The sequence below is a fragment of the Sus scrofa genome, chromosome 7 (genome assembly GCF_000003025.6).
Source record: "Sus scrofa isolate TJ Tabasco breed Duroc chromosome 7, Sscrofa11.1, whole genome shotgun sequence".
Lineage (NCBI taxonomy): Eukaryota > Metazoa > Chordata > Mammalia > Artiodactyla > Suidae > Sus > Sus scrofa.
In genome coordinates, this window is record NC_010449.5 from 22,436,020 (window position 1) to 22,685,560 (window position 249,541).

At 46.0% G+C, this 249,541-nt stretch overlaps 14 protein-coding genes, 1 non-coding gene and 3 pseudogenes across 23 annotated transcripts; 11 read left to right on the plus strand and 7 right to left on the minus strand.

The window, feature by feature from the left end:
• Positions 760 to 831, plus strand: TRNAA-UGC. The gene has a single exon. It is a non-coding gene; the product is annotated as a tRNA-Ala (tRNA).
• On the plus strand, positions 14,178 to 14,954 carry LOC110261736 (olfactory receptor 6Q1-like). Its single transcript, XM_021100028.1, has one exon. The coding sequence runs from the start codon at positions 14,178 to 14,180 to the stop codon at positions 14,952 to 14,954; it is 777 nt and encodes a 258-aa protein (XP_020955687.1).
• On the minus strand, positions 23,316 to 24,857 carry LOC110261737 (olfactory receptor 2G3-like). Its single transcript, XM_021100029.1, has 2 exons — positions 24,821 to 24,857; positions 23,316 to 24,226 (listed from the first exon to the last, which is right to left on the minus strand). The coding sequence occupies exons 1-2, from the start codon at positions 24,855 to 24,857 to the stop codon at positions 23,316 to 23,318; spliced, it is 948 nt and encodes a 315-aa protein (XP_020955688.1).
• Positions 26,768 to 28,165, minus strand: LOC110261738 (olfactory receptor 2G6-like; the record flags this gene model as incomplete). Its single annotated transcript, XM_021100030.1, has 1 exon — positions 26,768 to 28,165. A coding segment is annotated over one exon (909 nt), but the record flags the coding sequence as incomplete, so codon positions are not given.
• On the plus strand, positions 36,047 to 40,387 carry LOC100516982 (annotated as a pseudogene).
• Positions 44,242 to 45,715, plus strand: LOC100516811 (annotated as a pseudogene).
• Positions 62,052 to 65,087, plus strand: LOC106504234 (putative olfactory receptor 2I1). Its single transcript, XM_013977578.2, is given in 3 exon segments — positions 62,052 to 62,081; positions 62,658 to 63,072; positions 63,075 to 65,087. Coding segments are annotated over 3 exon segments (963 nt in total). The 3' UTR covers positions 63,593 to 65,087.
• On the minus strand, positions 65,111 to 66,864 carry UBD (ubiquitin D). Its single transcript, NM_001160088.1, is given in 3 exon segments — positions 65,111 to 65,258; positions 65,261 to 65,580; positions 66,847 to 66,864. Coding segments are annotated over 3 exon segments (486 nt in total).
• Positions 79,656 to 80,640, plus strand: OLF42-3 (olfactory receptor-like protein-like). Its single transcript, XM_021098436.1, has one exon. The coding sequence runs from the start codon at positions 79,678 to 79,680 to the stop codon at positions 80,614 to 80,616; it is 939 nt and encodes a 312-aa protein (XP_020954095.1). The 5' UTR covers positions 79,656 to 79,677; the 3' UTR covers positions 80,617 to 80,640.
• OLF42-1 (olfactory receptor-like protein 42-1) lies at positions 91,577 to 92,515 on the plus strand. The gene is given in 1 exon segment (NM_001123153.1): positions 91,577 to 92,515. A coding segment is annotated over 1 exon segment (939 nt).
• On the plus strand, positions 103,867 to 108,395 carry LOC110255266 (annotated as a pseudogene).
• On the minus strand, positions 111,919 to 141,620 carry GABBR1 (gamma-aminobutyric acid type B receptor subunit 1). 7 transcript variants are annotated; one of them, XM_013977570.2, is made up of 23 exons: positions 141,521 to 141,620; positions 141,013 to 141,094; positions 140,122 to 140,325; positions 139,186 to 139,371; positions 137,815 to 137,835; positions 136,174 to 136,334; positions 132,695 to 132,829; positions 132,158 to 132,328; positions 131,007 to 131,108; positions 130,170 to 130,235; positions 129,555 to 129,746; positions 123,418 to 123,660; positions 122,736 to 122,799; positions 121,131 to 121,208; positions 119,211 to 119,361; positions 118,623 to 118,755; positions 117,229 to 117,345; positions 117,032 to 117,139; positions 116,325 to 116,418; positions 115,460 to 115,638; positions 114,843 to 114,971; positions 114,511 to 114,654; positions 111,919 to 113,936 (listed from the first exon to the last, which is right to left on the minus strand). In XM_013977570.2, exons 2-23 carry the CDS (start codon positions 141,092 to 141,094, stop codon positions 113,763 to 113,765), a joined length of 2,934 nt encoding a protein of 977 aa, XP_013833024.1. In that variant the 5' UTR covers positions 141,521 to 141,620; the 3' UTR covers positions 111,919 to 113,762. The 7 variants fall into 7 exon arrangements, 6 of the variants coding, with proteins under 6 accessions (XP_013833024.1, XP_020953568.1, XP_020953567.1 ...); XR_002345556.1 differs by having other exon boundaries at positions 115,511 to 116,418; XM_021097909.1 differs by lacking the exon at positions 139,186 to 139,371.
• MOG (myelin oligodendrocyte glycoprotein) lies at positions 159,546 to 170,118 on the plus strand (the record flags this gene model as incomplete). The annotated part of the gene is given in 8 exon segments (NM_001123139.1): positions 159,546 to 159,630; positions 161,025 to 161,372; positions 166,124 to 166,203; positions 166,206 to 166,236; positions 167,604 to 167,624; positions 167,946 to 167,966; positions 169,692 to 169,808; positions 170,097 to 170,118. Coding segments are annotated over 8 exon segments (725 nt in total), but the record flags the coding sequence as incomplete, so codon positions are not given.
• Positions 171,401 to 176,045, minus strand: ZFP57 (ZFP57 zinc finger protein). Its single transcript, NM_001123132.1, is given in 7 exon segments — positions 171,401 to 171,940; positions 171,989 to 172,260; positions 172,263 to 172,673; positions 173,947 to 174,027; positions 174,467 to 174,593; positions 175,654 to 175,877; positions 175,880 to 176,045. Coding segments are annotated over 7 exon segments (1,821 nt in total).
• ZNRD1 (zinc ribbon domain containing 1) lies at positions 190,852 to 195,538 on the plus strand. Its single transcript, NM_001168701.1, is given in 5 exon segments — positions 190,852 to 190,984; positions 191,098 to 191,253; positions 191,478 to 191,578; positions 191,916 to 192,025; positions 195,295 to 195,538. Coding segments are annotated over 4 exon segments (372 nt in total). The 5' UTR covers positions 190,852 to 190,984; positions 191,098 to 191,117; the 3' UTR covers positions 195,320 to 195,538.
• PPP1R11 (protein phosphatase 1 regulatory inhibitor subunit 11) lies at positions 198,055 to 200,968 on the plus strand. Of its 2 annotated transcripts, none has more exon segments than NM_001123166.1 (3): positions 198,055 to 198,123; positions 199,236 to 199,344; positions 199,713 to 199,915. In NM_001123166.1, coding segments are annotated over 3 exon segments (381 nt in total).
• RNF39 (ring finger protein 39) lies at positions 201,713 to 206,408 on the minus strand. Its single transcript, NM_001128446.1, is given in 5 exon segments — positions 201,713 to 201,747; positions 201,750 to 202,289; positions 204,002 to 204,093; positions 204,296 to 204,318; positions 206,043 to 206,408. Coding segments are annotated over 5 exon segments (1,056 nt in total).
• On the minus strand, positions 229,131 to 245,597 carry TRIM31 (tripartite motif containing 31). 2 transcript variants are annotated; one of them, NM_001206402.1, is given in 11 exon segments: positions 232,172 to 232,934; positions 234,025 to 234,204; positions 235,903 to 235,913; positions 235,916 to 235,967; positions 237,246 to 237,320; positions 239,555 to 239,670; positions 240,222 to 240,244; positions 242,134 to 242,364; positions 243,336 to 243,431; positions 244,598 to 245,076; positions 245,572 to 245,597. In NM_001206402.1, coding segments are annotated over 10 exon segments (1,728 nt in total). In that variant the 5' UTR covers positions 245,015 to 245,076; positions 245,572 to 245,597; the 3' UTR covers positions 232,172 to 232,407.

Below are 249,541 nucleotides of genomic sequence, written 5' to 3' on the forward strand. Positions count from 1 at the left end.
TCCAGTGCTCCAGAGGCCCCAGGACCCGCCGGACTGGGGACAGAGCAAGACTTGTTCCAACCTTAGAGAAGCGGCTTCCGTGGAGGGGTAAAACAGGTGCCAGGAAATGTGCAACGAGAGGTGCAACTCTTGACCTTTATTCACTTGGCCAAGTCTTTCCTTTCAAGACTCCTGCAGTAGTCAATTTCTGATCAAGAGTGTGGTATACTTTCTGTCTGCTGCTGTAGTTACATAAGCTTATCTTTGTCGGAGCGCTTGTCATACTGTATAAGTGCACAGTTATCTGTTTATATATTTGTGAATCCTCCTCTCCCACACACACTTCGTTACAAGATTTTCTGTTCTGTAACATAAATCCTGAAAAGAGAATACCTGTAATTTATTTTTCGCCGGTCTTTATTGGTAACCGCTATGTGCAAGGCTCGATGCTAATAAGGGCTTGATAAAGAGCTATGGGAAAAATCAATCACAGTTTCTCCCCCCCCCCGCCCGCCCCCGAAGTTACCTTACTAGAGAAGGAGGCAAACTTAGTCAAATAACAAATCCACCCTTACAAGTTGTGCTAAATGATATTAAAAGGAATACAGGGAAACTATGGGTAATCTTTTTTAATAAGTATTTATTAAATTGATCTTGTTTTATTCATAGAAATACAAATTGAAAAAGTAGGTAGAATTTCTAGCCACAGACTGTACTATTTAGAGGAACTTTAAACAAAGCAAAAAAAAAAAAAAAAAAAAAGAAATGAGCATTGCATGTGGGGATGTAGCTCAGTGGTAGAGCGCATGCTTTGCATGTATGAGGCCCCGGGTTCAATCCCCGGCATCTCCAATATAGCTGAGCTCTAGCATTGTAGTCACAATTAACTAATTCATGGAAAGCAGAGCCTTTTAAAATTAAGAGTAAGATGTATCAAATCAGTGATTTCAAGAAGAATTATAAATAAAATGTATCAAAAACAATACGTACATACTTTACAACTCCTTTAAACCTTGGTGGGGTGTACAAACAGGCAGTCCTCAACTATTGAGGTGGATGATTTGTGGCCAAAATACAATTATTAAAGAACAGTTGAAGATATGCTCTCTCAGCTATCTGGATCATCCTTTTTTACTCTACTTTTTTACGGTTTTTTCACCAATATGCTACTTAAAAACAAACAACAAAAACCACTGTCATGTATACAACCTTTCCAGAGCCAGTTTCTCAATTGCTTACTTGATGCAGCATGATCTGGTTCAGTTGAATAGAAGGTGACTGGAGTGACCTCAATCATAACTTTTTTTCTCCTCATCAATAAGAATTGAATTACTGACACAGTCTTGAACAAAAACTCAGCAAATCAGATTTTTAAAAAATGTTTTTGATCAAAGATTGGTGAAAGAACAGGAATAGCAGCAAGGATATAATAAGTAGAAGAGTTTATAACTTGCATGCATGGTGCTTCCAGTTCTATACTTAATATCTCCTCTTAATGTCTTCTCCCAAAAGGGATGCAGTAAGCTAAACCTCTAGTGGCTCATCTGTTTGTTCATGACTATTTTATTTCCTTTGTCATGCCACACTGACCATATATGCTCATGATTTTTCCTGTGTTCTGTTACATGTAAATACTGAATATTTACAAGTACTTAAACATGAAAGTCAGTACCATCTTTATCTTAGTTTGAAAAAGAAGTTCAGATGCTGAAATGAAGCCACATTTCTTTCAATGTTACAACATTCTGGATGCTGCTCCATCAACTCTTTGGTGGTAGGGGAGAATAAAGACGTGGGTGGGTTCCCACTTGGTCATCTGTCATTGCAGTAATCCTATGATCTTTGCCACAGGGAAGTCCTTCATTCTACCTTCCCTTCTTTCCAGTTTCCCTTTAAGCCAACTGCTTTTAAATAATATACACCATAGAACATACATTAGCTCAGGTAGAATGAATTCTCAAAGAGGTTAGAACAGTTCTTCTTGTAACAATCCAAAAAGTTTTTATTTCCTATTAAGAACACAGTAAGTTAATTGTCATCATCATCACCTTTATCATCATTTTAATTTTCCTCATCATTAGCCTGCATAGGCACACAAAACTTCAAAAAGCACCATCTGTAAGTTAAAAAAAAAGGTGATAGATCTGAATAAATAAAAACTAAATTTCTTTACCTTTATTCTTTAGTTTTAAAGAAACTGAAATATTATTTTTATTTTTTATTTTATTTTTGTCTTTTTGCCTTTTCTAGGGCTGCTTCCCATGGCATATGGAGGTTCCTAGGCTAGGGGTCTAATCGGAGCTGTACTGCCTGCCTATGCCACAGCCACAGCAACACAGGATCCGAGCCAAGTCTGCAACCTACACCACAGCTCACGGCAACGCCAAATCCTTAACCCACTGAGCAAGGCCAGGGATCGAACCTGCAACCTCATGGTTCCTAGTCGAGTCATTAATGACTGACCACGACGGGAATTCCAAAAACTGAAAATTATTAAAGATTAGGATACCTTCAAAACTAAGAATATCTTAGCAAAAATTCTGTTATTAATAACTTTTTAATAACATTGATGGCTGTGGTGATTAACTTTTTGTGTCAACCTGACTGGGACATGGGATGCCCAGATATCCAATTAAACATTATTTAATTGGATAATTGTGTATTATTAAATAATTGTGTATTATTGTGTATTGTGTATTATTTCTGGGTATGCCTGGTTGTTTCCAAAGATATGAGCATTTGATTGGTAGACTGAGTAAAGCAGATAGCCCTCATCAATGTGGGCAGGCATCATCCAATATGTTGAAAGCCAGAATAGAACAATAAGGCAGAGAGGAAGCCCGCCTGATGGTTTGAGCTGGAACATCTCCTGCCCTCAGACTCCTAGTCTCAGGAGTTCAGAGTTGGACTGGAACCCAACTCATACTTTCAAATATAATATATATATATATATATATATATATATATGAAATTATACATATTTGAAAACTTTACACATTATATATATATATTCTCACCAATACTTTTTTAAAATAATAGCCATCCAAACAGGTGAGATGATATCCCACTGTAGTTTCAATACATTATATGTATATCACTGTTACACTTGAAATGTATCTTTTTTTTTTTTTTTTTTTTGTCTTTTGTTGTTTTGTTGCTATTTCTTGGGCGCTCCCGGCATTGGAGGTTCCCAGGCTAGGGGTTGAATCGAGCTGTAGCCACCGGCCTACCAAGCCAGAGCCACAGCAACGCGGGATCCGAGCCGCGTACTGCAACCTACACCACAGGTCAACGCCGATCGTTAACCCACTGAGCAAGGGCAGGGATCGAACCCGCAACCTCATGGTTCCTAGTCGGATTCGTTAACCACTGCGCCACGACGGGAACTCCTGAAATGTATTTTATAACTTTACAATCTGTAATTGTGTATAATTACAATTTTGCCAGTTTACCTCAATAAAGCTGAAAAAAATTATATACACTACAATGATTTTCATCATTTTATTTGTACATGATTTGAAGCCATGTACAAATAAAACTAATACAATTTCTACGTCAATTATATCAATTAAAAATCTTTTTTAAAAGATTTTTTTGGTAAAAATTAAAATATACTTAATATATTATATATAAAAGTACTTATATTTTACTATATATATATAAAGTATTACATTTTTAACTTTTTGTTTTGGACTTTTAAAAACGATGTAGAAATCATACTGTAATGAATATCCATGTACCTATCACCCAACTTTATTCATCATTTATCATATTTGTTGTTCTTGTTTTATCCTTTTTTTGTGTTTCTTGTTTCCTCTAATAAAGGTCAAATTCCAGATGGTATATTGATTTCAACCACAAATTTTTACCATGTATAACAATAATTATAAACTTTCTTTATAACACTGCCACAGTATCATCACAATCAGAAAAATAGTAAAAACTTTTTTTTTTGCTTTTTAGGGCTGTATCTGCAGGGCATGTGGAAGTTCTCAGGCTAGGGGTCAAAACCAAGCTGCAGCTGCCAGCCTCTGCCACAGCACTGCCAGATCCAAGCCATGTCTGTGACCAACACCACAGCTCACAGCAATGCTGGATACTTAATCCACTGAGCAAGTCCAGGGATCGAGCCAGCATACTCATGGTTCTAGAGGGTTCATTCCTGCTGAGCCACAACAGGAATGCCGATAAAAACTTCTTAATATAATTGAATCCTCAGTCCATATTCAATTGTTTCATCTTCTAATTACTTTGTTTGGATCAGGACCAAATATGTTGCCTTTGTCTATTATTTTCTTTACGTCATTTACTCTGTATCAATTCCACCTCCCCTTTCCCCCCATGCCATTTATTCCTTGAGGGTCAGATTGTCCCAAATTTTGGATTTTGCTGATTGCCTTTTTGTGTTGTTATTAAACATAGTCCTATAATCCCAATATTTACTGCATGTAGATGGTTCCAGCTATTAGATTAGACAAAGTATTAATTTTTTATTACAAACACTTCATTGCTTGTGTTCCATTTCACTGCATCAAGAGGCACATGGTGTGTAGTGGTCTCACTTTTAGTGAGGTGAATTGATCACTGGTTTCAGGCAATACCAGCCCGCTCCATCCATCCTAGAACTCCCCTATCCAGTTTCACCTCATGGTTGTAGTAGCTATTGATGAGTGTGACCTGGATACATTATAGCAATATTAGTTGCAAAATGTTGACTCTAACTTTATCATTGCTCCTATTATATTATTAACTGTGATTCTTCTATGAGAAAAGTTTTTCCTTATCAATGATATGTTTATCCTGAAATACATTTCATATAAGAGAGGTAGTATAAACACTTGATTCTTTCCCCTTTGTTAGCTTTCAAAAATGAATTAATAACCAAAAACTTCAAAGGCTGAATGTAGGAAGACATGTGTGTCTGTGTGTACATGTGTGCGTGTTTTTGTATTAATTTTACAACCAGGTTCTTCACTAAATTGTTCATTTGTAGTAACTTTTCTGCTTTGAGGAGTAGTTTCCAGGTAGATAATCCTACCAAGAGAGAGAGCTTTATCCTTTCTTATCCAATACTTACTCCATGAATTATTTTTTCCTGCTAAATGCTTTGATGAGTGCCTTCATTACAGCATTTGAACAGTGAAGATAGTGGATATCCTTGTCTTGTCATGAAAAAAGCTAAATATATGTGATCACAAGTACACCTTAAAGTGACTTAAATAGGTGGTATAGATCTTAAAAACCCAGTGGGACTATATATTGCACAAAATTATTTTCCAGGAAAAAAATTCCTAGAAATCAATATGTCTAAAAAGGACAACTGTTTTTTTTTTTTTTTCCTTTCATATTACATATTCAACCAATATTTCAGACTAGGCCTAGCTTAAGAAAGTCAGTTTTGATTTTTAAATTGGTTAAGACACTGTTGGTTTTGTGGGATACTTGTTTGTGTTGGGAGGAGTGGAAATGGTCGTTCACTTAAATTTATTTCTGAAATGAGCCCAGTATGTCATTTATTTTGATTGGAACCTTCTCAAACAGGGTTTAGATGCTTATCTCTCACATCCCAGTCAGTTATCTCAGCAAAGCCGCCTCTGTCCAGGTTCATTGAAGCAGCCAGTCTTCTCAATCTGTATCATTCAGCAGAGGCTTGGAAGGGACCACATGCTATGACAGACAGCATTTTATTGTTTCTTGTGTAGATAGAACTCTACGTTTATAACTGGAGCCCACTCCTTCCATTTTTCGGTGATTCAAGAAAGGGTCAGATACTCATAAGGAAGAAATCAGTACATTATTTTTCTTCTATTCCATCTCCAGTGTGTTTTTTGCTCCAAGAACTCTTCAGAATTCAGAAGAAAGGGAATGAGACTGGGGTCTGTTGTTTTCTTTTCTTCTTCTCTTTTTCTTCTTCTATTTTTACCTTGGAATCCAAAGAAATCAGGCCACTTATCTTTCAGAAATGCTTGTCACATAGGATCCAGGATATTTCTAGGGGTGGCTACACTCTCGGGGCGGAGACCAGGTACCACAAAGGCGGTACAAGTAAGTAGAAAATTGAAAGAAGGCAGAGAGAAATGAAAGGGTCATCTGATCACGAATGCAGCCGCTCAAAACTGTGGTCACCCAAAATAAGACGAAGAATTTGATATCTTCCATTTTGTGGTTCACTGCAACTTTATAGAAAGAATATAACTACTGCAAATAACAAGAATCAGCTCTATCTCAATTTAAAAATGAGAAATATGACAAGTTCCCATCCCAGCTCAGCGAAAACAAATATGACTAGCATCCATGAGGACGCAAGTTCGATCCCTGTCCTCGCTCAGTGGGTTAAGGATGTGGTGTTGCCATGAGCTGTGGTGTAGGTCACAGATGCAGCTGAGATCACAAGTTGCTGTGGCTGTGGCGTAGGCCAGCAGCTACAGCCCGGTTCGACCCCTAGCCTGGGAACCTCCATATGCCACTGGGTGGCCCTAAAATAAAAAAGAGAGACAAAAAAAGAGAGAAATGTGAGCCTCAGGAAAATGAAATGACTTGTACAGAGATTTAAACTAGGTCAGTCATATAACCAAGATCAAACCCTGACCAGTTCACTGCTCCTCTGCTATATATTCAGTTCCTAGGATGTAATAAGAAAAAAGAAACACACAAGGGAAAAGAGGAGGAGGAAAAGGCATCAGACAGGTTTTTGCAGACCTTCCAGTTTCAAAACAGTTTGGTCCTAAAGCAGGTCTCCAGTTAGTGACTTGAAAGGATTATCTTCAAAGTGAAAAAAAAAATAGCATATTCATTGTGAATGATAGTTGTCCAGACTTGATGGGACTCTTCTTCTGTCACAAACTCTGTGCTGGGAGAACTTCCTCAAGACCACATTAGTGAACTCAGGAAAATTGCTGCTATCTTTCCTGTGTCTTACCTAACTCTCTTTACACCCACGGAAGAAGGCCTTCCTTAAAGTCTGGAAAAAAAAAAAATTCTGTGCTCAACATCAGCTGACGTGGGCACTGGTTACAATTCCTATTACTAATGGTCATTAGTGACTGAACCGGCCCCTGTGTGGGGACTGACCTTCTTCAGTGGCTGTAGATTGACAAATATGACATTTTAAGGACTTCTAGAACCCAAAGCCTCGGAGCTGACATTTCAGAGAGCAAGAGAGTAAACTTGGCCCCCACCAGCCTGCTCCCTACATCAGGTGGGCAGATGGTCCCTGTACAGAGAACTGCCTGCTCTAGCAGGGCTTTTTTTTTTTTTTTTTTTTTTTTTTGTCTTTTTGCTATTTCTTGGGCCGCTCCTGCGGCATATGGAGGTTCCCAGGCTAGGGGTCGAATCGGAGCTGTAGCCTCCGGCCTATACCAGAGCCACAGCAACGCGGGATCCGAGCCGCATCTGCAACCTACACCACAGCTCATGGCAACGCCGGATCGTTAACCCACTGAACGAGGGCAGGGACGAACCCGCAACGTCATGGTTCCTAGTCGGATTCGTTAACCACTGCGCCACGACGGGAACTCCTGGCAGGGCTTTTTGACCCTAAGGGAACAGTGTGGCTGCTGCGCTCCTGACACCAATCATCTCTGTGAGTCACCTCTATGGGCCTGGGTCTTAGGGACTTCAGTTCCCCAAGGGGAAGAGACTCATACCAACAACATTTCCCTTCCCAGGGCAACCACCTCAGAGCCCAGAGGCTCAAAATCTGAAAAATAAACTGAGGGATGCTTCTGAAGATCCCTTGGTCTCCTAGAGACCCTGACACCCTAGGGAAGATATGCTTCTGAAAAGGAGGGTAAGAAGACATGGGGAGCCCCTCTTCAAAACCATCTTCCTCCATTGGGCTTTCTTATTGTTTTTCCTAAGACAAAAGCTACACCCTTCCTCTTTATCCCACAGTGCCAACTGATGCATCATTCTGGTCCTCTTTCCCATCACTGGTGAGTGCCATCTACTTCTGCCCTGATGCCTAAGGTAATGAGAGTCTTTGATCATGTAAAAAAAGATCAGGAATGGAAAGGTGGAGTGTAATTAATGATAATGAGCCAGACTTGCCCTTTTATAGGTCTGGATTGAGTTGCAGTATCCCTATTTTGAAAAGAAAGAAAAGGTGTGGGGGAAGGGAAGGAAGGGAGGGAGGGAGAGTGGGAGAGATCTAAACTCAGGAAAGTCAGGATAGAATATACCAAAAGTAACCTGAAGCTTCACAAAACAGAAGAATCTCCCCACCCCTCTAGAATCAGAGAATAAATGCCTGGAGTGATGGATGAGGAAAAGAATCTCTATCAGCTGCTGACATAGGGAGAGAAATGGAGAAGGAGGAGTGAGTACCTCGAGCTGTTCATTTCTGAATTATGCTCCACAGCTTCTCAGAGAAAGCTGTCTTTACCTGAAATTTTTAAGGACTGACTCAACTTTGTCCACAACTCCACAAAGGGAAATGACACAATAAATGGCTCTATCTCAGTGATATCTTAAAATTTATTTTCAATAAAATTAAACTTTTGCCTGCTTTAAAACTAAATAATAAATGAAGGTAGAAAATGAAAAGTACTTATACTAGTTTGACATTTTTCAAGAGTCCTTATAGTTAGGATTAGAGATGATTTGTCCAAAGTTTCAGAAGGAAATTTGGCTCAGAAAATTAAGTGAATTCTGTAAAATGAGCAAATGAGAGATGATGAATGTCATTTCTTAATTACTAGCCCAAATTCTAGGCCAAAGTATTGTGATGCAAGCAGCTATAAGCATAGCCTCGTGTTGGAGAATGGACAAAGTGAGAGAAAGGGAACCACTGCTTATTTGACAGCAAGATTTATGGAAGCATAGAGAGTCTAGTTTACTCTCTCTACAGTGTCTCACTCACCTCTATCCTGGAAAACAAAATAAAATGAAGAATATCATGGATTTATACAGGGAAAATAAAAAAAAATATTTCAAACCCCAATTCCAGGGTACAAAAGTAAAATATAAGCATGCCCCCATCAGTTCTGTTGTTCAGAATCCAGCATAGATGAGAAGAGATGAGATTGTTCCTTGCAGAAAAGAGAATGCCAAGAACTTGCTAACCTGAGCTCCTCCAGAAAGCTGTATAAATGCCCTGAAATAGCAACTGGAGGAAATGGGGTTGGAGGCAGATAAAGTTCATGGAACAAAAGCTGGTGGTCAAGAAATGAGAAAGTCGCAGTACAGATTTTCAAGTTTATTATTATCAGCCACCTATACTTTTTTATTTACTCAAAGTGAAAGAGGAATGGACGATATAAATGCTTACAGTTCTCTCCATCCATAGAGTTCTCTATGTGAGTGAGCTCTGTATATATAGCTGAGTTTTCATTTCTTCACCATAAAACTACCTGGTGTCCCCACTTTCATGGCTACTCGACTCACTGACCAGCAATATCGTAAAGGTTTGTGGATAGACAGAAGTAGAAAAATTTAAATGGAAGGAAAGTGGAAGTGTTAATGTGCAAATCCATCTCTGGCTTCCTGGTCCCGCTGCAGGCTGAGAACATAGATGTGCGAAAGGATATAGTATCTTGTGAGAGACGGATGCTGAATCCAGAGTCCTACTGGAAAGATAAAGTCATTCACAAGAGAATTAAATACAAGGCTGCACACCAGCAGGTGGACCTGGAAACTAAAAAATCCAAAGCTTCCCTGTTACCACACACACAGCTGCACCCTCCTCCCTGGGCTGCAGTGCACTCCTGGTAGATGAGGTTACTGGATAAGAATTTTCAGGTTCAACTGCCATTCTGCTGAACTACGGCTCTCTCAGCAATAGGAACTCAGGACTAGTTCACCAGTCACTGGACTAGAACATTTGGCTAAGGCTTCATAAATAAAAATGAATGGTTCTATTTTACGAAACACAGAGGAGGATGCCAGGTGTGAGCAAAGGCACTGAGGCAGGAAGGAACCTAGGATTTCAGAGCAAAATAAGGAAAGCTGGAGTTCCCATCGTGGCTCAGTGGTTAATGAATCCGACTAAGAACAATGAGGTTGCAGGTTCGATCCCTGGCCTTGCTCGGTGGGTTAAGGATCGACGCTGTCGTAAGCTGTGGTGTAGGTCACAGACTGGGCTCGGATCTGGCGTTGCTGTGACTCTGGCATAGGCCGGCAGCAACAGCTCTGATTCGACCCCTAGCCTGGGAACCTCCATGTGCTTCGGGTGTAGCCCTAGAAAAGACAAAAAGACAGGAAAAAAAAAAAAAAAAAGGAAAGCTGCCTAAAACAGCCCCCAACCACCCAAGCATTAGTCTCTAAATGTTAAATGTGTATCAGTGACTGATGATATACCTATACATACACACATACATACACAGTTTATGAAGGAGTCTTAAAGTATGGATTGCAAATGTGCAATGGTTTTATTTTTATGGTTACTGCTGTAAACTGTACTCTGCTCACTCCCGCCCTTTCCGCTGGGTAGCCAACCTCCTAATAACTTTGAGTCGGATTCCTTAATTTGTCAGTCATGTTTAGTTTTCAGTGTTCTCTGGTTATTAAGACTGGTTATTTTTCCTTTGCCTCTATTAAGGTAAAGTTTTGCACACAAAGTTCTGTTTATTTTTATTTCAATCACATTTTTATATCAACACTACTTTTAAAATAACCCCAGCCAACAGCCAGTCCTGCATTTTGTCAAGTAGCTTGGAATAAAAGGGAAAGTCTAGTCTGCCCACAAGACCCCCAATCTCCCCTGCCACTATTTTTTCTGGGATCAGGGAGGTGATGAAAAAGAGGAACAATATGCTGGTAATGTTGCATCCTCTTCTTGGTTGGAAGTAACTTCTGCTCTAGCTCTTTGTGTGACTAATTTAAACAGGGGTGAGTAGCCTTGGCCACCCACTCAGCTTCATCTTGCAAGGTGACTCTCAGCTGGTGGCCTCATACTAAATTCCCGATGCCCAAAACTCTTCGCCCAGTGATCCAGTATGACCCCCAAATCATCTGCCCTGATTCTGGAGCCTGTACCCACATCTTCCTACCGCTGAGAAATCACTAATTCAAGCAAGATGGGTCTGTCTCTTCTCTGGTTGAGCCCTCAGCCCAAGCCTCCTTCCCTAACTCTGTGGGTAGCATCTGCTGGTCTGTGAGCATCCAGCTAGGAAATCAGAAGTCAGTCTTCCTTTCTCTACAGGCATCCCTTTTCCTTCAGGGAAGAAGACTATTAGAAGTCAGAGATGGGGATATACCCTGTCTGTCCAAGCAGGCCCCGTCTCCCTGCTACAGTGACCCAGCCCTTCCTCCTAGCCCTCCCCTTACTGGTGGCTGTAGGGAACTCCTCACAGTTTTCATTTCATACCTCCTGCTCTTTGTGGTTTCAAGTGTGCATTTTTCTGTGTATGTGTGTGTGTGTGTGCATCTGTGTGTATAAATACATGAATGAAAATAAAATAGTCATGCTCGCTTGGGCAGCACGTACACTAAAACTGGAACAAATACAGAAAGGATTAGCATGGCCCCTGCACAAGGATGACATGCAAATTCAGAGGCATTCCATATTTTTTGGTAGATGCAAACTATTACATTTAGAATTGATAAGCAATAAAGTCCTTCTGTATAGCACAGGAAACTATATCCAATTACTTGTGATAGAACATTATAGAAGATAATGAGAAAAGAAGATATATATATATATATATATATATATATGCATAACTGGGTCACTTTGCTATACAGCAGAAATTGACATAACATTGTAAATCAACCATAATAAAAAATTAATAAATAAAAATTTCTTAAAAAGAAAATAAATCTGTGCTGTTTAAAGACAAAACACACACACATACACACACAAAACTTACCATCATGGCGCAGCAGAAATGAATCTAACTAGGAACCATGAGGTTTCGGGTTTGATCCCTGGCCTTGCTCAGTGGGTTAAGGATCTGGCATTGCTGTGAGCTGTGGTGTGGGTCGCAGACACGGCTCAGATGTGGCATTGCTGTGGCTCTGGCGTAAGCCGGCAGCAACAGCTTCGGGATTAGACCCCTAGCCTGGGAATCTCCATATGCCACGGACGCAGCCCTAGAAAAGATAAATACATACATACATACAAAAATAGTTCATAAGTAACACTCCAATATAAATAATGTTTATCACTGAATGGAAAATATACATACGACTTTTATTTTCTTAATACCTGTCAATTTTTGCTACTTTTTCTCTACTAACAATGTATTTCTAACATGAAGATAAATATTTTAATAGCAAAACAAGACCACCTCATGACATTAAAATGTATTTATTATAAAGAGCTTGGTGACACAAAAAGTCAGGAGTTTCCGTTGTGGCTCAATGGGTTAAGAACCTGACACAGTGTCTGTGGGGATGCAGGTTTAATCTCTGGCCTTGCTCATTGGGTTAAGGATCGAGCGTTGCCCCAAGCTGCAGCATACAGATGTGGCTAGGATCCAGTTTTGCTATGGCTGCAGCCTAGGCCAGCATACTCTGATTCGACCCCTAGACTGGGAACTTCCATGTGCCACAGGTATAGCTGTAAAAAGAAAAAAAAAAAAAATAACAAGTCACTGGTGGAGTTCCCTATGGCTCAGCAGGTTAGGGATCAAGGATTGTCACTGCGTGGCTCTGGTTACAGCTGTGGCCCAGGAACTTCCAAGTGCCACGGGTGCAGACAAAAAAAAAAAAAATCACAGGTAATCTGATATCTTGGGAATATATAGCAGATCATACTGAATATTAGACTTTGCATCATACCTTTATATTGTGTCAAAACAATTTCTCATGTATTTTAATGTATAGTGTATTAACCTTACTCCTAATGATGTCTATATTTGACATTTCTATTTTTAGAGCACTTCAAAGGAAAAGAAACCTACAAGATCTGGAAAAATATGTAAAACTCATGTCTCAATAACATCAATGCCATCACCTTCATCCATCCCAATGTTAACTCTTAACTGTGCAAACCTTACTATCCTCTGAGCCTTGCTTTTGTGATCAGTTTCAGTTTAAGCACATATCATTAACTGTTGTCTCCTTTCAAGGATTCTAACCCATTCCCAAATTCCCACCTGGGGATCCAAACCTGCATTCACTTTTCACATTAAACTGCATTCCCGGAGTTCCCGTCGTGGCGCAGTGGTTAACGAATCCGACTAGGAACCATGAGGTTGCGGGTTCGGTCCCTGCCCTTGCTCAGTGGGTTAACGATCCGGCGTTGCCGTGAGCTGTGTGTAGGTTGCAGACGCGGCTCAGATCCCGAGTTGCTGTGGCTCTGGCGTAGGCCGGTGGCTACAGCTCCGATTCAACCCCTAGCCTGGGAACCTCCATATGCCGCGGAGCGGCCCAAAAATAGCAACAACAACAACAACAAAAGACAAAAGACAAAAAATAAAATAAAAAAATAAACTGCATTCCCATCCTTACACTCCACTGAGCACGATCTCTCCTACTCTGCCTTTGATACTCAGAATCAAGAAGTCTCCATGGAGTGCCTCTTTCCAGTCTTGGGTTGGAATCTGCATAAAGGGAAACATGTCCGCTACTCCACACCTTCTGAGATCTGATGGCATAAGACAGAGCTACTGTCCAGAACAGAAGGAGAAAAGTAAGATCCCATATCCTCTGCAAACCTGAAGGTTAAGGAATCTTAGGGTCGGAAAGCTCAAGGGTACACAATAACCAATCCTTAGAAATATTAGGTTTTGAATCACTTCACTGAACAGCAGAAATTGACACAGCATTGTAAACTGACTGTACTTCTTTTTTCATAAAAGAAATATTGTTAAATAATATAAAATTGCTATTTGGAGGTCAAAAAAGTTGATATCAACAATAATACAGGGTTCAACCCATACCTGACATGCATTCAGACTAGCTCTTTACTTTAAATTTACCAGACCTCTTGTCTTTCGGAGCCTACAGCTGTAGATAGAGCAGCCAAAGAGTGATTAAAAGGAATACGGGAGGGGTGCAAGTCAAATGGTGGAGTAAAGCTGGAGAGGAAACCACATAACTGAGGACATCTCAATCTCATGTGTCTTCTCTGCTGGCTGATCCCCCAGCTGAATGGAGAGAGCAACAGCACGTGGTATCAATTTGTCTTCGTGAGATTTTTCCAACTCCCCACGTCTCCAGCTGCTCTTTTTCCACCTCTTCTCCTGTCTACCTCTTATCTCTGGTGGCAATGGCACTCATGTGTGTCATTGTGGCCTGGATGGACCTCATACTCCATGTACTTCTTACTTGAATCTCTCCTCGGTGAGCTCTGGTACACCACAGTCACTGTGCCCAAAATGCTGGCAATTTTCTCAGTTCCCAGGGTCATCTCAGTCCCAACTGCATCACCAGTACTACTTCTTCTTCTCTTTGGCTGCCACGGAGCTCTTCATTCTCACCACCATGGCCTTGACCGCTATGCTGCCACTGCCGACCACTCCACTACCCACTACTGCTCAGCCCTCAAACTTGTGGTATCCTGGCTGGGGTCTGCTGGTTTATGGGATTCCTCTGCCCCATGTTCCCCTCATTCCTCCTTGCAAAAACCTCCTTCTGTACCCCCAACCAGATCAAACCACTTCTTCTGTGATGCCGATCAGATTTTCCGCCTTTCCTGCACAGACACATATGCCATCCAGGCTGTGGGCTATGCTTTTAGCACTGTCATTATCCTAGGGACGCTGGTCTTTACCATGGCTTCCTATGCCCAATTCCTGGCCACAATTCTTGGCATGGCCTCAGCTGCTGCCCGACGCAAGACCTTTTCCACGTGCACAGCCCACCTTTCTGTGGTCACCATCTACTTCGGCACACTCATATTCATGTATGTCCGCCCAGCAGTAAAATATGAGTCAAATATCAACAAGATTGTGGCTATCTTCTACTCAGTCATCACCCCACTTCTCAATCCTCTCATCTATACACTACGTAACAAGGATGTCAAGGAAGCCCTAAAGGTGTTGGTGTCCCGGATGCAAAAATTCTGCTGCCCAAGCAAGGAGACAAAGTGATAGAGCCACATGAGAAGCCAGAGAAAGCAAAGCTGGTGGAATATCCAACAGAAAATAATTCCTAACCACTGATTTTCACCTGTGCAATGTAGCTTTTTTAATCATTAGGTTTATAATTGTGCTTTGGGGAAATCATCTGTGTCACATTTTAAATGAAAAAGCTGCTCTTCCTGCCACCCCAGTATGTCCTTTTGCTGCCTTCACTTTTCAGCTTCTCCAGAGGAATGGATAATCTCATGTAAACATAGCGCAGGGAAATGGCACAGCTTTGTAGCCATGCATCTGGGTTATAAATCCAGCTCCTCCATTCACTATCATCACTTAAGCCTAAACTAGTAGGAGTTCTGCATGGGGTAACAAAGAACAAAGAATCAAACCCTTTTACTTCCCTTAGAGAAGTTCTGATGTTCAATTGACCTAGTAACATGTTAAGCAATGAACAAATGTTGGCTTATTAATTATATTGGCTGTAGTTTCTTGCCTTGTAGTGCTCTAATGAGCTATACTGTGCACCACCACGCTAAAAATTCATATGTTGAAGCTTTAGGGTCCAGCGCTTCAGACTGTGACTGTATTTGGAGAAAGGGTCTTTAAAGAGATGATAAGGTAAATGAGGCCATTTGATGGATTCAATCCAACATAATTAGTATCCTTTTAGATGAGATTACTTAGTGATCACAATCAGTGTCTTAATTTATAACAAAGTACTTTAAATAATCTTATTTTCCTTTTATTAATTATAGTTGATGTATGATATAAGTTGCAGGTGTACAATATAATGATTCACAATTTTTTAAGTTTATACTCCATTTATAAATGGAGTATCATATTATAAAATATTGACTATATTCCCTATGTTGTATAAATATGTCTTGTAGCTTATTTTATACCAAATAGTTTGTACCTCTTACTCCCCTACAACGCTACTGGTCCCTCCCTCCTTCCCTCTCCCCACTGATGACCGACCACTAGTTTGTTCTCTATATCTGTGAGTCTGTTTCTTCTTTGTTATATTCACTAGTTTGTTAATTTTTTTTAGATTCCACATATAAGTGATATACAGTACTTGTCTTTCTCTGTCTGACTTATTTCAATTATTATAATGCCTTCCAAGTCCATCCATATTGACGAAAAGGGCAAAATTTCATTCTTATTATGACTGAGTAGTATTCCATTGTGTATATACGCCACATCTCCTTTATCCATTCATCTCTTGATGGTCACTTACATTGCTTCCATACCTTGACAATTGTAAATAATGCTGCTATGAACACTGGGGAATGTGTATCTTATCAAATTAGTGTTTTGAGGTGTTAGGGAACATAGACCCAGAAGCGGAACTGCTCTTAGTTTTATTTTTAGTTTTTTGAGAAACAAGCATGACTATTCTTCACGCTGTCTACACCAATTTACATTCCTACCAATAGTGTACAAGGGTTCCTTTTTCTCCAAATCCATACCAATATTTGTTATTTGTGTTTTTTTTTAATGATAGCCATTCTGACAGGTATGAAGTGATAGGTCATTCTGACAGGTATGAAGTGATAGGTCCCCAAAAATAAGTCCAGGACAAGTAGGTTCACAGGAGAATCCTACCAAAAACTTAAAGAAGAATCACTACTAATCTTTCTCAAACTCCAAAAAATTAGAAGAGGAGAAAACACTTTCAAACTCATTTTATGAGGCCAGCATTACTCTAATACCAAAACTGGATAAGAACACCACAAGAAAAGAAAATTATAAGCCAGTATCTTTGATAAAGAGAGATGCAAAAATCCTGAAGAAAATATTAGCAAACTGAATTCAACAATTAATTTAAAGGATCATACACTATGATCTCGTGGGATTCATTGCAGGGATACAAGAATCATTCGACATCCACAAATCAAACAATGTAATATACCACATTAACCAAAAGAAGGATAAAAAAACATATGACCATCTCAATAGACACATGAAAAACACTGGACAAATTCAATATCCACGTATGATAAAAACTCTCAATGAAGTGGGCAGAGATGGAACATACCTGAACATAATGTTAACATACATATGACAAGCCCACAGCTAACATCACACTCAACTATGATAAAAGCTTTTCCTCTAAGATTAGTAAAAAAAAAAAACATAGATGCCCATCCTTGCCACTTTATTCAACATAGTATTGGAAGTCGTAAATAGAGCATAAGGCAAGAAAGAGAAGCAAAAGACATCCAAATTGGAAAGGAAGAAATAAAACTGTCACTATTTGGGAGTTCCCATTGTTGATGCAGAGGAAATTAATCCGACTAGTATCCCTGAGGATGTGAGTTCGATCCCTGGCCTCGCTCAGTGGTCGGGGATCCAGTGTTGCCATGAGCTGTGGTGTATGTTACATACATGGCTGGGATCTCGCATTGAAGTGGCTGTGGCATAGGCCGGCAGCTGTAGCTCCAATTCAACCCCTAGCCTGGGAACTTCCATATGCCATGGTGTGGCCCTAAAAATCAAAAACCAAAAGAAAAAAGAAAAAAAAACTGTAGGTATTTGCAGATGACATACTATATATAGAAAAACCCAAAGACTGCACCAAAAAAGATGTTAGAATGAATAAATGAATTCTGAAAAGTCACAGGATACAAAGTCAATATACAAAAGTTGTATTTTTATGCACTACTAATGAACTATCAGAAAGAAAAATTAAGAAAGCAATCCCATTTACGATTGCCTCACAAAAAAATAAGATTCATAGGAATTAAATTTAACTAAAGAAGTAAAAGACCTGTACATTGGAAATTATGACCTTGATGAATGAAGCTGAAGAAGACACAACTGAAGATATTCTATGCTTATCTTGTAATTATTTACACATGCTAGGAAAACATCTGATACACAAGCTTTATCATATCTAGGAAACTGTACAAGAACATAATAAAACAAAACAAAACAAAATCCAAATGATAATAGTGCAGAAACTTCTCAAGAAATAAATGAAGGAGTTCCCATCGTGGCGCAGTGGTTAACGAATCCGACTTAGGAACCATGAGGTTGCAGGTTCGATCCCTGCCCTTGCTCAGTGGATTAACGATCCGGCGTTGCTGTGAGCTGTGGTGTAGGTTGCAGATGCGGCTTGGATCCCGCGTTGCTGTGGCTCTGGTGTAGGCCGGTGGCTACAGCTCCAATTAGACCCCTAGCCTGGGAACCTCCATATGCTGCGGGAGCGGCCCAAGAAATGGCAAAAAGACAAAAAAAAAAAAAAAAAAGAAAAAAAAAGAAAGAAGAAAAAGAAAGAAATGAAAAGATCAAAGCATGAGAAATTATGGACAAGTTTTCCAAGAAAATGACATTTACCTGAATGACATTTACCTGCTCATCAAGATCAAGAATATGTTTATTTCTGTTTTATATCACACTTCTCTGTAGAATAACTGATACATATAAAGGACTCTATGAATGGTTATCAAATAAGTTGATTACTGAATGAAGTCAACAGCAATTAGATAAATAAAAATTGCATTATTACCTTCATAAGAATATTAGAACATCTACAGTAATAGAAAGAAGAAATTCATGAGAAAGGAGAAGAAAATTAAAATGGCTGAACCAGAGATATTACAGGAGAGCTAAGAGAAGCAATTGCTCTGGACGTTTTCTCTGACATGTTTTTGAAAGGTCACCCAGACTTTTTGCAACCTTAGAAACAGAGTTCAAAACAACAGATTAATTACTTATGTGAAAAAGCTCTCTCCACTGGAAAGCCAAATTTGCTTGGAGACTCAAGTCCTCAGAGACATTAAAGAGACACCAAATCAAAGAGCACCTTCCTCAGGAGGGATATACCATGTAGAGAAAGGAGAAAATAAGTCATCAAGACCATCTGCCTTTATCACTGGTTATTGCTCCAAATAAAAAGACATTATTCAGATAACATCTCTAGGAAACATTGAAAGAACCACTAAGGTGGAACTAACCAAGGACTCTACAGCTGCAAAAGAATTCCAGTGTGTGAGCTTGTTATTTTAGAAGAGGGATTATTGAATATGATTATATTTTTGACAGAATTTGGATTTTTTATATATCTGGGTGTATTTATATTTTTATGTTCAATGTGTTTTCACATTCTAGTTTGGTTTTTTAATTTTTTAAGGTATAGTGATTTACAATATTTCTTCAATTTCTGCTGTATAGTGAAGTGACCCAGCCATACATATACACACACATATATATACATACATTCTTTTCATACTATCTTCAATGTTTCAAGAGACTGTACCCAATTCCCTGTGCTGTACAGTAGGACCTGATTACTTATCCATTCTAAATGTAACAGTTTGCATCTACCAACCCCAATCTCCCCATCTCTCCCACTGCCCCCTGGCAAACACAAGCCTGCTCTCCATGACATAATCTGCTTCTGTTTTGTAGATAAATCATTTGTGCCATATTTTAGATTCCACATATAAGTGATATCGTATTGTATTTGTCTTTCTGACTTATGTCACTTAGGATGAGAATCTCTCGCTCCATCTCTGTTGCTGCAAGTGGCATTATTTTGTCCTTTCTATGGGTGAGTAGCATTCCATTGTGTGTATATATACATCTTTTTAACCCATTCATCTGTCAATGGACATTTGGGTTGTTTCCAGGTCTTGGCTATTGCGAATAGTGCTTCAATAGTATTTTTCGAATGAAAGTTTTGTCCAGATATATGCCCAGGAGTTGGTTTGCTGGATCATATGGTAGTTTTATATTTAGTATTCTGAGGAACCTCCATACTATTTTCCATAGTGGTTGTACCAATTTACATTCCACTAATGGTGAAGGAGGGTTCCCTTTTCTCCACATCCTCTCCAGCACTTGGTATTTGTTGACTTGCTAATGATACCCATTCTGACCAGTGTAAGGTGGTACCTCACTGTAGTTTTGATTTGCATTTCTCTAATAATTAGTGATGTTGAGCATTTTTCATGTGCCTACTGGCCATATCTATATCTTCTTTGGAGAATGTCTATTTTTCACCTGGGTTTCTTGGTTTTTTTTAACTGTTGTTGAGTTGTATGAGTTGTTTGTATATTTTGGAGATTAAGCCCTTGTTGGTTACACAGGTTTGCAAAGATTTCCTCCCATTCTGTAGCCTATCTTTCATCTTTTTAATAGTTTCCTTTACTATGCAAAAGCTTTAGAGTTTATATAGGTCCTGTTATTTTTTGTCTTTATTGTCATTATTCTAGGAGGTGAATCAGACAAGATGTTGCTGTGATTTATGTCAAAGAGTGTTCTGCTTATGTTTTCCTCTAGAGTTTTATAGTATCTGGCCTTACATTTATGTCTTTAATCCATTTTGAGTTTCTTTTGTGTATGGTATTAGAGAATTTCATTCTTTTACATGCAGCTGTCCATTTCCAGCACCACTTATTGAAGAGACTGTCTTTCCCCCACTGTATGCTCTTGCCTTCTTTGTCATAGATTAGTTGACCATAGTTTCTTGGGTTTATTTCTGTGCTTTCTATCCTGTTTCATTGATCTATGTTTCTGGTTTTGTGCCAGTACCATACTGTCTTGATGACTGTAGCTTTGTAGTATAGCGTAGCATAGTAATTCCCTTTGAATTCAGGGAGCCCCATTCCTCCAGTTCCATTTTTTCTTTTCAATGTTGCTTTGGCTATTCGGGGTCTTTTGTGTTTCCATACAAATTTTAAAATATTTTGTTCTAGTTCTGTGAAGAATATAATTGGTAATTTGAAGGGGTGTATACTGAATCTGTAGATTGCCTTGGGTAGTATAGTCATTTTGTGATTCTTCTAATCCAAGAGCATGATATATCTTTCCATCTGTTTGTGCCGTCTTTGATTTCTTTTATCAGCATCCTATAGTTTTCAGAGTACAGGTCTTTTGTCTCTTTAGGTAGGTTAATTCCTTGGTATTTTATTCTTTTTGATGTGATGCTAAATAGGATGGTTTCCCTAATTTCTCTTTCTGTACTTTCATTGTTAGTATATAGAAATGCAATTGATTTCTGTGTATCAATTTTATATCTTGAAACTTTATCAAAGTCATTGATGAGCTCTAACAGTTTTCTTATAGTGTTTTCAAGATTTTCTAGGTATAGTATCATGTCATCACATTCATTGTTATCTGTAATGATATTCGTATGTGTATAAATACATGATTTATTTGTGACCTTAGATGAATCTAGAATCTGAGGATATTGGCCTATTTTTCTGCGCTTCTGATTAGAAATGCAATATGTTAGTGTGTGGCTTTGTAGAGTTTATGTATGTGGTTTGGGGTTTTGCATATGTGTTATGGTAAAAGGGGATAAAGTTTGTGAGGCTGTAAAATGCAGAAATAAGCAACCAAGAAAGATCTTATCTCCTTCTGATTATCTTTACAAACTAGAGAGAGCCTCACTCCTTTGGATAATTAAACTGTTTAACTCCCTACAGGAGGTTGAAAGAGATGATCTTTCCAATTTTTTCACTCCCCTTTGAAAACCATGAAAATGATCTAATGGCAAAATGATAGGAAAAAAATAAGAAAGGTTGAGTGGATTTGGTAACCAAAGAAAGCTCTGGGAAAGGGGGAAAGGGGTAAAAATTGTGTCACAGAGGAGAAAAGTTGAGAGAAAAGGAAAGAGAACATATGTGAAAGAAGGAAAGAAAGAAGTAGAAGGCCTCAAGAGGGAAAACAACAGGACAGAAAATTCCCTCAAATAGGAATAGGATTTTTCATGCCCTGGACATGGAACATATCTGCCTTGAGCAGGAAAACATCTCCTGGGAGAGAAAATGCGGTCCCCAGCCCTGTGGGAAGGATGTAAAAGGGAGAAAAGAGTGAAAATCAGGCTAGAATGATCCAACTCTCATCCCTGGAGAAACTGAAAACAACATTCAATGTGTTCTTATGAAAGGCAGGACTATCAGGTGAGGAAATTAGGCTCAGAGAGCAATATTCACCCAAGAGTGAGCCAGGGTCTAATATGGACTCAAGGCTGTGCTGCCTCAAAGGCCATGAGATTCTAAAAGAAAGCAAGTTCCAAGTCTTGAATAGATGCCATAAGAGGTCACCTTTGCCCCCTTCACATTTCCACAGTTGCAACTGTCCCTAGCTATTGCTTTTTTTTTAATTTTGTATTTTCTTTTTATGGCCAAACCCATGGCATATGGAAGTTCCCAGGCCAGGGGTGAAATGAGAGCTGCCAGCTGTAGGCATACACCACAGCCACAGCAACTCGGATCTGAGCTGCATCTGCAACCTGCGCTGCAGATTTTGGTGACGCTGGATCTTTAACTCACTGAGTGAGGCCAGAAGATTGGACCCACATCTTCATGGATACTAGTCAAGTTCTTAACCCACTGAGCCACAGAAGGAACTCCCTTTGCCATTTCTCTTATCCTTCAGTCAGAAGGGATGTGAGCAGGATGACCACAAACACCTCCAAGATGCCTGAATTCATCCTCATCAGTCTCTCCCACCTGGCCAACCTCCAGGGCTTGCTTTTTTCTCTCTTTCTCACCATTTACCTGCTCACTATGGCCAGCAACCTCCTCATCATGGTACTGTTCTCAGCTGACACCACCCTCCAGTCCCCCATGTACTTCTTCCTTCCAGTCCTGTCAGCCCTGGGATTGGCTACACATCTATCACAGTGTCCCTACTGTTTCACTATCCTCAATGGTCAGAACCACATCGCTCGCTCTGGCTGTGCTCTCCAGATGTTCTTCTTTCTCTTCTTTGGTGCCACAGAGTGTTACCTCCTGGCAGCCATGGCCTATGACCGCTATACCACCATATGCTCAGCCACCAGATGTGCCAGTGTCCAGCTGGGTCGGCCTGGGCCTGTGGAGCAATGGAAGGAAGGCTGAAGAAAAGCATAAGGGGGGGGGGAGAAACAGAAATGAGGGAGTTCTTATTGTGGCTCAGCAATAAGAAACCTGACTAGTAGCCATGAGGATGCAGGTTCAATCCCTGGCCTCGTTCAGCGGCTTAAGGATCCAGCCTTGCTGTGAGCTGTGGTACAGGTAACAGACGTGGCTTAGATCTGGCATTGCCGGCAGCTACGGCTGTGATTTGACCCCTGCTCTGGGAACTTCCATATACCAAAGGTACAGCCCTAAAAAGAAAAAAAACAGAAATTATATGAATAATGGACATTTAAAAAGTGTGAGGAGATACTGCCTTACAAAGGCCCAAAAGAAGCCTGGGAAAGAGGATGAAGAGGATGGATAGTTCTGAAGCCAATAAAAGACAACAAGGCTGACTACGAAGGTTACATGTTTTCCTTATAGATTAGTAAAGTACTTTAGAGAAGGAGTGTACAGATGACTTTGGTTTCTTTTTACTATAAAAAAAAACTGACAACTGTGTGCTCTGCTTTGTTTTTTATGAGCCCAAGTCCCTATGAAATAGTCTTCTCATAGCTCCTTTCACATCTTTATTCCTCAGTGTGTAGATGAGAGGGTTGAGGGTTGGAGTCAGCATCGTGTAGAAGAGGGAGATGAATTTCCCAGAAGTATGGGCGTAAGAGCTGTTGGGCTGGATGTACACAGCGGTGATGGTCCCATAGAAGAGGGACACTACCATCACGTGGGATCCACATGTCCCCAGGGCTTTGCGCCAGGCCTGGACTGACTTGATCCTAGTAACTGCCTTGACGATGTGTCCATAGGACGGCAGTATCAGTGCTAAGGGCAAGAGGAGCAAGACCAGGGATGCAATGAATAGCTGGACCTCATTGGTGTGGATGTCCACACACGCAAGCTTAATCATGGAAGGCACCTCACAGAAGAAATGATGGAGCCGCCGGTGTCCACAGCGAGGCAGCCAGAGGGTGACAGTGCTCTGGATGAGAGCGTTTCCTACTCCACTCAGCCATGCAACCCCTGCCAGGGCCTGGCACAGCCGTGGGTTCATCACAGCTGCATAGTGGAGAGGTTTGCAAACGGCAGCATGGCGATCAAAAGCCATGACAGCCAGGAGAACACACTCAGTGGAGCCCAAAGCCAGGGAGACATAGAGCTGGACAGCACAGCCCAGGGCGGTTATGGTCTTGGCTGGTCCCCTGAGGTTCCACAGCAGCTGGGGGACAATACTGGTGGTAAAGCAGATATCAACTAGGGAGAGGTGGGTGAGGAAAAAGTACATGGGTGTTTTGAGATTAGGGTCAATGGAAGCGATCAGAATGATGACTGTGTTTCCCACCAGAGTCAGGAGATACGTTACCAAAACAACCACTAAGAGTATCCCACACACGTATACACACAATACTTCAACAGAAATGTGAAAGATCAATTCTCAGTCATGAGCTGGTTCCTTATTTATAAGATAATTATAAGAATATGTTCACTTTAGGCTTTCAGAACGATTCTATTCCACTATGATGCAAAATTTATCATCATATATGTACCACATGAACTCTTCTCACCCAGATGAACATCATTTAAAGCCAGAATCTCAATTTACTTCTAAAAGTTAAGAGTCATAGGCATGGTGCCGATATAAAATCAAGGCATCAATAGAAGTGAATAAGTTAAAAGAGAGGAAGTTTTCCAGTTTTGCAGACTGAGATTTTCATGGTAGTATGAAAAAGAACGTTAAGCCATAGAGTTCAAATTATTATTACCTTGAAATACCAACTCGATGCCTAAGGCCCTCGTACTGGTTGTAGGGACTGTTATATCTGAAGATCAGTAAGGCAGGAGAGGCTAGGAGAGGACCCAAGACAATGAATCTGGAAAGATCCCAAGGACACAGATCTCCCAGTATGGCAATGAATATCAGGCTCTGTAGTATCCAGAGAAGAACTGTCCCAGGAGATGATTCCGAAAGATACTTTCATCCCTGATTGTTTACTTTTGTTTCAATCTAGGTCAAACAACATCACCAACCAGCACTGAGTTGTTTTCTCATTTCTGTCATATTCATGCTTTTTCCGATCATATAATCTATACATGTAAGTGTATATATATATTTAATATGTCCTATTGGCTCATTTCTTCATATTTTCTGTCTTTTTAATTTTTGCCAGTTTAGTGGTATATATCATGATTTCAATTTGTACTCCCCTGATAACTGATGAAGTTAACTAGATTACTTCACATTTCCAATTGCCTAATAATTACCTAAAAATACATAAATGTGAGAAACTGAAGAAAGCAGTCTTTGGCTACAGAGTCAAGTAAACGTTACTGACCAAATTCTCCTTTTCTCTCTGCAGTTTAACCCTGGCAGGTCCAGAAACTGTACTTATCAAGCTAGAGGCACAGAGGAAGATGCAAAAGATGGAAAGTAGAGACTCTTACAACACTCAGATTCCCAGACCACTGCAGGGTCTTAGACAGGTACAGGCTCAAGCTGGGGGAACAGAATCTTTAAATGTAAATTGTGTTGGCTGACAGTGGGTATTTTAATTACTTATATGAGAATACTTTATTAATAAAGGTGGACATTTTTTACCATTTGAAAATGACCCAAAATATTATGACACACTCTAAAGACATAATCCAGAAGCAGGGAAAGAACTGCTACATGGTATGGTAAGAATGAATAAAGGGATAAAATTATTGTTCTTCTGTCTTAGTCATGCCCCATGAGAAGTCTCATTTTATCAGTAGGTAAATATGAACTGAGTTTTACTAGGTGCCAGACAGTTTGCCAAGCATGCTGCTGGCATTACTTACTGCTCGCCACCCTGTGAGGTTGGGAATGTCATAGGTTTGGAAATGCTACCTTCTAGAAGTTAATTTGCCCTGGGAATTAGAACCTAGGTTGCCCCAACTCTAAAGTCCATGCCTTTATATAATGCAAAATATTCTCCCAAAGATCATAGGTACAACCTATGTCCAACCTCCTTAGCATAATATGTATGTCCCTTTGTGACCTGGTCCTTTTTTAGTCTTCCAACTATATCTCCTTTCATTTCCTAATATATTCTCTCTCCTCTGGCTATAATAGACTCCTTAAATTCCTCAAAAGATCCTTTTTTCTTTATGTTTATATTAGTACACAAAAGATGACCTGGCAACACAGAGGAAGAGAATACAACCGGGCAACTAAGACACATTTGTGAAAGATGAGATTTAAGCTGGACTTTGAGAAAGAGATATGGTATAAATTGCGTAACTTTAAAAAAAGGAAAAATATTCAGAAACTGTTAGGTGTTTAAGAGGTTCTTTGGTGTTTTGTTTTGTCTTGTTTTGCTTTTAAGGGCTGACATAGTGGTCAGTAAAGTGCAAACGATTATATACAGCTAATGAGTACAAAAGCAAAATTTCAGAGTAAGGCAGTCTGGCTTCAGAGTCCATGTGTAAATCACAAAGACACCAGGGGAAGAAATACGGCATCAAATAAGTTGGAATATAAGATTTTGCCTAATAGACCCTGGGTCCATATGAAACTAGATTATATGACCTTCAGGTATTTCATTAAATTATTAAGTAATTCTGTATAAAATATATGTAAAAACCAACAGTTTTCTTTTTTCAATTTTAATTAGATTCATAGATCTGTTCCTTTACTATTTTTTCCTTTTTTAAATTAATATTTATTTTATTACAGTATAGTTGATTTACAATGTTGTGCCAATTTTTGCTAATCAACAAAGTAACACAGTTTTATATGTGTGTACACACACACACACACACACACACACACGCACACACTTTGGTATTATTTTCCATCATGGTCTATCCCAGGAAATTGGCTATAGTCCCCTGTGCTATACAGTAAGACCTTGCTGTCTATCCATTCTAAATGTAAGTTTGCATCTACTGATCTCAAACTCATTTTACTATTTTAAAAAAAAGCCCACATTTTTAAGCTTTGATGTATTTATTTCTTGAAATAATTGGAATACTGTGTACAAAATGTTTTAAATAATATCATAGCAGGGCTCCTTAACAAAGAAAATACTACTGTAATTTCCTCACACTAGCATATACTTCTCAATTTTCTATTTATATATCAAACACTATTTAATTCCCTAGTCGGACATGTAAGCACATATATGTTGGGTAGATTACAGAATCTCCCGATCTGAACCTGTACTGCAGCCCTTCAAAGACGTTTAATAAAAGGAAGCGTGAGTATGTGTATACCACACATGCACTCATACACACATGAGGTTCCATGAGCTGTTCAAGTTGAATCTAAACGCGCTGCTTTTTTCTAAACCGTGTTAGCCACGTTACACTTAAATACAGACAGAGAAGTAAGCAACACACATACTTTCTACTTGGGAGGAGTGATTTAATCTTAGGTCTCTTTAATTACTTTCCTTAACAGAAAGTCACTATTTCCCTGATTTTTCCTTAGGAACTTTGTCCTCATCTCAGCAGTCTTCCCAGGGCTCCCTTCACATCCTTGTTCCGCAGAGTATATATCAGGGGGTTGAGTGTGGGGGTGACAACAGTATAAAAGAGTGTAAGGAACTTGCCCTGACTTCGGCCGTAGGATCTCTTTGGTTGAATGTATATGGCCGAGCTGGGCCCAAAGAAGAGGAACACCACCAGTAGATGGGAACCACAGGTCCCGAGAGTCTTGCGCCAAGCTTGGACGGACTTAATTTTCATCACAGCTTGGACAATGAATCCGTAGGAGACCAATATCAATGCCACAGGAAGAAGAAGGAGGACTAACGTGGCCACAAAAAGCTGGACTTCATTTGCTTGGATGTCCACACAGGCCAACTTGATCATGGCGGGCACTTCACAGAAGAAGTGGTGCAGGTGGCGATGTCCACATCGAGGAAGCCGAAGGGTGATGGTTCCTTGGATGAGAGTGTTTCCTACTCCACTGAGCCATGCTATTCCTGCTAAGGCCTTGCAAAATGATGGGTGCATGATGCTAGTGTAATTAAGAGGTCTGCAGACTGCCACGTAGCGGTCAAATGCCATGATGGTAAGGAGAACACACTCATTGGAGCCCAGGGAGAGGGACACATAGAGTTGTATGGCACAGCCTGTTGGCGTGATGGTCTTGGCTGGTCCCTTCCGGTTCCAGAGGAGCTGGGGGACGATGCTGGTGGTGAAGCAAAGGTCAAGAGAGGAGAGATTTGTGAGGAAGAAATATATAGGTGTGTGAAGTCTGCAGTCCAGGCAGGAGACCAGGATGATGGCTGTGTTGCCCAGGAGGGTCAAAAGATAGGATATCAACACCACCACGAAAAGAAGGACCTCCAATTGAGGCTGGTCTGAGAATCCAAGCAAAATAAAATCTCCCCCAGAGGTTTCATTGTTTTATTCCATTAGTCTGTTCTTGTAAAAGAGAAAAATGAACTTGGAATTCAGCTGAGGGAAATAGCACTATTACTATTTACTTATAATATTTCAAGTGCTTAGATTTTTTTTTTTTTACTGGTGAATTTTTCCAAAGGAAAAAAGTCAATGATTAAAAAGGTATTTTTTATTTTTTATCTTTTAAAGGTATTTTTTAAAATAAAGGCATTCTTTTGTGTCATGATTCTTGACTCAATAAATATTTGACCTTTTTTTCATGTAACCACCCTTTTTGCCACTTTTTTGATAGTTATTATTAAAGGTAATTTTCTTAAAGAAGAAAAGAAGCTTTCAGTTTGGGTGGCTATATAATTCTGTGAGTAGAAGTGGGAGGGGGAAAGGGTAGGAAAATAAACACCTGGTATGAAATGAATAATGAGTGATCGTTTCTACAGAAATTATAAGGCAAAAATAATGGGCAACAGTGAGATAGTGGATCAGAAAAACAAATGGAATATATTTTGCATCTTTTGTTACTCACAAAGCAGGTTATGATAATATTTCTTACAACTGATTATCTGATTAGAGTGTGACATAGGGTCAGCTACAGGTGAATTTCAATATACAAGGACACTAAATAATTTTATAAGTTATTTAGCAACTGACATGATTTGTTGCAAGTTTCTATATCTCAAAGTTGATGGGAAAAAAGATATTTGTGATACATGCACATAAAAACAAAGATGCACAAACTCAGATAGGCACACATTTGTCTGGTTTTTTATTTTAAAAATTTAGATTAAAAAGGTAAAAACTCACCCACACACACCCATTTAAAGACAAGGTACTGGCATTTGGGAAATTAATGAAAAGGCAAAATATGTCTTTGTCACCCATTTTATGCTCTGCAGGACAAAACCAATCTGAATTATTAATATATTCCACCAAACCTCTTCACTTACCATTATTCTACAAGATCACCATTTGAGTCCCCAAATTTTATGCTCTAATGACAGTATCTTATTGAGTCATTTACTTTTAGGAATAATAAAAGCTAAATTTGTCAGTTTATTCAGCTATACTTTAAAAAGTAAAATTTTGTCTTAAATGGGATATATAGGAGTTCCCATTGTGGCTCAGTGGGTTAAGAACCCAATTTAGTGTCTGTGAGGATGCATGTTCGATCCCTGGCCTCAGTGGATTAACGATCCAGTGTTGCTGCAAGTCGTGGGGTAGTTCACAGATGCAGCTCGGATCCTTCATTGTTGGGCCTATGGAATTAACAGCTACAGCTCAGATTTGACCCCAGCCCAGGAACTTCCATATGCCACAGATGCAGCCTTAAAAAGAAAAAGAAAAAAAAACCTAAATAGGATGTATACAATATTGAGATTTTATTTTTTAATTTTACTGAAGAATAACTGACAAAATTATACGTACTTAAAGTGTACAACATGATAACTTGATATTTATATATTGCAGAAATTAGAAAGATCAGGAAAATTAACATACTCCTCCCCTCACATAATTAACATAGTTAACTCTTTTCTCTCTGTGAGGTGAGAATGCTTCTGATCTACTTTCAGCAACTTCCAACTATACCACACCACATTACTAACTAAAGTTACCATGCCCTAAGTTAGCTCCTCAGAACTCCTTCTTTTAACTGAAAATATGTACTCTTTGACCTACATTCCCCATTTACTCCTTCCCCACAACCTCCAGAACTCAGTTATATCCTCTATTCTCTATTTCTTTGAAACTGTTTTTTTTAATTCACCACATAAGTGATATCATATAGTATTTTCATACACGTTGTAGCAAATGGCAGGATATCCTTCTTTCTCATGGCTAAATACTAGACAGATAGATAGATAGATAGATAGATAGATAGATAGATAGACAGACAGACAGACAGACAGATAGATCAAACTCATTTTCTTTATCCATCCCGCCAGTGAAGAACATTAAGGTTATTTCCATATCCTAGCTATTGTGAATAATGATGCAATAGATATGATGCAATAGATATGACATGCAGATGTCCCTTTTTATATATATATATATATCAGTCTCTGAAATACTGATTTCAATATTGTCAAATATATCCAGGATTGGGATTGCTGGATCATACGGTAGTACAATTTTTAATTTTTTGAGGAACTGTCATACTGCTTTCCAGAATGGCGGTACCATTCTACATTCCCACCTGTAGTGTATAAAGGTCAGCTAAATTTGAATATTTTAAATTCCAGAGCTAATGTTTTTTTTCATTTAGAGCTAAACATTTAAATTTGCATAGTTTATAAAGAGTTCTACTAGGAAAATTTTAAATTCATGCTATAAATATTCCTACATTCTGCATATTCCTGATTCTATATAACATAAAATACTAATCTATTCCACACTGATGAGTTGTAGCTTTAGTCATTAAGAGTCATATTTCAGTAGTTTCAACAAATACTCAGATCAAATCCAAGCATAAGAGGTTATTCCCATCACCTCTGAAATAACATACTTTACATTCTTTTTAAAAATTTAGAATTCATCTCAAGAGTGACCACTTTCAGAATATAATATCTTTCCAAGTAAATTTACATGTTTCCCAACATACATAAAGGGAAGTTCAGGAATTAGCAATTTTTAGCTTAGTATCAAAATTCAAAATCAAACACTTTAGTGGGATGTTAGCTTCAAAGGCAACTAGAAACAAATTCTTGGTATTTAAGTTTTACAAAAAAGAATAACATGAATGTAGGTGCTTATGAGTGTACTATTTATTATGTCAGTCATAAATGATGTCAAAATCATCTAATTATTTCTCTCATATCTTTCTATTACAATACTCTGACATATTTTTAAAACATTTGGATTACAAGGAATTTTCAAGTGGATCCTTCTATTCCCAGTCATTACTTTATACTAACTTCCATTATGTTGAAAAATACTCTCTCCCGTCCACTGAGAACCAGCTTATAAACTGAAGGTGAGATGTGTAGGCATTTCCCTTCTCCAATTCAAGTCTAAGACATATAGCTTGAAAAGAGTTTTTTAACAGGATCTGAGAGAGTGGTCGAAGATTAAGGATTGAATATATATATATATGCATATATGTGTGTGTGTGTATGTGTGTGTGTAGCTTGAAAAGAGTTTCTGAATAGAATCTGGGGAGAATAGTCAGAGATTAGTGAATGTATGTGACTATACATATAAAATTTCAACCCACAAAATAGGATTGAAAACAGCTATCACTCCAAATCTGAAACATGAAAAAAGGCTACCAAGTGCTATTTGGAAAAAAGAAACATCTAGAAGAAAATCTTTTTTCTTTGGGCAAAAAGTTCCAGACCTTTCTTTCCCTCATGCAGGTTTCTGATCATTTCCATGGTGAGAACACTGGTTCTATTTGACACAGATGCATAGAGGTCAGACCTCAGAAAGGACTCCTGAAAGGGAATCTCCAGGAGAGACAGAGTGAGTCATTCGAGCACCATGCTGACTAATGTACCCGGAGGCCACTCAAGAGGGAGACAGATGCGGTGGCCTGAGAAACCAAGACAGGTTACTCACATCTGCTAGGTCACCCCTGCCCTGGCTTTGGCTTGGTCAGCACGCAGAAGAGAAGAGTGGTGACAAGACTTCAGCGTGTTACAATTGCTCCCCTGAAGCAGCTAGTACAGACCAATGCCTACGAGCTAGATGAAAGTAAATGTTGCTTGAGCTGTAGTCCTCAGAGAAAATCAAATGAGAAAAAAATCAGAAGCACATAGGATATAGATGCTTAAGACCTGGGGGATCTATATCTCCAAGTTGCTAATTAACCTGGCATTGTAGAGTGTCCAGAACAGGGCTGTCTCAAGAGAGAAGCATGAAGAAAGGCGTTTCCCAACTGGACATCTGTTTAATCACCAGAATATCACAAATTCTGTCACTCACACCCCAGCCCCTCCAATTTATGTGTTCTTATAATAGTCTTTCCTGGGGATTAAGAAAAGAAAAAACCTATGGCATTGCTATTAGAATTTAGCTACATAATTGGATGAGTGAGACTTGTTTCTCTTTTGTAGCCAGTGGTTTTCATTAACAAGTATAAATAGTCTTCAATGTCAATTGATATTATCCAGGGCACCAATGCCTGAGGAATACTTTACTACAAGAATACACCAAGTTATCTGAATAAACTCCATATTATTGGCCATTAAACATGTTTATAATTTTACCTTAAGTTAAACTGGTATGATGAACATTTTTATAAATAAATATAAGCTTTCAAATTAAGTTTTCATATATTACTTTATAGATATAACTTTGTTTCCTTATTTATTTATTTATTTTTGGGGCCACACCCACAGCTTATGGAAGTTCCCAGGATAGGGGTCAAATCGGAGCTGTAGCTGCTGGCCGATGCCACAGCCACAGCAACACCAGATCTGAGCCATGTCTGCAACCTACACCACAGCTTACGGCAATGCCTTATCCTTAACCCACTAAGCCAGTTCAGGGATTGAACCTGCGTCCTCACGGATTCTAGTCAGATTTGTTTCCGCTGAGCCGCAAGGGGAACCCCTGACATTGCTATATTTAAAGGAGCTGAAAACATACATATTTCTTTTTTTTTGTCTTTTTTTTTTTTGCCATTTCTTGGGCCGCTCCCGCGGCATATGGAGGTTCCCAGGCTAGGGGTCGAATCGGAGCTGTAGCCACCAGCCTACGCCAGAGCCACAGCAACGCAGGATCCGAGCCGCGTCTGCAACCTACACCACAGCTCACGGCAATGCCGGATCGTTAACCCACTGAGCAAGGGCAGGGACCGAACCCGCAACTTCATGGTTCCTAGTCGGATTCGTTAACCACTGCGCCACGACGGGAACTCCTAAACATCCATATTTCTAATGTCAGTGCATAAAAGTGCCCCCACTCATTCCAATTCAGCAATTAATTCTGCCTTACAATCTGCTAGGTTAAAAAAAATACGTATCACGATGGCTTTTGATTCACCTTACATAAACCTTCCAAATACTAAGTTTGTACAAGTATTCATCTGTATTTTCTCCAATTATGAAAGCAAGAGCCATATTTTGCAGTAAAGTCTTTACCTAGTTAATTCTTTTATGTATATTCATTAAATTGGTTAGCCAGAGATCTAATATTACCATTATTTTAGTGGATCATAATTTGACCCATTAAATAATATATTAATTCCTCACTGATTTGTAGGACTAAATGTTTTCTGGTGATCATTATTGTTGTTGAACATTAATGATTAAGCACAAGTAAATATATTTAATTGAAAGATAGTATTGAAGCGAGTTATCCAGTAGCACTTTCTGAGAGTTGAGTATTAGAATGATATGTTGCTTTCCAGGTAGTCAGAGTTTAGTGCTAGAAAAGCAATCTCTAGATTTGTTGCCATTGTGGCCTTTTAATTTAATACTGATCAGTTATTCTCAGCACATAAAGGAATCTTAAAACCAGTCTATAATTTTCCAAAGGCATCTGTGGTGTTGTGTAAGATTAGGTTGTGATGATGAATGTCGGAGTAATCTAAAATATCACACAAATCAGTAATTGAGTTCTTCATCCTGATTCAAAAGGAAGGCCAATATTTTCCATATTCAGAATAAGTGTTTCTCAAGTAGCCTTTCAAGGGAGAAAGAACTGTTACTGGTGCCAGTAATGCCAACTATTTTAATGCTATATAAATGAACTTGAAAATTTATTGCTTTGGATTAAGGCTTTGTCTTCCATGGAAATTTGTAAAATTATGTAATAGAAAATAGATTTTTTTTTTTGGTTTGTTTGTTTGTTTGTTTGTTTTTGGTTTTCAGGGCTGCACCCAAGGCACATGGAGCTTCCCAGGCCAGGGATCAAATCAAAGCTACAGCTGCCAGCCCACATCACAGCCACAGAAATGCCAGATGCAAGCTGTGTCTGCAACCTACACCACAGCTTATGGCAAGGCCAGATCCTTAACCCAGGGAGTGAGGCCAGGGATCAAACCTGCATCCTCCTGGATTCTAGTCGGGTTCGTTAACTGTTGAACCACAACGGGAACTCCAGAAAATAGATTTTTTATCAACAGAATATGATTTGAATTGGACTAAGTATTTCATAAGAACTATACTTTTTGGAAAGGAAGAGAGTAAACGTCCAGAGGGAGGGACCAGCTACTAATTATTAAATGGAATCCTTTACAATAGGGAGACTCTAATGCATAAATGGGTTACGCAAGTGATGGCTGAAAACCCAAACAGGGGATTGTGAGTTAACCCGGAAATTAGAAACAACTAGCAGCCATTACCACTACTGGACTTAAAGAAGCAAAAGTAGCAAAAGGACCGGGATCCCCTGAGGGAAGCAGGGACAAGAGTAAGCCTGCCAGGGAAGCTGGAACCAAAAAAGGGATCGCCACCCCAGCTAGGAAAGCCTCCCACAGCCCAGTGGAAGGAAGAAATACCCTGGCTTCTCTTTTCATTTTAGTCTCAAGCCAGGGTCTCCCAGGTGAGAACTGGTTGATACAGAAACCTGGGCAAAGCAGCCTTTGGGCACCAGCCCTCCTATGATACAGAACAGTGTTGGAAAAGGAGAAGGAATGACCCTGCTGAGGGCAAAAAACCCAGGACTGGCACACCTCGCAAATATTTCTATCTCCTTTTGGTGGTGAGAAAGGTTACAGAAGGAAGAACATGACAGAGTCTGTACGTCCGTTGTTTCTAATGTTTACAACCACGTCCCTCATCAGAAACATTTTTGGTCAGGCAAACCCAATACATGAACACTTTTATTTTCAAATTATACACATGTATTATATAATATATTTATATCCTTTGTAAAATATAAACTACGCCCCAATGGGTCATTACTTCATGGGATGTACCCCATCTACTTTAGAGACAGCTACAGAAAAACCTCTTCTATTCTTCTAAAAGTGGTAACAATACTGTGTGTAGATCATAATTTCTTTCTGATATGAAGGTATTATTTTTAACCACTTATTAAATGAGTTTGTGAATTTGCAATACTCTCTCCTTTTACACTAGAAAGCAGAGTCCACTTCGTCCCCATCATTCCCTATTTCCCTGAAGTCTATAGGTCATTACTTAGATCCTCAGTAACTGCATATTAACCTGATGCAGGTATATACAGATGTCGGCACACCATGCACAAAACTGAGTTTGGCAAACAAAAAAAAAGTTTAGCGAGTTACCATTGTGGCTCAACAGAATCGAACCCGATTAGTATCCATGAGGATTTGGGTTCAATCCCTGGCCTTGCTCAGTAGGTTAAGGTCTGGCGTTTCCACAAGCTGCTGTAGGTTGTAAACGCGGCTTGGATTTGGTGTTGCTGTGTCCATGGTATAGGCTGGCAGCTGCAGCTCCAGTTCAACCCCTAGCCCAAGAACTTCCATATGCCACCGGTTTGACCCTAAACAAACAAACAAACAAACAAACAAAAGTTAAATGAATTAATTTTGTCGTTGTTGTTGTTGTTGTTGTTGCTGCTATTTCTTGGGCCGCTCCCGCGGCATATGGAGGTTCCCAGGCTAGGGGTCGAATCGGAGCTGTAGCCACCGGCCTACACCAGAGCCACAGCAACGCGGGATTCGAGCCACGTCTGCAATCTACACCACAGCTCACGGCAATGCCGGATCGTTAACCCACTGAGCAAGGGCAGGGACCAAACTCGCAACCTCATGGTTCCTAGTCGGATTCGTTAACCACTGCGCCACGACAGGAACTCCTGAATTAATTTTTTAAAACAAGTATTTCAAAGGAGTTCCATTGTGGCGCAGCAGGTTAAGGATCTGGCATTGTCACTGCAGCTGCTTGGGTTGCTGATGTGGCACGAGTTCAGTTCCTGACCTGGGAATTTCCACATACTATAGGAGTGGTCAAAAAATAAATAAAATAAGTATCTTAAGATACTATCTAAATAATACTGGCACTTTTAATAGCATATATGATAGAAAGTAGGTGAAGTGACCTTAATGGGCTTTGCAAATGAGCAGAATGTAAGGATGTTCTCATAGTCTGGAACTATAATTGTCCTTTCTGTTATCCCATATAGATGCCATCTCCTGTAACAACACGAAGGTATCTGACTTGGATATCTTTACAACAAAATGCATGTGTACATGCATGTGTGTACTTAGAAGGTGTATGTCACTGACTGTCTTCCAGGGGAAACAGAAGCACAAGCCTCCGTGGTGCCTCTCTCTCCAGAGACCTAGCTCCCTCTCTAAAACAGAGACGGGAAGGTACTTGGGAAGGAGAACTCCAGAGGTGTGTGCTGAGGAAGCGAGCTAATACCATCCATCTGCAGAGAGCCTGAGCCGCGAGATCCCAGGAGAGAGTGAGCTGACAAACTGCCTACCTGTGATTCCTCCACTGCCTGTCCTGGATCTGCGACCGTGATGGAACTTTTCATCAAAGCCAGCAACAGCCTCTATAGCTGGATTGCCTTTCTTTCTATAAGGTAGGCTTTCTTTAGCATGTTATGGGGGAAAGGGGAATTTATTTTAAAAATTGAGGAAATCCAGAGCTAATTCCCTTTAGAAGTGAACAAAAGCAGTTTTTCAATATATACACCAACATTGACCATATTTTTAATTACGGAAATTGTCTACCTTCTTCTTTTCACAGACATGAGCCCCACTTTCTTCATCTTGATTAACAACAGGAATGTGAAAGGGGGAGAAAGTAGTTTCAGTGCAGTGTCTGCTTGGAAAATATTGTTATTCTTGCAACATAAATACACAAGGAAACACTTGTGAAAATGTAGAATTATATCAAGCAAAATGAAGCCATTCATGTGCTGTCTTTTTTCTAGGAGACACTGAATCTTTCAACAGTTCCCTTACTCTTTACTGAATAGTAGAAGGTAAGGTCAATGTCAGGTTTGGTGTATCATAACATCCAGGGCTTTTATTTTACCAGCAAAATACATGGCCAGATAGACAAATGTTAACAACCAAAGTGACTACCAGTATCAGTTTCCTTCTCTCAGTGTAATTCTGGAAAAAATATTATCTTCTACTCAAAACACATAATAGTTTCATCTTGGCAAAAAATCAAAATGCAACCTATTATTACCATTGATACCAAAGAAAATAAGCCATTATTCCCTTTAACTGGACTATGTAATAGTTGCCAGAGACCAGGTATAATGGCTGTGGGTTTTTAGAATTAAATTTTTATTTTCTAGTTGAGATATTTAAAGGAAAATGAGAAATTTTCATTGGAGGTTTTCTTTGGTCATTCATGCCTGCAGTATGTAGAAGTTGCTGGGCCAAGGATCAAATCTGTGCCACAGCAGGGACCCAAGCATAACCTGTTTCACCACAAGAGAACTCCAATGGAGGGTTTTGGGCGGGGGGTGGTTTGGAGTTGTTTGTTTTTAAGGAATCTGTTAAGATTTGATTCCATGGGTAAATTACTATAGTCATTTTGAAGAGATCAGAATTGACTATTCGGAATTACAAATTTTCATAACTACATTCCTTGATCTTTGCAAGTTAATAGTTTAAAACACACTTCTAAATTCTACACAGTTTACTTTATGAAAGGTCAACAGATTATTTTAGGTGGCTGAATTCATGTACTCCTGTAAGTAAAGCATATTAAAGCATAAGGACTATAGATGCCACCAGGGAGAAGAGCTTGCTTGCTGGAGGCTCTGAATTAGATTTTTCTAAAGAGCAATATTTATAAAGTTGGAAGACTAATGACTCAGATAGGGAGATCACAAAAGTTTTCCTTTATCATCAGGTCACTATAATTATTCACTTCACAGAAAAACAATGAATATTAAATAACCCTATCTGATGGTCGCTGTTTGAAAATTCTAACTGTTCTTATTTAGTCTCTGTGTCTCCAATTCTATACACTTCTCTTTCAGATTCTTGATCATTTGATGTATCTTTCAGATTATCTGTTGTATTTATTGTCTATCATATCTATATATGCAATGATCAACTTATTTTCAACATCTTGCTTTTTCACAGTCTGCACACTATGGCCTGTGTATTTTATCTTCAGAGAGTTTGGGATATATCTCAAGTCTGTTTTGTATGTGATCTAATGTCAACCCTATGCTTATATATTTCCTTTCAATGAATTTGATGCTTTCAAGACTGTATTTGTCTCCTTCTTTGTAACAGGCCCAGCTACTACATTTTTTAATTTCACATAATTTTCTCTTGTCTGTTCTCTCTATATATAAAAATCGTGTCCAAATGCTCACTTTACTCAGTTTGTCATTTTTGCATTGGTTATGACCTCTGATCGCCTTCCCACAGGAAGAAAATCGGAATGCCCAAGATTTTCTGTGAAAGGTGATTCACCATTAAGCAATGAAAGGGACAAATTTTAGCACTCCCGCAGGTTTCATCTTACTGGGCTTTTCTGACCAGCCCCGGCTGGAGATGGTTCTCCTTCTGGTCGTCTCTGTCACGTACACTCTGACACTGACGGGGAACACGGTGATCATACTGGCCTCATACTTGTGCCCCAAACTCCACACACCCATGTATTTCTTCCTCTCCAATCTCTCCTTCCTGGACCTCTGTTTCACTACCAGTATTGTCCCACAAATGCTTTGGAATCTCAGGGGCCTGCGAAGACCATCAGCTACGCTGGTTGTGTGCTCCAGCTCTACGTTGCTTTGGGGCTGGGCTCCACGGAGTGCGTCCTCCTGGCCGTTATGGCCTATGACCGCTTCAGTGCCATCTGTCGGCCCCTCCACTATGACGTTATCATGCACCCCAAGCTTCTCCAGCAGCTAGCAGCTCTGGCCTGGATCAGTGGTTTCGTGGAGGCCACAGTTCAGACCATCCTGGTTTTCCAGTTGTCTCTCTGCAGCCACCACAGGGTGGATGATTTCATGTGTGAGGTGCCGGCCCTGATTAAAAGCGCCTGTGTGAACACAAGCTTCCTGGAAAATGAGGCCGCCGTAGCCAGTGTCCTCTATGTTGTTGTACCTCTGGGGCTTATTCTGGTCTCTTATGGCGGATTGTTAGGAGCGTGCTGAGGATAAAATCTGCCCAAGGCAGGAGGAAAGCATGTGGGACCTGTGGGTCCCACCTGCTTGTTGTGGTTTTGTTCTTTGGAAGTATCATTTCCGTCTACATCCAACCCAAGAGCAAATACACACAGAATCACAGTAAATTCCTCACCCTCTTCTACACTGTGGTGACACCCGCACTTAATCCTTTGATCTACACCTTGAGAAACAAAGAGGTTAAGTGGGCGCTAAGAGGATTACTGAGAAGAGTTCCACGTTAGGGAGAAATGTGAAGTATACTCGTCTAAACCCTCAGATATTGGGGACTGACTATTAACATCATCCAATTATGGGTTCTCCTTTCATGTACAGGATCACAGCTAAGTCTCCTAAATAAAATAGGTGTGAACTTTTCTTTTGATGACATCCTAAAGTTACCTACTCTAAATCCTTCTAATCTTCCTTTCCAGAATCATTATGTTATGCCCCTCTCTCCCCCTCTCTCTCAGCTGTTTTGTAAAGGTTCTATGAACAAATAAATAAATATATACATATGTGCATGTGTATACGTATTACTTTTTTGTAAGTCCTAGAGAGTTACTGCTCTAGTGGTTAACTGATGACAGGAATGATATGGTTACGACAGATCTATTTTCTCATCACAGAAATGACTCTTTTGCCTCTTGGAGGAAAGCTGGGATTATAGCTGCAGAAGTTGGGGCTCACCTGAGAACTTCCTACTGCTCTCAAGGTCTCACATTTGATAGTTCTAAGGCAGTAGGACTCTATTCATAAATACATAAAAATATAAAGGTCCATGAGAAAACACACAATTATCTAACAGTTTTTCCATATTCAGGGAAATTGTTGATTCCTGTTCATTCAGTAGAGGCAACCGGGACTAAGTAAACTCAGGGATTTTTCCGATTCCCACCCCCACCCCCAGAGGAAGCCTCCAAGGGATATGAGCCATGGGACTGAATATTTCTTTTACACACGTCTTGTCAGCACAGAATAGCTTTCAGTATCTTTTGAACAATCCTTTAACTCTATATCTGGAAACTAAGCAACTATGCAAACACCGTTTTAAGTATTGTCACATATATACCACATCTTCTTAATGCATTCATCTAAATATTTAAATTTGACAAGCTAAACAGATTCTTACACCAAAGAAGTCTTTGTCACATATATTATTCACTTTTGTGGATACTATATTTTTATAGTATTTAAAATTGTTTTTCTTCATACTGAATATAAAGATTTCATCTATTCTAGTAACATACTTTAAAATCTTGGCAATATCTTCAATTTAAAAATATTAGGAGTTTCCACTATGCTGCACTGGGTTAAGAACCCAACTGCAGCAGCTCACATCGCTGCAGAGGTATATAGGTCCAATCCCTGGCCTGGGGCACAGTGGGTTAAAGGATCTAATATTGATTCAATCCCTGATCCGGGAAATTACATATGCCACAGGTGCAGCCATAAATATATATACATACACCTATTTTCCATATGTTCACTGTAATTATTTATTTACAAAATATTATCATGATCCTTGTTGTTTTAATTCTAGAACCTGCTTGGACATACTTGCAATATGTTAATGTTTTATAAATGTGGTTTTTTAATTTATTTTTTATTAAAGTATAGTTCATTTACAGTGTTGAGTCAATTTCTGCTGTACAGCATAATGATCCAGTCATACATATATAAACATTCTTTTTCTCATATTATCTTCCGTTATGGTCTATTCCAAGAGACTGGGTAAAGTTCCCTGTGCTATACAGTAGGACCTCGCTGCTTATCCATTCTGAATGTAATAGCTTGCTTCTATCAGCCCCCAAACTCCTCATCCATCCCACTTCTTTCCCCCTCCACCTTGGCAACCACAAGTCTGTTCTCTATGTCTGTGAGTCTGTTTCAGTTTTGTAGATAGGTTCATTTGTGCCATATTTTAGATTTGAAATATAAGTTGTATCATATGGCATTTGTCTTTCTCTTTCTGACTTACTTCACCTAGTATAAGAATCTCAACTTGCATACATGTTGCTGCAAATGGCATTATTTTGTTCTTTTTTATGGCTGAGTAGTATTTCATTGTGTATATATACCACATCTTCTTAATGCATTCGTCTATCGATGGACATTTGGGTTGTTTCCATGTTTTGGCTACTGTGATTAGCACTTAATGAATATAGAGGTGCATGTATCTTTTTGAATCAAAGTTTTATCTGGATATATGCCCAGGAGTGGATTGCTGGATCATATGGTAGTTTTATATTTAGTATTCTGAGGAACCTCCATACTATTTTCCATAGTGGTTGTACCAATTTACATTCCCACTAATGGTGAAGGAGGGTTCCCTTTTCTCCACATCCTCTCCAGCACTTGGTATTTGTTGACTTGCTAATGATACCCATTCTGACCAGTGTAAGGTGGTACCTCACTGTAGTTTTGATTTGCACTTCTCTAATAATTAGTGATGTTGAGCATTTTTTCATGTGCCTACTGGCCATATCTATATCTTCTTTGGAGAATGTCTATTTAGGTCTTCTGCCCATTTTTCTATTGGGTTGCTTGTTTTTTTGTTGTTGAGTTGTATGAGTTGTTTACATATTTTGGAGATTAAGCCCTTGTTGGTTACACCGGTTTGCAAAGATTTTCTCCCATTCTCTGGGTTGTCATTTCGTTTTTTTAATGGTTTCCTTTACTGTGCAAAAGCTTTAGAGTTTATATAGGTCCCATTGGTTTATTTTTGTCTTTACTGCCATTATTCTAGGAGATGAATCAAACAAGATGTTGCTGTGATTTATGTCAAAGAGTATTCTGCTTATATTTTCCTCTAGGAGTTTTATAGTATCTGGCCTTACATTTATGTCTTTAATCCATTTTGAGTTTCTTTCTGTGTATGGTGTTAGAGAATGTTCTAGTTTCATTCTTTACATGCAGCTGTCCAGTTTTCCCAGCACCACTTATTGAAGAAACTGTCTTTCCTCCACTGTATATTCTTGCCTCCTTTGTCATGGATTAGTTGACCACAGTTTCTTGGGTTTATTTCTGGGCTTTCTATCCTGTTCTATTGATTTATGTTTCTTAGGGCCACACTCATGGCATATGGAGGTTCCTAGGCTAGGGGTCAAATCGGAGCTTCAGTTGTGGGCCTGTGCCACAGCCACATCTGCAACCTACACCACAGCTCACAGCAATGCTGGATCCTTAACCCACTGAGCAAGGCCAGGAAATGAACCTATAACCTCATGGTTCCTAGTCAGATTTGTTTCCGCTGCGCCACAATGGGAACTCCAATCTATGTTTCTGTTTGTATGCCAGTACCATACTGTTTTGATGACTGTAGCTTTAAAGCATAGTCTGAAGTCAGGGAGCCTGATTCCTCCAGTTCCATTTTTTCTTTTCAATGGTGCTTTGGCTACACAGGGTCTTTTGTGTTTCCATACAAACTTTAAATATTTTGTTCTAGTTCTGTGAAGAATATCATTGCTAATACATAGGATTTCACTGAACCTGTAGATTGCCTTGGGCAGTATAGTCATTTTGATAATACTGATTCTTCTATTCCAAGAGCATAGTATATATTTCTATCTGTTTGTGCCATCTTTGATTTCTTTCATCAGCATCTTATAGTTTTCAGAATACAGGTCCTTTGTCTTTTTAAGTAGATTAATTCCTAGATATTTTATTATTTTTGATGCAATGCTAAATAGGATGGTTTCCCTAATTTCTCTTTCTGTACTTTCATTGTTAGTATATAGAAATGCAATTGATTTCTGTGTATTAATTTTGTATCCTGAAGCTTTATCAAAGTCACTGATGAGCCTCAAATGTTTTCTTGCAGTGTCTTTAGGATTTTCTAGGTACAGTACCATGTCATCACATTCATTGTTATCTGTCATGATATTTGTATGTGTATACAATACATGATTTATTTGTGACCTTAGATGAATCTAGAATCTGAGGATATTGGCCTATTTTTCTGTGCTTGTGTTTAGGAGTGTAATATGTTAGTGTGTGGCTTTGTGAAGTTTATGTATGTGGTTTGGGGTTTTGCATATGTGTTATAGTAAAAGGGGATGAAGTTTGTGAGGCTATAAAATGCAGAAATAAGCAACCAAGAAAGATCTTATCTCCTTCCTGATTATCTTTACAAACTAGAGAGAGCCTCACTACTTTGGATAATTAAACTGTTTAACTGCCTATAGGAAGTTTAAAGAGATGATCTTTCCAATTTTTTCGCTCCCAATTTATCTAATGGCAAAGTGATATGGAAAAAAATCAAGACAGATTGAGTGGATCTGGTAAGTGAAGCTGGGAAAGGAGAAAGGGGTAAAAATTGTGTCACAGAGGAGAAAAGTTGAGCAAAAAGGAAAGAAAATACATGAGAAAGAAGGAAAGAAAAAGACAGAAGTAGAAGGACTCAAGAGGGAAAAGAACATGACAAAAAACACTCTCGAATTGGGATGGATTGTTCATGCCCTAAACATGGAACATATCTGACTTTAGGCAGGAAAACATCTGCTGGGAGGGAAAATTTTGTCCAAAGCCCTGGGGGAAGGATGGGGAAGGGAGAAAAGAATGCAAACCAGGCTAGAATGATCCAACTCTCATCCTTGAAGTGAAAACAGAATTCAAGATGTTCTTATGAGGTGAGGAAATGAGGCTCAGAGAGCAATATTCACCCAAGAGTGAGCAGAGGTCTGCCTCAAAGATGATGAGATTCTAAAAGGAAGGAAGTTCCAAGGTTTCGAATAGATGCCACAAGAGCTCACCTTTGCCCATTTCACACTTCCATAGTAGCAACTGTCCCTCGCTATGGCTTTTTTTTATTATTTTTTTATTTTCTTTTTATGGCCACACTCATGGCATATGGATGTTCCCAGGTTAGGGGTCGAATCAGAGCTGCAGCTGTAGGCCTAGGCCACAGCCACAGCAGCTCGGGATCCAAGCCGCATCCGCAACCTGCACTGCAGCTTTTGGTGATGCTTGATCCTTAACCCACTGAGGAGGCCAGGGATCAAACCCGAATCCTCATGGATACCAGTTGGGTTCTTAACCCTCTGAGCCATGAGGGGAACTCCCTTTGACATTTCTCTTATCTTTCAGTCAGAGGGGATGTGAGCAGAATGACCACAAATACCTCCACGGTGATTGAGCTCATTCTCATCAGCTTTTCCCACCTGGCTACCTCCAAGGCTTGCTCCTTTCTCTCTCACCATCTACGTGCTCACTGTGGCCAGCAACCTCCTCATTGTGGTGCTGGCCTCAGCTGATGCCACCCTCCAGTCCCCCATGTACTTCTTCCTTCCAGTCCTCTCAGCTCTGGAGACTGGCTATACGTCTGTCACCATCCCCCTGCTGCCCACCACCTCCTCACTGGTCAGCGCCATATCCCTCACTCTGGCTGTGTTCTCCAGATATTCTTCTTTCTCTTCTTCAGTTCCACAGAGTGTTGTCTCCTGGCAGCCATGGCCTATGACCACTATGCTGCCATATTCAAAACCCTGCACTACCCTATGCTGCTGAGCCACCAGATATGCCTGTGCCCAGCTGGGTCGGCTTGGGCATGTGGAGCAATAGTGGGCCTGAGCTACACCTCCTTCATCTTCTCCTTGACCTTCTGTGACCTCAGTACTATCCCATACTTCTGTGAGATCCAGCCCATCCTGCAGCTGGTATGCAGAGACACCTCTCTCAGTGAACTGCAGATTATCCTGGTTCCTGCCTTAATCATCCTCTGCTCCCTAGGCCTCATCCTGGGCTCCTACAGGCATATCCTGGCTACTATCTCCCAAATCCCATCTGTTAGCAGCAGCCACAAGGTCTTTCCACCTGCTCCTCCCAACTGGTAGTGGTCTCCCCCTTCTACGGCACTGCCATCTTTATCTACATCTGCCCCAAGGTCAGCTACAATCCCGCCACTGACCCTCTGCTGTCCCTCTTCTATACCATGGTCACCTCCATCCTTAATCCCATCATGTAGAGCCTCTGATATCAAGGATGCCCTAAAAAGAACCATCCAGAAAACAGGGCTGGCAGGGATTTAACAAAGGGTGACAATGATGACTTCCAATCCTAGTCAGCCCCAAATCACCAAAGGTCAAAGGGAAAGGAAGCACAGTTCTCACCTTGGTCAAGAGCATCCTGTCAAGAAGACAAAGTTACCTTTGAAGGACTCCTGGAGCCGAACCCCTCCTTGGGCTCCATCAACACACACACACACACACACACACACACACACACACACACACTTCTGCTTTCTGTTGTAAGAAGGAAGAAAAACTCAAGATGGAGGATTCACTTTATAATCAGAGCAAGTTGACAACTAGGGAAAAGTTACAAACTATCACCCCCACCAGGTTATAAAGGTAATAAAATTTCTAGCCACAGTAATGACCACTAAAGTTGTCTGACATTTATATATCCTAGGTAAGGCACTTATTTTCTGGGTGGCACTGCTGGTAAGTACGTGAGCACACACAATTATACATAGTTAAATCCAATGTCAGGTAAAAAGAAAAACCCTTAAGAAGTCAGGAGCAGGAGTTCCCGTCGTGGCGCAGTGGTTAACAAATCTGACTAGGAACCATGAGGTTGGGGGTTCAATCCCTGCCCTCGATCAGTGGGTTGAGATCCGGCGTTGCTGTGAGCTGTGGTGTAGATTGCAGATGTGGCTCGGATACTGCGTTGCTGTGGCCCTGGCGTAGGTTGGCGGCTACAGCTCCGATTAGACCCCTAGCCTGGGAACCTCCATATGCCACAGGAGTGGCCCTAGAAAAGGCAAAAAAAAAAGAAGAAGTCAGGAGCAGCAAAAAAAGTTTCAATAAAGGTAAGTTCTTGTGGGAATTAGTATGACACAGTGGTTAAGAAAATAGATTATAATGTCAGACTATAATTTAAGATCATAATTCTTCCAACTGATTACCTGTGTGATAACAGGAGAATTTTATAGTCACTTTGAGCCTTAATCTATTTATCCATAAATTCTGCATAATAATGGAGTCTATTTCTTTAGAGGTTTTTGAGGATTTACAGACTTGTTGAATAGCCAAGCTTAACATCTCACATATAATAGTGTCACCATATTTCTTGGAGACCGCACAGAACATCACAGAGGATAATATCCATCTACACTGGGCACCTTTGCTGGGGGAGAGAAGGGTATCCTTGGAGTGTCAGTGATGTTGGGACCACTGGGCCAAAGGAGAATGGAGGAAGAGACTCCACACACCCTAGTACCAGAAACTGCTACCCAGCACAGACTTAAACCAAAGACAACCAGGACACTGTAGAGCAGATATAACAGCAAAGTACAGAAGAGCCAGAGACAGGCAGCACAAAGAAGTGAGATGAGATGAAACAATCAGAAAAGATGTCCCAGGGAGGGGGGCGAGTATTCACTAACCATTAAAAATATAATCCACACTCTCTTTCTTATTCCCACACTTAATCAGTTTCACAGGCATTTACTGAAGGCCTTCCAAGGGCCCACTCTCCCAGGGAAATACAAGGAGCTGACCTTGCGCAGATAGTGCTTTCTATGTGGGTGAGGAAATGTGCTCATTCCCTTGAAACTGTCAGGGGACAATGCGAAGTAGGGGATATTCAAAACGCGAGTGAGAGGACAATAAACAGTTACTCCCTCGCCCCCTTCCCCTCAGAGGAACGGAATGGCCCTCCCTGGGGTCTTGGAATAGCTAGCCCCTCAATTTTCAGGAATTCAACCCAGTCCCTAATTTAACCCTACAGTCTGTGTACTCATCAATGAGTAAAACCTCGAAACTATTGTTTCTTAGTGGTTACCAAGACCTCATTTGGGAGGGACGATGTTTAGAAAGTGTTGTCCAAAGGAATGGTAATACAGCTTTTCTTCTATGAGTGTTTTGGGGTTGTTTTTTGTTTGTTTGTTTGTTTGTTTTTGCCTTTTAAGCCCACACCAGCAGCATATGGAGTTTTCCAGGCTAGGGTCCGATCAGAGCTACATCTGAGAGGCTTTGCCACAGCCAGAGTAACGAGGGATCCAAGCCATGTCTGTGACTTACTGCGTCCACAGCTCATAGCAACACCGGATCCCTAACCCACTGAGTGAGGCCAAGGATAGAACCCACAACCTCATGGTTCCTAGTCAGATTCGTTTCCACTGTGCCACGATGGGAACTCCCAGCTTTTCTTCTGATAATTAAAATCTTATCCCCAGACTAAAGCAGACCAGGAGAGAACTGCACACTTAAAATCATTTTAGCATTATTTTCTGCCTCCTGATTATCTCTGTCTACCCCCAATCCTTCATAGAATTGTTCTTGCCAAATGGTGCTTTGGTGTTCCACTGCCGGTTTACACTGGGGAAGACTGCATAAAGTAATCATTATGAAACCCTCTGAGGAATGTTCCTCTCATATCTCAGTGCTAAGATTAACTATACTTCTCTCATATAAGCAATAACTATTTCTATTAACTTTGTGAGTATAACTAATGTATAATAAATTGCACATATTTAAGAGTATAATTTGATATGTTTTGAAGTATATACATACCTGTGAAACCATCACCACAGTATGACATGAACATACCCAAGCTCTTCAAAGGCTTCCTCATGCCTCGTTGCAATTTCTCCCTTCCACCCCTCCCTGCACTCCCCATTCTCAAGCAACCTCTGCTCAGCTTTCTGTGGCTATGTTGCCTTTCCAAGAGTTTTGTATAAATGGAATCATAAAGTATGTACTCTTTTCCATCTGACTTCTTTCAATCACAAAACACAAAACACAATTATTTTGACGGTCACCCATGTTATGTTTATCCATAGCTCTTTCTTTTTTATTGCTGAGTATTATTCCACTATATGGTCATAAGACAATCAGTTTATCCCTTAACCTACTGATAGAAATTTGTATTGCTTCCCAGTTTCTAGTTATCACAAGTAAAGTTGCTGTGAACATGTGTGAGCAAGACTTTGTATGCTTTGATTTCTCTTAAGTAAATATCTGGGTGCAGAATAGCTGGATTATATGGAAAGTGTATGTTCAAGTTTTTGTGAAACTAAGTAATCACTTTTCCCTGTTTGTGTGACAATTAGTAAACTTAAAGCCAACTGTGTAACTAATTTCTAAGAAATGTACATTCCCTCACAGTGAACTTTTGAAGTACACATCTGGTATCTGACTTTACCCACTTTTTTCTATTCTACAATTTTATTTTATTTTTTTTGTCTTTGGTCTTTTGAGGACTGCACCCATGGTATATGGAGGTTCCCAGGCTAGGGGTCTAATCAGAACTGTAGCTGCCAGCCTATGCCACAGCCACAGCAACGCTGGATCCTTAACCCACTGGACAGGCCAGGGATCGAACTCGCAACCTCATGGTTCCTAGTCAGATTCGTTTCCACTGTGCCACAACAGGAACTCCTTCTACAGTTTTCTTTGTCCAGTCTACCTCATCCTTATTTTGTGCATAATATGTAAGGCTTGTTAAAGCCTTTCTGGAACAAGATCTAGAGTCATGGCATACAAACACCAGCAGGGGGAGGTAGTTGAAAGGAAAATCCTAGACTAAGACTGAAGACCTGGTTAACATCTCCTCCCTCACTCACTACTAAAGATTTCCATGACCTAGTGCAAACTCTTTTCATTATCTCTCTGGTTTTCAAATTCATCATCAAGAAACAGCAGGGCTAAACCAAACAAGCTCCATGTCAGGTTCGAGTTCTGCTGTTCCATGCCTATTTCCCCAGGGACTTTCTGTTTCTTGTGACTGCTTCTCCCACAAAGAAACTGAAAGAAGATCATGGTCAATGTTCCCTCGCCACTATTGCTACCACGGGATCTTGAACTATATTAATCGTGCCAAATATAAGCTTGTTCACTTGGTTGCCACAACAAATACCACTCAAAACAGACAGCAAGTTTCTAAATTCAGAATTATGACCCCGGATCTAAAAGAAGTCAAGCAAACAGGTTTCTATTTATTCATATACAGATTTCCACAAGAGAGCGGACATGCATGTGCTTATCGGGAAAGAAGGAAAAAATCCCACAGGGAATCCACTGGATTCCATCGGGATCCACTGCATCACACACGAGGGAATCAAGGGAATCACTGCCTGACAAGGCTAAAAAATCCCACAGGGAGGGATTTTTGGGTGGCCAACATCCACCTTAGCCCAAGGTTGAGGAACCAAAACCAAATGACACCTGCTCCCCAAATTCAGTGTGCCTTCTCTCTTGTGATGGATGTTCATCATATCTGGGAGCTGAGAAAACATCATCTGAGGTTACAGTGTCTCACACAGGCTGTCAGCTTCGCATCTGGGGAAAGTCTCATCAGCATCTATGGTGTTATTAGGAGCCAGTCCCCAATATATCATGGTGGGCTTGCAAATCAGGCACATGCACTAAAAACTTTAACACCACTGCCTGACAAGGCTCTGAAACTGGACTCTTAAAGACTCATAACAGCCCTTCCCTGTGAACCGCAGATTATGTTTTACTTCAGGAATTTCTGAAAAGGTGCATTACCCGAACCATTTACCATATGCAGCTTAAGGGAAAGTTCTAGGTGCAAGACCCCACAGGACATGGAACCCAGACAGGTGGAGAGGTCAAAGCAAAAAGGAAGCGTCCAGAGAGGTGGAAATAAGGCTAAGTTCAACTTTGTCCATGACCCAATTGTGCCCTAGTCAACAATACTGCTTCTCTTGGGTGAGCCAGACCTCAGCTGGGCTCTCATTCTCTAGCACTTCTCTGAGCTTTTCCAGATGACCTAAGGAGGCAACAGACAATTTTCTAGAGCGTCCCCTTGTGGTCAGCTACATGGAACAGACTATCCCCATCTCTTTTCAATACAGTTTGCATAGACTGGAACACACTTATCAGCTTTCATTTGGTTTAAGGGTGGGAACCAGCACCCTTTGAGCTGGGTGCTCGAAAGTATTAGCTTTCCATTATCCTATGACAGTGGTTCTCAAAGCGCAATCCCCCCAATTAGTAGCAACAGCATCACACACGACCTTAGAAATGTAAATTCCCAGATATATTGAGTCGGAAATTCTGTGATTTTTAAAAACCAACTTAAAGTCTAAAACTACTATCCTAGACCTTAGCTCAAGCAATAGTTGTTAACAGGATTTCAGGATAACAGGCTTGCCCTCAGGAATACTGATGATGCAGTTCTCCGTTCTGGCCACGCGGTGGCATAACAATACTGATTTTTATTTTAAAGTGCCGTGTATCAGCATGGTTATATAGGAAAAGGCCTCTGCCCAGAACTTGCTAGGCTCCTGAAAAGTTCAGGAGAATTAGAAAACCAAAATAAACGTATTTGTCAACAACAGCTTTTAAACCAGTTCCCAAAGACAGCACAGGAAAGTAGGGCTGGTTCAAATAAATCATGGAGAAAGAGAAATGCTGGCTCTCACCCATAGTTTAAAAATAACTTTCTTCTTCCAGGGAAAAGGCAGTATGGAAGGGAACAGTCAGTACACAAGAAAACACGGGAAGCACCAATGTCCAAGAGGTGGGTCCAGTGAAATCCGGTAATAACTTTTTCCTCCAGAAAGTTCGATTTTCCAGGTGGGGGACTGAGCAACGAAGGGTATTTCCACCCACTTCATATCACCTCTGACACCTCTCCAACCAGGAAACAGTCAGGGGTGAGAGGAAGCCATTAACACCTTCCACCACAATCACCCTTGTGTTTGACTTCTACCTCGAGTTTTGAGTTCCATGACGGACAAAAATTATTGTTGTTGTCGTTGTTGTTTTAATTTCTGGTTACCCGGACTCCCAACATATCTGCCCTGATGTTTACGTTTAACCTAGGCCTAGGTTTTAACCTAAGCAGGAAATTCCACCAGTGAGAAAAAGCAGAGTGAAATTCTAAAGAAAACGCCATCCCCCATGGCGTGGAAATTTAGAAGTCTGGGGCCCCTCAATCGAAAACTGAAGATTTGGGTGCAGGGAGGACAAAGCAAGTTGATGGGCTGCTGCAAATGAGAAGAGTTGAGCTGCAGGGCTCAGAAGGTCATGGGGTGGGGGGTGGCCGTGGAAACATGAAGAGGGGGCTACTTCAAAAGGGGGCCACCTTTTTTTCCCTCGTTAACATTTCCTGTGAGGTAGACCAAGGGCGCCAATAAGTGAATAACAGGTGGGAATAAAAACTCTAGAAAATAAGATGAGGTCAGTAGATGAGAATACTCTACGAAGAGGGTTCACCCAACCCCACACCACCTACCATTCTCCTGCTCCACACCTGCTCCCAGCTCATTCCGAGGACCCAAGCATCCAGGGACTAGCTGTCTGTTGCTCTCTGCGTGATGACGTCGGTCTTACGATTGAAGACTCTGCTGTCCACGCCGCAGTCATAGGGCTGCTCGCTCGTATGGGCCCTGAGGTGCCTGAGGAGATGGGATCCTCTCCGGAAGCTCTCGTCACTAAATCCCCCACGCCAAGCCCCGCCCCCAAGCGCAGAGGCGCTCGTCCGCGTGCGCCCTCTGGTGGTGATGAGGCGCGAGTTCCGCCGGAAACCAGGCCGCAGTCCCGCCACCAGTACCCACGTGGACCCACGGGACCGAATGAGGTTGGCGCGGTGGCTGAAACACTTGGTGCGGTCCCCACACTTGTACGGCTTCCGGCCCATGTGGGAGTGCCCGGGCTTGACCAGGCCCTTGCCAGGACCGAAACGCGTGCCTCACTCGCGGCCCGGCCGCGGTTGGAGCGCTGGCCCGCGGGCCTGGCGAGAGCACGAGCAGCAACGAGCTGTGCCGAAGCCGCGGCGGCGCTGGGGCCACAGGCGGGGCCGCTCCTTCCAGTGTGTGCGCTGCTGGTAGAGCGTCAGGCCTGAGCTCCCGCTCAGGCGCTGATTGCACTTCGAACACTGGAAAGGGGCTGCCCTTGTGGAGGTTCAAGCTGGAGCGGTGGCTGAAGTCCTTGCCGCCTCGCAGGCACCGGTAAGGTTGCGCAGGTCTGGAGGAGAAAGGGGTTGCCAGGGTAGTGGAGGGCAGTGCAGAGGATCAGTCCTTTGCCCTCTGAGGTGCACAGTAGAAAACCTTGTCAGAAGCCGCCCCGGAGACCTCGTCCCGGCTGGCCAGGCTGGGGAAAGAAGTCCCTGCTTCTCACGGAGCCTCCTCTGTGTAGGGTAAGGTTACATGCGTGTCACCTATTGGGGAAAGCAGAGGCCAGGGTGAGAGATGAGCGGAAATGGACTTAGTACTGGCACTAATGTTGACCCGTTGAGCAGATCGCACATCTCTAAGCCTTCTTCCTCATCTGGAAAATGGCGGAAACAAGACACACTTAGTAAGTCTGTTAATATGATTTCAAAGCTACTTAATAAATATTTGACAAATGGAGCACTTGAAAAAGTAAAGGAAAAATGGCTACCCACGTTCAAGGTGTCCACGGTTACTTCAAACTCCATGATCTGGCTTCTCGCTAGAAACTCGGACAATAAGGAAAGAAAACAACTAGAAAGTTATTTCTACTTGGTTTTGGTTTAATTTCCTGATTCTGTTCGATTCATAATTATCTGGGGGTTAGGGAGGGTGAAATGGGGGGAACTTCGAAACTGTCCAAGTAAGGCAGACATTCAGCAAATAGTCTTACCAACAACAACCAAGACTTGGGCAAATTTGTCAAAAACAACCATGCAAGGAGTCCAGAAACTGACCAAATGGGTCCAACAATTTGAAAAGTTTTTGTTTTTTTTTTCTTTCTTTTTGGGGCTGCACCTGTGACATATGGAAGGTCCCAGGCTAGTAGTCAAATGGGAGCTGCAACTGCTGGCCTACACCACAGCCACAGCAACACCAGATCCAAGCTACATCTGCGACCTACACTGCAGCTTGCAGCAATGCCAGATCCTTAACCCACTGAACAAGGCCAGGGGTCAAACCCACATCCTCATGTATACTAGTTGGGTTCTTAACCCACTGACCCACAACAGGAACTCTGAGAAGTATTTATTCAAGAATACTTCCTAAACCTTGGCAAGAACCGTGAAGGTCTCTGTCAGTTTTAACCTGGAGCTGCTCCGATCACCCACCCAGGTCTCTTGACCCAAAGTCCTGCCAGAGAAGGAGCAGGCCATGAAGATCAGCGGGGAGAGGGCTGACTTTATTTGGAGCAGAACAGAGAAAATTCTGTGCCCAGGGAGTTGCCCAGGGAATAATAGCAGTCTCCTCAACCAGTAATCCGGGAAGACTATTTTCTCATCTAGCCTAAAAATCTACATACTATTGAAGAAAGTGACAATTCTGCACCCCAGCCAGAAATTTAATAGAGAGTTCCAGGGGACAAGACACCTAAAGCAGGCTCCATAAGATCCTACACGTCCCTCATGATCTGAAGGCTGTGCACTTGCACGAGGCTACCCACACGAGGAAGATACTCATCTGGGGCTGAACACGAGGCCTCACAAACACAAGAAGTTAAAGTCCAGACAGGTGGACAAGGTGCATGAACTTTGAATGCATTCTCCACGCCACACAGAGCCATTGATCAAGGATGGAAGACTTAACGGCTCAACGTGTTTAAGCACAACCTTTAACCAATCGTTAGCTTTATATTGATAAGTAAACTCTATTGATCTGGGGGAGACCTCGAAGAAACAAGTCTTAAAAATAAAAACAAAAATGAAAAATCTGGCTAAAAAAAAAAAAAAAAAAAAAAAAAAAAAAAAAAAAAAAAAAAAAAAAAAAAAAAAAAAAAAAAAAAAAAAAAAAAAAAAAAATTGTAAAACTCTGGCTAACAGGTAGGAAAAGAGATCCCAAAGAATAAGGGCAATCAAAAGCCACATTTGGGAAAAAAAAAAAAAAAAAGCCACATTTGTTACATCATCTAAAATATCCAGTAATTCAACAAAAAATGATGAGTTATGCAAAGAAAGAGGAAATTGTGATCAAGGTATAAGAAAAGAACAATCAGTATAAACTGTCTCCTGATGTTAGATGTAACAGAGACTTCAAAACAGCTGTTATAACTATGTTCAGAAAACTAGAGTTTTCTATATGATACTTTATTATTGTATTTCTATACGATACTATTGTATATTTAAAAGTTAAGAAAGTGAATCAAAAGTTCTCAGCAGAAGGAAAAAAATGTGTAAATGTGTGGTGATGGATGTTAACTAAATATATATTAATCATTTTATAATATATACATATATCAAATCATTATGTGGTACACCTAAAACTAATGCAATATTATATGTCAATTATACCTCAATCCAAAACAAATAAAATAAGGAGTTCCCTTCATGGCTCAGCGGTTAAAGACCCAACTAGGATCCATGGGGATGCGGTTCAATCCCTGACCTCACTCAGTGGGTTAAGGATGCACCATTGCCATGAGCTGCAGTGTAGGTCACAGACGCTGCTTGGATCCTGAGTTGCCATGTCTGTGGTGTAGGCTGGCAGCTGTGGCTCTGATTCAACCCATAGCCTGGGAACTTCCATATGCCATGGTTGCAGCCCTAAAAAGCAAAAAATAAAAAATAAGAAAAGAAAACAAAATAAATGGATAATGATTAGGCTATGATAGGTATAAGTAGAAGGTCTTAGGGAAGCTCAAAGAAGGAACACCTCGGGAGTTCCCGTTATGGCGCAGTGGTTAACGAATCCGACTAGGTTTGTGGTTTGAGGTTGCGTTTGAGGTTTGGGGTTCGATCCCTGGCCTTGCTCAGTGGGTTAAGGACCCAGTGTTGCTGTGAGCTATGGTGTAGGTTGCAGATGCGGCTCGATCCTGCGTTGCTGTGGCTCTGGCATAGGCTGGTGGCTACAGCTTCAATTAGACCCCTAGCCTGGGAACCTCCATATGCCACGGGGAGCGGCACTAGAAAAGGCAAAAAAAAAAAAAAAAGAAGAAGAAGAAGAAGGAACACCTCATTCAAACTTTAAAGTTGCTGGTGAGGAGAAGGATGGAGCTAGAGACTGAGAATGTGGAGCAGAATTAGGGGGGATGAGCATGAGTCACTCGGGAGAAGTAGAGGATGGGAGTCTGGTGCGGGAGGAGTGGAGGTCAATCAACCACATAAATGACAACTATCAAGCACCCAATGTGCCAGATGCTACAAGACAGAGACACATAGTACTTGGTATCTGTCCTAGATTCTTATAATTATCCCTCACACACACATCCCTCCAGTGGAGCAACATTTATAAAATGCAACTTATCAACCGAGGAAATGCAAACAGCACCTGCTACTCCCATCTTGCTGCCTATGTCCCAGCTGCATGCCTTTGGCAGCTGCCCTAGATGTAACCACATCCAGAGAGCTGCTTCCCCATGGGAAAATCTAGGTCAAGGTCCTTCAGAATGTGCTGTGCACAGGAAATTCAAGAAAAGAGAATGGATTTTGCAGGGAGACAAACCCTTCAACTTTTGAAGTAGAATCTTGGAGGCTTTTGGGCTCAGTCAAACTATGTCACCTCTCCTCTCGGTTTATGGTTCTTACAGCCTAGGATTTTGCTTGGAAATTAGAAATCCACTGTAAATCTCCTTTAAATAATAAAGGAACAAATACGCCAAAGTAATCACATGTGAATTCTGAAATAGGCCTAGAAAAAAACCCCAGGGTTAAAAAGACTTAGACAGGTAGAGTTGCGGGAAGTTGAAACACATTGAGCTAAGAGATATCCAGATATGCTGGGGGAAAAAAACCAAACCTTGGCCTGATGTGGTGAGTTTGCTCAAAAATAGTGATAAACTACATTTCAAAGCCAAAGTGAAATGACTTTTTAATTTTTCAGTGTTTCATCTTACCCATATCTTGGCCTGTCTTTGCAGTTGTTCTCCTCCATTAGCATAAAGTCTGGGAAAGTGAATCCATTTACTAAATGAATAGGTATAATTTGGTTTTGAGGTCCTCTAAACCTATTCATGAGCTATGGACTCCCAAACAAAAATGAGACACAAACATACATATAACTATACAATTATAAACACATATATACACCAAGAGACGTGCATAAACAAATGATCACATGTGTCAGGATGAGATCCCCAGAGTTTTCTGGGTAGGCTAGTGGGCAATGACAGGGCTAGGGTACGTAGCAGTTTGGGGCCGTTTAAATATAAGAAGTCATCAAATGCATGACCTTCTCTTCCTTAGTGTGAGGCACAAACACATGCACACGAAGGTCCATGCATACACAGATACTGTAAAGGAGGAAAATCTATATACTTGCCATTCACTCAACATGATCTCAGATGTGTGGCAAGTCTCTGAGCCTGCCACACTGCTGTCAGTGACCAGTGGGAGCCAAAAAGTGCTAAAGACACCAGAGAGTACCCACTTTGTCCCCAAACCTCATCACAACATAACCTGCCAGTGATAACACCACACCGCCTCGTTCCATATTCTAAGGAGAGAGAGAACTTTTCCCCAAATGTCTTCCAACATTCAATCCAAACTAACATATGTGGGTTTTAAAAATCTCCAAAGTGTCAAAAAAACATAGAGTTTGGAATATAACCACCAGATGGTCCCTGTTTAAGAGAGCATCAAAATATTATCGGTCATTATTGGCCAAAAAATTAAAAATACAAGAGCTGATCTTAGTAGACAGTTTTCAAGAGCCTCAGGAGTTTCTGTCGTGGCTCAGCAGTAACAAACCCAACTAGTATCCACGAGGATGCAGTTTCGATCCCTGGCCTCCTCAGTGAGTTACGGATCCAGCCTTGCTGTGTGCTGTGGTGTAGGTCGACAATGACACTCAGATCCCTCGTTGCCGTGGCTGTGGTGAGGGCAGCAGCTGCAGCTCCCAATCAACCCCTAACCTGGGAGTTTCCATATGCCACAGCCTCGGGAAGTTGACTGTGGTTCCACTGTACCCTCCTGTCACTGTGACACTGTCATTTTTACAGATGTTTTGGTCTACATAAAAAAGATGTAAATTATCTTTAGATCTATGTTGAACTAACTTTTTAAAAGGTCTGCAAGGAATACCCCAAAACATAGAAAGAAGTTGAGTCTGGGTAGGGGGATTTTTAAAAAATGTTTACACTTTTTGTATTTGCAGCGTTTATACAATGAGCAGGAATCACATTTGTAATCAGGAAAAAAAAAAAAAAAGGCAGTGCAGCTCTCTTATACCCTGGAGCAAATCTAGGGCTACTTTACACTCCAAGTGACATCTTTCTCGAGACGTGCTGATAGAGGAACTGCACAGCTCCAGGTCACGGAGTTCCCTGGTGGCCCAGCAGTTAAAGATCTGGTATTGTCACCACTGTGGCTCAAGTCACTGCAATAGTGTGAGCTTGATACCTGGCCCAGGAATTTCCACATCCCATGGGTTCAGCCAAAAAAAAAAAAAAAGGATGCACTGAAGAAGGATAAGGGCTGAACCAAGAGAAAATGTCAGTAATTCCAGTGAAAGATGAAGATGGCTTGCATCAGACCAGAGTGGTAGCCCTGAAGATAGCAATAAATTGACAGTTTCAGGACACATTTTTGAAGGTAGAGACAACGGAATATGCTGATTGCAAGATGAAGATAAGTCAACGCAAGATTTTTGCCTAAGCAAATAGAGGATGAATCTCCATGAGCAGAGGTGAGAAAAGCTACGGAAGAGGAGCATTGGGAGAGACCCTTAGGGAGTCAGATTATGGCATATCAAGCTCAAGATATTAATTAGACACCAAAATGTTGATGCTGAATAGACAATTGGACATAGGAACCTGTAGTTCAGGGAGAAAGATAGGCTGGAAATATAAATTTAGGAATGATCATCATAGAGATGGTGTTTAAAGCCATGCAGTAGGATGAGATGAGACGTGAAGGACAGTGATAAACGTCCAGATGCCTCTGAGGAAGGAATCGAGAAGAGAGTATACAAGTATAATCTCCATGGATACCGAGTTCACTGAGAATTATCATAGTAGCAGTAATGGAGAGAGTGAGAGTGGGCCAGGGACAGAAATCTTCAAAGAATAAAGGGGAGCAGAGGGGGTGAGGTGGGGGATGACAGCAACAAGGAGGGATAGAGAACAAAGCTGATGACATGAGTCAAAGCTACATTCAAAACTGAGGGTGGGAGTTCTCACTCTGGCTCAGCGGATTAAGAACCCGAGGATGGGTCTCCACGAAGATTCGGGTTCAATCCTTGGCCTCACTCAGTGGGTTAAGAATCCAGTGTTGCTGCAAGCTTTGGTGTGTGGTTCACAGATGCAGCTAGGATCTCTCGCTGCCATGGCTGTGATGTAGGCCAGCAACTGCAGCTCCAGTTCGACCCCTAGCCCAGGAACTTCCATATGCTACAGGTGCAGCCTTAAGGGGAAAAAAAAAAAAAAAAAAAAACCCTAAGGGTGATATCATCAAATGTACAACATTTCCCACAGGTAAGGGTGGCTACCTATCCTTCACAGATGATGACACTGAGAATCACTGAGGTTAAACAGCTGGTTTAAGGTCACTCAACAGAGAATGAAATCCTAAACCAGTTAAAAATTAAGAGCAGCAGAGTTCTTGGTGGCTCAGTGGACTAGGGATCCAACCTTGTCACTGCAGCCACTTGGATTGCTGCTGTGGCACAGATTTAACCCCTGGCCTGGGAACTTCGCATGCCATGAGTGCAGGGGGAAAAAATTAAGAATAGCAATGTCATGAGAAAGAATTGTGCTCCCTCTGGCTTCCATACACTCCAGGGATACTCTCCCTGAAAGTGCCTTTCCCTCTAGAATTTTCCCTTCCCTGCCCTGGGGGAGCCCTCTCTGGACACCTCCATACAAAGGACTAATTATGGGAGTGGGACATAGATTCCCCAGAGCGCAGTCCTCTCTTCTAATAACAGGCACAGTTGATTCCCCTGCTTCCTCTCCAGTAAGAGGCTCATCAGCATCCTTCCTCATTCTCTGCAACTGCTCTGCCCTTTAGAATCAGGAAGAATATTTTTGCTGCCACCCTCAGCCAACACTCACTTCCCATCATCATAAGGGTCAACTCCTTGCCTTGTCTACACCTCATTACAGGGCTCTCCAGGAACGCACATCACGCCTCTGCCTGGATCTCAGTGCTTCACTGGACTTAACAGGGCTTCTTGCCCTAAGACATTCTTTTCATTCCTTTGCTGCCCAGCGAGAAGGCACCCACCCCACATCTTCCTGAGGTACCTGCTCTGATCTCAGACACCTGTTCCAGAAACCAGCAGCCACGTGACTGGGCCTTTTTTTCATCCCTCCCACTGCCATTTCAGACCCAGAGAATCCAGAGCAGGAGCAAGAGACAGCTTCTCATCTGGAAATTGAAGGCCTAATACCTGTGCCAGAGACTCAGACATGAAGGTAGGCTTATTTCTACATTGCCCTTTTTAAAAATGGTCTTACGGATGAGGGGCACATTCTAGAACACCCGGTGAGATGTGAGGCACATATAGAATACTTTTTGCAGCAGATTTGTGTTCTGGATCCTGCAAGGAATTATCGCGGCGGTGGGGAAGGGGATGTATTATACAAATGTGTCTGAGCTATGTGTGTGGGAATTCACACGTACATGCAGTAAAGATGTCCATGCCAATTTGATCATTGCGTGACTGTTTTCAGGATTTGGCATGTTTGGAGAAGAATGATTGAAGGCTTGCCTGTCTGAACTATGTGTGTCTGCGTAATCACGGAATTAGAAGTTCTGAGTTTTCATACTAAAATGCTGGAGGCTGGCAGTAGATATGTTGTTGGTTGCTTCGTCATGAAAGCGTTAATATAAAGAATTATTCATATTGAGCTGCTGGCATTCTTGGAAATGCAAAGTAAACTTTTTGCTGATTTTTTTTTATAATAAAAAATTTGGGAGTTCCCATTGTGGCTCAGTGGTTAACAAATCCGACTAGGAACCATGAGGTTTCTCGGGTTCAATCCCTGGCCTCGCTCAGTGGGTTAAGGATCCAGCGTTGCCATGACTGTGGTGTAGGTTGCAGATGCGGCTCGGATCCCGCGTTGCTATGGCTGTGGCGTAAGCATCTCTAGCACCATTGGCCCATAAGCCTTAATGTCATCTCTTGTACTTTTATTTATCTTGTATTAGGATGTATAGTCACATCTCATTCCACTGTGACTAAAATTATCCAGGAAAAAAGGTCAGTCTTTGTATGTAATTTTATCCTTCACAGTCCCTAGCATATTAAAGCCTGGTTCATTAAAGAGCAGGGATTGAAGTTTCCTGGTGCCCTAACTGTAAAGGATTCCGCATTGTCACTGCTGTGGCTTGGTTTGATCCGTGCGTGGCCCAGCAACTTCTGAATGCCACGAGCACCACCACAACAAAAGCAAAGATCTTGGAATTAGATTTTGGTTGAAATCCTGATAAGCATTTACAGATCATGTGACCTTGGGCAAGTTATTTAACCTCAATTGTCTAAAATAGGAGTATTATCTAATTCTCAGATGAGTAAAGATCGAATTAATATATGAAAAGGGCTATAAATTTACATACCAGCTATAAGGGTGTAGTGTGTAGTTACCTAGTGTAGGAGCTCTCTAAAAGTCTGTTTTCGGATGTGAAGTAGGGATAATAGTTAACATTTATTAAACATCTACTATTTGTCAGGCTCTTTTCAAGAGTTTTACGTATCTGACCTCCTTAACGAATTCCATTTTTTTCACATGAGGAAACTGGGCCATAGAGAGGTTAAGCAACATTGCCCGAGGAGGCTCAGCTAGAAAATGGCAGAACCAAGACTGGACCTTAGGCAGTGTGACTCCCCAACCCTTGTTCTTAATTGCCGCATTAATACTTGTTCTGCCCAATGAAGATAAAATGAGGGAACCATATTAACATAATGTGTTGTTATGGGGAAGAGAGTTCTTTCTTGAAAAATAAAAAGTTAAGAGATTATGAGTTTTAAATTAAAAACACTGAATATGATGTTTAAAATGAGTTATCTGTTGGAGTTACCTGGCAGCTCAGGGGGTTAAGGATCTGGCATTGTCACTGCTGTGGCTCAGGTCAGAAAATAATAATAATTAAAAAAATAAGTAATCCGTATGATGATACTTGTCGGGAACCATACAGTAGAAGGATCTCTATGTAACTTCTATCCTTCACATCAACCATGATGGTTGCCGATCCATTAGGAAATTTGATTCCGTTTCACTCAAGGGTTAAAAGGTTTCTGCAACCACTTTTTTCTTTTGCATCCGCTTTTCACTTGTTTGAAAAATATTTATTAAAATTAGAGCCAGAACTCGGAGGAAACAAATCTGACTAGTAACCGCACAGGTTCGATCCCTGGCCTTGCTTAGTGGGTTTGGGATCCGGCATTGCCATGAGCTGTGGTGTGGGTCATAGATGCGGCTCAGGTCTGGCATTGCTATGGCTGCGCCATAGGCCAGGGGCTGCAGCTCCTATTTGACCCCTAGCCTGGAAACTCCCTTATGCCGCTGGTGTGGCCCTGAAAAAGACAAAAAAAAAAAAAAATTAGAGCCTGGAAGGTAGTACAGGAACCTCAGAGGTCATCTAGTTCAAACTTCTCCGTTTTCATGTGAGAAAATTGAGATGGGAGGAAATTGAAGTGACTTCCCCATATCAAATCACTGGCCAAAGGCACTTGTGTGAGGTAAAACTCAGGTCTCCTGACTTTCTGTTTAATGTTCTTTCCTCTACCCAGATGGCTCTGGGTTTAAAGAATGATAACACATGTGCCATTGTGTTGACCGTGATTATCACACTAGATAGTAAGTGGGAGGGGAATGGATATTGGAAGCATCCTAGGAGAGAGAGTCACCACAGATTAAAATTCAGTAGTCAGTAGTATAACGGGTTGTATTAGTGAGGTCGGTGCGGCACTGGCAACAAAGCAGGTGACAGTCTGATCTGCCAAGTGTCAGTTATAGTAAACCTGGATCTTACACCTGTTTTCAGTCACTACACATTTCGAAGAAGGGGAAGTGAGGCTCAGAGGGCAATGTCTTCAAATATTTGCAGGGTTATTCAGGTGGGAGGAAGAGCAGCTTGCTACTTTGGTCCCTGGGAGTACAACCAGAAGCAGGAAAGCTGTTGAAAGAGCTCTGATTTCAGAAATCAGGCCTAGTGCAAGTCCACAGGGCCACTGAGCAACTATGACTTTGGGATGCTTTAGCCTTTGGAGTCCCAAGTTTGTCCATCTATAAAATGGAGATTTTTATCTTCCTCGTAGAATCTGATAAAAATATCAACTATGGCATCCTAATCTGGCTCCCTCCCTAAACGACGGGTTCAGATTTTTTTTTTTTTTTTCCCACTGTACAGCAAGGGGGTCAGGTTATCCTTACATGTATAGATTACAATTACAGATTTTCCCCCACCCTTTCTTCTGTTGCAACATGAGTATCTAGACATAGTTCTCAATGCTATTCAGCAGGAGGGTTCAGATCTTAAACGAGCTCCGAGCCCGATGGATACAGAAACATCGTGAGCGCTTCCGGCCCTTCCCCCTCCTCACCCCATTTGCCTGGGTTTTCCTTTGTTTGTAAGAGACGTCACCCTTTGGTAGGTCGCCCTTCCAAACCTTCTGGGAGTTTTCCTCCCTTAGGGCAACCGCAGCACAGAGGAGCGCTTCCTCCTGCTGGGTTTCTCCGACCAGCCCTCCCTGCAACCTGTCCTCTTCGCCCTGGCTCTCCTCTGCTACCTCCTGACTCTGACTGGTAACTCGGCGCTGGTGCTGCTGGCCGTGCGAGACCCGCGCCTGCAGGCGCCCATGTACTACTTCCTCTGCCACCTGGCTTTGGTGGACACGGGCTTCACCACGAGCGTGGTGTCACCGCTGCTGGCCACCCTGCGCGGCAGGGCCCTGTGGCTAGAGCGCAGCGGCTGCCTGGCCCAGCTGGGCGCGTCGCTGGCGCTGGGCTCGGCCGAGTGCGTCCTCCTGGCGGTGATGGCCCTGGACCGCGCCGCTGCCGTGTGCCACCCGCTGCGCTACGCCGGGCTCGCCTCGCCGCGCCTCTGCCGCGGCTGGCCGTCGCCTCCTGGCTCGGCGGCCTCACCAACTCCGCCGCGCAAACAGCGCTCCTGGCCGCTCGGCCGCTGTGCGCGCCCCGCCGGGTGGACCACTTCATCTGCGAGCTGCCCGCGCTGCTCAAGCTGGCCTGCGGCGGCGGGGGACAAAAGACCACCGAGCGCCAGATGTTCGCCGCCCGAGCGGTCATCCTGCTGGTGCCGTCCGCCGTCATCCTGGCCTCCTATGCTGCCGTGGCCCGCGCGGTGTGGGCCATGAGGACCAGACGGAGCCGCAGGAAGGCGGTGGGCACTTGCGGGTCCCACCTGACTGCCGTCTGCCTGTTCTATGGCTCAGCCATCTACACCTACCTGCAACCTACGCACAGCTACGATCAGGGTCGGGGCAAGTTCGTTTCGCTTTTCTACACTGTAGTCACGCCCGCCCTCAATCCACTCATCTACACCCTCAGAAATAAGGAAGTGAAGGGGGCAGCGAGGAGGCTCCTGGGGAGAAGGCAAGCTTGTCAGTAAGTCGGGAGGGAAGGAAGTGTGACCCCAGGACCTAAGGAGGGGATGCTCCCTGGAAAGTCAGCCAGTTTAGGCTTCAGGCTGTTCACTTCTGCATAAGAATCTGCGAGGTTTGTCCTTAGGAAGTTCAAGGCTGATGGGGGAGATCCTTTCCTCCATCAGGAAAGGTTCATGTGCTGTAGGGAAAAGTCCTGCCTTTATTCCTGCAAGTTTAGTGAGGCGGAAGTGGCCTTCGGCTTTCACCTAAACTGAAGAAGAAAGTCTGATTTGGGGAGGACCTTCCCCATCCTCAGGAGATGTTATATCTACTGGTCAAGAGTACATATGTTGGTAGGATGATATGCCAGGGATTCCAGTCTGATGGGAAGAGCAGGAAGGACCCCATGGTGCCTGCCATCAGGTGGATTCTTAAATGACAATAAATCATAATCTCTACCCTGCAGGAGCCCCCATCCAGACAATGAAACATTGTCTCTCATCTCAGGAAATCAGTCCAACCTAAAGCCCACCTATCCATTTAAATAGTGCCCACTGTAGAGTGCTTGACTCTGTTGTAATGAGCAACACTTATTGGTGTGGTTTGTGCTAAGTAGGGTTAAATTCAGATGAAGGAGTAAACAAAGGGAATAAGAGGGAAGAAAAAGCTCTATTAGCCAGAATTTGGGCAGAGCACTGGGGTCCACTTAGAGACCAATCCCTCCCCCACCTCACCCAACCTAAAGAAGACCTGCTAGACCCCAGGGCAGGCAGAACAGAAACTGGTCACAGTCCCTCGACTTGCAGAATGTCTGTTCTCACCGGAAGCTCATCTGTTCCCAAGGAGCCCCCACTAGAGACATAAAATCTCTACGTCCCCAAGGCAAATGTCTTGCCCTGCCCCTGTCATCCCCAGAAATAAGAACGGTTTCACTGAGTGTGAGACAAAGAGAGTAAGAGGGGGCACGGCACCAAGTTTCGTTCATACCAAAGAGCTTTAAATAAGGAGAGAAGTCGTTCAATTTCTAAATTATTTATTAATAAGATTGTTAATCATGTTCAGCGTAAATCATTCACTTCATAACACATCATTTCACTATTCTCTATAGGTAGAAAGTCAGTTTGGTTCAAGGATTATTGAATGATATGATAGACGCAGCAGTGGACTAAACAGATGCAGACACAGTCATCAGAAGAACACAGATGCTGACCTAAAACTCACTGTCTTGTTTGTTGGAAAAGGAAATAGTTTTTCTATGAATCAGAGGGAACCATGAAAGAATTAAATGGCAAGCTGGCTTTGAAGGTTATTTCTAATGGACCTTCCAGTAATAATATATCAGTATATATAGTATATGCAGTTTTGCTACTTAGTCATGTTAGAATCAAAGAATCAAAGAGTTAGAAATATTCTACTGTCTTCCTCCCCAGTCCATCCCAAATCTTCTCTTTCTTTTATCTTTATCATTGACTTTAGGAAATTTTCAAAGGGTGTGGTTAGTAAGTGAGAAGTAAAAGGAAATAAGGTATTCTGTCCCCAGGCGATTACCCCCCAATGCAGCTGAATGCCAGGAAGAGTAAATGGCCATTTCTGATGCCATAATCAGCCATGATCTTCCCATCTTCCAGCTTCTTTCCATTGCAAGTCACGATCTGCTCCTTGGGGATTATAGCGGTCTTCATCTGGATCATCTTTTCACCTGGGTCACTGGGCTGGACCTTCGAACCTGGAGCTGGTGTCTCTGCCCCTCATCACCTGACTCCACCAAAACCAAGGTCAGATCCTCATCACTGGGCTTCACCACCTTCAGGGTGAGGTGGATGGTGGTCTCCTTGTCAATGCCGTAAGATGACAGGGTTCTGTGGGGCTTTAGGGTCTTCGAGCCCAGCTGGAGAACCTGGTCCGGCACAGGAACCTTGGTCTTAGACCGAATGTGTTCATTGATCTTCTTCACTCTATCTTCCAAGTAGGCCATGAAGGTCATTGATTCCCACTGATGAGAAGAGACCATCACCTGGACAAGGAAGGCCAAAATACAGTTGCCTAGAGTGCCTGCCACCTTTTGCACCCTTTGTTCCCCCCCACCAACCGCTTAATTGCTCCTGCCTGTCACTGCCTCCTGGTCCTCCAGATCCTTTACAACAAGCCGTGCCCCCTCCCTTTTCTGAAATGTCTCTGTTGAAATTTGCAGGTTATAATGCAAGAAAACTTATTCCAGTGTCCTCGTATCCATCCCAAAGAGTTATTAATAATTTCCCACATTATTTACCTGTCTCTTATTCAGTTAGAGTTTGTCAAATGTCAAAAACTGAATACAACTGCAAAGCCTTCAAAGATGTACACCAGATTGAAAAACAACTCTCAAAGAGAATTTCCAAGACTTGTCAGCCTAATGGAATACTCCCAGGGCTGTTCTCCATGACTGCTTTAGAAAGAAACTCTGTTTAGAACAGATATTCTCTGTACTATTAGTTTTTTTTTTAAACGACCCATTGCTTTATAATAAAAATTCATTACTATAGTGACACTGTGTTCAGTGTCACCTGTTCACCTTTATTTCCAGTGTTTTCATATCTATCTATTGTAGAATATGAGCTCCTCCTTTTATTAGACTCACAGAAAGTAAGGACTGCATCTCAGTTTTACTTCAGTACTCTGAAAATGGGGACGCTCACTCCTACGCTGTCGCTTGACATCCTCGGACGACGACTTTCAAGCTTCATTCAAAAATGCCTTCCCAATCTAGATGCCACCAACATTTCTTCATTGAACTGTCACTTTTCTGTGTTATGCATTGCCCTCATTGCAAGCTCTCTTCGTAGAGCATATATTCTTACATAAGCTAATGTCACAGTCATTAACAACTGACAAGAAATGATTTCTGTGAACCTCTCTTTGGAGAAGAGGAGGAAGCTTAAGTTTTAGAGCCCTGGATCCCTTAACAGGATATGGGGGAAAGGGACCCAGACAATATTTCCATAGTTTCAAATCTTGCCAGCCTGTGCAGCACAGAGCCCACTCTCACTTCCCACCATTGGTTCCTAACAGTGGCCAGTTCAAGGTCTGACACAAAAGGGGAACTCAGGAGCCGAATGACCTGGTTCTCGTCACAGAAATTTTCCTCACATTCAGTGGATATCCATGCCAATTTCTTCCCCTTCCCAGTGCCTTCCCAGCCACCCCACCTTCCTGAGCACTGTCTTCAGCTGTTCCTGAGATCTCTCCCCATATTTGGAGGTGCTTTCCCTTTCCCCATCCCCATTATCAAACCCCAACTTACACAGACGCCAGCAGCCATCTCTGCAGTCAAGGAAGCAGAATCAGGAGATGGGGAAAAGGACATGGCATCCAGTTTATATAAGCAGCTGCACTGGAAATCCCCCACCTGCTGTGTTTATCAGGCTTTCCCCTGCCCTTTGTTCCTGGAAGGTCTCTTGACTTTACTTTCACTTTTGCTGTTGTGAGGTCAATAAAAATATCTTCTGCCCTCACCCAATCCATTTGCCCTCCTTGTTCAAACATGTGATGGTCCTTCTCTGGTGAGAATTTTTCCCCCATTGACAACCTACCACGCCCAGGCCTGACTTGCGACTGCCCAGCCTGCCGCCCCGGCCCCTCACTGGCTTGAAGACCTTTAACGCTTGGCTGTCACCCCCTGCCTACTTTTAAGAGCTCCCCATTAGTCAGGGACCTTCCTGAGAGCAAGGGTGCCCAGGAGAGGACAGTGAGCGTTGTTGTGGTATGGTGTAACCAGGAGCAGCCTGTTCACACTAGCTGGGCAGAATGTGTGAGGCCTGCCCTGAGAAGCCATAGGATAAATAACCCTGGAAGGAGAAGAGATGTGACTTCCAGTTCCAGGGTGTCCCTTGTAAAATTAACTTGGGCAAGTCCGTTCACTTTATTAGATGTTGATTTTCTGATCTATAAAGAGAATTCCTACGTGTCCCCTAGGCCCAGAAAACTTTGTTTCTGAAATATCTCGTACAAAGAACTGTAGGTTCCTGGGTCTTAAGCTTCCTAACACTCCTCCTATCCTAAGAACCTGCAGACCAGGCTACCACCTGCGAGAACAAGCCAACAGTCAAACATTGATTCCCACCTTTCAGACACCAAAACAATCACACATCCCTTTCACACCACAGAGCCTCTATTTCTTCGCCTTTACTCCTGGAGACTCACCACGACGATCTCAGACAGCTCAGGAGCTATTTATTCCCTGGCTCTTGAGATTTGGATTGAGACCAAAAAAGGGAGTACATGAGCTATGTGTGCTCAGGGAATTTGCTTAATCACTCTGATGTCCTAACATTCCAAATTAATCACTGTCCTCTCCCAAAGTCTCAGGACATTCCCACAAGACCCATTCTTTTTAAAAAGCATCTCTTAAAGTTGCTCCAAGTGTTTTCAAAGTAAAAAGTCTGTTAAGATGCCAAGTTATCATCTTCATTTGCTGTGTTTTCAGTAGCCATTTACTGTACATTCACTCACTGATAAATTTCAAATGATCCCATCTTCCTTCAGGAGTTTCCATCCTGGAAAACTTGGTTTTACAGCAGTGCCTGCAGAGGGTAAGAGGATTCAGAGCTCATTCCAGTATTTCAACACACTTAACCTAAATCATATCCTCCAATTTGAAGCTCTTATTGCACAGGGAATAAAATTGGCAAAACTAATTAATATTTAAATGTACATTGTGGTATAGACATACTTTTTAAATTTTATTTATTTTATTTTATTTTTATTTTTGCTTTTTACATCCCCACCTGCACCATATGAAAGTTCCCAGGCTAGGTGTCGAATTGGAGCTGTAGTTGCCGGCCTACATCACAGCCACAGCAATGCAGGATCCAAGCTGTGTCTGCAAACTACACCACAGCTCATGGCAATGCTGGATCCCCCACCCATTGAAGGAGGCCAGGGATCAAGCCCTCATCCTCATGGATACTAGTTGGATTCATTTCTACTGCGCCATAATGGGAACTCCCTAGACATACTTCTTTTGAAACAGACTGAGTGTGAAGAGGGAAGAACGCTTGATGGAGTAGACTGGAAACCTTGACCCTGCTCTTCTCCCTTCAGCTAGCTGTCCAGGTTCTCTATTTAAGAAAACAAGATTATGACCTCTGGCTCCTGCACGGCAGAAGCGAGCTGCCCTGCATCTACTGGCCAATAGGATTTGGGGACTCAGAAACATCACCAGCGACCAGGCAGAAGATGTCCGATCAGGTTGAGGATGATAGGGAAAGTGAAACCCCTGCAGCAGGACAGGGAGGGGGGTGGGGTGTGGAAAAAGAAAGGAAAAGCTGCACAGAGCAGACTTGAGCAAACTGCTTTCAGTTTTCAACTTTTATTTGCACCCCTCTGTTTCTTAGCTCTCCCAAGCATTTCTGAAGAGAGAAGAGGGAGAGTAGAAGCTTAAAGCTGCTTAAAAATGAAATCAGGAGTTCCCCTCGTGGCTCAGTGGTTAACGAATCCGACTAGGGACCATGAGGTTTTGGGTTTGATCCCTGGCCTCGCTCAGTGGGTTAAGGATCTGGCGTTGCCGTGAGCTGTGGTGTAGGTCACAGACACGGCTCGGATCCCATGTTGCTGTGGCTCTGGCGTTGGCCCGTGGCTACAGCTCTGATTAGACTTCCATATGCTGTGGGTGCAGCCCTAGAAAAGGCAAAAAGACAAAAAAAAAAAAAAATGAAATCACTCTCTTGTCACACTCTTTCTGTCTTTGCCCTTGTAGCCTCAGTAGCCTACACCATCTTGGTGCCAATATCTGCATTTTCAGGGGGAGGAGGGGCTCAGGAATGACATTTCCCAGGAATGATTTTTGTCTACTGATATCACTCGGCTCTACCCCACAGCCCAGCCCTGAGCTACAGATCTGTAGGTCTAGCTGCTTCCATGCATGGTTTCCCTGCAGTCCCTGAATATCCTTAAACATGCCCACCTTTCTACCATCAGGTCATGGAGCATGTCCCTCCCTCCAACTCTCCCCCCAACACCATGCTTTTCTAAGAAGAGGCAAGGTAAGCAGCATCTCCTCCAGGAAGACTTCCCTGATTCCCTTCCATCCTGCTCTGGGTTACATGCCCATCTTCTGTCCTTTTATACTGCCTCAGCAAACCTCCTAGAGCATGTTTCTCTAGCAGTAAGCTCATCTGCTTACCCATTCTTCACCCTTAAAGAGTAGGTAGCTTAGGGGTCATGATTGGGTCTTAGTTAACATGTATCTAGCACTTCCCTGATGTACTATCTGGCACAATAAATAATTACTGTTTTCCAAGTATGTGAATAAATAAGTGAATAAAGTATTAACAGACATTTAGTGGGTACCTATTATATTTCAAGAACTGCACAAGATAGTATTAAATGGTACCTCATTAAGTATTTTAGCATTCTAACAAGGTATTAGTGTCCTCATTGATAAACAAGAAGCTAATTCTTTCACAGTCATATTAGTAGCGGCTGGTAAGCAAGGGTTCAAATGCATACCTCTATTTCTATACTCTTTGTCTTGGTATATTGTGCATCAGTGGAAGGAAAAGTGGGGGCCATGTGCATGTGCATTCCTATTTATTATAGGAGAGGTACAAGTTGAGGGATGAAACAGAGAGGTAAAGGAAAGGTGAGATGCAGGGAGCCTTGGAATGAGTCCTGCCTGGACAGCCTATACTTCCCCACCCGGCAGAGGTCGACAGAGAGTCCATGAGTGCAGGAGTCAGAGCCTGGAGGAAGACTGCATGCTGGTGCAAAGCTAGAGGAGACCTGCTCTCCCAGAACTGTGAGGGTTCAAAGACAACACTGCATGTATCATTATGGTTTTCTCCACACATATGCCCAGGGTTTTATGCTGGATCATATGGTAATTCTATATTTAGTTTTTTAAGAAACCTTCATACTGTTATCTGTAGTGGTTACACCAACTTACATTCCCACCAACATTGTAGGAAAGTTCCTGTTTCTCCACATCCTCTCCAGCATTTATTGTTTGTAGGCTTTTTGATGATGGCCATTCTGATGGGTATGAGGTGATACCTCATTGTAGTTTTGATTTGCATTTCTCTAATAATTAGTGATGTTGACATCTTTGCATGTGGGTTTTTTTTGCCAACTGTATATATTCTTTGAAGAAATGTCTATTTAGATCTTCTGACCATTTTTTGATTAGATTCTATTTTTTATATAAAGCTGTATGAGATTTAATTTGAAAAGATATATGCACCCCTGTTCACTGTCGCACTATTTACAATAGCCAAGACTTGAAGGCAACCTAAACGTTCATCGCAGAGGACTGGATAAAGAAGATGTGGTACATTCTACACACAGTGGAATGTTACTTGGCCACAAAAAAGGATGAAATAATGCCATTTGCAACAACATGGATAGACCTCGAGATTATCATACTAAGTGAAGTAAGTCAGTTAAAGACAACCTCGTATGATATCACTAATATGTGAAATCTTATTAAAAAAATGTTATGAAAGAAATTATTCACAAAACAGGGGTTCCCATCATGGCTCGGTGAAAAGGAATCTGACTAGTGTCCATGAAGATGCAGGTTCAACCCCTGGTCTCAGTCACTTAGCAGGTTGGGAATCCGGCATTGCCGTGAGCTGGGGTATAGGTCTCAGGCACAAGTCGGATTCCGCTTTGCTGTGGCTGTGATGTAGGCCAGCAGCTTCAGCTCCAATTTGACCCCTAGCCTGGAAACCTCCATAAGTGGTGGGTGCAGCCCTAAAAAGAAAAAAATAATAAAGAACTCATTCACAAAACAGAAACAGACTCAAAGATTTTGAAACCAAACTCTCTTGCACTATGGTTAGCAAAGGGGAAACATTGGGAGGAGGGATTAAATTGGGAGATTGGGACTGGCAAATACACACCAGTATGTGTAAAATCAGTAAGTATCAAACACCTACTGTATAGCACAGGGAAATCTATTCAATGCTCTGTGATAACCTATTTGGGGAAAGAATCTACACACACACACACACACACACACACATATATATTTAACTGACTGACTTTGCTATACACCTGAAACTAACACAAATATACTTCTATAAAATTTAAAAGAAGGAGGAAGGAAGGAAAAAGAAAAAAAAAAAAAAAACACTGCAAGGTAATTCCACATGGCAGTAGAGAAACTGCCCATGGTATCTGGGGGTTTCTAGCCTAGAGTTACTCTAGGGCAAGCCAGGGATTTTCCTAGGAAAGCTGACTCAGGAGACTCCCTCTCCAGAAAAGATCTAGATTCTGAGAAACAGTGTCCTTTCAAGGAACGAAAACAACAGATCTGGACTCTGATCCCTCTTTTCCCTCCTCCCTTCATAAGTGGAGTTTCCAAGTCCAGGGGGAGGGTGTCCCAAACACTGCGATGCCTGTTTGCTGACTACGAATAGGATGACTTCTTGGGAACAGACTCCTCCTTTCTTCTTACCACAGTGTCCATCTGGCTTATTTTTTCCCTCTGTGTCAAAATCAATTTTTTCAGAGGCAAAAAGATCTCTTTTCATTTGCCTCTCTAACAAATTCAGAAAACCAGCCGAAATCAAAGATCATTTTGTGGAGATGTTGGCATCTCTGTCAAACATACAAAAAGATTATAAGGGAATATTAGGAACAAATTAGACAACTTAGATGAAATTTTAAATTCCTAGAGTGCAGAAATTACCAACTGACTCATGAGGAAAATCTGATTAGATTTATAACAAGTAAAGAAATGGAATTACTGATGTAAAATATTCCTACATAAACTCACACAAAATTCCAGGCTTGGAAGAGCTTCACTATCAAATATTGAATTCTATCAAATATTTAAGAAAAATATAATACCAATCTTAAATAATTTTTTTCCAAAGACAGTTGAGGAAGTAAAATTTCTAAATTCATTCTATGATCCCAGTATTACTCTGATGCCAAAGCCAAGTTAAAAACATTATAAGAAAAATACAGAAAAATATTCCTCATGAACATGGATGCCAAAAAAAAAAACAACCTTACCATAAAATTAGTAAACCATATCCTTGACATATAGAAAATATTAATCACAATGACCAAGTGGGATTTATGCCAAGAATGTAAAGATGGTTTAACATCCAATAATCAGTTATTGTATTATATACCATCTTAAAAAGATAAAGGCCAAAAAACATGAGATCATCTCCCACAGAGAAAGCACTTGAAAAAAGTTCAATACCTGCACACACTTAAAACTCTCCAAAAACTAGGAATAGAAGGGGACCCAATAAAGGAGATCTAACAAAAACACAATATAGGACTTCTCAGTGCTGTGCAGTGAGTTAAGAATCCAACTGCAGGAGCTGAAGTTGCTGCAGAGGCCTGGGTTTGATCCCTGGCCTGGCACAGGTTAAAGGATCTGGCATTGCCACAGCTGTGACTTAGGTTTCAGCTGCAATTCAGATTCAATCCCTGACCTGGGAAATTCCATATGCTGAGAGTGTAACTATAATAATTTTCTAATTAAGTAAAGCATGCAATATATAAATATAAAACTTCTGGAAAAGAAACGCTAGAATATCTTGTGACCATAAGGTAAGTAAATATTTCTTATATGATAAAAGAAAAGCATTACCCTCTGATAAACTGGAGTTGACCAAAACTGAAAATGACTTCTCTTTAAAAGACATTGTTGGGGTTCCTTTTGTGGCTCAGTGGTTAATGATCCCAACTAGGATACATGAGGATGCAGGTTCGATCCCTTGCCACACACAGTGGGTTAAGGATTCAGCATTGCCGTGAGCTATGGTGTAGGTCACAGACGTAGCTCAGATCCTGCATGGCTGTGGCTGTGGCTGTGGCATAGGCCAGCAACTGCAGCTCCCATTTGACCCCTAGCCTGGGAACTTTCATATGCTGCAAGGGCGACCCTAAAAAGCAAAAATAAATAAATAAATAAAGACATTGTTAAGAGAAATGAAAATCCAAGTCACAGATGGAAAGAAATTTTTTCCTATTTTATATATGTGTAGGTATATGCATATGTGCTTACATACATATATATCACAAACAAATGAACTTATAAGACAAATAACATAGTAAATATTAACTAAGGGGAATTCCCATTGTGGCTCAGGGGTAACCAACCCAACTAGTAGCCATGAGAATGCGGGTTGGATCCCTGGCCTTGCTCATGCTGGCATTGCTGACTGTGGCATAGGCCGGTGGCTACAGCTCTGATTCAACTCCTTCCCTGGGAACCTCCATATGCCATGGGTGCGGCCCTAAAATTAAAAAAAGAAAACCTATTTCTATGAGTCACAGTTCGCAAGAGACCTAGCTGATGGTTCTAGCCTAGCGTCCCTTAAAATACTGCAGTGAAGCGATCAGCCAATTGCAGTCCTTAGAAGATCTGGATGAATCTAGAGGTTCATCTTATGTCTCAATCACCTGTTGTAGGTTGTTAGCAAGGAGCCTTAGTTCCTCCCCATATGTGGCTCTCTACCCACTGCTTGAATGCTTTTAAGACACAGTGGATGGCTCCCCACAGAGTAAACAGTCCAAAAGAAAGGAGGAGGTCACAACACCTCTTATGAACTAGTCTTGGATGTCACATACCATTTCTGCCACATTCTATTTATTAAAAGTGAGTCACTAAGGACAGCTCACACTGAAGGGGAGGAGAAGTAAGCTCAACCTTATAAAGACAAGAATATCAAAGAATTTGGGGACAAATTGAAAATCATAATAAGCCCAAACGTCCATCATTCTTGTTTGTGACTGGGTGAACAAACTGTGATGTGTTTCTAAAGTGGAGTACTACTCAGTAATAAAAAAGAATGGACTTTTTTTTTTTTTCTTTTTGGCCACACCTGCAACATGTGGAATTTCCTAGGGGCGGGATTCAAACCACTCCATAGCTGGGATAACACCAGATCCTTAACCCACGGAGCCACAAGAGAACTCAAAGAATGGACTATGGATACTCAGAATAACATGAATGGACCTCAATATTGTGCAGAGTAGAAGAAGCCAGACACAAGAGTGTGCACTGAATGAGTCTTATATGAAGTTCTAGACCAGAAGGCAAAACCATCGAAGATGACAGAAATAAGATAGGTCAGTGGTCACCTAGAGCAGAGAGTAGAGACAATTATTATAAGTGGGCAGGAGGAACTTTTGAGGTAATGGAAATATGATGTATCTTCTCTAGGGGGGTTACCTGCATATATACATTTACCAAAACTCAGCAAACTGCATTAAAATCTGTGCACTCTACTATGTACATTATAGCCCTATTTAAAAGGAGAAAGGAAATAAACCAAAGTAAGGGAGTACTGGATAGGCTCATTAGAGGCTTGAGAGGGAACAGATGAAATATGGGAGGCTCGGGAGGTGGTAAAAAAAAAAAAAGAAAACACTATCTTTGTACTCCCTGGTGACACAGAGGAGCAGAGGCTGACCTTCTTGTTTAGCAAAGGGAACACAGTTTTTTGGCACGTTTCCTCTAGATCCTCCCCTCTCTTCTTAACCATCATTAGTGGTGTTGGCTAATTAGTCGGGAGGTATGAGGTCCCTAGTCTTAGCAGAATTAATGAGCTCTTTCTTTCCAGAGGATCAGAGTCCTGGGATTGCTCCCTCCGCCACCTCACCATGCTTGCTTTTCTACCTCCAGTACCACTGAAAGAGAATTTAATTTCCTGGATTGAGGAGGAAAGCTTGTTACCGTAAAGCTCGACCTCTGGTCTCATCTGTTCAGCAAAGTAGTGGTGGGGTGTGGTTATTAAGTGACCTATCCAGCCAGCCCATCTGGGGTTCAAAGCTCAGCACAGGAGCTTACCAGTTACAGTTTCAGAACAAGTGATTTATCCTCTGTTTGTTTTCATTTCTTTGCCTGGAAAGGAAGATAACAATGGTGCCCATCTCGTGTCGTTGTTATAAGAAGCACTATTATTCTGTGAAGTGCTTTGAAAAGTGGCTGAGGAAGTTACCTAGCGATCATTACCCTTGCCTGAAATCTAAGCTCGAATCAATGTCAAGGGTATAATATTTCTTATAGATGCTTTTACTTCTCAGTGTGAAGATCAAGTGGAGGCTCTAACCCACCCAAAAGCTCCCTATCATAGGGATGCTCTGGCAGCGAGGCAATGAGGAGATTCTGACTTGATTGTGAGTAAGTTATATATTTACCCATTCATTTTCACATACAGCCAGTAGTGCTTAGAATTAAACAGGCTCTAGGATCCTGACCCTGACACTGGCTGGATCACCTTGGGTAAAACTACTTAACCTCTCTGAGACTGTTTCTTCTATAAATGAAGGATAGTATTAACAATTTTTTGTGGTTTTGTGACATTTAGATATTCAGGAATTTTTTTTAACATGGTGACTAATACTTAGGAAACACTCAAGAGATGGTAATGACTGAAGTCAAAGAAGACTATCATTGCTGGGTTGTGAAACAGAATTTGGGGGGTTTTTCCCTTTTTTTTTTTTTTTTACGGCCACACCCATGGCATATGGAAGTTCCCAGGCTAGGGATCAAATCGGAAATGCAGCTGCTGGCCTATACCATAGCCACAGCCACGGGATTCAGACCATATCTGGGACCTACACTGCAGCTTGTAGCAATGCCGGATCCTTAACCCACTGGGCGAGGCCAGAGAACAAACCCACATCCTCATGGATATGGATACTGATCAAATTCTTAACCTCCTGAGCCACAGGGGGAACCCCCAGAATCTGTATCTCATAACCATGTAGCCTCTAGTTTATGACTGGCTCTTTAGTAACAAATAAAGGAATAAATGCATAAATGAATATGGATTTAGCGAAAAGTGGGGAAGCAGTGCTTCTTTTCTTGGTCTGAGAGAAGGACCTAGAGAAAGAGGGTGAGGAAAAGACCTGTTATGAAAGACAGAACAGAGCCAAAAAACCTGAAGAGATTTAGAAATAACATACAAAGTAAGACAAGAAAATAAGAATGTGAGAAATTCTACAGTTCAATGAACAAAAGCTGATGAGTAACTGCTGAGATACAAGTGGTTCAACAACTATAAAGTTCAAAAGATATGATGAATTCAAAATAAGCAGAATAGGAGTTCCCATCGTGGTGCAGTGGTTAATGAATCCGACTAGGAACCATGAGGTTGCGGGTTCAATCCCCAGCCTTGCTCAGTGGATTAAGGATCCAGCATTGCCGTGAGCTGTGGTGTGGGTCGCAGATGCAGCTCAGATCCTGCATTGCTGTGGCTCTGGTGTAGGCCAGAGGCTACAGCTCCGACTAGGCCCCTAGCCCGGGAACCTCCATATGCCGTGGGAAGCGGCCCTAGAAGAGGCAAAAAGACAAAAAAAAAAAAAAGCAGAATAGCATCCACTTCTTCAAGGACAAAGGGGATGGGATCAGGGAGGGATCCACATAAGACTCTAAGGTACGGATAACATTTGCTCTGCTCTTAAATTGGAGTCAGGAGGGCAGGTACACCATGTGTCTATTTTGTTATTCTGTAAAACCATAGGCATATTTTATACACTCTTTATTATTCAAATAATAAACAATTGCTAAAGTGAAACAAGTCTTATCCTCAAGGGAAAGTAATGACAGAGGAGGATTTGTAGAAGACAAAAAAAAGGTGGGGGGAGGAGTCCTAACAAAAAGAGAATAAGATGTAGCTCTTAACACAGAATGGAGACTTGGTGATGAAGAGATGTTTATGTCATCCCAAAAACCCCTGGGACATTTTCTGCCACCACATCACCTAAATGGGTTCCTGAGATTGTCTGTTCTCCGAAGACCACCCAGTTCCCGTCTCTAAACTGCCAGGGTGACTCCCACACCCCACACCCATCTTCGAGCTGGTCTTCTGTGACCCAGACCATCTTTCACAGCGAGGATCCGGGTCATCTTCTCTGGAAACTTTTCTTAACTTACTCACCGGAGTCCTCCTTACTGTGCAGCCTTCCTTCTCTCACACACCGGTTAGCTTCACTCTATTTGCCTTCATTTGGGGGTCAAGGAGGTGGTGTCTTGACAATTTTCCATGCATTCCCCACTATTGAACTTCTGCATGAGGCCACCAGTGCCTCCCTCCTCTCAGCTTCCCTGGCGAGGCCTGAACCTTATCTTTTAAGGCTTGTTTGTTGCAGTGGCTAAAAAAAGGCTACTGTAGAGCCCAAGGTCACACATAAGTGATCTGCCCTGGAACTTTTATGGGAAAATTTGCTAACATTATTGGCAAAATTATAAGCTACAGGGTCAATAATAATGTTTTGTCAGTGTTGGATTTCCTATATTTAATAGCTGTACTATGTTTTCATAAAAGAATTTCCCTTTGCTTAGATACTACTTGCAAATGTATGAAGGGGTGAAGAAGATTATGTACCCACCCTCCAACAGCTCAGAGTAAATATAACTGCATATATAAAGAAAAGAAAGAATAATAAAAGTGGCAAATACTATGAGTTCCCATCAAGGCTCAGTAGTAGCAAACCTGACTAGTATCCATGAGGACGTGGGTTTGATCCCTGGTCTTGCTCAGTGAGTTAAGGATCCGGCATTGCCGTGAGCTATGGTGTCAGCCAGCTCCCATTTGACCCCTAGCCTGGGAATTTACACATGCCGCAGATGTGGCCCTAAAAAGCAAAGGAAAAAAAATGTGGCAAATGCTAACAATATATAAATAATACACAGGAATTTCTTAGCCTTGAAAACTTTCTGTAAGTTTAATATTGGTACATAAAATTTTTTTAAATCTCAAATAATGACTAGAATTAAGAAAACATTAAACAAGTTCTATGCTTTACTTAAATATCCCAGCATCAATTCAGCATATTTTCCTTTTGACATAATCTTATCTGAAAGGGAAAATATTTTTTAAAATTATATCATCTTCCTTATTTCTAGACTCAATAATTCTTGATGTTCGTAGTTCCATAACAAGACCACTGGAAGCCTGTTTGGTCTCTTTTAAAAATTTTTTTTTATTTATTACTTATTTTTTGCTGCCCTGTGGCATATGGTTCCCAGACCAAGGATCAGATCTGAGCCATAGCTGTGACCTCAGCTGCAGCTGCAGCAAAACGGGATCCTTAACCCACTGCACTGGGCTGGGATGAACCTGAGTCCCAGCGCTCCCAAGATGCTGCTGATCCTGTTGCGTCGCAGCAGGAACTCCAGCCTTTTTGGTCTTATTTTGCCACATATACATAATATTAAGTTGGGCTTAGTGCTTTTTATTTGTAGAAGACACTCTTGTGCTTAGTTCAATAAATCATAATTTTTTTAAAGGGATAAGATCACCTAGTTAATATCTCTGCGGTAGGATCACTTCACTTCAAAGAGAAGAAATTTCCTTGATTCATACACACGTTCTGCCTCTGGTGGTTCTCCTACAAATGAAGTAAGGAAGATAAAACATGAACAATCTAGAAAATGTATGTTCCAGAGTAGGAAGTAACCCTACATAGACACTCTCAAGAGGGAAATTCAGTAAAAATGATTCTTTTGCTAATCTTCTCTGGATACATAAGGGAATATCAAAAACTATGACAGTACTCAGAACAAAATTAATACTCAATAATTGATCTTTTTTTTCTTTTTAGGGCACATGAGGAGGTTCCTAGGCTAGGGGTGGAATCGGCGCTACAGCTGCCTGCCTACGCCACAGCCTCAGCCACGAGGGATCCAAGGTACATCTTCGACCTACACCACAGCTCATGGCAATGCCGAATCCATAACCCACCTAGCAAGGCCAGTGGGTTAAGGCCTCACTCGAACCCACATCCTCATGGATCCTAGTCAGTTCCCCACAAAGGGAACTCCTCAATTGATTTTTGAATTAAGGAAAACTTAGCTAATCCATATTTTGCATCAGCTTTCCTTACCTTCAGTGAGTCTGAGGAACCAGCGTGGGTCTCCACCTGTTTTCCAGCACTTTCATGGTTTCCTCAATCCCACTAGCAACATGTGACCTGGAGAAAGGGGAAGAGAAGGAGCTGCCGGTGATGACGTCCTGGGAAAGAGGCTGAGGGAGTGAAAGCAAAAGAGAAATACCCACCTGCTGCGACCTGGCAAGTACCCAGAGTGACTTTTCATAAAACAGTTTGGACACACTCCCCTGACAGCCCTCAGCCCTCTAGGTCTGGACAGGAACAGGCCATGGTCAACCGCAGCTCCCCGGCAGGCTTCCTCCTTCTGGGCTTCTCTGAACACCCAGAGCTCGAGAGAATCCTCTTCGTGGTTGTCTTCGCTTCCTACCTCCTGACTCTAGCTGGCAACACACTCATCATCCTGCTGTCCGTGCTGGACCCCAGGCTCCACTCCCCGATGTACTTTTTCCTCTCCAACCTCTCCTTCTTGGACCTCTGTTTCACCACGAGCTGTGTCCCCCAGATGCTGGTCCACCTGTGGGGCCCACACAAGACCATCAGCTTCCTTGGCTGTGCTGTCCAGCTCTTCATCTTCCTGCTCCTGGGGACCACTGAGTGTGTCCTCCTGACAGTGATGGCCTTTGACCGCTATGTGGCTGTCTGCCAACCCCTCCACTATGCCACCACCATGCACCCCCGCCTGTGCCGGCAGCTGGCGGCAGTGGCCTGGGTCATTGGCCTGGTGGAGTCCATGGTCCAGACACCACCCACACTTCGCCTGCCCTTCTGCCCCCACCGGCAGGTAGATGATTTTGTGTGTGAGGTCCCTTCTCTAATTCGACTCTCCTGTGGGGACACCACCTACAATGAGATCCAGATGGCTGTTGCCAGTGTCTTCATCTTGGTGGTGCCCCTCAGTCTCATCCTAGTCTCTTACGGTGCCATCGCCCGGGCAGTGCTGAGGATCAGCTCTGCCACAGCATGGAGGAAGGCCCTGGGGACCTGCTCCTCCCATCTCGCTGTGGTCACCCTCTTCTACAGCTCAGTCATTGCCGTCTACCTCCAGCCCAAAAGTCCCTATGCCCAGAGGAGGGGCAAGTTCTTTGGTCTCTTCTATGCGGTGGGCATCCCTTCACTTAACCCTCTCATATATACCCTGAGGAACAAGGAGGTCAAGAGGGCGCTCGGGAGGTTGCTGGGGCAGGACAGGGACTCCAGGGAGAGCTGAGGGAGAGATGCTTCAAGTGCTTTCTAATTCGTGAAGAGTTTCTTCATGATTTGTGAGAAAATTGAGTTCCCCAATCTACTACTTTTCTCTACACAGATCCAAGCCACTGTAGTCACTACAGTGTGTCGCTGTGTGTCTGTGCCGTATGTAATGAGAGAGAGAGAAACTGATTTAAGAGGAGGTTGGTATCTCCTTAAATTCAAATATTGTCATGTCTTAGCACTTCATCTTCTCCTTCCTGTTTTTAACTCCCTCCCTTCTATAGATTCCCTAACTCTGCCATGCCCATTTTTGGCTACATAATCTCCCTCCAATTGTCATATCACTCTGGGGAGATAGCTCCACTGTGGCACCCTGGAAACCTTGCATACATCCATATACACCAAAGCAGCAAATGCTTGAAACCATGATTAATATAAAACTTGGCAGGATGCCTTTTGATCCTTCTGGGTCATGAGAGGATGAGAGGCGTTTTAGGACCTGCCTTAAAGCCATCCCTCACTCCTAGGTTTTGATGGAGTGTAAGGCTTTCTGCCCTATACCCCTTAGGATGTTGCTGCAGAATATACTAGCAGATCAAATCCACGAACATGAAAAAGAATAATACACCATGACCAAGGAGGATTTATCCCAGAGATGCAAGATTGGCTTAACATCTGGAAATCAATTGATGTAATTCATCGTATCAATAGAGTAAGAAATATCACATGATAATCGCAACAGATACAGAGAAAACATTTGACAAAATCCAACACCCTTCCATGATGAACACACACACATACAGACACACATATTTAGTAAACTAGGAATAGAGGACAACTTCAAGACCAAAAAAAAAAAAAAAATGGAGTTCCCGTTAATTTCAGGTTAACAAATCTGACTAGGAACCATGAGGTTGCAGGTTCGATCCCTGGCCTTGCTCAGTGGGTTGAGGATCTGGCGTTGCACTGAGCTGTGGTGTAGGTTGCAGACATGACTCGGATCCCATGTTGCTGTGGCTCTGGTGTAGGCTGGCGGCTACAGCTCCAATTGGACCCCTAGCCTGGGAACCTCCATATGCCACAGGAGCGGCCCTAGAAAAGGCAAAAGACAAAAAAAAAAAAAAGAAGACAACTTCAACTTCAACTTGAAAAAGGATCTCTACAAAAATGCACACATGTCTAACATCATACTTAACAGTAAAAGACTGACTGCTTTCCCCCTGATATCAGGAACAAGAAATAAAATACCTACTCTCACTACTATTCAAAATTGCATCAGAGGTTTTAGGCAGGGATATTAAATAAGAAAAATAGACTAATCACCTAGATTGGAAAGGAGGAATTAAAAATATCTCTAATCACAGATAATATGATCTGGTGTATAGAACAATCTTAAGGAATTGTTTTTAAAACTATTAGAACTTTTTTTTTTAAAAAAAAGCCTATTATAACTAATAAATGAATCCAGTAAGAATATGGGATACAAGATTAATATACAATAATCAGTCATATTTCTATACATTTGCAATGAACAATGCAAAAAGAAAAATAAAAATTTTATTCACAGTAGTATCAAAAAGAATCAAATATTTAGAGAGTTCCCATTGTGGCTCAGCAGGTTATGAACCCACCTAGTATCCACGAGAATGTGGGTTTGATCCCTGGCCTTGCTCAGTGGGTTAAGGATCTGGCATTGCCATGAGCTGTGGAGTAGGTTGCAGAAACGGCTCAGGTCCTGTGTTGCTGTGGCTGTGGCGTAGGCTGGCAGCTGCAGCTCCAGTTGGAGCCCTAGCCAGGGAACTTCCTTATGCCACAGGTGTGGCCCTAAAAAAAGCAAAATAAGTAAATAAATTAAATTAAATTTTAAAAAATAATCAAATATTTAGGAAAAATTAACAAAAGAAGTATAAAACTTACATCCTGAAAAATTACAAATATTGTCAAAAGATATTGAAGTGCTAAATAAACAGAAAATAGCCTATGTCGATGAACCAGAAGACTTACTGTTGTTAAATGATAATACCCACAACTGATCTATATTCAACACAGTCTCTTTCAGAAAACCAGATAACTTCTTTGTACAAATTGACAAGCTGATTCTAAACTTCATATGTAATTACAAAAAGACCCAGAAGAAGAAGAATGTAAAATTTCACAGTTCCCAGTTTCAAAACTACTACAAACAAACGGTGGTCAAGACCGTGTGGTGCTGGCACAAGGACAGAGACACAAGTCAGTGGGATAAAATCAAGTGTCCAGAAATAGGTCTGTGGCCATGTGATTTTTGACAAGGGTGCCAAGACCTTTCAATGGGGAAAGAAAATTGTTTCCAACAAATGGTGCTGTGATAACTAGATAGCCACCAGCAAAAGAATGAAGATGAATCCTCACCTCATATCCTATACAAAATTTACTTAAAATGGATCAAGGAAAACTATTAGATAACAACATAAGGGTGAATCTTCATGATCTGAATTTGGCAAATGAGTATTAGATATGATACCAAAATCATAAGCAACAAAAGAAAAATAGATAAATCAGACTTTATCAAAATTTAAAAGTTTTGCACTTCAAAAGACACCATTAAGAAAACAAAAAGCTGGAGTTCCTGTTGACTCATGTCCATGAGGACACAGGTTGGATCCCTGCCCGGCTCAGCGGGTTAAGGATCTGGCATTGCCCTGAGCTGGGTGTAGGTTGCCAATGCAACTCGGATCCTGTGTTGCTGTGGCTGTGGTATAGGCAGACAGCTGTAGCTCTGATTCTACCCCTAGCCTGGGAACCTCCAAATGTCTTGGGTGTGGCCCTAAAAAGCGCGGGGGGGGGGGGGAGGGGAGAAAGTGAAAAGCCAGTACATAGAATAGGAGAAAATATTTGCAAATATATTTGATAAGCAGAATTCCCTTTGTGGCCCAGAGGATTAAGAACCCCACCAGTATCCATGAAGATTCGGATGCTGGTTGAATCCCTATCTTCACTCAGTTGGTTAAGGACCCAGCGTTGCCAAGAGCTACAGTGTAGGTCTCAGACACAGATCAGATCCTGCATTGCTGTGGCTGTGGGTAGGCTGGGAGCTGCAGTTCTGATTTGACCTCTCACCCAGGAACTTCCATATACCTTGGGTGTGGCCCTAAAAAAAAAGACCAAAAAAAAAATTGGATAAGGGATTTGTATCTAAAATATATAAAGAACTCTTACAATTATAACTCAATTATAAAAAGACAACTCTTTTTTTTTTTTTTGTCTTTTTAGGGCCACACCCGCAGCATATGGAGTTCCCAGGCTAGGGGTCAAATGGGAGCTGCAGCCGCCAACCACAGCCACAGCCACAGCAATGCTGGACCCAAGCCACATCTGTGACTTACACCACAGCTCATGGCAACGCCAGATCCTTAACCCATTGAGCAAGGCCAGGGATCAAACCCACGTCCTCATGGATACTAGTCAGGTTCATTAAACACTGAGCCATGGCAGGAATTCTGAGACAGCTCATTTTAATGGGCAATAAGCAGATGAAAAGATGCTTGATACGATTTTTTATCAGTGATTTGAAAAGCAAAACCACTAATTTTAAAAAAACCAAGGAACAAAGCAAAAAAAGGAAGATGGGGAAGGAGGAAGGGAGAGAAAGAAAATTCTGGAAGGAGGTGAAGAATGTAAAATGGTGAAGCTACTTGGAAGACAGTTTTATGGTTCCTCAAAAGGTTAAACATAGAGTTACCATATAATCTTCAATTCTATTCGTAGGTTTAAACCCAAAAGAATTAAGAATATATGTTCATATAAAAATCTGCACAATAATGTTCATAGCAGCATTATTCATAATTGCCAAAAAGTGGAAACAACCCAAAAGTTCATCAGCCGATGAGTGGATCATACAAAATGTGTTCTATCTGGAGTTCTCCTTGCAGCTCAGTCGTAATGAACCCAACTAGTACCCATGAGGGCACAGGTTCTATCCCTGGTCCTGCTCAACAGGTTAAATATCCAGTGTTGCCATGAGCTATGGTGTAGGTCACAGAAACACCTGGATCCTGCATTGCTGTAGCTGTGCTGTAGGCCAGCTGTAGCTAGATTCAACCCCTAGCCTGGGAACTTCCATATGCCGTAATGGCGGCCCTAGCCTAAAAAAAAAAAATTGTTATATCCATACAATGGGATACTATTCAGCCATAAAAAAGGATAAATTACTGATCTATGATAAAACGTGGATGACCCTTGAAAACATTATGCTAAATTAAGAAAGCCTGACACAAAAGGCTATACATTGCATAATTCCATTTATATGAAATAGCCAAAATAAGCTAATCCATGGAAAGAGAAATTAGATCAATGGTTGCCAGATACTGAGGAGAAGGGGGTGACTGCTAACGACTGTGGTTTCTTTTTGGAATAATATAAAAATTCCAGATTTATATAGGGTTGTTGGTTGTACAACTTTAGTAAATATACGCAAAACCAATATATTGTACACTTTAAATGGGTGAGATTTATAATATGTAAAATTTAAAATTTTTAGAAATCTGGTGTACAACACTATGAATATAGTTATCACTGCTGAACTATATACTTTAAAAAGGTTACGATAGAAAATATGTGTTTTTTACCAAAGAAATAAATGATTTTCAGGCTCAGATGGTATTACAGGCTAGTCCTACAAAGTATTTAAAAAAAAGAAACAACACCAATCTCACAAATCTCTTTTGAAAATAAAAGAGGAGGGAAATTCTCCAACTCATTTTATTTAGTTATTTATTTTTTGTCTGCATTCATGGCATGTCTGTGTTCAAGGGCCAGGGATCAAACTTGCACTAGAGCAGTGACCAAAGCCACAGTAGTGACCCAAGCCAGATCCTTAACCACGAGGCCACTAGGCCACCAGGGAACTCCCCAGCTCATTTATGAGGCCAGCATTATTTTGATACCAAATTCAGAAGAAGACAGTACAGGGAAAGAAAACTACATAACAATATCCTATATAAGCATAGACAGAAAAAGTCTACAACAAAATATTTCTATATCTAACCAAAAATACATTTTAAAAGATAATACAATAGGACCGTGGGGTCCAGGGAATGCAAGCCTAGTTAAATATTCAAAACTCAATCAATAATCCTCCATATCAACAACTAAGGAAGAAGAATCACATAAACAAATCAATAGATGCAGAAAAGCATTTAACAAAATTTAACATTCATAACAAAAAAAAAAAAAACCTCTCAATAAACTAAGAACAGAAGGAAATTTTCTTAAGAAAGGCATTTATAAAAACCTACAGTTAACATCATACTTAACGGTGAAAGACCAAAAGTTCTCCCCCTAAGATAAGCGGAAAAGCAAGGATGTCTACTCTTTCCAGTTCTATTCAACATCTTACTGTAAGTTTTAGCCAGTATAATAAGGCAAAAAAAAAAAAAAAAGAAAAGCTGCAGCATTTGTATATTTATACACAAGCTGGTGTACAATATAGTATGGGGCCAGAAAGTAAGGAAGTGCCCACAAAATGATGGGGACATGTCAAAACGACCTAAGTCATTCAATGACTTAAAGTCATTCCCAGTAGTCAAACACAATACAATTTGCGTAACAAAATAAATAATGAGGAGTTTCCGTCATGGTGCAGCAGAAACAAGCCAGACTAGGAACCATGAGGTTGTGGGTTTGAACCCTGGCCTCATTCAGTGGGTTAAGGATCTGGTGTTGCCGTGAACTATGGTGTAGTTCGCAGACGCAGCTCGGATCCTGTGTTGCTGTGGCTGTGGTGTAGGCCAGTAGCTGTAGCTCCAATTGGACCCCTAGCCTGGGAACCTCCATTATGCCATGGGTGCGGCCCTAAAAAGCAAAGTAAATGAATAAATAAATAAATAATGAGAGGAATGGAGACAGAAAAAAATAAATATCCGGGAAGTCACTACTGATATGAAAAAAGAAAATTGACAATAAATAAATAATTATGAGTTCCCATCATGACACAATGGTTAACGAATCCGACTAGGAACCGTGAACCTCATACGGGTTTGGTCCCTGGCCTTGCTCAGCGGGTTAAGGATCCGGTGTTGCTGTGAGCTGTGGTGTGGGTCGCAGACACGGCTCGGATCCTGCATTGCTGTGGCTCTGGTGTAGGCCCGTGGCTACAGCTCCAATTAGACCCCTAGCCTGGGAACCTCCATATGCCGCAGGAGCAGCTCAAGAAAGGCAAAAAGACAAAAATAAATAAATAAATAAATAAACAAAGAGAAAAGAGGTAGTTTTTCCTTGCAGTAAAATTCAAAACAATAAATATAGAAGGAATGACAGAAACAGAAAGTTACATCCCAGAAATGATTGTTGTAGTCGAGAATTATTTGCGGATGCCAAACTTGGTGGGCAAAAATACAATGAGAAAAAAAGATATTTGCATAATCTCAACAAATCTCCCATAAGATATTGATTTATGACAAAGAGTAACTTTATGGTGGAGAAATCTGATAGGCATCACCTTACTCTATGGCCAAAGTAATCGTCACTAGTATATATTAATTGTACTTCAATTAAGCCAATTTTTAAAAAATAAATGAGCTACTGAAACATGAAAAGATAAAAAACACCATTACTGGCACATTTCCTCTGGATCCTTCCCTATTTTCTTAACCATCATTAGTGCTAGTGGCTAATTAATTGTGGGTTGTAGGGCCCAAGAGTCTTGACAGAATTAATGAGCTTTTTCCTCTCTGTAGGATGGGAGTCCTGGGATCACTCCCTCCATCACCTCACCAAGCCTTCTTTTCTACCCCCAGTGCCGCTAGAAGAGAGGCTGACCCCCTGGACTGAGGAGGGGAGGTTGTTGGCAAAGAGCCAACTCTGGCCTCATCCATCCAGCAGAATGACAGAGGTAGGTTACAGTCAGTGCACAGCACTAGAGCCAGCCCACCAAGTTCACGTCACAGCTCTAGCTGCGTTATTCTGAGCAAGTTATTTAACCTGTTGGTGTTTCAGATTCTTTGTCTGAAAACAAAGATCTAAGACAGTAGGAGTATCTAGGTCATATGTTCTTTGCAATGTGCTTTAAAAAGTGTGGCAGCAGCATTAGCCAGCAACATTGTTACCTGAGATCTAAGCTCCCATCCCGTCAGGAGTGCCATCTCTCCTTGGTTTGCTTTTAGTTCTCATTGTGAGGATCAAGTGGAAGCTCCAACCACTCCAGAAGCTCCTTGTCTTGAGGTTGCTCTGGCAGCAAAGCAATGAGGAGATTCTGACTTGATTGTGGGTAAGATACAAGTTAATCCTTCTTTTTTATAGCCCATCAGTTTCCCCATATCCTCAATAGTGGAACCCCCAGGAGCACCAGATTTGGAATCGAATGGAGTCTAGAATCCTGGCCTTGGCCCTTACTGGGTGTATAGCCTTGAGCAAGTTACTGAACTGTTCTGAGACTGTTTCTTCTTCTGTCACTAGAAGATAACACTAACTATCTTGAAAGTAGTAAGAATATTTGTCAGGATCGGGTATGTTTAGTTCAGTGCCTGGTAAGTAGGAAGTTCTCAATAGATGGTAACTGCTAAAGTAATAAAGTGGTTATCATTATTGGGTTCAGAAGCAGAATTGGTATCTCATTTCCTTGTAGCCCCTGTTGTATGACTAGCTTTTTAGTGATCAATAAACCAAGTGAAGTGAGTCAGACAGAGAAAGACAAATACCACATGATATCACTTATATCTGGAATCTAATCTATGGCACAAATGAACCTTTCCACAGGAAAGAAACTCATGGACTTGGAGAACAGACTTGTGGTTGCCAAGGGGAGTGGAATAGACTGGAAATCTGGGGTTGATAGATGCAAACTATTACATTTGGAGTGGATAAGCAATGAGACCCTGCTGTATAGCACTGGGAAGTATATCTAGTCACTTGTGATGGAACATGATGGAGGATAATGTGAGAAAAAGAATATATATATGTATATGTGTGTGTGTGTGTGTGTGTGTGTGTGTGCATGAATGAGTCACTTTACTGTATAGTAGAAATCGACGGAACACTAAATCAACTATAATGGAAAAAATAAAAATCATACAAACTTAAAAAAGAAATAAATGCATCATGAATATGGAATTGATGGGACACTCGAATGTTGTTAATGTCAGGGGGGGAAAAAGACAAGAAAAAAAGGTGAGAGAAAAGATGTTTTGAAACACAGAGAACAAGAGAGCAAAGAGTTAAAGGATAATGTAAATAGAAGAGATCAAAAAATAACATAGAATAAGACAAAAACTTACCCAGAGAATAAGAAAGTCAGGGAGGCAGAAGAGTATTAGGATCATAGTTGACAGATGAATAAGAAGCAGTTGACTATTTTTTAGCAGCACAAAGGATGATGCTATAAAACAACGTAGGGATGAGTTACAAAAAACAATAATCAGAATTATACTGATTGCCTTTTCAGCGGAAGGAAGTGGGTGTAATCAGGGAGGGCCACACAGAAGGCTCCTAAGATTTAAATAGTCTTTTTTCAAATATTTAACAATATAAACAATCAAAGGGAAAAATACTTATTCCTCAAAGTGAAAAGGAACAATAGAAGGAAGTAAAGAAAAAAAAGAGGTAGTCTGGGGAGTTCCCCAGCGTGGTGCAGCAGAAACAAATCCAACTAGGAACCATGAGGTTGCAGGTTCAATCACTGGCCTCACTCAGTGGGTTAAGGATCCAGCATTATGGTGAGCTGTGGTGTAGGTCGCAGATGAGGCTCAGATCCTGAGTTGCTGTGGCTGTGGTGTAGGCCAGCACCTGCAGCTCTGAATCGACTCCTAGCCTGGGAACCTCCATATGCCATGCACGCGGCCCAAGAGATAGCCTAAACAAAGAAAGAAATGAGATGGGGCTTTTAAAACCAAAGAAATGACTCCGTAATGGGTAGATACTGCCAGTCTCTCCAGGCACCTCCCTATCAACTTGCATAGCTCCCACCTTCCAACTGCCAGAGGGACTCAACCACTGAGCTGGCCTCCTGTGCCCTAGCTCTTCTCTCTTTCAAGATAGTACAGTCACCTCCTCCAGGAAGCTTTCCCTGATTCACCTATCCATGCTGCTCCTTTTCTCTACAGTTAACTGTCTCGCATTCACCCACTTTTTTTGCCTTATTTGTCTTCAGTTCGCAGGGTCTTCTGATACTGTGCATTGTCCTCTCCCAAGTTTTTCAAAAGCATGAGGCCATTTTCCCTTCCAGCACAGACCGACCATATTTTCTGATATTTTGAAGCAGATCCCTTAGGTCGTGGCTTAGAAGTTGCTAAAGATACCAGAGCAGATATGAATTCTAATAAGTAAAGTATATGAATCTCAGCTGAATCCCATATGAAAAATTTATATATATTCTTACTAAGGACATTATTGGAACAATTGACAAAATTAAAATATGGACTGAACATTACCTAATAGTTTGTATCAATAAGTTTCCTGAATTGATTACTGTAATGATGTTGATGTAAGAGACCATCTTGTCTTAAGAGACACAAACTGAAATACTAAGGAGTAAAGGGTCATGCTGCGTAAGCAGATATCCTAATGTATCAAATAAAAATTATTACATGTAAATACACTGAAAGTGAGTGATCATGCAAACGAGTAAAAAATATTAAAAATTCATGATTCTTGATAAAGCTTACATAGGAGACTTTGGAAACACTCTTACAACTTTCCTATACGTTTAAACGTCCTTTAAAATAAAAAGTTTTAAGGGAAATGAATCAAGATTTGAATGAAATTAATCAAGCATTGTACAAAACCCGAACTCTGTTTAAATGCCCCAAGCTCAACATGGTCTACTTTTACTACTAATTTCAACTTACATGAAAAGATGGGGCTGAAATAAATCTACTTAAGCTTTTCATTTCCAAACCTCAATTCTTATGGAATTTTTGCTGTAAGAGAACAGGTAATAATTTTTTGACTGACATTATTTTTTTCTTATTTTCCACATTACATCTAATAGAAAGTTGAAATTAGAAACTTTCATTTGCAGGGGTTTTTTTCTAGTTTAATAAATCATAATGATTCTTTAAATATTAAGGTCATGCATTGATCTCTCTGGGGACTGGGTAATAGCGAGGAAATCTCCAGAGTCCACATTTCTGTTGCTGGTGGTGGAATCTCTGCCAATGTATAAAGTAGATAGAACATGAGTAATTCTAGGAAGCTCATGCCCATAGCTAGAAAGTAAGATGAAACGTCTGCAGAAAGTTTTGTGATCAGAAAATTAACTCGACACACACATTTCTCCGTAATTCCTTCCACACATAATAAAGGGAAAAATCAACAGCACAGTGCTCAGAATATAACAGGTACTCAGTAAATGTTAATTAATAAAACTAACTAGGAGTTCCCATCGTGGTGCAGTGGTTAACGAATCCGACTAGGAACCATGAGGTTTTGGGTTCGATCCCTGCCCTTGCTCAGTGGGGTAATGATCCGGCGTTGCCGTGAGCTGTGGTGTAGGTCGCAGATGCAGCTCGGATCCTGTGTTGCTGTGGCTCTGGCATAGGCTGGCAGCTGCAGCTCCCATTAGACCCCTAGCCTGGGAAACTCCATATGCCATGGGAGCAGCCCAAGAAATGGCAAAAAGACAAAAAAAAAAAAAAATTCTAAAAAAAAAAAAAATTAAATTAAATAAATAAGTAAATAAAACTAATCTGTGTTTCATATCAGCTTTCTTTGCCTTCAGCCAGTGAATCTGAGGTGCCCGTGGAAAGCTTCGTCTGTTTTCCAGCGCATCATGGTTTCCTGTCTCCTACTAGACACTGTTTGACCTGGAGGAAGAGGGGATGAAGGAGCTGCTGGCGATGTGCCTGAGGCGGTGATGTGCACGCTGAGGACGCTGGGCAGGAGGACCGGGAAGAGAAACGTCCGCCTGCTGTGACCTGGCAAGTACCCAGAGTGACTTTTCATAAGATAACTTGACACACTCCCCCGACAGCCCTCAGCCCTCTAGGTCTGGGCAGGAACAGGCCATGGTCAACCACAGCTCCCCGGCAGGCTTCCTCCTTCTGGGCTTCTCTGAACACCCAGAGCTCGAGAGAATCCTCTTCGCGGTTGTCTTCGCTTCCTACCTCCTGACTCTAGCTGGCAACACACTCATCATCCTGCTGTCTGCGCTGGACCCCAGGCTCCACTCCCCGATGTACTTTTTCCTCTCCAACCTCTCCTTCTTGGACCTCTGTTTCACCACGAGCTGTGTCCCCCAGATGCTGGTCCACCTGTGGGGCCCACACAAGACCATCAGCTTCCTTGGCTGTGCTGTCCAGCTCTTCATCTTCCTGCTCCTGGGGACCACTGAGTGTGTCCTCCTGACAGTGATGGCCTTTGACCGCTATGTGGCTGTCTGCCAACCCCTCCACTATGCCACCATCGTGCACCCCCGCCTGTGCCGGCAGCTGGCGGCGGTGGCCTGGGTGATGGGTCTGGTCCAATCGATAGTCCAGACACCACCCACCCTCCGCCTGCCCTTCTGCCCCCACCGGCAGATAGATGACTTTGTATGTCAAGTCCCTTCTCTAATTCGACTCTCCTGTGGAGACACCACCTTCAATGGAATTCAGTTAGCTGTGTCCAGTGTCGTCTTCCTGGTCGTGCCACTCGCCCTCATTCTTATCTCTTACGGTGCCATCGCCCGGGCAGTGCTGAGGATCAGCTCTGCCGCAGCATGGAGGAAGGCCCTGGGGACCTGCTCCTCCCATCTCGCTGTGGTCACCCTCCTCTACAGCTCAGTCATTGCCGTCTGCCTCCAGCCCAAAAGTCCCTATGCCCAGAGGAGGGGCAAGTTCTTTGGTCTCTTCTATGCAGTGGGCACGCCTTCGCTTAACCCTCTCATATACACCCTGAGGAACAAGGAGGTCAAGAGGGCGCTCGGGAGGTTGCTGGGGCAGGACAGGGACGCCAGGGAGAGCTGAGGGAGAGATGCTTCATGTGCTTTCAATGAGAGGATATTTTTTATTCTTTTTTGAGCAAGTTTGAGTTCTCCAGTCTACAGCCTTCCCATACCAATCCAAGGCACTACAGCAGGTCAGTGGTTATATATGTGTGTGTGTGTGTGTGTGTGTGTGTGTGTGTGTGTGTGTGTGTGTGTGTGTGTGTGTGTGTGTGTATGTGAGTGAGTGACAAAGACAGAAACAGAGAGGGAGAGACTAGGACTTAAGTAAGAGGAAGTATCTCTAAATCATGCTAAGACTCAGTAACATCATCACACCTGTCCACTTTCTTTTCGGCCACCCCACAGCGTGTGAACTTACCAGGCCAGGGATCAAACCTGCACCACAGCAGTGACCCAAGCCACAGCCGTGACAACACCAGATCCTTAACCCACTGAGCCACCAGGGATCTCCTATACTTGTCCACTTTCAATATTTAATCTCTATATATTTATTTTCCTTTCCACTCCGTTTTTAACTGTCTTCACCACCATTATATATCCCCCAACTCTTCCAGGCTCATTTCAGGTTATATAATCTCACTCCAGCTGGTCATGTTATCACCACCTCTTTATCGTTATTGCCGGTTCCTACCATGTCTTCTTTCCTTCTTCATCTGAGTGCTTTTTCTCCACTTGCTTGAGGAAGGTTAAAAGGGAGGCAAAGCTCAGAGAATTTAATGAGTTACCCAAGAACGCACTGCAGTTTATTAGACTAAAACTAGATGCTTAGCTTCTAGAAAGAAGCTGTTTTTGGAACTCCCTGATGGCTAAGCGGGTTAGGGATCCAGCGTTGTCAGTGTTGTGGCTGTGGCTCAGGTTTGATCCCTGGCCCGGGAACTTCCGCATGCCTCAGTACAGGCAAAAAACAACAACAACAACAACAACTACAAACAAACGAAAGAAGCTGCTTTCATACCATCATCAAACATGCATCATTAGGATTTATATCCAAATGGATTAGCAGACGGAAAGCCTGACTATTTCAGTTCTAGATTGTTCCTTACCATGCAGCCTTCCAGGAATCGTAGCACAAATCTTCTTTCAATTCCTAAAGACCGGCTCCTGTTTCTGGAGTTAATATTTGTCTCCCAATTTCAGCCTCTTCATAGACACTGAGCACTGGGATTTGCAGGTCTGCTTTTCAGCTGCAACACAATGGATAACAGTTGTCCTGCACTGGTCTTTCTGTGGGATTCTGGGATCCTCACCGACCTCTGACAGCCAGGCACAAAAATAAAATCAGGCTGCAGGTGACAAAGTCCTGCGGTGAGGTGTGATGGAGGAAGAATCTAGAAAGGCAGAGAAAGAGCAGCAGTAGAAGCCCAGCTTCTATGAACTCTTGTTCCCTTCTCAATGTTTATCTACAACTGTTACCTTTTTAGATTCTCAATGAGTGGAAGAGAGAATTAATAAAGAATACAAAGGAAATCTGCTTAGAATTGAATCATCATCTCCATTTTCCTCTTCTCACCGCCCTCACCCTTCAGCAGCCTCCGTCACCCCTTCAGTAGCCAGTGCAGCTTCAGGGGGAAAAAGCAGAGAAACCTTGACCTGAAGGCCCATCAGAAGAAGAGCTCAAGAAGAATGTTTATCCACTGATGTTTCTCTCATCTCTGTCTTAAAGGTCAACAAAAATGCAGTTAACAATCAAATAGGAAAAAAAGAATTTTATCCAAGCCAAACTGAGAGGATTATAACTCAGGACACAAACCCTCGGAAGTTCTAAGAACCATTTTGCCTGTTAGAAATCAAAGGCACAGTCTTGTATATGGTGAAGACAAAGGCTTGTACACCAAGACGACGTGCTGCAGTGTACATACAGTTCACCTGGGATACGTAGTCCACCTGAGCATGTCCAGAATAAGCAGCAGGTGACCACGACCCCACCAGAGTTGGGAAAGAAACTTTTTTTTAAGACGTTGCAATGGAGTTCCCATCATGGCACAGTGGAAACGAATCTGACTAGGAACCATGAGGTTGTGGGTTTGATCCCTGGCCTTGTTCAGTGGGTTAAGGATCCGGCGTTGCCGTGAGCTGTGGTGTAGGTCGAAAACGTGGCTCGGATCCTATGTTGCTGTGGCTGTGGTGTAGGCCGGCAGCTACAGCTCCAATTAGACCCCTAGTCTGGGAACCTCCATATGCCGAGGGTGCAGCCCTAAAAAAAAAAAAGGACAAAAAGACATTACGTTGCTGGACTCCAGAGAGGGAACCAATTGATCTTTACGGCGAGCGGGCACTCCCATCTTTGAGGAGGTTTGGTGATTCAGATGCATGTGGCACATGGAGGGAGGAGAGAGGCCCAGAGGCACCAGAAAGAGAATTTTGTGTAATTTTTTCTTGTCCTGTCCTTTTTTTTTTTTTTTTTTTTTTTTTTTTTATCTTTTTAGGGCCACACCTGCTGCACATGGAAGTTCCCAGACTAGAGGTTGTATTGGAGCTGTGAGTGCCGGCCTACACTACAGCTCATGGCAATGCTGGATCTTTAACCCAGTGAACAAGACCAGGGATCAAACCCACGTTATCATGGATACTAGTCAGGTCATCATGGATACTAGTTGGGTTCATTACCTCTGAACCACAATGGGTACTCCCCTTGTCCTGTCTTAAAATGTAAATGTTCTTTCATCACTGCCTAAAACTGCTTGGTCTCCTGCATTCCAGTCACTACATCTGGTCAGTTTCTCTCCTTAGCAGCTCTCATCTGTATCCACTTCTCTCCATCCACGCTGCTTCTCCCTGACTTGGGTACTGAATGTTACTCATTTTTATGGTAATAGCCTCATCACGGGTGTATCAATCAGAATAGAGTCATTTACACTGGCAGAGACTTAAGATCTCAGTGGCTGTAGCAGCACAGGCTTCTTTCCCACTGATGTTGTATACATCCCCACTGCCAGCCATCCAGCTGGCTCTGCCATGTCCTTCTCACTTCCGTACACTGACCAACAGAACTGCCATTGTCTCAAACACTGCCAGCTGCTGGGGGCAGGTGGAAAGGGTAAGTGTGACAAATGGCCCTCTGGCACTTAAAGCTTCCACCCAGAAGTGACATGACATTTGGATTTACCTTTCATTTGCCAAAGTCTCATGATTACATCTAACTGCAATGGGGAAAAGAAGTCTGCAATATTCCAGGAGGGAGAACCAGAAATATTTGATGGATGATATGAGTGACTGCCTCCAGTCTTGCCCAGTTCCAACTGAGTTTCCATACTGCCACCACCAATTGTTCTAAAATCCAAATTTGACCCTATTACTCCTTAGCTAAAAATTTTTTTTAAACTCTCTCTGCTATTAGGAGTTCCCATTGTGGCTCGGCAGTAATGAACCTGACTAGTATCCATGAGGACGCAGGTTCGATCCCTGGCCTTGCTCAATGGGTTAAGCATCTGGCGTTGCCATGAGCTATGGTATAGGTCGCAGGCACAGCTTAGTCCCATGTTGTTGTGGTTGTGGTATAGGCTAACAGCTGTAGCTCTGATTCGACCCCTCGCCTGGGAACTTCCATGTGCTGCAGGTGCAGCCCTAAAAAGACAAAAAATAAAATAAAAATCTCTCTGCTATGAAACACAGATCCCAAGCTTCTAGGTCAGGTTCCTGCTTTCCTGACCCTACCAGCCCATCTCTCGTGATTCAACCACCTGAATCCTGAGAAGTTCACAGGACTGCCTGCAAGTCCTTGAATCATGCCAAGCTCTCTGTCCCCTCTAACCTTTGAGTAAGCCACTCTCTCTGCTATTCTCTGCTGTTCTCTCTGTTTAGAAGATTTTTCCTTCCAGCTCTCTTTCACACACACGCAAAAAGGAAACAACATGAGTTCATGAGAACGCAGCTCGAACACCACATCCTCCCAGAAGCCATCTCTAACCCTCTCCCCTCTCTGTTCACCCAAAACCTTCCTCTGCAAGCACATCTCATGAAGTAGTAAAATATTCTCCTGATTGTCTGCCTCCCCTGGAGACAGGACCTTGAGGATCAGGATTTTGTCACGCTTATCTTTACACTCTGAGTGCCAGGCACAGTGTCTGGTAGAGTAGGTACTTAATAAACACTTTTTGTTTGCATGAATGAATTTATGAGTGAATGAACAACTAAATGCAGATAGAAAAAGGGAAGTAACAGTGAGTGAGCACCTGCTGTATACTACTGTGCAAAACCTTTTTTAAATATGTTGCCTTATTTCTCCCAATACTCTTATGGGGCATGTGTGTATGTTTGTGTATGTGTGTGTTACAGGAGAAGTGTTTGTTGGAAGAAGGGAAGCAGGAGATTTTTTAAAAAGAAGAGTAGGGGTTCCCATTATGACTCAGTGGGTTAAGAACCCGACATAGTGTCCATGAGGATTCAGGTTCAATCCCTGGCCTCGCTCACTGGGTTGGGGATCCAGTGTTGGTGCAAGCTGAAGCATAGGTCACAGATGCAGCTCAGATCTGGTATTGCTGTGGCTGTGGCCTAGGCCAGCAGCTCCAGCTCCAATTCCACCTCTAGCCCAGGAATTTCCATATGCCCAGAAGTGAGGCTGTAAAAAGATTAAAAAAGAAGAAGAAGAAGAAGAAGAGAAGAGGGAACTTTAAGGAGCCTTAGTCTGAGTGATAACAAGGAGAGGTTTGAGGCTTAAATGTAAGCAGTATCCTTGGCTGGCAGCCTTGCCTAGACCCTTCCCCATGCGCTTTCCCCTCCTTTGCAGAGGTAAGAAAACAGCCCAAGAGTACAGAAGACAGAGCCTGGAGATAGATTGCTGCCTGGTGGGAAGGTGGACAAGATCTCTTCTCCCAGGACCATGAGCGTTCAAGGGCCCCACCATCAGGCACCTCCAGATGACATCTACATCGTGGCCTGCAGGCTCCCACCAGACTTCCAGGGTCTCAGCAGTAGGGCAAAGCAAAGACTAACCACCTGAGTTCTCCACTCCCAGGCAGAATGTACCTACCCTGTCTTTTATGTGCTGTATCCTGATGCTTCGACATCTGGGGTCTTGTTGACCCTGGAGGAACACCCTCCAGTATCAGCTCATTCCTAGAGGTGGTAAACAGATGGCCCTGAGCGTCAATTTTCAAATGCAAATCAACCAGTTCAGAGCTCATATCCTAACCACCACCTTTATCAAGCCCTCACCTTCCAGGCTAGCTACCATCCACCCCTAATCAATGCACAGCCAGGTAAGGACAACCAGAAACACCCCCTATGTCTGAGCCGCTGAAACTGTACACGCTAGTCATTCCTAAACCACTGAAACTGTACACGCTAGTCACTCTTAAAACCTCAACAGAAACCGCATGAAAGGCTCTTGCCCACAGTACCCCCTCTTCTCTGCCTAGGGCCAACTCTGCAGCCTCCTTCTGTGGCCTGGCATGACGTGGCAAGATCTCCTCTTGGGGTCTGCAACTAACAAACCATCTTTTCTTTTCTCTTCTTTTTTTTTAATTAAAGTATAACTGATTTATACTGTTGTGCCAATTTCTGCTGTATGGCGTAGTGATCCAGTCAGGCATATATAAACATTCTTTTTCTCGTATTATCTTGCCGAGAGATTGACTATAGTTCCCTGTGCTGTACAGTAGGACCTCATTGCTTATCCATTCTAAATGTAATAGTTTGCATCTACCAGCCCCAAACTCTCCATCCCTCCCACTTCCTCCCCCCTCCCCCTTGGCAACCACAAGTCTGTTCTCCATGTCAGTGAGTCTGTTTCCATTCAGTAGATAGGTTCATTTGTGCCATATTTTAATTTTCTTTTCTTCTCTCTCTTTTTTTTTTTTGTCTTTTTGTCTTTTTTAGGACCGCACTCAAGGCATATGGAAGTTCCCAGGCTAGGGAACTTAAATTATCTTTTCGTGGCCATCATTTTCTAAACTGTTGGCATCACTGAACCTCAAATCATACCTATTAATACACTGTATTTTAAGACATAGAGCCTTAGAGGTTGACCATTTACCCCTTCCGGTCAGTTAAAGTCTCCCCGCCCCTTCCAAGTTTTTCCAAATCAGAAAAAGAAATCCTCACCCCCAAACTCACAACATGTAGGTCCCGATTGGTCAGACCCTAGGGTGGCAGCAAAGAAGCTGCTCACTGGAGCTGGGTGTTTCCAGGGCACAGCTGTTGCAAGAAGAAACCTGGGATCTTTCATGAAAGACGAACCCAGGGGATTCCCTATCCAGGGGGACCTGAGTTCAGAGAAACGGTGCCTTTTCAAGATGTGTGAAAATAAGTCTAGATTCTGGTCATCCCTCTTTCTTCCTCCCTTCCCATGTGAAATTACCTCATTCCCAGTGTCTCTGGGAACAGACCCAGACTCCCTGGGTGCCTTCCTTCCTGAGCAAAAAAAATTTTCCCCCCTCAGGTATGTTTCATACCCTTGCCTCTGAATATAGTATCAGAATGGAGTCTCTTGCTCTATGTCATTAAAAAATCCTCTTAGGCATTCCCACCATGGCTCAGTGGTAACAAGCCCGACTAGCATGCATGAGGACACAGATTAGATCCCTGTTCCGGCTCAGTGGTTAAGGATCCAGCATTGCCGTGAGCTGTGGTGTAGGTCACAGATGAGGCTAGTATCTGGTGTGGCTGTGGCTGTGGCGTAGGCTGGCAGCTGCAGCTCCAATTCCACCCTTAGCCTGGGAACTTCCATATGCTGTGGGTGCAGCCCTAAAAAGACCAAAAAAAAAAAAAAAACTCTTAGAGACAGAGCATTCTCACCTTATTTGTTCTCCAGCAATATTAAAAAAAAAAAAAATCAGGATTTCCTGTCGTGGCTCAGTGGTTAACGAATCCGACTAAAAACCATGAGGTTGTGGGTTCGATCCCTGCCCTTGCTCAGTGGGTTAAGGACCTGGTGTTGCCGTGAGCTGTGGTGTAGGTCACAGACAAGGCTCGGGTCCCGAGTTGCTGTGGCTGTGGTGTAGGCCGGTGGCTACAGCTCCGATTCGACCCCTAGCCTGGGAACCTCCATATGCCGCAGGAGTGGCCCAAGAAATCACAAAAAAAAAAAAAAAAATCAGACAAGGGGCAGAATTAGGCTGTGGGAATTTTGATATGTTACGAGGATGGGAAAAAAAGATGGAGTAAGTGGCTCCACTCCTCGCCCCTGGCTAATGGGGTGACCTTGATCAAGTCAGTCCGCCCATTGAGTCCTCCCTGGGGAAGTGGCTTCCTCCTCTTCCAGGAGTAGTCTCACAAGAGAACGTGGGAGAGTGCTTTGAAAATGCACTAGAATAGAAAGAATAATGCTTTAGAAAAGCAAGACCAACTCAATCCAAAACCTGCTTTGGATTTTTGGCCCCAGTGTGCAGAAGTTTAAAGTGGAATCTTAATCCTCAGTTGAGGGATGGAAACTCAGGCCACAGCCATGAAAGCTCCGAGTCCTAACCACCAGACTACCAGGGAACTTCCAATCTGAAACCTACCCTGGGTTCTTATTTACTGATGTTTAGAGTAGAAATTCAATGAAGGAGTTCCCATTGTGGCTCATGGGTTAATAACCTAACTAGTATCCATGAGGATACAGGTTCGATCCCTGGTCTCAATCAGTGGTTAAGGATCCAGCATTGCTATGAGCTGTGGCGTAGGTCGCAGATGCGGTTTGGATCCCCAGTTGCTGTGGCTGTGGTGTATACTGGCAGCTGCAGCTCTGATTTGACCCCTAGCCTGGGAACTTCCATATGCTGTAGACATGGCCCTAAAATGAAAAAAAAGAAAGAAAGAAAGAAAGAAAGAAAGAAAGAAGGAAAGGAAGGAAAGAAAAGAAAGAAAAGAAAGAAAAGAAAGAAAGAAAGAAAAGAAAGAAAGAAAGAAAGAAAGAAAGAAAGAAAGAAAGAAAGAAAGAAAGAAAGAAAGAAAGAAAGAAAGAAAGAAAGAAAGAAATTCAATGGAGGCAGCAGAATGCCTGAGTGAGAAGTTTTGGCAAATCCTCTTCCCAAAATTCATGGATCTATCTGGACAAAATCAAAACCACTATTTCAGAAACTCTAGGAATTAGCCACAAGCATGCAAGAAATTGAGAAGATGATTGAGCCAATGGAAAAAAAAAAATGAGGTGTGCAATGTGTAAATAATATTCTGGCATTATGTTTAAAACTAAGGACATTTTGTATTTATATTTATTTATATTTGTATATGTGTGCCAGTTACCAGTATATTGGCTCTTGGCTCCAAATTCAACTTCAATAACTTCTCTGCACTAATGGACAGAATTCCTCTAAAGATTTCTCTTTGAGTAGGGCACTGAGCTGTCTCAGTAGAGGGGACTGGAGGCACAATGCAGAAGAAAGGGCTTCTCTCATAGGCTCCAGTGGTTGTACTGGTCCACAGGTGTGAGCAGGTATGAGGACATTTGGGGATGCTCTGCCCCAGCTCTGTTCCCCGGAATACATGATTTCTCAGCAACCTCACATCCCCAACCCAGCCTTTCCAACCTGGGCACCCCTTCTCCAGATCTCCCACCCACTCCCATCTCCCTTACTCCACGGACAAAAGAACAATTGTAGGGATTCTACCAACTACCAAGTGCCGTGCATTCCAATTACAAGTTCAGGGACTTCAGTAATGCCTACTAGGTACATTCAGGACCCTGATCGATCCATTGTGACCTGGCCCTGGACCAGGATGCCATTTATTAGCTGACTCCACATGCCCCTACTCTAATGGGGGAGAGGCATCCCAGTGATGCAGCTAGGTCATCTGAGGGTTAGACTGATGCCTTAAGTGTTCTTCCAACCGGAGGGTTTCATAACCCTTTATTACTACAGTGTGCTCCGACTCAGCGAGAAGAAGCAAATGGAATAGGAGGACGCTGAGGACTAGAAAGTGCGGCCCTGGGTGTTCTGTGGCCTAAGGGGTTAAGCGCCCAGCGTTATCACTGCAGCAGCTCCCGTCATTGCTGGGGTACAAGTTCAGTCTCTGACCTAGGAAGTTCCACATGCCACAGGAGCAGCCAAAAATAAAAAAATGGGGTCCTGACTTGATGGATCAGAGGCTTAAGAGGAATATCTGGAAGGCTGGGGGGACTCTCTGGAGGTGGCAGAAAGGGGGGATCGCTTTGTTCTTCCTGTGGACTGAAGGAAGCATCACCCACTCAGTGATGACTGCTGCTGGCACACTTCCTCTAGATGCTCCCCTGCCCTCTCTACAACAATTAGTGACTCGTTAATTGTCTGTGGGCTCTGGGCTCCCAGGGTCTTAGCAGGATTAATGAGCTCTAGCTCTCCTTGGGATGGGCATCCTGGGACCCCCTCCTTCCGCCACCTCCACCACGCGTCAACCTTTCAACCTCCCAAGCCACTAAAACAGGCTATCTTTTCCTCCAGACTGAGTGTGGAGGTCGTGTGCAAGGAGCTCCATGGCAAAGAGCTGCCTCTGACCTCCTTTGGCTTTGTCTTCCCTGCAGAGATAAGGTGGCTGCGGTCAGGGCAGGCCTCCACAGCTAGTCCACTTAGTTTCAACCATCAGCTCTGGTACTTACTAACCATATAGTCTTGGCAAAATTCTTTAAACTTTCTTAACTTCCTTTTTTTTTTTTTTTTTTTTTTTTTTTCCCAATGTTAAAAGGAAGCTGAGGAAGTTCCTGTTCTGGCTCAGAGGCTTACAAACCTGACTAGTGTCCATGAGGATGTGGGTTTGATCCCTGGCCTCGTTCAGTGGGTTAAGTATCTGGCGTTACAGTGAGCTGTGGTGTAGGTCACAGATGTGGCTCTGATCCCGCGTTGCTGTGGATGTGGCTTAGGCTGGCAGCTGTAGTTCCGATTCTACCCTATCCTGGGAACTTCCATATGCCACACATGGGGCCCTAAAAAGCAAAAAAAAAAAAAAAAAAAGAAGAAGAAGAGGAAGTTAAGACAGAGAGCTGGTGTGAGCGCCATCCATGGTGTGCTGGGAAATGTATAACCACCAACTCGACTAGGGGAGACCTGGCCCTAATTTGAAGAGTCTGCTGTTTTCCATCGTGTAAACACTGCTGCCACAATTGATTCATGCTGGCAATAGTTTAATAGGTGTCTCAGAAAATTCCTGAAAAGAACAATCAAAAGCTATTACAAGTCAGCTTCTGAATATTACACATGCATATGGTGAGAAAGGTGTCTGGAGGGAAGCATGAGCAAGTAGTGTTAGGACCAGAGACCAATGGCCCATTTAAGGATGTCCTTTCCTCTTTACTTGGGGCTTTCCCATTGATGTCCAAAAGGAGGCTAGGTGCTAGTTAAGAGTTTTGTCATCATTGGGAGCAGAAGAGATTTTTTTGGGGGGGGGGGTCACCCCGTGGCACATGGAGTTCCTGGCCAGAGAGCAGATCCAAGCTGCACTTGCGACCTGCACGGCAGCTGAAACAACGCCCGACCCTTAACCCACTGTGCCTGGTCAGGGATCAAACCTGCGTCCCAGGAGCTCCAGAGACGCTGCCCATCCTTGTGTGCCACAGTGGAAACTCTGAGATCTGTATTTAATTGAGGGTAAGTAGAAAATTTGTTCTCCTATGAGTCATCCATTTCCACATGTCCTCAATAATGAGGCACCAGCTTTGAAGTTAAACAGGGTCTAAAATCTTGGCTCCAGCACTAACTGTCTAGGTAACCTTATCCAAGTTACTTCACCTCTCTGAAATTGTTCCCTTCTTGGTAAAATTCAGATAATAACATCATTTTTTGCAGGGTTGCTGTGAGAACTAGGTATTCAGGGATCTGCTTGCCACCAGGCTTGACACGTAGGGGGCACTCAGTAAATGGTATGACTAAGGCGAGAAGAGGTAACAACCACTGGATGAGCTTAAACTCCTTTGCGTGGACCCCCGACACCTGCCTGGGCTTCTAGCACAATGTTGGCACTCTTGGAGCTCAAGAACTAAATAAATGAGTAAGCTGAAGAATGAATATCTCAAAGGCAAAGGGATAGGAGAAAAATGGTAAATGAATGAAAGAGTGAAAACGGCAGAAACTACAACAGAGGAAAAGTGGGGGGAGACACTAAGGAAGATGCTGTCTAAGATTCAGGAAAAAAGCAGAGAAAGAAAGGGAGTGAAATGCCAACAGAATGGGAAACTTATAAATGCAAAAACTGATGAGGATGACATTGGTGGATGAATTTTAGAAACCAGGTGGCTATTGTTTACGATTACAAGGACTTTATTTTAAAGAAAAAAAGGGAGTGACTGCTAATGGGGCACTCATTCATAAATTGGGCACTATATTCATAAATTGAATTTATGAATATACTAAAAACTGCTAAATTATACATTTTAAAAGGGTGAATTTTATGGTATGAAAAATATATCTTCAGGAGTTCCTTTATGGTGCAGTGGGTTAAGGATCCAGCATTGTCACTGCAGTGGCTCCAATTCTTTGCCCGAGAATTTCCACATGGCATGGGCGCGGCCAAAAAAATAATAATAATCCGGTCACCTCCTCTGGGAAGCTTAGCTTGATATATGCACCCAAACTGTCCTTTCACATTCCTGACCTTTTCCTCTAATTACCTCAGTATGTTGGTATTACTGGCCTTTATCTTGGAGTCTTTAACAATGTTCCCTTGAACTTAGTGGTTCACGGAGCCACCGTCACCTCCTGCCTATAAGCTTCCCATGTGGGGACCAGGCGTGTGGACCAAGCATGTGGATGAGTTTCCCCACCAGGACTGCTGATCAGTGACTCAGGCAACCAAACCAAGCTGTCTGTGGACAGGTCACTAGATGCAAAAGGAAAACCCATCTCAAAGCTAAAAACATTCCATCTCTGATAAGCTGCCTTGCAAATAAGCATAAAATACATGGGAAAAATTAGGTAGCTTTAAAAATTCATTGGACCAATAGAGAAATGATCGACTTTACAGAGGTCACTTATACTCAGAAAATTTATTCAAAATATATTACCTTCCTAGTCTTGGTTAAATACATAAGGTACAATACAGCCCTTAGAATAGTGCTCCAAATTTGGTGGAACTCAATACACAGGCGCTGGGTTAATGAATTAGTTAATCCATCTTTTACATCAGCCTCCTTTAAATTCAGCCAGTGTCTCTGAGGAACCAGTGTGAGGCTCCACCTGTTTCCAGCACATTCATGGTTTCCTCAATCCCACTAGGCAACATGTGACCTGGAGAAAGAGGGGAGAAGGAGCTGCTGGCGATGACGTCCTGGGAAAGAGGCTGAGGGAGTGAAAGCAAAAGAGAAACACCCACCTGCTGCGACCTGGCAAGTACCCAGAGTGACTTTTCATAAAACAGTTTGAACACACTCCCCTGACAGCCCTCAGCCCTCTAGGTCTGGACAGGAACAGACCATGGTCAACCACAGCTCCCCGGCAGGCTTCCTCCTTCTGGGCTTCTCTGAACACCCAGAGCTCGAGAGAATCCTCTTCGTGGTTGTCTTCGCTTCCTACCTCCTGACTCTAGCTGGCAACACACTCATCATCCTGCTGTCTGCGCTGGACCCCAGGCTCCACTCCCCGATGTACTTTTTCCTCTCCAACCTCTCCTTCTTGGACCTCTGTTTCACCACGAGCTGTGTCCCCCAGATGCTGGTCCACCTGTGGGGCCCACACAAGACCATCAGCTTCCTTGGCTGTGCTGTCCAGCTCTTCATCTTCCTGCTCCTGGGGACCACTGAGTGTGTCCTCCTGACAGTGATGGCCTTTGACCGCTATGTGGCTGTCTGCCAACCCCTCCACTATGCCACCATCATGCACCCCCGCCTGTGCCGGCAGCTGGCGGCGGTGGCCTGGGTGATGGGTCTGGTCCAATCGATAGTCCAGACACCACCCACCCTCCGCCTGCCCTTCTGCCCCCACCGGCAGATAGATGACTTTGTATGTCAAGTCCCTTCTCTAATTCGACTCTCCTGTGGAGACACCACCTTCAATGGAATTCAGTTAGCTGTGTCCAGTGTCGTCTTCCTGGTCGTGCCACTCGCCCTCATTCTTATCTCTTACGGTGCCATCGCCCGGGCAGTGCTGAGGATCAGCTCTGCCGAGGAAGGCCCTGGGGACCTGCTCCTCCCATCTCGCTGTGGTCACCCTCTTCTACAGCTCGGGCATTGCCGTCTACCTCCAGCCCAAAAGTCCCTATGCCCAGAGGAGGGGCAAGTTCTTTGGTCTCTTCTATGCAGTGGGCACGCCTTCGCTTAACCCTCTCATATACACCCTGAGGAACAAGGAGGTCAAGAGGGCGCTCGGGAGGTTGCTGGGGCAGGACAGGGACGCCAGGGAGAGCTGAGGGAGAAATGCTTCATGTGCTTTAAAAATGAGAGGAGCTTCTTCACGGTTTTGTCAGGAAGTTTGTGCTCCTACCCCCCCTCTTCCTCACACCCATCACATCGCAGAAATGGATAACACCCACGTGTGTGTGCGTACGTGTGAGTGTGGGTGTATGTATGTGAGAAAAAGACAGAGACTGAAAATGTGTTAAGGGGAGGTATGTATCTCTGTGTGAAACAGATGAATCAAATGTAATACTTTCTGTTTTTAATGGTCTTCACCTCCATGATGACGTCCCTAATTTTTTCATCTCCGTTTCAATATCACCTCTCACGTCATCACTATTTCTTCACCTCCATTTCTATTTTCTACTGTATATTCTTTACTTCTCCCCCAAGCTTTTTCCACTTCCTCATGTGTGTGTTTTGCATTCTCACTCTATTATCCCCTCAAATGACAGCAGGGATGGGGGAAGCTGAAGCCTAAGAAGAAAGTCAGTCCAGAACACACGGTGTTAGGACTAAAACTCACACAGTGTTAGAACTAAAACTCAGGCCCCCGTGACTTCCAACCGGGCAACTTCTCAAATACATGCTGTTGTTTTCATACGGTCATCAAACATTTCAGTGTCCTTAGGCTAAGAGCCAGAACAGAGCCTCAAGAAGAAAGCTTAACTTCTTCAGTTCTAAGGTTTCTTCTTTCACAGCACTCACAAATCACAGAGAAACAGCTCAGACATCAACGTTGATGCCTGCGGGAGAGCTTTGACAATGCAGGCTTTGGTGCCATCTAGTGGCAAAATGGGGGTTTTGCATCTGGCATCCCAGACTCCTAAGGCCTCTCCATGTCTGTCATCAGTCCGTGCTCTTGTTCAGAAAGGTGATTATTATGGTATTATCAGATATTTATATACAGGTTTTGATATCCAAGCGGCCATTTGAAGTAATTTACACATATTGGCTGATTTAATTAGAGTGTTTTAACAGAACACAGAAGCAGATAATATTGTTATCGTTTTTCAGATGCAGTGTAAGTAGCCGCTTAAAAATGTCAGAGATTTGGACCCAGGTGGACTGATTCAAGTTTACTGAGATTCAAGTTTATCAATCAAAAGATTGATACAAATAGTGTCTCCCCAGTCCTGGTGAGAAGTTTCAACCTCTCAGTAAACTTTGAGGAAATAATTTCAGTCTAAAAATATGTCTAATTTGATCCCCTAGCTGAAGGAAGTTTGCTTCCTTCCCTGGAATAAGAGTTTATCAAATGCTCCACCTGAAGTACCCCATGAGAAGAAGAAACACAAGCCTGCTCGGAGGAAGTCTCGGTACAGCGCGTGGTGGGCACACCTGGCCTTGTTCATTCACTAGATCTCAGACTCCTGGAAGCAAGGCCTGGAATGTTGCAGAAAATTGGCCCCCAATTAGGTCTAGAAATGAATGAATGTCTCCAGAGAAGGTGTAAAGTGTCTGGGTTCCTAATCTCACAGATGCTGTCTCCCAGCTTTCCCCTGGCAATGACAATACCAAATTCTCTTGGGTTCGACACTGATGAAATAAGAAAAAAGAAAATTAAAAAAAAAAAGAAAAGAAAGAAAAAGGAAAATCCGAGTTTTGTTCTAGTCCCAACGCAAAATAGCTTTGATTCAACATTTACTCTGGCATCAGCACAGAACAGCAGCATTAACTCTATTTTCAACCTAATCTTCATTTTCGCCTCCACGTGCTAATCTTCTTGTCTCCTCGGCCTCCTAATTAGATTGTACCCTAATCTCAATAGGGATCCCCATTTTCTATTCAATACTAATCTCAACCACACGAGGAATGCTAACTCTAATTCCACTTCTCAAATCATTTATGTAACACCTTCTTCTTGTGACCACCTCTGTCCTCTTCCCCTGGGACCTGGAAACCTCTGCTCTTTGTGCCGGTTCCTCAGCTCCCTGTGCCCTGGGGCCCTAATGTCCTCAGACTGCAAAGTCCTTTCCAGATAGACTCACAGGGAAATACAGCAGAGAAGTCAACTAAGCAGTGTAAAGAATTTCTTTTAATGAAAACCGACATGTTGAATAAATGGTTTAACAGGCTTTAGGACTGATGCCTTATTCTGAATCCATTCAGCCTGTGTGGACAGTTATCTACTCTAGAAGAAAATCCAGCCTGAGATTGTTCAGTCACAACCCTCAAAGTGTCCAAAGGCCATCACGTTGGTCAGAGACATAACTGCCATGTAAGTAACTGCTACACAACTGAGTTGGGGGCAATTAAGAGGCCAAAGTCATACAGAATGAAAGAATAAAGTGTTTGGGCAACGTGGGTGGGCATCAGAGAATTCTCCTCACAGGGTTGAAACACGGCAGAGGGAACAAAATTAATAGAAATATTTGCTGATTTACTGTGGGGAAGTGCAACGGAGCAGGGCCCTGTGGGGGTCCTGAACACAAAAGCCTTTCTGCGTCCCTTATTTCTTGTTTTTGGGAAATGGGCCTCTTTCAGCCTCCCTGAGCTTTCCTGAGTTCCAAAGGGTAGGTTCACGCAGTTGCTAATCAGGAAAAGGAGGGGATGGGTGACCAGGGAGGAGCAGCCAGGAAACAATAGTGCAGCCTTGGGGTGGGGTCTCGGTTCCCCCTCAGGGTGTATATACATCACAATATCTTCCGGTTTTGCAGAACTAAAAGCCCCAACAAACAAAAGCAGTTAACTCCTTGATGTTCACTCCGAAGAAGGAGGCCCCCAAACCAGTCCCAGGGCCACTAAATGCCAGCTTTGTAGAAGAATGCAAGTGTACATCTACCCTGATCCTTATCTGTGGCTTTATGATCCACTCCCAAACTGTAAGACTGATAGGGATGGAGTAGGAACAGGTAGTTGTGGAAGTCTCAGTAAAGGACCATGGATAGAGAGGGAAACCTACAGGATGTTGGGAGATCACTGTAAGTTAACAGTGGCTCTGGAAGGCCATCAGAACCAGGCAGGCTTGCTTGACTAGAGGCGGTGCAGAATTGCCTCGGGTCGTTGGGTCGGGGATGGGATGAGGCCTGCTTTCAGATTCAGACCAAGGGCAGGGGTTTGAGGACTGCCCCTCCTCCGGCTGATTTGAATACACACCTTTCAAATATGGAGGCATATGGAGGTTTCCAGGCTAGGAGTCAAATTGGAGCTACAGCTGCCGCCTACACCAGAGCCACAGCAACACCAAATCCCTAACCCACTGAGCAAGGCCAGGGATCCAACCTGCAACCTCATGGTTCCTCATAGGATTCATTTCCGCTGGACCATGACGGGAAATCCTTATGGATTTTTTTTTTTTTTTTTTCCTGCACCCGTGGCATATGGAAGTTCCGGGGCCAGGGATCAAACCTGCTCCATAGAAGTGACCCAAGCCACTGCAGTGACGATAGCCGGATCCTTAAACCTCTGTGCCAGAGAACTCCCTGGCTTATGAACTGTTTTAACCTAAAAGCCATTGAAAACCAGCAGCTGCAGGAAAAGCTCTACAACAGGGCACAAGTTTTCTTTCTGTAAATATACATTTATAAAGGCATCTCCCTCTCCTGTACCAGGAAGAGGACTCTTTAATCTAAGGAGAAGGCACAGGCTTAAATCTGCAAAACAAACCTTACTAACAACCCTGGTTTACCACTTTTCCTGACCATTTTCCCCAAACTTGCCTCCACCACCCAGAAGCCCCAAGCCCCTTGTCCTTCGTTTTGCCTAAAATGGTCTCTAAGCTCCGGTTCTAACCACCCCATTGGGTTCATCACTGAATTCCCTTGTGTTTTCACGATGCACGTGTTTTTCTGTTTTTCTCGTGTTAATCTGCCTCCTGCTGGCCTCACTTACAGGGCCCCAGCTAAGTCAAGGACCTGAGAGAGTGGAGAGAAAAGATGATCTTTCCTCCCTCCGCCGCAGAGAACTCTGTGTGCTGCTAAGTGTCACTTCCCGCACCCCACGGTGTCACAGCCCCGCATGGCACCCACCACAGAAGCCTCCTCGAGGTTCCCCGCAGTGGCCAGCTCAGCTCCCGTCATGGTCTCTAGCAAACCCTTCCTTGCTCCAGGGGCTGTGTATGTGGATGCCCCTTTCATTAAGTATTTTGAGTTTTTTGGTGGTGGTGCAGTTTTTCTGGTTTGGGGGGGTTGCATTTTTTTTTTTTTTTAGGGCCTCACCTGTGGCATATGGAGGTTCCCAGGCTAGGGGTTGAATCTGAGCTGCAGCCACCAGCCTACACCACAACCACAGCAACAAGGGATCCGAGCCACATCTGCAACCTACACACAGCTCACGGCAACACCGGATCTTTCCCCATTGAGCAAGGCCAGGGTGCGAATCTGCGTCCTCACTGATACTAGTCAGGTTTGTTACTGCTGAGCCACAACAGAGACTCCGGGGTTAAGTATTTTGAACATCACCCATCTTTGGGGGAGCGGGGGAGCTGTCAGATATGAAGCCCACCCTCTCATCCCCTCCACATGGACGTGAAGTGCAATAACAGAAGTCTGTGCTTCAAAAACCCAAGTGAAAACCTGTATGCAGAGGGGCCTACATTGCAGTGGACGGAGGGAGGAAAGCAATGGGCAGAAGGGGCGGGGCATGGGGCTGCCAGTGGTCCTGAAGCGTCCAGAAAAACCAAAGACCTTGGGAAGAGACTGAAAGGCAGCGACTAGACAAGATTGGGTGCGAGTCTGGGAGGGCAGCCAGCGGCCAGGCCAGGCGCCGTGAACACTTGCTTTGGAGAAGGCGGACCAGAGGGGTGGGTCCTTCTCTCCAAAGAAAGTGATGGCAAGGTATTTATCCCACCCCACGGGCTCTTTGCACAGCAGACTGAGGGTCAGCCCACCAAGAGGAGGGGGCCATGTCTCCTCTCCTTGAATCTGGGCACAGCCTTGTGACTGCCTGGCCAGTGGGATACAGCAGAGGTGGCGCTACGGCTTCAACCTAGCTGGCTCTCTGGTTGTGTGTGTGTGTGTGTGTGTGTGTGTGTGTGTGTGTGTGTGTGTCTCCCTCGGGACACTTACTTTCCCATCAAAACTTGACGATTGCAAAAAATAACAAAAGTAACATAGCAGCCAAGAGCTCACAAAAAGCTCCGTTAGTAAGTGACTGGGGCAAGGAGGCCAAGTCAGGGCAAAGCAGGGGCCACCGAGGCCAGGCAAGCAGCCTGGGGCCCAAGGGCTCCACAGTGGGAAAGCGATCTGAAGCCTGAGGGTGAAGCCCATCCTGACTGAGGCAGGGCAGGAGGGGCTGAGGGGGTGCCCCCTCCCAGAACCGAGTGGTGGCTGCAGCACGTGGCAAGACCTCCCCTTCACACCAGGGTCTCTGCTGGCCCTACCATTTGACTTGATCCCTTTGCTCCTGCCTGGCCCCAACCTTGGCCCCATAGAACTTCGGTCCCTTTGCTCCTGCCTTGGCCCCATAGAACTTCGGTCCCTCCGTGTGTAATCTGCAGCCCCACTAAGTTCAAAGAAAGTTCGAGGAGGTAACTCTGGTCTTTTCGGTTTTGCCCAGGGCTGAGATATAACTCCTGCTGCTGCTTCTGAAGCCAACTTTTTTTTTTTTCTCTTTTGTCTTTTGTCTTTTTAGAGCCACACCCACGGCATATGTAGGTTGCTGGCTAGGGGTCTAATCAGAGCTGTTGCCGCCAGGCCCCACCACAGCCACAGCAATGCCAGATCTGACCCGAGTCTGCAACCTACACCACAGCTCATGGCAATGCTGGATCTTCAACCCACTGAGCAAGGCCAGGGATCGAACCCACAACCTCATGGTTCCTAGTCAGAATCATTTCCGCTGCGCCACAACGGGAACTTCCCAACTGTTCATTTTCCACACTACCGGCTTACCTACTCCACAGGCTTCTTCCCCTTTCCTCAAGGATACTCCATTGTGGGAAGAGGGGAAACTCGAATCAGGTCCTATTGGTCTAATGAGAATAATCCCAGTGCACGGTTTCCCAGCTTGGGTCCAGAATTAAACCTCTGAAGTTCCCCGCAATTCCCCATGCTCTCAGGGAACTTCAGCAATTGGCTCTTAAACAGGACAATGAAATGGCAGGGCCCATCCGATCCTTGCAGCTCTTTCACAAAAACGTGAAAATCGCCCCCCCAAAAAAATTATAGTAAAAGAGAAAATTGAGTTTCAAAAAGCACTTCTTCAAGAGGACACAAAGAATCAGAAAAGTCTCAGGCAAGGTTTGGTTTGGTTTGGTTTTCCATTGGCCAGTCAGCACTTTCTTTCATTCAGATAGCGAGTTCCTTCCAGCGCTCAGAGTTCTCCAAGACTTGAAAGGCTGGAAACGCTCAGGGGCCATCTCCTGTGCTGCCTCCTAGCAGCCGTAATTTTCTTGTTATTCTTAATTCTGGGAAGAAGAGCCCTCACAGCTGTTCAGCCACATGCTCCAGGCTCCCAAAATGTGCCCATCACTGTCAGAGAACTCATTAAACAGTAGTGACGGTGGCTAGTGTTTACCCAACACACCCCAGGAGCCAAGAACCATGTGCAGCCACCCCTCGGGGAGGGACTGGTGACAGCCTGCAGACGGTGGTGATGACGACGACTCTCTTCTCAAAGGAGGACTCGGGGGACAGAGAGGAAGGAATTTTTTTGGCATGTGGTGGAACCCGAAGCTCTGGCCATTGGACGCCAGGGCCCACACACTTACCCTCTAATGTCATCTCTCACTAATCGCACCCCATCGAGTCCTGCTAAGCCCTCCGTGGGTCAGTAAAACACCTCTTCCTTCTCGCCACTTCAGTGCCTCTTCCTCACCATGGAGCCCGCCGAGCCTCCCTCCTCAGACTGAAGCCCACTCTGGTCAGTGAGGGACGCGGGGCCGAGCCACTCTGTTCACTGGTTTATTGAGACGCGGGGAGCTCCTTCCCCAAGAGACAGCAGCCCTGGCCGCCCCACAGGCCCATGTGTCCATCTCAGCAGTCAGGGGCCTTCCTTTGGTCAGGAGCCTCACCAACTATCCACTGGAAACAGCTCCCCAAACCTGCCCCCCATTTCTTCTCTCTTGCCCCCAGAAAAACCCAAAAGCAAAGGGAGCATTCTTGGGAGGGATGATCTGCTTGTGGACCAAGGTGGTCCCTGAGCACAAAGGAGGGGAGGGAGGCTGCGAGCAGAAACCCAGCGTGACCAGGAGAGGATGCGGACGGCGCCGCCACACGTGAACCGGGGAAAGTGCTAACATGTGCAGGGTGAGTGCACACACCTCTGCCAGAAAAATCCAAGGATTGTAAGGTGCAAAGGGAAGAGGGTGCCTGAGAGCACCCGGGAAAGTGCATGGATAAACCTGATGTGTGCACATAGGGAAGACATGCTAGACAAATGGCACACGCCGCCCACACACACCCTCACAAGGGCACACCCGTGACCATGAGCAGGGCATGCACAGCCATGAGTGACAGGAATTCAGCAGAGCACACGGGCCTCGGCGGGGGCTGTGAAGAAAGCACATGTGAAACACATGCCTGCACAGGAGCCGGTCTGGGGGAGGGGAGGACACGGGCGAGATGGAGGGGGGGTGGACAGAGAGGGGGAGTGCGAGAGCCTTGACCAGAAGGAGTGCCCTGGAGAAGCAAAATTCAAGAGGGACAAAACCTGTGGCTGTGCAGAAGGGCAAGGAGGATGAAGGAGATGAGGATGCGGGGAGACATGGGGAGGCCCCATTGGGGCAGAAAGAGCACTTTGGGGAGATCCCTGCTGGGTGGGAGCAGAGCACAAAGGCGAGGGAGCTGAGGGGTTGCGGTGGCAACAAGGGGAGGGGGGATATGTCCTAGTGAGGCTGCCAAGGAGCCAATGAGTGAGACGCTTCAAGCCGGGTCCACACTGGATTATAAAGTAGGGATGGAAAAGGAGATGAACGAATGAGCGAGAACAGGGCCTGGCTCCCAGAGACCCGGACAGCCCGGGGGGCGCAGAGGGCAGGTATTTACAAGAGATGGGATGCAGTAGCGCGTTCTTCCCACCTGGGGTGGTGACCCCCGCTCCTCCCGCCCCTCCCCGCTCCCTCTCCTTCCCTCCTGGCCTGTCCCCCCTCCCCGCACCCCCTCCCTCACTTGTAAAGCAAGTGGACTCGACTCCCATCACAGCTCAGCCGGTCGGGGGGCTCGGGGGGGCCCCTGGGCAGGCCCCCCGAGGGGTCTGGGGGTGTCGGAGGGTGGCGCCGGGAGCGCAGCTGCTGCCGAGACTGGAGCTGATGGCGCAATTCAGAGACGCGCTCCTCTTTCTGAAGGAAGAAAACAATTGGGCGAGTGGGAGAGAGGAAGTCAGGAGCGGGTGGGAGGAGGGGAAGAGGGGCGGAGAAACGGGGGGGGGGCGTTGTGGGGGAAGAACTGGGAGAGGACGCAACACAGGGCGGCATCAGCTGAAGCGGGGGGCGGAGAGAAGGGGGCTCGCCCAGGCCTCCTTCCCGCAGCCTGCCCTCAGCCCCTCTTGAATACCCGGGCCCCTAACTGCAGCCGGGGGCACCCTGGGGACCTGCTCAGGTCCCTCTCCCTGGAGGGCCCACTCAACCCCCAGGACAGGGCCCCGGCCCCGCCCCCGCCTCCAGCAGGTCAGCCCACAGCACAGGTCTAGCCCCAGAGCCCCCAGCGACCTGCTGAGCCCAGCACTAGGGTTTTACCTAAGGCGCCCTTTCCCTACCCTCCTCCGCTCACTCCCTGGCAGCTTGTCTCCTGAGACCCTCCCTCCATCACTCACAGGCACCTGAACCCCGATCTCAGAGCCATCTCAGGCTCTGCTCCCTCTCCCCGACCTGAGACTGGGCCTCCGCATGCCACCATCCTGCCTTCGCCACACACCTCGGCAATGATCTTCTCCAGTTCACGGTTCTCCTTCTCCAGCAGCCGGGACTTCTCCTCCTCGTTGTTGTTGGTCGAGGACCCTGTCTTCATGGTGTCCTGCGCCTCCGACTGCCACTCCCCTCGGGTGATCAGCCTGCGCATCTGGGGCGTGGATGGTGGAGCAGGGGCTGTGTCAGCAGTTAGCTCACGGCGGGTTGCGGGTAGAAGGAATGAAAATAAGAGGGACAAGCCAGGCCCAAAACAAGGGATGATGTGGGAGCAGGAGACATGGGAAGAAGGGCTGGAGGGGACATGGGCTGGGGAGGGTGGGAGAACACCCAGAACCGCACCTTGGGCACGAAGAGCACGACCAGGGTGATGTAGGAGGAGAAAACAATGGCGAGAGAGGCAAAGGCGAAGGCCGCGTCCTGCTGGCTGGACAGGATCATGGTGACCGGGGCGGTGATGAGGCACAGGACCTGGGGGCCGAGCATGTTTGGGGTCACATCTCTGCAGGCTCACAGGAGCCAGGGGCTTCTTCCTCCAGGAAACAGTCTGGGAGGGCGGGTTCCATTTGCAAGGACCCAGAGTCAGGCTCATCCTCCCTCCACTCTGGGTTGATAAAAATCCCAAATACTGTCCCAAAGCAGGTCCAGCTCCAGTCAACCCTTCCCTCCCAGCAGGAGCTCCCAAGAGTCCCTGATGGTCAGTCCCCAGCCTCCCTGGCAGGAAATCTCCGTGCAGATCATAGCCCGTGAGCCACAGACAAGTAACAGAACCTCCTTCTGCTTCCTCACTGAGCTAGTGAGGATGCTAAGATCCACTTCACCGGCCTTTGTATGAAGATTAATGTGTGCCTCACAGACTGTAAAGTGCTTACAGATCTCAGGCATTGGGAAAAAAAGGTTGAAGACTTCCACCTAACCGACCCCAGATCTGGCACCTGATTCGCCCCAGGCCGCCCCACCTGGGTTGCTGCGTCAGTTCCAGACGCAGGGCCAGGTGACCAGGAGCTCACCGCCACGTTGTAGATGGCCATGCCCACAGCCCGATGGTCATTGATCTTCTCAGTGGACACACTCTTGGTCTCATAGGCGAGAAAGATACCCAGCAGCAGCAGCAGCCCCTTGTAACCGTAGAAAATTCCTAGGACGCAGGAAAGGGTCACCTGGACGATGGGACCTCCACCTCCTCTCACTGCCTCCTCTCTAGGCCCCTCACAGCTGCTGCTCCTTCTGATAGCTACGCGGGGCAGGGGGGCCTCCTCTCCACTCCACCCTGTCCCACCCAGCACACCCCTCCTGCCCACTGCCCCCAAGGCCCACCCGGCCGGCGCAGACCTCACTGCTTCTGCAAGGGACCAAGAGCCACGTCACACGGGAAGATGGTGGGTGTGAGCGCCTGCAGCCAGCGAGGGCCTAGGCCGCCCCCAGGGCCTCACCCCTTCCCCTCCAGGAGGGAAGACGCCTTTCCACAAGGAGGGAGGTGTGCCATCTGTGCTCACAGGTCAGAGCTGTGTTTAAAAGGCCAAAGGTGGCCTAAACCTCCAGAGCAGCTGGGTCTTACTCCAGGGAGCTGACTGGAGACGAGGAAGAGCATCCCCACTGGTCCCTCTGACAACCGCAGGCCCTGCCACGCCCCCTGCTTTGGACCCTCAGCTTCTCACAGCAAAAGACCAAGTCTCCCCATTCTCAGAAAAGATGAGTGCAGTGACAAAGAAGAGGATGTCGGAACTGGGTTGACATAAGCTCTCTGCCTCTTTTTCCAAAGACTCTTCTCCCTCCAGACCTACTGTCCTAGCCCATCCACCCCACCCCCCATGCCCCACACACCAAGCCACGTATTCATCTTCTTGGAGCTGCAGTGCTCCAGCTGGGGCAGAATAGACACGTCAATGTCTTCCTTCGGTTCCTCCTTGGCAAAAGTCTAAGGAGAGACAGTGAGGATGCTAATATCAGTGAGGAAAGATGTTTGCCCTCCTCCCCTCCTCTTGGTCCCTCAGTTCTGATGCCAGACCCCACTCTTGATCCAGGAGCATTTGTCTGAACACCTTGGAAGTGCTCGTGCCCTGCTTCATTTTTTTTTAGGGCCCCACCTGCAGATATGGAGGTTCCCAGGCTGGGGGTCTAATCAGAGCTACAGCTGACAGCCTATGCCACAGCCACAGCAACTCGGGATCCAAGCTGTGTCAGCAACCTACACCACAGTTCACAGCAACCCCAGATCCTCAACCCACTGAGCGGGGCCAGGGATCAAACCTGTATCCTCATGGATACTAGTCGGGTTCGTTACCGCTGAGCCACAACGGGAACTCCATTCCCCACTTTTTACGATGTCTGAAAGTCTGCCCATCCTTCCCAGATCCCCACCCCTCCCCTTCTTCAGGTGAGCCCCCCTCTCATGGGGCTCCTTGGGGGCAGGAGGTAGAGCCGCTGAGGTGTGCAGGGCTGGAAAGCACCTCCCACGGCAGCTCTTCTCCTCAAGGCCACACCCAGCCCTGCCCGGCCGCCTGACCCCAGCGCCGCCTCCCCAGCAGTACCTCAATGGTCCGGTGCAAGGGGTCCACGATCTGCCAGATGGCGAGGGTGAGGACGTCCATGCCCACCAGCAGGCCCACCGTGGCGTACAGCTTCCAGGGCTCCAGGGTCTGGGCGAACACACAGCATGGGCATGTCGGGCCTGAGGGGGGTCGTCCAAACCCGAGTGCCAGGCGCCCGGGGGCGGGAAGCTGCTCACCTTCCTCCACTCCTTCTTTTCCTCCTTCTTTGTGAAGACCGTGTGGACCCACCAGATCTTGGTGAACATGGAGCCGTAGCCCAGACTAAAGCCCAGACCCAGGAGCCAGAGGCGGGCCTAGGAAAGGAGAGAGGGCACGAAAGAACAGGGTCGGGAGGCAGGTGGGGCTGTGGCCAGGCTGGGGCGGGGCTGCAGGAAGGACAGCTGACACGGATGCAGGATGCAGGATGGCAGGATGCAGCCAGGAGCGGCCAAGGAGGGGCAACGGCCGGGCAGGGCAGAGTCTCCCCATCTTTCACAAATTCCTCCCTTCCACCCTCTACTTTGCCACCTGTGTGACCTTGCCAAAAAACCCTGGGTTTTAATGCCAGTCACTTCTGACGGGTCCCCAGTGCCGACAGCTTGCAGCCCGAACACCTCCGGCTGTGGCACCCGCCTTTCCGGGCTTGTCTCCCCCAGGCCCTCACCTGCCCCCCCGTTGCAGCCATGCTGAACTGCTTGTTCACCCTTGACCTACTCTCTTTTGAGTCTTTTCTACCACAGGACGTTCCCCTGCCCCTGGAATAACCATCCATTATGTCTCCAGCTGACAAAACCCCCTGCGCCCTTCAGTCTCCAAATGCCGCCTCTGGCAAGGTCGGCCCAGCTGCTCTGGGAGCGGCTTTCTCTTTGCTCCCACAGCAGACCCCTGCTCCGAGACCTCTCAGACATCACTGCAGCTAATCGTTTACCTCTCCCCAGCACGGGTCTCTCCGGGACAGAGAGCCTCTGAGGAAGTGCCTGTGCGTACAAATGCCACATGCACAGATGCACCACCAGGGCGGGCACGGGCCAGAGCAGAGGAGTAAAGGTGAGCAGGGAAAGGACATGTGTCTCCCACCACCGTAACAGAGAACCACACAAATCTCACTGCTGAAGCCAGCCCTCCTCCGCAGCCCCAGAAACTTGCATGTATCTAGGGTCCCACAGGGTCTCCTCCCGGTGTCAGTGGTCCCCGCCCCCAACCCCTGCTCTCCCTTCTGTTGCTTCAGATCCCCGCCTCCGTCCTTCCAAACCGCAGCTAAGGCTCCCACGGGAAGATGCCAATTCTTGCTCTCGGCCCCCATGCCACAGACAGGCCACCATTGTCCAAGGGTGCTTTGTGCAGGCCCCCTTCCATGGCCTTCAGTACCTCCCGCCTCTCCTCTGCAAGGCGTGCCATGGCAACCTTGGAAGTGACAGGCGAGTGACAGAATGAAAAAGTCTGGAGGCACAGAAAGAAGGGACGGAGCCAGACAGAAACCAGAGGGGCCATGTCGGGAGAAGGAGCAGGGACAGGGCAGGGAGAGGAGAAGAAGGAAAGGCAGGGCCTGCAGGGCCCAGAAGGTGCTCCTGGGGGGCCGGAGGGTCCTCACCTGGCAGACGAAGGGGAACTGGCCTCTCCCGATGTGGTAGCCGTCCAGGCCGAGGGGGAAGACGGCAGCCAAGGCCAGGGAGCAGCCCACGGCAGTCAGATTATTCAGGTTGGGCTGGGAGTTCTGGATGTAACTAGGGCAGAGGCGGGGAGGGGGGAGAAGAGCAGGCTCGCCCCTCCTCTCCGGGGAGGCTCCAGACCCCAGAGGCCCCGCAACAGCCTGACCCCCACCTCAGGGCCGGGGGACAAAGGCAGGCAGGCTCAGAGCAGCAGTGGGGGCCTCGAGAGCAGGCCAGCTGGGCCACGGGCTGGCGAGGGCAGCACTCGCTCCATTTAGAGCCCTGCCCAGCGTCCCCCGGCCCTCGAGGCTTTTTCACTTTTCCGTTAGCCGCCTTGGAGCAGAGATGGCAGTTAGAGCTGGTCTCCCCCTTTTCGTGCCCAGTAGTCACTGGGAAAGCGGTAATTCAGAGCGGAGACCTCAATGACACATGGCCCGGGGGTGACATGGGTGTCCTTGTCACTCCCTTCAAGCAACACAATTGCCTTGGAGCGGCAGACAGAACAGGGAAAGGTCAGAAGAGAAACTTACCGGACGTGGGAGTTATAGATGTTAAAGGACAGACAGACAACAGCTAGGACAATGCCCAGGCTGGAGAGGACGGAGACGGAGATAAAGAGTTTCTGTGACAGGAAGCGGAACGTCTTGATGACCAGGGTCTGGTCAGCTGGGGGGGACCCTCCTGCATGGCACAGGGGAGGGGGGAGAGAGGAGGGAGGAGGGAGGACAAAGGCATGAAGGTGGGACAGGAAAATTCGGGGAAGGACAAAGTTGCTGCGCACCCAGCTCTGAGTGCTGAGGACAGGAGGCCCTAACTGCCCTGACGAGGGGCTGCTGCAGGCAAAATGCCCTTTGATGCTGGGGTTCTTAGGAAGCAATCAGAAATGAGACAAGTGTTCCCTGGTGGCACCACATGTTAAGGATCTGGCATTGTCACTGCAGTGGCTTGGGCTACCGTGGGTTCCATCCCTGGCCCCAGCACTTGCACATGCCTCAGACTCGGCCAAAAGAAAGAAAAGAAAAAGGAAAGGAAAGGAAAGGAAAGGAAAGGAAAGGAAAGGAAAGGAAAGGAAAGGAAAGGAGGAAGGAAGAAAGAAAGGAGATGAGAAGATGGAGCTACAGGCTGGGCTGTATCTGCAGTTTTTTTTTTTGGTTACTATTTGCTCTTTGTGTTTCTCCATCTTTCTTACAGTAAAGGAAAATGGAGGGGAGAGAAAGGGATACTGAGAAATAAATTTTATGAGGTCTCTTATAACAAATCAAAAGCTGCAAAAGACAATCATAAATTCATAACGTTAAGGTGCCTCAAAGTACCTACTGGCCTCCTAACCTCAGGAGGTTGAAAAAAAAACTAATCTGATTTTAGCCCTGGCAGGGTGATATTCCCAGAGGTGTTCTTAAGTTATTATTAAAGGGGAGCTCCAACTTGTCAGAGTTCACACACACAAAAAAAGACTAATTTCAATTAGCTTAGCTTAAAAAAAAAAAAAGTGTAATTTAGGGCATACAGCGTTTATAGCAGTACAGGACACTGTCCTAAATTCAAATTATTAAAAAAAGAAAAAAAAAGTCAAAGCTCCAGCAGTGCTGAGAACTACTAGACGTGAGCTGGGAGGGCAGAAGGCAGCTGTGTCCATGGCCGAGCCTGCCCTCCGTCCTTAAGATGCTAAGCCATGGAGTTCCCATCATGGCTCAGTGGTTAAGGAATCCAACTAGGAACCATGACGTTGCGGGTTCAATCCCTGGTCTCGCTCAGCGGGTTAAGGATCTGGCATTGCTGTGGCTCTGGCGTAGGCCGGCTGCTACAGCTCCAATTAGACCCCTAGCCTGGGAACCTCCATATGCCGAGGGAGCAGCCCTAGAAAAGGCAAAAAGACCAAAAAAAAAAAAAAAAAGACGTCAAGCCTTTGCTTGCTCACAGGAGCCCTGTTTGCCCACCGTGGATATCCTCCCCGTTGCCTATTATTTGGCCCACGAAGCACAGAGAGAACACACTTGCTTCCCTTTTCTCTTTAAAAAGCACATTTTAGCAGAAGACAATTAAATGAGGTTCTGCATCCTCTCCTATGGTTTAAGCAACAATTTCCTGACAAAGATGAAGAGGTAACTGGAGGCTCAAAGTAGCTGTTCAGATACATCAAGTCAGCCAAACATCTGGGAAACCCAAATGGAGCTTCCATTTCCCACCCCTGCCTCTGATCCGCAGTCGTCCCAGCAATGTACTATTTTTAAGAGTGCATTGCTACCAACTGCCTATTCCCTCGCCAAATACGCCAGCCTCCCCCACCCACGTCTTGGAGGTTTTATTCTCTTTCTCTTAACTCCAGCTCCTGGCCCTTCCCCCCAGCACTTTTCGACCTAATGGCAGCTACCATCCCACCTTCACATGACCCTTTTTCTTAATTGCTCAGAGTGGTTGAAGGAACAATATAATAAACAGGATCCACGTACCAATCCACTTATCCGTTTTGGACCAGGAAAGGTCATCCTTGGTGCTGTCATAGTAGCCAATCTTCTTGTAGCTGCCACCTGGACAGATGGCCATAGAAGGTGTGACCCATGGGTAGCTAAAGAGTTGACCCCAAGCATCCTCAACCTCCCACCTCCCTAAAGCAGTCCTCCGTGTCTGTATCCGATTTTCCCTTTACCTGAGCCCCTGAAGGATACTTGGAAGGACCTGGGAGTCACCTGAATCAGCAACCTGACTTCAAAGCACTATAGGGTGGACCCCAAGCCAACGCAAAAAAATAAGAATATCTTATATGCTTAACACCCTTCAGCGATGATGGCTCCACAGGGTGTCTGCCGCCCATTCCACGGGCTCACACCTCTCAGCAAGATGTCTCTCGCTGTGATTCTGGCTTCTAAATCTTTAAACATGTTTCTGCTTACTCTCCCTCTCATGATAGGAAGAATCACAGGATCTTTTTCCCCAGAGGCTTTCATTTTAATTTTAGAAATTTCTCTTCCGTTGACTTGGCTTCTAATTCCTTAGACAAGTTTGCATCTGCCTCTTAAAAAGCCACAAAGTGAAATTCAGTCACTCCTAAGATTTCTCGAGCTGTCCCAGTTACCATAACTTTTCCTTCTAAAGGCAGCTCACACCCCTTTGACCATGGCTGAAGTCCATTCCCTCTTGACCTGGTTACAAAGAAGATCTGAGAGGATGTGGGAGGGAGGGAAAAGGAAAGAAGAAAACTTTTCACGGGAGGCCAAGAAATGGTTCTTCTGGCCCTGCTATAAGAGGCTGAGAGCAGGATTGGAGTTGAAAACTAATTCAGAAGTTTTGCAAATCTGTTAAGTGTGCTAAGTTATCAGAAAATACCATCTACCATCTAAAGAAGCCAAACTATATATACTACAGAAAAATTAGAAATAATTTGTTCACATATGAAGGAAATGCAATGGATTCCCTTTAAAAATATCAGGTTTCCTAGAGTCAGCTTTTCTGGAGTTCAAGAGTATGCCACTGTGAAGTCATTAACCACTCAACTCAAGCCACTGAAAGAAAATTTCTCAATTTTGTTTTTATTTTTATTTTAGGCCTGCAGTTGTAACATATGGAAGTTCCCAGGCTAGGAGTCGAATGAGAGCTGCAGCAGCTGGCCTTCACCACAACCACAGCAACGCCAGATCTGAGCCTCCTCTGCAACCTACACCACAGCTCACGGCAACACAGGATCCTTAACCCACTGAGCGAGGCCAGGGATCGAACCCACATCTTCATGGATACTAGTTGGGTTCGATTCCACTGCACCACAGCAGGAACTCCTGGAAATTTCTCAGATTAAAATGGGAGCCACTGGAGGAAGCGAGTGGCTGTTTTCAATTTGCATGCCCTTCTCAAGAGCACAACCACTGCAACTCCAAGAAACCCACCCATAGCTAAGCTTTTTATCATCATCATCATCACTGTTATTTAAAAGCTTGATGAAAACAGTTAAAAGAATGGGCAGGAGGTAGGAAGGTACCAAGGCAATTTTTGACGTCTCCTGGTCCCAACCCAGCCCAGCCCAGCCCCTGACCTCCCCGTCCCCCTCACGCCCCAGCGCTCACCCTGCAGCTGCTCGATGAGCGTCCATGCCATCCGAGAGCCACTGGCATCAAAGACCACATGGCCCTGAGGGGGAGAAACATGTGGAGGAAGGCAGAAGGGATAAAAGCAAGAGCGAAAAGAGAACATCAGGGACTCTTTGAATCCTTATGTTTTTGATGTAATTGAGCTTCTGAATGAATTCTATTTATGGCATCTGCCTGCATATAGGACATACCCCAGATGCCCATACCCTAGATTTGAGAAACATGATTCTTTTGAAAAGAAGCTTCACCCAGGAGATTTGAATGAGAAAAATCCCCAGATAGAGCATCAGGGGACTGGCTTCTGGATGTGTGACCTGAGCAAGTCACCAAATCCCACCCAAATCAATACCAATTTCCCTACTTTTAAAAGAATAAGACAATCTTTCAGGCTGTTTCCTCTTTTAAAATCCTATCATTTTCATCTGACTCGTAAATATCTGGATGGAAAAGAAGTAAAGGGAGAGGTTGAAAGAAATGGAATAAACCATTTCCTTTCCAGGTTTCTGGGGAGTTTTGTGGCTTGGGGGTTCCCTGGTCTGAGGCTGCTTACTGCAGAGAGGTCGCTAAGATGCAGAAGGCATATTTCCAAGAGAAGGGGCCTCGGAGAGGCCTCTCTGGATGGAAGGGCGGGGTGAGGGAGGGGGCTGCTGTAACTCACAGAGACGCCCTCGAAGGACGAGGAGTTCATTGCCCGATAGATCTGGTCAGTTATGGTCTGGTTGTTGTAGTTAAAGTCTTCCAGGCGCACTCCCGAACGGCCACCCCCTCCAGACGTCTTGTTCAGAGCCAAAGCTAAGGCCCAGATGGCATCATAGGCCAGAGGTGCCTCCTGGAAGCCTCCTGTCTCCTCAGGGTGTCTTTTTAGTCTCTTGGTCAGTTTCTCCACAAACTCCTGGGATGTCTGGGAAGGAAAGAAAAAGGAGGAAAGGACTGGAGGAGGTGGGCTTCTGATTCTGGCTCCGGCACTTGGACTTGAACAGGTGGTTTGTGTTAAGGCTATCAGACTGAGCGTATGGGAGTTCCTGTTGTGGCTCAGCGGGTGAAGAATCCGACTGGTATCCATGAGGATGCAGGTTTGATCCCTGGCCTCACTCATTGGGTTAAGGACCTGGCACTGCCTCAAACTGTGGTGTAGCTCACAGATGCAGCTCAAATTCAGTGTTGCTGTGGCTGTGGCTGTGGCATAGGCTGGCAGCTGCAGCTCCAATTTGACCCCTAGCCCAGAATTTCCATATGCCTCGGGTGCAACCATAAAAAGAAAAAAGAGGGAGTTCCTATTGTGGCTCAATGGTAATGAACTCGCCTAGTTCCATAAGGACACAAGTTCAATCCTCACTCAGTGGGTTACAGGATCCAGCATTGCCATGAGCTGCAGTGTAGGTTGCAGACACAGCTTGGATCTGGCATTGCTGTGGCTTGGCCTAGGCTGGCAGCTACAGCTCTGATTCAACCTCTAGCCTGGGAATATCCATATGCTGTGGGTGCAGCCCTAAAAAGACCAAAACAAAACAAAACAAAACAAAAAACAAAAAAAAAACAACAAAGCATATGCACTTTCAACAGCTTTAACTGTATCCTGGGTTCAATGGCCTTAATGTACACAGCTGTGAGCTCAGAACTGCAAACAGAGAAGTTCTATAAGCAGATGCTCTGCAGAACAAAGGGCAAAGGACAGAAAACAGAGAGAGAGAGCAAAGCAAGAGACGTGGCTATCCCAGCCCTGGTGTGCTCGCAGTCTTCAGACTTCCCCCAGTAGAGCTGATGCAAGAACAGCTCCTCCAGTTCTGAAAGAGCCCAGAAAAGATAACACCTCACCAGCCTTCATCACTCTGCTTGTTAACCAGGAAGTTTTTTCTTTGGTGTGCTACTTCCTGCCATCCCTGTGTGCCTTCAGTTCTCTGTCTCTTGGAGGGTTTTCAGAAGACCGGGGACTGCAGAAACATCCTTCACATGTTTGAAGTCCATTATTCAATCCCTATCCACAGCCCTCCCTACCCTCCATCCTCTCTTCCCAAGAAAGCCAAAAAGAGTAACAGCTCCTTTAACTCTGTCATGAAATGGATCAAGAGATCCGAATTTCCACGGCTGGCAGTAACACTGTTTGGCTAAATGACTGTAAGCAATTTGCTTCTGTTTTTGGAAATGCCTTCCATATAATGGGGGATCACTCTGCTCTTCCTTACCTCCCAGAAACGAGGAAAGGCTCAGCAGCCGCCCCCTGGCAAGACACGGGTAATACACAGGGCCAGGGCCCAATGCAGTTTAGGTCTGGCGTGTACGGACATGCTCATACTCTAATGAAGGAATGAAGCGATAGATGGAGTATAAATATAAATCTGTGCTCCCAATGCCCTGCCCACTTTTCCTTCTAGTCAACTTTCTGGAGCCATGGGGGAGTGGGAAATGCAAAGGACAGGCAGAGGGATGCAGTGGAAGCAGCCTGGGCTTTGACAGCAGGCAGGCCTGGGCTCGACTCCCCTGGAGGACAGGACCGGGTTCTCCTCTGTTCTTAATCCTCAGCCCCCAGCACTGTGGCCGGCCCGTAACAGACAAACAGTAAGTGTCCGTTGGATTAGGGCAGTGAGCATACTCTGTCTGGTACTGTAATGGTGGACACCTGTCATCCTGCGTTTGTCCAAACCCACCGAATGTACAACACCGAGAGAGAGCCCTCTGTAAACGAGGGACTTTGAATGATATATCAGTATAGGTTCATCAACTATAACCACTCTGTTGGGCAATACTGATAATGGGGGGAAGCTATGAATGAGTGGGGCGGGGGGCATCTGGGGACTCTCTGTATCTCCCTCTCAATTTTGCTGTGAACTGAAACTGCTCCAAATTGTCTTTAAGAAAAATGTCCATGGGATGGATCAATGGAAGGATGGATTCTAACTAATCCACCTACCTGCTATATAATCTCAAGTAAGTTATTAAACCTCACTAGTTGGTTATCTGTCTTTACAATGGGAATGATATTAACCACCCTGAAGAGTTATTATGAAGATGAAATAATGATATGTATGGAAAGGTGGATATAAAGGAAGTTACCTTTTCTTTTTGTGAATTTCCCTCTCTCTCAACCTTATCTTTGTTACTAATATTCAGATCTATCATCCCAGCTCAATATTTCAGGGGCGGTATCTCCAACTGTCTGTAAGGGATTTGTAACCATATAATCAATAATCTGAAATTTTAAATATCTAAGATTAAGTTCTAGTTTTTCTCACTCCCAACCCTCCCAGGATGAGACTGAAACCTTAGAATCACCTTAGACTCTTTCAAATGACTAAGTCCTCCTAATTCTTTTGTTGATATGTTTCATTAATATCATCCTTCCTTATACAGAATAATGTTAATAATGATAGTTAACATTTATACTGTCCTAGTAAGGACATAGTACATACTAAGGTACCTTTTTTTAAGGCACATATATCAGCTTATTTAATTCTCAGATAATCCAATGGGTAAATACTTCTACATGCCCATTTTAGAAAGATATAAGGGAAACGAGGCACAGAAAAGTTTCACTGGCCTGAAGTTATACTGCTAGTATGTGACAGAGCTGGGATTCAAACCCATTCAAAGTCCATACTCTTCCCAACTACCCTTCATGGCCTCTGAAATGTTTCTCTCCAAGAGCCTCTGCTCAGCAGACAGCAGTGAGGCTGGGACTTTCAGTAATCCTCAGCCTCCAAGTTCATCCAACCTTCAGTTCAGAGTAAACACTGCCTCCGAACATCACCCAGACGGGCAGGGAATCACCTGCTCTGCGTGATGCCAGCCCCTGCCCAGATCCACAAATTCTCTGCGGGCTCCAGGTCCTCGCCACTAACACACTTGGCCACTGGGAGCACCACCCGTAAAGTTACCCCCAAAATCTCTCTCCCCTTTGGGTCATCAAAAGATGGTTGCAATTTTTCAAATGGAAATGCTTGAGGCAGCTTAAGGAAAACCAAAAAACAAAAATTCCACAACCCATACTTTAAAAAACTTATGGTTTCCAAAGGAGACAGGTTGGGGGGGTGGGGGTGGAAATGCTGTAAAACTGGGTTGTGGAGTTCCCGTCGTGGCACAGCGGGAACGAATCTGACCAGGAACCATGAGGTGGCAGGTTCGATCCCTGGTCTTGATCAGTGGGTTAAGGATCTGGCATTGCCATGAGCTGTGGTGTAAGTCGCAGACATGGCTTGGATCTGGCGTTGCTGTGGCTCTGGCGTAGGCTGGCAGCAACAGCTCCAATTCAACCCCTGGCCTGGGAACCTCCATACGCCGCGGGTGTGGCCCTAAAAAGACAAAAAAAAACCTCAAAAAACAAAAAAAAACTGGGTTGTGATGATTGTTGTACAAGCATAAATATAATAAAATGCATTGAGTTAAAAGCCAAAAAAATATATATATATATATTCCACAACCTGTAGAAATTAGTGAATCGACCAAGTGCAAATCTGTGATCCTCACTGTAAACAGTCCTGCTGGTTGTCTCTATGCAGGGGAACACATTCACAACAGTGACCTAAAATGTGTATCTCGAGGTAGCTTTTTATTTTGCATGGTACTCAGGTCTGAGGGGACCTCTATCCCAATCAGAATTTACTCACCACCTTGTCCCCAGGCATACTGCTCACACCTGACTCAAGCACAGCTCCAGCCCCGAGCTGTGTTTCTCCAAAATCATCCTAACCCACTCTCCCACATCTAGCTCCTAAAGGCTCTATCTCTAAGCCAGGCTTTCTCAATCTCTGCACTTTTGACATTTTGAGCAGGATAATCCTTTGTCGTGGGGACTGTCTTATACACTGCAGGGCGTTTAAAAGTCTTCTGGCCTATTCATTAGATATCAGTTGTGACAACCAAAACTGTCCCTAACACTCCAGTCTCTGACTGAAAACCACTGCTCTAATAGGCCTCAAAGCGTGGTTCCCCAGACCAGTAGCATCCACATCCCCAGGGAACTTGTTGAAATGTAATTCCCAGTCCCCACCCCAGATCCACTGAATGTGAACCTCCAAGGGAAGAGCCCAGTTGTCTGTAGACTAACGAACCTTCCGGGTGGTGCTGATAGAGGCAGTTTGAGAACTACTGATCTAAACATAAGGCCATCCTTACAGAGGGAAAGCAACCCTGCTCCTTCTCTAAATCTCCTTGGCTCACCCCTTGTTTCTGATCCACTTCTCTTGTTCCTGTTTGATTCATCTATAACCTCTTCTCTAGTCAACTGTGAAGATGGCTTCCACCCTCTGAAAAACCTTGGCCTCTTTACCTGGCATTTTAGGCTACCAAGCAAGTCAAATGATACCTCTAAGCCTCAAAGATGGGCACCATCTTTCTCTAGAGACCAAGAGCCAGGAAGAGCCCCTCCAACTCATCCTGCTCCAAAGCCTAGAGGTCCCCCTCCACCCCCAACCAAGTCCTCTGGTTCCCTGCTGTAGGGCAGAAGTCACAATTGGCAGGTCCTGGGCTCAGGGCAACAGTAAAGTTTCTGGCTTTGGTTACCAGCTCCTCGACCTCCCCAGGTTCTCAAGGACAACTTACCTCTCAGGGGTTCTACAGAGAAGTGACCTTGCAGAATTTTTCCATTGTATTTTTCAACCAAGATCCCTTGGAAATGTCTCAAGATAGTATCCGTGATTAGAGTACATGTGACAACTGACCCTTCCATCACAATCCACTGGCAGGATGAAGCTCCTGCATCTCCCTCTCCCCTGCTCAAAAACTGCCATCTGCTAAACAGTGTTAGAGTGAGACCTCAAGGTTTCCCATGGGAGGGCACAGTGGTTTGGAGTGAGATTCAACTAGAATTCAATTCTGGCTTCACCACTCCGTAGCTGGTGACCTGCAATAAATCATTTGACCTCTCTGAGTCTCTATTTCCTGGCCTATTAAACAGAAAGGAAAAATCTACATCAGAGTATTGCTATGAGGATCACTGAAATCATGTATCTGAGTGCCTTGCTGACTACATGGAAGCAATTATTACCACAGGTTTTTAAAAATAAGATACTCAGGTGGCTTTACAACCATTCACTCGCCCCTAGCATGCTCTGCACAGCAGGAATTCCAGACAAGAGGCTACACTTGGCATAATTAGCAGACACACAAGTTGCCCTATCAAGGGCGCCCCAGATTCTGGTTCTCTCTAAGATGTAGTGCTCCACAAGAAAAGAGTCTCCTCACCACTCCCACAACCTTCTCACTCATGCCCCTCACCTGTGGGCTGACTCCCCCAACAGAAAGTGTGCCTTTTAGCCCCAGGTCCATCACTAACCAGCTCTCTAGGACTCACTGATTTCAAAAGTCCCCTCTACATCTAAAATTCTGAAAGAGAATCATTAAAAAGCATCAGAAGCCAAGCTAATTGAGTATTAACCAGGAGTGAATATTAAGCATCTCTAAAGTGCTCTGAAATCACCAAGAAAATAAAATGAATTTTTGCCCAGGAACAGAGCTCCTGTAAAGGTATGCTGGCGGATACAGCATCTATATTATCATTAACGCCTCTCCCTCATTTGCCTTCTTGCCAGCTGCTCCTTGTTTCCATGGTAACAGCCCTGCAACTCATGGGGGCCCTCTGAACACACCACTCCCCTTACTCTCTCTTTCCTGCCCAAGGAAGTCACAGCAGAGGCGGAATCCACAGGAAACACAACGCAAACAGGTTCAGGGTGGCAGAGGCCCCTTGCCTCCTGCACCTCCAAACGCCATACCTGCTCCCCTCCCCTAAGAGCCCCACCACCCCCACCCTGGTCTCCTCCATCTGCCCAGGTGCCAGCTTCTAAGTCCTCACGCACTCACCATGTTGGAAATGCTGCGGGTGTTGGCAGGGTTCAGCATGACAATCTCAGTGGTGATGTGGCCTTCCACCGCCTCGGTCATCTCGTCCACTGTGCAGTTGATGGACGGGTCATAGATCTTGAACCAGTTGTCAGCATACCACCCAATGAGGAACCAGACGTACTTCTTCCCGAAGAGCCGCTCCTTGTACACCTGAATATGGGGCGGCGGGGGAGAGGGGGCTGGGTCTTTGTTCCATGTCCTTGTCTTATCTCTCAGGATTCAGAGAAAAGCGGAGAATAGAAAAGAGAATCTACAAGTCTTGGGGTAGCAGGGAAGGCTCGACTACTCTTTCCAAATGCCTCCCCATGCCCCGGCCTCTGTTCCTGAGTGGACTTTTCCAGCCAGACAGGAAAGATGGGATTCACAGGCTCCTCCAGAAACACAAAGTGAGAGGGAAAGGAGACCTGGAGAAAGTGTCATGTGTCTGAAAAGCCAAGATACAGAGTCAGAGCCAACAGGCAGGGATTTCCTATTAATCCTCACCTCCAGTCACCTGCTCAGGGATGCAGAGAAGAGGTCCCAGGAGACACCCAAGCCCACCCAGGCCCCTCCCGCCTCAGATTCCAACTCCACCTCACAAAAAACCTTCCGGGCTTCAGTCTCATAGAAAAGTCCCACGATGATTCGGGCATCCTGGCGCTATGGAACAGAGAGAACAGAGCTCCTGAGAGACGCCGGGAAATGCCAGAGGGGCTAAGCCCAGCACTTTCACAGCTTTGATTTCCTGTCCCAAAGTGCTTAGTGCAGGGTTCTGCTCAATGCATAGTGGATAAATGTCAACTAGAAGATGCAGCTGAACTTCCCCAGGAGATGCTACTGCCTCGCAGATCAAAATTATGTGACTTGATGCAGGTGTTAGCTGATGCTATGATGGTGATCAAATTGCAATATATAATTGTACCAAATCAACACATTGTACTTTTTTTTTTTTTGTCTTTTTGCCATTACTAGGGCTGCTCCCGCAGCACATGGAGGTTCCCAGGCTAGGGGTTGAATCAGAGCTGTAGCCACAAGCCTATGCCAGAGCCATAGCAACGCGGGATCCGAGCCATGTCTGCAACCTACACCACAGCTCACGGCAACGCCGGATCCTTAACCCACTGAGCAAGGCCAAGGATCGAACCCGCAACCTCATGGTTCCTAGTCAGATTCGTTAACCACTGAGCCACGATGGGAACTCCAACACATTGTACTTCTTAAACTTATACAATGTCTTATGTCAATTATATCTCAATACCCAAAACAAAAACAAACAAAAAACACGCAGCCTGTCCCTGCCTCACTCTCATTTTCAACCCACCCCTGTTCCCCCAACCCAGACCCTTTCCTGGCTGTACCCCCACCTTGACCCTTTCACCCCTCACCCCCACTCTTCCACCCCCGACCCTCCACCCCCGGCCACCATCCTACCTTAAGATTTTTGACAGGCACAGCTGGATCTGAAAAGAAACTCTGACGGAAAGTTATCTCGATTCCAGCCTCCTTCACCCGTTCCTCCAGGTCATCCAGAGTCTTGAGTGGGGGTGAGGAACAAACAGGAAAAACACAGGGCGCAAAGACCAACGGCGTTACCCAGACTGCATACTCAGAGCAAAGGAACAGTGCTTCTGAGCCTGCCCTCAACAGCTTTGTCCCCAGTGGGCGGAATTCAAAGGAAAGCATCTGTCCTCTTAGGATGTGGCTTCCAACTGGGAAGGGGCTTGGTGAGCCCCTCCTGAGGCTCTGTGTCCAGGGAAGTCACCCCGTCACCCCACTCCCACCCACAAACGGAGGAAAGGAAATCAGAGGCACCAGAAAAGGGTGAGGCAGGGTCTGCTATAGCCAGGATGATGTCAACCTCAAGAGGCAGGTGGGCAGACAGACAAAAGGATCAGAGAATGTCCTGAGTCACTCAGAGAAGGCTGGGGGAGGATTAATGGCCCACTGAACATGCAAGTGACTAGAGGACCCAAAGAATATATAAAAGCGAGGGAGCAGGCTGTCTCCTTCGGTACCGAGCCAGGTGCTTCCCCTCTACCCCCACAAGCTCCCCCTTCCCCCCACCTCTCCTTCAACGTCCGCATCTCTGAGTCAGTTACAGACCATGTACATGCACATGTCTGTCTGCCTCTCTCTCCTCTCTTCTCTCTCTCTGTCCCCCCTCTCTATTCCCTCACTTCCCATCTTACACACACACACACACACACACACGCACGCACGCACGCACGCACGCACCACCTTCCTGGGGTGCCTCTGGAATCTACCCCCACCCCAGCTTCTTATCTCCTATTCTCTCCCTCATCTTGCCTCTCAAGTGAACCTGGGTCATTTGGGATCTATCTGTCTGGGGAGAAAAGCATCAAAGCAGGAAAAAAAAATCTTAAAACCAAAACATTGGAGAAGATCCTGGAAACTCAACTCATTCATTCCTCTGGCTACAGGAAGAACGTGCACTTAACCCACTTGGCACGTAGCATCAGTATGCTTCCATAAAGCATCAGGGTCTTCACCCCCAGTGAATCCGGGTCACGTGTCTCTGCACTGGGATTTGAGTGGAGGCCCCATCCCCAGCCCCTCCTCACCGAGGTGAAGACCTCAGTGGTCTGCTGGATGGTGGCGATCTTCTTCCAGCCCCACTTTTCAAAGAGCTTCACCCTGGTCGGATTGTGGAGTGTGGCGGACGGATGGGTTCGGAAGAACGTGGGAAAGCGTTGCCGGTTTGACAGGGCCGGGGAGCTGGAGCCGTAGGAAAGCTGAGGGAGATGGGATGGGGTGGAGTGTGCCCAGGACCGCCTGGCTAAGAGCTGCTGGCGTTCCTTCAGCCCTTCCCTGCCTCCATGTTCCCCTGCCTCAGCTCCAGGAAAAGTGGTTCCCCAAAGCCCACACCCCCCCCCATCCATCAGGCTGCTCTTCCACTGATGTGACTTCCGCTCCTTCTGACGGCGAGCAGGTCAGTAGCAGCCCTGCCGGGAGGCCGTCTAGCTCAGGTCTGCAAAGGACCCTGAATCTTGGAAGCGGGTCCCCTGCAGTCCCCTTAAATACAAGCCCACAATACACCCCTTCTTTAGGACAGCCCAAGAGGGGACAGGCCACCTTCTGGCCCCCAGGGGCCTGCTTACCACAATGAGGTTCCACATCCTGGCAGCCTCGGCCACGAGTGTGGAGACGGAGCTGCAGCCAGGCATGAGGATGATCTTGATAGGGTCGTTGTAGAGCAGCTCGTACAGGTACTTGGTGGCTTGGCCTGGGTCACACTGAACAAGGACAGAGGGGATGAAGGACGCTCTCCCATGGCTCCTCCTGCCCCAGCAACTCCTACTCTTTTCTTTCTCCCCAGCAACCTAGTTACTCCCCCAACTACCCATCCCTCTGCTCAAACCCTTCTGTCATGATCACCATGTCTTCTCCTCCCGAGTCTCCTTTCCCCTATTCTTGAAACACCCTTCTCTGTCTTCCACAGGCGCCTTATCCGCCCCTCCCCTGCACACCCCTCCAGTACATATGCAAATGCTGCCCTCCTTCCTCGCATCCGCAGACATCCCCCAGCCCACCTTCCCTCTCTCACCCCTCCCCTTACCCCAGGTTTCTATGCTCTGAACATCTGTGAGCAGAAAAGAGTCTGCAGGAATATGAATAAATATTTCCCCAAGTCCCCAGACAGCCTCCTTAAAGCCGTATTATGAAAAGTCCTCCCTCACCTCGAAAACTCCCTCTCCCTCCCCACCTGCCGGTTTTTTGTTTTTGTTTTTTTTTTTTTTCCTCCCGCTTCTTTTCAGGGCTAGAGATAAATAAACAGAAGAGAACAGGGACAAGCCCACCAGGGGCTTCTGGCTCAGCGATCCATGCCCTCCCACTGGGCCCTGACATTTGACAGGTTCATTAGAAAAAAAAAAAAAAAAGACACTGGGGGCGGAAGAGGGAGGGGAGAAACAGTGGAGGGAAGAGCTGGGGAGAATAAACAGAATGGGATGCTCCAGAAACCAGATGCTTTTAGGGGTGCCTGAAAGAGAGGAATGGAGCTGGGAAAGTAAACAATGCCGAGAGCTCCAGGGAGCTCCAGGGGCAAGGCGTGATGGGAGGAGGCGAAGTGGGGGAGGAAGAGCCAGCCCCGGACTCCCACTGCCTGTTCCCCTCCTGCTGAAATATGACATTTCAGAAGCTGCTGGAGCCCCAAAGGAAGTGGGGAAGAAATGGAAGCCAGTGGGGAGCCAGGGCAGAGGGGACAGACAGGAGGCACAGAGGACTGGGGAGGGTGATGGGGGGGGCAAGTAGAAGGAAATAAAGAAGACCCCCTGGTGCCTGCTCGCTTCCCACTGAGGCCTGACATTTGGGACATGGTGGGAAGTTGGAGAAGCAGAAGGCTGGCCCTCAGGACCAACTCTCTCCTGCCCACCCTCCTCCACCTCTGCTAAGGGCAGTGCTCTGTGTCTGCTCTGCTCGACTATGCATGCCTCCCACTTGGGCATCTCTGTGTATCTTTACCATTCCCACAGCCCATCTTCCTGCATCTATTGCTCCAGAACCTGCCCCCAGCACCCCTCCCTTTCCTGTCTGAAGGGAAGGTTAATAGGAACAATGAGGACATATAAGAACATATAAGATACAGACAAACAGGCAATGTAGGCTACCTGTGGGGGTAGCGTCTCTTCTGCTTCCTCGTTCCCTCTCTCACAGCCCCTTTCCCCTTTGAGCCTTATTCATGGCACATTTCCTCAGCCTCGTGATTCTCACCCCCTCCCCAGTAGACTTCCTCTGCTCTCCTCCCTCTCCTCTGCTCTCACAAGGAGCAAGGATCCGGATTTGCGGCAGGAAACGACACATTCCAGTTTGTCTGCCTTTCCATCTCCCCCTCGATGCCTCTGCTATTTTCTCCTCCATCTCCCTTCTCTCAGGTCCCCATCTGCTCCCCAACACCTCCAGGGAATCACCTGTCATAGTGGGTGAGCTTGAGCTCACGCCCAGGGCTCCCCTAGCTCCCATAAAGCCTGCACCCACCCCTCCCTGCCCCTCTCCCCGTCCTCCCACCCCCACCCCCAGAGCCAGTTACCTCTCTGGCTTTCCTAAGCCTGACTCCTCCATAGGATCGGACCCTCTTTCTCTTCCTGCCTCTCCTACCCTAACATCTACTTCTCTTCCCAGGAGCATCCTGGAGTTAGCTACATAGGATTTTTATTGGTAAAAATGCAGATCCTTGGGATTCATCCCAGACCCAGAAGTTAGATTCTGTATTTTTAATAGACTCTTCTGGTGAGGTGTAGGTACACCGAAGTTTGAGAATCACTGTAAAAGTGTCAGAAGGGATTTCGAGTTCCCTCTCTGAGTTCCTAAGAATCCTTGTGCCCTCATCTCCCCAAGCACCCTAACTTCAACTGCACTTCTGCTCCCTCCTCCCTCACACACTTATTTCTAGGTGCTGACTGCTGTTCTAAAGCATGAATACTCATGCCCAGTCCACCCCAGGTGTATCACCAGGTCCCCGCCTCTGCTGGCTTTCACTCTCCCCCAGCCCCTAAGTCTCTGGGGCCTCCTGTGACAGAAGATAGATTTGAGGTCCCAAATCTCCTTCCTTCCCTGTGCCACATCCTTCCCCATACCTCAGTCATCCAGCAGGGGATAGGGAGGGGAAAAGGACCTTATAAGACTGACTGTCCCCTACTATCCCAGACCCTAATTTTCTTACCCTCCCCCCTCCCTCTTCCCCACCTCCCTAATCGACATCCCACTTCCCTTCTCACCTCTTAGAGGCCATATTGCTGTAAGGAAGACAAACTCAAGAGCCAAGTCCCACAGGATCCCCCAGGATTTCCCGCTGTGCCCACCCCTCCTCCTAACCCCCTCCCCCACTGCTATTCTCTCCCCATCTCTGTCTCTTCCCTGCATCCTAACTCCTCACCATCCCCACACTCTCGGTGGGGCTCCTGTGCAGACCTCTCAACCTATTCATTTTCCTAGTGCCTCTGCCCATCCATTGACCATTGGCCTTCCTCTACCACAATATGCCATATGGTCCCACAGTCCAGGAATCCTCAACGCGGTTGGGGACCAAGGGGCAAGAGTCAGGTGGAGACCACAGCTCCCTGTTTGTCATGATAAATAAACAGGAGCACTCAAGTCCCTCAAAATTTTCCTCATTGGGTCCCTATTCCTTTCAGCTCCAACCTGCTGCCAGATTTACCTTGTTGCCATGGTAAATGTAAACCCCCGATCCAGCTCCCCGCCTCATTCCCTCCATCCCCCAACCCATCCCAGGGTTAGTTTACTCCCCGGAGGAACAGCATCGGCTGGGGCTGGTATCCTAAACCCATCACCAGTTTCTCCCACCACTCCCCAACCGGCACTTGCAGGGGTCTCCTGAAACAGAAGCGGCTGTCCTGCAGCCTGATTAGCCACCTTGAACCCCTAGACCCTCATCTTGAACCTCCAGCCCCTGCGACTCTCCCCAGCTCCCACACCCCCCCGCCCCCGCCCCATCTCCTGCTAGTCACACACGGGAGGGGTCTGCCTGGCAATCTCAGAAGCCACTCCGACTAAGGCACGTGCAGCTGGCCTCCGGCCCCTCAAGGCCCCATCTCCCACCCACTCCCATGTCCGGGGCTACCTTGCTGTCGTGGTGGATGAGCTTGAGCTCATAGTCCGGCAGAATGTCCCTGCGGCTATTCACGTCCTCCAGCGCCATCTCCACCGCGGGCTGACAGGCCTGGCCCCCCGGCCAGCCCCCGCTCATGGGAAACAGCGCCCCGATGTACACTGCGCGCCGTTCTGAGGAGGGGTGCGGGGGGACCCGCGGGTGAGGCCGCGGGAGATGAGGGGAGTGGGAGGCCCACACCGCAGCCACCCCCGCCGCCATCACCACCAGGATCGGTAGCGGCCACCCCACCCGGAGAGAGGGGGCCCCTGGACCCATGGCAGGGGGCGGGGGTAGCTGTTTGGGGAGGAGGAGGCGCTCAGGGGGGACACTTTTCCTGGGGAGGGCTGCTGAGGGGATGTCGGGGAGGCGCCTCCATTCCTGGTCTTGTGCGGAGGAGGGGATAGGGCCTCGGGGAAGGAAGCAGGGAAGGTTGGCTTCCTATGGCCCCCACGGCTCTGGCTCCCGCCACCTCCACTGCCACCGCGGACTCTCCTCGCGGACTGACTGACCGACCGAGGGGAGGAGGAGGAGGAGGAGGAGGAGGAGGAGAGGCAAGGCTGGGAGGGGGCTCTGACGTCACGGGCGGCGCGCGGCAGCGGGGGTGGGGGGCAGGGTTAGGGAGGGAGGAAGGGGCGGGGATGGAGGCGAGCGCCGCGGTGGGAACCACAGACCGAGCCGAGGGGAGGGGAGGGAGGACGCGACCCCCAGGGCAACGGGGCCGGACGAGGACGGGAGGGGTCCCTCCTAAGGGGACCTTAGGGGAGGAGGAAAGAGGGGAAGGGGCGTGCCAGGAGGGCGGGGTGGGCGGAGGGAGCCGCGGGAGCTGAAGCTCTGAGGAGCGAGTGATGGAGAAGGGGAGGACGAGAGTGGGACGCGAGAGAAAAGGGGCCGGCGCCTGAGCGTCTTCGAAGGGGTGTGAATAGATGGGGTGAAGGACTGAGGGTGGTGAGGGAGAGGGCGATGCGATCGGTTTGGGAGAGAGAATTGTGTGAGGAAGAAGGAGGGGTGGAGACAAGGTGGGGGTGACGGGGGTAGAGGAGGGGGGCCAAGGAGCTGGGTCGACCGAGGCGGAGAAGGGGTGATGGGAGAAGAAACTGAGATAAAAGAGTAGGGACAGGGCGTAGTTAAAGGAAAGGATGTGGGAAGGAGCTGGAGGAGGAGTGAGGCCTGGCCATGGGTGACACGGGTGGGCTGAAGGAGTCAGCAGGTGAAATCCTGGGAAGGGGGCAGGTAGGAAAAGGTTCCAGAGAAGGTCGGAAGAAACCCCACAGGGGAACAAGCTGGAAGCTCAGGGTCTCCCAGCACCCTGCCGCCCCCTGCTGGGGCTCTGCCATTTGGCAGCAGCGGAGTCTGGGAGGAGGCGGAGCCGAGGGGAGTGCAGCCAGGCAGGGAGATGGGAGGGACCGCAGCCCCGCAGAAAACCGGGACTGGAGGCTGGAAACAGGTAGGAAAGGAAAGGGCCGGCCGCGTACTGGGGTGGGTGGGGGAAGGTGGGGGAGGGTTGGGAAGAAAGAGAACCCGTAGCCTAGGGGCAAAATTCCCCGGGGGTGGGGGTGAAGAGTGAGGGGTTAGGGGATTGGCAGTGCACGCGAAGAGGGTTTCCGATCTCACCTGAGTGTGGCGTTCGATTCACTGGCAGCAGGAAAGACGGGGATCAGAGAAGAGTTACCAGTGGCGCCCAGCTTCCCAGGCCTGATCCCCAGCCCCCTCCCACACCTGTCCATGCCGAAGAAGACCGGGGAGAGCAGAAGCCTGCGTTTCTGAGGGGAGGGTGCCTGGGGATAAGAGCAAGGTGGGGCTGGGGGTCAGGACTTGTTGGTTTTCTTCTTTTATTTTTCATAGGAAAACAGAATTTGGGACAGGAGTGCCAACAGCTAAGACATGGGCAGATCCCGGTTTTGTGGAGCCTAAATATTATAAAATTGGGGGGGGGGTAAACTCTTTAAGAGAAAAAAATACCAGTGCAATTGGTTTTAAACTATTACTATTAAAATCTTACTTTTGCAATTTTTACAACCTATGACCATGTGAAACACATTATTAGGACCCTCTACATTATTCGAGTACAAGAAGCCTGTAGTAAGCAAGGAACACTGGAGCTTAAAATTCATTAGTTTCATAATAAATGCACCCCTGAATGGGACTCCCACTTTCCAGAATAGAATGGTAAACTACAAGCAGAATAATTAAGTTAGGTGAGGAAAGCCAGGGCCTCGCGAAAGAGTCTACAAAGGTAGGAGAAGCATGAGGTATGCCTGTATCCCAGGAAAGAAGGCAGCAGAGGGAGACTCTAGGTGCCCAGAAAGGGGGGAAGTTTGCAGAACTAGGTGGCAAAAGAGGGGGTGGTGGATATAAGGTGGATTTCCTTGGGGATGACGGAGGCTGCCTGGGAGGTATAGAAAAGGACTGTCCTCTTCCCATCCTATCCCTGGCTTGTCCTTAATGTTCTGACAATGCTGCCCCCACTGTCAAACCTTTTTAATTTTTACCCTGATAATTTCCCACCCCAGATATTCTTTTCAACCTTATTGATTTCTGTAGTATGACATACAATTTCTTTCTTAGTCTTTACCATAAGTCAGGTATACAATGAATGCAGAGGGATCGATTCCAGAAGGTGATGCATAGAAAGTTCTAAGTGTTGAGAAAGGAACTGAGGCTGAGAAAACTTGAGTATGTAAAACCTTAAGAAGGGTGGTGGACAGTGAGGTTCATAAAGGAAAGGAGAAAATGTGGGGGAAGATATTAAAAAGAGAAAAGTAAAGAAGCCCCCAACAGAGGTAAAGTGGTAACGGGGGACTGCAGGAGGAAGTTTGAGGCAGGGAGAATGGAGGAAAAGGTTGGGCCTTTTTTGGGCCTTTGCCTCCCCAAAGTCCCCCACTTTGTACAGCACCCTGCTTTTCCCCACCAGCCATTCCCACCCCACTCCCATCCTCTGACAAGCATCCTCATCAGCTGCATGCACGCAGCTGTTCCCCTCACCCTGGCAGTGGGGCTTGGGGGTGCTCCACTGGCCCTGACTACAGATGGTCCGGGAGCTGCCCACCAGATGGAAGTCGGGGTCACACCGGAAATCCACCCGGGCTCCGTCCAGAGCTGGGAGGTCCCCACCCGTCAGGAAAACCTTCCCATTTTCCAGGGTCAAGTAAGACTTGGAGCAGATTCGGACTGTGGAGACAGGAAAATAAAGAGAGAGGCTAGTTGGAGAAGATTCCTTCCCCTTAGAGAGCAAAGAGGGGATTCAGATTTGGGTTTGGGTCCACAGGAAATCAAGTGTAAAAAGGATTCACTTCTCTAGCTTCCTCTCTTCTCAAAACCCTGTAAGCATCCACCACACAATCAAAAAAAAAAAAAAAAAAAAGGAAAGCAAGCTAGCATTTCCATCATAGGAACCCAAGATGGAGCTATAAGCACATAAAATGGGATCTCTTCAAAGTCAGGTACAGTGGGTGGTTCTCTGGCTTTGAGATGTGTGGATGTATGTAACTTTAGATGCACAATCAGATTTGCCTTATTATAGTTGGCTTATAGTCATGTTAAAAACTGGGTGTTATTGGCGGCATAGGGTCTCTGCGTTGGAGACAGATATTAAAAAATGTGATGAAATCATTTTAGGATGTTTCTGCATAATCTGTCACTAATAATCCTCAAAGAGATCAATTCACAAGATGAATAGCCAAGTTATTTTCTCAAATAGTGGCCTACTGAAGGGAGGATGAAATGAAGTGTGCAGGCTGCTAACTTTACAGCCTTCAACGGCACACAGCAAAGTCCCTGTACATAGTGGTCTTTCAGCACATATACTGGTAAATTTCACTACACTGGATTTAAAGTGCTGACTTGCAGGCAATAAAGCTAAGTTTGAGGCAGGAAGAAGAACTGGCTTGAAGAGGGGAGGGGCTTTGCGAGGCTACTCACCACAGCGGCTGGGTGTGTCCATATCTGTCCAGGAGCCGTTGGCCAGGCACTTGCGGACCTTGGGCCCCACCACCTCGCGCTCCCCCCGGCACACATACTCAATCTCATAGTCCACGGGCAGGAAGTTGATCGCCTTCACCTGGTCCCGAGTCAGGCCCCTGTACCTGATGCCCCCTTCCCAGGGCGGGTGTATGATCTGGCAACCTGCGTCCAGGGGAAGGCGGAGAGAGAGGGAAGGTGGGGGAAAGGAAAAGGCGGAGTCAGCAGCCGGAGGCAGCGGGGGGCGCAGGGCGAGGTCAGTGGGCAGGTGGAGGACAGAGGGGATGGGATGGGGTGTTGGAGGGTGGGAGTGGGGGTGGGTACTGGAACCCTGGGCTAAAGGACAAAGCAAAATGAGCCAGGGCTAAGGCTCATCAGAGCGCCCACAAGTGGGAATAGAAGGGTGCTGGTTGGGATAATGGAGAAAAGTAATTAAGAAATCGTGAACAGATAGACTATGCGAGTGAACTTGTAAGACAGGCTAAAGGAGAATCTCAGCAGAATAAGGAGGAAAGGAGAGGGGGTCTTCTAATGCCACCTGGGCAGCAATGTGGAAGGAGGGAAAAGGCGGAACTGAGGTAGCAATGTGGGGCCAGGGAAGAGGGATGGGGTTGAGGAAATAACGTGGTGTCACAGAGAGGTGGCCTGGTAGAGTAATGGGGGGGCAGAGAAAAGGCGTGCTGGGTAATGACGGGGGGGTGATGGAAAGGAGGTCAGGAGTAGTAAAGTGGGGCCGAGCAGACGGGCTGGCCAGGCCGGGATGCCATGTAGGGCCGACCGGATAGCAGAGCGGATGCAAGGAAAGGGGGAGTGGGGTGGTGGGGTGCCCGAGGTCGCTGGAGAAGGGTGCACCTTCTGAGGTGGCGTTGGGGGTCTGCGCCCCGCCCGCGCCCGGGGGGCGGAGGAAGAGCGGCGCCAGCAGCAGCAGCAGCATCTGAGTGAGAGGCGGCCGTGAGGACGGGACCGAGCCCCGCCAGTGCCGGTCCGGACCCGGGAGGCGGCCCGGCCTCCCTCCGGGCCGCCTCCCGGGCTCCGACCCGGCTCAGCCGGGGGACTGGAGAGCGCCCCGCGGAGGAGGCGGGGGCGGAGCCCGGCGCGGGTGGGGGAGAGGAGGAGAGAGAGCCTGTCCCCACCCTCCTCCTGCCTCCCTCGGCCCCCCCACCCTCCCGGGACTCCACCTCTCACCACCTCCTCTCCCCCGGCCCCCGCGGCTCGCCCGAGCCCGGCTTCCCCACGCTCCCGGGCTCGGCCGCCTCGCCGCTCCCGGTTCCTTCCCCGCCGCTCCCCCGGCCTCCGGCTCTCGGCTCGGCCCTCCCGCGCGCCCCTCTCCGGCCCCGAGCCCCCCGGCCCTGGCTCTTACCTCGGCGCGCCGGCCCAGCTCCCCGGCTCTCCCGGGCCTCAAGGCCCCAGGCCCGGCCGCTCCTCCCCGCTCCCCCCCTCCTCTCTCCTCCACCTTTCCCCTCCTCCCGGCCCTCCTCCCCGCGAATCCGGGCTCCTGCCCGGCCAGGGTCTCCCCCTCCTCTCTCGCCTCCCCCAAACCCCACCCCCGTCTCTCCTTCCCCGGGGCGGCGGCGGCCGCGGGAGCGGGGAGCCGGGAGGGAAGGAGGCGGCGCCGGGGACCGGGAAGAGCTCCCGGGCGGAGGGAAGAAGGAGGGTGCAGGAGGAGACGGGGCGGGGGGAAGCGAGGGGGAGACCGGGGAGAGGGCACCTCCCACAACCCGAGCCCCGGGAGCCGCCCCGGATCGCAGCCCCGCCCTGGACCGCCCACAGCGCCGGGGGGCGGGCGGCGGAGGAGCGGGGCTCCGAGGCCTGAGAGAGGGACACCCGTGCACGAGCACACGCGCGGGGACCCGCGGGCTAGACGACTGGAAGCTGGGGTGGGGGCGAGGGAGCCCGAGCCAAAGGCCAAGGAGCTGACGCTGAGACGGGGAATCTGGGATGCAGGTGGAGAAAGACGGCTGCACAAAGAGGAAGGAGCCTGGTTCGGGGTGAGATGAGAGACTGAGGCCGAAGGCCGGATGAGAAGGAGATGAGGTGGGAGAGAAAGGAGAAGCCAGGGTCAGACAGGGGAGGGGGTGAAGGCCCGGAGCCACCTCAGCGCGACAGGAGTTGGATGGGGAAGAGACAGCTGGTGACCAGAGAGCTCTGCTACTCGCCTGCTTGGGGGAGGGAACGAGGAGAGAGGATTGGAAGCAAAAGACGAGAAGAGGAGCATCAAGGAGAGAAATTAAAGTAGGAGGGGAGGAGAAGAAAGAAAGAAAGCAATGAGCAAAAAGAGCCTCCAAGTGGGCAGGAGCCAGCATTATCTTCTCTACTCCAGCAGGGCCTAGCAATCAATATTTCTTGACTAAGGGAGAACTGGAAGCTCTCAAGACAGTCGGGGAAGTGCAGGCCTTTTGACGGTTCCGGAGGCTCCTGGCTATTGTCTGGTGGTGGAAGGTGTGTGCCTGTGTCTGTGTGTAGTGTGTGTGTGTCACGGCGTGCACGCGCGTGTGTATATTGTTCATGGGAGTGAGTCTGGGCTACCAGAGGAGAGAGAGGGCTCCTTCTGGGGAACGAGGCAGGGAAAAGCTTCTGGTGGGGAAAAAAGCCAAATACCATGAGGCTGATTAGAACTGATTCAAACATTTATTTTCTTTGGCCTTGCCCGGGTCACGTGGAAGTTCCTGGGCCAGGGATGGAACCCAAGCCACAGCAGCAACCCAAGCCCCGAAGCCACTGCAGTGACAACACCAGATCTTAACCTGCTGCCCCACAAGAGAACGCCTCCACCTTCAAGCATCTTGTAATGACTCCTTTACTGTGCTGAACTGAAATTCCCAGGATATAACCTACCTACATACATAACTTAAAAAAAAAAAAAGTCAACATGCTTCTCTGTAACATTAAAAAAAAGTAATTTGTAGTAAAAGAGTGTTTAATGTGTGAGTGTTGGAGTCATAACGAAGTAGGCAGATGCTTGCACTTATCCACAGAATCACAGGGTTGGAACTGCTACAAATGCAGGCTGATACAGGTGCTGAGTCGGTGACTCAACTACCTCCAGCATGTTGCCATCAATGAAGTGACTTAACGAAATGTTGAACAAACCCTTGGTTGCAAAGTCAATCTTCCCTGAATTTACACGGAACTGTAATTGCATTCCTAGAAAGTTCATTGCATATAAGACTTTTTTTTTAACTGTATTAAACTCTCAGCTCAGATAATTAAACATAAGTTTTCACCTACATGAATGTCCTAGGGGACATTTGAGCATGTGGAGGAGGCACAGTTCCATGCTGCAGGCTAGGCTTTGAAGAATATCATTCCCCTGCCCTGCCCATAAGAGCCCATAGTGCCCCCCCCATCATGGCAATTTCAAAAAGAAAGCCCACAAATCTTCAAAATGTTCCCTGGGAAGAGGTTGAGAACCTTAGAGCTAGAAAATGGGGAGAAGAGAAGAAGGAGTGGGCAGAATTTCTAACTGCTCAAAATGATAGCAACCCTTCCTCTGAGTGACCTGCTGTTCTCTCAGCAGGGCAGAACCAAAACATATGGGGGTCAACTAAAATTAAATTATTGACAGCACAACAGCAACAACAAAACATCCTATGGATGAGAAATTTCCCAGACTGCTTTGGAAAGAAGAGCTTCCTGACTGTGCACTTCCTGTCTCTGGGCTGGTTCAGCTGCCTGGGCATCAGGATACTGTCTCTTGATGCTCTGTGGTCCTGGCAAGGCCTTTCCGTGTCTGAGGAAGCACTTTCCCAGGGGTCCACAACAAGCTCTCCAGGTCCTCATCCAGTCTTCCTTTCTGGAACCTTGTCTCTGGCTTCCCTGACTCCTTTACTGTGATGAATTGAGGGGGATAGAGGGACGGACTCCTCCCTGGAAAGGGGAATCTATGACTCTATAAAACTGAAAATTATCTTGGTGGCATTTATCATCACACTGCTGGTGCTAAATCAGAAAAGGAAACCACCGTGGGAGTTCCCTGGTGGCCTAGCAGTTAAGGATCCGGCTTTGTCACTGCTTTGGCCAGGTTCCATCCATCTGTCCTTGGCCTCATAACTTCTGCATGCACGGATGCGGCAAAAAAAAAAAAAAACCTAATACCGGGGAGTTCCCGTCGTGGCGCAGCGGTTAACGAATCTGACTTGGAACCATGAGGTTGCGGGTTCGGTCCCTGCCCTTGCTCAGTGGGTTAACGATCCGGCGTTGCCTTGAGCTGTGGTGTAGGTTACAGACGCGGCTCGGATCCTGCGTTGCTGTGGCTCTGGCGTAGGCGGGTGGCTACAGCTCCAATTCGACCCCTAGCCTGGGAACCTCCATATGCCGCGGGAGCTGCCCTAGAAATGGCAAAAAGACAAAATAAATAAATAAATAAATAAATAATAATAAAATAAAATTAAATTTAAAAAAAAACCTAATACCCACATCAGAGTATTGATTCAATAAATTGGAATGTATCCATTCACAGGGATATTTATAAAAACATATTTAAAAGAGTATCTAATGACATTTATGTGGGAAAATGTGAGAGTTAAAAAAAAATACAAAATGTGTACAACTGTGGTATATATGTGTTTAAAAGCTGAAAGAAAATACATCAAAATATTAGCAGTGATTGCCTTTGGGGCCATGAATTATTGGATAACCTTTTTTTTGGTTATATTTGTTCAATTTTTATTCAAATATTTTACGTGTTACCTTTAAAATCCTTTTTTAAAGTTTGGGTTTTTTTTTTAAACCTTCCTAAGGACATGGAAGCAATATAGCCAGTATCAGTGGGCAGAGGCATCTGAAGGTGTGAACTAAGCTCAGGTTAACAGACTGAGAAAATATTCCATTCTCAGGAATTCCCATTGTGGCTCAAGGGTTAGGAACACAACTAGTATTTATGAGGACTCAGGTTCGATCCCTGGCCTTGCTCCGTGGGTTAAGGAGCCAGCATTTCCGTGAGTTGTGGTGTAGATCAGACGTGCCTCAGATCTGGTGTTGCTGTGGCTGTGGTGTAGGCTGGTGGCTACAGCTCAGATTCAACCCCTAGCCTGGGAACTTCCATATGCCATGGGTGCAGCCCTAAAAAGCCAAAAAGAAAAAGAAAAAAGAAAAGAAAATGTTCCATTCTCACAGTTTTAGGGAGTATTTCTACTCCTGGAACTACAAGACAATTGGATTTTTAAGGATTTTTAAATAAACAAGTATTAAGTTTAATTAAATATATATAATTAAATGTATACCAGGTATGGATATCTACACATAATTATTTTTACCAATTCAAAAACATATGCATCATAATGCATGTATGAAATTGATTGGTAGGGTTTTTGTTTGCCCATTTTGCTGGAACAGATTTGTCTCTTCCGATATGTCCAACTCAGATATCTAGAATGATTGTCACTTATTCTAAGCATGCTAGCACACTGTCCAAAAAATACTCCGAGTAAAAAGACACATCACCCAGGTTTTTCTATTAGAAACCACACAATGCTGAAAACTCCATGATTTAACATGCATATGCAGGTCTCAAGCCCATATAAAGCACAATTACATTTCCTTTTTTTTTTTTTTTTTTTTTTTTGTCTTTTGTCTTTTGTTGTTGTTGTTGCTATTTCTTGGGCCGCTCCCGCGGCATATGGAGGTTCCCAGGCTAGGGGTCTAATCGGAGCTGTAGCCACCGGCCTACGCCAGAGCCACAGCAACGCGGGATCCAAGCCGCGTCTGCAACCTACACCATAGCTCAAGGCAACGCCAGATCATTAACCCACTGAGCAAGGACAGGGACCGAACCCGCAACCTCATGGTTCCTAGTCGGATTCGTTAACCACTGCGCCACGACGGGAACTCCACAAGAATATAATGTTTTATTTATTTATTTTTTGTGTCTTTTTTGCTATTTCTTTGGGCCGCTCCCGCAGCATATGGAGGTTCCCAGGCTAGGGGTCGAATCGGAGCTATAGCCACCGGCCTACACCAGAGCCACAGCAACGCGGGATCCGAGCCGCGTCTGCAACCTACACCACAGCTCACGGCAACGCGGGATCCTCAACCCATTGAGCAAGGCCAGGGACCGAACCCGCAACCTCAAGGTTCCTAGTCGGATTCGTTAAGCACTGCGCCAGGACGGGAACTCCTCACAATTACATTTCTGCAGTAAAATGCGTGACTATTGACATTAGGTTGAGTAAATAAAAACTAGAAATAGCTTCACCTCTGGCTTTGCCACAAAATGGATGCAAGTCAGGCCAGATTTTTCCACCAAATGAGTTAGAAATAAAATTTTTGGTTTTCAAAGCATTGTGAACTTTGGAATTACAGGAAAGGGTGTGTGAAACTGATTGTAAAAACATGGGAAAATATTTACCAACACATGCTTTTAGGAGTCAACACATCTGAAGTGACAGACTAGAAATTCTTTTATTATTATTATTTTTTTGAAGTATAGTTGATTTACGGTGTTGTTTTAGTTTCTGGTATACAGCAAAGTGATTTAGAAATTCTGTTCATGGAAATACCATAAAATCACTATTGAGGATCCCCATAAAGGCCCTAAGTGGAAACTATGACCCTAGAGTTCCAGTCGTAGCTCAGTGGAAACGAATCTGACTAGTATCCATGAAGCCACAGGTTCAATCCCTGGCCTTGCTCAGTGGGTTAAGATCCAGAGTTGCCATGACCTGCAGTAGCTCCAATTGGACCCCTAGCCTGGAAACCTCCATATGCCAAGGGTTCAGCCCTAAAAGACAAACAAACAAACAAAACCCTATGACCCTGTATTACAGTGGTTTAGACAGGTCCACCCCATTCAGGTTCGAGCAGAAGGGAAAGCCCTGAACAGCTGGGAAGCAAGCTCTGTTTTTAGCAATCTAGAGTAAACAAACACCTGCAGAGTTTTAACTCTTCCTTCTCTATTCTTCCAAGCCTTTGCTCTGAAATTCTAAAAGCCGGTGTGACTCATACACACCTTCAGATGCTTTCACTATTTATTACACTTAGATCAGCACAGAAACATAATACCTTATTGGTGCATAATTTACAAAGAACTCACATTCTCTCTCTTAATCCTTTCAATGGCTTCAGGGTGATAATACCTCCTTCACCGGTCAGATGAGAACATTGCTGTTCCAAAAGTTTAAATGGCTTGCCCAAGGTCACAGGGCCAATAAAGAGCAGAGCTGGGCGACAAACCCACTCTCTTCCTCTCTCTCATTCTCGGTGCCCCAGGCGAGCTGGCTGGATTGCATTCTTTAGGCTTGCTTGAATACTTTCAACTCAGGGACCAAACACACTAGCTCCTCAACTGGAGATGCTCTCCTCCTCCTCCTCCCCCTCCCCCCCCTCCTCCTCCCCCCCTCCTCCTCCCCTTCCTCCTCCTCCTTCCCCTCCTCCTCCTCCCCTCCTTCTCCTCCCCCTCCTTCTCCTCCCCCTCCTTCTCCTCCTCCCCCTCCTCCTCCGTACCACATACCATCTTCACTTCATTAACAGCTTAGATGCCACCTCCTCAAGGAAGCCTTCTCTGAATTCCTCAAACTAATTTAAAGCACCACCCCACCCTGCTAGGGCTCTCCACACATCCTATTTGCCATTCAAAGCACTTATCTCATTGGTAGTTAAAATAATTATGGAATCTTTTACTTAATATCTGCCTTCCTGACCACAAGCTCCTCCATGAGGGCAGGGAAGTACCACCGTATACTGTATACGCAAGGCTGAGTACTGCACTCTTTTTTTCCCTCCTACAAGAGCAGCACAATGCTTCTTACTCAGTTGGGAGCCTAAAAGATCAATCAACAAAACATCTTCTGGAGTTCCAGTCATGGTGCATCAGCAATGAATCTGACTAGGAACCATGAGGTTTGGGGTTCAATCCCTGGCCCCACTCAGTGGGTTAAGGATCTGGCATTGCCATGAGCTGTGGTGCAGGGTGAAGATGCGGCTCAGATCCTGCATTGCTGTGGCTCTGGCGTAGGCCAGCAGCTGTAGTTCCAATTGGACCCCTAGCCTGGGAACCTCCATATGGCATGGGTACAGCCCTAGAAAGCAAACAAAAACAAAAAAATCTTCTGACTCAAAGGTCAGTATTCCCTCCACTGCACAGAATTATCACACAACTTTCCAAGCCTGTTAACCCCTGGGCAGTCTCTGTTATTTGCCAAAAACCCTCTAGGTGTTGGTGAAATGGGTCCATTCTTCCACAGGCCTTAATGGTGACACATTCGCCACACATATTTTGTCCTTTCACCTGTGAGTGACAGGATCATAATAATTGCATTTATTTTATTATAACCAGTTTGGAGCTGTGTGCTTTTCTCATATGATCTCACTTACTCTTTATAACGTTCTCACACATAGATATCATCATTTCCATTTTGTAAACGGTGTAACTGAAACGCAAATGAATGTAACAATTTGCCCAATGTTTCACACACAATAAGGCATGAGGAGAACACTTGATGATGGCACTTCATGAGGGCACTTCTCTTACTGCCCAGGAACCCTTTCGGTTAGCAAGCAGAAGCTTCCTTACTAGCGTTAGACCTGGAGGCCTCTGTCCATCTCCTACCACCCATGAGTCCACCAGTGGCATTACAGGTATAATTTCTGGTGCATGCTCAAGTTTTCACCCACATGGTAGCACTAATGGTGACCCAAGACAGTCTACTACTACTAGCAGAGCAAGATGCTACCAAGAAGATCGTCTTGCTGCCTTTCTTGCTGCCCTCAAGGAAATGCGTTTCCAAAGATCAGTCTCCCTGGCCCTTACTCCAAGATCCTGCTATGAAATAGACACAAAGGTGGAGAATTTCCAACCGTACCTGGAAATTCATTCTGTCTGGATGATTACAAGTAGGGCAGGGGAAGGGGACAAATAAACAGAAGAGGGAGACCCAGTAAACCTTAGGAGCAGGACAGGTGACCCTGTTATCAGGGGTTGCCATCAGGCAGCCGGTAGGCAAGACAGGGTGTCTTCTTTCATCTTCCTCCTGCCCCAAATCCTAGAACAGATGCCCTTTGAAGTCTCCCTCCCTACTTCCCAACAGAAGCCACTGTGGGGAAATTGTTAAATAGCAGGAGGGAGGTACCAAGCAAGTGTCCCTGAATTTACTAGCTTCTTACCAACATGCCACTAAGGGAACTGGTGGTTACATAGCTTCTGACTCTACGAGGGAAGCGCACAGAGCAAACTGGAGGTTGATATGGGGGGAGGGAATGGATGTCCTGGTCAGGAAGGAGGAGGAAATGGCTCAAAACAGAGGCACAACTAGGATACGCTGAACACTTACGGCAATTTTTTTTTTTAGCACTTGAGGAATAATTTCTTACGCTGGGCACTGAGGGGTCGTGCAAGCTCCAAATTCCATCTGCAAGTTATTTCAGCCTTAGAGAATACAAAGGTTGAAGGGGTTGGGTTTTTCCCCCAAGGATTTGGTTTGCTTAACTTATTGGGGGTTGGGGGACAGGGTGCTGGATATATCTTTCTTCAGGTGAGCTTGATAAATATAAATTCGGAATATTTTGAAAAGATTTAGAATAGAATTAATTTAGACTTCAGGAGTTCCCGTTGTGGCGAAGTGGAAAAGAATCTGACTAGGAACCATGAGGTTGTGGGTTTGATCCCTGGCCTCGCTCAGTGGGTTAAGGATCTGGCGTTGCCGTGAGCTGTGGTATAGGTCGCAGATTCGGCTCCGATGAGACCCCTAGCCTGGGAACCTCCACATGCCTTGGGTGTGGCCCTAAAAAGCCAAAAAAAAAAAAAATTAGACTTCAGATTTACCCAACAAAATATGAACTGTTCAATGCACAGTTTGCAAGAACATTTTTATTCCATACTGTAAGGCACACCTGTACATTTTGCTCATTTATAAGCAGTCCTTTTTACAGGTATTTTTTTGGTGGAGAAGAACAAAGGGAGTCAAGTGTTAGGTTCCCTTCCTTGGTGGGGGTGGCTGGGTGCCGGCGAAGGGGGAGGGAAGTGAGAAGACAGGAAATACAGGAGGCTGTCATTACTTCCTTTTCTCAGCGATGAGACAGCTTCATAGACAATATGATTTATGAATTGTTTTCGATGAAGGAAGGCAGAAAAGCATAGGTAAAAGAGAAGAGGATTTCTTTTAAAAAAGAAAGAAAGAAGAGGAAGTAACCAACCTGAAATCAGAGCGTCCGGTCTGCGGCAGTGCCCTAGCAAACAGCAGCCGTTATGAGCCGGTGACCGGACTTCTCAGACCCCTATCTTCTACCTACAAAATGGAAGAAAAACCCTGTACTCGCTCATTTGCTTCATTAAATACTTATGAGGTTCGGACAAGATAAAGTGCTCCGTATGGCAGAAACGCTGACACAATATTAGTACCTAAAGTGTTGCTCTTAGATGGTTTCTATTTCTGAACGCTGCTACTGCACCGGGGCCTGGATTGATCAAGAAGTACTCAGAAATAGTTGGCTGTGGTGGGGTTTTGTTGTTGTTGTTTTGTTTTGTTTTGTTTTTCATTTATTTAGTAAATCTTTGTGGAGGAAGGCACAATGCCAGGTACTTTGAGGGGTAAACACATGAGGGAGATATGGTGTCAGCCTTCATGGTGCTGTGGTCTTCTAAAGTGAGTTTAAAACTAGAATCCAGAAAGATAGTAAAATAAATTCCTGCTCTAACCTTGTTAATTAAAATCAAACAGAGAATATATATTTGTTATGAATATTAACTAAAATATCAAGTTTCCAGAGTTTCTGCTGTGGCACAATGAGATTGGCAGTAGCTTGGGAGTTCGGGGACACTGGTTCGATTCCCAGCCCTGTTCAGTGGGTTAAGGATCCAGCATTGCAGCAGCTGCGGCATAGGCCACAACTGCAGCTCGGATCTGGGCACTCCAGATATATATGCTGCGGGGCAGACAAAAAAAGGAAAAAATAAAATAAAATATTGTTTCCTTACTTTGGGATAGAATTATTTACACACATAGAGTGGTGACTAGAAGACTAGTGGAAGTTACAATTTAAAATATATTTATTGGGAGTTCCCGTTGTGGGGCAGTGGTTAACGAATCTGACTAGGAACCATGAGGTTGAGGGTTCGGTCCCTGCCCTTGCTCAGTGGGTTAACGATCCGGCGTTGCCGTGAGCTGTGGTGTAGGTCGCAGACGCGGCTCGGATGCTGCGTTGTTGTGGCTCTGGCGTAGGCCGGTGGCTACAGCTCCGATTCGACCCCTAGCCTGGGAACCTCCATATGCCGCGGGAGCGGCCCAAGAAATAGCAACAACAACAACAACAACAACAAAAAAAAGAGACCAAAAAAAATAAATAAATAAAAATAAAATATATTTATTGAGCAGTTTCCGTCATGGTTCAGCAGAAACAAATCTGACTAGCATCCATGAAGATGCAGGTGCAATCCATGGCCTCACTCAGTGGGTTAAGGATCCAGGTTGCTCTGAGCTGTGGTGTAGGTCACAGATGTGACTCGGATCTGGCATTGCTGTGCTGTGGTGAAGGCCAGTGGCTACAGCTCCAATTTGACCCCTATCCTGGGAACCTCCATATGCTGCAGGTGTGGCCCTAACAAGCAAACAAAACGAAGCAAAACAAAAACTACTTTAGAAATGGTAGAGAAAACTTAGAGAAGCACTAGGCCATGGTTTCTAATAAAACATCTAAATGTAAAATCAAGCCTATTTATTTCTACCCCCAGCTGCAGCAGAAACCCCTGGAAAAGAATGCCAGTCTAGTAACCTAAGTCCAGGGTTCCAGTCTGACCCTGAAAATAGACATCTGCTGACCTTGGGCCCCTCACAACATACCTCTAGCCTCAATTTCATCATCTGCAAAAAGGAATAAAACCATTTGATGTGCTTATGTTGCATATTATTGTGAGAAACAAATACAATCATAGAAAATGTTTTGAGAAAGTTTAAAACTCCACAAGAATAAAAATTAGAATCTCCTCCACTGGCTAGCGTTTGATGTTGGTGCGTTTCACATCACCAAGTTCTAAAATTGAGTTTGTTGATACATTAATATTTCATTAGGTATAAACTCTGTACAACTTTTGGCAAATGACAATGGTATGTCCTTCTCTAAGTATTTTCACAGGGGTAAATCCCTACTGGACCTCCCCAGTATCTTCCCTGCACTTGCTGTGTCCAACCTCAGAGCAATAACTTACATTGACCACTAGATGGCACTATTTGAAGAAAAGTTTAGCTCCCTCCCTCCAAAAGCTGAATGTTTTTCCCAACTAAGGAGGCTTTCCAGGTTTGTTTGTTTTGTAACTTGAAAAAAAAAAATTATAAAGGCCACATGCTCACTGTGAAACTATATCAAACCATGTATAAAATAAAAAGGGAATGCCTCATTTCTGGCAGTTTCCTAGCCTTGATTTGAATACAATAGTTGTGTAGCCCTGATTAATCCCAGTTAGACAGAAAGCTGTGCTGGGCTAATAGAGTAATTTGATATCTCAAGGCCACACCAGAAGTACAACCATAACCAACACAAAACCACCATACCCACATCTACCTCACCCCATCCCTAGATACACACAGCTCCATTTCAACTCCACTCTCACCAATTTTAAGGACCCAGTCCCCTTTATCATTTACTGGCTTCTTTCAAAATCCTTGTCCTTCATTGAAGGAATAGCATTAACAGAGTAGCTGAGCTGGTTATTACTAAGTCAGTAACTGATCAATGGTTTCAAGAAGCATATTAAAAATCCTACAGTCAAATATATTAACATAATAGTTTTTTCTCCCTCTATAACATTTTTTTCTTTTTGCCAAGATAAAACTATAACTACACTTGCCTCCTTATCAGGTCACTTGGCAACACCAACCATTCAGGATGCTGCTGGGAAGCAAGGGCAAATGGAAACCAATTGCTTCAGTTGGTCAAGATGGCTGTCCAAAAGCTCATTCCACAAGAAAGACTAAGTCTGAGTCAATTTGATTGATTTTTTAAAAATTTGGACATCAGTTTTTCTCACCTTGCATTTGGAAGATCCTTGAGCAGCTGGGTGCTGTGGGTCCAAAAGTACTGCCTGGAATAAACACAGAGATGGGTTGCCATTGCTGGGAAAAACTTAACAGCCTTCCTTTCCTGGAGCAGAAGAGAAGATGACACAAGACTTGTTTGGGTCCTGTGTCTGTGAAACTGGCCATGGGGAATAATGCTAAGAGAAGAGCCAAAGTTCCCTTGTGGTTAAGGATCCAGCATTGCTGCTATGGTGCAGCTTGCAACTGCAGCATGGGTTCGACCCCTGGCCAGGGAACTTCCACTTGCCATGGGTGTGGCAAAAAAAGAAAGAGAGAGAGAGAAAGGAATGAAGAAAGGAAAGGAGGGGGGGGAGAAGAGATGCTGGCTTCAGGTAACCTACCTTTGGCCCCTGAAAAACAACCAAAATCATTTATCATAGATCATCCCTACCCCTCAAAATAGCTCCCTCCAGGCTATCAGACATCTGAAGTTCCTCATCACACAAAGCCTTTAATCCAGGATTCAAGATCAAAAGTCAAAAATACTAACCTCTGAGTGAACAAATCAGTGTGATCTATATCCAGTAAAACTTTACATACTGACCTAGAGGGATTACAGCAAGAAGTGCCTGAAAGGGGATCCCACAGCGTGAAAGAGAGGAAACTACAAAGGCTGGAGATTTGAAGGTGAAGATTCCACTTTGTTATTCATTCATTCTTTCCACAAATTTATTCTGTGTTTGTTTGCTTGCTTTAGAACGAACCGCAGCATGTGGAGGTTTCAGGGTTAGGGGTCCGGTCATTAGCTACAGCTGCCAGCCTATGCCACAGCCACAGCAATGCCAGATCCGAGCCACGTCTGCAACCTACACCACGGCTCATGGCAATGCCGGATCCTTAACCCACTGAGCAAGGCCAGGGATCGAACCCACAACGTTATGGTTCCTAGTCGGATTCATTCCTGCTGCGCCACAACAGGAACTCCTCCACAAACTTATTCTATTATGTATCCCTCACTCTTCTAGCCTAAGATGATGCAGGGAAAACAAGATGAAGTCCTGCCCTCCTGGCCTGACTTTCTACGACCAGGCCACTACACAATAGGTGTTAGGATGGTTTTTGAGAGCCAGACACAGACCTAAGCAGTACTTTGTCTCATTCAGCCCTCACATCTACCCCCATGAGGTGGGTGGTAAAACTCCCATTTTACAGTTGTGTATCTGTCCAAGGTGACAGGTCCCCTCACAGGACAGTAAACTGGAGTCTGACATGTTTGTCATCAGCTGCATGGAGCTGGAACTTGCATCTGAGCCTGCCAGCTTCCATATATGCTATTTTATGTGAAAATTTGGAGTCCTCCATATATTCTGAAATAGGGATATTACAAGTCCTGAAGGATCTGTAAGAATTCCAGACTAGAGAATTCTCGCTCCTCATAGTTTCCTAGGGGGAAAAAAAAAAAAGACTGTAATTGCCAGGCTCCAAGATGATGGGCAAAATGACAGTCGCCCAGCTCCAAAATGGCCACCACCACGTTTTCCTTGTGTGGGAGCAATCGCAGTGGCAGGCGGGCCATCGCAGGTGGCTGCTCTCAGGGACTGGCCCAAATGCCAGAAGGGCCACCTGGCTCTTCCCTCTCCTGAGCTATTGGCCAAAGAATACTTTAGGCCTCCTTAGTCCACGCTGGACTAAAGCAGAGGAACGAAGCGGACAGAGGAGGAAGGCAGGTAACCAAGGACAGTGGGTCTGAAGAAAAAGAGCAAGAAAAGCTTTGCCGGTAGTAACTGGAAGTCACTGCGCTGTTCGCAGGCGCCGCGCTTCGGCCTAGATAAGTGTACTCACAGCCCTATTCTCCGCCCCCAAAGCCTCCTGGCAACCAATTCTCGGCGGGGAAGCCGTGACGTCAGCTGTTGCCGGGCGGACTTTGGAGTGCCTCCTGGGCCTTCACCTGCAAGATCCTTAGGGGATGTCGTCTCAGAGTGAGGGCGGCTGGGAGATGGAAAGGGGGCGAGGAGCAGCGGGGAAAAAAAGATGGGAGAAGAAAAGATATAGTCTGGAGTTTCTGTCGTGGTGCAGCAGAAACGAATCCGACTAGGAACCTTGAAGTTGTGTGTTCAATCCCTGGCCCCGCTCAGTGGGTTAAGGATCTGCCGTTGTGGTGAGCTGTGGTGGAGGTCGCAGATGCGGCTTGGATCTGGACTTGCAGTGGCTGTGGTGTAGGCTGGCAGCTGTAGCTCTGATTAGGCCCCTAGCCTGGGAACCTCCATATGCCTGCGGGTGCGGCCCTAAAAAGCAAAAAAAGAAAAGAAAAAAGAAAACGAAAGATGTATTTTTGTAAGATCCTACAACGAGGGAAAAACCTTAGAGTTACCTAGCCTAACATCCCATTCAATGCTGGCTTGATGTCAGGGAATGGGAAGCTCACTCCCACACTCCTCCGCAGTTGGCCTATTTTGATGGAGAGAAGATTCTCTCTGTATTGAATTAAAATCTGCCTCTGAAAACTTGCACCTGCTCATGAGGACCTGCGGAACAGCTTAATGCCTCTTACACAGGACAACTTATATCACATTTTGGTCAAAATCAGCACATATGCATTCCCATTTGGCGTGCGGGGAAGGCGAGGGAGCAAGCCTAAGTGTTGACTCGCCTGATTCATAACAAGCTGAATGCTTTTCTTTTTGAAAAAAGAAAAAAAGAAAATATTGGTGAATTTCAGAATAATAACAAAGAAGACACAAAATGAAAAAAATAGTTGATGAATAAAACTTCGGCTCTGAGGACTCCCTTGCTAAGTAGCTGCATCGGCTTGATTAGGAGCAGTGTTCTCATTTCTCCTGCAGACCAGTGAAACCCAGGCTAAGTGGATAGAAAAGAGACATTTCACCGTCTATCAGTCATTGAGTCTCCATGGAATTTGCAGGCCAGTTGGAACCCACAAATACTATGAAAATAGGGTCGCAAAAGTAAATAGCATTTTCCTCTGGAAACTTATACATACCACTAGAGGGAGTTCCAGAAGAAAAATTACTGTGTGCGAAGGTTAAGGACAGAATTTACTGTTTACTGTGTCCTTTCATGGTTCACATGGATCCTTTCATGTAATTCTGGTCCCAGCCCTAGTGAGGTGGATTTCATTATCCCCACGTACAGACGAGAAAGCTGAGGTGTCCACCTGTCAGAGTGTACAACTTTGTGCACAGTGATTTTTTTTTTTTTTTTTTTAGGGCCACACCTGCGGCATATGGAGGTTCCCAGGCTAGGGGTCGAATCAGAGCTACAGCTGCCGGCCTACACCACAGCCACTTCAATGCAGGATCCGAGCCTCGTCTGCGACCTACACCACAGCTCAGAGCAACACTGGATCCTTAACCCACTGAGCAAGGCCAAGGATCAAACCTGAAACCTCATGGTTCCTAGCCACTGCGCCACAATGGGAACTCCTGCACATGCTCTTTGAACCAAACTCCTCCTATGTAGAAAGCAGCGAATTTCCTGGGCATTCCACCAGGGCAGTTGCACAGAGCCCATGCTTAGGAGAGGACACTGTGTTTGGGCTTTAATATTCTGTCACTATCTTGCAATTCTTAATTTTTAAATTATTTTTTTCTTCTAAAATTCTTAATTTTATCGTTCAATTTGTTTTTGTTAGTGAAGTCCGACAGGGTAATAGACCATGCACCGAGAGCTTGGAGCCTAAGACCAAGCTTAGTCTCCCTTCTCAGCCTCCCCAGGACTGGTTTTCAGATGCCTTCAATTCCCCTCCACCCCTCACTCCACCCCCAGGAACCAGTGCCACCCTCTGTGCCACCGTCTCCTGGCAGGGGCCTGGGCCCAGAGGAGGGGTGGGGTCAGGCATACACATCTGTCTTGCCAAGTTGAGAGGCAGGACCCCAGGCACTTGGGAAGGCCTGCATTCACCCACCTCCTTAAGGACCTTTGTGCCTGAAGGAATGTAACATTAAATAGCAAAAAACAAAAACTAAGGAAACATAACAGATCAAGAATGAAACTACAGAACAAAGGAAAGGATTTTTTCCTGCTATTTGAACAAGAGTTTTCTGAGTTTGGTTCCAGAGTTTTATTCTGTACCAGGCCCTTCAAATTATGTAGCTGGCCTAATAGACTGATATTTATTGTCAGATTACATGTAAAAGCAAAAAGACTGAAAATGATGGCCTGGGAGTTCCCGTTGTGGCTAGGGCTAGACAATTTCAAGCACCTATGACCCCCAAAACCTGCCCAGGAAAGCCTCTTGTGCCTGACTCTCTTACTTGAATCTGAACTTGCATCATGAAGGAAGAGCATCAGCTGGATATGTTAGGTTCTAGAAGGAGAGAATCCCCACTTGAGAGGAAGTGGGGCATGTACAGAAACCCCTCTTCCCACCTAGGTCACCCCTCTGGACCTTGACTGTTACACTGATGACTCCAGAATAGCCAGCCTGCTTGTGCCCAGACTCCAGTTGCCTTGCAGAGAGAAAGAATACACCACTCCCAGACTCAGCTGACCAGAGTCTGCCCTTCTAGCCCCTCATGACCACCTCAGACAAAAGCAGAAAATGTACTTCCAGGCATATTACTAGCCTCTGAAGAGCGCTGCCATAGATATAGATATAGATAGTCTTTTTAGGGCCACATCCTCAGGGTATGGAAATTCCCAGGCTAGGGGTGAAATCCGAGCTACAGCTGCCAGCTTATACCACAGCCACAGCAACATAGGATCCAAGCCGTCTCTGCAAACTACACTACAATGCCAGATCCTTAACCCAGTGAGCAAGGCCAGGGGCTGAACCTATGTCCTCGTGGATACTAGTTGGGTTTGCAACTGCTGAGTCACGACAGGAACTTCCCCTATGTAGTTTTTTGTGGTATTGGATATGGTCTATGTGTGTGCAGTCCGAGGCAGGAACCACTAGCTGTATGTGTTACTGAGCATTTGAAATATAGCCAGTGCAAGAAAGGAACTGAATTTTAAATTTCATTTAGCCTTAATTTATGGCACTCCCCCCTCCCCCCCCCCGCCGCCTCACCCACAGCATGTGGACAGTCCCAGGCCAGGGATCGAGCCCATACCACAGCAGTGACCCAAGCCATGCAGTGACAAGGCTGGATCCTTAACCTGCTTTGCCACGAAACAACCCTTAGTCTTAACTTCAATGGGCACTTGGGACTAGTGATTACAGTGTAGGAGAGCCTGGATTTAAATGGGCATGGCTTGAAATCATCCATCCTGACTTACTTTTTTTCTTGATAAGACATCCTTATTTTATGATTGAAAACATATTTTTCAATCAGAGTTCCTGTCATGGCTCAGTGGTTAAAGAATTCGACTAGGAACCATGGGGTTTCAGGTTCAATCCCTGGCCTTGCTCAGTGGGTTAAGGATCCAGCGTCGCCGTGAGCTGTGGTGTAGGTTGCAGAAGCGGCTCGGATCCCGCGTTGCTCTGGCTCTGGTGGTAGGCCGGCAGCTGCAGTTCCATTTAGACCCTTAGCCTGAGAACCTCCATATGTTGCAGGGGCGGCCCTAGAATAGGCAAAAAGACAAAAGAAAAAAAAAAAAAAGAAAGTATATTTTTCAAAAGTGGTGCTGATGCTGGTCACACCCTTCAGTAATCAGCTGAGTCTAGGGGTAAGGAAAAGGGTCATATTTCTATCCTGGATCACACTTCCCTCTGACACAAGAAAGTCCGAGGCAGGGAGATGTGTCCTGGTTTCCGGTCTGTCCTTGCTGACTTGGAGGATTTTTCTTTCTTCATGCTTGCCTCTCCAATCACAAGCGACCATCAACACTTGACATGTGACTCGTGGCTTTCCTAAATGTATTATTTGGAAGGGAGACGCTAACAAAGCCCAAGTGACCATCTGAACAGAAGAAAGAGCGTTCAGATTTGCAGTGGGAGAGAGGGAGGTCAGATGTCAAGAGAAATGGCCTGTTAATGACAGTTAGGAGACCACAGAAATGGGAAACTAAGCCTACAGGTTGCTTCTTTTAAAAAAATTCAACACAGAGCCCTCTCTTTGGCTAATACCTGGAGGAAAGGGGCTGAAGGGACCTTACAGGATACATGGAGGTCCAGCGAGTGATCCATCCCAACAGGTCAGATCCTAGAAGCTCCCTCAAAGGCTGGATGGCTGGGAGGGAGCGGGGGAGGAAGGCCCAGTACCAGGCAGCCTCCGCTCCGTAGCTCTGAGTGGGGGTGGGAAGGCAAACCCCGGTCATCCCCTCACTCTGTAGCCCTTTTGTGTAAGTGCCTGGCAAGGATGACGTGGGGCTGTTCCTGGGAGCACAGCTGGGCTCTGCCGGGAGGAGGCAGGGCCCTGGGAGCTCTGCCCACGGCATCCTCCCCTAGGGCTTTTTCAGCAGCAGAGGACACGCGCCCAAGGGCCTCTGCTTGGCCTGACCCTGCCGCGGGGGCTCTCTGTCCCCACTGACACTGAGATGGCAAGTTTGTTGAGCACCTCTCTGCCCAGCTGCCTCCCCTCCCTCCTCCTCGTCCTCCTCCAGCTGTCTTCCAGCTCTGCAGGTAAGGTTTCTCTTTCTTCCTGCCCTAGGGAGACCCAAGCACAGATACCCTAGTTCCCTGGGCTCACCTCTTTCAACTCATCCTTCAGTTGATATACAAGTTATCTTTCCAAACAGAGATGTGCTGACGTGGTGCCCTTAGACAGTGTCAGTGGCTCCCTACAGGCTTCAGAAGGAAAGCCAATTCTATTATGTGACCTTGACTCAACGTTCTCCTTGAACTGGTTCTTACATATCTTTCCAGCTTCGATTTCTTACCTATCAAATGGGGAATATCATAATAACAGCCTCTTGGAATTGCTGTCAGGGTTCACTGAAATGAAGCATATAACATGCTTGGCCGTGCTGGTCCCATGGTCAGTCTCCATAAATATTGGCTGAGTTGTAGTGTCTTGTCATGATTGACATTTCTGTTCTACACAATCAGGCACTAATAAGTTTTTGCAGAGGAGCCCTGCTCCCAGAAGACAGATGCCAAACCTTGGGGAGCTGCCTACAGAGGACGCCCAGACCAGGCACTTGCATGGGAAATCCTTACAGGTCTAATGGAGAAACCAGCCTCAACTTCAAGTAGCTCCAAGTCTGATGAGGAGCCGCATCCCAGAGGAAAATACTGGGAGCATGTACAGGGCAGGGTCCCGGAATTGTAGCAAGATACAGAGGATGAGAAAAAGGAAATTGAGCCACTTCTTGGGTAGATCTCAGAAAGAATGTAGGACCAGGATGTGAACAGGGACAGAGGGTTGGGAAGTGATGGAGAGGTGGTGGTGGAGGAATGATCAAAGCAAACCCTCTAAGAGGAGAATGAGGATCAGTTTGGCTAAGTCTGAACAGGAGGCCCATAGGACAATCAAAACGCAAGATGCTGGGCCACATTCCAAGAGGAGACCTAAAGGATGGGAGGACCACATGCTAGAATATTCTGTCCAGGGCACTCATGGTATCTCTCTAACTAGAGACCTTTAAGAAAAATTGAGATTCCCCTGGCTCTAGAATCCATTTAAAAATCAAATGTCTTGGGAGTTCCCTTTGTGGCTCAGTGTGTTATGAACCCGACTAGTATCCATGAGGAGGAGGGTTTGATCCCTGGCCTCACTCAGTGGGTTAAGGATCCAGCGTTGCCCTGAGCTGTGTTGTAGGTGGAAGATGCAGCTCAGATTCCATGTTGCTGTGGCTGTGGTGTAGGCCAGCAGCTGCAGCTCTGATTTGACCCTTAGCCTGGGAACTCCATATGCTGCAAATGCAGCCTTAAAAAGCAAATAAAAATAAAATAAAATAAAATAAAATAAAAAATGTCTTAATCTTTCTCTGTTTTGAAGCAGCCCTTGCCAGAACATACTTGTTTGTCAAGTTTCCCTCTGATGCTCAGTTTTTTTTCTCTCGTGTCTTGGACAGGACAGTTCAGAGTAATAGGACCAGGGCACCCCATCCGGGCACTGGTGGGGGACGAAGTGGAATTGCCATGTCGCATCTTGCCTGGAAAGAATGCTACAGGCATGGAGGTGGGATGGTACCGGCCCCCCTTCTCCAGGGTGGTTCATCTCTACCGAAATGGCAAGGACCAAGATGAAGAGCAGGCGCCTGAATACCGGGGCCGGACAGAGCTGCTGAAAGAGACTATCGGGGAGGGGAAGGTGACCCTCAGGATCCGGCATGTAAGGTTCTCAGATGAAGGAGGTTTCACCTGCTTCTTCCGAGATCATTCTTACCAAGAGGAGGCAGCGATGGAATTGAAAGTGGAAGGTGAGTAGAGCATATGATAGTAGGTACTGGCTTTTGGGTGGCCAAGATCTCTCTTTGAGTTTCAATCATCCTCTCAGTTGAGATGACACCCTTCAACCCAAACAGCTCACTCCTGGGAGTGGAGGAACTTATATGCACTCAATGTCCCATACATCCGATATTCTGAGTGGGAAAGAAACCAGAATCAGAGTCCATGCCCAAGAATAGGGAAGTGACTCAGCAAATACTGTTATCCATACAGTGAATAGCAGGCAGCCATGAAAAAGATTGTTTTAGGGGGAATTCTCCATGGCTCAGTGGGTCAAGGATCTGGCATTGTCACTGCAGCGGCTCTGGTTACTGCTGGGGTGTAGGTTCGATCCCTGGCCCGGGGAACTTCCAGCCAAAAAAAAAAAATTGTTTTAGGGCCATACCACATGGCTTGGAGGCATTCCACAAGGTATTGTTGTGTGATAAAAGCAAGCTACAGGATGTAGGGAATAAGAACAACTTTATGTTTGAATATTTTATATACATATATGTGAAATAAACAGATATCCATAGGAAAATATGGCTCACTTTGGGGGAGAGGAAGAAGGGTGGTCCGTGATCCAACCAAAAAAGAAAAAATCATAATAATCCACATGATCATATCTATCCATTTATGTAAAAGTATACTAATATGTCCATTTGTGGGTACACATAGAGAAATTTAAATTTTTTAAAATAGAAAAATGATAAATGGAGGCAGCAAATCCAAACTCAAATTTGTGACTATTTTGTGCTACTAGATGGAATATGAATAATCTGAAAGTTAAAGTATCCAATGGACTTTTCCCTTTCTTGTTCTGTTGTGGAAAGCTTTTGTGTGTGTTTGTTATAAACAAGGGCCTTATTCCTTTTTTTTTTTTTTGGTCTTTTTTAGGGCCATACCCGCAGCATATGGAGGCTCCCCGGCTAGGGGTTGAATCCGAGCTGTAGCCACTGGCCTACACCATAGTCACTGCAATGCCAGATCCTTAACCCACTGAGCAAGGCCAGGGATCGAACCTGGATACTAGTCAGATTTGTTTCCGCTGAGCCACGACAGGAACGCCACCTTATCCCTAATGAGTCAAACTGATCAAATCCTATTACAATTAATTCCTCAGTTGTGTGTTTACGGTGTTTTATTAGGTGAGGAACGTTAATGAAGAATATATTCCTGCTGACACGGTCCAAACGAATAAATAAGCAGAACGAATGTCGAATATAGTCACAGAAAGAGATGTTACCTGTAGACTTTACCTCCACTGCTTCCTTTCTCTAGAATTGCATTTTCAGTATGTCTTGTATAATGGATGACATTGGAATTTATTTATTTTGGGGGTTTTGTTTTATCCCAGGATGGAGGGAGTGGGTGAAGTGGATGGAGGGAGAGCTTTGAAAGTTCATTGCTATTTAAGGAAGAACAAAACTGTTCTTAAGCCAGAGCCTCAGGTCATTTTCCTTTCCCTGCTCCCCACCTGCAGCGCAAACATCGGACAATTGATCACTTTTGTATCTCAAGGGCCTCTGTGGCTGTGCCGGGACCAGAAGATGGCATTGTATGCAGGATAACAAAGCGCTGTTTCTAGAGATGCATTTCAGGGATAGGAAAATAGCTCTGTGTGTCACAGAATGTTCTTCAGACAGCTATTTTCTCGGGGTGGGGGTGGGGATTTTTACCTGCAAGGAAGTCTGATAGTGAGGACCTTTCCAGTTTGCAGATCTTCCTCATTCCTGGTCAATAACGCCCTAGCTCAGCGCCCTAGCTCAGCAACTGCCTCCTCCGGGACACTCCCCAGCCCTCCCACCCATCGAACAAACAAAAAACAAAAACTGCCTGGGGAGAAACTTTTCCTTTAAGTTGGTTTCCACGTTCCAATCTCCTTCCTCCCTTCTCTTAATCTGCATGCTTAAGAGTCTTTTAAAAAGAGTGTTTTAGGAGTAAAACCCTCTTTATGAGGGACCACCCACATAGCCTGGGAATTCGTGAAGCTGAGACAGACTTTAGAACTGAAAGGCAGTAACTGTACAAATGCCAAGTTTCAGGTGTCATTACCTCCCCTCGTTCTCTAAAGAGTTTCTAATCTCTTTCCAAATTTATATTTTTCCTGTCATTTTTGTGATTTGTATTACTCGTTGTCTCTAATCCTTTCTTTAAACTGTTCACACACAGAAGTAAGAGAGATTATTGTAACGAGCCAGGTTTCCATCCGCTGATTGTAGTGGTTATGACTCAAGGACGGATAACCTGTTTCACTTGACCCCACTCATCACCATCTTCCGCAGCCAAATTACTCAGCCAAATCCTAGGCAGCGTTATCATGTCATTGCTAAATCCTCAATTAAAAAAAAAAAAAATCACAACCAAAATGCTATTGTCATATCTTCAAATTTTAACAAAAAGTCTTTTTCTTTTTAGGGCCACACCCATGGCATATGGAGGTTCCCAGGCTAGGGGTCAAATCAGAGGTACAGCTGCCGGCCTACACCACAGCCACAGCAACGCCAGATCCGAGCTCGTCTTCAACCTACACCTCAGCCCATGGCAACGCCAGATCCTCAACCCACTGAGCAAGGCCAGGGATCAAACCCTCCTCCTCATGGATCCTAGTCAGGTTCTTTAACCGCTAAGCCACGAAGGGAACTCCCAAAATTTAACAAAAATTCTTATCAATACCCTGTGCTCACATTTTTCTGATCATTTTATAAATACATTTTTACAACTGGTTGGCTTGAATCCAATCCAAACAAGATCCACAGGTTGGTGTTCACTCTGTAGATTTTCCCACGTTAGAGATTCTGCTGATTTCATTCCCATGTTGTTTAACACGGTGTTCCATACCCTGTATTTCCTGTAAATGCGGATATTAGATACACAAAATCAGACTCAAGTCTGATTTATTTTGTCAGCATCCTTCATAGGTACTTCTATCACTTTATATCAGAAATCTCATAATATCTCCTTTTGCTCCTGTTGTGATTTTAACCCTTTTTTAAAATATAAAAGGTGTACAAAAAAGGCACTAAAGTATATAGTCGCTAAATCAGCAAACCGGAGATAAGAACTTTAAAAGTAGAGTTGGCTGCAGCTCCTGGGGACACAGTAACGGAAAAGAGACTGAAACTGCAGCTTGAAATGTGGTATTTATACCTAAGAAACTAGTTTGATGTTGTTTGTTGAGACTTAACACCTAAACTGATGGCAGTAAATTTATCTATGCCCCGAAGCAGAGAACGAGATGAAAGGGAGTCTCTATGAAAGTCTCCAGGAGCCTGCTTATAGAGACTCCACGGGGAGTCTTTGGGGCGCTGATTGTAGGGAGGAGCCGAGTCTAGAGCAGAAAATAGTTGGCCAGCAGAGCAGATTAGCCCCTTCCTCATTACCTGCCGCACTCTGCTTCTGCTCAGTTACTAAATCCTGCAGATACTACTTTATCAGAAGAGGGTTCTTAACTTTTCTCCTTTTTTCTTTTTTGGGCTGCCCACAGCATATGGAGCTCCTGGGCCAGGGATCAGATCCCAGCCACAGTTGTGACCGATGCAGCAGCTGCAAGAACACCAGATCCCTTAACCCACTGTGTGGGGATGGGACCTGCAATCTAGCACAACAATCCCATTGTGCCACAGTGGGAACTCTGTGGCGGACGGGCGGCTTTGGTGGTTGATTTTTTTTTTTTTTTTTTTTGGTCTTTTTGCCATTTTCTTGGGCCACTCCTGTGGCATATAGAGGTTCCCAGGCTAGGGGTCGAATTGGAGCCATAGCCGCCAGCCTACGCCAGAGCCACAGCAACGCCAGATCCAAGCTGCGTCTGCAACCTACACCACAGCTCACGGCAACGGATCGTTAACCCACTGAGCAAGGCAGGGATAGAACCCGCAACCTCATGTTTCCTAGTCGGATTCGTTAACCACTGAGCCACAATGGGAACTCCCCTGGTGGTTGATCTTTTCTTTGTATCATGTACCCTTTTGTCAGACTTAAGCCGATGGACTCCGCTCAGAAGGATATTTGAAATGCATGAAACATATTTGTACTGAAAGACAGTTATCAAAATAGGAAAATAAGATATGAGTTGGCCTTGATAAGAGTGTAATTTCAAAACGATGAATGTAAGCCATATTTTGAGATTTCTACACCAATATGTGACATGAACATATTTGTGATTTTTTGGGATATAAAATCTCAGGTTCTGTTCATATAATTATGCTGCGTTGTCTACCAATATAATTAAAAGAAACACTAACTTTCAGTTTAAAGGTTACTGAAAAGAATTATGTACTTTTTTCCTAAGTTCACAGATGCCCTTGACTTCCTACACCTCCACCAACTGTCCCAGTTCAGGCTCATGTTGTTCTCACTATTTCACTATTGCCACGGCCTCTTCCTTGACCTCCCTACCAGCCTCTCTTCTCCAGTCCTGCGGTTAGGAAACCAGATCTTGCCACTCTTCAGCATGAGGTCATTCAGGGTACCCCGAGGCCCTGAGCACCAGATGGAAGTCCCTTCTGTGATCCTCAAAACTCTCCAAGACCAGCCCGATATACAGGCTGGACTCCTGTCATTCTAAACCACTGGCCCTTTCTGGAAACAAACCACTTTTCCTTTATGCCTAAGCTCAGGTGTCATTCTGAGTCATCTTTGAATCTTGGTGATAACCGTTCCTTTCTCCAACCTGACTCATGGAGCCTCGGGCACTGTGCTGGGTGTTGAGGATACAGTGCTGGGCCACCGGTTCTGCTTTCAGATCCCTTCTACTGGATCAACCCCGGCGTGCTGGTTCTCATCGCGGTTCTGCCTGTGCTCCTCCTGCAGATCACCGTGGGCCTGTCTTCCTCTGCCTGCAGCGCAGACTGAGAGGTATAGGCTAGAGGGAGGCTGGCTGGGAAGCCTTCCTTGGAATTTATTTTTGAGAAACTTCTGGGTTTTGAACTCCATGATGACATATTTTACATCTTATCAAATGAATTTAAATAGGACCTTGCATTTCTCTATGTGATAGGGCTGATATATAGTAGCCCCATTTTACAGAGGAGGTAACTGAGGCTTGGAGTGGTTCAGTGATTTACTCAAGCTCACACGGCTTATAAATTGGCAGAGCTCAGGCCTAAACCCCCATCTTCTGGCTCCTGTACTGTACCTAGCAGCTCATGAAAGTGGGAGAGTGTGAGCTCCAGAATTGGGCAGGTCTGTGTTATTAGGAAGTTTAAATAAAGACACTGTAACTAGGAGTTCCCTGGTGGCTCAGCAGGTTAAGGACCTGGAATTGTTACTGCTGTGGCTCAGGGTCACTGCTGAGGGATGGTTTCAGTCCCTGGCCCAGGAACTCCTGCATGTTGGAGGTGTGGCAAAAAAAAAAAAAAAAAAAAAAAAAATGCTGTTAAGTACAAGTTCCTACCACAGAGCAGATGTTCAAAAGCTGTTTCCTTCTTTTGCATTCAACGCTGAGGACTCAGGTTCAGCTGTCGATGAAGCTCCTCTCTTGCGCCCAGAGCTTCTCTCCCACCAAGTGTTCTCCTCGAGGGCTTTGACCGAAAGACCACTAACTCCCCTCCCCTTCCTAAGGGCTTGGGAAGGAGGAGGAGACTGGTGGGAATTCTCTCCTCTCCGTCTGTCTCAAATATCCAGTTACCTCTTCTCCCAGGTGAGAAAGGTCTTCAGCCCACATGGCTGAGCAGAAAGAACCTGATCAGTGGACCGCCTGGGTTTGGATCGAGGTCAGGCACTGAACTTCCCAAGCCTCAGAGGCCTCATCTGAGTCAAGTAGAAATAACCCTGTCCCTGCTAAGGCAGAAAGAATTAGAGGACATTGTTATGTAAAGTGCCTAGAAGAGCCAGTCACAACAAAATGCAAAATGCACAGTTCCTTTCTTCAGTTGGGAAGTAACTTTAGATTTACAAAGGGACAACCCAGTGGGAGTGGAGTGACGTTGAGAACTGAAAACCATCTAGACAAGCTGCAGAGCAGCAGGGGTGGTAATAAAACCTTAGGTTGTTTGGGGGCATCAGTGGACATTGCTGTCTAGGTTCTCCACCTTCTTTACCCAGTATTTAACCCAGACAATAGCCAGGGAATGAACATGAACTCACGGTTTCAAATGTGGTGCTCTTCGCACTCTCAAGTTGTTGCCAGGCTGCTGAGAAACAAAGGTGTGGAGGGCACTGGGTGTGGAGGGACCCCATATAGCCTGAGCTAGAACTAAAAACGTTGCCTTTTTCTATTTTAGGAAAACTTCGAGCAGAGATCGGTGAGTTCCAGGCACCTTCCCTCCCCATGCCCCCTTTCTGGTCTTTGGGCACAACTGAAATGGTCACCTTCCAGAGCACCTCCGCCTGTCCCAGTACCTCGTGTGCCCTTCTCACTATGGAAAGCTCCTCTAACCAGTAGTTTGTAGTCTCTTTCCTCTTCCCTGCCTTCAGCCAGGACAGAAGTAAAATCTCCCGCTTGCTTCCCTCAGTCACTCACAACAATGAACAATTTTAAGTAATTACGTAGCACAGGCTTGAAAAAGGAGCAAGCATCCCTTCAAGCGCCCTGCTAACTCCCTTTCCCCTTGTTCTTCTTTCAGAGAACCTCCACCGGACTTTTGGTAAGTCCTGGGGTACCCAGCCACCCCCGCCAGGTGGGCTTGATGTTTCACTCAGCAGCTGTCACCTGGGGAAATGACGCCTCCCTCCTGGTTGGTTTCCTCCATCCCTTGTTCCTTCTTTGGATGTCACCTTTGGCATCTAGGACTGGTTAGATAATAGCCTTTCCCGTGCCTGGCACTCTAACCAAGGGCTTTCCAATGTTAACTCATCCTGTAGGAATTACAAGCACTTTATGTACATTATTTCTTTTTTCAGGAATCACAAAGGGGAGGTAAACAGATCCTTTGCACCTAAACTTGATGTCTAGTTGGGGAGGTGATACATATAAAGTACATCTATCTCTGGAGTTCTTGTCGTGGCTCAGTGGTTAACGAATCCGACTAGGAACCATGAGGTTGCAGGTTCTATCCCTGCCTTCTCCGTGGGTTAAGGATCTGGTGTCGCCGTGAGCTGTGGTGTAGGTCGCAGACGCGACTTGGATCCCGCATTGCTGTGGCTCTGGCGTAGGCTGGTGGCTACAACTCTGATTAGACCCCTAGCCTGGGAACCTCCATATGCCACGGGAGCGGCCCTAGAAAAGGCAAAAAGACAAAAATAAATAAATAAATAAATAGACAAATCAAATGTTGCCCCAAGGACCCGGTTTCTGTACCTTTTGTTCACGACGGATAGTCCAGCGCCTAAAGACAATGCCCTCAACAGAAGGGCACCCAGTATTTGTTGAATAGATGCTACAGAAATTTTAAGATGGTCCCTGCTCTGAGCAGCCTTTCTGAGCAACTCTCCTCCTGAGGCTGCAGGTGCCTGAAATCCAGCACACCCAAGCATTTAATCAGGGTGCACGGGTTCCTATCGCGGCTCAGGGGAAATGAATCTGACTAGTATCCATGAGGTTGCAGGTTCGATCCCTTGCCTCGCTCACTGGGTTAAGGATCTGGCATTGCCATGAGCTGTGGTGTGGGTCACAGATTCAGCTCGGATCCTGCATTGCTGTGGCTGTGGCATAGGCCAGCAGCTGTAGCTCCAATTTGACCCCTAGCCTGGGAACTTCCATATTTCGTGGTTGTGGCCCTAAAAAGACATCAACAACAACAAAATCAGGGTGCAGAAAACCAACACACAGGCTGCAACTCAAAGCAGAGTGATAGGAATTTGTTTTATAGGTCTTAACAAAAGCTGTAACTCTTCAACAGTCTGGTGAAGCCTCATGGACCCCCCCATCTCAGAATGTTTTGAAATGTACACATAAAATATAACTTATAGGATTACAAGGAAAACCATAGTTTTGAAATAGTTATCGAAATGTAAACAAACTCGTGATAAAGTTTAAATAACAAAAATACTCGTTAAATAATAAAATGCAGCAGCAGGCCTAATAATTTGGAAATTTCAAAATATTGATACAGTATTTTGAGATCTCTGTAACAGTTTTAATGGGAATGCGGGTTCCATTGGTGATAAAGCCACAGGTCCCCCTGATAACTGGCTTGTTAGCTATATTTTTAGTAGAAGAAAATACTAAATTCAGTTTGCAATTAGTGGAATAAAAATATAGTGCTTTTCTCATCTAAATCCATGAACTCCCTGGCTTCTATCCACAAACTATCTCAAAACCCAAATTATGAACCCACCCCATAAAAAAGAAACCCAATAATAAATGGAGGGGTAGGTGGGACACGAGGGGAACAGATGTTAATCCTGCTTGTTCTGTGGCCATGATTCAGATCCCCACTTTCTGAGAGTGCCCTGCTGGAAGATAACCCTGTTTGTGATCGTGCCAGTTCTCGGACCCCTGGTGGCCTTGATCATCTGCTACAACTGGCTCCACCGCAGACTAGCAGGTGCAGTGGTGGGGCAGCAAAGAGGAGCACTGAACAACGGGGACCAAGCCAGCCCTAAATGGGAAACATAGAGAGGTGGATGGAACCCGGGCTCAAGATCCAGAGCTGGCATTTCCTTCCTGCTCTGTCCCCAGAGCCGACCCCAGGCCGCCAGAGAATCTAAGAGACCCACTTACTGAGATGGGTGAAGACCCTCAGTGGAAAGGGGGCAGGGGCCGACTGCGAATTCCATGGGGAGGATGTGGGAGCCATCTTCCAACCTGGCACCTATTTCTCTTTGTTTTTCAGGGCAATTTCTTGAAGAGCTAAGTAAGTTTTCTTCTCTTTCTTATAAGCTGAAAACAAACCACTAGGAAAGCAGCAAGGGGAAGAGGGAGCTCTTGAGGATTAAGGTCCCAGAGGAAAGGAGGGGCTGGCTGGGTGGGGCGGGGAGCCTCCTCATGTGAGATGGAAGCTGGGGGCTCTCCCCCTCCGATGCCTGATGGGCCCCACCTTCTGCCCTAAAGCAGGAAGCCCTCCCACTGGCCTCCTTTCCCACTCCCTGCAGCAGCTGCCCATCCTCAAAGTAACTGGTGATGGACTTTTCAAGTTATTTTCTCCTCATTCTAGGAAACCCCTTCTGAACCCCTTCTGGCAGGGGTGCTGAAGAGCCTGGTTGGTCCAAGGGTTGGTCCTTGGGGCTGTCGCATCCAGCAAGTTGCACACTCATCGGCCTCTTTGCTGTGGGGACATTCCCATTTGCACTTCCAGGAATTCGCTGAGTTCCAAACAGGATCGATTTTGATTTCTCTTCCTCCTCCGTCATCTACCTTGTCTCCCCTCCCCCAGCTCCTCCCCTCCTCTCCCCCCTGTGCTACCACCTGGAAGCCCCCCCTGGCTACAGCCTGGCAGCTGCTCTTTTCTCCATCAGAGGACACCGGTGCCAGGGGGTAACACAGACAAGAGGCTCTCTGCCATGAATCAGAGACCAGGAATCTCCTCATTGCCAATTACAGCACGCCAGCTTTGCAAATGGCAGTCATTTCGTCCAAGACCTCAGCCCTGGTGGGCAGAGCTGAGAGGTGCGGAGGGTTGAAGGGAAGGAGCAGGAAAAAGTCCAAAACATCCGAGAGAGCCAAGCGAGCTGCAGAGTGAGGACACGGAGAGCCCTAACCAAAAACTAGAGGAACCCAGAAAATGCTGGCCAGAGCTCCATCTGGCTCGGGGAGGCTGGGCAGCCTCCCGAGGAGGCGGAAGGGAATGGGGATGGAACCCGCCAACCCGCCTGCTTTAGTGCTTCCCTTCTGCTTCCACAGCTCATCCGCTTTGGTCCCTCAGGCTCTCTCCCTCCTCTCATCCTTCTCCCATCTGCTTCCCTATTGCAACAGCCACTGTTTTATTTAACTCTTACTACTTGATGGTCTATTCCAGACAAAGAAACAAGCTAGGTGCTAATTCATAACAATATAAGTTTCCGTGTGCCACTTCTTGTCCCTTTTCCTTCTGTATTGCCTTCATTGTCCCCTGACCTCTCTTTCGCTAGCCCAGTCTCCGTACATTGGAGGTTGGGCCTCAGGAAAAACAGCTGGGAAAGACCTCAGCAGAAAGATCATCTATTTCCCTTCCAAGACCTTCGCTGCCTTGTTTGCTTTCTTCCCTCTGTGTGCTGTCTTCCCTCCCTTCCTCTCCTCTTCTGGGAGTATGGATCCAGGAGAAAGGTCCACGCCCCTGCCTGCGGTAGGGGAGGTGTCGGGAAAGAAGCCAAGCCACTGACCCAGGATCGCCCAGCATTTGTGGGGGCTGCCCAGGTACAGCCCCTTGCTCCTGTAGCCCCCCCAGTGACCCAGAAGGTCCTCTTTCTCCCCAAAGCAGACGTCGCAGATAGGGCACCGGTAGATCTTCTGCTTCCAGTGAGTCTGCTGGTGCCTGACCAGCCCAGAGAACAAAGTGAAGGACTTGCCACAGTGGAAGCAGCGGTTGGACTGCTCTATGAGGTGGGCCTTGTGGTGGCTGGAGAAAAAGGCTTTTTTGCTAAAAGTCAAGTGACAAGGAGGCCGAGAGAAGACCTTGAATCCTGAGGGCTTTTCTGGATGTGAGTCGGACTTGGTCTCCAGGCAGGCACCTCCCGTGAGGGCTGCCTGGGTCCCGGTCACAGGTTCTGGGCTTGTCATCCCTTGGGCCTGAGCCTTCCCAGTGGTCACCTGGTTCTTGGCTGCAGGTGCCTGGTTCCCATCTGGACACGGCTGGGTCTGAGCTTCAAGACCCTTGGTTTTAAATGTGGGTCCTTGGCTCTCGGCCATTGGTGCATGGCTCCCAGCGGCCAGCCCCTGGAGCTCAGCTGCAGAATCTGGAATCCTCACAACATGTTTCTGGTTTCCAGACACCAGCTCCTGGCTTTGGTGTATCTTCTGGTGGCGTTTGAGCTCAGACTGGTCCCGGAAGCACTTTCCACAGAAGGGGCACGAATGGGGCCGTACCCCAGATGGACCCGGCGGTGACGGCTCAGCCCGGAGGCATCACAGTAGGTCTTGTCACAGAGGGAGCAGCAGAAGGGCCTCTCCCCGAGGTGCAGGCGCCTGTGGTAGCTGAGGTCCTTGGGGTTCCGGAATGACTTGCCACACTGGTTGCAGCTGTTAGTCTGCTTGGGGTTGTGAACAAACTGGTGGCTGTGGAGGTTGGAGCGCTTGCTGAAGCACCTGCCACAGATGTGGCAGGAAAAGGGCGGCCCGGCCCAGGATGCTGGGAACACTGGCGTCCTGTCCAGGGACCCAGCTGGAGCGGAGGACGGGCCTGCCCTGCTGTGAGCCAGCGAGACCTTCTTGTCACCGCTAGTGTCCTCATTTCTCAAACTCTGGCTCTGTTCTAGAAGTTCCTCCTTCTTGCTTCCTATGGGGAATGAGGAAGAATAAGAGGATTCACCATGACAACCCCAACACAAGCTCTCCTTTCAGTCCAAGCCACTTCTCTTTCTGCCCCCACAACATCCTCCTCACCCTTAGACATCAGAGGCCAGAGATAAGATAAGCTTTGGGGTTTTCAAATTAAAAGCAAATAAAAATGTAACTGAAGTCTTCCAACAATATCAGAGATCAAAATTTTAACCTATAACCACATATCTTAAAATCTATTTCCTCTCAGAGTTCCCATCATGGCACAGTGGAAATGAATCTGACTAGGAACCATGAGGTTGCGGTTCGATCCCTGGCCCTGCTCAGTGGGTTAAGGATCTGCCGTTGTGGTGAGCTGTGGTGTAGGTCACAGACGTGGCTTGGATCCCGTGTTGCTGTGGCTGTGGTGTAGACTGGCAGCTCCAGCTCCGATTCAACCCCTAGCCTGGTAACCTCCATATGCTGTGGGTGCAGCCCTCAAAGGGCAAAAAGACGAAAGACAAAAAAAAAAAAAAAATCTCGTTTTCAGTCTGGCTCATACTTACAGACACCCCAGGTACCCACAGGTGACATCATAATATGTCGTGCAATTTGGGACACTTGAGTGAAGGGAAGGTGAAGCTAAGGCGTGTAAGCCAGAATCTTCCTGGCAAACCAGGAGATGTGGTCAGCTCAGACTTCAATTTCTCTCCAGCCCTTATTCAACTCTCAAGAACAAGTCTCCTCTAGTCCAGCTCAGCGTCAAGCTCATCTCTCTTCTTTCTTTTCTCTTGGAAAGGACCTTTTTTGGGGTGGGCAGGGGGCATATGGAGTTCTCAGGCCAGGGATCAGATCCAAACCACAATTGTGATCTACACCACAGCTGTGGCAACACCGGATCCTTAACCCACTGTGCCAGGCCGGGGATTGAACTTGTGCCCCAGTGCTCCGAGACACTGCCAATCCCATTGCACCACAGCAGAAACTGCTCTTGGGAAGGACTTTTTAACCAAAGAGCTGTCATGACAAAAGCAACCTACATGTAGTCTGTCCATCCCTAGAAAATGAAGACATTCATTTGTCCTGTATGGCTTAGATACTCATCTTCTAGAAGTCAAGGGACTCTAGCAGCAAGCAGATGATGTCAGGTTTTTTCAGCTCCAAGTCTGACCAGGCTGCAAGGATGCGGGCTAGGAGTGCACCTGCAGCGCCCGATCCTCGTAGTCAGCTTTCCATCCTCCCAAGGCAGGTCCTGGCCCTTTCCACCTCCGTCTCTCCCTGGCCATTCTTACCCGGATGAAGGCCTTCTTCCTTTGGGGGACAGAGATCTACTCTCCACTGTTTCTCTTCTTGTTCAAGCTTGGCGGTCAGATCTGGATTAGACAGAAAGATTCTGGTTGGGAGTGGGAAGGAGAAGAACTGAGGTCCCAGGCTCAACCCCTTCACACATTCTGTACTGTTGCTTTAAGAACATAATCTGGGACACTTAGGGGCAGGGAGGGGACGCTCAAAAGGCCAGCTTCTAACAAAGTGTCTGGTACATAATAGAAGTGACTCTGTAAATACTGGTTGGATGAATTGGTAAATTTGCATTTTGAGAACACTGTCATCACACTACAAGTGCTATCTTTGCCTTCACACAAGCTTTTTATTTCTTCTTTAACCCTGAGCCTAGTGACCCAGATCTTTCACACCTGGAAGGTACAGAATCAAGGAACAGTGAAGTTAACTGAACTGATCTGCCTGCCCAGGGAAACCAGAGGTCCTGGAGTCCTGGAACTGGACGCTTGTGAAGGAACCCCAGCTTCTTACCCACAGACATCAGGTTTCTGAAGGTCTCTGACATAACCTCCTGATACAGGACCCTCTGACCAGCATCTAGACATTCCCACTCTTCCTGGGTGAAATTCACTGCCACATCCTCAAAGGCGACTGGCTTCTGGAAGAACAGGAGAGATTCTGGGGGTCTATACATACAGACAGACATCCAATCTGAAGGTTCAGAAAACTAAGAGAAGGAGTTCCCTGGTGGCTAAGTAGGTTAAGGATCTGGCATTGTCACTACTGTAGCTCTGGTTACTGTTATGGTATTGGTTCAGTCCCTGAACCTGCATGCCACTGGTGTGGCCAGATAAAAAAGAAAGAAAGAAAACTAATGAGTTCGCACCGTGGTGCAATGGGATCAGAGGCATCCCTGGAGTGCTGGGACACAGATTTGATCCCTGGCTCCACACAGTGGGTTAAGGATCTGGCACTGCCGCAGGTGCATCGAAGGTCACAATTGAGGCTCAGATCTGACCCTTGGCTCGGGAACTACCAAAAATAATACTAAGAGGAAAAAGAAAACCATGGCAGGAGGGAAAAAATATGAAAAGGAAGGTATAAAGCTAGCAACTTCGCTTTTTTTTTTTTTTGGCTTTTTGGTTTTTTAGGGCTGTGCTCGCGGCATATGGAGATTCCCAGGCTAGGGGTTGAATCAGAGCTGTAGCTGCCGGTCTACACCAGAACCACAGCAATGCCAGATCTGAGCCGCATCTACAACCTACACCACACAGCTCATGGCAACGCCAGATCCTTAACCCACTGAATGAGGCCAGGGATTGAACCGCAACCTCATGGTTCCTAGTCGCATTGTTTCCACTGCGCCATGACGGGAACTCCAAAGCTAGCAACTTTAATACATAGACAGAAAAAGAAGGATGGAGAACAGGAAGAAACATGTACAGAGGGAGGGGCATGTACTGAAGTATATATACTGAAGAGTAAACAGGAAGGAAGCAAAGGAAAAAGGCTGCCACTTTGGTGAATTCCAGCAAGTACTCCATGAAGGATGCCAGGGTGGTGTGCAGTCTGACAAAGGCCTTGGGTCCCTTCTCCTGGTGTTGCTCAGCTCGGAACATTCTGAGAATCCATCTGGTCTGTAGATAGGATAAGGGAGGACAGAGCTCCTGGAGTCCAGGATCTGGTCCCTCTCTCTAGCTTGGTCTCCTCACCCTCACCCACGTGGTCCACCAGCACTCTCTCTTCACAGCTTCCTGCAGGGTCTCCTCGTCCATCTGAGGGAGCAGCTTCTGTACAGGTTCGATTGGCTTCAGCTGGCCCAACGCCTTCTCTTCCAGGTTGTCTCTCTCTAGCTGTACCAGCTCCTGGCCTGGCCCCCAAGGCTCCTTCCTGGGGCCATCTACCTCCCAGTGACCAGGCAGGTGGAGAGACTCTGCAGAGGCCCAGGGTTTGACATGGCTTCCCATGCCAGGAGTATCTGCTCCAAGGGACTGTCTTCCTTTTCTGTTCTGCTGTCCAAATTCTCTTTTACAACCGAGAACACCTTCGGTTCCCTCCAAGCCTGGGCCACAGAATTCAGGGACCCGGTCCCCCCTGGCTCAACAGCCATTGTTCAGGAATGCCAGGTTGAGGGTCTGAAGGTGTCTGCCTTCTGTTCCACCCTGCTTCCGGCTGCTGGCTAGTGTCCACCTCTAGGAAACCTGGGGTCAGAGAGGAACAAAACAGATCAGCCAGAGGGGAGGGAGGAACAAGAGCTTCCATTTGATCAGGGAACACCAAAAAGTTACCAGCTTTGTACCTAAAACCTCTCAGCACCACCTCACGAATTACTATCCTCATTTTAAGAAACCTAAAGTACACAGATGCCAAGTAACATGATACGCCCGGTCCACAGCAGTGTTAGGATTCAAAGCCTGGATCCTGTGTCACCGAGGACATGACTTCCGCTGTCCCAAAGCCCTCTCTAGAGCAACAGTACAGTAATCTGGAAAGAAAGCATGTGTCTGAGGTAACCAGCCCTAGATCTGTCACAAACTACCTTATATGAACTTCTTCATTCTGTTCTGGTTTCCTTGGAAAATGAGATTAAAGAAGACTCTCTAAAATCATATCTAGGACCAAAGAATATAAGATTCTGGGGCTGCCCGCTCACCTTGGAAATTCCTGCTCTGAGCAAACAGGGCTAAACTCCCACCTCTTCCTGCAGACAGCCCCCCTCCCCACCTCCGCTCTGCTCTGGGGCATTCACCCACCCTGCCTCTCCGCCTCGGGAGATGGAATGAAAAGAATAAAGACAGAAAAACCTGTTGACTTTTTCCTTTCACTTTTTTTGGATGGCGGTAGAATTGAAAATACCAGCCAGGAAAAGGACATTTGATAATGCAGTTAACTGGGCTTCTGAAAAGAAAGCTGAAGGAAAGGTGCATTCCTGGGAGGTGAAGCTGAGCCTGTCCTTGCTCACTTCCTTCCTTTCCTTCAAGGCCATCCACGGTCACTGTGTGAGGTGTGCAGGTCTGGGTTATCCTCCTCCTCTCCAGCTGGGCACAGTTCAGGGTCCTCTCTGTCCTGCTCCCCTGCTCCAGGAGCCACCACTGTCAGTGGTCCTCAAAAAGCATGTTGGGGTGGTAGCCAGAGGCCAGATTCTGAGCTGGCTCTCTGGTTTTGGGGAGGAGCATGACTAGGGAGACTGAATTTCTGGCGGTTGCTGCCTGCCTCTGGCACTTTCAGCTCCTACAGTACTTTCTACACCCACACGCCGCACCGCGCAAACCTGCCCGCCCCAGAGTGGAAGGAGGCTGGATAGAACTCAAGAGATTTTTGGCGCAGGCCGGTTTATCTGTTCCGGGGCCTGTCCCGCCCTTCCAGGATATCAATCCCTCGAGGGCAGTGTCGCCATTTTCCAGTCCTCCGATCCACCCAATCTCTCTCTGACCCAAACCGGTCCCCATTTCCCAATTCTGAGATCACTTAAGTGCCAGGCTCCGTGGGGTCCGCCCTGGCCGCCCCAACCCCGCTGCTGCAGCCGTTGGAGTTTTCTGCCCTGTGGCCAAGCAAAAGGGCCCTGGGGCACTTGCCCTTCTCACTCAGCCTTCGGGTCTCTGCGTTGTCCCTCAAGAACCTTTTCCAGCTCTTGTCAGCCAAGTCTCGGGCCGACAGCGCTTGCCTCGGCACCCGCGTGCCCAGACCCACACTCCAGCGTCGGAGCCCCCCGCGGACAGGGACTGGGCGTTTCGCTCACCACTGCGTGGCACGCTCGTTAACACCCGCTGGATGGGGTTTACGTGCCCTTTGACTGGGTGGGCACTGCCGGATGCCCGTCTGCCCCGAACCTTCGCTGCGCGATCCGACTTTTTCAGCACGTGCCAGGAGCCCCTCCTCTCTGCGGAGTCCCCACCGCGGCAGGAACGGTCGGCGCACCGGCCCCGACTAACCCAGGTTTCGTCAGGGGCCCCAGAGGGTGGAAGCTCCTCCAACATTAGGGGCCCAGTGGTCCCCTCGCCTGCCGAGGACAGGTTCGGGGGAGTACTGGGCAAAACTCTTTAGCCTCCAGCACCGCGAACTCAACTCCCAGCTGCCCTACTCACCGGCCGCGTGCCGAGGACGGGGGCTTCGGGACGCAGGGCTTCCGGGGTGGGGGTCGGCGGCGAACCCGCTCCGACCCAGCGCGGGTTTACAGGTCGCCCGCGACCCCACCCCGGCCCCGCTCCCCCAGCCGGTTTCCGCAAGCCCACCGCGTACCCTGCCGGGTTAAGCTGTGGACCCGCCAAGGTCAAGAGTTCACAACCTAGGAAATTTAAAAGGAAGAGGACCGGCCCCGCCCCACTAGCCCATCCCTCCTACCGGTTGTAACCACTAGTCCCACCTAGCGCTAGGATCTTATTCCCAATCTCAATTTATTCTCGGGGAAAAAAGGATTAAATTACCTCAATTGCAACACAACCAACAACCACCATCACCTAGAGCCCAAAGGAGAAAAATGATTCAAATTTACCTCTGGCCCAGCTACTTGGATTCTCTTCTTTGATTTACTTGGTCCTAGATTATAAGGATAATGACCACTTGATTGAGTACATTGCAAGTCCCATGTCCCACACAGACCAAAGTTGGAGACATAATGGATCTCTGTAAGTTTTATGAAAATGTTCTTGTCCCTCCTGTTGAAGCAGGAAGGATTATGATTGATGCCTTTGGGGTCACATGACAATCCCTGTAGCCAATCACTGGCTACACTAATGTCAAGCACTATAGCCAAGAGGATGGTGCCATAATTGGTCAGACTTGTGCTGGGGTAAGCAGTTCTCTAAGAGAAGGGTGGGATTCTGGTTACCTGAAAAAGGCACACTGGACAAGCAAAAGCATACAAAGCCCCACATGTACAGACTTTATGTATATAATAAATGAGTATCTGGATATGTTACATGCACATCCCAGAAAAACTGAGAAATCTATTGGCTAAACCTCCTCTCAAAAGAACTTTCTGTTAACATGGAAGATTTTAAAATAGTTCATTCTCAACTAAATCAGGATACATTAATTTCCCTGGAATCAATTAAATGATTGAGAAAATAAATGGTCTCTGACATGTGACAGACGATAAGTTTTATTTTCTCCCACCATACCACTACTTTCTCCTTTCCACGACAGGGTTATTAATAAATGTATGGGTCATGATAGATGAGATACAGTTTATTCACTGTTGAATAAGAGTAGGCGACAGGAGAATTTTAGAGATCCTGCACTAAATGACATTGCTGATCTGTTTACCATCCCCCTTGAAGGATAAAATGCCCTCTTGTTCAGCCTTATTCTAATTTGTGGTGCTACTCCAGTGAAAGACTTTATAATTCGTTCTATTTAAAACAACACAAAGGGTCAAGGATCTGGCATTGCTGTGAGCTATGGGGTAGGTCACAGACGTGACTTGGATCCCATGTTGCTGTGGCTGTGGCATCAGCCAGCAGCTGTGGCTCTGATTCGACCGCTAGCCTGCAAACTTTAATATGTCGTGGATGTGGCCCTAAAAAGAAAAATAAATAAATAAAGTAAATCATACCATCTTGTAAAAGAAAATACATAAAACACACCATCTTGTACACTTCACATCCTGAGGCTCAATTTTCAAGCCACTATGACTTCTATGGTTAAAGATAATATCAGGCATGTTTTAATGAGTTCAAAGTTTTAGCTCATGTACCTGACCCAGTATGAGGGCTATAGTAATTATCTTCTTCTGTCTCCTGCCCCTGTTACCTGATAATCTTTTTCTGTTTTGGACTTTCTAACCCTTAACTCTTAGGTCAGTTCAACCTAAGACTCAGACTTGTTCCATCCTAGTGGAACTCATTCAATAGTTCTATAGCCTGTCAGTTTTCTATTCCTATTCTGGTGTTTAATCCTGAGTCTTGCAACTGCTTATCTTGTTCCTTTGGTATGCCACTCAGTTCCTTAAATTAGTTCCATTGGCTCCCTGCCTGATCTCCAAGTTCTTAGGACCATTGTTTTTCCTTGGCCTCTTGTTTTCTATGTACTACATTCCTACCCTTGAACTATTGATCCCTCTTGCTGTCAAATACCTATCAGGTCTTCTGCCTGTTATTGGCACCTTCTTCTTTTCATTCCACCCTTAGCTCTTCATTGAATTTAACCACATGGAGCTCTTTATGACTCAGCAAAAGGATCTTGTAGATTGATGGGTACAGAAGCCAGAGTGCAGGGAGTTGGTACAGACTTTCTAAGCAACTTGGCTTTGATGGAGTGCAAAGTAATAGCATGTAAGCTTATTTAGATGGGAGAGATTTGAGTACATTTATAGGCCAAAAGGAATGATGCAGTTGAGAGGGAGCAACTGGATATAGAGGAGAGAGAAAGAATAGCTAACAGCCAATGAGAAAGCAGAGAGGCAGCCATCTTCCACTATGAGAATATGGAAATAGACTAAGGGGCAGAGCAGAAAAAGAGAATGAGGAGATGCAAGGAGAGATGCAGAAACACAAATTGGTGGGCGTACATACCACCTGGAACCCAATCCCCTGTGATGTCCAACTATGCAAAATATTTTAAGATACTTTCTATTGATTTTGCTTCTCTTTATGCTAGCTCAAGCAAGTTTCTAAGGCTTGCAAACAAGAAACTTGGACCTCGACATTACTGTATTTGAACTCATCACTTTTCAACATTATTTTTAAAAGGCAGGCTCTTAATTCGAGTCTATTATTATAAACTCCAGAGTCCCTAGTACATCTGGAACCCACTACTCAAGACTTGTTTCCTCAATCTCTAAACAGATGACATTGCCTCCTGCTTAACAAAGAAAATAAGAAGCCACGTGAAGGAAATTCTGTATTTTTTTTTTTCCCTTGTACATTCCCTCCTGGGAATTTCTGCTACATTCACATGGAAAAAGCTTCTGAGGGAAACAATATCAGCCATGCATGCTCGTCCAGTAACAAGTTCTTGGTTTCCTTAATCTTCTTACATAATTTATCAATCCATTTGGCATCTTTCATTTTGGATAGAATGAATCATCATTTAAAAAAACTTCACATGGAAAGTCCTAAGGTTTGCAAGCACAAACACCAAGTTTGCTGCTTGGGTTAAAGTTACCAAAGTATTTGAAAATGCAACACTCACAAATTATTTAGCCACTCTCTTTGCAATTGCTCATAAAATCAGAAGCCATTAAGCACATCTATCAAAGGTTGCCTCCTCAATGTTTAAGTCCACCAGTCTTCTTTGTTCCCCAAACAAAATATTTTATTTAACCAATATCAAATTCAAGTCTATCTCTAAAGGAAAACCTTACAATGACAGTAGGGTGGGACATGTGTGAAATGGACTGGGTAGGCTTCTCAGTCAGCTGCACTTCAGATCCAGGTGGGGCTGGTTATTGTCTGAGATGTTTCAGTATATATCCCTATAGATTCTGGAGGCACTTTTGGCTAAAACTTTCCATGGTCTCTGTTACGCTAGCTCATCCCAGATCCTGCCTACCAAAGTATCCCGTGCCAAGATCTTTCTTTCAAACAACCTCATGTAAAGGATAAGCACTTGGCAAAACCTGCTTTATTACCAACCTAAATTTTCCCCTTGCTATTTTTCCTTGTCTACCAATGGACCTCTTTTCATTTATCTTTCTTTTGCATTTTAAACCAGAACTATGAAGTTTCCATGCTTCTGTTAGGAGGGCAAGAACTTACAGTACAGCATAAGAGTGGGTGAAGAGGGCTCCATTCTGGCTCAGTGGTAATGAATCTGACTAGTATCCATGAGGACGTGGGTTAAATCCCTGGCCTTGTTCAATGTGTTAAGGATCTGGGGTTGTCACAAGCTGTGGTGTAGATTGCAGACCTGGCTCAGATCTGCGGCTGTGGTGTAGGCCATAACACCAGTTTGACTCCTAGCCTGGGAATTTCCATATGCTGCTGGTGCAGCCCTAAAAACGGGGGTGGGGAGAAACGGATAGAAGGACAATTTATAAGGCTGTGTGGCATTTTATGCCTATACAGCACTTTCTTTCTTATCTCATTGGAATGATTAGGTGAAGAAAGTTTATTATCCCCATTGCGGATCCTGGGGATAAGGGCTTCCTCACATCAGGCAACCAACATATAGGAGAGCTGGGGTACAGAACAATCTCTCAATTCCAAACTCGAAGGCCAAGAAACTTGGACTTTTGTCCAGAAGACAACAGGGAAGGGAACTCTTCTAGAATCTTAGACTCTCCAGAGACTTTAGTAACATCCCTGTCCTCCCTCTCTGGGAAGCCTTTTGTTCAGACTTCAATGAAACTTTATTTTGTGCCAGGTATCTTGAAAAGAGGGCATGTCAGTGACCTTGTTTAAAAAGCAGTGGAGAAAATGTTCTGGGAAAGTGGGTAAAGGGAGAAACATTTTAAATTTTATTGGAAGAGTATTAAAAAATTAAGTGGATAAAAGATATTTTAGTACCTGAACTGAAATATTAAGAACAAAGAAATGCTGGAGTTCCCGCTATGGTACACTGGGTTAAGGATCCTGTGTAGGTTGCACCTATGGCTTGGATTTCATCCCTGGCTAGAGAACTTTCATATGCCTTGGGTATGCCCCCCCCAAAGAAAAAGAAGACAAAGAAAACAACAAAGAAAGCTTGACTAAGTGTGTGCACCGAAGGATATAAGACGATATAGTGGAATATTATCAGCTGACTTTGTATTTGGGGCTTGGTTCTCTGGGACACAGCTCTGTTTCCAGTAGTTTATAAATGCCTTTATTATTAGCAATTTTTTTTCCACCCCATGGCATATGGGGTTCCCTGGCCAGAGAACAGATCCAAGCTGCAGTTGCAATCTCATGCCAGATCCTTAACCCACTGTGTCAGGCTGGGGATCAAACCTGTATCCCAATACTCCAGGGATACCACTGATCCCATTGAACCACAGCAGGAACTCCATCTTTTAACAAATATTCATTAAGTCAAATATATACCAGACTCTATAGAACATATTTATGGGTGTAAAACCACAATGGAATGGAAACCAAACAAGTTGCAGGACGAGGCCTGCCATATGAATGTACTACAGCCTATATACCTTGGAGAAATGTTTGCACACATGTACCAGAAACATATTAAAAGAATGGTTACAAAAGTACCATTTGTAGAAGAAACAGACAAACAAACAAAAAATGGAAACAACCCAAATAATAGCAATAACAGGTAAAGCTGCAGCATATTCATGTCATAAAATGAACTACACCAAAAACATACATTTAGATTATTGGTGTAAAATGTTAAAACCATGAGACTCAAAAGTAAATCATATTGATTTATATTAAGGCCCTAAACAGGCAACCATGAACAATTATGTCACTTAGGAATACATATATAGATGGTAAAAACAACTAAAAGAGGACAATTACCACAAAATTCAGGACAGTGATTGCCCCTAAGGATGAGGGAGAGGGATGTGAATGGGGAGAGGCCGCAGGGGCTCCTGGGACATGGTAACGATCCACGCCTCAGCCTGAGCAGTGGACCCTGGGACATCTTTTTACTGTTCTTCCAACAGTAAACCCTTTCATTCATATATTACATTTCAAATTGAAAAGGAAAAAGATTATATGACAAAAGAAAAGCATTAAGTGTGACTCATGATTGAAGCAACAGTGCACAGGAGTAATTATAGTATCATTCACACACAGCACAAGGAAATAAAAAGGTAAATAGAGATCATGAGGTGGAGATGATGGGTTCAGGTTTGGCCAAACTGAGCCCTTTACTACAGAGTTATTCTGGGCAAATGAGGTATAAAATTGCCCTGAGATCACCAATTGCTTTTATGCTATGTATTTTTTTTTTTTCAATGGCCACACCTGAGGCATATGGAAGTTCCCAGGCCAGGGGTCAAATCTGAGATGTGGCTGCAACCTATGCCTCAGCTGCAACTACAGTGGATCCCCCAATCACTGCACCGAGCAAGGGACTGAACCTGTGCCTCCCCAGCAACCCAAACCGCTGTAGTCAAGGCTCTCAATCCACTGCACCACAGCAGGAACTCCTATGCTAGATTTGAAGGAAAAAGAGAGCAGCTGAGCTCACCAACTTGTGTGTCCAGCAGTGACTATCTTCATTGTAAACAATGACTAACAGTTATGGATTAGGTTACTTTTCAATCCCACTCAACTCAAAGCGTTTATCATTATCCTATTGATTTGAATTACTAAGTCTTTTGCCTGTTGCATCCTGATGATCCACTTCTCTGCAAGGTATCGAATCTAAAGCTGGGACATGATGATGGAAGACCAGAGAACAAACAAGACAAAAAAGTCTGCATGAGACAATTTTTTTTGCCCCACCCTGCAGCATATGGAAGTTCCCAGGCCAGGGATCTGAGCCACAGGGGCAACCTATGCCATAGCTGCTGCTACACAGGATCTTTAACCTACTGCACCAGACAGGGTCAGAGACAACGCCAGATCCTTAACCCGCTGTGCCACAGTGGGAACTTCCTGCATGAGGCAGTTCAGGTGGGTAGGAATGAGATTTTGGCATGTGTCCTGGTCAAATTCCAGAAGGAGCAAGGAGAGGGCTAGATCCTGAACCAAATTTAAGCAATTTTAGCCACTCCATTTCCACAGAGAAGTTGTCTACAGTGCTTTTTGAATCTCTTCATGGGATTAGGGAGCCTTTTAAATATACAGCAAACTAAAGTGATATTAATGTAAGGTGAACAGTTATGTATTATACCCATATATTGTCAAAGACAGAAAACTGATAGCGGGACTAAAGTCTAGAACACAGAAGTTATGTTTATCTAGCACCAGGCTATACAATATGCAGTAACTTGCCACCTGTAGCGATTTAAAATTAATTCAAATTAAATAAAATTAAGTGTTCCTCAGTTGCACTAGCCACATTTCAAATGCTCAATAACCACATGAGGAGCAATGATATAGAACAGTTATATCATCACAGAAAGTCTACTGGACAGTGATCTAGCAGATAAAGGATGTCCTGCTAATACAGAAGGGTGGGCATCAGCATTTTCACATCTTAAGTATAATATTCCTTAGATCACCCAGTTTCCATTTCTGATTCTCTACTCTCCTACACAGACCCCCAAATTCCCTAGCCTTTGGATGACATCTATTTGAGAGAAGGTAAATTTGGTTACCTCTGAGTAAATCCAAATGTTGGGAAGGTCTTGCTTAAATGGGTGACTGAAAGTGACACTATATGGAGTTGGAAGAAACATGAGGCTACTTACACTCCATTCTCTGACCTCCTTTCTCCTCACCCTGCTCACTAGACCAGATTAGGTGTTCCTCCTTTGTACACACCTGTACCTACCTCCATCATAGCCTATTTTATTATCTGTTTTTAGAGTGATCTATGCAATTGGTTATATTCTAGCCAAGGGCAGGGACTTCTCTTTATTCACTCCCAGTAACTAACAATGCCTGGCACATAGAAGGCTCTCAAAATTAAGTTTCTCCTACAAATACAGTGCATGATCAAGTTAGACTATTAGGGCCTGGTCAGCAGTTCCTGGATACAGGTATGGTCCATATAGCAACCTACTGCAATCTCATCAAGATAATCTTTGAAATTGGGAGCAGCGGGAATGGAAGGGGTAGATTAGCATCATTCCTTATTCACCATCATTGGCCAACCTAGCTCTTTCCAAGTGGAAAACCCAACATTTATGAAACATTTAATATATGCTAATGTTTAACAAAAATGAAATTCTCCCATAAATGCTATGAACTATTATTATCCCCACTGTACAGATTAGGAATGAACATCAGAAAGGACAAGCAACTTGAACGAACACAAGTGAACTAAAAATAGCCAAGCTAGTTTTTAAGTCCAGAACTGTCTGGCACTTCTGTATCACATATAAATGGGAACAGTCACTGAACCTTGTGGAAGAGAACGAGCATTTAAAAAAAAAAATTCATTTAAGGAGCTCCTGTCATGGCTTAGAGGTAACGAACCTGATTAGTATTCGTGAGGACGTGGATTCAATCCCTGGCCTCACTCAGTGGATTAAGGATCTGGTGTTGCCGTGAGCTGCGGTGTAGGTAGCAAATGGCTCAGATCTGGAGTTGCTGTGGCTGTGGCACAGGCCAGCAGCTGCAGCTCCAATTTGACCCCTAGCCTAGGAATTTCCACATGCTGCAGGTGTGGCCCTGAAAAGGATAAAAAAAGAGAGACAAGGCTTTATCATGAAAGAATTGAAACTTCACTAATCTTTTATTTTTCCTATCTGACTCCTCAAAAAGGGTGGCATAGTTAAGAATTTTCTTTGATATGGCCTGATAATTGTACTCTTTTCATCTCCATTCTGAGTCTTTTCCACAAGAATATTCACTTTAAGCAGACTTCTACTGGATGGCTGGAAAAGTGGGTATGCAATAACGCTTTCATACTCTTTTATCTCTTTCTTTACACTCTCACGCTTCTCATGTGTAGGAGGCTTCCTCTGGACTTTCCTCGAGATTCTCTCCTTGAGTTTTTTCTCTACAAGTTCTCTCCCCCGAATCATGCGTTCCTGGTGATCTTTAATTTGTCTCTGTTCCCTCTCATTTACCTGTTTTCTTCTCTGTGCACTCTGGATGTCATGCTCTTCTGGCAAAATTCTGGGGAATTTTATTTCACTAGGGCATGTTGGTATTTGTCTAAATGTTTTATTCTTAAACTCTCTGACCTTTCCTGCTCGATGTATGTGCCTTTCTATGTGTCTCATCTCTCTCTCAGGAACCAAATAATACTGTCTTTGTCTCTCTATGCTTTGGGTTGTTTCCTCCTCCAATCTCTTCTTGATGTCACTGCCTGTCTCTTGTTCTTCCATCATTTCCATTATTCTTTTATTATAATAAGACTCTGCTTTGGCAAGCCAGTAGTCAAGAGAAAGAGCTTGCTCCCGACAGAGTGTTTCATACTCCTCTTGATATTTCTGAATTATCAGTTGTCTTGCTGCTCTTGTATGCACGCCACCTAGGTTCTGTCAAAGTGAGTTACAGGATTTTATAATGTGACCATCTTTTTACTTTGAACATACTTAAACAGGAGCCTACCCTTATTCCTGACACCAAGAAAGGAACTATGGCCTTTTATTTACTTTGGAGTAATAGTGATTTTACTTCCACCACTCTTAGGGGAGCCTGTGAATTCTGAAAGTTGGAGTACCCATCACCAAAATCAATTAAGTTTTGTTTTGTTTTAAGATACAGTGTTGGGAGTTTTAAAAATAATTCTTTGTTTGGAGTTCCCGTCGTGGCTCAGCAGAAACAAATCCAGCTAGGGACCATGAGGTTGCGGGTTTGATCCCTGGCCTTGCTCAGTGGGTTAAGGATCTGGCGTTGCCGTGAGCTGTGGTGTTGGTCGCAGATGCTGCTTGGATCCTGCAGTGGCTATGGCATATGCCAGCAGCTGCAGCTCCGATTCAGTCCCTAGCCTGGGAACCTCCATATGCAGCGAGTGTGGTCCTAAAAAGTAAAAAAACAGAACAAACAAACAAAAACAAAAAACAACTTTCTTTTGCAAGGAAAGGTTTAACTGGAAAACATTTGCCAGTGTGGACACACTGCCAAGTGTCACTTGAGCAGAAGAACTTTAAACCTAACTTTCCTTCTCCTAGTCATTTCAAACTGTATGATAAGAAAATAGTTTATTTACCAAGATTTTTTTCTCCAGAGGGGACTGTTGACCTGCAGCAATCCTAGGGTCTTTAGATACTTTAGCCCAGGCCAATCTGTAAGATATAAAAGCAAAGGTAGATTAGAATATGGAAGATGTCAGAACAAATCTGCACACATCCTGCCTGGACCAACAGATTCAATTGGTTTGGCCAAGCCCAAGGGTACTTCCCTCAGAAAGAGAAAACTTGGTAATAGGAAGACTACAGCAGGACCATTTCCCACTGGGAAACTACTGCATTCCTATAGTGAAGAATAATGAATACTCTTTTAATAAGAACCTATAGGAGTTCCCGTTGTGGCGCAGGAGAAACGAATCCAACTAGGAACCATGAGGTTGTGAGTTCGATCCCTGGCCTTGCTCAGTGGGTTAAAGGATCTGGTGTTGCTATGAGCTGTGGTGTAGTCACAGATTTGGCTCGGATCTGGCATTACTATGGCTGTGGCATAGGCTGGCAGCTGTAACTCCAATTGGACCCATAGCCTGGGAACCACCATAGGCCATGGATGCAACCCTAAAAAGTAAAAAAAAAAAAAAAAAAAAAAAAGAACCTATAAATATCAGCATATACAGTCATCCCTCAGTATCTTTGAAACCCTCAATGTCCCTTGGTTCAAGGACACCCTCCTCCCCCCCAGATATCAAAATCCATGTGTTAGTGTCATATAAGATGACATAGTATTTTCAGATACCCTGAGCACATCCTCTTGTATACCTTAAATTATCTCTCCTTTACTTGTAATACCTACTACAATGGAAAAATTTTGTAAATAGTTGCAAATACAATGTAAGTAGTAAGTACAACATAAATACTATGCAAATAGTTGCCAGTGCAGGGCAAATTCAAGTTTTGAATTTTTTTTTTTAATCTTCTTAGATTTTTTTTTTTTTAATCTTCCACCCACAGTTGGTTGAATCTGTGGATGGGGAATCCTCATATACAGAGGGCCAACTGTAATCCTTTCATATAAACTAACAGCATACTTCTCCTGTGGATTCAAGGCGAACCATTCTGAATCTTGCACCAGGGATTGGGAGAAGGAAGAGACAGGCTTCTTGGTGAAGCAATGCCCAAGCCCATCTCTGACATATTGCTCAGTCCCATAGCTTCTGTTGTCTTCTGAGATAATTCTAGGCTTTGGTATTATCAGTTCATTCTCTTTGTGCAGTTTCTGGAGCCGGGCCCTCTCTGCCTCTATCACAACATACAGCATCTCTACCCTATAATCTTTCGTTCTGATATTCTGCTATTTGATGGTGAAATTCTGTTCTTATTTGATCAACCACCAGTCTGCTTGTCTGCTTTACTCTGCCAATCATCCTTTACCCTAAATCCATTATGAGGCCATTCCCTGTTGACCTCCTTGGGATGAAAATTTGTGGTTACTCTGGGTTTATTTATAGGACAGGCTGATGGCAACACAAGTGAGGACTATCAGGTTTTGTGTGTCATCTCTGGTCTACTGTGAGGTCGTAGCTAAGCCACTGAGGATGCCTGGCATTTCATCTCTACGCCTTTATTTATACAAGTTATGGTTTAGAGCATGGGCTTTGGAGCCTGACAGGCCTATGCTTGAATTTTAATTCCCAGGTGTGTGATTCAGGGCAAGTAACAATCTCTCTCTAAACAGTTTCCTCGTTGAAAAAATGTACCTCTTGGGGTTATAAAGAATAAGTGACAATTAGATTAAAGAGCCTGGCACAATGCTTAAAATACAGTAAGGTCTCAATAAATGGCAGTTGTCTATCCTCCATAGGTCAAGCTCCAGACTATTAAGTCTGCCCAGTCTACTCTATGTATCAGTGAGGTTTTGGGTTTTTGTTTTTTGGCACCCCGCAGCATATGGAGTTCCTGGGCCGAGAACAGATCTGAGCCACAGTTGCAACCTAAGCCCCAGCTGAGGCAAAGCTGGGTCCTTAATCCATGGTGCCAGGCCAGGGATTGAACATTTGTCCCAGTGTTCCCAAGACGCTGCCCATCCCATTTTGCCATAGAGTGGAACTCCTGTATCAGTGATTTTTGCCTTCCGATGAATACAAAGTAAAAAATAGAAGTAAAAAATATAACTTCTACAATTTATTTGAAAATCAGTCATGGGAGTTCCTGTTGTGGTGCAGCAGAAACAAATCCAACTAAGAACCATGAGGTTGCGGGTTTGATCCCTGGCCTCGATTAGTGGGTTAAGGATCTGGCCTTGCCCTGAGCTGTGGTGTAGGTCACAGACATGGCTCAGATCCTATGTTGCTGTGGCTGTGCCATAGGTGGGCAGCTGTAGCTCTGATTCAACCCCTAGCCTGGGAACCTTCATATCCTGTAAGTGCAGCCCTAAAAAGCAAAAAAAAGCAAAAACAAAAAACAAAACAAAACAAACAAACAAACAAACAAACAAAAGGAAAAACAAAAGAACAAAACGAAACATAGCTCAAGCAACAGCAAAGCCAGATCGTTAACCCACTGAGCGAGGCCAGAGATCGAACCCACAACCTCATCGTTTCTAGTCGGATTTGTTTCTGCTGTGCCACAACATGAACTCAAAATACAAAAAACATTTTGATGCTGAAATTTAAACATATAAAGAGTGGGAACTATGATTTTTAATCTACAAATACCATGATCTCTCTCTTTTTTCTTTTTAAGGCTGCACCTGTGGTATATGGAAGTTCCCAAGCTAGGGTCTGAATCAAAGCTGCAACTGTGATCTACACTATAGACAAGGCAACAGCCACCAAAGCACATGAGCCATACCGGGTCCTGCAGAGAGCCCTTGCTTGGGTCGCAAGGCCCAAAGAATGCTAGAATTACTCCCAGAATATTTCGCTTTGTTTTCTACCACTGTCCAACCGCCACAGTGAAGTGCAGATTCAGGAACCGCTGGAGTTTGCAGTTCTCCAGTCCAAATAAATAAATTAGTACTCTATAAGGTTGGTCCGACTTCTCAGGAGAAACGCTCCCCGCGACTGGGTCCTGGTAAAATTCGAGACCAATAAAATAAACATCCCAGGACTGAGTCCTGAAGGGAAAAAATAACCTGAGGCAGGCGCAGCTTCGTCACCTATTTTCGTATCCAACGTAACAGAACCAGGCTGAAGGGGGCGCCACAATCTTCCTTCAGAACCGCTCCTCTCCCTCTCCAGGCTCTCGGGATCACAGTTGCAATTAATTATGACGTCACAGCCAATCGAGAGCCGGGACGCGTGGACTCTCTAGCCCGCCACGCGCTCGCTGCTCGGTTGCCCGCGCGGAGCCGGCGCTCTAGCCCGTGAAGTTGACTTGCTCCTCTCGCCTGCCCCAGGAAAGACCCCCAGCGTAGTTGTACCCGACGCGGGATAGGGATTCCGGAAGTTTGGGCTCCTTAGTCACAGAGGCACAAGGTATGCGTAGGAAGAAATCTCGGGTTCTGCATGCTTACGTCCAGGGACAGAATAGGCATGACCTCTCTGGGGAAGGGGCTACTCTCTTAATAAACTCCTCATCCCCTTCCCAGCCCTCGACCACCCGTCTGTCATGGACCTCGCCCGCACATCCTCTAGCTTTCAGTCGGACTTGGATTTCTGTCCGGATTGCGGCTCGGTCCTGCCTCTGCCCGGGACTCAGGATGCGGTCATTTGTACTCGCTGTGGCTTCTCCATCAACGTGCGGGGTGAGGTGCTGCTACGCCGCGGCTGGGGCGGAGGAGGGCCCATGGGGATCTCAAGATCGATTGGATTAAAGACGGGGACCCGAAAGCGCAGGATCAGGCACTTATACTTTTGGTCGGCACGAAACCTGATGGGTAGAATATAGCTTCCTGGCCTAACAGAGAGGGATTAGTGTGGTGTCAGCCCCCTCCGCTGTCTCCACAACCAATTCTTACTGCCCGCGCAGACTTTGAGGGGAAGGTTGTGAAGACCTCAGTTGTGTTCCAGAAAGTGGGGACAGCCATGCCTATGTCGATGGAGGAAGGACCTGAGTTCCAGGGACCCGTGGTAAGTGAATCACGTCGAGGACTGGCCCTGTAAAGAGGGTGGGAACGAAACGGAGGGCTCAGATCTGGAGAGTTTTGTACACAACAGGGAAGAAGAGTCTTTAAAACAGTAGTGACTGGGGAGAGTTTTCTTGTGGTGCAGCCGGGTGTTAAGGATCTGGCCGGCATTGTCACTACAGCGGTTTAGGTCGCTTCTGTGGCACGGGTTCGATCCTCGGCCTGGAAACTTACACGTACTGCAGGTGCAGCAAAACAAAAACCAGCAGTATCTGAGGAGTGTGGTAGCTTGATGTCTGTGAGAAGTAGTGGGAATTATTAACCTACCAGTTGCTTCCCAGGTTGACAGGCGCTGTCCTCGTTGTGGTCATGAGGGAATGGCATACCACACCAGACAGATGCGCTCAGCCGATGAAGGGCAGACTGTCTTCTACACCTGTACCAACTGCAAGTGCGTATCCTTTCCCTCCATTCTGCCCCTTCTGGGTCTCTTTGCTGCCAAAATCCCGTGATTTAATTTAAATCCAGTGGTTTAATTTTTGTACTTTTTGGACTGGTCGCATCCTTCATTTCTGTACAGTTCAAGTAATAGGTTTGTGATCGTTTTCTTCCTTCCTTCCATCCTTTCTTTCTTTCTTCCTTCCTTTCTTTCTTTCTTTCTCTCTCTCTCTCTCTTTCTTTCTTTCTTCCTTCCTTCCTTCTTTCCTTCCTTCCTTCCCTCCCTCCTTCCTTCCTTCCTTCCTTCTTAGGGCTGCACCCCGTGGCATATGGAGATTCCCAGGCTAGGGGTCACATCCGAGCTGTAGCCTCTGGCCTCACCACAGCAACAGCAACGCCAGATCACAGCAACACCGGATCCCAGCTGCGTCCACAACTTACACCGCAGCTCACAACAATGCCAGAGCCTTAACCCACTGAGTGAGGCCAGGGATTGAACCACATGGTTCCTAGTCGGATTTGCTTGTGCTGCTGTGCCACGATGGGAAGTTCTGTGGTCTTTTTAAATTTTAAATAATTACTCTTTTCCTATCTTTTTATACCCAGTGAATTAAACCTTTTACAATAGTTAAAAGGAAATGAGTATTGGTTTGTGATCAGTGTGTTATGTTGGACTCCTCCACTGCCCTCAAGGTAGTTTTACTTTGGTGAGAGTCAGTCATGGATGATTTAAAAAACATGGGTTCTTTATTTTTATTTCTTTATTTTTTTTTGTCTTTTTGCCTTTTCTAGGGCCGCTTCCCGAGGCATATGGAGGTTCTCAGGCTAGGGTCTAATCAGAGCTGCAGCCGCTGGCCGACGCCACAGCCACAGCAATGTGGGATCCGAGCCAAGACTGCAACCTACACCACAGCTCACAGCAATGCCAGATCCTTAACCCACCGAGCAGCCAGGGATCGAACCCACAACCTCATGGTTTCTAGTCGGATTCGTTAACCACTGCACCACGACGAGAACTCCCAGAACATGGGTTCTTTAAAACATAGTTTTAAGAATTCCTCTTTGTCTTTGGTGTCCTTCAATTTCACTACAATCTATCAAGATGTGGCTTTCTTTTATTTATCCTGTTTGGGATGTGTTGGGCCTTCCAACAGTGAGGGTTGACCTTTTTTCCCCCATCAACCTTGGAAAATTATCAGCTGTTATCACACTGAATATTTCCCTCATATGCTCAGTTCTCATATTCTTAGAGTTCTAACTGATTAGCTCTTTATTAGGCCTTATCTTCTATCCTCCATTTCTCTCACCCTGTCTCCCATATTTTCCATCTCTTTTCTCTTTATGCTGTTTCTGGATAGATTTTTTAGTTCTGTTTGATTTTTTTGTGGCCATGCCGGCAACATGTGGATATTCCTGGGCCAGGGATCAAACCCTAGCCCCTGCAGTGACAGTGCTGGACTTTAACCCACTGCACCACAAGGGAAATCCTGATTATTTTTCAAATCATCTTAGTTATTTTTAATAATTCCCAATTCCTTAATCATATTTTAAGTGGTTCTTTTTATTCATAAAACATATTACATGTAAACATTAAACATGATATTTATGTTCTATGTCTGTTAATTCTCAAACCCACTGTTTTTGTGGGTCTGATGCTGCCATCTGTTATTTCTGCTGACTCCCTCATGGTGCTGCTTTTGTTTTGTGCTTTTTTTACTATAAGCTCAGATTTTTAAAAGTTTGAACTATGGGAATTCTTTGAGGCTTGTGGTGAATGCTGTATATTCAGCATTTGCGTTTACTGTTTAGCTGCCTTGAGGCAGTACCAAGGCGGAATCACTAAGTTAATTCTCAGCTTTGGGAGCACCTAGGTAACATGGATTTTGGCTGCAAATCCAGTATAAAGGCCAGGTTATGGTTAGAAATTCTCAGGGGACTTTTTTTTCCTCCCTCTACCTAGTGAGACAGATTTCTCTTCAGCAGAGAAAATTTTTTTTTTTTTTCTTGCTCACTTTTATACAGAAGGGTAAGCCCTTTGGGGAGCTCAGACTTATGCAGACAGAGTATCTCCTATCAATATTGCAGGTTCATCTCTGGTTCTTCCATGTGGCTGTCAAAGCAGCAAGGGCTTGGGAGCTGGGAGGAGGATGGTTTCCTTTTTTCGTCTGTGCCAGCAGCATATGAAGTTCCTGGGCCAGGGGTTGAACCCATAGCGCAGTTGTGACCCTGGTCACAGCTTCAGCAAGAGGGGATTCTTAACCCACTGAGCCATCAGGGAACACCCAGGGCTTCAGTTTTAACTTACCTTCTAGGTTTCTGGTTTTACATCACTTCACCCAATGTGAAGATTGCCTTTACTTTCTTGACATCTCATTAATGGATTAAAATATTTATGGTTATATCTTTTGAGAGCATTTTTTCCCCAGTCTGACCTATTTATTTTCTAACTTTTTTTTAATGGTATTATTTTTTCTGCGTATTTTTTTCTTGGGCCGCTCCTGCGGCATATGGAGATTCCCAGGCTAGGGGTCCAATCGGAGCTGCAACCACCGGCCCATGCCAGAGCCACAGCAATGCGGGATCCGAGCGCGTCTGCAACCTACACCACATTTCACGGCAACGCCGGATTCCTAACCCACTGAGCAAGGCCAGGGATCAAACCGGCAACCTCATGGTTCCTAGTGGAGTCGTTAACCACTACGCCACGACGGGAACTCTCTAACTTTTTTTTAATGAGCATAAGTTTTTAATTTTTATGAGGTCTGGTTTATCTTTTTTTTTTTTTTCTTTTCTTTTATGGCGAGTGCTTTTTTGTTTTCTAAGAGATCTTGGCATCCTTCATAATTTGCAAGCTAATTTCTTAAAATTTATTTGTCTTTTTTTTGGGGGGGGTGCACCCATGGCATATTGAAGTTCCCAGGCTAGGGGGAAAATCAGAGCTGCAGCTTCTGACTTACACCACAGCCACAGCAATGCCAGATCTGAGCCACATCTGTGACTTATACCACAGCTCATGGCAACACTGGATCCTGAACCCACTGAGTGAGGCCAGGGATCAAACCTGCGTCCTTATGGATACTAGTCCGATTTGTAACTGCTGAGCAATGACAGGAACTCCAATCCCAGCATTTTTAGTTGTCTTGAATTTGTGGAGGGTTGTTTAGAAGAGCTAGTCTTCCACTGTCATAAATGAATCCTTTTTTGATTATTTAACTGTCTCACCTTACACTGCTAGACTCTCTTCCTTTGGCCAAATATAACAAGTTCTTTCGTTCTCTATAGGTTCCAGGAGAAAGAAGACTCTTGACTTTTTTTTTTTTTTTGAACGACTTAACAGTCCCTCCTTCTCCTCTTCCTTGGAAAGTGAAGAATGTTGGATTCTTAGATCCTCTGTCCATTTCCTGACTGCAGTGTTTTTCTCCCAGAGGAAAAGCAGATCATCACATGGGGATTACTGTTGTCCCAGAGTGCTCCTACCCCAGTTGTTTCTTTATTAAAATAATATTTTTCTATTAAGAGCCAGACATATGTGTGTTATTTATAATGTGTCTTGTTCCAAAAGAAATTTATGTTAGCTTACAGAGATATATTTGTTCTTTCAACAAATCTATCAGCTGCAAAAAAGAATATAAATTAGTACATCAAAAAGAAAAAGAAGGACCAAAAAAAATGGAGCCAGGAATGAGGCTAATATAAAAAGGCAACTATAAAAAAAATTTTTTTTAAAAAGGCAATTGTAAGTATTCCCTAATTATCTAAATTTATTTGGAGTTAAATCTGACACCAAGAGATACTGGTGGACATTTTAGAAATTTTTTTTTTTTTTTTTTTTTGTCTTTTTGCCATTTCTTGGGCCGCTCCCGCGGCATATGGACGTTCCCAGGCTAGGGGTCCAATTGGAGCTGTAGCTGCCAGCCTATGCCAGAGCCACAGCAACACGGGATCCGAGCTGCGTCTGCGACCTACACCACAGCTCACGGCAACGCCGGATCATTAACCCACTGAGCAAGGGCAGGGACCGAACCCGAAACCTCATGGTTCCTAGTCGGATTCATTAACCACTGCGCCACGACGGGAACTCCAGAAATTGTTTTTTTATTGCTCTTGAGATAAAGGTTGTGTGTGTGTGTATTCATTGTAATAGATTCATGTAAAGAAAAGTAAAAAAAAAAAAAAAAAGAAATCAAGAGTTTTGTTTTTTCTTTATAGGCCACACATGTGGTATGTGGAAGTTCCCAGGCTAGGGGTCAAATCTGAGCTGCAGCTGCCATCCTACGCCACAGCCACAGCAACACCAGATCTGAGCAGGGTCTGTGACCTACCCCACAGCTCACAGCAACGCTAGATCCTTAACCCACTGAGTGAGGCCAGGGATCGAACCTGCATTCTCCTGGATACTAGTCAGGTTCATTACTGATGAGCCACAATGGAAACTCCCAGAGATTTTTTTTTTTAATGGGTTTAATTCTATATACTGAGTTGCCTTGCTTTTTTTTGGTTTGGATCAAAAACATAAAAGGGAAACAAATACTTAGTCCAGGAACAATAAACATTCAAATTTCAAATGTCTGGGAATCAATATTCCTGCATTTCTTGGTTTAAATAATGGTAATGATTATCTTGTAATTGTGTGGCCCTTTATATATTAGGAGTCTCAAACATACACTTATTTGACCCCACAACAGCTTAGAGGAATGAGCCGGGCAGTCCTCCACACTACGTTTAACCAGTTGTGGTAGCTGACTTTCCTGCCGTACTCCTGAAATCTAAAAAAAACCTGTTCCTGTTTCTACCCTACTTTAAACTTTTCCCTAGTCTATAACGCTGACTGGGTAAAGCCCCGGTTTCTTAGCAAAGCACACAGGGAGGGCCTCCCGTGTGGCCATGCCCACCCATCAGTTCTTGTCTGGCACGCCCCTCACGTCCCCACAGTACAAAAGTGAGTTTCCTTCCGTGCAAGCAACTACGACTTTGTAGGTTGTTTTCTTTACCTAAAAAACTCATTTGTCTTCTTGTTCTCTTTTTACCGCTCTTTTGCTCCCTGAGAAACATGCACATATTTTTTGTCTCATCATAAACTGGTCTGTATTACAATTTATGACCATTTCTGTGCTTAATCTTACTCATCTTCCCCCCCCCCAGGACAAATGTAGGCAGTAACTCAGTTTCATAGGTAAGTCTTACATTTATGTTAATAGTCCAGTGACTTACATTTTTGTTAGTATTTATGCCAGTCTTTCCCACTAGACCGGGAGCTAAAAGGCAGAATCTTGAGGGTTTTATGCTCCTCCATCTTCAAGTTCTGATAGTGACAGGAAAAAAAAATACAAGTTGAAGGGACATTAAGTGCCCTGCTCGAACACCTGCAGTCACAGGGCGAGGATTAAAACCCAGAGTCTTAATCAAGTGTGTTTCCAATTGCCCCTGGGTCCCCATTCTCTAGTTCCCAGACGAAACAATAAGGAAAGGAGGACAGGCATTGTCATTGCCCCTTGGTTTTCCTCGCCCTCCCACACACCCCAAGGGATATGGGGTTATGGGGGGTGATTGGGGGCTCAGCCACAGGATGTTTAAACCAGGTACAGCGTCCACTTTGTAGCTGCAAGTCATCGCTACCCTTGCCGTTCGCCGTGGTGCGGTGCAGGAACGGGTTCTTGCCGTTGATCGCCCCGCCCCTGCTCCCACACCTCAGGGACGCCTCTTCCGCCAAATTCGTGTCGCCTCCTTGCGGCGCCTGCGCACTGTCACATTACGGCGGAACTAATCCCGCGACCCTGCGCTCTGACGCCTTTAGTGCCAGGAAGGGAAAAGGGGGACCACAGAACGCGTCACACCCGGAAGCGGAGAGCCGGAAGTGGGGTTGGACAGGTTATCCCCAGGGGTGGGGCAGCGGAGGCCCAGGAGGAGGGGGAAAAAGAAGGTGGAGGAACCTGGCTACTAATCTGAATCCGATACGGATTCTCTTAGACCTCAGAGACACAGAAAAGAGAGAAGGGTGCCTCATCCCCCTTCCTCCCCTCCTTCCTCTCCTCAGCCTTAGCCATGGCGGAGGCAGGGGCCGGGCTGAGTGAGACCGTCACTGAGACAACGGTTACCGTGACAACCGAGCCCGTGAGAAAGGCGGGGGGCGGTGCTGTTTAGGGGTCGGGGAGCTACCGGGAGGGAAGGGATAGGGCTTTGGAGAGTTGCTGGAGGGGCTGGGCCTGGGGATGTGGGAGGAGTGGGGTTGTGAGAATCGCAAGGTATTGGGGATTTTTGGTGTGTCAGAGTTGGTGCAGAAGGCTGGTCGAGAAGCGTGTTATATATAGAGTTAGGATGTAGGTGATGCTGCTTGGGGGAGGGGGGCTTGTAGAAGTAAAGAAAGAACGGGAACTTGGAGATTACGGAGCAAGGGAGGTGCTGGGGGAAATGAAGGGCTGTGTAAGAAAGCATGGTTGGAGGCCAGCTGCAGGGGAACTTGACTGGAAGCATGCTTATGAATAAGTATTCGTTGAAGGGATGAATGCGAAAGGAAGCAAAAGAATGAGGGAACAAGAAAAGGGAGATGAAGATAGTATTTTGAGAAACCAGCGGAGATGTAAATAGAGAAAAATGTAGCATTTTTGCCAAAACAGGTTAAGTTGCTTTCATTGGGAAAAGATTGTATGGAACTTCATAACCCTTGAATTAAGGGAGTTTAGAGTAATAGTAATTGGAGCTGTCAGGATGGTGGAGAATAGATGGATAAGAGGTGGGGAGTGCTGGGCTTGAGGATGAGACAGGTGAGAACAGAGTTCTTTCTTTAATGGGAAAAAGAATAGGGGGTCTGGAAAAAGAAAGAGATCAAAGAGTAGGCATCGGTGACTGAGGAAATAATTTCCATGTGTTAATACCACCAAGGATGATTTGGGGAGGAAGATGGAGAAACAGCGAGGATTATATTTTCCTTTGAAGATTTGCTGGGACCTTCCCTAGGTTAGGAATTGTGTCTTCTCTGTATACTAGTGATTACCAAGAACAGGAGATAACATGTCACGATTCCTCTAGGGACACCCTGAGGTCCAAAACCTGTTCTATTTTATCTTCTCCCAGCCCTCAGCTCCTCTGGCCTTAGGTCCATGATCCTGACTGAGCTGGGAAAGGGAAGAGAGGAGCCCCCCCCCCCCAGCTCCCGCCCCGGGAGGTAGGGGGAAAGGTTAGTGGGAGGGGATTCGATAGGTAAGCCCATCCTTCTTACCTTCCAGGAGAACCGGAGCCTAACCATCAAACTTCGGAAACGGAAGCCAGAGAAAAAGGTAGAATGGACGAGTGACACTGTGGACAACGAACACATGGGGCGCCGCTCATCAAAATGTGAGTAATTGTTGGCCCACAGTAACCCTGGAGTCCTGGCTCCCCTGAGCATATCTTCTACCTTGTCACATCCACTGGCCTTCCTGAAGCCTGCAGGTGCTCACAATTCTGTCGTTGTCTGGGGGATTCTCTGGTGTCAGGGAGAGAAGGTTAGAGTTAGAGGGAAGGAGGTCAGGAGGGGCTTGAACTGGGATGTGCTAAGGCCTGAAGTCAGGACATATCTGAAATGGGAGAAATGGAGCTTTAGATTCCTGGCTGGAAAGGACGAGGGAGTTGGGTGCTTGAGTCCCAGGGTGTGAGCCAGGGCTGCTGGATCCTGGAAGGTAACTCTTCCTCCTTTTTAACTGGGCTCCTCCTTTCAAATCCAGGCTGCTGTATTTATGAGAAACCTCGGGCTTTTGGCGAGAGTTCCACGGAGAGTGATGAGGAGGAAGAGGAGGGCTGTGGTCATACACACTGTGTACGGGGCCACCGCAAAGGACGGCGTCGTGCAACCCCGGGACCAAGCCCCACCACCCCTCCGCAGCCTCCCGACCCCTCCCAGCCCCCTCCAGGGCCAATGCAGCACTAAATTCCTCTCTCCCCCACCATTCCTGTGTCTGTCTGGCCCTGAATGTATTCATGTGGCTCCTTGGGGACTAAACCCATGTTTGATCCCTTCTCCAGCCCCTTCCTCCCCTCTCCGGATAGAAGGAAACAGGAGAGGAGGGTGGACAGAGATCCCGGAATTCTGACTTGCTGCTATTCCAGAGCCCAGGCTTCTGGGTTCTCTGAGTCCTCATTTCTCTTCCCAGTACCCAGCTTCCTCTCTCCAGGGATCCAGGCATCTTGGTCCCAATCTCTTCCCTTTGTTCTCACTGCCAAACTGCCTGTCCTGGGATCCAGTTATCCTGGCCCCATGCACTCTCCACTTGAGTCCCAAACAGTTAAACTGGGTTTCCAACAGCCCCAGCTTTCACTGCCAGGGTCCTAGTCAGATTCCAGGCAACCTCGGCCCAGCTACGCTTGTTACCCCTGGCTTAGAGCTCTTCCACTGCTGTCTTTACATAATGCTAACTCTTAGTCCTGGCCTGTGGGATTGTGAGGTCTTATGAGAGACCTCAGGGCGCTCTTTCCTTCCTCTCCTGCCCACTCCCCTCATGCCCTTAAGAGAAGTTAGGAGGGAGAGAGGTCTTTGTCATGCTCACCTTTAATGGGTAATGGAGAAAAAAATTAAAAAAGTCATATCCTCTCTCCTCTTCCTTCTCACATGACCTAGGGTTTCTGACAAAGCTGGCTTCAAGATCAGTCACTTGCAGCCAACTGTTGGCCTTTGGTCTTCCAGGTTAGGAGACAGATCCATCAGGGTCCCAGGGAGAGGAAGGAAAAGGGAGGGAGCAAAGAGATGGGGGTTTGTCCCCTGTGCTGTACTCTTACCCCTTCCTTCCTAAGCATTGGTGTCTCTGCCAGCCCAGGTGTCCAGCTCTCTTGGCCCTCTGCACCCCTTCCCGGGATCTGGATGTCATTTTCCAGGCCTCTTGCCATGCACAGTTGCAGAGATCAAATCCATACCACCACCACTGAGATCTCATTTATTGCCACAGATGCACAAAATAAATAACCCAACATCACAAAACGTGTTAAATACGGGCCCATTTATACATATGGGGAAAGATGTGGGACTATATACAAGGGTGAATCAGGGATGTCGGGGAGCCGTTTCCAGGTTGACAAAGGAGAGGTAGCACCATTGGTTCCTTGTTGTAAGTAGGTCCAGGAGGAAGTTTTAAGAAGGTTCTTATGGGGAAGAGGCTGTAAGCATACAAAGTCATCATGGTGGAATAGACCTGGCCTGCCCCTCTCTCCCCAAAAGGGAGTAGTAAGCTTCTCAGAGGGGCCGAAGGCCGAGGCCAGAGTCAAGCCTCTTGTTGTGGGTAGGTGAGAAGCCTCAGAATGAATGAGGCAGGGAAGCCCAGCCTCAGAGCTGTGGAGAGGGCACTGGCCCTTCTTTGCCGAGAGGAGAGGCAAGAATGGGAGGTAAATATTTGCCGGGCGGGGCCTCTGTGTATGGGCCGTTTGCAGAGCCTGTTCCCCACTTCAGGCCTGGGTGGAATAAGATAGAAGGGGTCGGGGGATCCGTCGGGAGGTACTGGGGTAGCCTTCAGGGAGAGGCATCCTAAGGAGAGGGCTGGGGTGGATTCGGCTTTGGGTGTAAAATGGGAGGCCGGTCGAGGTCCTCCTAACTGTTTGGGAGAAGAGAGGCAACATAAGTGGGCGGGGGTTGCTTATCAGTTCTCCCACAAGGGGCGTGGACTTGACCCCTGGAACGAGTAAGGATTTCCATGCCTTGATTCGGGCCAAACCAGAATGGGGGTTGCGGGCGAGCTTCTCAGCCTTCTGCGGGCACGATGCGGAGAGGGGCGCGGGGTCGCGGGTGCACAGCAGCGGGAAGACGCGCTCCCCCAGGGGGCCGGGGCCCTGGAAGGCGAAGAGCAAGTCGAGGGAGTGGCCGTCGTAGAAGGCCACGCGGCCCCGCTCCCAGTCCAGGTCCACGCGGATGCGCCGCGGCGGGGGCCCCGCGCCGCCCAGCAGGGTGGGCTCCGGGGCTGTGAGCGCCCACAGGCGGCCGCCGCGACCCTCCACGGCCCACACGGCCCCGGCGGGGCACAGCCCTACTCGGCCCTTGCGTCGCACAGACTCCCCGGCCGCGCCCACGGCGTAGAGGCTCTCCCCGTCGTCCTCATCCTCTCCCGAAGAGTCTCCGGAGGCGGCATCCGCGGTCTCCACCTCCCAGCAGTGGCGGCCAGCCCCGAAGCCCTGCGCGCCCAGCACCGCCGGGAGCTGATCAAAGCGCGCGGGGCCGTCGGGGGGCACCGGTGTCCCGGGTGGGGCCAGTCGGACGCTGCGGCGGTCCGCGGAGACGAGCAGGCGGCGATGTGCGGTGCCAGGGTCCAGGGTCAGGTCAGCTGGAGAGGGGAGGGCGGGGGAGGACCGTGTGAGAGGGGTTTCCGAGTCAGAGGCGGGATGGGGCGGAGAGGGCTGCAGGAGAGCACAAAAGGGTCCAGCAACAGCTCAAAATACAGCTGCAGGACCAAAGAGGGATATGAAGAGCAGGCCTGCAAGACCCAGCCTGCACTCATGGGCCACTTTCTTCTGGAGAATTGGTCATGGAGAAGGCCCCTGCTGGCCAGGGTGGGGGGACACAGTGCAGAGATCAAAGGAGGGGTTCCCTGGTTGGTGGGCCTGGGTAAAGAGTGAGGCTGATCTGACTTCCAGGGAAGCTGAGCACTGACACCTCAATCTGCAGCATCTGGGGCTGGGCGTGGGAGCTGGGTCAACAGGATGGGCATGGTGGAGCCAAAGAGAAGACTGATACCAGATACCAGCACCCCAAGTGACAGGGGAGGGCCGGAGGAGGAATCCAAAGTATCGTGAGAAACCAGCCCACCACCCACAGGAACAGAAGGGAACAGGCAGGCCTGCTTCTATAGGGAGGGTGGGGCTGAGGAGTGAGAAGGTGGTGATAGCCAAGGGGATCCGAAAGAAGGAGTCACGGAGTTCCCATTTTGGCACAGGGGAAACGAATCCAACTAGGAACCATGAGGTTGCGGGTTCAATCCCTGGCCTCACTCAGTGGGTTAAGGATCCAGCATTGCTGTGAGCTGTGATGTAGGTTGCAGACATGGCTCAGATCCCACTTTGCTGTGGCTGTGATGTAGCCAGCAGCTGTAGCTTCGATTCCACCCCTAGCCTAGGAACTCTATATGCCACAGGTGCAGCCCTAAAAAGCAAATAAAAAAAAAAAAAAAAGAAAAAAGAAAGAAAAAAGGAGTCATTGCCTTTGTGTAAATGGGGTCCTTTAAGGAAAGATTTCTGAACTGGGGTGCTAGGAGCAATCTGGGTGGGGTGAGATGGTGGGTGACCACGAGGGTGAAACACTTTCTCTAGGCATTTTAAAGAGGAGCAGAGGGCAGCCTTGGGAGTGATGGAGGGAATCCCCTAGAATCTGCAGAGAAGTCTGTCCCAGGACTCCTGAATCTCCTTGTACCAGAGCCCCAGGGACAGGGAGATGCAGGAGTCCTGGGACACTTCTGGAAGGGCGATGAGAAGCGGTGGCAGCAGAGAGTCCCCAGAAGCAGCTGACCTCTGGGGGTCTCCTGTGTGAGTGTCTGAACAGGTAAGAGGGGAGAATGGAAGGATGGAGCTTGTTAAGGGTTGAATTGTATTCCCCCCCCCCAAAAGATATGAAGTCCTCCAGTACCTCAGAAATAAAATGAGATCATCAGGACAACCCTAATCTAATATAACCGGTATCCTTATAAAGGGACATTTGGACCCAAGGAGGAGTCTGTATAGAGAGAGAATGAGGTGAAGATACAAGGAGAATGCCAGCTACAGGCCAAGGAACACTTGAAGCTACAGGAAGCTGGGAGAGCATCCTGGACCATATCCTCCCTTTCAGCCCCCAGTAGGAACCAACACTGCCAACACTTTGACTTCTGCCTCTAGAACCATGAGACAAATTTCTGTTGTTTAAGCCACTCAAGGTATGATGCTTTGCTATGGCAGCCCTAGGAAACTAATATAGACATCAAAAAGAACTTGATCATATTTGAGAGAGAAAAGGGGACCAAACGAAAACAGACTCATTCAGTTCCCTCCTTTCTGCCCTCCTTACCTGTTAGTCTGTGAAGCATATTTTTGACCACTGGGTAGTCTTCCGGGAGCTCGTCCTCTGAGTTGGATGACCTGGGCGTTGGGGCATCAAATCTGGATAGATGAGGAGGAAGGGTCAAGAAATTGGTAGACACCGTCTACCTTTTGATATCTCCCCCCATCTCTAGAGGAGGAAAAGGTGAGGCCACACCCAGAAGACCTGTCTTCGAGTGGGGACAAAGATGTGGGCTCTGGGAGAAGGTGATGGAGGTGGCAGCTGGTAGTAGAAAGGAAGAAACACTAAAATGGAACTCACCTTCGCCATGTCTTCCTCATATCCTGGGGTGGGCAGAAAAAACATGGATGTCAGCTCTGGGCTTCTTACTGGGGGGAGTGCTCCTGTCCCCCACCTCCTCAGGGCCTGGTTAGGTGAGGTCCCTCCCCACATCGCAGAGTGAGCTCACCTCTTTAGTCCCTGTGCTCCCCTTTCCTCTCGTGCTCCCCCTTCTCCTTTCATGACCTTTCCTTCTTCTCAATCACCATTTTATCTTCCTAACTCCACCCCCCACCATCGTCCTCCCTTCCCCTTGCCCCAAAGGCTCTCAGTTCCCCTTCCCCAGACTCATCCAGGCCTTTTCCTTGCCCCCAGAGTCGTTACCTTTCCCTGCTTCCTGCCCTCCCCCCGCCCCCCAGTGGCCCTTACTTATTCACTTTCCTGAGGGTGTATCCCAGATAAATGTCCCTCTTCTCCATCACGCAGACCAAACACATACCCAGGCCCTTAGGCTAAGAGTTTGTTTATAAAAGCCTTGTAATAAAGCCGCTTCCCCTCTTGCCATGAAAGCCCAATGACATTTATTGGGCCCTTTGTTCTGTGTCTCTCTACCCTGACCGAGGAGGCAGCTGGGCTTGGATGAGTCCCAGGTCCCACAGATCTGCAGGGTACCATGGGAGCCAGTAGAGGGCGCTGGATGCTCCCCCTCCAAATACTAGGATTCCCTCTTCTCCCTTCGCTGTCCAGTGGGTAAGACTGGAGCAGACCAGTAGGATGGAGAAGGGAAGAGAGGAAGGCAATTTGCCTAATAATGCCAATTACACCTAGACTAATTAGGTATATGTGGACTTCAAAGGGTGGAAGCAAGATTCGAGACCGGCTCTGCTGCTGGGGAGAAGCCAGTAAGGAATCCAGGACGCCTGGGGGTCGGGCAAGGGAATGGAGTTGGTTGACCGCCAGGGGAGTGAAGGCCCAGGAGCGACGCGGAAGAATGAGTGGGTGGGTGGGTGATTGGGTGGGATGTGGAGAGAAGCCAGAGGTCCCAGCGGCTGTTCTCCCCGACTTTGCCTCCACCCATCGCCGCCTCTCCCCGGGGCCCTGGGAGGAGCGGAGGACAATCATAACAAACAACACGGGAAAGCCTACGCCAGAGCCCGGGCATCTGCCCCAAGATGCTGCAGGGGAGTTTGGATCCCTCCTTCCCTTTTTTTGACAGCCCCCTCCTTCCCCACCCCTCCACTCCAGCTTTTTCTCCGCCCTCCTTCCTGCTCCTCCTCCCCTTGGCCAGTTTTGATCTTCTTCAACTTCCCAGGCCCCCAGTTCGCTCCCGCCCCGTCAGCTTCCTCCCTCCTCCTCCCGCCCACCGCCGGCCCCCTCAGCTCTGCCGCGGCTCCACCCCGGCGCCGGGCTGCCCCTTTCGCCAGACTCCCAGTTCCCGCGCTCTTTGCAGAGCCTCGGGGGTCTCCTGATTCTCTCTGGTGGCCCAACCTCTTCTCTGCCTCTCTAACCCCTTCGCTCCAGCCCACCCAAACAAGACTCAGGCATCCGTCCAGCCCCCTTCCCCCTGGGCAAAGCGTCAACTCCTTCCTATGCCGGTCCTGGCACTTGACAGCCGCCACCATCTCGTCCTCTGCTTCTCTCTCCCCAACTCCATCTTCTGCCTAAACTTGCAGAAGGGCCCCGACTCGGGAGGCACCATTCCCCACTTCCCCAGGAAGCCCGCGGATTCCCCACCCCGCCCGGGCTTCCAGCGACAGCTGCGAACTCGCGAAGCGCACCCCTGCCTCACCTCTCCCTGCTGGTCCAGGCAGCCCATGGTGGGGATGCGCCCCCCTCGGCGTTTCCCCGTGCGGGCCCCGGGCTCGGCCAGCTTCTCCCGCAGTCCTCGGCTGATGCGCACCTCCACCGCCAGCCGCACATTAGACCTCAGGCAGCGGCGGGGGCAGGGCAGGCCGCAGCAGGGGCAGGCGGTGGGGGGCGTCTCGGGGCCCGTCGCCGGCGGGGTCCCCCAGCAGCGGGCCAGGCACGCGCGGCAGAAGCTGTGCTCACACGCCAGGAGCACCGGGTCCTCGAAGGGGCCCCCGCACAGCGGGCACGTCGCCAACTGCTCCAGACGCTCCACCAGCCCCGGGCCCAGTAGCTCCGGCGCCTCCATGGGGAGCCAGCGTCTGGGCGCCGTCCCTTCCGCGACCCCCGCGAACGCCTTCGAGCGCGCAGCTGGCTGAGCGCCTCTGCTGCTGGTTGCGTTGATGCCCCTCTCTCCGCCTCCCGCATTAACTTTCGGACGTTTTCTGGCCCTCTCCTGGGATCGCCTCTCTCTTCAACCAGTCTGTCTCTGCCAATCTCCCTTCCACGTCAGGCTTTATAGGGAGGGAGGAGGCGCCCCCGGGAGGTAAACATCAACCCTTGCGTAACACCCCATCTGGTTCTCCCGCTTCCCCAGTAAGGTTTTGGCGGAGAAGGGTGGGAGGGACACCTAGGTCTGGAGCCGAGGAGGTGGTAGCTAGGGGGCGCTCTGGGGGCAAGGGAGCAACGTTCGGGGTGGGTAGCCCCAGTCACCCCGTAAAAGCGGGAATCTCACCTCCTCCTCGGCCTGAGGTGTGCAGGTCGGCAGGCAGGGTGCCCAGGCTCGCTTTTGGTATGTGTGCCCACATCGCCAGGGCGTGAGTCATTCCAGGTGGCCGGCACACCTACATCTGGGGGCTGGGGGCCCGGAAGCACAGATCCTGGTTTGTGTGGCTTTGGCAGGCCTCCGAGTGTTGGTGTGCAGCTGTCATTCCAGGCGCCTCTCTCCGTTCCATCCTCCTACCTTGCCTATTAAGGGCTTAAGGACACAGAAGCTTTGGCTTAAGGGGTAGGGAGCAGGTGCCCGCACTCCCACCTCAAGGAGTCAGGGTAGGGCTCTGTCACTTCTACCTCTGGCTGGCTCCTCCTCTCTTGTTACTTGCCATCTCTCTCTTTCTAGTTATTTCTCTCTTTCCCTGTGTATCCTTTTATTTCCACTTTTTCTCTCCTTCTTTGGGATGTACCCAAAGATGATCTATTTTCATTCTTTTGGTAAACTGGCATTGCCAAGTACACAGAGCAAGGGAATGACCTGAAGTGGAGCCATACCCAGATCTGATTTATGGCCTTGCTGTGACTCCACCCTGCCTCTTTTTAATTTCAGATCCCTAGAATCCCCTTCTGCTTTCTAATTTTTTTTTTTTTTCAGATCTTTCCTCGTGCCTTCTTCCTTCAACTCCATCTCTCTGTCTCTCTCTCCTTCCCTCTCCTCTTCTCCTTCCTGTCTGCTCCCTCTTCTTACTGGTCCTCTCTCATGCTAGGCCTTTCTGTCTGGGTTGTGAATAAGTAAACATTCAGTCCTGATCACACACACTGCTGTACAAACAAGCGTTTGCATCCATCAATGTCCAAATGCCCCCAAATGCACAAACTCACAGGCAGATAATTCATACATTGCAAAAATCACAGATATGTCCCAAGAGTCTCATACACACTGAATATCACTGGGACAGACATCCAGGATTATTCAGGGACAGATAGACATACTCAAAGAAAGAAAACATCCAAAGAGATACTCTGTCATTAGTTTTATTGTCAATAAGAACAATAATACAACGGCAGTAAGTCTTTATGGAGTAGGAGCATCTTATTAGGCAACCCCTCCAGGCTCCTTCTTCCCCCTTACTTATCAGGGAGACACCCAAACATGACACCCTGATAAACAAACTATACAAATAAATACATGTGCAGTCATTTCAGAAAAACCTGCTAGCTCCATGCTCATAAAATGCATGGCTTCCCAAGGAAAGACTACAGATATGACCAAAATCTATTTTGTAGAATGGACTTCCATGTTACGGTATGTAGCATAATGGTCCCCTAGAGATGTCCTGATTCCTGGAACCTATGAATACATTGCCTTACATGGCAAAGGGGAATTAAGCTTACAGATGGAATTCAGTTTGCTGATCAGTTGAGTTTAAAGTAGGGAGATTAGGAGTTCCCGCTGTGGCAAAGCAGAAACGAATCTGACTAGTATCCAGGAGGATGGAGGTTCAATCAGTGGGTTGGGGATCCAGTGTTGCCATGAGCTATGGTGTAGGTCACAGATGCAGCTCAGACCCCAAGTTGCTGTGGCTGTGGTGTAGGCTGGCAGCTGTAGCTCAGATTAGACCCCTGGCCTGGGAACTTCCATATGCCTCAGGTGCAGCCCTAAAAAGCAAAGAAGTAAAAAATAAAGCAGGGAGGTTATTCTAGATCATCCAAGCATCCTTAAAAGTAGAGGCGAGAAGGAGAAGAGGTAGAAGCATGAGAAGTACTCAGCCTGATGTTTCTGGCTTTGAAGATTGAGGATGGGGAGCCAGGAGCAGAGGAAGTGGGTGGCTATTAGAGCTGGAGAAAGCAAGGAGATGAATTCCAGATGGAACCCAGCCTGCCGACACCTTGGTTTTAGCCCGGAGGACCCACTATAGAATTAGAGAACTTTAAGATAATAAATGTGTGTGGTTTCACACATTTCAAACAAAAGTTTGTGATAATTTGTTACAGCAGCAGATAGGAAACCAATACACTTGCTTTCCCTGTCTCTCTGGGGCTCTTTGGGACTGTCTGCACTTATCTGTTTTTGCCCCTTCAAATTTGTCACTTTTTCTGGATTTCTCTCCCTCCCTGGGCCTTCTGGTCTGTCCCCCCACCCTAACCCCCGCCCCCAGATTGCTTCATTTTCTTGGCTCTCCAAGGCCTCTTGGATATTGAGTTCTTTCTGGATCTGGGCCTGGAGTATTAGAGAAATGCCTCCCAGTCTCACTGAGAACCTTGTATTTTGACCAGTCCAAGAGCCTTTCTGTGACTCTCAAGTTCTTGTCAATGGTTTGCATCTTTGGTTGCACATTAAAGTCACTGGGGGAACTTTTAAACTCCTGATGTCCAGGAGACACCTCAGATCAATTAAACAGAATATCTGGGGATGAGTCCCAGGAATCAGGAGTTTTAAAAGCTCTCCATCTTCTCATTCAGGGCTCAACTCAAAGGAAATGTCTTTCACCATTGTGTCTCAAGTAGGTTTCCTCCAAGGTATTGCTTGGGGTCTCTCTACCCAGATTTATTGACTTGTGGTATTTATCACTATCTGAAATGATCTAGTGATCTGGTTTGATCTGGTTCTATTCAGTGGAAAGTAGCTTTATAGGAACAGGAACCTGGACTTCATGTATACTGCTGCTTTCCCGAAACCTGGAACAGTGCCTTGCACACAACAGGTCTCAATAAATATATACCCAGTCATTGAATTGGCCATCACCAATTGGACAAAGTGCCTGCAGTATGTGGATATTCCCAGGCCAGGGATTCAACCCACACCATAATAGCGACCCAGGACACTGTAGTGACAACATCAGATCCTTAACCCACTGTGCCACAAGGGAATTCTGCTAAAGGGTCTTTCGACTTACTCTGCTTTGATCTTCAAAATGCCAGACAAAGATACTCTTATCTTTCTCAATCAACAGTCATTCCTCGCTGGCAGATGCCAGGCACAGTGCTGGGGATTCTCATGTGATATGAGACAGGGCGTTCAGCTCACGATCTTGTTGTCACTTGCTTTCCTTAATCAGAGGATAAGGATTCCTGCTAACAATTCTTGCGCTCAGATTTTAAGCTGTGGTTGCTGTGAGTTCACACAATGATTCTAGGACAGATAGTATAAGGAAAAGGCATTTGAAGACAGACATTGCCAGGAAATGTCTCACCTCTCAAGACTTTCTCCCTCTCTCGCCAGAATCCCCAGCTACTCTACACCTGATCCTCTAATTCCCCCTTGGGTTTTTTCTACCTCCAGAGAGCCAGGTGGGTGGAGGTGCTCTTTGGTGTGTGCTGGCTTGGCTTGGCTTGCTCCAGTTGACCGTGACTGGATCCTGCCTCTCTGTTAGCACCACATCTTCTTAATATAGGCACCTTCCACATAACTGTTCCCACCCCTTTCCAACTCTGTCCAGGATGACTGCTCGTGCGTGGTGTTGTGGAATGTTGCAGCCAGATACCCACACATGGCACTGGGGATGCTAGAGTGGGATCACCTTACTCATGCCTTCCTTTCTTATCCTTACCCTCCTTTTTTTTTCTCTCTCTTTGCTTATTCTTCAGTCTGTGTCTTCCCCCATCAGTGACCTCCCCATCTTTTTAAAGAGTCTACAAGTCTTTAAGAAACTTGGAGAGGGAAAGGTAGGTATGAAAAGCTATTTGGGAAACCGATGACCAGTTAGCCATGGCCCCTGCCTTTAGGAAGTACGATAAGGCAAGTGAAGTATATTCATTATCAAGCAAAATCTGCCATTACTGAATTAGGGAGAGTGAGAAGGCAAATACAATATATCCATCATCAACTGAGATCTGTCATTACCACGTTGTAAAGGTGCACTGAGGGAAGAAGAGTGAGTGGAGGATTATGTTTACAGATCAGGGAGGGCATGGAAATAACTTCAGGAGGGCTTCCTGGAGAAGTAGCTTGTAAATGAAGGGCGGGTTGGGTTGGGTGGGAGAGAAATGAAAAAGCCTGAACCAAGAAAGTCAAGCATCTTTGGGGAAAAGACCAGAAGTGAGAAAAGAGGCCCAAGGGTAAGGTGAAGTTGACCATAATTCTTTCTCAGTTCCCACACACCATGCCCCTTCCCAAAGAGGTTCTTTAATCTCAGTTGCTTCTGTAAAAACTCTTTTTCTTTCTTTCTTTCTTTATTTTTTTTGTCTTTTGTTCTTGTTGTTGTTGTTGTTGTTGTTGTTGCTATTTCTTGGGCCGCTCCCGCGGCATATGGAGGTTCCCAGGCCAGGGGTTGAATCGGAGCTGTAGCCGCCAGCCTAGGCCAGAGCCACAGCAACACGGGATCCGAGCCGCGTCTGCAACCTACACCACAGCTCACGGCAACGCCGGATCGTTAACCCACTGAGCAAGGCCAGGGACTGGACCCGCAACCTCATGGTTCCTAGTTAACCACTGCGCCACGACGGGAACTCCAAAAAAAATCTTTTTCTTAAAGACTGCTGCTCACAGAGTGCTTTCACATAACTGAAAGGCCTGTTAGAGCATGGCAGCTTTCCTACTCAAGGCTCCAAGAACTCTGGGTATAACATCAGGAAGGGGGAACTTGAGGTAGAGACAGAGGATGAAGAGTCAATCAGATTAACCCAAGAATCCTGGTGCTCAAAAAAGTGACCAAAATTATAGGACTGTCACCCCCATACCCCAACCCTATAACAGCTGTGGGGCTGAGAGTCCAACCATTTTGCAGTGAGGACTCCAGGATTCTAGCCTGGTAAGGGATGTGCCCAGGCTCAAAGAGCCAGTTAGAAGCAGAGCCGGGACTGAATTCAGATCCACTGCCTGCATATCCTAGGATCTTTCCCTTAAACATTACTTCCTCTCTTCTGAGACTTTATTTTCTCTTTTCTGTCCCTTCTGGGAGCCTCCCTCTCCCTTTAAATCCCTGCTCAAGGCTAATATTTTCTCCAAGATGTTGTCCCTCTTTCCTTCTTTCTTTTTTTCTTTTTCTTTTTTTCTTTTCAGGGCCACACCCAAGGTACATGGAGTTTCCCAGGCTAGGGGTCCAATTGGAGCTACAGCTTCTAGCCTACACCACAGCCACAGCAACACCAGATCTGACCCATGTCTGTGACCTACACCACAGCTCACAGCAATGCCGGATTGCCGACCCTCTGAGCAAGAGCAGCGATCGAACCTGCATCCTCATGGATGCTAGTTAGATTCATTTCTGCTGTGCCACGACAGGAACTCCCGCCCCTCTTTCAAGTTCATTCTGGATGTTCATTTATCCTCTATCCTTCTGATAATCCCCCATCAATGTCACCGGCATTTAAATTTTTTTTTTTTTATGGGGGAGGCACTCCATGGTATATGGCGTTCCAGAGCCAGGGATCAGATCTAAGCCACAGTTGCGACCTACACCAACCACAGGTGTGGCAAGTTCAGATCCATAACCCACTGTGCCAGGCCAGGGATAAAACCTGTGTCCACAGCCAGAACTTCTTTATCCATCCTTTAAATTCCCCCTTAAACATTCAGTAGTCATTCTTCTCTTCTCAGCATTCCCGAGGCCTTCTTATTCCCTGATCCTTTAGCAGGGTTCCTGTAAAAGCCCTGCATTCATTCATCCCTTCATTTAATCATCCAGCAGCTATTTGCTAAGCACCTCCTATATCTTCCAGGAGTTAGGATACAGCGGTGAGCAGGCCAGCCATGGGCCCTTATCCTCTGGCAACTATTGGGGAAAAACGAACTATAAGCAAGTAAACAAATATATTAACATGATCATTACAGATGTGATAAATGCTCTGGAGAATATTAAGTGGTAGTAGAAGAGGAATTAACTGGAGAAGGCGCAAAATGCTTTTAATAGGACTTATTTTTTAAATTTTATTTTATTTTTTTGTCTTTTTTTTTCCCCCCATTTCTACGGCCGCTTCTGCAGCATATGGAGGTTCCCAGGCTAGGGGTCCAATCGGAGCTGCAGCCAGCCGCCGGCCTACACCAGAGCCACAGAAACTCGGGATCCAAGCCACATCTGCAACCTACACCACAGCTCATGGCAACGCTGGATCCTCAACCCACTGAGCAAGGCCAGGGATTGAACCCGAAACCTCATCGTTCCTAGTCGGATTCGTTAACCACTGAGCCACGACGGGAACTCCTTAATAGGGTTTAGAAAATGCTTCTCTGAGAAGGTGGCATCTGAGCTGAGCCCTGACTGATGAGAGGGAGCCAGAGTGAGAAGAGTTGGGGAGAGCTTTCCAGGCAGGAACAGGAGGTGCAAAGGCCCTGAAGTGCAGAAGATCTTGATGGAGATCAAATACTCTGCACTGTATAGAATGGTTTAATATGAGATTGGAGAAGTACGAAGAACCAGGCTGTGCAGGACCACAGGGACTCAGACAAGAAGTTAGGTTTTGTTCTAGGAATGGAATGCCACTGAAAGGGAGTTCCCGTTGTGGCGCAGTGGAAACGAATCCGACTAGTATCCATGAGGTTGCGGGTTTAATCCCTGGCCTCACTCAGTAGTTTAAGGATCCAGCGTTGCTGTGAGATATGGTGTAGGTCACAGATGCGGCTCAGATCCTGTGTTGCTGTGGCTGTGGTGTAGGCTGGCAGCTGTAGCTCCGGTTAGACCCCTGGGAACCTTTATATGCTTTAGGTGCAGCCCTAAAAAGCAAAAAAAAAAAATAAAATAAATAAAAATAAACATTAAAAAAAATGCCACTGAAGGCATTTACAGTGTCTGTATTTAGACACTCACTTTGTCCTGCTCGTCTTTTCTCTCCATTTCTTTTTCTGACTCTCATATTTATATTCCTCCTTCTCGTATTTATATTCAAGATGAGCATCTCTTGTGCAGCACATATACTAAAATTGGAATGATACAGAGAAGATTTGCATGGCCACCTGTATAAGGATGACACACAAATTCATGACGCATTCCATATTTTTAAAAAAGAATGTATATATATGTGTGACTGGGTCACTTGCTGTACAGCAGAAATTAGCACAACCTTGTAAATCAACTATACTTTAGTCGAAAAATACACAAAAAAAGAAAAAAAAAAAAGATGAGCATCTCATTTCCATGCCCACTTCCCGTGGGGGAGAATGAGTCTTCCAAACCACCATTGTATTAACCAGTCCAGTGCACCACATAGAGCTACTCTGAGTCTGGTCCCCGCCTCTGATACAAAGTTTAAAGCATCAGAGATCTGTAGAATATTAGAATTGAAAGGGTCATTAACCCCTACATTACAGATAAGGAAATTGAGGCCCAGAGGGGTGTCCTAGCTTGTCCAAGATAACTGGTGTGTAAGTGGGGAAGCCTCTGTGGACTGTATCCCTCAAGAGTGCAACAGCAGGTTGCTTCTTGTTGCTTAGATGTTTATTTCGACTAAAAGGATCTTAACTGACCAATTCTTTTTTTTTTTTTTTTGTCTTTTTGGCATTTCTTGGGCTGTTCCTGTGGCATATGGAGGTTCCCAGGCTAGGGGTCCAATTGGAGCTGTAGCTGCCAGCCTACACCAGAGCCACAGCAACGCAGGATCCGAGCGGCGTCTGCAACCTACACCACAGCTCAAGGCAACGCCGGGTCATTAACCCACTGAGCAAGGGCAGGGATCGAACCCGCAACCTCATGGTTCCTAGTCGGATTTGTTAACCACTGAGCCATGATAGGAACTCCTTACAATGTTTTTTCAATTTCAGTTTCCATCCCTGGCCCGGGAACTTCTGCATGTTTCAGGCTTGACCAAAAATGTGTGTATATATATACACATACTTTTAATATATTTTTATATATACTGTATATATATTACATGTGTATCTATATCTAATATATTTATATATAGCATGTATATGTGTGTATACATATATACACATACTTTTAATATATTTTTATATATACACTATATGTATATATCTATATTTATAGTAGACAGAACGTATGGAAGTGTTGGTCACTGAAGCGTAAGGGAGAGGAAACCAGGGGTGAATGCCCAGTTCCTGGAATGGACAACTGGGTTGATGCAAGAGCTATTAGAGAAATGGGAAAAGCTCCTAAGGAGCTTCGGGTGTTGAAACAGGATCACAAGGGAGGAGGGCCGGCCACAGTGATGAGCTATCTTACTTCAGTCAGACCACAGTGCACAGCCATTGCCTCTCTCCGTGGAATGTTTCCTAACATCTACTTACCCACTCACCTGCCTTCTCCTTCTCCTGCCCTCCCTGTCTTCTCCTCCATCATTTGCTTTTTTAAAATTCTTTTCTTTTCAGGGCCACACCTGTGGCATATGGAAGTTCCCAGGCTAGGGGCTGAATTGGAGCTGTGAGCCACTGGCCTACACCACAGCCACAGCAATGCCAACTCCAAGCCACGTCTATGACCTACACCACAACTCATGGCAACACTGGATCCTTAACCCATTGAGCGAGGCTAGGGATCGAACCTGTGTCCTCATGGATGCTAGTTGGGTTTGTTAACCACTGAGCCACAACGGGAACTCCCTCTCTGTCCTTCTTTCTCAATTCTTTGTTCATCATCCTATTTCCCGGACAGAATCAAAGTTTCAACCTGTGAGATGGGTAGAATATAAGAAGCTAGAAATGGAAAGGTTTTTCATGATCCTGTGGCCTACACTTCCTAGTGGACCTGGTTAATCATTTAACTTCTTTTCCCGGGACCCAGGAAGGGGTGAGGCTGGGAGGAGGGAGAAGAACTTGGACTGAAGCAGTTGAGGAGGCATGGTTCTCTAATAGACAGGAAATGACTAGTCCGAATCCCTCATTTCGAACTGAATGGCCTTTGCCCATTCTAACTAAACTAAATGAGAACCTACAGAGTATGAAGGAACACACACCCCACTTGGAAACTGTGGGGTTTTCAGGATCTGATTTCATTCTTGTTATTTTTGTGACTATACAGTAGAAACAAGTACACTTACATCAAAGAATTTTTTTGTCTTTTTGTCTTTTTGTCTTTTTAGGGCCGCACCCATGGCATATGGAGGTTCCCAGGCTAGGGGTCCAATCAGAGCTGTAGCCTCCAGCCTAGGCCACAGCCACAGCAACCCGGGATCCAAGCCGCATCTGCAACCTACACCACAGCTCACGGCAACGCTGGATCCTTAACCCACTGAGTGAGCCAGGGATCAAATCTGCAACCTCATGGACATTAGTCAGATTTGTTTCCATTGAGCCACGACAGGAACTCCCATCAAAGAATTGTTTTGAGGGTGAAAGGAAATAATTTATATTCATTTATTCGACAAATATTCATTAAGCACCTATCAGGTACTAGATACTGTTGGGAGGTGGAAACTCAGCAGAGAACCAAGCAGATAGAAATCTTCCCTCCCTTTCTAAAGGGGAAAAAATATACTGAACAAATAAATAAGTGAAATGTATGACAGGTATCATAAAGCAACATAGAGCTTGAGAGGAAGATAAAGATGCTGCATAAGACGTTCCCACTGAGGCACAACAGGATCAGAGGCACCTCGGGAATACTGGGACGCAGATTTGATCCCTGGCTCCTTACAGTGGGTTAAAGAATCCAGTGTAGGTCGCAACTTTGGCTTGGATCTGATTCCTGGCCCCAGAACTCCATACGCCGCCTCCGGGCAGCCAAAAAAGAAAAGGAAAAAAAAAAAGAAGATGCTGCACAGGGTAGGCAGGGTTATAATTTCAATAGGTAATATTTGAGCAAGGATTTGAAGCCAGTAAAAGAGTCAGCTGAGTGCTTATATGGAGGGAGAGTGGCCCAGATTAAGGGAAGTTCAGATGCAAAGCCCTTGAAGCAGAAGCTACTGCTGTGTGAGATTTGGGGTGAAGGCCATGTGTCTGGAGCAGTGGGGAGGGTGATAGGAAGAGAGAGAGGTGATGGGTGGACGGTGGGTGGTGTTGAGGCCACAGGAGGACTTTCTTTGGTGCCAAGTAAGGGGAGCCTAGTAGGGAATGAAGATGATAAGAAGGGGCTGACTTCTGGACAGGAGCTGATGGAGAGCTGACAGTTTTTGCTGCTGGTTGGGTGTGGGATATAAGAGCAAAATAGGAGTTAGGAGGCACCCAGAGATTTGGCTCAAGCACCTGGGAGGATGGAGCTGCCAGTGATTGAGGTACGGAAGGCTGTGAGGAGCCAGGTTGGGTGGGAAGCCAGGAGTTAAATGGTAGACATGGGAAGTTGAGCTGCCTGTCACCTATCCGATTGCTTTGTGAACTGTGCAATCTACATGGACGTAATCCATACCTAATCTATAATAAGAATAGAAGAGGGTTTTATGTGAGCCAATTTGAGGACTATGGCCCAGGAAATACAGATTGAAAAGCGTGGATTACAAAATGGGCTGGGGGGGTGGCGCTTATAAAGGAGCCGGCAAGAAGGAAGAGAGCTTGTTGAGTGGCATTGGTTGGGGTCCAAAATGGTTGTAGAGTTATAAGGGGAGCCCTTGAGACCATAAAGTTGCAGCCGGCAGCTACCAGCAGATATTGCTTTGAGAATAGCTGGTGGTGCTATTTGATACAGTTTGATACAGTTTGATACAGTTCAGAAAATTCAAGTTTTCCCTAAGGCAGGCACCTGTCTGAAACAACAGTCTCAAGGGCCCCCCATCTCCACTTTGGATGTCCCAACCACAGTTACTCTATTTTGGTTTTGAAATGCATTCTTTTCTTTAATGGTTATGGCAGATGTACAATGCATGCCTGATGGCCCATGAGACAGGCTGTTCTAGTTAACATAAGGTTCAAGCAAATCATGCATAAGCCAGAGTGACTTCCCCATACCTCCTATGTGAAATTTCTTCCATTGGGCCCTAGGTAAGCACCTGACGTTATGAGTAGTGACAGAATCAAAAGAATTGTTCATGTTTATATAGAAATTTATAATCTTCAATCTTCTTCTCTATTTTATTTTTTTTTAGGGCCACAGGTGTGGCATATGGAAGTTCCCAGGCTAGGTGTTGAATCGGAGCTGCACCCCCCAGCCTACACTACAACCACAGCAATGCCAGATTGGAGCCACATCTGCAACCTGCACCCTAGTTCACAGCAAGGCCAGATCCTTAACCCACTGAGCTCATGGATACTAGTTGGGTTGTTTCCACTGAGTCACAACAAAAACTCCAAAAGCTTCTTATTTTTAGTATTTTTAATATAGCTACTCCAGGGGAGTGTGGAAATCCAGTTATGGAAGAAACCGGGGCCATGCTTGCTTGCCCAAGGTCAAAGGCTATAGGGGGGCAGTGACAGGGCTGGGATTCAAGAGCTTCTTCTCCCAGCGTTAGAACCCTGACCCCTGACTCCCAGAGACAGAGACACAAAGAGAGTCTGCGACAGGAACTATGAGTCAGAGAGACCAAGTCAGGAACATGAAAGGAAGTGTGAGGCAGAGCAGGGGCACCCTTGAGGGAGAGAGCAACACAGAGAGTGACCCAGAAAAGCCTAATGAGCTGGAGAGCAGTCGCGAGGAGCCCCACGTGCGTCTCAGGTCTTGCCCATATGACCGACTCTCCCTCCCTCCCTCCCTTCCTCTTCCCTGCTGACCCGTCGACAAAACATCTCTGGCATGCTGCTGGCATCCAGCCTGCCAATTAGTTCAGGAGCCTCTCCCTCTGACTTCCTCCGGAGGCTCGGAGGCGCGCCCCTCCCCCTCCCAACACACCCCTGCAGCCCGGGTCCTGCCCAGCCGCGCACATCTGCGAGAGAACCTGGCTTCCGGAGCCGGACCTGCCGGCCTCTGCGGCTCCGCTCATCAAGCCCCTCCCCGCGCAGAGCGAAGCATCTCACACCCTTTTATCTGCTCGGCCGAGCACCTTTGCAAGCGTCTAGAAACCCAAGCTTGGAGGAGGCAGCCACCGCCACGCCCGGCGGCCCCCGCCCCAGGGGTGGTGTGTGTGTGTGGCCGGAAGGGCAGGGAGGGGCTTCAAGGAGGAGGGAGAAAACGACCCCACCGAGGCTCTTGGGGTAGGATTGAGGAAGCTGAGAAGTTTCATTTACATCTAGAAGGAGAAAGGCAAAGGCTTCTCACAGGGGGAACTAGTGGAGAAGAGAGGTCACCAAATGATTATTATTTTTTAATTTTTGTTTTTATTTTTTGTCTTTTTAGGGCCGCACCCTGGGCACAGAGAAGTTTTCAGGCTAGGGGTTGAATCAGAGCTGCAGCTGCCAGCCGACGCCTGGGCCACAACAATGCTGGATCCCAGCCCTGTCTGCGACCTACACCACAATTCGTGCAATGCTGGATCCTCAACCCCACTGAGCGAGGCCAGGATTGAACCTGAGTCCTCATGGATACTGGCCTGGTTTGTTACCGCCAATTAGAGCCCACCAATTAAATGAAGGGGACTGGAGGGCAAAACAATCGCACCAGAAATGAGTTGGGAACAAAAAGAGAGAGGAGAGAGTCTCACACAAGTGGCTGGACTTGGGGAGAAGATTTGTCAGAACTAAGTTAGTTGGGAATGAGTTTGGAGAAGGAGCAATCATGATACTTGCGACTTTTCAGAGCACTTTTATATAATTTGATTTATTTCATCCTTGTGCAGTAGATATCCATTTTATGAATCAAGAAGCCGAGGCTCAGGGAGGTCAAGTGACCTCTATAATAATTCCAAATGCTGTCTTTTATCCTTCATGCCACAGGTGCAGATCTTTCTGTAATTAGCATATTCAATAGAAAAGAGAAATTAGACTTTTAGCAAGTTGAAGATTTTCATCCATCAAATATTTATGGGGCCCTTTTTATGTGTCAGACAATATACAAAATACTCACGATGCTAAGACTGGCTGCCTTCAAAAGGCTGAGCTAGCTGGGGAGCGATGTGAGCGGTACAAACAGGGCAGGAAGGCAGCCCAGGTGACTGAGGGCTCTTCTCTGGGGGGAGAGCAGCTTCCACAGGGGAAGAGACACAGTCTGGTCTTGGAAGAAAAGGACATATTTCCCCAGTGGATGGTGGGAGGGGGGCTGGAGAGAGCCTTTGAGGTGTGAGCAAGAAGACACAGGGTCTGGGAGAGCTCCAAGGAGTTGAGGGTGTTAAAAGAGAGCAAAGGGGACATATGAGGGCCGCTGGATGGAGATTAGTGACATTTAATTCATGATTTATTTAAAACCATTGCATAGCTGGAGTTAGCGTTGAGAAGAGTCTTACAACTCTACTGCTTTTTTTTCTTTTTTTGGTCTTTTCTAGGGCCGCACCCGAGGCAGATGGAGGTTCCCAGGCTAGGGGTCTAATGGGAACTGTAGCTGCCAGCCCACACCACAGCCACAGCAATGCCAGATCCTTAACCCACTGAGCAAGGCCAGGGATCGAACCCACAACCTCATGGTTCCTAGTCGGATCTGTTAACCACTGAGCCACGACGAGAACTCCCCACAACTCTACTGTTAAGGTATGAGAGCGCTTCTGCGTTATGTTGGAGTAATAGGGATGTAATGGAAGTAAAGAAACAGTCTTTGAGAATGTCTATGTGCCAGAGAGCATGCAAAGCACTTTCACATACATTATCTACTTTAATTCATGTAGCCATTAACAAGGATGAAGACCTCCTTGGTTTGACCTGATCTCTAAGATCCATAGTTAAAAGAAAAAAATAAGTGCAAGATATTTTGCAGTATGAGTTATGATCCATATTAAAGACACACGGGGAAGGGTTTGGTCAGAGGGAACAGGCAGCACAGAGCCAGGGAAGCCCAAGAGAACAAGGTGTGTCTGGAGACAGTCAGAGGGTTGACCTTGACAAAGATAATGTGTATGGTGAGGATGTTTGTGCTTGAGGCTGGAGCCAAGAGGGACGTGGAGCTCGCCATGCTAAAGGTTTGATATTAACCCTGTTCTCCAGGTGAGTCTCATGGGCGTTTTTTTTTCCTTTCCTTTTTTTTTTAAGAGATGGTTGTTGTAGAGTATTATAAGTGACAGGTATATAACAGTGATTCACACTTTTTAAAGGATATACTCCATTGATGGTTATTATAAACTATCAGCTATATTCTCTGTACAATATATCCTTGTAGCCTATTTATTTTATATGTAATAGTTTGTATCTCTTAATCCCTTACCCCTTTCTTGCCCCACGCCCCTCCCCTCCCCCGACTGGTAACCAGCAGTTTGGTCTCAGAGAGTTTTTTTAAATTTTTTTTTAATTTATTTTTGTTTTTTTGCCATTTTCTTGGGCCACTCTCGTGGCATATGGAGGTTCCCAGGCTAGGGGTCTAATCTGAGCTGTAGCTGCCGGCCTACGCTAGAGCCACAGCAACGCAAGATCCGAGCTGCGTCTGCAACCTACACCACAGCTCACGGCAACGCCGGATCCTTAACCCACTGAGCAAGGCAACCTGCAACCTGCAACCTGCAACCTCATGGTTCCTAGTCGGATTCGTTAACCACTGAGCCACGACGGGAACTCCTCAGAGAGTTTTAAGTGGGAGAAACACACTCTGATGAAGCACGTTAAGGAGATGGCTCTGGCTGCTGGTGGAGAAGGGACTGGAGGAGGGGGAGGGAGACTCCGGGGGCTCCCAGGCTGGACCGTGGGAATGGAGAGGAGGAGGAGGAAGTGTGTGAAACTGCTTTGAGGAAGTGAGTGGGCAGCAGATCTCCACATGGCTGATGGGGAAAAAAAAAAAAAAACCTAGAAGGTACACAGGACACATCACTTTTCAGGAGGGGGATCGCAGTTATACCTGCATGAAAAGACAAACGAGTTCATGAGAAAACCCAGCAGCCCCACCCATCACCACAGAGTTCAACTTTTTTAACTGATTTGCTTTTTGGTATTTGTCAACAGGATTATGTTATTACTGCATGCTCTTTCCACTTTAGGCATTTTTTGATGCCTATTGATATGCTTTTATGAAAGAGCATTAGTTATTTATTTTTGCTTTTTAGGCCCGAACGCTTGGGATATGGAGGTTCCCAGGCTAGGGGTTAATTGGAGCTGCAGCTTCCAGGGTACACCACAGCCATAGCATCATGGGATCTGAGCTGCATCGTCGACCTACACCATAGCTCATGGCAATGCCGGATCCTTAACTCACTGAGTGAGGCCAGGGATCGAACCCAAGTCCTCATGGATACTAGTCAGATTCGTTTCTCCTGTGCCACAACGGGAACTCCAGAAAGAACATTTTTTAAAACCATCAACTTCACTTGGTTCACAAACAGATATCCTTAAAATCCCCACCATCCTCAATTTACAGCGATTTTAAAAATACATACACATACATTTCCATATGTATTTCCATATGTACATACATATGTATGTAAGTGAACTGAAATACATCCTACAGGATCACATCAGGCTAGGATTCAAGGAGACATTGACTAAAGGAGATTTTATTCTGCCTGTCTGGTTTAAATTCTTTACCAGTGGATGTATATATTAATTACGTGTGTAGTTCAAGTGAAAAAAAGCGAATCCACCCAACATAGTAAAAGGTAACTATCATTACCCACAGTTTACAGATGCAAAAACTGAAGCCCAGAGACTTAATTTGTTCAAAGTCTTACAGCAAGCAAGCACAACTGGTAAAAACCAGACTTGAGCCTGAAGGAAGATAAGGGACCAGTGTTGGGGCAGGACAAAAGGAAGTGAAAAAGAAAGCCAGAAATCTGAACCAGGAAAGGTGCCACCTGCAGCAGAAAAGGGTCATGAAGGCAGAAGGCAGGAGGCTGTTGATTGGAAGGGAGTGCTAAAGGGACGCATAGTCAGACAGAAACACTAGACTGAAAGAGTCAAGGTCATGGCCTCACGCCTGCACGTCCTTAGAGAGCATCCCCAGAGAACTCAGGTACCAGGCATCTGCAGTGAGTCACCGGATCCCAGAAACTGAGGGCAAGAGTGAGATCATCACCCTAAAAGATAGGGAGCAGAGACAACAAAGCCCTTGGGGTCCAGGGAGCTTAACCTGTCTGGTCAGAGGCCACTGTCACAAAAGCAACAAAGAATTCATATCGAATAGGTTTTCCTCAGGGCTCAAATGAGTAGGTAGAGGAGTCACTGTGAGGCTGTGACACCAGACAGGATGGCAAACAAATACAGTCAGGCCAAGGAAACAAGCTGCTGAGTCTCTGTCCTGAGAGAATGAGGGATATCTGGGGATCAGAATTCTGGAAGAGGTCGAAGCCAAAGCCATCCAAGGCAGCTGGCCCCTCCCTAACCATGACTCAGCTTCACCAGTGCCCAGGGTCACTCCTCCCCTCCCATGACCATGGGGGGGTGGGGGTGGTGGTGACTGTGAGGGCTGAATGTGTCAGCCCTGTAACCTGGAATTATATGGCTGTGTTGGGAGCTGGACACTGGAGATGAATTCAAGACTTGCTCTATTTGAAAACTGCTTGCATGGAACTGGATTCTACATGGAGAAACACACATGCCCCAACCCCACGAATTCATCCTTCCCCCAATTCCCCACCCGAATACGGAGAAGGAGCCAAACAGCAGCATCTCACATTCAGAAGCTGGCTTGACATTCACGGGTAAACCTTGTTATTCTCTAATTAGGCATAAACTGTCTTAGACAAGTTCACTCTGAAATCATATGACACAAAGCAAGGCCAGGTCATAATTCTGAGCACAGACAAAACAGAAAGGTCACTATACCACTCACCAAATACCAAATACCCCTTCTCTTCCCTTCTGGCAAAAAAACAAAAACCAAAAAACAAAACTGCTACTTCTTTTTTTTAAGGGCCACACCCAAGGCATGTGCAAGTTCCCAGGCTATGAGTCAAATTGGAGCTGCAGCCTCCAGCCTATGCCACAGCAATGCCAGATCTGAGTCGAGTCTTCGACCTACACTACATCTCAGGGCAATGCCAGATCCTAAATCCACTGAGGAGGGCCAAGGATGGAACCCGAGTCTTCATGGATACTAATCAGGTTCTTTACTGCTTAGCCACAGTGGGAACTCCCACTGCTGCTTATTTATCCTTTTTCTAGGGGTTGATTGAGATGCCCAGACATAGGATTTACCCTGCCTTCTTTCTTTCTGTTTTTGGTTTTCAGGGCTGCATCTGTGGCATATGGAAGTTCCAGCTTAGAGGCTGAATCAGAGCTGCTGGCCTAGGCCACACCCACAGCAACACCAGATCCCTAACCCACTATGCGAGGCCAGGGATTGAACCCACATCCTTACAGATACTAGTTGGGTTCTTAACCCACTGAGCCACAACAGGATCTCCTACCTTGTTTCCTGACAGCAGCATTTTATCTGGAGCAAATCCCTACTTCCTTAGACCCGCCCCCAATCGCCTAACCAAAGCCCAAATCCTATCCTAGGTTTTGTTCAAATGTTCTCTTACTGGGATGTCCCACTGTCCCTTATGGCGTGTGTTCTCTTTTTATGCAAAGAGTAATAAACCCAACGTATTCAACTACAGGTGTGTTTCTAGGGGTCTTTGACTAGAAGACACTGGTGACATTCAGGGTTGCTTTTCTTCACTCTTAGCATCTGGAATCTTCTCTGAGGATCTGGACCCAGGCTGTGTGGGAGAAGATGGAACAAAGGCAGGAGGTGCTGTCAGAAGGGACAAAACAAAGCCTTACTCACTCAACAAATATATCCTGGGAACCCATATACACCACACACCTTCTAGGGTCCAAGGACAATAGGCAAATAAAGCAGCATCTGTGATTTTTCAGGAAGCTCTCTTGGGGGGCAGAGGTGGGAAAGACACATAAACAGATCATTATAATAATGATATGAAGGATTTGGAGTTCTGGTTGTGGCTCATCAGATTAAGAACCCGACTGATATCCGTGAGGATGTGGGTTTGATCCCCAGCCTCGCTCAGTGGATTAAGGATCCAGTTTTGCTGTGGTTGTGGTGCAGGCAGGCAGCTGCAGCTCTGATTGGACCCCTGGCCAGGGAACTTCCATATGCCACAGGCGTGTCCAGAAAAAAAAAAAAAGAAAAAGAAATAGAAAAAAAAAATTCCTTGCATTGAGAATTCTTAAGATTTATTTTTTAAAAAACATTTTTGTGGGAGTTCCCGTCATGGCGCAGTGGTTAACGAATCCGACTAGGAACCATGAGGTTTGCGGGTTCGATCCCTGGCCTTGCTCAGTGGGTTAAACGATCCGGCGTTGCCGTGAGCTGTGGTGTAGGTTGCAGACGCGGCTCGGATCCCGTATTGCTGTGGCTCTGGTGTAGGCTGGTGGCTACAGCTCCAATTCGACCCCTAGCCTGGGAAACTCCATATGCCATGGGAGCGGCCCAAGAAATAGCAAAAAAAAAAAAAAAAAAAAAAAAAAAAAAATTTTGTATATATCATATATCAGTGTTAATTATATTTCTCATGTTGTACATTGCATCCTGAGTAGTTATTTCTTTTATATCTGGAAGTTGTACCTTTTTGACTACCTTTCTCTTTCTTTTTATCCTCACACTTTTCAGGGGCGATAGGTGGAGTTATTATGGATTGGGTTGTATCTGCCCAAAAGATATGTTGAAGTTCTAACCCCTGATACCTATGAATGTGATGTTATTTGGAAATAGAGCCTTTTTTGGGAGGGGGGGACACAGTCACAGCATGCAGAAGTTCCCAGACCAGGCATCGAACCTGCACCACAGCAGCAAGCTGAGCCACAGCAGTGACAACGAGGGTCCCTGAACCTGCTGAGCCACCGAGGAACTCCTGGAAGGAGGGTCTATTCAGATGTAATCAAGTTAAAATGAGGTTATACTGGATTAAGGCAGACTAGATACCTGAACCAATATGACTGGTATCCCTAGAAGAAGAGAGAAATTTGAACACAGAGACACAGGAGAGAGGGCCATGGGGAGAGAGGCCAAAGACTGGATTAATGCATCTGTGAGCACAGGTGACAAGGTTTGCCTGCACACACAGGAATCTGAAGGCAGCGAGGAAGAGCATAGTCTTGTCGACACCCTGATTCCAGACATTCAGCTTCCAGACTGGGAGAGTTTTTCTTGTTTTAAGCCACTCAGTTTGCGGTAATTTGTTATAAGAGCCCTAGAAAACTAATACAGGTGTTGAGGGGGTCAAGGTAGAAGGCAATACCATGGAAAGGTTATTATTTGTTATAACCACACTTTTTGTATACTTTATCTTTCCAGGGGTTGGTTTGTTTGTTTATTGCTTTTTTAGGGCCTATTTATCTTTTCCAGGGGTTTGTTTGTTTGTTTGTTTGTTTATTGCTTTTTTAGGGCCGAATCCACGGCATTTGGAAGTTCCTGCAAATGCCAGCGTACACCATATTCACAGCAATGCCAGATCCTTAACCCACTGAATGAAGCCAGGGATCGAACTCACATCCTCACAGATACTATGTTGGGTTCTTAACCCACCGAACCACAACAGGAACTCCCCCAGATGGCTTTTTTAAAGTGTGTTTTGGGTTGAAAGACGTGAGTTTGAGCATCAGTGTCATGTCTGCAACGTGAGGGAAGTGAAGATACTCAATTCAAGAGGTTGTGAGGAACAGATGCAATCGCGTGTATGAAACTATTTAGTAAACTTTTTAGGTCATACCCTCGGCATGTGGAGGTTCCCAGGCTAGGGGTCGAATTGGAGCTATAGCTGCTGGCTTATGCCAGAGCCACAGCAACGTCAGGTCCCAGCCTCGTCTGCAACCCACACCACAGCTCACAGTGACGCTGGATCCTTAACCCACTGAGCAGAGCCAGGGATTGAGCTTGAAACCTCACAGAACTCCTGTAAACAAGTTCTTTTTTTTTTTTTTTTTTTTCTTTTTTCTGTCTTTTCTAGGACTGCACCTGCAGCATATGGAGGTTCCCAGCCTAGGGGTCCAACTGGAGCTACAGCTGCCAGCCTACACCAGAGCCAGAGCCACAGCAACGTGACGTGGGACCCGAGCCTTGTCTGTGACCTACAGCACAGCTCATGGCAACGCCAGATCCCTAACCCACTGAGCGAGGCCAGGGATAGAACCCCCAACCTCATGGTTCCTAGTCAGGTTCTTTAACCACTGAGCCATGATGGGAACTCCAACAAGTTCTTATTAGTACTGTTATCACCCTGTGAAGGAGCAGAAAACACCTTGAACTAGAGAATGGAAATCTAGGCCCTTGGCCTGAGTGACCATTTGACTTCCCAACCCTATCACTGTGTGAGTGGCCAGGACTCTCTTTGTGCTTGTCAGTGTCTGAAACAGTGCTCCTCTCCCCCAGGGAGAGAAGAAAGAGTGGTCACAGTTCAAGGTTAGGGACTCCATGAGAAGAACTCCGCAGATTTTAAACCATGTCACAAAGTACCTCTTCACTCACTAAGAACTGGGCAAGAAGGGTGGGAGAGGGACGCCAAGGTGAGTAAGAGGCTGCTTCTGCGCTGGAGGAGTTCACATTCTTCCGAGGTGGATGCTATGGGAGTGTGCGTGGTCTTCCTACGGGAAAGAAGCGGGATCCCGGGCCTGGGGAAGGCCTCCCGGTGGAGGGGAGCTGAAGCTGGTGCACCTAAATTGAGTGGGATTGACAAGAGCCCTTCGCGGGAAAGAGGACTTAGAAGATGGTTTCCTGATCATTATACAACTACAGATGTGGTAAATTCATTGAATAATAATTAAAAAAAGAAGATGGTTTACATGGAATACATATCTATCAATCAACTACCTCATTCTAGGATCTGTGCTAAGCGTCGGGGGTGGGGGAGGGAGGGAGAAAGAAAGTGTGAAAGCAACATAATTCAGCCCGGAAAACTCTCTAGTTCTGGGAAGGAAGCTAAAGCTGCATAAAGAAGGAAACAACGGGATACAAGTGTGCGATGTCAACAGCCAGGGCTGTGAACACCGGACACAGGGAATGCGGACTGTGCCCGGGGATGACGCTGAATGAACGTCCGGAGGGGGTTACTTGCGAGTCCCGGTCCCCGTGTCCCCAGCTGTCACCCAACAGGCTGCTTATGTAATCGATGGCGCCTCGCGAGCGACCGGGGGAACTGGATGGGGGAGCCGGGCCGGAGCTGACGGCGCGCTCCTGGAATCCGCGCTGGGGGTGTTGGCCGTCCCCAGCCGACACCCGGGTCCGCCCTCTCCCTGCGGAGCTGTGCGCGCCGCAGCCCGGAGGTCGGCAGGCGGGTCCCCACGCCTCCTGCAATGAGCCGGCTCCCTGATGGAACCGGGCGGCTGCGAAGGCCCGGGAAGCCCGACCCATCCGCCCACCCCGCTCTCCGCCCGGTGGAAGAGGAGGAAACTTGAACTCTGGCCCGAACCCTGTGTCTTGCTCTCCGTAGGTCAGCTTGTCATCCTCTTGGCGCTGGGTTTCCAAGCCTCTCGCCCCTTTTCCTTTTTCGAGGTCATCCTGGAAACAGGAGCAGTCTTTCTCCGAGTTCAACTGTGATTCCTTAGGTGGCAACACTATAAAAAGATGTTTGTTGCGCTTGATGGTCATGGTCAAGGTTAGAGAGGAGGGTACCTCTGGTCCCAGATTAATTTTAGTTTCTGAATATGAGGAAGTAGAAAAGGCAGACGGATTCGCCTTTGAAAGGGAAACTACACCCTCTCCCACACCAGGCTAAACCAGTCCGGGGGTGGGGGGCAGCAGAATCTTTCCACACCTTTGAAAGGGTATTTGGTTCTGAGTTAGGTTCACTCTCAAATACGGACCGTTGGAGACCCCGCTGAGAGGATGTCTTTTAAAAAATTTTTAGGTGTCAACTTTTTTTTTTTTTTTTTTTTTTTTCTTTTTGGGGCCGCATATGGAAGTTCCCAGGCTAGGTGTCCAATCGGAGCTGTAGCCTCTGGCCTACATCACAGCCCACAGCAACGCCAGATCCGAGCTCGTCTGCGACCTACACCACAACTCAGGGCATCGCCGGATCCTCAACCCACTGAGCAAGGCCAGGGATCGAACCCGAAACCTCATGGTTCCTTTCAGATTCATTTCCACTGTGACACGAGGGAAACTCCAAGTGTCAACTTTTTTATTACGGAAAAGTTCGACCGTCCATGAAAAGTTCGACTGTTCATGAAGTAGAGAAAATACTATGATGCCCTCTTGGCACCCACCACCCCCTTTGGCAATGATCAATTCATGATGGATTTTGTTTCATCAGTTACTTCCCACTCATCCTGCCCCCCTTTCCCAGTGTGTTGTTTTTAAGCAAATCCCAGACATATTTATTTTATTGATAAAACTTCAGTATGACCAAAACCTTTTTTTTTTTTTTTTTTAAGGGCCACACCGCAGCATGTGGAAGTTATCAGGCTAGTCCTTGACCGAGGTCAAGGATCAAACCCGCGTCCTCATGGATGCTAGTCAGTTTCCTTAACCACTAAGCCACAATGGGAACTCCCCCAAACCTTTTTTCACAGTACAATTTTCACATCTTTAAAATGCACAATGTAGGGTCCGGGTTCAAATTTCTGTCTCATGTATTAAAAATTAGATTACAATTAATCTGTTCAAACCAGGATGCATACAAGTCCACCCCTGCATTTGGTTGATATGTCCTTTAAGTTTCTTTTAATCTATGGTTTCCCTTTCTACACCCCTCCCCCTTTTTCTTCTGGAAATTTCTTTCTTTTTCTTTTCTTTTTTTTTTTTTTTTGTCTTTTTAGGGCCGCACCTACGGCATATGGAGTCCAGTCGGAGCTACAGCTGCTGGCCTACTCCAGAGCCACAAGCAGCGCCAGATCCGAGGCTCGTCTGCGACTTACACCACAGCTCATGGCGACGCCAGATCCTTAACCCACTGAGCGAGGCCAGGGATCGAACCCACAACCTCGTGGTTCCTAGTCGGATTCGTTTCTGCTGTGCCATGACGGGAACTCCTGGAAATTACTTTGATGAAGAAAACTGGTCATTTGTCCTTTGAATTTTCCCAAACTGGGATTTGCTGACTGCATCTCTGTAGCATTCCTTCTTAAAGTGATTCTGATAGATCCAGAACCCTGATGGATTTTAGTTAGGTTCATCATTTTGGGCAAGTATACATCGAATTGTTACTTCCTGTTGTATTACATTGGCTGTCATATAATGTTCGATTGTCTCTCTTTTTATGATACTAGGACTGATCAGTGGGTTTGGGTGTTGTTCAGCCTGATTCATCTTTCTTAGATTCCCCATCAGCTTTTCACACAATGTTTCTAGCAGCTGTTGATGGTTATTGCCTGGGTCCATTATTTCGTTAGGTGTTACAAATGAATGATTCTCTTCCATCCTTTCTTAATTTCTTAGCTGGAGTTTGTAATAAAGAACTGTCCTAATATCTAAAAATATTAGATATATTTGTATAAGAATGGTAGCATAAAAACTGAGTATTTACCAGTGTTCAGAAAGTTGTATGGGTTCCTAGCATCATTCAAAAATGATCAATGAGTTTATTTTTTAATTATCATAAGGAACTGATAAATTTTTTGCATATGTGATGTTTCAATCAGTTATAGTTATTATCCTTATTCATGCTAAAAACATCCCATCTTTCCCTTCAAATTGGCTCCAGAGTCTTTTTTTTTAAGGGCCATACCTGAAGCATATGGAAGTTCCCAGGCCAGGCCTACACCACAGCCAGAGCAACACCAGATTCGAGCTATGTCTGTGACCTACACAGCAAGCACAATGTATGATCATTAACCCACCAAGTGGGGCCAGGGGTCAAACCTGTGGCCTCGTGGTTACCAGTTGGGCTCATTGCCACTGAGCCACAACAGGAACTCCAAATGCTGAGTCATTTTTAACATGACCCCAGTACCTTTCTCTCAATCTGGTGTGACAAGGGTCATCTTGTATATTTCCTTTCTTTCCTTATCTTTTCTTTTTTTTTTTTTTCCACTCCTGCAACATATGGAAGTCCTAGGGCCAGGAATCAAATCCACACCACAGCAGTGACCTGAGCCACAGCAGTGACAATACCAGATCCTTAACCTGTTACACCGCTAAGGAACTCCTGGGGTCACTATGTTTTTCTCTTCTTTTATGTCATAGACATAAGAGAAAAATCTAATATTTTAGGTTGAAAATCTTGGTTCCTGATAATATTGGTGTATTTGCTTCTTTTCTTTATCCTACTATGTATGTGTATATAAGTACTTGTACATAAAATACATAATAGATTTGGAATAACCACAAAAATATTATTATCACCAAGATGATAACTTAAATATTTAAGTTCTATTTGCAGTTCTTTTTGTCATTAAGCTATATCCAACTGAGGATATACAGCTAAATTATTGCATTTTAAAGTCTCCTAAAATAAATTTTCTCTAAGGAGTTCCCAGCTACAGAGTATTTAAGCTACCAACTACATATACCATTTCATTTTTTTGTCTTAATTTAATTTTGTTTGATAACAATATAAAAATATTTACATGATTCCAAAGCCAAATATACAAAACAAGGTACATGTAGAAAAGATTAGGAGTTCCCTTCACAGCTCAGCAGTTAAAGAACCTGGCTAGGATCCATGAGGATGTGGATTTGATCCCTGGCCTTCTCAGTGGGTTAAGGATCCAGCGTTGCCTTGAGCTGTGGCAGATGCGGCTCACATCCGCTCTGATTAGACCGCTAGCCTGGGAACTTACAGGGGTGTGCCCCCCCCTCGAAAAAAGCAAAAAAAGATAAAAAAATAAAAGACTCTCATTCCTTCCACCCGGTTTTCCTTTCTCCCCTTGGGTAACTGTTTTTGTTAGGTTTTGGTTTATCCTCCTACTTAAAAAACAAGTATAGGCAAAAAAGGTATATGTACATTTCCCTTTTCTTAGGTAAAATGTAGCATACTGTGGGCACTGCTGTCTACCTTGCTTTTTTCACTTATGTCCTAGACATCATCCTGTAATAATACATAGAGAGTCTTCATTTGCAAAGTGGGTAGAAGGCAAGAGGGCAGGCCAGGCTGAACTGCCTGGGGAGACAATATCCATGGTCCAGCATGATATATGCCAGGAGTGGGATTGCAGGGTCATTTGGTAGTTTTATAGTTTGTTTCTTTAAGGAACCTCCATACTGCTATTCATAGTAGATGCACCAGTTTACATTCCCACCAACAGTGTAAAGGGTCCCCTTTTCTCCAGCATTTATTGTTTGTAGACTTTTTGATGATGGCCACTCTGACTGGTGTGAGGTGGTACCTCATTGTAGCTTTGACTTGCATTTCTCTAATAATTAGTGATGTCAAGCATCTTTCCGTGGTTTTTGGCCATCGGCATCCCGTTTTTCAGATCCCACGATAATGCCCAGATGGGCCAAGCCCATACACACACCCAGGAGCTTCTGGGAATGAAGTGGAGGAGGAGACAGCTGCCCCAAAGTCAGTTGTCCCGTCCCCTGTATCTGCATCTCAACCAGGATGCAGCTGGATGCTTTCTCTGTGCAGTTTTCAACCATCCCCTAGTGACTTACATTTGAGTTGTTTGCAGTCTTGTCCTGTTACAAAAGTGCTACAATAAATAGTCTTGTGTGGAGTTTTGTCGTGTATTTGAAACTTTCTTTTCAACCTAGGCATGTTGGGGGGAAAGGGGGACTGAAAGACCAAAGGAAAATTTAAAGCGGGATCAGAGGCAACAGGCCTGGATTAGGGAGCATGAAGTATGCAAAGGGCTCCTGGAAGTCTAGCTTCAACCCTACATACCAGCTACAGCGCATCCCAAAGCGAGGGGGTAACGGGGAGGAGACCGAGAGGAAGGCAAAAGAACTCTAGGGACTCAGGGTGATCTGGGTGCCCGGAAAAAGAAGCCGGAAAAAGGGTAAGACCTGCCCTGGAAAGGAGGTGTGGAAGGTGTAGATGCGGCTGCTTGTGATGGAGTCGTAGAAGACGACTTCTCCGCCCTCGTGATTCACGTGGATCCCCACTTTCCTGGGACGGACTGAGAGTTCCTCCCGGGTGCCACCCTCGGTGAGCGCCTGGCAGTCGAAACCCACAATGCGCAGCACCCAGAAGCCAGTCAAGGGTTCGATCATCAGGGGGCCCCTCCGCGTTACCAGCTCCGAGGCCACGCCCACCAAGCAGCCCCCGCCTTCAGGCCCTTCAAGCTCCGCCTCCCAGGTCTGGCAGCCCGAGGAGAGGCCTGGCAAGCCCAGAACACAGCGGAATGGATGGAAGCGAGCAGGGTCAGTGGGTTCAGCACAGCGACTTTGAGGAACAGGGTCCAGCGTCACTGTCTTCAGATCCTGGGAAATGATGAGGTCCGGATGAGCCGAGGCCGCATCCAGGGTCACTGGGGCTGCGGGAAGATGAGGAGGGTGGTAGCCTCTTTCCGGGGTGCTAGCCCCAGGTCAAGTCCTCCAGACCCCTACCTCTTAGTTTCCCCTGAGGATGACTTTCTCTTCAAAGTCAAGGTCCTCTTTGTCCCCAGAGAAGTCCTAGCCCCTTCCCCCTCCTTGAAGTTAATCCTTAAATTTCATCATGTGCTGCTCTGTGGGTGCTCTCCACTGCTGGTCACAAGGCATCATTTCTACACCCAAAGCAAGACTATTTCCTCTTCCTTCCCCATCTCCTGTGGTCCTCATATCCAGAACAAGATCTGAACTTATATAAAAGATGTCAAGGCTCAGACTGTGCTGGAGTAATTTTCTAAAGTGCAGCCCCTCAAAGACAGGGATGAATGGAGGGGTGGGGTACGGAGGGAGAAAGTTAGCTCTCATCTCACCACACAGGCACAATTTTCATTGAATTTGGACATTGAGTTATCATTGAGTTATAGGTTATCAAGGCCAGAAGTCCTCCATCCACCCCCCACCCCCCCGCAATGGCTTGAATAGCCGTGGTTCCAGACTTTGCCACGGACTTAGGAACGAGAGACTCATGGTATCTCCTGATTTGCTATCTAATCTCACACCCTTGTACTGTAATATTACTTAGTTTTCCCTTGCTGGAAGGAGGGTGGGGATTGGGAGGGATGGAGGATGTAGGAATGTGGGGAAGAGGAGAAAGAGTGTCTAGGTACATGGGGATGAGTAAGGTAGATTGTGACCTAAGCAGTTCTTACTGGTCTCTTAGATTCCAATCTGACTGAACTGATGCCTAGGTAAATAATTTAAATTAAAAAAAAAAAAAAAAAAAAAGACCTGAGCAATCAACTGTAGTGACACTCTTCATCCACAAGGGGCACCAGAGCCAAAGCAATAAGCAGAAGCCACGCGCTGACGCTACCCGATTGCCCTTTTTCTGCTCAAGTACACCCGCTCCCTTCTCCAAGTGTCACCACCATCACCCGTCTCTGTTCTCAGTAGCCCGGGGCCTCTCTCCCACCTTCCACTCCCTCAGCCCCACTCCACGCAGTCAGGGACTCTTGATTGCTCTCAGCCACTCACTCAGCGCCGCCTTGAGCTCTTCAGTCCACGCAGCTCCAGGGCTTCCCGGGTCTTCAGAGCTGTCTTCGTTTGAATAGAAAACAAATGAGGCAATAGAGGCCCGGCTTCGGCTCCGGAACAGGTTGGGCAGTGAAGGTGATAGTTTGAGCTTTGGCGGTAGTGGTTTAGCGTTTCTGTCATCTTTAAGGAGAAGGAGAGGAGAAAAAAAGAGGTCGATGGGAGCAAGGCAGCAATCATTGTCCATGGCCTGAAGCCACGGACTAACAGAAATTTTTGAGCTTGTCTTACCTCAATGTTTAAGGGTACAGCTTGTTAAAATCCCTCTGCATATAAACTGCCTTTACTTATTAAGTTCATTTTAGTTATCTTTTCCCTCTCTTTAATTGCATACTCTCCAAGCTTCATGTAGCCTATGTAATATATCACGAGCATTAACCAGCGATAGATCAAACCTCTGACATACGGGTCACTTTTTTGGTCTTTTTAAGGCCACTCCCAAGGCATATATGGAGGTTCTCAGACTAGGGGTCAAATCAGAGCTACAGCTGCTGGCCTGCACCACAGCCACCCAACACCAACGTGGGATCCAAGCCGAAGTTGCAACCTATGCCACAGCTCACAGCAACACTGGATCCTTAACCCACCGGGCAAGGTCAGAGATCGAACCTGCATCCTCTTGGATGCTAGTCAGATTCGTTTCTACTGAGCCACGTTGGGAACTCCTGACATATGGGTTACTTTGGTAGTGGGGGCTTAAGTTGCTTTTTAGGAACTTGGTGTCAGCTCTTGTCCTGTTCCGGCTGGCTAAGGCAGGTTGGGACCAGCAGTGCTAAAACTGGGCTTGTGCAGGAGTCTGATGAACAACTTTTCGCATCAGAGGTTCAAAATGATACCCTCAGATTATGCTAAGCAGCTTCATTTTTGAAAGTGTATCCACAAAGAAGACTGTAACCTGGATCCACCTGCCCAAACAGAGGGGAAGGGGACTCCGCCTTTCCCATGCCTCAGGCCACCTTGTTTCATTATCTCAGAAGAAAATTGAGGCTCTTTCCTTCAAGGAGTGGGTCTCCCACCTCCTCCCTTGGCGGCTTTGTGAATAAACCTTCTCTGCTTCAAACCTCAGCATCTCAGTATTTGGCTTGCTGCGCATCAGGCAAACAAACCTGGTTTGGTAACAAAAGTACACCCGAACAAGTTAGGGGTAAACTGATTGAATGGCACAGTATTTCCTGGGGCGGGGGTGTCCCACTCTGGGAAGGGGGAGGGGAGATGGATGAAATGCCTGCTATCTCCACCCCCATATGCCCATGCTGTCCTAGCTCTTAGCATCTGAAACCTTCAAGAACATTCAACTCCACTGCCCTTCTTCCTCTCCCAACTCCCAGGCCCTCTTAACAGTCTCTCTAAGTCCCTCTTTTCTTTTTATTTCTTTTTAGGGCCGCATCTGCGGCATTTGGGGTCGAATCAGAGCTGCCTACATCACAGCCACAGCAATGCCAGATCCAAGCCTAATCTGAGACCTACACCACAGCTCACAGCAATGCTGGATCCCCTGATCGAGGCCAGGGATTGAATCCGCATCCTCATGGATACTAGTCAGTTTGTTACCCGCTGAACCACAATGGGAACTCCCTCTAAACCTCTTTTTCTGCTCTGTCCCTATACCCCTCCAACCCAGGCTGGAACTGAGAGCAGCTCTTCATCCCCACCTAACTCCAGTCAGGGAGGGTGATGCTGTGTGTTGGGAAGTCCTTGTACAGTTGCTCACCATCCTTCCTATGCGGTGTCAGTTCAGTGCATTCCTATCTGTGCGTTTGGACTCCAGCTTTCCTGACTACACCACCTGAAGCCACCAGTGCTCAGAGGCTGGGCTCCTACCTGAAGGGCTTACTCAGGCTCCAAAGTTTCCATCGGTGTAGGATTGCTTTTCTCTAACAGGTACCCTAGGAATGGGGAGAGAAAACCAACTTTGGTCTCGATAACCAGAAACTTGCAAAATCCAAAACCAAACACCTGCCGCCATCAATAAGAACACGCATCAGTGGTTCTCAGTGGAGACTGCCCCCTTCCCCCCCCCCGTCCCCACCCATGGGGAAGTGTGGGAACCATTCAGATGGTCCTAGTAATGGCAGAGGGTGGGAGTGGGGGGGGCGATTCCCTACTGGCCTAGAGTGTTTCCGGGGGCCTGGACGGGACACACTCCACAGCACACCAGGCAGAGAGCACAGTGGGGACTTAACCTCTGCAAACACCAATAGCTCCTGTCATGGAGAACTGGGGGAGGAAGAGGACCGCGCTCCCTGGCTTTGGAAGGCATTATGTGGTTTCTGGTGTTGGCAAAATGTGTTCCAAGATTGTCTTTTTCAATTAGTAGTCACATGACTTGGGTAACTTAGCGCAGCTCCCTGGACTGGCAGGGAACTTACTGTAAATTGCTGATAATGACACGCATCCTTGGAGAAGAGCTGTGGGATTTTTGAACTGTTAGCTGTGGGGTGCTTAGCACACGTGGGCCTTTAAGAAAGGGTACTTCTAGTGTTACCTCTCGTGGGGCAGAGCCATCTCTGATGACTTTGGCCTCGGCTGCTGTTACAGTGGGGCTCCATCCCCTGAGCTGTCCCAGCCTTACAACCAGAAACACAGCCTACGGCTGGGGGCAGCGAATACTACAGAGATTGAGCTGCTTTTATCTTCTCTTTGTCTTACCTTTTCCTCCCTTACTCAGAGGCATGAAGAAATAAATATAAAATTTTCTATTATTTTTGGATACTTTTTTTTTTGGCTGCACCCATGGCATATGGAAGTTCCCAGGCTGGGGTCATGTCGGAGCTTTAGCTGCTGCCCACAGCCACAGCCACAGCCATAGCAACTTAGGATCTGAGGCGAATCTGTGACCTACACTACAGCTCATGGCAACCCCGGATCCTTAACCCACTGAGCAAGGCCAGGGATCAAACCCACATCCTCTTGGATACTAGTCGGGCTCATTACTGCTGAGCCACGACAGGAATTCCATTTGAATTACTTCTAAATGTGGGGATTGGTCATTGTTTTGTGAGTTACCTGAGTTCAAAATAATAAAACCTATCCATGTGCCTGTTCTTCTCAATTGATGAGAAATGGGCATCACCTATATTGGGCATTCATGTAATTGGAGTGACAGAATTCTTCCCCTTGGCTTTTCTCACTTTCCCCAAATGGCAGGAGCGACCATCACTTACAGCTCTTTATATAGTGCTTATCCAGGCCTTTGAGAAATCTGCTTTTATCTTTCTTGCCATCAGCCTGGCATTTGTCTGTGGAGAGAGAACAGAATGAGATGGAGAGAGCTCAGACAGGCTGAGCAAAGAACCCACAACCACCCAGCAGGGCACTGATTTCAAATGCTTCTGCAGAGTGGGGAGTTGGACTTGTCTCTCATCTTCTCAGTGGACCAAGAAGGTATGAAACTCTGAGAGATGCCCTTTCTGCTTCCCAAAGTGGCTCTCCAGCCCAGCACTGTCCCGTAGCGATACACTCCGAGCCACAAATAGCACTGAACATTTTCTAGCAGTCACGTTAACAAAGAGTAAAAAGAAGCTGATAAAAGCTCATTTTACTTGTATTTTCAGAATTAATGTTAATTATATTTTCCACTGCACCTGAGGCATATATGAAAGTTCCCGGGGCCTGGGATCTTTGGCCCTGGATCCTTAACCCAGTGCTCCCCACACACACACCGGGGCAGGGGGTAGGAATTGGGGGATCATGTGTGTGTGTGTGTGCGTGCCCGTGCGTGTGCACATGTAAGACAAAACAGACCACGCTCATCTCCACCACAAAGTGCGTCTTCGTAGCCCTCGCCTCCCTGCCCATATCCAGCCTGTGCTGAAGTGGAAAGGTAGCGGATCCCTGGAAATTCTGAACTGGACCTAAACTACTTTATTTTATTTGCTTTTTAGGACTGCACCTGAAGCATATGGAGGTTCCCAGGCCAGGGGTCAAATCAGAGCTACAGCTGCCAGCCTACACCACAGCCACAGCAACTTGGGATCCGAGCTGCGTCTGTGACCTACACCACAGCTCACAGCAATGCTGGATCCTTAAGCCACTGAGTGGGGCCAGGGATCAAACCCGCAACCTCATGGCTCCTAGTCGATTCGTTTCTGCTGCACCATGACGGGAACTTCAGAACTAAACTCTCTTAAACCTGAAGTGACTGTGACATTGTTGTGCGAGATACGATCACATCCTGTGGAATGGAAGAGCCAGACAAAGCAGAGCAGTTACTGGGGAAAAAAGCTCAAAACAACAAAATTACAAGCAAAACCACTGTTCTTTGTCTGTGTTTGGTGAGCGAAGATTCCTGGCTGAATGGATGGGTTCTTGGGGCCTTGTCCTCGTCCTCTTCTTCCAAAGGCACATGGGGGGGTGTGTGTGAATGGCTGGGGGGCTCTTGTGACATTTCCAGCAAGAAAACTCCATCCAGCTCTTTACCCCTGGCTTAGACAAGCACAGCCTTTGCAATGAAGGGGACTCACAAAAACATCTAAGCGCCTTCCTGGTCACAAACCCAGACAAGTTTCTGAAAACATCTAACCGAGTATCTAATGCCCAACTCATCCACCTCTGCCTGATGTCTGTCTCCCTGCAAGCCTGGAAGAGCAGTTTCCCCAGAATGTCATTGCCTTTTTGTTTGTTGGTTGGTTTGTTCAGGGCTGCACTCACAGCATATGGAGGTTCCCAGGCTAGGAGTCAAATTGGAGCTGTAGCTGCTGGCCTACACCACAGCCATAGCAACACAGGATCCAACCCTCATCTGCAACCTACACCATAGCTCATGGCAACGCTGGATCATTAACCCACTGAGCAAGGCCAGGGACCAAATGTGTGTCCTCACGGACGCCAGTCATGATTCGTTAACCACTGAGCCACAGTGGAAACTCCTGAATGTCATTAACTTTGAATCCATTTTCTCTTCTTCTGTAGTCAGGAATAGTCAGAGCTCCAATGTGACCCAGAGCAGTGAAAGCGACTTGCTGGAGGTCCCACAGTCTCTGCCTGAAGGCCCTGGGACAACTGAGCACCAACTTTCTGACAGTCATTGTGCTGGGCAAGGGGACCTCTTGGGGCTTTCACAGGAGTCAGGGAGGCAGACAATCAATACATGATGAAGACAGAGTGTAAGAAATGCAGGGAAGGGAGTTCCCTTTGTGGCTCAGTGGTAATAAACCCAACTAGCATTCATGAGGATGCGGGTTCGATCCCTGGCCTCACTCACTGGGTTAAGGATCCAGCGTTGCCATGAGCTGTGGTGTAGGTCGCAGACGCAGTTTGGATCTGGCATTGCTGTGGCTGTGGTGTAGGCCAGGGGCTACAGCTCCAATTCAACCCCTAGCCTGGGGACCTCCATATGCCGCGGGTCAGCAGAGAGCCTGGCATTGGAAAGGTCCTGTGATCACCACCGTCATGGCTGAGTTCCCGCCCCATTTCCTTGGGGGGATGGAGGAAGAATCCTCTAGAACTGAGAAGGTGACAGCCTCTTCCTTACCTTGGAATTTCTTTAGGCTCTCTATAAGGGATTCATGCCGTAATTTGGTTTCGTTGAGTTTTTTCTCCAGGTCCGCTGAAACAGGAGGTGGGCTGAGAAATCTAAATCCTGCACTCCTAAGAAGATATGGTTAAACTAGATGTGGGGATCAGGGGATGGGGTGCAGGGGAGGGGGTGCTGTGACACGGAGATGAGGATGCAGTGATGGAGTCTTGGGGGTGGGGCAGGAAATCAAAGGACAGTGAGCTGGAAGTCAGGAGGCCAGGGCCAGGGACACGGGGCCAGGGTGAGGTAGGGCACAGGGGGACATGGAACTGCAGATGGGACATGAAGCCAGAGAGAAGCAGAGAAGAAGGGGGCAGGGAGATGGGCAGGGAACCCAGGGGCCATCAATTGGAGCAGGGGGTCACGCAGGAGGTGCGAGGAAATAGGAGAATCTGCGATGAAGAAATAGGATCCTGAAGAAAACAGCTCTTCTCTTTAGGAACCAGCCAACAAGCTCACGCTCTCGGCTTAGGCTTTTTCCCTCTGCAGCCCAAGTTCCTGACTGCAGGTAGAGTAGGCAGGAATTTGGGAGGGAGGAATGATGGGTGTGTTTGAATATATGTGGAGCATTGTAAGATGAAGGAGTCAGTAGGCAAAATGCATTTGGGGTGGCCCGTCATACCTGCTCAAGACAGGTTTGATGTCCTAGAAGAGAAAGAGAAACAGACAGACAGCTTCAGCACAGGGCTGATTCACGGGAGCCCAGGAGGAGGTGTAGACCCTGCTGGGGGTGGGGGTGGGGGTGGGGTAGAGCAGGTGGAATGAGAACATCCCTCCCTTCTCACCCTCCATAAAGGTTCTTCCAAGGAGCATCTGATAAGGGGGATAATAGACCTCGAGGGGAATTCACTGAGTTACTGGAACATACATTTTGTCTCTGAGACAGGAGAGGGGGGACAAGGGCTGGAATGGCTTTGCATTGTCTTTTTTGAAAGAAAGAAAAAAAAAGGATGTCTGAACTGGTGGGAATGGGAGATGGATTCAGGAGGGACCTCAGCTTATTTTGTGCATCTGCTAAACCCACACCGTCCAATATGGTAGCCACCAGCCACACGTGGCTACTGAACACTTGAAATGTGGCTGGTATGATGAGGAACCAAATTTTTAATTTTATTGAAGTTTCACTAATCCCATATTTAAATTAAAAAACAGACATCGTGTAAAATATTTGTTTTCATTAAACACACCTATATTTGGTCAGATTACATTTTATTTCAACCATTAAAAATTTGCTGTCTGGAGTTCCTGTCGTGGTGCAGTGGTTAGCGAATCCGACTGGGAACCATGAGGTTGCGAGTTCTGTCCCTGCCCTTGCTCAGTGGGTTAAGGATCCGGCGTTGCCGTGAGCTGTGGTGTAGGTTGCAGACGCAGCTCGGATCCCTCGTTGCTGTGGCTCTGGCGTAGGCCGGTGGCTACAGCTCCGATTGGACCCCTAGCCTGGGAACCTCCATATGCCGCGGGAGTGGCCCAAGAAATAGCAAAAACAACAACAAAAACAAAAAGACAAAATACAAAAAAAAAAAAAAAAAAAGTGAAAAAAAAAATTGCTGTCTGAGTTAAGATCTGCCAAACATATACCAGATTTCAAAGACTCAGTTTTTGTTTTTATTTATTTATTTTTCTTTTTATGGTCACACCAGCCACATATGGAAGTTCCCAGGGTAGGGTCCAGTCAGAGCTGCAGCTGCCAGCCACAGCCACGGCAACACAGGATACAAGAACCACATCTGTGATGTCACAGCTTGCGGCAACAATGGATTCTTAACCCACTGGGTGAGGCCAGGGATCCAACCCGCATCCTCATGGATACTAGTCAGGGACTTAGCCCACTGAGCCACAGTGACTCAATTTTTTTAAAGGGGGGAGGTTTATAAAATATTTCCTGAATACTTTAAGAATACTGGTTAACAGATTGAAATGAGAATATTTTGGATATATTGGGTTAAATAAAATATGGTGTTCAAATTATTTTTCTTTTTATCTTTTTAATGTGGCTACTAGAAAAAGTTTAAATTGCATATGTGTAATATAATTCTGAATTATACACATGTTCCTGTTATATTTCTTTTTTCTTTTTTGGTCTTTTTACAATTTCTTGGGCTGCTTCTTCGGTATATGGAGGTTCCCAGGCTAGGGGTCCAATCGGAGCTGTAGCCGCCAGCCTACGCCAGAGCCACAGCAACGCAAGATCAGAGCTGCGTCTGCGACCTACACCACAGCTCACGGCAACGCTGGATCCTTAGCCCACTGAGCAAGGCCAGGGATGGAACCCGAAACCTCATGGTTCCTAGTTGGATCCGTTAACCACTGAGCCACGACGGGAACTCCATCCTGTTATATTTCTAAATGACATACATGGTGTGCATTATGCACTAAATCACACCGTGGCTCACACCGTCCTTGTCCTGGGCAGCACGGGGCCTGGGGCAGGAGAGTGGTGGCCGTCTCTGGTATTGTGCCAGGTGGTCAGTGCGCTGAGCTGTGACTAGGAGGGACGCTAGCTCCTTACAACTTGGCCCCCCAGGAACTCTTACCTGGAGCATCTCTCTGGGCGGCAGAAGCTGCCTGGCCTTCAGGGAATCCTTAAGCTTCCTGAGAGACTGCAGCTGCGCCTCGGCGGAAGCGAGGTAGGAGTTCCTGTCCTTGGTCAGCTCCTGATCCAGCCAGTTGATCCGAGACAGGAGGAAGTTCTTCTCCTCCTTCAACGCCTGAAGCAGCTGTTCGAATACCGTGCTGATCTTTTGCTTCTCCTGTTCGACCTGGGCCTGGGGGCAAGGAAAACGGACACTCAGAAGATGCGAGGGTGGCCTCAAAGCTCCTTCTACCCCTTTTTACTCAGTTTCCATTGTATTAAGTTTATCCTGAGCAGCATGACAGACCTGGAGAAAAGGAAAGGGGAAGAAAACAACATTTTTTTTTTTTTTGTCTTTTTGCCTTTTCTAGGGCCACTCCCTCGGCATATGGAGGTTCCCAGGCTAGGGGTCCAATCAGAACTGTAGCCACCGTCCTACGCCAGAGCCACAGCAACACCAGATCCGAGCAGCGTCTGGGACCCACACCACAGCTCACGGCAATGCCGGATCCTTAACCCAGTGATCGAGGCCAGGGACTGAACCCACAACCTCATGGTTCCTAGTTGGATTCGTTAACCACTGAGCCATGACAGGAACTCCCCGAGAACAGCATTTTTTAAAGCACTTACTATGTGCTTCATTTTTGTTTGGGGTTACTTGTTTATGTTTCTTGTCTGATAGCACCTACATATCTAACACTTAATACTTCGGTATCTAGTACTCACATTTCCAGAAGGCTTTTCAGTTTATAATTGGCTTTCACACAGATTTTTTTTCCCTCTGCACGTGCGTGAGCACACACACACACACACACACACACACACACACAACACAGGTAAAGATAATTAGGTGGGTTTACAATGTCTTCATTTTCTTTTTTTTCTTTTTAAAAGTTTTTTGTCTTTTTTGTCTTTTGGGGGCTGCACCCACAGCATATGGAGGTTCCTAGGCTAGGGGTCAAATAGGAGCTGGAGCTGCCAGTCTACACCACAGCCACAGCAATGCAGGATCTGAGCCGCATCTGTGACCCACACCACAGCTCATGGCAATGCCAGATTTCTAACCCACTGAGCGAGGCCAGGGATTGAATCCATATCCTCATGGATTCTAGTCATTTTCATTTCCACTGAGCCATGACAGAAACTCCTGAGTTTTTTTCTTACCATCAAGGTAGTGATCCTCTGGTCACCTTGTAACTTCATTTGAACGATCGCCCTCTCCTTTTGCAGCAGGGCCTCCACCTGTGATTGAATCTGCCCCTGTGGGGAGAGAGTTATCTTGGCAATTCCTGGAGTTTTCTTGGCCTCATGACACCCTCTGATCTCCCTGGAGGGTGGGTGCATCCTTGTGTAATGATTTTTTTTTTTTTTTGCTTTTTAAGGCTGCATCTGCAGCATATGGAGGTTCCCAGGCTAGGGGTCGAATTGGAGCTGTAGCTGCCGGCCTACGTCACAGCCACAGTAACACGGGATCTGAACCACATCTGAACCTACACCACAGCTCACGCCAATGCCAGATCCTTAACCCACTGAGCAAGGCCAGATTGAACCTGCGTCCTCATGGATGCTAGTCAGATTCATTAACCACTGAGCCACAATGGGAACTCTATCCTTGTATAAAGATTAATAGAGCCACCTTTGCTGTTCAAACTGGGGGCTGGGGTGCAGTGTCGGAGCCTAAGTGATGCACTAGAAAGGAATGTGCTAGTAAATTATAACTAATATATTAATGACTAATATTTGGATGTGCTTTGGGATTACTGAAGCATTTCCACAAACCTCTCATTTGCCATACCAACAATTCCTTTTTTTTTTTTGGTCTTTTTGCCTTTTCTAGGGCGGCACCCGCGGCATATGGAGGTTCCCAGGCTGGGAGTCTAATTGGAGCTGTAGCTGCCAAGCCTACACCACAGCCACCCAACGCAGGATCCGAGCCGAGTCTGCAACCTACACCACAGCTCACGGCAACGCCAGAACCTTAACCCACTGAGCAAGGGCAGGGATCGAACCCGCAACCTCATGGTTCCTAGTCAGATTCGTTAACCACTGACCCATGGTGGGAACTCCCATACCAACAATTCTTTAAAAATACATTTTGTTTGTCCCATTTGAAAGGCGAAGCACAGAGAGGTAAAGGAATTCCTTGAAGGTCACAGAGTCAATTCAGGAGTCTGAATCTGGACCCACACCTTCTGTCTCAAAATCCCTGCATTCTTTCCATTCTCCATTACCCCTTGGCTTCAACAGGCATCAGCTCTTCACACACAGACATTTGAACCTACCGGACCTGACCGTGAAGTGTCTGCTCAAGTGCCAAGATGGCAGCAATGCGGTACAAACCAGAGGCAGGAGGTGACGGTTTCCAGGCCCTCACTGAACTCCTGGTCTGTGGTGGGGGAACAGGGAAGGGACCCCCAAATGCCTACCTGAAAACTCTGGGCAGCTTCTTCTAGCAAAATTGTGTTGTGGAATTTGTGGTCCTTGGATCCACAACACGCCACACAGAGGACCTTCCCATCGGACTCACAGAAGTAATGAAACCTCTCCCCGTGCTTCGGACACTTCAGCTCTTTCACTTCTGGCTGTTCCTCGGAGGGATCCATAGCTTGGATTTTCTCCACCAGATTCACCAACAGCCAGTTGGGCCTTATCGTGTCCCTCTTCACAATTTTGTTGCAGAGGGGACATTTAATAACGCTGTCCAATCCTTCCCTGCTCCGCATGATGCATTGGAGGCAGAAACTGTGCCCACAGTCGATGGTAGCAGGGTCCTGCAGGATATCCATGCAGATGGGGCAGATCACCTCCTCCTGAAGCTTGTTGGTAAACTGCTGACCAGCCATGATGGAGACGACGGCAGCGTCAAGTCTGCAGAGAGTCTAGGATCCTGCTGTGGACACTGGTTCTACAAAAGGAGGAAACAGAGGAGATGAAGGTCAAAGGGTCCATCAGAGAAGCAGGAAGGAGGAAAAGAAGTGCTAGAGAAAAAAAAGGAATAATAGAAAAGATTAAAAAAAAAAAAAAAGAATAATAGAAAAGATTAAAACCAGGAGTTCCCATCGTGGCTCAGCGGTTAGCGAACACAACTCATATCCATGATCGGGTTCTATCCCTGGCCTCACTCAGTGGGTTAAGGATCCAGCATTGCCATGAGTTGTGGCGTAGCTCACAGACATGGCTCGGAGCCTGCGTTGCTGTGGCTGTGGTGTAGGCTGGCAGCTGTAGCTCCGATTCGACCTCCGATTCGACCCCTAGCCTGGGAATTTATTTATGCCACGGGTGTGGCCCTAAAAAGCAAAAAATAAATAAATAAATAAACAGAAAAAAAAAAAGGCAAAAAGAAAAGAGTAAAACCAATGTAGGGACTATCATAAAGAAGAAAACCGATGGGCAATGCTACCTCACTACCTCTCGCGAACAAATGGATATTGTAAATGGATTTATCCTGCTTATAAAATGGGGCAAGTTGTCCTGAACCTTGGACTAATTAAAGATATGTTTATGAGGCCATTAACAGAGATCAGAAGGACCAGGGCACCAAAGTCCACTGGCAGTTGTTCAGGGAGGGAGTAGAGGGGCTGGAAGTCACCTCCCGAAAGGTCACAGCAGGTCACCAGTGATGCGTTGAACATCTCTTGTATGCAGAGCCCGAACCATGGAAAAACATGGAAAGGAAGGAAGAGGGTAATTCCCTGCCTCTTGTAGTTTGGCTCTACCCTTTTAAGAGTTTTGTGCAAATGTGGAAGATGTAATCACCCACTCAGGGGCTTTCCCATTATTTATAAGGAAAAGCAACCATTCCCCTCATGGGGCGGGGCTGGGGGGGGGATTCCTAGCACAGTGGGAGGAGCAAGGAACTTCCTCTCTGAAAGGGCTGTTCTCCATCCTGGCTGATCTTTTACTTCCCCATAGCACCTGTAGCAAATCTGTCCTCTTTGGGTTTTTTCTCAAATGTTTTCCATCTCTAGCGTCTCCATGAGCATTCTTTGTTTTGTCTGTATTTCTTCCTGCTTCTTGGTGCTTCTCTGATCTCTGAAACACCTTCCCCTGGGGCTTCGGTCCTGACCAGGAAAATATCGACCAGTGTCCCCCAACCTCCATTTGCATCATTGTAACCTTGCCTCCTTGTGTAAGAGAAGGATCCTTTCTCGCTTCCCATTCCCTCTCCATCCCAGCCTCCGCCCTTACCTCCTCTCTCTCTGCCATCTGTCCCCACCAAGGAGTGACCCCTTCATGTTTACCAGATCCTAATCTTAGGTCAGACAGGGCTTGGGAGTGATGTTCTGATTATAGTCGGAGTGATCATATATTCTGGTTTGCCTGGGATGGTGCTGGTGTGATGAGTAGCACTTCCTTCCATTCTCAAAAGTGTCCTGCTTGGATGACAGATTATACAATTACCCTAATTATAGCAACCGTTGCAAGCCACAGGCTTTCAGAAATATTATACCTCTGTTTCAGAAATGTTATGAAAAGATCTTTCTCGTTGTTTGCTTTGAGGTTGAATTAAAGCATCTTAATGTTTGCGTAATATTTTATAGCTTATACGCATCTTAAACTGCTGACCCCTGGAGGCAGAATTTAACTATTAAACCAGGTTTTATTTGACCTGGTGATTTTCAACATAAGGGTAATTTGGATGACTTTAGAGAGGGTGGGTGTTTTATTTCCCCTACCACTTCTTCCTCCCTCTTGTCTGCCTGGCCCCTGAAGACATCTGACCTTCCTTCCCCCACCCGCCCCCATCCCCCAGCTTTACTGATACATAATTGACATAGAACATTGTGAAGGATTAAGTGCACAGTGCGATGCTTTGGTACGTGTATATATTGTGAAATGTTTGCCATGATAAGATTAGTTCACACATCCTTCTCTTCACATAGTTACCTTTTTGTTGTTATTAATGTGAGAACATTAAAGATCTATTCTTGAGGCAACTTTCGAGTATACAATACAGTATGGTTAACTGCAGTCACGAAGTTCCCGTCGTGGCTCAGTAGTTAACGAATCCGACTAGGAACCATGATGTTTCAGGTTCGATCCCTGGCCTTGCTCAGTGGGTTAAGGATCCAGCATTGCCGTGAGCTGTGGTGTAGGTTGCAGACACGGCTCAGATCCTGCATTGCTGTGGCTCTGGCGTAGGCCGGTGGCTACAGCTCCTATTCGACCCCTAGCTGGGAACCTCCATATGCTGTGGAAAATGGCAAAAAGACAAAAAACGAAAAAACAAAAAAAACAACTATAGTCACAACACTGTACAGTAGGGAACTTAGTCATCCTATAACTAAAACTTTGTACCCTTTGACCCACACTTTCCAATTTCCCCTACCCCTCAGTTCCTGGCAACCACCACCCTACTCTCTATCTCTATGAGTGTGGTGGAGTTTCCACATACAATCGAGATCAAAGACTATTTGTCTGATGTTTCACGTAGCCGAATGCCCTCAAGGTCCATCCATATTGCCAAGAATCAAGATTTCCATCTTTTTATGGCTGAATATAAATATATTAGATATATACATACGTACATTTGCTTTATCCATTTTCCTGTTGATGGACACTTAAGTGGTTTCCAGGTGTTGGCTCTTGTCAATAATGCTGTCATGACCAAGGGAATGCAGGTATCTCTTTGAATTCCTGATTTCCTTTTTCCTTCAGATATAGACCCAGAAGTGGGATTGCTGGACCATACGGTCGTTCCATGTTTCATTTTTTGGAGAATCTTCCAAACTCTTTTCCACAGTTGCTGTACCTATTTACATTCACCAACAGAGCACCAAGGTTCCCTTTGCCCCACATCCTTGCCGGCACTTGTCTTTTCAGTGATGGTCATTCTAACAGGTGTGGAGTGATGTCTCATTGTGATTTCAATTTGCATTTCCCTGCTGATGAATGGTATCGAGCACCTTTGTAATGTACATTTTGGCCGTTTGTATGTCTTTGGAAAAATGTCTATTCAGTCTATTCAACAGACTTTTTTTTTGGCCACACTCTCAGCATTCGACCCAAGCCACAGCAGTGACAATACCAGATCCTTAACCCCCTGAGCCTCCAGGGAACTCTCTCAATAGACTTTTTTTTTTTGGTCTTTTTTAGGGCCATGCCTGTGGCATATGGACGTTCTCAGGCTGGGGTCAAATTGGAGCTACAGTTGCCAGCCTATGCCACAACCACAGCAATGCCAGATCTGAACTGCATCTGTGATCTAGACCATAGGTCACAGCAACACTGGATCCTTAACCCATTGAGTGAGGCCAGAGATCAAACCCGTAACCTCGTGGTCCCGAGTCAGGATTCATTTCTGCTGCGCCACGATGGGAACTCCCTGTTTTCTCATTTTGTTGCTTGTTTTTTTTTGCTATGCAGAAGGTTTTTAGTTTCGTGCAGTCCCACTTGTTGCCATAACTGACTATCTAGACTTGCACAGTATACCATAAACAAAAAATCTAGCTGGTTTAAAGATCAAATATAAAAGTATTAAAATTTAGAATAATGTTCATCATTCATGTGAGAGAGTTTTTCTTTTCCTTTTTTTTTTTTTTCCTTTTTAGGGCTGCACTCGCAGCATATGGAGGTTCCCAGGCTAGAAGTCCAATCAGAGCTAAGCTGTGGGCCTACACCAGAGCCACAGCAACATCAGATCCGAGCCGTGTCTGCGAACTACACCACAGCTCACGGCAACGCCGGATCCTTAACCCACTGATTGAGGCCAGGGATTGAACCTGTGTCCTCATGGATGCCAGTCAGATTCATTTCCACTGCACCACGATGCAAACTCCCTGTTAGCTCATTTACATAGGAAAGTACTAACTGCGCTTTGAGGACAAGTCAACCAAGGTTAAGAGAGATTAAGTAATTTGCCCGAGGTCATTCGGTGAGTAAATGGTGGAAGGTGGACAGGAACCCAACTAAATCCAGAGCCTCCTCTCCATCCTATTTAGGATTCTGTCCCTCTAGAGGAAATCTCACACAAGCACATTCAGAGATGTGGATAAGCCTCGTATTGTTTATAAAAGCAAAGTAGCAAATAAAACCTGTGGCAGGGTTTCTCAACCACATTACTATTGGCTTTTTAGATTGAAAATGTCTTTGTTGTGTGGACTGTCCTGTGCATCCTTCCTCGATTCCTGTAGTGCTCCCTCCCCACACCCCCGCCCCACTGTGACAAACAAAAGGATGAGTTAAAGGGATACCCCTCACAGAGCTATCCCCTAAAGGAGCTCCCTAAGAGAGAGAGAGTTTGCTTAGTTAAAAACTGATATTAGAAATTGAAAGGAATGAAAACAGCTCTGTTCAAAATACCTCAATGAGGGAGTTCCTGTCGTGTTTCAGTGGTTAACAAATCCGACTAGGAACCATGAGGTTACGGG

Excerpts from the sequence above, each read along its gene's own strand:
- LOC110261736 (XM_021100028.1), top strand. The coding sequence starts at position 14,178 with ATGTACTTCTTACTTGAATCTCTCCTCGGTGAGCTCTGGTACACCACA.
- LOC110261737 (XM_021100029.1), bottom strand. The coding sequence starts at position 24,857 with ATGAATATGACAGAAATGAGAAAACAACTCAGTGCTG. Across the intron at positions 24,227-24,820 it reads GAGAAAACAACTCAGTGCTG|AATTGATCTTTCACATTTCT; the intron begins GTTGGTGATGTT and ends CTCATGACTGAG.
- OLF42-3 (XM_021098436.1), top strand. The coding sequence starts at position 79,678 with ATGGTCAACCGCAGCTCCCCGGCAGGCTTCCTCCTTCTGGGCTTCTCT.
- GABBR1 (XM_013977570.2), bottom strand. The coding sequence starts at position 141,094 with ATGCTGCTGCTGCTGCTGGCGCCGCTCTTCCTCCGCCCCCCGGGCGCG. Across the intron at positions 114,972-115,459 it reads GAACTGACGCAGCAACCCAG|GTCCTGTGCCTCATCACCGC; the intron begins GTGGGGCGGCCT and ends CTCGGCCCCCAG. Across the intron at positions 113,937-114,510 it reads TGGAGAAGATCATTGCCGAG|AAAGAGGAGCGCGTCTCTGA; the intron begins GTGTGTGGCGAA and ends TTCTTCCTTCAG.
- PPP1R11 (XM_005665697.3), top strand. The coding sequence starts at position 198,732 with ATGGATAAGAGGTGGGGAGTGCTGGGCTTGAGGATGAGACAG. Across the intron at positions 198,774-199,235 it reads TGGGCTTGAGGATGAGACAG|GAGAACCGGAGCCTAACCAT; the intron begins GTGAGAACAGAG and ends CTTACCTTCCAG. Across the intron at positions 199,345-199,712 it reads GGGGCGCCGCTCATCAAAAT|GCTGCTGTATTTATGAGAAA; the intron begins GTGAGTAATTGT and ends TTTCAAATCCAG.
- TRIM31 (XM_021098028.1), bottom strand. The coding sequence starts at position 245,014 with ATGGCTGGTCAGCAGTTTACCAACAAGCTTCAGGAGGAGGTGATCTGC. Across the intron at positions 239,671-240,221 it reads ATCAAACCTGTCTTGAGCAG|GAGTGCAGGATTTAGATTTC; the intron begins GTATGACGGGCC and ends ATATCTTCTTAG. Across the intron at positions 234,205-234,762 it reads CTTAAGCCCCCACTACCAAA|ATGACAGAAACGCTAAACCA; the intron begins GTAACCCATATG and ends TTCTCCTTAAAG.